This window comes from Canis lupus, chromosome X (genome assembly GCF_011100685.1).
Source record: "Canis lupus familiaris isolate Mischka breed German Shepherd chromosome X, alternate assembly UU_Cfam_GSD_1.0, whole genome shotgun sequence".
NCBI lineage: Eukaryota > Metazoa > Chordata > Mammalia > Carnivora > Canidae > Canis > Canis lupus.
Genome location: NC_049260.1, coordinates 42,383,492 through 42,661,500, shown reverse-complemented (window position 1 = coordinate 42,661,500; position 278,009 = coordinate 42,383,492). Strand labels below are relative to the sequence as shown.

At 48.8% G+C, this 278,009-nt stretch overlaps 13 protein-coding genes and 2 long non-coding RNA genes across 47 annotated transcripts; 8 read left to right on the top strand and 7 right to left on the bottom strand.

Moving 5' to 3' along the window:
- Window positions 1–23,763: 23,763 nt before the first annotated feature.
- LOC119868195 lies at window positions 23,764–28,175 on the bottom strand. Its single transcript, XR_005385956.1, has 3 exons — window positions 28,109–28,175; window positions 26,366–26,432; window positions 23,764–24,237 (listed from the first exon to the last, which is right to left on the bottom strand). It is a non-coding gene; the product is annotated as an uncharacterized LOC119868195 (long non-coding RNA).
- A 7,340-nt stretch (window positions 28,176–35,515) lies between these two features.
- Window positions 35,516–44,016, bottom strand: LOC100688778. The gene is made up of 5 exons (XR_005386270.1): window positions 43,908–44,016; window positions 41,465–41,556; window positions 40,501–40,606; window positions 37,226–37,351; window positions 35,516–35,625 (listed from the first exon to the last, which is right to left on the bottom strand). It is a non-coding gene; the product is annotated as an uncharacterized LOC100688778 (long non-coding RNA).
- A 30,610-nt stretch (window positions 44,017–74,626) lies between these two features.
- PPP1R3F (protein phosphatase 1 regulatory subunit 3F) lies at window positions 74,627–91,127 on the bottom strand. 2 transcript variants are annotated; one of them, XM_038587440.1, is made up of 4 exons: window positions 90,121–91,127; window positions 80,612–80,667; window positions 79,908–79,990; window positions 74,627–76,779 (listed from the first exon to the last, which is right to left on the bottom strand). In XM_038587440.1, the coding sequence occupies exons 1-4, from the start codon at window positions 91,125–91,127 to the stop codon at window positions 75,487–75,489; spliced, it is 2,439 nt and encodes an 812-aa protein (XP_038443368.1). In that variant the 3' UTR covers window positions 74,627–75,486. The 2 variants fall into 2 exon arrangements, with proteins under 2 accessions (XP_038443368.1, XP_038443369.1); XM_038587441.1 differs by lacking the exon at window positions 90,121–91,127 and adding an exon at window positions 81,429–90,096.
- An 11,618-nt stretch (window positions 91,128–102,745) lies between these two features.
- On the top strand, window positions 102,746–109,395 carry FOXP3 (forkhead box P3). Its single transcript, NM_001168461.1, has 11 exons — window positions 102,746–103,035; window positions 103,561–103,665; window positions 103,754–103,892; window positions 104,302–104,389; window positions 104,459–104,563; window positions 105,482–105,569; window positions 105,761–105,841; window positions 106,785–106,935; window positions 107,654–107,730; window positions 108,941–109,042; window positions 109,240–109,395. The coding sequence occupies exons 1-11, from the start codon at window positions 102,829–102,831 to the stop codon at window positions 109,387–109,389; spliced, it is 1,293 nt and encodes a 430-aa protein (NP_001161933.1). The 5' UTR covers window positions 102,746–102,828; the 3' UTR covers window positions 109,390–109,395.
- Window positions 109,396–110,232: 837 nt separating this feature from the next.
- Window positions 110,233–124,104, bottom strand: CCDC22 (coiled-coil domain containing 22). Of its 2 annotated transcripts, none has more exons than XM_038587442.1 (17): window positions 123,848–124,104; window positions 122,629–122,806; window positions 117,183–117,315; window positions 116,237–116,343; window positions 116,021–116,093; window positions 115,750–115,928; window positions 114,011–114,205; window positions 113,429–113,491; window positions 113,223–113,342; window positions 112,501–112,620; window positions 112,298–112,414; window positions 112,091–112,192; window positions 111,875–111,982; window positions 111,529–111,624; window positions 111,227–111,286; window positions 111,072–111,146; window positions 110,233–110,613 (listed from the first exon to the last, which is right to left on the bottom strand). In XM_038587442.1, exons 1-17 carry the CDS (start codon window positions 123,895–123,897, stop codon window positions 110,500–110,502), a joined length of 1,890 nt encoding a protein of 629 aa, XP_038443370.1. In that variant the 5' UTR covers window positions 123,898–124,104; the 3' UTR covers window positions 110,233–110,499. The 2 variants fall into 2 exon arrangements, with proteins under 2 accessions (XP_038443370.1, XP_038443371.1); XM_038587443.1 differs by having other exon boundaries at window positions 116,027–116,093; window positions 123,848–124,103.
- A 1,616-nt stretch (window positions 124,105–125,720) lies between these two features.
- Window positions 125,721–150,479, top strand: CACNA1F (calcium voltage-gated channel subunit alpha1 F). 3 transcript variants are annotated; one of them, XM_038587438.1, is made up of 48 exons: window positions 125,721–125,745; window positions 127,160–127,412; window positions 127,796–127,901; window positions 128,130–128,269; window positions 128,516–128,658; window positions 128,746–128,898; window positions 129,279–129,475; window positions 129,581–129,684; window positions 130,584–130,741; window positions 131,046–131,138; window positions 131,252–131,345; window positions 131,518–131,544; window positions 131,697–131,857; window positions 132,783–133,008; window positions 134,058–134,265; window positions 134,363–134,483; window positions 134,601–134,682; window positions 135,981–136,026; window positions 136,215–136,266; window positions 136,739–136,889; window positions 137,065–137,194; window positions 137,403–137,462; window positions 137,613–137,719; window positions 137,811–137,898; window positions 138,327–138,434; window positions 138,522–138,574; window positions 139,311–139,457; window positions 140,161–140,362; window positions 140,457–140,615; window positions 141,423–141,533; window positions 141,795–141,878; window positions 142,689–142,709; window positions 142,924–143,052; window positions 143,400–143,465; window positions 143,725–143,816; window positions 144,276–144,435; window positions 144,663–144,790; window positions 145,084–145,180; window positions 145,423–145,525; window positions 145,786–145,887; window positions 146,279–146,409; window positions 146,655–146,792; window positions 147,071–147,240; window positions 148,566–148,691; window positions 148,793–148,920; window positions 149,042–149,154; window positions 149,554–149,751; window positions 150,042–150,479. In XM_038587438.1, the coding sequence occupies exons 1-48, from the start codon at window positions 125,721–125,723 to the stop codon at window positions 150,270–150,272; spliced, it is 5,922 nt and encodes a 1,973-aa protein (XP_038443366.1). In that variant the 3' UTR covers window positions 150,273–150,479. The 3 variants fall into 3 exon arrangements, with proteins under 3 accessions (XP_038443366.1, XP_038443364.1, XP_038443367.1); XM_038587436.1 differs by having other exon boundaries at window positions 130,584–130,774; XM_038587439.1 differs by having other exon boundaries at window positions 125,721–125,782; window positions 127,395–127,412; window positions 130,584–130,774.
- Window positions 150,480–153,933: 3,454 nt separating this feature from the next.
- Window positions 153,934–165,961, top strand: SYP (synaptophysin). The gene is made up of 7 exons (XM_038587435.1): window positions 153,934–154,029; window positions 155,201–155,266; window positions 156,352–156,476; window positions 159,459–159,654; window positions 160,378–160,569; window positions 161,603–161,936; window positions 164,387–165,961. The coding sequence occupies exons 1-6, from the start codon at window positions 153,994–153,996 to the stop codon at window positions 161,930–161,932; spliced, it is 945 nt and encodes a 314-aa protein (XP_038443363.1). The 5' UTR covers window positions 153,934–153,993; the 3' UTR covers window positions 161,933–161,936; window positions 164,387–165,961.
- A 1,640-nt stretch (window positions 165,962–167,601) lies between these two features.
- On the top strand, window positions 167,602–176,721 carry PRICKLE3 (prickle planar cell polarity protein 3). 5 transcript variants are annotated; one of them, XM_038587432.1, is made up of 10 exons: window positions 167,622–167,761; window positions 167,967–168,125; window positions 168,939–169,024; window positions 169,898–170,081; window positions 171,857–171,970; window positions 172,317–172,454; window positions 173,246–173,449; window positions 173,568–173,754; window positions 175,134–175,445; window positions 175,996–176,721. In XM_038587432.1, the coding sequence occupies exons 4-10, from the start codon at window positions 169,974–169,976 to the stop codon at window positions 176,589–176,591; spliced, it is 1,659 nt and encodes a 552-aa protein (XP_038443360.1). In that variant the 5' UTR covers window positions 167,622–167,761; window positions 167,967–168,125; window positions 168,939–169,024; window positions 169,898–169,973; the 3' UTR covers window positions 176,592–176,721. The 5 variants fall into 5 exon arrangements, with proteins under 5 accessions (XP_038443361.1, XP_038443356.1, XP_038443360.1 ...); XM_038587431.1 differs by having other exon boundaries at window positions 168,805–169,024; XM_038587428.1 differs by lacking the exon at window positions 167,967–168,125 and having other exon boundaries at window positions 167,603–167,761.
- A 109-nt stretch (window positions 176,722–176,830) lies between these two features.
- Window positions 176,831–179,955, bottom strand: LOC119878065 (proteolipid protein 2). Its single transcript, XM_038587434.1, has 5 exons — window positions 179,696–179,955; window positions 178,264–178,416; window positions 178,073–178,168; window positions 177,443–177,533; window positions 176,831–177,248 (listed from the first exon to the last, which is right to left on the bottom strand). Exons 1-5 carry the CDS (start codon window positions 179,789–179,791, stop codon window positions 177,226–177,228), a joined length of 459 nt encoding a protein of 152 aa, XP_038443362.1. The 5' UTR covers window positions 179,792–179,955; the 3' UTR covers window positions 176,831–177,225.
- Window positions 179,956–183,677: 3,722 nt separating this feature from the next.
- On the bottom strand, window positions 183,678–187,524 carry LOC119878064 (PDZ domain-containing protein MAGIX-like). Of its 7 annotated transcripts, none has more exons than XM_038587424.1 (7): window positions 187,418–187,524; window positions 186,449–186,595; window positions 185,590–185,672; window positions 185,277–185,513; window positions 184,995–185,166; window positions 184,154–184,234; window positions 183,678–183,992 (listed from the first exon to the last, which is right to left on the bottom strand). In XM_038587424.1, the coding sequence occupies exons 1-7, from the start codon at window positions 187,464–187,466 to the stop codon at window positions 183,838–183,840; spliced, it is 924 nt and encodes a 307-aa protein (XP_038443352.1). In that variant the 5' UTR covers window positions 187,467–187,524; the 3' UTR covers window positions 183,678–183,837. The 7 variants fall into 7 exon arrangements, 5 of the variants coding, with proteins under 5 accessions (XP_038443352.1, XP_038443353.1, XP_038443354.1 ...); XM_038587425.1 differs by having other exon boundaries at window positions 183,678–184,234; window positions 185,277–185,383; window positions 185,459–185,513; window positions 187,418–187,481; XM_038587426.1 differs by having other exon boundaries at window positions 183,678–184,234; window positions 185,277–185,383; window positions 185,486–185,513; window positions 187,418–187,481.
- Window positions 187,525–189,498: 1,974 nt separating this feature from the next.
- On the top strand, window positions 189,499–207,889 carry LOC119878063 (G-patch domain and KOW motifs-containing protein-like). Of its 2 annotated transcripts, none has more exons than XM_038587421.1 (12): window positions 189,499–189,612; window positions 198,723–199,172; window positions 199,937–200,091; window positions 200,191–200,315; window positions 202,506–202,615; window positions 203,772–203,985; window positions 204,415–204,547; window positions 205,190–205,316; window positions 205,521–205,644; window positions 205,736–205,805; window positions 206,592–206,677; window positions 206,771–207,889. In XM_038587421.1, exons 2-12 carry the CDS (start codon window positions 198,997–198,999, stop codon window positions 206,903–206,905), a joined length of 1,455 nt encoding a protein of 484 aa, XP_038443349.1. In that variant the 5' UTR covers window positions 189,499–189,612; window positions 198,723–198,996; the 3' UTR covers window positions 206,906–207,889. The 2 variants fall into 2 exon arrangements, with proteins under 2 accessions (XP_038443349.1, XP_038443350.1); XM_038587422.1 differs by having other exon boundaries at window positions 189,502–189,594.
- An 11,092-nt stretch (window positions 207,890–218,981) lies between these two features.
- On the top strand, window positions 218,982–235,296 carry WDR45 (WD repeat domain 45). Of its 6 annotated transcripts, none has more exons than XM_038587416.1 (11): window positions 218,982–219,005; window positions 231,610–231,681; window positions 231,811–231,885; window positions 231,975–232,079; window positions 232,979–233,087; window positions 233,211–233,305; window positions 233,776–233,855; window positions 233,971–234,179; window positions 234,260–234,361; window positions 234,445–234,590; window positions 234,834–235,296. In XM_038587416.1, exons 2-11 carry the CDS (start codon window positions 231,627–231,629, stop codon window positions 234,941–234,943), a joined length of 1,086 nt encoding a protein of 361 aa, XP_038443344.1. In that variant the 5' UTR covers window positions 218,982–219,005; window positions 231,610–231,626; the 3' UTR covers window positions 234,944–235,296. The 6 variants fall into 6 exon arrangements, with proteins under 6 accessions (XP_038443344.1, XP_038443345.1, XP_038443341.1 ...); XM_038587417.1 differs by lacking the exon at window positions 218,982–219,005 and adding an exon at window positions 230,023–230,175 and having other exon boundaries at window positions 232,982–233,087; XM_038587413.1 differs by lacking the exon at window positions 218,982–219,005 and adding an exon at window positions 230,023–230,175.
- Window positions 235,297–235,592: 296 nt separating this feature from the next.
- Window positions 235,593–238,484, top strand: PRAF2 (PRA1 domain family member 2). Its single transcript, XM_038587419.1, has 3 exons — window positions 235,593–235,925; window positions 237,035–237,252; window positions 237,675–238,484. Exons 1-3 carry the CDS (start codon window positions 235,747–235,749, stop codon window positions 237,812–237,814), a joined length of 537 nt encoding a protein of 178 aa, XP_038443347.1. The 5' UTR covers window positions 235,593–235,746; the 3' UTR covers window positions 237,815–238,484.
- Window positions 238,485–238,914: 430 nt separating this feature from the next.
- CCDC120 (coiled-coil domain containing 120) lies at window positions 238,915–254,684 on the bottom strand. 12 transcript variants are annotated; one of them, XM_038587401.1, is made up of 12 exons: window positions 254,370–254,684; window positions 248,973–249,137; window positions 246,192–246,261; window positions 245,619–245,718; window positions 245,356–245,446; window positions 245,075–245,208; window positions 244,257–244,397; window positions 243,568–243,862; window positions 243,149–243,211; window positions 242,733–242,907; window positions 242,487–242,585; window positions 238,915–241,504 (listed from the first exon to the last, which is right to left on the bottom strand). In XM_038587401.1, the coding sequence occupies exons 5-12, from the start codon at window positions 245,402–245,404 to the stop codon at window positions 240,565–240,567; spliced, it is 1,896 nt and encodes a 631-aa protein (XP_038443329.1). In that variant the 5' UTR covers window positions 245,405–245,446; window positions 245,619–245,718; window positions 246,192–246,261; window positions 248,973–249,137; window positions 254,370–254,684; the 3' UTR covers window positions 238,915–240,564. The 12 variants fall into 12 exon arrangements, with proteins under 12 accessions (XP_038443329.1, XP_038443334.1, XP_038443337.1 ...); XM_038587406.1 differs by having other exon boundaries at window positions 245,676–245,718; XM_038587409.1 differs by lacking the exon at window positions 246,192–246,261 and having other exon boundaries at window positions 245,676–245,754.
- A 9,175-nt stretch (window positions 254,685–263,859) lies between these two features.
- On the top strand, window positions 263,860–274,910 carry TFE3 (transcription factor binding to IGHM enhancer 3). 2 transcript variants are annotated; one of them, XM_038587397.1, is made up of 10 exons: window positions 263,860–264,194; window positions 266,528–266,641; window positions 267,728–268,022; window positions 268,667–268,912; window positions 268,995–269,099; window positions 270,739–270,856; window positions 271,186–271,242; window positions 271,434–271,509; window positions 272,466–272,613; window positions 273,072–274,910. In XM_038587397.1, exons 1-10 carry the CDS (start codon window positions 264,079–264,081, stop codon window positions 273,510–273,512), a joined length of 1,716 nt encoding a protein of 571 aa, XP_038443325.1. In that variant the 5' UTR covers window positions 263,860–264,078; the 3' UTR covers window positions 273,513–274,910. The 2 variants fall into 2 exon arrangements, with proteins under 2 accessions (XP_038443325.1, XP_038443326.1); XM_038587398.1 differs by having other exon boundaries at window positions 264,166–264,194; window positions 267,784–268,022.
- The last annotated feature ends 3,099 nt before the right edge of the window (window positions 274,911–278,009 follow it).

Here is a 278,009-nt window from a genome sequence, read left to right as displayed (position 1 = left end):
GAGCTGTTTACCCCGTGAGACCCATGTTCCCTGGCGGCCGCTCTGTCCCAGGCACAGAGTGACACCAGGAGGAACAACACTGGCGGTGGCCAGCTCTTCAGCTCTGGAGTCAGCTCCTGCAGAAACCACCACAGTCTCCCAGTCCGCAGTGGCCTAGATGCTCCCGGGCTGGCACAGGTGCACTGATCTCTGCACAGCTTGGGGGCGCCCATCAGCAGGAGAGTCCTTGCTGTCCTGGGCCCTCCCCACCTCCGCCTGTCCCCAGGGGAGCGCAGCATCACTGGCTGTGTCTGTTCAGAGCCCTGGGATCTGGGGCCTGTGCTGCTGGAATCGCACTTCTGGGGCCGCGGCTCCCGCAGGGAAGGAGGCACAGACCCCTCTGTCCAGAGCCCACACCCAATGGACTGGCTTCTCCCCGAGGCCCCGCCGGGTGTGCGCTCCAGCCTTTTACCCAGATAGGCCCACAGTCTGTGGTGCGCTCTCTCCCGGGGCGCACCTCCTCTATTAGTGACTCCGGGAAACTGGAGGTTGCACTGCCCCTCCTGGGATCCTGTCCGAGTTCCCAGCTAGGCGCCTTTCCATCCGGGAAGAATCCAGTGCGGATTTTAAAGTTGCTGCTTCTCCGAGGCTGGGCTTTCCTGTCCTGGAGGCTCTCGCTGCTCGCCTTATCCCGGCTCCTTGCGCGGGGGGTGGGGGGGGTGGGGGGCACTTGATTCTTTATTATTTTATTTTTTTCCACCTTCTTATATTGTTAGAAGTGAAAAGCTTTCTCTCTGTAACATTCCGACTGTTCTCTCTTTAAATCTCATGTCGAATTCATAAGGTTTTCAGGATGGTTTGAAAGTTATCGAGGTAAGTTAGTGGGGCCAGGTGAGTTGAGGATCCTACTCCTACACCATCTTGCCCCACATCTCCGGCCACACTCTCAAATAAATAAATATAATCTTTTTTAAAAAAGAAAACAATAAAATAAAATATATATAGAAAGGCACAAACCCTAAATAGTAGTATTAAAATGAAATTGTAGGTCAGCCTGGGTGACTCAGCGGTTTAGCGCTGCCTTCAGCCCAGGGCATGATCCTGGATACCTGGGATTGAGTCGAACATCAGGCTCCCTGTATGGAGCCTCCTTCTCCCTCTGCCTGTGTCTCTGCCTCTCTTTCTCTCTGTGTCTCTCATGAATAAATAAATAAAATCTTTAAAAAAATAAAATAAAATGAAATTGTAAATAAAACATACTTGATTTTTTAATTTAAATTTAATTTTAAGGAATAAATCCCATTTACAATTGCACCCAAAAGCATAAGATACCTAGGAATAAACCTAACCAAAGAGATACAGGATCTATACCCTAAAAACTACAGAATACTTCTGAAAGAAATTGAGAAAGACACAGAGATGGAAAAATATTCCATGCCCATAGATTGGAAGAATTAATATTGTGAAAATGTCTATGCTACCCAGGGCAATTTACACATTCAATGCAATCCCTATCAAAATACCATGGACTTTCTTCAGAGAGTTGGAACAAATCATCTTTAAGATTTGTGTGGAATCAATATTGGGGGATCCCTGGGTGGCGCAGCGGTTTGGCGCCTGCCTTTGGCCCAGGGTGCGATCCTGGAGACCTGGGATCGGGTCCCGCTTCGGGCTCCCGGTGCATGGAGCCTGCTTCTCCCTCTGCCTGTGTCTCTGCCTCTCTCTCTCTCTGTGTGGCTATCATAAATAAATAAAAATTAAAAAAAAAAAAGATTTGTGTGGAATCAGAAAATACCCAGAACAGCCAGGGGAATATTGAAAATGAAAACCAGGGCCAAGGGCATCATAATGCCGGATTTCAGGTTGTACTACAAAGCTGTGGTCATCAAGACAGTGTGGTACTGGCACAAAAACAGACACATAGATCAATGGAACAGAATAGAGAACCGAGAAGTGGGCCCTCAACTCTATGGTCGACTAATATTCAACAAAGCAGGAAAGACTATCCAATGGAAAAAGGACAGTCTCTTCAATAAATGGTGCTGGGACAATTGGACAGCAGATGAATAAAACTAGACCATTCTCTTACACCATACACAAAGATAAACTCAAAATGGATGAAAGATCTAAATGTGAGACAAGAGTCCATCAAAATCCTAGAGGAGAACACAGGCAACACCCTTTTTGAACTTGGCCACAGTAACTTCTTGCAAGATACATCCAAGAAGGCAAAGGAAACAAAAGCAAAAATGAACTATTGGGACTTCATCAAGATAAGAAGTTTTGCACAGCAAAGGATACAGTCAACAAAACTCAAAGACAGCCTACAGAATGGGAGAAGATATTTGCAAATGACCCATCAGATAAAGGGCTAGTTTCCAAGATCTATACAGAACGTATTCAACTCAACAGCAAAGAAACAAACAATCCAATCATGAAATGGGCAAAAGACATGAACAGAAATCTCACAGAGGAAGACATAGGCATGGCCAACAAGCACATGAGAAAATGCTCCGCATCCCTTGCCATTGGGGAAATACAAATCAAAACTACAATGAGATACCACCTCACACCAGTGAGAATGGGGAAAATTAACAAGGCAGGAAACCACAAATGTTGGAGAGGATGTGGAGAAAGGGAACCCTCCTGCACTGTTGGTGGGAGTGTGAACTGGTGCAGCCACTCAGGAAAACTGTGTGGAGATTCCTCAAAGAGTTAAAAATAGATCTTCCCTATGACCCAGCAATTGCACTGCTGGGGATTTACCCCAAAGATACAGATGCAATGAAACGCCGGGACACCTACTCCCCGATGTTTATAGCAGCAATGTCCACAATAGCCAAACTGTGGAAGGAGCCTCGGTGTCCATCAAAAGATGAGTGGATAAAGAAGATGTGGTTTATGTATACAATGGAACTCAGCCATTAGAAGCGACAAAAACCCACTATTTGCTTTGACGTGGATGGAACTGGAGGGTATTATGCTGAGTGAAATAAGTCAATCAGAGAAGGACAAACATTATATGGTCTCATTCATTTGGGGAATATAAAAATAGTGAAAGGGAATAAAGGGGAAAGGAGAAAAAATAATTGGGAAATATCAGAAAGGGAGACAGAACATGAGAGAGTCCTAACTCTGGGAAACGAACTAGGGGTGATGGAAGGGGAGGTTGGCAGGGGGTTGGGGTGACTGGGTGATAGGCACTGAGGGGGGCACTTGACGGAATGAGCACCGGGTGTTATGCTATATATTGGCAAATTGAACTCCAATAAAAATTTTTTTAATAAAATAAAATAATTTTTTAAAAAAATAAATCAATTTTTTAAAAGAATAAATTGGGAGGGATCACTCTATGTGATGGCTTGCTACATAGCTATAGCTATAATCAAGGTAATTATTGTATTAACAGAGATACAAAAAAAAAACAGATATACAGATATCATCAATGGAACAGAATAAAAAACTCAGAAATAGACCCAGATAAATAATATCCAACTGGTTTTTTACATAGAAGCAAAAAAATCCAATAGAGGAATGATACCCTTTTGAATAAAATGGTGCTGAAGCAACTGGATATTCATAAGCCAAAAAAAAAAAGGAAAAAAAAGGAATCTTAACCTAAACTGCAAACCTTGTACAATTAGCTGAAAATGGATCATGGAGTTAATGTAAAATGTAAAACTGTTTTAGAATCAAAACATAGGAAAAAATTCTTTGGAACCTAGGACTCAATAAAGAATTCTTAGACTTGAAGGATAATAGTATCTGGTCCTTAAAAGGAAAAATTGATGAATTGGACTTTATCAAAATTAAAGACATTTGTTCCATTTAAAGATTCTGTTAAAAAGATGAAAAGACAAGTTACAGACTGGGAGAAAATATTTGCCAGCCCCATATCCGACAAAGGCCTGATATGTAGTATATATATAAAAAAAACTCTCAGAGCACAACAACAAAAAAGCAAACAACCCAACTAGAAATTGCAAAGGACATGAACATATATTTCACCAAAAAGGAGATATAGATGCCAAGTAAGTATCTGAAAAGATGTTCAACATCACCAGCCACTAGAAAAATGTCAATTAAGACCACAATGTGATAATATCACTAGGCATCCATTAGAACAGTTGAAATAAAAAAGAGTGACAAATACCAAATCCTGGTGAGGACACAAAGAAACTGGATCTCCATGCATTGCTGATGGGAATGTAGGATGGTGTAGCCAATCTGAAGAAAAGTTGATGGTAGAGTGAATACAAAGAGGTAACATGAGGGGGTTCTTTTGTGGTGATGGACCAGTTCTGGATCTTCATTGTGGTAGTTGCATAAAACTACGTGTGTGTGTGTGCGCACACACACACACACATACACACATAAATACAGTTTTTTTAATGGTAAAAACTGAATGAAGTTTATATTCTAATTAACTGTAATGTACCAATGTCAGTTTCCTAGTTCTGGTATTATACTACAACTATGTAAGATGTCACCATTGGGGAAGATGGGTGAGGATGAAGTTGTCCTATTTTTGTAATTTCCTGCAAGTTTATACTTATTTAAAAATTTAAAAAAAAATAAGAAATCTATCCTCCCAAAAAGAGTCTGCCCCTTCTGACCATTCGGCTGACATCCTGTGACCTAAGCTGGCCAGTTAGCATCAACCTCCCTCCCTCCCTCTTATGTACAGTATTTGGATAAAGGGAGGTAACATTACACAAATTAGCCAAATACAGTCCTCCTTGGGACCCTTCTTGCCTACCAAGGAAGATAACATGTGAGAGCCCTGATAATGTAATTTATCAGCTGTACCTCAAAGCATAGAACACAGCATTTCCCAATTGTGCAGGCCAATAAATTCCTCTAAAAACATCAGTGTATAATAGGGAGAATCCATAAGGCCAGTAGTCATAATAATCACTAACTACAGTTTTTGCTTTGTTTCTGTTTCCTCTATCCAAGTCACTTGAGTCTTTGAAAACATAGGGTAGAAATTGAGCCACATCCATTGAAGAGCTTAGATGGAAATAAGGATGGTGCTGTTAACATCAATGTAATGTCTGAGTGTAGAAATTTCTGTGAATGCCTGAAATTATGTCATAAAGAAATCTCCCTACCCTGTGCAGATAATGGTCCCTCTGACAATGAAATTCATTTCTGCCTAAGTTGAATGCAATAAGCACATAACACAAGGGAGCAGATGGAAGATCAGTCAGAAGTTAAGTCAACTTTCTTATGTGTCAAGGAAGAAAATTTTAGAGAAATATAAACCAGATCTGAATCAAGTAAAAGGTGTTTAACTAGAGAAAAATATCCATATGGAAGATTCTTATCTTGTGACAACAAGGCAGCCTCTGTTGCCTAGGTGACTCCCACAGGAAGATGTTAGCCATGTGGCTTTCTTTATAACCTGGCAGGATAGTCTATTATCTCCAGGGTCTGACATCAGAAGCTTCAGATAAATGGGCCCTTGTTTGCCATTTTCGAGGGCATGGCAACATAAGTTCAATTAAGAAAGCCAGAGCCTAGAAGTAGACTCACTAAACCCTTCTCACGAGGGAGCTGGCTCACCTTCATTTGAGGCAGGACAAATATAATGCCCAGGAGCTATGGGAGTAAATGGCAGAGGGTAGTCCAGGTCAGTAGTTAGGTGAGATGGGTGAGGTGGCAGAGGAAGCTCCAATTTGAAGTGCGCAGAATTTTAGCTAGCTCTCAGAGTATAGCAGCAGAGTAATCAAGGAGCAGGCTATATATGGATATGATTCTTGGAAGTCTAAGCAAGTTGTCTGTCAGCCTTGGGGGCATCTTACAACAGGGGGCAAGACTGTGGGTACTGGATGGGCTATGGAAGCCAAAACTTGATTCCATGGGTAGTCAGTTGAGGTATTAGGACATACTGGAAAAGGTAAGTGCAGAGCTCTAATCTGAGATCATCTGAGGGAGGGGACACATCATCGTGACAGATATCCAGGTTAAAGAAACAAGAAGAAGCCCAGTTTTGTTAAATGGACTATAAAGACCCAGAGATCAATTTAGAAGCAAGCAGAGCCCAACACTGAGCCCTAGAATATTAAAACTGAGCTCTCAAAAGTTCCACTTAGAAGAGATAGCATTTGTAGAGAATGAGGCAAGATTTAGCCTCTAGGTGGAAACCACCTAGCCCCTTTAGGAAAAAGGATAATAGTATCTGGGAACCCAGCTAGAAATGTCCTGCTACCATCCTGAAACCTCTTTCAGTTCTATGTTTGCCACTATTAGAGCTGGATTTCGTTTTTAGCAAAGGGCTATTCCATTCCTTATAAGAAAACTTTCTATTAGTATATGTGTCATTATTTAAATGGTTATCAGTCATTTATACCTTAGTATCATTTGCTGACATTTTTCCTACCTGAGAGCAGGTTTTGATGGAAATTAGAAGAAATTATTCATATAGCAGAGTCTTACTGAAAGGCTATGAGCCAGGCACTCTGCTACACATTGGGGATACAAAGATGAGACAAAGCACATGCACTTTATTTCTGGAGAATTTTACAACATTCTATGTTAAAGGTGGGAAGGAAGCTACTAAAGGGAAAAAATATGTGCTGGAGGAAAGTTGGGTTCATTATAAACAAACATTTTCTTATTTTCCAGTGTTTCCAAATATGACTCATTTCTCCATGGAAATCCCACATATGATCCTTGCCATTTTTCCACAGCCCTCACCCCAACATTCCTAATTCTTCAAATAGCATCAGGGCTTCTTGGTCCATGCTTACAGTCAAGAGTAGAGATACTGGGAAGATCATTTTGTTCCATATCCTTTGATTTATTGACAAGGAAAACCCAGTCCAAAGAGATAAAGTAACTGGAAGAAATCATGAAGGAAGTTCATGATAGAAATTTATGTACTCCCCAAACCCTCTCATCAGAACCTTCTCAAATGCATCATAACGTCTCGTAACAATAGGCCAGAAAAGCTATAATAACAGAGAAACCCCAGATCACTTGTTTTCCAATGTCCACTACATAAACTTCAAACCCCTTGCCCCAGCTTTCAAAACCTTCCATTCTATTTGGTCTATATAACTGCACTACTTGATCTTTCATTACTCATCTACTTCCAATTATTTGACTCTTATATCATCTGTGCTTCCCTATTTCCATTCCCTTGCTCATGCCATCCTCGCCACCAGATGCCCTACCACCACCATCTCCATATAAAGAATTTTTACCAGTGCCATCCCATTCACAAAGGCATCCACAATCTTACTGGCCAGAAAAGATCTCAAACTATTTTTGTGCTTGTACCATTCCAGTGGCTCTTACCACATATGACCTCAGATGGGTACTTTGTAACTGTCTTATCTGTCCTAATGAAAGACAGGGACTCTAACACATATCTGGAACTTCTCCAGCATTCCCAGCACAGTAAATTCTGGGCATCATAAATAGCTGATGAATGAATGATTTGAATTTAATTGAATTGAATTAACTTGAATTCCTGTCATTGACCAAAAGGTGGAGACCAAATCACAGCAATGCTGTTCTAAAGCTTAGCCTGGCTGAGAAAGACTAGATAGGCAAGAGAAGGAGAAACTAAAAGGAAGCTGCAGAGGAACCAATTAAGGGACCTGTGATTATCACGGAGTGAGGAGATAAAAGTAGAGATCCATATGGTAGAGCCGGACCTGGAGAGAAAGAACAAACTGGAAACACACTGCAAGCCAAGACATGGGGCCTGTAAGAGATAAAGAATAAGGTTTTAATTTGGGAGACTAAACATGAAGGTGCCCTAGACACAAATAAGCAGACAGAAATTACCAAACTGCTTTGTGCTTTTCTCTTCCTTTTCTTTTGTGGTAATTTTATTGTTTTATTAACACAAATATGTCATGCACATAAGCTGTTTATCTATTCATTTTCTTCACTGTGCAGCCTGGCATTGGGATTGGTGATGCTGATGGCCAACTAGGCTGGTCTTTCTACAGTGGCTTGGCAGTTCTTGGAGGAGACATTGTGAGCAATCTCAGCACAGTAAGATTTGTTGCACATCAGCAACACTTCAATCTCCACATTGTGGACTAGGAACTTCCAGAAGCCACCGGGAAGCATGTGCTCTGTTTTCTTGTTGCTTCCATAACTGATGTTGAGCATCAAGATCTGGCCCTTGATTCTTCTGCACATCCTATTGTCAATGCCTCTGGGTTTCCATCAGTTGCACTTAATTATGACATATTGGTCTAATTGGTGCCGAATGAACTCCTTGGTCAACTAATCTTCAACAAAATAGGAAAGACTATCCAATGGAAAAAGGACAGTCTTTTCAGCAAATGGTGTTGGGAAAACTGGACAGCAACATCCAGAAGAATGAAACTGGACCACTTTCTTACACCATACACAAAAATAAATTCTAAATGGATGAAAGACCTAAATATAAGATAGGAAACCATCAAAATCCCAGAGGAGAACACAGGCAGCCACCTCTTTGACATTGGCCACAGAAGCTTCTTACTAAACACATCTCTAGAGGCAAGGGAAACAAAAGCAAAAATGAACTATTGAGGCTTCATCAATACAAAAATCTTCTGCACAGCAAAGGAAACAATAAAACTGAAGGCAATTTACAGAATGGGATAAGATACTTGTAAATGACATATCAGCTAAAGGGCTAGTATCCAAAATCTATAAATAATTTGACAAACTCACCCCAAAAAACAAAAAATCTAGTCAAGAAATGGGCAGAAGACATGAATTGACACTTTTCCAAAGAAGACATCCAGATGGCTAACACACATGAAAAACTGCTCAAGGGATCCCTGGGTGGCGCAGCGGTTTAGCGCCTGCCTTGGGCCCAGGGCGCGATCCTGGAGACCCGGGATCGAATCCCACGTCGGGCTCCCGGTGCATAGAGCCTGCTTCTCCCTCTGCCTGTGTCTCTGCCTCTCTCTCCCTCTCTGTGTGTGACTATCATAAATAAATAAATTAATTAATTAAAAAAAAGAAAAACTGCTCAACATCACTCATCATCAAGGAAATACAAATCAAAACCACAATGACATACCACCTCACACCAGTCAGAATGGCTAAAATTAACAAGTCAAGAAACAACAGATGTTGGCAAGGATGCAGAGAAAGGGGAACCCTCTTACACTGTTGATGGGAATGCAAACTGATGCAGCCACTCTGCAAAACAATATGGAGTTTCCTCAAAAAGTGAAAAATAGAACTACCCTATGACCCAGCAATTACACTACTAGGTATTTATCCTAAGGATACAAAAATAGTGATTTAAAGGGGCACATGCACCCCAATATTTATAGCAGCAATGTCCACAATAGCTAAAATATGGAAGGAGCCCAGATGTCCACTGACTGATGAATGGATAAAGAAGATCCATTATATGTCATTACATATAATATATACATATAATATATATATAATATATATATCATTACATATACTACCATTATATATCTATATATAATGGAATACACACACACACTGGAATATTACTCATCAAAAAGAATGAAATCTTACCATTTGCAATGATGTGGATAGAACTAGAATGTATTATGCTAAGGGAAGTTAAGTTAGAGGAAGATAAATACCATATGATTTCATTCATATGTGTAATTTAAGAAGCAAACATGATGATCATAGGGGAAGGGAAGGAAAAAATAAAATAAAAACAGAGAGGCAGGGGCGCCTGGGTGGCTCAGGGGTTGAGTGTCTGCCTTTGGCTCAGGTCATAATCCCAGGGTCCTGGGATTGAGTCCTGCATCAGTCTCCCTGCAGGGAGCCTGCTTCTCCCTCTGCTTGTGTCTCTGCCTCTCTCTGTGTGTCTCTCATGAATAAATAAATAAAATCTTAAAAAAAACAGAGGGGGGGGCACTTAGGTGGCTCAGTGGTTGAGCATCTATCTGCCTTTGCCTCAGGTCATGATCCTGGGGTCCTGGGATTGAGTCCTGCATCAGGCTCCCCACAGGAAGCCTGCTTCTCCCTCTGCCTATGTCTCTGCCTCTCTCTGTGTGTCTCTCATGAACAAATAAATAAAATCTTAAAAAAAAACAGGGGGAGGCAAACCATAAGAGACTCTTAACTATAGGAGACAAACTGAGGGTTGCTGGAGGGGAGGTGGGTGGGGGGATGGGATAACTAGGTTATGAGCATTAAGGAGGGCATTTGATGTAATAAGCACTGGGTGCTATATATAACTGATGAATCACTAAATTCTACTCCTGAAACTAATAATACACTATATGTTAACTAACTTGAATATAAATAAAATATAGTAAAAAAATAACAATAGCCAAAAAGTAAATGCACATCAAATGTCCAGCAACTGATGAATGGATAAACAAAATGTGGTTTATCCATGCAATGGAGAATTATTCAGCCTGAAAAAGGAATGAAGTACTAATACATGCTAAAAAGTGGGTGAACCTTGAAAGCATTATGCTACATGAGAGAAACCAGTCACAAAAATCACAAATTGTATGATTCCATTTCTATGAAATCTCCAGAACCAGCAAATCCAGAGAGACAGAAAGTAGATTAGTGGTTGCTTAGGGTGGTGGGGAATAAGGGCTGACTTCGAATGGGCATAAGGTTTCTTTTAGGGAGTACAAAATTGGTCTAAAATTAGATTGCGGTAATGGTTGCATGACCTTGTAAATACACTTAAAAACCACTTCTCAAAAGGTGAATTGTGTGGTATGTGAATTACATCTCAATAAAGCTTTTTTATTTTCAAATTTAAAATTTTAGAACCTTTTACTCTAGGGCAGTGGTTCTCAGTGGAGAGCAAATGGATGATTTGGTCCCCCAGGCGATATTCAGCAACATTTTTGGTTGTCACAACCAAGGGAGGTGCTACTGGCATCTAGTGGATAGAGATCAAGGATGCTACTGAACATCCTACAAGGCACAGGACAAGCCCCAGATCAAAGAAAAATTATGCCCAAAATGTCAATAGAGCCTTGGCTGAGACACACTGATCAAACAAAAAATGTTTGCTTTAAAACAAAAAATGACTGTAATACCTGGGTGGCTCAGTGGTTGAGCGTCTGCCTTTGGCTCGGGTCGTGATCCTGGGGTCCTGGGATCAAGTCCTGCATCAGGCTCCCCACAAGGAGCCTGCTTCGCCTTCTGCCTATGTCACTGCCTTTCTCTGTGTGTCTCTAATGAATAAATAAGATATTTAAAACAAAATAATAAAAAAAAAACAAAATAAAATAAAAATTATTGTTTCCAATACTCGCATTGAGCTTTGTTGTTGTTGCTCTTTTGTGGCATTTGTTACCCACCTTCACCTCCATACAACTCAGGAGTTGGTTCACACCTTTTGTAACTGGCCTCTCAGAGGTAAAGTGGCCACTAGGATGCATTAATTCATGTTTATAGCAGTGATCAGCTCCTCCCTCTCCTAATGGTTAGAAACCACTTCAGGATTACAGTCAGAGCTCTTGAAAATAGCTATGCAACAGTTTTTCAAGATAGTGATGGTTATACAAAATCTTAATATCTTAACATTCTAACTAAAGTACCTAATTTAGAATGTAAAGAAACATCCCTATTTTATAGTCTAGAAAATATATATTTATACAAAAGATGCATTATAAACCTAGGGGATCTTGTGATTTATTTTAGTTCAGTTAAAACAAACATACATTGTTTCATTGAAACGGTGTAGCACTCTTTGCCAACAAGTCCTAGTGGAACTGTTGGCCTCCAACAGCAGAGTGGGGGTATTTACACTATACACAGAAAGCTAATACACCCAGGTTCTCAAAGATCTTTCATTACACTAGATCACATTTGATTCCATTACCTTAGATCACATTTTGAAACTACTGCATTTTGAAAATTAGACCTTATTTAAAATTTAAAGAAGAGATCTGAATTTGCACCAAGTTTTCATGAAAAACAGAGCCAGCCCTCTACAGGTACACCTTGCTTTTTCCTTTGTTTGTCGGCTTTTTTTTAAAAGATTTATTTATTTATTTATTTTTATGATAGACACAGAGAGAGAGAGAGAGAGAAAAAGAGGCAGAGACATAGGAGGAGGGAGAAGCAGACTCCATGCCAGGAGCCCGACGTGGGACTTGATCCCAGGACTCCAGGATCACGCCCTGGGCCAAAGGCAGGCGCCAAACCGCTGAGCCACCCAGGGATCCCATGTTTGTTGGCTTTTTAAAGATTTTATTTATTTGAGAGAAAGAGAGAGAGCATGAGCAGGGGGAGGGGCAGAGGTAGAAGCAGACTCCCCGCTAAGCAGGGAGCCTGATGTGGGGCTCAATTCCAGGACCCTGATATCATGACCAGAGCTGAAGGCAGATGCCTAACTGACTGAGTCACCCAGGTGCCCCAGGGCACACCTTGTTTTATTTATTGCACTTCACTCTATTGTGCTTCACAGATACATACAATGTTGAGAGGGTGGAAACATTTCTTTTCAAGAGTCAGAGCCTCCTTTCCCTGCTTTATTGGTTTCTCTCAGGAACACTTCTCATATGCCTAGAAGTCTTACTCTTTTCACTTTACCCCATCACACTTCTAACAAAACCAATTCTCCAAAAAACACTTCTGACAAGATCTTCACCTGGATGGTTGATAATGTCTAAATTTTACCTTTTCCGAGGATGTGTGTATTATAAATGTTATCAGAGTCCTTAGCCAAAGGAACGAGAGTGTAAAATTGGAAACTTGAGACTTGCCAGTAGAGCTATGGAATTAGCACATCACAGCAACAGCATGGATAAATCTAAAAATAATTATACTGAGTGAATGAAGCCAGATGAGAAAGAATATATACCATATGATTCCATTTATATAAAATTCTAGGAAATACAAACAGAAAGCAGACAGGGGTTGCATGGGGAGGGGATGGTAAGAGGAAAGGATGGGAGGGAGGAATTCCAAAGGAACATGAGTAAACTGTTGGGGGTGATGCATATGCTCACTATCTTGATCGTGGAGATGGTTTCACGTGTTCACATATGCCAAAACTCATCAAATCACCTATACTTTAAATATATGCCATTTATGGAATGTCAAGTGGTAGAAGAAAATTTAAGCTCACAATATATATTTTCAAAGAGCATTATACAGTTTCCAAATGGAAGTTAAACTTGCAAGTTATAGGAATGGTAAAGCAAGATAATGTCCTAAAAATACATTGTTCTAAACTTTATCATAACTGAAAAAAACATCTAATCTGTATTTACATGGCAAGAGTGAAATCTAGTAGACATTAATAAAACTGAAGAAATTAATAAAACTGAAGAAAACCTTGTGTTGAGGCTTGGGATAACTTCCCTTTCTGCTGGTTCAATAGGTTCACATTGTTCTCATCTGAAGCCCAAATCTGTTTCCAAGCTCCTTCCCCTCCAGTCTACTTTGTACCCTGCCCTCAGATCCCCAGTAATCAAGGCACTACAAGAGGGTTGTGAAGAACCGGATGCAATGGGTAACTGAACAGAACAAAGGTTATCACTGAAACCACAGTATCCAAGGCACACCTGCAAGGTCATCTCTCACTTACATCACCTAGATAACAGACCAGGTGTCTTAAAATTGAACTTCCACAGATATTCCACAGATTTCATTCAGGAGGTTGAGAAACAGCGGGAACAAGTGGTCTCAGATGATGACAGTACCAAAGCCACTGAAGTTCTGGCAAATATATAGTTCTCAACTCTGCTACAGAGGGTTCCATGTGAAGATGGAGAGTTTGAGGGGCCCTACTCCCAGCTGTGGTCTCTATATTTGTGTGGGGTTCAGCCAGAACTCAGGGTGGGGCCCAGGCACAGGGTCTCAAGGGCAGCCCCATACAGATGAGGTCAGGTAGGATGGTGCCTTTCCCTCTGCATCTGGACATGAATGCCTGTAAATGGCATGTTGGTCTGTGATCCCTCAGTCTGAGGACAAAAACCCTCCTCCCCAAGCAACTCATGAAGTGGAAGAGGACCTACAACATTGCCAGAGCTGATGTCCTAATGTTGCTGTTGCTAACAAATGTCACTGAAATGCACATTACCCAGTTCATACTCACAACAGTATGAAATGCAGCTGCAGCTGCAAACAGCAGCAAATAAAATCAGAATACAGTCCATGTTGTTGCTACTTCTGGTGTTGAGAATAGTGAGACTTTCGGGCATCCAGCAGAATGAGCTTTTCTGACTATGGAGTTTGTGAGATCCCAAGGAAACTCCAGAGACCAGCTCCAACTTGTCATGCCCTTTGCCAAAACCCCAAGCCACCAGCTGATGATGCCTGAAATTCCTTCACAAAGGAACAGGATGGTTTTGTTGTTTCATTCCACAGCTGGGTTTGATGCCATATGGCACTACTCCCCAGCTGTTTACTGGAGTCCTGGGCACTCCTGGGCTTCCTAAGATCAGGCTCAGATGATGGAGGAAACAAGTATTGGGGGCCTCTTATCTGTCCTCCTTTGGGGACTCTCCTCTTTTATCAGATTTCCTCTCCCTCTTCACTAGTCCTGCTCCATACCCAGTGCCCTGCTCACTGCCTCCTGTCTTTCCTTCCAAAACCTCCCCATTACCCTTACCCTATCCAACCTGCCCTGTTCTGTGTCCCACACTGTTCAACAAGCTGACCACAGACAGCTGGGGAATCAATCTGGCACCACATTTCTTCTTCAATTATGATCTTTAGGGAGAAAGGTTTTCATACAAAGAGTAATTCATTGGAGATAGAAAAGAGAGGTTTTTGAACAGCTGGGGCCTTTTATAGGGCCTTTGTGTTATTCTCTACATGCTATCCCCACCCCACCCCCAGTCAGAAAGGCGGCGTTATAGTCCTGACTCTGCAAATGAACCAGTAATGTGATTTGCAGCAGAACACATCAGAGTTGGAATCCCATGGTCACTTCTGCTAAGGTTTTAGACCTTAACCTTCTGTTAAGGTTTTAACACTCAGGCTATGCTACAGAGTGGGCAGGTGATACCAGGCAAATATTTCATGTAATGTGACCCTTGAGAGGTATCACAGGGTGGGGCTTAGGAACTTGGGTTCCAAGCCATTTATGAGCTGTGTAACTTTGGGGGCCAGTAACCTAGCCTTTCTTGCCTCAGTTTTTCTTTCTGTAAAATGGGAAAATAATGGTACATGCCTAAAAATGTTGCTGTGATGATGAAATGAATTAGCTAATGTAACGGAGCCCAGGTGCTCATTAAGAGCTAGTTCTTACTATTATTAATGAGGGACTGTGGCTTCAGGACACAGACAAGATTTGCTCTAACCTGCACAAAAGCTTTTTTCTTTCACGTGCCAGCACCCCACCTCCTTCAAATGTCTTAAGGCAGGCTTTGGTAAGAAGCCATTGGAACCAGTAGTTCTTGCTTTACTGTAGGTTCCATGATAGCAGCCCAGCCCCCAGCCTGAGGATTCATCAGAGGGTCCCTAACAGCCAAGAGCAGATTTCACATAGGTCTCTTCTCATTTCCTCAGAAAAACTCATTTTCTCAGAGACTATCTGTGAAGGCTAGAACAAAATCTAATGCCCAGTTCAAATATTCAGGAAGGAAGCTGAATTTTTAAGTTCCTCAACCTGGACTTACATAAAGCTTGTAAAGTCTGGTTCTGTGCCCTGTACCATGTATCCAACCCACCTCAGGGGAAATATTGTCATCTCTGAAATTCTCTTTAACTCTGTGATTCTCACTCAGCAACCAGGATGACTTCAGTTAAATCAAGTCACACTTCATAATAGTGTTCATGAATAATTGCAACTGCTCTGAAACAGGGGGCTTTTTATTGAGGGGAAAAGCTGCAACTTGGACATTAATAGAGTCATGTCAAAAAACAAACAAACAAATGTTTGGGGCGCCTCGGTGGCTCAGCTGGCTAAGAATCTGCCTTCGGCTCCGGTCATGATCCCAGGGTCCTGGGATTGGGCCCACATCAGCTCCCTGCCCAGCGGGGAGTCTGCTTCTCCCTCTCCTGCTCCCCTTGTTTGTGCTCTTTCTCTGGCAAATAAATAAATAAAATATATTTTTTTAAAAAACAAATGTTTATTATAGGAGGGAACGATCAATCCTCACTTATGCATCGTGTACTTACTGTGTACCCAGGTCTGGATCACACTGTACCAAGAGGGGTGGAAAAAAAAAGAGGAGATGTCAATCCTTTTTCCTGCTCTAAGAAAGCCCATACTCTAGCTGGGATGAAAAGATGGAGTTTAGAGTTTTAGGAAGCAAAAAAAAAAAAAAAAAAAAAAAAAGAGTTTTAGGAAGCATAAGAAGAGTAGGTTGTTACATTCATATTCCCAAGTGCCAAGACGATCAGGGAGAAACAGATGATCAGGGTGACTCTAGAGCTAATCCACAGGCACGTTTACAGGACTGGCCATGGACCCCCTTCTTTGGGGCAAGTCAGGCATGAGGCAAGAGTCAACAATGAATTGCCAGATAGAGCAGCACAAATGACCGGTATCAGAAGTGAGAGAGGTCATATCACTACTGGTTCTACAGATACTGGAAGGATAATTAAGGAAACATTAACAACTTTACACCAGTAAATCTGACACTTTAGATGAAATGGAGAACTTCATGGAAAGAAAAATCACCCAAGCTCACTCAAAAAGAAATAGATAGCTAAATAGCTTCACTGGTGAATTCCACCAAGCGCTTAAGGGGAGGGGTGCCTGGCTGGCTCAGTCAGAAGAGTGTATGACTCTTGATCCCTGGGTCATGAGTTCAAGCCGCACGCTGGATGTAGGGATGAATTAAAAATAATACAATCTTTTAAAAAAGAACAGATAACTGGATGGCTTCACTGGCAAATTCTACCAAATGCTTAAGGGGGAAAATACCAATTGTACACAAATTCTTCCATATAAAACTGAAGAGGAGAAAATAGTTCCCAACTCATCCTATGAGTATGGCATTATACCCTGATACAAAAGTCAAAGACATTTGAAAACTACAGATCAATGTTTTTGTGATCATAGACACAAATTTTTTAAGGACACCTAATGTTCTATCTTTTTTAAGATGTATTTATTTATTCATGAGAGACACAGAGAGAGAGTGAGAGCGAGAGAGAGAGAGAGAGAGAAAGAGAGAGAGAGAGAGAGAGAGAGAGGCAGAGACACAGGCAGAGGGCGAAGCAGGCTCCATGCAGGGAGCCCGACATGGGACTCTCTCCTGGGTCTCCAGGATCACGCCCTGGGCCGAAGGTGGCGCTAAACCGCTGAGCCACCCAGGGATCCCCAACAGACACAAAATTTTAAATGAAATGTTATCACATCAAATACAACTATATATTACAAAGATACTACATCATAAAAGCTAAGGTTTATTTCAGGGATACAGGACTGGTTTAACATTTGAAAACCAATGTTATTTCACCATGTTAACAAATTTAAAAAATGATAATTTCAGCAGAGGTAGAAAAAAGCATTTTAAAAACTTCAACACTGATTCATGATAAAAACTCTCAGCAAACAAAGTATAGAACAAAAATTCCTCAACCTGATAATAGGCATCTATGGAAAATCACAGCTACCATCATACTGGTGAAAGACTGAATGCTTTCTCCCTGACATCAGAAACAAGACAGAGATTTCCACTTTCGCCACTTAATACTGTACTGGAAGTCATAGCCACTGAAGTCAGGTAAGAAAAAGAAAGAAAAGGCACTCACATTGTAAAATAACATGTAAAAAGTTATTACTATCACCTATATGATCATCCATGTAGAAAATACAATGGAAGCTATTTAAAAAGCTAATGAAAAGAAAAATTCTAAACAAAATTTTAGCAAATCTGAAAATGAAATTAAGAAAACAATTCCAGGGCAGCCCGGGTGGCTCAGTGGTTTAGCGCCGCCTTCGGCCCAGGGCGTGATCCTGGAGACCAGGATCGAGTCTGACTTTGGGCTCCCTGCATTGGAGCCTGCTTCTCCCTTTGCCTGTGTCTCTACCTCTCTCTCTCTCTGTGTGTCTCTCATGGATAAATAAATAAAATCATTGAAAAAAAAGAAAAAGAAGGGATCCCTGGGTGGTGCAGCGGTTTAGCGCCTGCCTTTGGCCCAGGGCGGGATCCTGGAGACCCGGGATCGAATCCCACGTTGGGCTCCTGGCGCATGGAGCCTGCTTCTCCCTCTGCCTGTGTCTCTGCCTCTCTCTCTGTGTGTGTGACTATCATAAATAAATAAAAATTTAAAAAAAAGAAAAAGAAAACAATTCCACACAGAGTAGCATAAAAAATATGAAACACTTAGGAATAACTGACAAAATATGTGTAAGACCTATACACAGACAACTACAAAACATTGCTGAGAAAAATTAAAGGCATAAAATGGCCAGGTATACCTTGTTTATAGATCAGAAGATAAGATATCAATTCTACTCAGACTGGTCTATAAATTCACCACAATCCAGTCAAAATCCCAGCAGGATATGTTGGTTTTTGGCTTCTGGGTTTGTCTAAGCAGCTATTAACAGCTGCTAATAGCAATGTAAACAGTCCCGCTCCTATGCATTCTCCAGAAGAGGAGTATAATGTTAGAGCCAATAGGGCCAACAGTCATAAATAGAGGCAGTTACACAAATAATGGCTTTTCAGCAGTCATTCTGATATAGAAATTCTAAGGGTGGAATTCCAAGAAAGAGCTACTAACAAGCACCACACGAGGGTTATGGCCCTCAGCAGCTGCAGTGACCTGAGCTACTGCAGGAGCTGGAATGGTGAGGGGACCTCAGAGGAGAGTGAGTCTGCTCCAGCTACCTTCTTACCAAGTTCTTCGAGTTATGACTCTTGTACTCCAAGGCAATTTCAGACAAGTTACTAATGTCAACAGACTATTTTTTCAGTCTGTCCTTGTCCTAGAGAAATTGGCTTCAAGCAAAACGACAGCATCCTGATCAAAACAAACAAGAAGCATTCAGAAATCTTGACAGAAAGAAAACAAAATTAAATACCAAAGGCTGGGCAGATGGAGCCCTTCCTCTGTGAGATGACCCATATTAACACAGCCAGGGGGACACCTGGGTGACTCAGTGGTTGAGCTACTGCCTGTGGCTCAGGGCATGATCCCGGGGTCCTGGGATCGAGTCCTGCATCAGGCTACCCGCAGGGAGCCTGCTTCTCCCTCTGCTTATATTTCTACCTCTCTCTCTGTGTCTCTCACGAACAAATAAATAAAATCTTTTAACACACACACAGCCAGGGAAAGTTATCAGGAAAAATACTCTGCGTGAGATACCAATCTAATCAGGAGTGGTTCATTTGTGTATGGTTGCGTTCACTTTTAGAGTTTTGCTTTTTTCCCATACTTTCACGTTTACTTTTACTTTTTGACTATGTAGCTTCCCCCACTTTATTATGCATCACAAGAGGAAATGTTGGAAATGTAATGTTGTGAACACATGTGTTTGTTGTCGCCTTTAGATAAAGATCAATGTTGCGTTTTAAAACTAGTTTGCAGTATGGTTTCAAGATAAATCTGGTTCCAGGTCCTTAACGCATTTCTGGAATTAACAGCAAAAAGAAAACCCACATGGGAAAATATCTAATCGCAAAAGCACCAACTGCAGGGAGACTGGGCTCATCTGAGGAGCCCTGCTCTGTGATCCTGGGTCAGGGGAAGTCCACCAGGCAGGATTTCTACTTCATAAAGTGACTTCTATGAAATTTCCCTAAATCCCAAATCCGATGATGCGATTTTAGCGGTGGAAAGAATGAATGAATGGATGCGCTGCAAGAATGACTGCGAGGAGACGGGCACCTGCTGGGCTTGTGACGGAGTTTAGGATGAATGGGGAACTCACGAGGTCAGCCCCCAACACCGATGCACTAAGAGGCAGAGCATGGCTACGAGCCAGTGATTTCTGAATTTCGCTACAGGAGTACCATCTTCAGCCCTTTTGACAAGTTAACATAAGGATGTACGGAGACAGGATTCAAACTTGCCCGCCATCACGAAAGCCACGCCCCCCCCACGCCCGCCTCCACCGCGCCACAGCCCCTCTAGCCAAGCAACCACCGCGCCTGCCCAGCCAGTGGCCAATCGGAGCTCGGTGCGCGACCGGGGCGGGGCTCCTTCTGGTCTCAAGCTAAACTCGGGATTGGTGAGCGCTCGCATTGACCAATCAGATCCCAAGATTAGCCTGGGGGCCCGCCCCCTTCTCCTTGGATCCAATTGCTTGGCCCCGCATGCGCAAGACAAAGAACCAAGAAGGGCAGAGCCCCACAAGCTGCGACGGAAACCTGGGAAAAGCCGAGTTCTCAGTCCTGTAATGGGTGCGCTTACCTGGGACTCTGACGGGAACCGGGAGAATGAATGGGGGCTGCGGATGGTCACGGTGGTGCCACTCCTGCCTCCATCGGGAGTTTGTGCGCAATCCTCTTGCACGGGAGTGGTAGCAGCCCTTAGAGCCTTCCCAGCCCACACAGTGGTTTGTTCCAGAATAGACGCTCCCTACCTCAGTGGTACCTCCCAGAGCTGACTGTTCATCTCTACCTCCTGAAAGGGTATATGACTGGGTGACGGGCACTGAGGGGGACACTTAATGAGATGAGCACTGGGTGTTATGCTATATTTTGGCAAATTGAACTCCAATAAAAAAATTTTTTTAAATAAATAAACTATTCATCTGAAAAAAAAAAAAAAGCTATAGCCTGGGAGAACGGTTCTAGCTTGGACTATTCATCCCTACCTCTTGTAGTCCCCCTAGTGGTCTGATCAAGGAAGCTTCTATGCAAATACCCTGTGAACCATTTCTCTTCCTCCTCCTCCCCCCAGTCCCAAATGGACCCTTACATCCCCGTCTCCCTACACACACGCACACTGCACTCGGACGTCCCCAAATGGACCGTCCCAGGCCTTGAAGGTCTTGCGGAAAGCAAAGGCCAAGGAATCCATACACCTGCCTCAAAGCTCCCACTCCAGAAGTGGGCTGAGGATGTTGGTAATTGGACTGCATTGTGGCAACACCTGTCGAGATAAAAACTGAAAACTCTCCACTGGAATGTCAGCTCCACCAAAGCAGGAACGTGTTATTTTTTTAGGTCTTTGATGGCTCCCAGCACCTAGAGCAGTGTCCATCACTTACTAGGCACTCTTTAGGTGTTTGTTGAATGAGTAACTCCTTTGACTCAGCAATTCTACTTGTAAGATCGTGTGCTAAAGAAACACGCAAATGCACAAGGTTGGTATGAACAAACTACTGGGAGGAAAAAAAAACTCTAAATGGCCATTTATAGCAAATTATTTGTGGAGTAAATAAAATTAATGACTGGGGTTCATGTTACACCAGACCTGGACATGATTTAGTATGCATACGACCCGTAGTCAAGCCTCCTTGGGGCCACCTTCACAGGACCCTGGGTGCATTTCTGATATTCAGCTGGCCTTTGCATGGCACGGAACTGGGTTCCATGCCAGTTTGAGAAGGGACCCTTGGAAGCCACAGGGAAATCTTGAAGCTGGGGACCACATTAACAGGAGTTCCATCCAGAATGGAGGAGGGGACAGGTTTCCTCCTAAAGGATGAGGACCTAGCCATAGGACCACACTTTAAGAAAGATGTAAAGAAATAAGTACAATAATTTTGGAGGGTAGTGCTATTATCAGCTTCGCTTTACATGTGAGGAGGCCATTATGTCTTCTTCCCATTTTGCTTCTTGAATTTCCATGGGCTGTATTTGTAATCCAATGCTTTGGGGTTTTTTCACTAGCAAGCATTTATTTTTATTTTTTTAATATTTTATTTATTTATTTATTCATGAGAGAGAGAGAGAGAGAGAGGCAGAGACACAGGCAGAGGGCGAAGCAGGCTCCATGCAGGGAGCCTGACGTGGGACTCTATCCCAGGTCTCCAGGATCAAGCGCTGGGCTGAAGGTGGCGCTAAACCGCTGGGCCACCGGGGCTGCCCCTAGCAAGCATTTATTGAGCATTTATTATATGTCAGGACTTGTTCTAAATTCCTTATAAATATTAACTCATGTGATACTCCTTACAACAACCTAATGAGATAGATAGTGTTTTCTCTGTTTTACAAATGAGGTCCCTGAGAAACAGAGAGGTTTAGCAACCTGCCAGAGGTCACACAGCTGGGAAATCATGGAGCCCAGGATTCAATCTACAGCCATCTGGATCCAGAGTTCCATTCTCATAACCACATATTGTGGTGCCTTTCCAGTTCTTTTTGTTGTGCTTGTACAGATGTGTCAGCCTCCTGCATTAGACTGTGTGACATCTGAGGGTTTGCATGATGCCTTTGGGACTGCCAGATTTCCAGCAGTCAGGATGCACCTGATATTGTGTGGGTATCCCTGAGCAGATTCTCAATTGGTGGCTAACCCCTTCCTGCTTCCATCTTGAAGCAGGCATCCAGAGTGCCCTCAGTGTGGGCACCATGGGGAGAGAGCCTCTGTGTACCTGACCCCAGGAAGATCCTTCTTGGCAGCTGGGAGAGGCTGAAGGGCCAGGACCCCATTCAGACTAATACAGTCCTCTCAAATTTTCTATAAGTTTCAAATCACTTTTGTTCTTTTTTGAATATGGAAAATACCATATTTTATCAAGTCTAAAATGCCCTTTTTCACATTTCAGGGTACCAAAAATCAGGGCTGCATCTTACAGTAACTGAGATGAGAAGGCATTGGGTCATAGTTTAATGAGCAGCACCTTTTCTTTCTTAAGTGTTACCTGAAATAATAGTGTGACAAACAATCTATAGCATCTGAGATTCGATGAGATATGATAAACAAACACACACACACACACCTTGAAGGGGCACTTGGCTGGCTCAGTTGGTACAGCATGTGACTCTCAATCTCAGGGTTGTGAGTTCAAGCCCCATGTTAGGCATGGAGCCTACTTAAAAAAAAATATGGGGCTCCTGGGTGGCTCATTCGGTTAAGCATCTGCCTTCAGCTCAGGTCATGATCCCAGGGTCCTGGGATGGGTCAAACCCCATGTCCAGCTTCCTGCTCAGTGGGGAATCTGCTTCTCCCTTTCCCTCTGCCCCTACCACCCCCCCCCACCACCCTGTTCTCTTTCACTCTCAGATAAATAAGTAAAATCTTTTTAAAAATTATGAAAACTTTAAATGTATACTTTAAAAAATAACTTTGTTTTAGGTAATCCTAGACCTATTTGATTGGCAGTATCCTAAGCACTTCTTTTTTCCCCAGCTTTACTGAGATATATTTGGCATATAATATCATAGAAGTTTAAGGTGTCTCCAACATAACAATTTGATATATGTATATATTGCTAAATGATCACCATAATACATTTTGTTAACATCACGTAGTAACAATTTTTTTTCTTGTGATGAGATGAGAACTTTTAAGATCTCATCTCTTAACAACTTTCAAATACACAGTACAGTAGTGTTAACTAGTATGTACATTATGCTGTACATTAGATCCCCCCAGAACATATTTATCCTATAACTGGAAATCTGTACTTTTGACCCCTTCACCCATTCCCCAGCCCCTCACCTCTGGCAACCACCAGTTTGTTCTCTGTTTCTATGAATTTGCTGTTTTTTTTTTTAAGAATCCACATATAAATGGGCACCTGGGTGCCTCTGGTTGAGCATCTGCCTTCAGCTCAGGTCATGATCCTGGGGTCCTGGGATCAAGTCCTGCATCAGGCTCCCCATGTGGAGCCTGCTTCTCCCTCTGCCTATGTCTCTGCCTCTCTCTGTGTCTCTCATGAATAAATAAATAAAATCTTAAAAAAAACAAGAATCCACATATAAGTGAGATCATATAGTATTGGTCTTTCTCTTTCAGACTTATTTCACTTACCATAAAGTCCTCAGGGGCCACCCACGTTGTTGCAATTGGCAGGGTTTCCCTCTTTTTATGGCTGATCCCAAGTACTTCTTAGGTGCCATCTCACTCAATCTTCACTAGGCCCCTTGAAAAAAAAACTCTGTCACCCCTGTTACCAGTGAGGACACTCAGTCCCAAACAAAGCAGGTAGTAGACTTGGGGTGTCCAGCTACCTTGGGGCACAGCTGGCCAGAGGCTAACATAAGAACAGCCACTGGGGCACTCCTCTGGTCATGCTGCCCCAGGGCCTCCCAGGGTCCCTTCTCCGTGCTCACAGACCCAGCCCTGCACAGTGTCATCCCACATTCTGATGGGACACTCACCACAGCTCCTTCTCTCAGAAAACCTTCAGTTTACCTCAGTCCTGGGGAATTGCTCTGGACTCCCAGTCTGGGGCTGGAGTTTCACCTGTATCCTGGAGAATATTCAGTTCCTCCCCAACAGGGACATTATGACAGACCCCTGTGTGGTGGCAGGAAAAAGCTTTAATTTATACATCAGACCTGGTGCACTTGCAGGAAGCAGGAAAAGCCTGCTCTGAGGCAGGGTTGGGGTGCTGGTTGACAGAGTGAAAATGGGAGAGACGTAGTGTACCCAACCAAGGCCCTGTGACTATGGCTGGGGGAGTGGGCTAAAGAGACTCATAGGGGAGAAGGGGACACCTGGTGGCTGACATGTGGTGATCTGGGAACAGATATGTTAAGGGGTCCAGAAGTCCTGGTCCAGAATCTCCACTATGCACACTGTACTGCTCATGCCCCACCCCAGATGTCCACAGGAAACCATCACACTCCCTGGCTGTCTCCTACTTACCCTCAACAACTGAGGCCACTTTAATGGGGGTGGGATGGACAAGGCTGTGGACATTTCTACACTAGCTGTGGAGCTTTGTGTGAGGCATCTCCCATGTGTGTTGAAGGGTCATAATCTCCTAAATAATGTGGATACATAAGCCCTGAGTTATATAGATTAAACCACGAATATAAGACATCACACATTCTGTGTGTGTGTCTGTGGGTATCTGTGTGTGTGTGTGTGTGTGTGTGTGTGTATGAGCAACACCCACATGAATGGGAAAGGGATGAAAAAGGAGGGAGAGAAGGAAGGGAAAGAAAGAGAGAGAGAGTCAGAGACACAAAAAGAGAAGTGGAGTCAAATCGCTTCTCTGTTGGTTCAGTCATCATAGTGGTTTGGCCACTAACAGAGCCTAAAACCCATCCTAACAGTTCTAGATTCATAAAGAATCCACTTTAAGGAAGCTTCCCCTGACTCTCCAGGAGTCATGGTCGTAACTTGATACAGTGATTTAAACACATGAATAATGGAGAAATCCTGGTTTATAACCCTGACTCTTCCACTACTTCCCATCTGCATGACATTGGGCAAATCATATAACCTATGTAGGCCTCAGAGTTTCACTTGTAAGATGAGGGTGGTGGCACCTATAATCCACGCAGAGTGGTGCATGGCAAGCCTAGGGTAAATGGTAACTATTATCATCAACACTGTCAGTATTGTTATTATTATTCCCAGTGGTCATTGACTGTTGTACTTTCCTCCTTTGTGAGATGGACCTTGCTGCTCTGAGATAGACCAAATATGTTCACCTCTGTGGACCAATGTGGGGACAATAGCAGTCATCACAAGGGTTTAGAGGAGGGAAAGGAGGTATGGTACACAGAATAATGACACCACCACCCCTCCCCCACCGCGCCAGAGATGCTCACATCCTAATCCCCAGAACCTGTGAATATGTCACCTTCCATGGCCAAAGGCACTTGCAGGTGTGATTAAATTAAGCAGCCAAATGGAGAAATTATTTGGGTGTCCCCAGTGCAATCCCAAGAACCTTGATAAGTGAAAGGAGGAAGCAAGAGATTCTGTCTCCATATGACCATAATCTGGGTCACAACAAAATTTTAACAAATTTAAAAGAACAAATAATGCACTGTATGTTCTCTGGCCATAATGGAGCTAAACTAGAAATCAGTGACAGAAAAATACATAGCATATTCCCCAAATGTTTGAAAAGTAAACACGCATATATATAACCTATGGGTGCATCAAAGAGTAAGTCACCAAGCAAATTAGAAAATATTTTTGGGGTGCCTGGGTGGCTCAGTCAGTTAAGTGTCTGCCTTCGGTTTAGGTCATGATCCCAGGGTCCCTCTCCCTCTGCCCCTTGCCCCATGCTCGCTCTCTCTCTCTCTCTATCTCTCAAATAAATAACATCTTTTTTTAAACGGTAAGATTTTATCTATCTATCTATCTATCTATCTATCTATCTATCTATCTATCTATCTATCTATCTTTGAGACAGAAAGCAGAGACCACAAGCAGGGAGGGGTAGGGAAGAGCAAAGGGAAAGGGGAGCAGACTCCTTGCTTAGCAGGAAGCTCCATGAGGGGCTCGATCTTAGGACCCCAAGATCATGACCTGAGCCGAAGGCAGCCACTTAGCCAACTGAGCCACCCAGGCACCCCTCCCAAAATAAAATATTTTTAATTAAATGAAACTGATAACATAACAGAATTTGTGCTATGCGGTTAAAGCAGTGCTTAGAGGAAAACTTGGGGCATTGAATACTTACATTCAAAAAGGAAAGTTGTAGTAGAGGAAAAAGTTTTCTTTGACCCTCTTAGGGACCCTAGATGGATCTGGAAATTAATCGGACAAAGACAGATTAATAGGACAAAAGCATACAAATTTATTTAATATAGGTTTTACATGACATGGAAGACTTCATAAGGAAATGAAGACCCAAGAAACAGACCTGAGTTTTTTGTGCTAGGTTTGAAGAGTAGACAGCCGTGGAGGAATATGGTAGGTCAAGGAATATGGGTAAGTGTAGGAAACTGGGGGAAATTTAACAAGGCCTGTTCTTTCAGATTCTTCTCAGGATCCCTTTGTCTTCAAAGATAAGGATTCTGGGCAACCCCGGTGGCGCAGTGGTTTAGCGCTGCCTGCAGCCCAGGGCATGATCCTGGAGACCCTGGATTGAGTCCCACGTCAGGCTCCTGCATGGAGCCTGCTTCTCCCTCTGCCTGTGTCTCTGCCTCTCTCTCTATGTATCTCTCTGAATAAATAAATAAAATCTTAAAAAAAAAGGATAAGGATTCTCCTTTCCTCTAGGTATAGGGAGGGCACCTCTCACATGAGAGTCTTATGACCTGTTTCAAGGGGGGAAAGGTCAGAGTGACCTTCCTGCTTCTGCTGTTTTCTCAAACACCTTCACCTTAAAATATTCAGCGTGCCAAGGTGCCATATTTTGGAGTAGCATGTCCTGAGCCCCATCAAGGCCTCCTATTAATGATCTAAGCTTCTACGTTATGAAATCAGAGAAAGGCAGACTAACCTAAAGCAAGCTGAGGGAAGGAAATAGTAAAAACAAGAAATTAAATCAAGAAAAATAAAAAAAACAGGGCATCCCTGGGTGGCTCAGCGGTTTGGCGCCTGCCTTTGGCCCAGGGCATGATCCTGGAGTCCTGGGATCAAGTCCCACATCAGGCTCCCTGCATGGAGCCTGCTTCTCCTCTGTCTGTCTGTCTCTCTCTCTCTCTAATAAATAAATAAAATCTTAAGAAAAAGAAAAAACAGAATAACAATAGAAAAAAATCAGTGAAACCAAAAGCTAGTTCCTTGGAAAGATCAATAAAGTTGACAAAACTCTAGCCAGACTGACCAAAGATACAAACAAGCAAAACACAAAGAGAAGACAAATTGCCAATATCACAAATGAAAGAGACATAGAGGGGGAAATAGGGGAGTTAGTGTTTGATGGGTATAGGGTTTTGGTTTTACAAACTAAAGAGAGTTCTGGAAATGGACAGTGTAAATGTACTGTACTGTACAATATAAATGTACTCAATGCCCCAGAACTGTATGCCTAAAAATCACTAAAGTGGTAAAATTTATGCTATATATGTATTATGCCACAATTTTAAAATAAATAAGCTAATTTAAGAAACTAAGCAGTGGGGCACCTGGATGGCTCAATGGGTTAGGCATCTGCCTTCAGCTCATGATCCCAGAGTCCTGGGATCGAGCCCCACATTGAGCCCCACATCAGGCTCCCTGCTCAGAGGGGAGTCTGCTTCTCTCTCTGCCTCTGTCCCTCCCCCTCCCCCTGCTCCTGCTCTCTCTCTCACTCACACTCAAATAAATAAATAATATCTGAAAAATTAAAAAAATTAAAACTAACTGGTGGCCTGTTTCAGTGAAGGAGGGGGCCCTTTACACACAACTGCTGCAAATATTCATCCTGCCTGTCCTGGAATTGCAGGTGCCCATGACCCTAACAGGCCTGAGCCAAGCAACCTGGAGGGGAAGATACCTCTTTTTGGAATTCATCACAGGCTTCTCAGTCTCTTGATGCTCAGCAGACACATCTAGTAGTCTCTGGTCCTCCTGAGGTCTTTGTCCCTGTGACACAGAGCAATTTGTGCAATTACTTACCTTGCCTGAGACTATGATCCCAGCAGCCTAGGTAAATATCTCTTCTACAAGGTGCCCAGGTGGAGGGAGTTGACCAATCTTCATTATGACTTCTGACCCAGGCACACAGCTCCTGGTAAAAGGCTGTGATCCAAAACCTGAGCAATTAAAAAAAAAGATTTCCCACCTTTAATGGATAGACTGCTGTCTAAACAGACCAGATATCAGGGATTAATCTTACTCTAAGAAAAAAATCTCCCCACCTGTCTCCTTGCCCACACTTTCCGTTTTCCCTTTGAGTGCCTCCTTCCCCCAAATTTCTGAATCAAAACAGTCATCAGGAGACTCGGGGAAACAGATTAGATATCATCCAGTTTTTCCTGTCTTTCAGCTTGCCCCATGTTTAGCTTAGCTCACCTCGAAGAAAATGCTCCTGTACTACCACCTAAGAATTCCTGATCCCCATGAGCCATCTTTTTTCCTTTTCAAAAACATTTAGGTTATTGTCAAGGCTTGGGAATGCCAGGGCTTGTAAGGCTATGGGCAACATACAATGCCAGTGTTCTGCAAACCCTTCCACTGGGAAAGGAAAGGTGAGTTTCCAGTATTTTGTAGGAAGTTCCTATAATATTGGTATCAGAACTCAACAAGAGGAACTGAATCAGATAAACTTATGTTTATATTTTAAACATTCACTAATTTTAAAAAAGTAGAAAAGTAGATTCTTTTTGCTTTTTTACCTTTTAAACATCGTTATTGAAGTGAAGAAAAGTAGATTTTTAAGTATCTCTTGGAAATCCAGTAGCTAATTAAGAGCATTCAATATGGAAGACAAAAAAAAAAAAAAAGAGTTGAGCAAATCTTCCATAAAGTTTGCACAGATAAAAGATCTGAAACAATAAAAAGTAAAGTCTTAGGGGCACCTGGCTGGCTCAGTCAGTAGAGCATGTGGCTCTTGATCTTGAGGTTGTAAGTCCAAGGCCTGTGTTGGGTAGAGAGATCTCCTAAAAAATAAAATCTTTACAAAAAATTAAAAAATAAAGTCTTAGTAAAGATAATTTAGGATTAGCTTAAGAAAATTTCCAGGGGACACCTGGGTGGCTCAGCGGTTGAGCACCTGCCTTCGGCTCAGGGCGTGATCCTGGGGTCCCAGGATCAAGTCCCACATCGGGCTCCCTACATGGAGCCTGCTTCTCTCTCTGCCTGTATCTCTGCCTCTGTGTGTGTGTGTGTCTCTCATGAATAAATAAATAAAATCTTTCAAAATTTTTTAAAAGATTAAGAAAATTTCCAGATACTGAGAACAGAGTAAAAAGCAGAGAAAATTATTTAAAAAAATAAAAAAAAATTATTTAAAAAAATAATGCAACAATGATCCTTTAAAAATGAAGGGCATGGGTATCCAACACAAATGAATAAAAACATAGACAAAAGCATATTACTGTAAAACTTCAGAAAAGAAAGAAACCCTAAACAAAAATGATGTAGGAAACAAAGGCAGAAGAAAAAATATTAAACTTCCTTACTACCTACAGCCCTTTGACAAGTTCTTAAAACAGTGACATTCCTCTAGGGATTCAACTGCCTCAATGTTAATTCTTTGCTAGGAGCAAAAGGCAATCTTAGCCAGACCCTCCAGGATGCTATAAGTCTACTTAAACATATAAAAATTCCTTTAGAAATTTCCTTTATCTTTAAACACCCCAAGATACATGTTGGCAATCATCCCAAGCATATGGTCCACCCATATACATCTGAAGGGTCTCATGACTCAGGTTTTATTAGAGGGTAATAAATGACCTTTTCCCAACAATAGCTAGCCCCCTCAACATCCTGGAAACCTTGCTTCTGAAATTCCTTAGAGATTTACACTATCCCTAACCCCCTTCCAACTTGAAAGTTTATAATGAGCCACTCCTCATGACCCCAGCACAGCTCTCTCTGCCCACGAGTCCTGTCCCCGTGCTTTAATAAAATCACCTTTTTGCACCAAAGATGTCTCAAGAATTCTTTCTTGGCCATTGGCTTCAATCCTGTCTTTTCCTACATCAAAAAAGATCACAAACAGGGATCCCTGGGTGGCGCAGCGGTTTGGCGCCTGCCTTTGGCCCAGGGCGCGATCCTGGAGACCCGGGATCGAATCCCACGTCAGGCTCCCGGTGCATGGAGCCTGCTTCTCCCTCTGCCTGTGTCTCTGCCTCATTCTCTCTCTCTCTCTGTGACTGTCACAAATAAATAAAAATTAAAAAAAAAAAAAAAAAAAAGATCACAAACAACCCAATAAAACATGTACAGAAAATTTGAACAGTCAAGAATATGCATGGATGCAAATTAACACATGAAAATATACTCAACATGTTGAGCAAATCAAAATTCCAAAAAGATCCCACTACACACCTTTTAGAATGGCTAAAATTACAAAGATTGACCACCCCAAGTGTTCATAAGGATGTGGAACAAGTAGAACCCTCAAGCACTGCCAGTGGGAATGCAAAATTGCCCAGTCACTTTGAAAACTATTTGGGCAGTTTGGCGCTAATGCTGTAAAATAAAATGAAATAAACTCCAGATGAATTAAAGAAAAAAAACTTATAGGACAAGAAGAGCCAGGAAAAGTATTGGTGGTGAGTGAGTTAAGACAGAAGACAATACTAAAAGCAAAGAGATGAGAAGTACACAGGGGTTCAAAGAGACTGGGGTTGAAAACTGTACCTTGAATAAGACACTTATCTTTAATCACTTCATCTATAGAATGAGGATAATTGAGCAGTAAAATTTTTATAAATGAAAGAGGGCTAAGGAGCGCCTGGGTGGTTCAGTCGGTTAAGTATCTGACTCTTGGTTTCAGCTCAGGTCATGATTTCAGGGTTGTGGGATTGAGCCCCACATCAGGCTCTGTGCTCAGCGTGGAGTCTGCTGGACATTATCTCCCTCTCCCTTCCCTCTGCTCTTCCCCCTGCTTGCTTGCTCACTCTTTCTCTAAAATAAATAAAATCTTTTTTAAAAATGAAAGAGGAAAAAATAAAATTAAAACGAAAGAGGGATAATAAAAGATTGAAATGTGTTTATAGTAAAGCAGCACCTAGGGCATACACATGATCCCCTGGAAGAAGCCATTCCTGATCACTTGGGTTACAGGACTCTTTCTCCTCTGTGTTCTGAGCACCTTCTGGCTTTCCCCTGCATGGCTGTCATCAAATTTGTTCTGTCATTATCTTGTGGATGGTTGGTCGAACTTATCCCGTATGAATCATTCCTATGCCTCAGAGCCTGCCTATCCCTGAGTGAGGAGCCTGATTCCCAGCCAAGTGCTCAAAAGTTTTTTTGGGTTTTGGTTTGAGTCATGATGATGACACATGCTTCTCACCTAATTAAGTATAGCCAATGATGTGGTTCAGAACACACTACCCCAAAATATGGCACCTTGGCCTATTGAATATTTTAGCTGTAGGAATTTGAGAAACTGCAGGCAGGATTTTCTTGACCTTTCCCTGAAACAGGTCATAAGACCCTCATGTAGAAGATGCCCTCTCTACACCCAGAGAAAAAGGGAATCCTTCTCTCCAAAGACACAAAAACACTAACTACTAGGAGGAATCTGAATGAACAGGCCCTGCTGTTTCTCCTGGCTCACTACACTCGGTTCATACCTATTCTTGTCCGATCACATTTTCCCATGACTTTCCACTCTTCATCAAACCTAGTATAAAAATGCTCAGGTTTAATTACCTCCTCGGGTCATGTAAAACTTACTAAATAAATTTGTATGTTTTTCTCCCAACAGTCTGTCTTTTGTCACTGCTACTTTATCAGATCAACCCTCATCCAGTGGCTGCATTGGCGAATTCACTAAAGTCTTCCCATACACAAAAGGGTAAATGACCAGACCAGGCTCTCCATAAATATCTTTTGGATAAACAAAACAGTGGTCTGATTATCTTTGTTTTTTTTTAAAGACTTTATTTATTCATGAGAGACACAGGCAGAGGGAGAAGCTGGCTCCATGCAAGGGTCCTGATGTGGGACTTGATCCCAGGACTCCAGGATCACACCCTGAGCCGAAGGCAGACGTTTAACCACTGAGCCACCCAGGCATCCTTGATTATCTTTTTAAGTGTGAGACCCATCTGCTTATTTGAGGGTTCAGTGTTGAAGTGAGATGTCACCCAGCCTATCATCAGGATCACATATGCAAATCCAGTGACCAGCAGACATGGGAATCCTGTTGGCCACTTTCACTGCAACAGTGAGTCTCTGCTACTGGTTTTCCTCCTGCTTCCTGGCCGTCCCACGCTATTGTTTCCTGGGTCCCCCTTCCCTGTTTCCCCTTTGCACTTCAACTGCTTTTGTTTTTGTCTGGCCGACCAGTGTGATGCCCCCCAGAGCAAGCACCATATGTATCTATATGTTCTCTTATTCATCACAGCAATCATTGCAATTCATATTTTAGAAATGAGAAAACAGACCTAAAGGATGTTCAAAGGATAGAAATGCCTTTGGCACCATCAGTGTGCACCAGAGCCAGGTCCGAAACCCATGCCTATTTCATGGCATAGCCCATAAGGAGACAGAATAGGTAGGATCCAAGTTATCTTGCCTCAGCCAGCTCCCCTGGTTCCTTTTCTTCTACTGAGGCCCTAGGTTTTTCAGCCAACTTTACAACTGGGTGACCCCATCACATATTTTATAGCCAATTTGGATCCCCTACATTTAGTCTCTTTGTATTTGAATCTTGGATTTTCAGTCCTTTAGGATCAGGAAGCATTTTTAAACTTCTTTAAGAGGGAGACTTAATTGTTTTCTGTATTACCTTGCCATTCCCTAAACACTATAGATTCTAAGGTAGGGTATTGTTTTCAGAACTGTTTTAGGTTTCTTTTCAGAACTGTGTTACGAGGTGTGACAATACAAATGGGGCCTCAGAGATGTAACTTGCTATCATTTGTAGGGGTGTAAGGTTGAAATCAGGCAGTGAAGGAGGATTCTGAGTGAGATCGATTAGGCAAATGGGAGATTTTGTTGGAAAGAGATTTGTGCCTGCTCTCTCCAATCCATGAACAGTTTTAAAGAACAGATATGTTTGCAGGATATGTAATAATTTACCATGAGGCTGTGGCGTTAAGTTCTTTTCTCTGTCTCCCCATAAACAACTATCCCAAATGGCTTTAGTGCTCGTTACATTTTTCTGTAGCACAAGATAATTATGTTATTTTAAATGTTTCTTACTCATGATTTCATCCAGGACACCCCATGAGGTCTGTTTGGCACACATTAGGAAACTCTTCAAGAAAAGAACAAAGCCTTTTAAGTCAAATTATGTGTGCATGTATAAAATATTTACATAAATAGAAGATTGTAACTACAGTTATCCATATACTCCATCAGTTCTTCCAAATCACTTTCAGAAGCTTTTACTCTGAGGAAAGATCAAGGGCTTTGAATTTAGAATCCCCAAATCTGCTTCTTACAAAAGTCAGAGATGGTCAATTTTGTGATAACTATGGCTTACCTTCCTTGTAAGGATTTTATGACATCATAAATGTACAGAATCTAGTACAGAGAAGTGACAAACCGATAATACACACCCTATAAATGTGAGTTATTCTTGTTACTAAAGAACTCAGTAAATGGAGCTGTTGTTCTAACTGTACGAGCTCCAATAATGCCCCCTCCAATAATGACCCTGCGTTGGTCAGCCATTTACACACAGACCAAAATTATGCAGGCAAGTTAAAAGCCACGAATTTTGGGACGCCTAGGTGGCTCAGTGGTTGAGCATCTGCTTTCGGCTCAGGGCGTGATCCCAGTCGGGGATTGAGTTCTGTATCAGGCTCCCTGCGGGGAGCCTGCTTCTCCCTCTACTTATGTCACTGCCTGTCATGAATAAATAAACTCTTTTTTAAAAAGCCAAGAATTTTAACTTTTTGTATATAAATTAAGATCAGCATAAAAACGTAAGCAGGTAGCTTTCAGAGTGAGAGCCATCATTACAGGTTTTCCTGCAAGGAATCTGGGCATGTTACAAAGTTTGAAGATATAGGAACCTGGAGCAGCCCCTTCAGTCACTGCCCTTTATGTAGGGTCTGACCTTAAAATAGAGGAGCAAGAGCACCTGGGTGACTCAGCCCGCTAAGCATCTGACTTCAGTTCAGGTCATGATCTCAGGGTCCTGGGATCAAGCCTCACATCGGGTTCCCTGCTCAGAAAGAAGTCTGCTTCTTCCTCTGCCCATCACCCTACTTGTGCTCACTCCCTCTCCCTAATAAATAAAATTTTTTTAAAAATTGAAGAGCAATCCAGAAACAGCTGAACATAAGAAGACAAGCCCTAAATGACACAGCATTGGAGTTGCAGAAAATCGAAAAATACGCTTTACATCCTGATGAATTTCATGAAGCTAGCATAGCCTTGATACCAAAGTCCAACAAAAAGTACATAAAAATTTCAAAATAGTCTAGTATCACTCATGAAGACATACATAAAAATCCTGAACAAATCATTAGAACATAGATCACTCATGATCAAGTTGCTTACCCTAGGAATGCAAAGTTGGCTTAAACACAGAAACTTGCCAATGTAGTCCACCACATTAACAGGAAAAAAATCTTATGATCTTCTCAATAAAAGCCCTATGTGTTTGCTGTCATTCAACATATATTCAAGATGAACACTACCAGCAAATTAGGAATAGAAGGGGCTTTACTCTGATAAAGGGTATTCACAAAAAAATGTACAGTGGTAAAATGTTAATTTTCCATTTCAAATCATGGAGAACACAAGGATGTCCCTGGTCACTAGTTCTATTCAACATTGTACTGGGTGAGGTCTGCCCAGTGCCATAAAATTAGAGAAGGAAATAAAAGATGTAATGTTTAAAATAGCAGAAGAAAAAATAAAATAAAATGGCAAGAACAAAACTTATTATTCAAAGATGATTATGATTATGTATTTTGAAAACAAAAGGATTGAAAGATAAACTTATGGCATTAATAAGCATATTTAGCAAAGGTGCTGGACAGAAAGAGCAATATACAAAATATCTGTCTCATTTTCTTTGGGCAAATACCCAGTAGTAGAATTACTGGATCATAAGGTAATCCTAATTTTAATTTTTTTAGGAACCTCCATACTATGTTCCACAGTGTTGAACCACTAAATCATATACCTGAAATTAATAGAACACTGTATATGTTAGCTATACTGGAATTTTAAAAATAAACTTAGAAAAACAAAATTTCAAAAAAGTACAATTTTCAGTAACATCAAATTCCTAGGAATAACTTTAACAAAAGATGTGCAAGACTTCTTTGAACAAAACTGCAAAACTTTATTGAGATAATTTTAACAAATTTTGAACACAAGAACAGTCTACATGGTTTCAGCTTGTCTTCGTTCAATTCTGGGGTTTCCCTTCGCCTATGAGAGACACAGAATAGTTAGGAACATCACTTAGAACTTTATTCAGACAACACTAAAGGCACACAAGTGACATTTTCTAATGGCACAAAGAAAGGGACAGTTCATGGGCAGCCTGGGTGGCTCAGTGCTTTAGTGCCGCCTTCAGCCTAGGGCATGATCCTGGAGACCTGGGATCGAGTCCCACATCAGGCTCCCTGCGTGGAGCCTGCTTCTCCCTCTGCGTGTGTCTCTGCCTCTCTGTCTCTCATGAAAAAATAATTTTTTTTTAAAAGGGACAGTTCAGCTTCAGAAGAGATTAAACCTGATGCATTAACTCAGGTAGTTTTGAATAGAAAGCAAAAGTTTCTTATGCAGTTAAGAATCCAACAAGAAACCTAAGAAACAAAAGAAACTTATAGAATACTTTTTAAAAGTTATCAATTAAATGTTTGACTTAAGAAAACATTCAGAATATAGGATATCTGAAATGGCAATGCCATGCTTGGAATTGCTTAAGTGAAATAAATAAAATGCCTTCTATCATATTTGTTTTGACTGTATTGTGGAAAATGCAAAACTGTGCTTTAAGCTAGTTTATCCCTTATGTGGTTGTTTTAAAAATAGGGTGACCATCTGTCCCTGTTTTCACCCATACATAACGCCTGCTAAAATTATGAGTAGTGCCTCTTTATATGCTTAAAAAGTGTGCCAGTTTGCACACAATCTAGGATCACACCAGTTTTAAGTCATTACCATCAAGATATCAAATTGTGAGGAATATACAGTACGATTTCTCAGTTTGGCAAAGCAAAAGGGGAGGTAGGACGACGAAAGGATGGAGAAAAAAAAGAAATTGGAAAGCCAAATATATATGCAATATCTGTTATTGTCTTGTTCATATTCTTTATTGTGTATACTTGGCTTTTGTCTATTTTCTTCAAAATTACGTAAACTAGTGGATGCTCCATAAATATTTTCTAAAAGAGCAATCTCTTTTGTTTATGTGTTAGTTGGATTATTTTTCTTTTTCCTAACGATTCATACCAGTCTTTTATTAAGAATCTCTCCTTGGGGGCAGCCCCAGTGGCTTAGCGGTTTGGTGCCGCCTTTGACCGGGCGTGATCCTGGAGACCTCGGATGGAGTCCCACATCGGGCTCCCTGTGTGGAGCTGGCTTCTCCCTCTGCCTGTGTCTCTGCCTCCCTCTTGTCTCTCATGATTAAATAAAATCTTAAAAAAAAAAAAGAATCTCTCCTTGGCGGTGGGGGGCACCTGGGTGGCTCAGTTGGTTAAAAGCATCTGCCTTCAGCTCAGGTTATGATCTCAGGGGCCTGGGATCAAGCCCCTCGGCCAGCTCCTTGCTCAACAGGGAGTCTGCTTCTCCCTCTCTCTACCCCTCCCCCGCTTGTGCTGACAAAATCTTTAAAAAAGTAAAATGTTCTCCTATTTTGTAATTTAGTCTATAAATCAGCCATTTGGGGTCTGAACTACATTTCAAATAATTTTTTATATGTGAACTCGGCTACTGAAGTGGCAATATTATTACCTCTATATTATTAAAAATACAACATTGTGGAAAACAGACACCCTACAATTTGCATGCTGAATGGATCAAATACCTGCTTCCAGCATCTTAAGGGGCTCTAGGTCTGCGAGTCTCTTCCCTTTGACATCAGGACCATCTCCATGCTCACGCTCAGTCTTGGGAAGAGTCAGTTCCTCCTGATTTGGTTCCAGGGCAGGCCCTTGAAAATAAAAAAGGAATCAATTTAAGAAGTAAAACATGAGATAGGAGTAAGGAAATAATATTCATTCCCTCAGTGTTAGAAAATAAAAGCCTTAGGCTAGTGTGCTAATAAAAGGGGTAAGAATCACAAGAGCATTATTTCTGGTGTCTGTTTTAAGAAACTAGTAAAACAGGGGTTTATTACCCTCTTCCTTTTTCAAGATGGCCCTCAGACAATTCAGGTGTCCCCTTTGTACTTATCTATACTGTACTTGTAATTATACTTGCCAGTGACTTGAATCTCTCTGACTAAATTTTGAGTTTAAGACCGAAATCATGTCTCTCAATACTCAGCATGTTACCTGGCATGAGTAGAGACCAATAAATATTGAAGGGGAAAAAAAGTCTTAAGGCTCAAAACTGATAAACATTCTGCAAACCAACTACTGTCTTCATCAAAACTGTGCAGAACTGGGGTGCCTGGGTGGCTCAGTCAGTTAAGCATCTGTCTTCGGCTCAGGTCATGATCCCAGGGTCCTGAGATTGAGACCACAAAGGGCTCCCTGCTCAGTGGGGAGTCTGCTCCTCCCCCTGCTTATGCTCTCTCTTTTTCTAATGAATAAATAAAATCTTTTTAAAAGTACAGAACCATTCTGTATTTAAAAGAAACTAAATGTGGGGTGACCGAGTGGCTCAGTTAAACATTCAACTCTTATTTCAGCTCAGGTCATGATCTGAGGGCAGATCAGCCCCATGTGTACACGGGCATCAGGCTCAGTGGGGAGTCTGCCTGACATCCTTTCCTTCAGCCCCTCCTTCTTCCCCCCCCAAATAAATAAATCTTTTATTTTTTTTAAAAAAAGATTCTATTTATTCATGAGAGACATACAGAGAAAGAGAGAGAGGCAGAGACACAGGCAGAGGGAGAAGCAGGCTCCATGCAGGAAGCCTGACTCGGGACTCGATCCCAGGTCTCCAGGATCACACCCTGGGCCGAAGGCGGCGCTAAACCACTGAGCCACCCAGGCTGCCCTAAATAAATCTTTCAAAGCAACTAAATGCAAATGCATGACCCTGGATCAGACTCTAGATCAAAGAAAATTACATAAAGGAAATTACCAGGACAACTGAGAAAATTTGAATATACACTGTATATTAAATGATTGCATTTTCCCACTGTCAAATTTCTGTACAGCAGTTAGCCCAGAGAATAACTTTTTCTTTGTTCTCAGAATATATTCACACTAAAGTATTCAGAGTAAAGGGTCATAATAGTTGAACTTGATGTAAAGGACTGAACATTAGTACTAATAAACATATCAATAAGTGTGTGTATATTTAAAAAAAGGAAGAGGATATGAAACCAAAGTGGTAAAAACTATTAACAATCAGTGAATCCAAGTGAAAATTTTATAGGAATATAAATGTATATTTGTACATATAATTGTACTACTCTTACAACTTTTCTGTAAATGTAGTGGTTTGGATATTCAAAGAATATAGGACCTCCTATTTCAGAAGACAGTAGTTACTTCATTTTACTTCACTTTCAATTGTGGTTTAAAATGCATAAAATACACGACCTTAGCCATTTTTAAGCATACAGTTCAGTAAGGAAGGGCTTTTGTGCAATGTTAGTAGCAACTAGGATTGGACTTTCTGTACTTGTTTTCCTGTATTATGAAACTTTTATTTTAAATGACAATCTAAGGAGAAATCAAAATACACATAGAATTCCTGTATTTTGCCATAGTGTCCTAAGAGCAGTGAGCAAACACTCTTAAGAAGTCTGAGGTCCAGGCAGCCCAGGTGGCTCAGTGGTTTAGTGCCACCTTCAGCACTGGGCGTGATTCTGGAGACCTGGGATCGAGTCCCACATTGGGTTCCCTGCATGGGGCCTGCTTCTCCCCCTGCCTGTGTCTCTGCTTCTCTCTCTCTCTCTCATGAATAAATAAATAAAATCTTTTTAAAAAAAAGAAGTCTGAGGTCTACACCACAGATAGGATTTAAATTACAATTAAAATGTAATTTTCTGAAGAATTAGCTGAGTTCATTTGCAGACTTCTGACAAATCTTATAGAAGGGACACCCATCCCCTATTGGGGCAACCAAAAACTTATTTTGTTAAAATAAAGTTATATTTAAGCCCATAGGTCCTATGTGTAATGTTCCATAGGTGAATCCTATACACAAAAAAGAACCAAAAGAACAAAATTATTTGTGAAATACAGTATGTATACTAACTTACCGTGATTATAAAGACAGTAGGGTGGAAAGAAATGAATGGACATGACTCAGTCATTTTCTAGAAACCTTTAACAGTGGACTATGTAAATATCTTGCTTCAAAATATTCTGTACTGGGAACAGAATATATTTGGGAAAAGTAATTTGTCTCATACTAATCTCAGGATAATTAATCTTTTGGTTTTTCTAACCATAAAGAATGCAACCCCCTTTTAAGAGCCACTTTAAAAACAAACACAAAGGGCGGCCCAAGTGGCTCAGCGGTTTGGCGCCGCCTTCACCCTAGGCTGATCCTGGAGTCCCCAGATCGAGTCCCAGGTTGGGCTCCCTGCATGGAGCCTGCTTCTCCCTCTGCCTGTGTCTCTGCCTCTCTCTCTCTCTGTGTCTCTCATGAATAAATGAATAAAATCTTTTAAAAACTGCTATTTAAAAAAAACACAAATTTTGTTTTCAATAGCCAAATGTTCTTTGATAGGGATCCCTGGGTGGCGCAGTGGTTTGGCGCCTGCCTTTGGCCCAGGGCACGATCCTGGAGACCTGGGATCGAGTCCTGCATTGGGCCCCCGGTGCATGGAGCCTGCTTCTCCCTCTGCCTGTGTCTCTGCCTCTTTCTCTCTCTCTGTGTGACTATCATAAATAAATTTTTAAAAAATTAAAAAAAAACAAATGTTCTTTGATAAACACAATTCTTGAGCCTCAATTTTATTTGTAAAATAGGGGAAACTTACTATAGTGAGGAACTGCCCTAGTTTGCACATTCTATTATCTTCACTTTTCCAGCCAATTTCCAGGCAATGTTTGAGATTCCTTTCTATTGCTGTCTTCTTCCCTTCTGCTATCATGATACATGAAGTACACAGATGCACACACACGAACACACGCACACTCCCAAGAGGGTAATTCTTCTTCCCTTTTCCTTCACCTTGAGCTACAGGTGCTCCTTCATCTCTTTTCTCTTGATCAGGTATAACATCTTGACGCTCAGTTGGTGGCTCCTCTCCTTGTTGCTCAGCACTGGGCTGTTGGGCCTAGGGGTATGCGTGTGTGTACGCAAATAAAAAGCTGTGTTAACACACATCAATAACACAAACATATAGAACACTTAAGATATATTTGATCACAAATCTAAAGACATTTCGCTTCTGGGGAAGATAGCAGAGGAGGAGGATTCTGCATGCATTTCATCTCCCATATATACCTAGATAATACCCATGTAAGCATAAATAACCCAGGAAAAAGACCCAAGGGCTGGCAGGACAGACTCTCCACATCTAAATGTAGAGAAAAGGCCACATTAAAAAAGGAATTCATAAAATGATTCAATGACAATAACAACAATCTAAAGACATTTCCCAATACTACTCAATATACTTATTCTTAATAAAATTACTCTTCCTTTTTTTTTTTTTTTTTTAATTTTTATTTATTTATGATAGTCACAGAGAGAGAGAGAGAGAGGCAGAGACATAGGCAGAGGGAGAAGCAGGCTCCATGCACCGGGAGCCTGATGTGGGATTCGATCCCGGGTCTCCAGGATCGCGCCCTGGGCCAAAGGCAGGCGCCAAACCGCTGCGCCACCCAGGGATCCCTAAAATTACTCTTCCCACAGGCTACTAAGAAAAGAGTTACCTGCAAAAGCTTTAGAAATTATTTTAATCTATGTTGGGATGGATGCGTGCAATCTGTTGTTAATAAGCATGAATAGAAAGTCATTGGATATATTTCCCAGGAACATAACAGCATCCACCCAGAAAGCATCAGAATGTAATGCTCCTGGATAATTGCTCCATATCAGCATGAAAAATCCTTATTAGTGTATCCATACTAGTTTAACATTTTCACAAAAATAAATCTGTACTAATAACATCAAATGTTCAAGTACTTACAACCACAGGCCCAAACGGCTTCAAATATTTTTCATCATCTCGTCTTGCTCTAGGCCTGAATGTTGACCTTACTTGCCAATTCATATTTCAAGCTGAAAACAGAATACTGAGATCTAGAAAATGCACTTGAGAGTATAGTTATATTTGACCAAATGGTGACGTGTTTTTTTTTTCAATATTTTTAAAGTAAGTCTAAAGGTAATTTTATTGTACATGCTCTCCAATCACACCGAATCTGGCTGCTTGCAAAGGCAGCTATTTATGTCATGGCCAAACTGACAGAAAAATTAAATAAGGCACATGAAAAGACAAGAACACATTTCTAAAGGAATACGGTTTCACAACTTGACTCACCATCTTGGAGCCAGTTAAGAAAATACCACAAGAGAATTAAGACTTGAGTAACTACTACTGCTGGTACACTCTAATTTACTAAGCCTTATCTTTCCATACCTCCAATAAACTTTTATTGGAATACTTAACCACATTCATTATTTACATGTTGTCTATAGTTATTTTTCCACTAGAACTGCAGAGTCTGGTGCCTGCAATAAAGACTCCATGTGGCATGCTCTCTCTTGGTCCTCTGTTGGATTCACTACAAGTTTCAGGGATGCAGTTACAACCCCACAACATTCCCCATTTCTAGGGCTTTTCTTTACCACTACTGAACTTGCCCAGTGCCCCTCAGACTCGCAGGACTCTGGAATCTGTGCCCTGTTGGCAGTTTCTTCTGCCTCCAGGACTCCAATACCTCCAATAATGCCCCCAAGACTAGCCTCATCTTCACCCTATCCCTATCTGTCCCCAGCTTATCCTCCTCCCTTGTCCTGCCCTGCCACTACATCAAGGGCCATGGTAGCTGTGACGCCTGTGAGAAGACAACCTCAAGGACTTTCCTCCTCAGGGGCCAGGATCCACACTGCCCTGACTCCCCTCCCCAACAAAAAAAAATCTACTGGTTCCCTCCTCACACTTACACTGCTAGAAAAACTGATCTGTAGACCTACCAATTGAGTCTCAGTGAGAAAGAATCCAGAGAGTAAGGCAAGACCCACACACAGGCTCAGTACCCAGAATTCGTGGCACATACCCCATACCTATGGGGGAAGATGCAGCAGCACTGGGCATGCACACTGCTTCCCCCACCCCTTTGCCCAGGCCTCACTTAAGTTTCCTAAATTTTCCTTCTGTCAGCAGTTCCTGATGCCTCCAGGACCTGAATGCCTCAAATAATGGCCCCAGGACTAGCCCTATCTTCATCTAAACCCCTCCATTCTGAAGCTTACCATCATCTCCTGTCCCACCCCGCCATGACATCAAAGGCCATGAAAACCCCAACACCATTGTAAAAAAGATGATAGTGGGGACCTTCTTCTTCAGGGGCCAGAAGAGCACAACATCCTTACTTGCCCGCTGGCTGCCCCCTCATATTATTCATTCACGCTTAAATTCCTGGAAAGACTATTCTGAGGACCTATCAATTGAGTCTCAAACAGGGAGAAAGAATAAAAATAGCAGGATGCAACCCACAAAGCTTCACACCCAGAACGCATTGCACAACCCCATGCAAGTAGCCTGTGGTAAAGAGCTCAGCAGTGGGCATGCCCACTGAGTCTCACAGTGCCACGAGGGTGGAGCTTCCCCCCTCCTCCAGCGGGGCCCAACCAGGCAATCTAAATCGGCCCTCGGTCGGCAGTTCCTGGGGCCTCCAGGACCCAGATATCTTAAATCACCCCCGCAAGATGCCCCATCTGTATCTCACCTCCTACCCCCACAACCCACCATCCTCCCTTGTCCCTAACCCACCAGGACAGACAACCGCTATTTTGGTGACACACCCAGACAAAAGGACGACAACCTTGAGGACCTTCCTCCTTGGAGGCCAGAAACCACACCACCCCTACCCACCCAAAGCCTGTTGGCCTTTTCTTCACATTTAAATTCCCGGGAGGACTCATCTGGGGGCTTCCAGTTGACTTTCAGACACCAAGGGAGAATCGAGACGGAAAGAGCAACCCGCACACCTCCGCACCCCACACAAATGGCAGATTACAAAGCCCCTGCTACTGCGCAGGCCCACTGTGCCCCGCGTGTGCCTGGTGCGGGCTTCCCCCCCTCCTTCATCCGGGGCCCCACAGGCATTCTAAATCGGCCCTCGGTCGGCAGTTCCTGGGGCCTCCAGGACCCAGATATCTCAAATCACCCCCGCAAGATGCCCCATCTGTATCTCACCCCCTGCCCCCACAACCCACCATCCTCCCTTGTCCCAAACCCACCAGGCCAGACAACCGCCATTTTGGTGACACACCCAGACAAAAGGACAACAACCTTGAAGACCTTCCTCCTTGGAGGCCAGAAACCACACCACCCCTACCCACCCAAAGCCTGTTGGCCTCTTCTTCACATTTAAATTCCCGGGAGGACTCATCTGGGGACCTACCAGTTGACTTTCAGACTCCAAGGGAGAATCGAGACGGAAAGACGTAACCCGCACAGCTCCACACCCCACGCAAATGGCAGATTAGAAAGCCCCTGCTACTGCGCAGGCGCACTGCGCCCCACGTGTGCCTGGTGCGGGCTTCCCCCCCCCTTCATCCGGGGCCCCACAGGCATTCTATTTTTTTTTTCTCCTGTCAATTTTATTTTATTTTTTTTTATTTATTTTTTTTTATTGGTGTTCAATTTACTAACATACAGAATAACACCCAGTGCCCGTCACCCATTCACTCCCACCCCCCGCCCTCCTCCCCTTCTACCACCCCTAGTTCGTTTCCCAGAGTTAGCAGTCTTTACGTTCTGTCTCCCTTTCTGATATTTCCCACACATTTCTTCTCCCTTCCCTTATTTTCCCTTTCACTATTATTTATATTCCCCACATGAATGAGAACATATAATGTTTGTCCTTCTCCGACTGACTTACTTCACTCAGCATAATACCCTCCAGTTCCATCCACGTTGAAGCAAATGGTGGGTATTTGTCATTTCTAATAGCTGAGTAATATTCCATTGTATACATAAACCACATCTTCTTTATCCATTCATCTTTCGTTGGACACCGAGGCTCCTTCCACAGTTTGGCTATAGTGGCCATTGCTGCTAGAAACATCGGGGGGCAGGTGTCCCGGCGTTTCATTGCATTTGTATCTTTGGGGTAAATCCCCAACAGTGCAATTGCTGGGTCGTAGGGCAGGTCTATTTTTAACTGTTTGAGGAACCTCCACACAGTTTTCCAGAGTGGCTGCACCAGTTCACATTCCCACCAACAGTGTAAGAGGGTTCCCTTTTCTCCGCATCCTCTCCAACATTTGTTGTTTCCTGCCTTGTTAATTTTCCCCATTCTCACTGGTGTGAGGTGGTATCTCATTGTGGTTTTGATTTGTATTTCCCTGATGGCAAGTGATGCAGAGCATTTTCTCATGTGCATGTTGGCCATGTCTATGTCTTCCTCTGTGAGATTTCTGTTCATGTCTTTTGCCCATTTCATGATTGGATTGTTTGTTTCTTTGGTGTTGAGTTTAATAAGTTCTTTATAGATCTTGGAAACTAGCCCTTTATCTGATATGTCATTTGCAAATATCTTCTCCCATTCTGTAGGTTGTCTTTGAGTTTTGTTGACTGTATCCTTTGCTGTGCAAAAGCTTCTTATCTTGATGAAGTCTCAATAGTTCATTTTTGCTTTTGTTTCTTTTGCCTTCGTGGATGTATCTTGCAAGAAGTTACTATGGCCGAGTTCAAAAAGGGTGTTGCCTGTGTTCTTCTCTAGGATTTTGATGGAATCTTGTCTCACATTTAATCTTTCATCCATTTTGAGTTTATCTTTGTGTATGGTGAAAGAGAGTGGTCTAGTTTCATTCTTCTGCATGTGGATGTCCAATTTTCCCAGCACCATTTATTGAAGAGACTGTCTTTCTTCCAATGGATAGTCTTTCCTCCTTTATCGAATATTAGTTGCCCATAAAGTTCAGGGTCCACTTCTGGATTCTCTATTCTGTTCCACTGATCTATGTGTCTGTTTTTGTGCCAGTACCACACTGTCTTGATGACCACAGCTTTGTAGTACAACCTGAAATCTGGCATTGTGATGCCCCCAGATATGGTTTTCTTTTTTAAAATTCCCCTGGCTATTCGGGGTCTTTTCTGAATCCACACAAATCTTAAAATAATTTGTTCTAACTCTCTGAAGAAAGTCCATGGTATTTTGATAGGGATTGCATTAAACGTGTATATTGCCCTGGGTAACATTGACATTTTCACAATATTAATTCTGCCAATCCATGAGCATGGAATATTTTTCCATCTCTTTGTGTCTTCCTCAATTTCTTTCAGAAGTGTTCTATAGTTTTGAGGGTATAGATCCTTTACATCTTTGGTGAGGTTTATTCCTAGGTATCTTATGCTTTTGGGTGCAATTGTAAATGGGATTGACTCCTTAATTTCTCTTTCTTCAGTCTCATTGTTAGTGTATAGAAATGCCACTGACTTCTGGGCATTGATTTTGTATCCTGCCACGCTACCGAATTGCTGTATGAGTTCTAGCAATCTTGGGGTGGAGACTTTTGGGTTTTCTATGTAGAGTATCATGTCATCGGCGAAGAGGGAGAGTTTGACTTCTTCTTTGCCAATTTGAATGCCTTTAATGTCTTTTTGTTGTCTGATTGCTGAGGCTAGGACTTCCAGTACTATGTTGAATAGCAGTGGTGAGAGTGGACATCCTTGTCTTGTTCCTGATCTTAGGGGAAAGGCTCCCAGTGCTTCCCCATTGAGAATGATATTTGCTGTGGGCTTTTCATAGATGGCTTTAAAGATGTCGAGGAATGTTCCCTCTATCCCTACACTCTGAAGAGTTTTGATCAGGAATGGATGCTGTATTTTGTCAAATGCTTTCTCTGCATCCAATGAGAGGATCATATGGCTCTTGGTTTTTCTCTTGCTGATATGATGAATCACATTGATTGTTTTACGGGTGTTGAACCAGCCTTGTGTCCCAGGGATAAATCCTACTTGGTCATGGTGAATAATTTTCTTAATGTACTGTTGGATCCTATTGGCCAGTATCTTGTTGAGAATTTTTGCATCCATGTTCATCAGGAATATTGGTCTGTAATTCTCCTTTTTGGCGGGGTCTTTGTCTGGCTTTGGAATTAAGGTGATGCTGGCTTCATAGAACGAATTTGGAAGTACTCCATCTCTTTCTATCTTTCCAAACAGCTTTAGGAGAATAGGTATGATTTCTTCTTTAAACGTTTGATAAAATTCTCCTGGGAAGCCATCTGGCCCTGGACTCTTGTGTCTTGGGAGGTTTTTGATGACTGCTTCAATTTCCTCCCTGGTTATTGGCCTGTTCAGGTTTTCTATTTCTTCCTGTTCCAGTTTTGGTAGTTTGTGGCTTTCCAGGAATGCGCCCATTTCTTCTAGATTGCCTAATTTATTGGCGTATAGCTGTTCATAATATGTTTTTAAAATCGTTTGTATTTCCTTGGTGTTGGTAGTGATCTCTCCTTTCTCATTCATGATTTTATTAATTTGAGTCTTCTCTCTCTTCTTTTTAATAAGGCTGGCTAATGGTTTATCTATCTTATTAATTCTTTCAAAGAACCAACTCCTGGTTCTGTTGATCTGTTCCACAGTTCTTCTGGTCTCGATTTCGTTGAGTTCTGCTCGAATCTTTATTAACTCCCTTCTTCTCTTGGGTGTAGGATCTATTTGCTGTTTTTTCTCTAGCTCCTTTATGTGTAAGGTTAGCTTTTGTATTTGAGTTCTTTCCAGTTTTTGAATGGATGCTTGTATTGCGATGTATTTCCCCCTTAGGACTGCTTTTGCTGCATCCCAAAGATTTTGAACGGTTGTATCTTCATTCTCATTAGTTTCCATGAATCTTTTTAATTCTTCCTTAATTTCCTGGTTGACCCTTTTATCTTTTAGCAGGATGGTCCTTAACCTCCATGTGTTTGAGGTCCTTCCAAACTTCTTGTTGTGATTTAGTTCTAATTTCAAGGCATTATGGTCCGAGAATATGCAGGGGACAATCCCAATCTTTTGGTATCGGTTCAGACCCGATTTGTGACCCAATATGTGGTCTATTCTGGAGAAAGTTCCATGTGCGCTTGAGAAGAATGTGTATTCAGTTGAGTTTGGATGTAAAGTTCTGTAGATATCTGTGAAATCCATCTGGTCCAGTGTATCATTTAAAGCTCTCGTTTCTTTGGAGATGTTTTGCTTAGAAGACCTATCGAGTATAGAAAGAGCTAGATTGAAGTCACCAAGTATAAGTGTATTATCTAAGTATTTCTTCACTTTGGTTAATAATTGATTTATATATTTGGCAGCTCCCACATTCGGAGCATATATATTGAGGATTGTTAAGTCCTCTTGTTGAATAGATCCTTTAAGTATGATATAGTGTCCCTCTTCATCTCTCACTACAGTCTTTGGGGTAAATTTTAGTTTATCTGATATAAGGATGGCTACCCCTGCTTTCTTTTGAGGACCATTCGAATGGTAAATGGTTCTCCAACCTTTTATTTTCAGGCTGTAGGTGTCCTTCTGTCTAAAATGAGTCTCTTGTAGACAGCAAATAGATGGGTCCTGCTTTTTTATCCAGTCTGAAACCCTGCGCCTTTTGATGGGGTCATTAAGCCCGTTCACATTCAGAGTTACTATTGAGAGATATGAGTTTAGTGTCATCATGATATCTATTCAGTCTTTGTTTTTGTGGACTGTTCCACTGAACAACTTCTTAAAGGGGAATTTTAAGAGGCCCCCTTAAAATTTCTTGCAGAGCTGGTTTGGAGGTCACATATTCTTTTAGTTGCTGCCTGTCTTGGAAGCTCTTTATCTCTCCTTCCATTTTGAATGAGAGCCTTGCTGGATAAAGTATTCTTGGTTGCATGTTCTTCTCATTTAGGACCCTGAATATATCCTGCCAGCCCTTTCTGGCCTGCCAGGTCTCTGTGGAGAGGTCTGCTGTTACCCTAATACTCCTCCCCATAAAAGTCAGGGATTTCTTGTCTCTTGCTGCTTTAAGGATCTTCTCTTTATCTTTGGAATTTGCAAGCTTCACAATTAAATGTCGAGGTGTTGAACGGTTTTTATTGATTTTAGGGGGGGATCTCTCTATTTCCTGGATCTGAATGCCTGTTTCCCTTCCCAGATTAGGAAAGTTTTCAGCTAGAATTTGTTCAAATACATATTCTGGCCCTCTGTCCCTTTCGGCGCCCTCGGGAACCCCAATTAAACGTAGGTTTTTCTTCCTCAGGCTGTCGTTTATTTCCCTTAATCTATCTTCATGGTCTTTTAATTGTTTGTCTCTTTTTTCCTCAGTTTCCCTCTTTGCTATCAACTTGTCTTCTAGGTCACTCACTCGTTCTTCCACCTCGTTAACCCTCGTCGTTAGGACTTCTAGTTTGGATTGCATCTCATTCAATTGATTTTTAATTTCTGCCTGATTAGCTCTAAATTCTGCAGTCATGAAGTCTCTTGAGTCCTTTATACTTTTTTCTAGAGCCACCAGTAGCTGTATAATAGTGCTTCTGAATTGGCTTTCTGACATTGAATTGTAATCCAGATTTTGTAACTCTGTGGGAGAGAGGACTGTTTCTGATTCTTTCTTTTGAGGTGAGGTTTTCCTTCTAGTCATTTTGCTCAGTGCAGAGTGGCCAAAAGCAAGTTGTATTGGGAAAAAGAGAAAAAGAGAGGAGAGAAAGAAGGAAAGAAAAGAGAAAGAGAAAAAAAAAGGGAAGAAAAAGAAAAAAAAAACGAAAAAAAAAAGAAGAAAAAGAGAAAGAAAAAGAAAGGAGAAAAAAAGGGGGTGGGGGAAGGAAACAAATCAAAAAGCAAAACAAAACAAAACAAACAAACAAAAGAGAACCACGGGGGAGTATCTTCTGATTCTGTGTACTTTAAGTCCCTTGGCTTCTCCTGGAAGTTGTCAGTCTAGCTGGTGTTCTGGGGGAGGGGCCTGTTGTGCTGATTTTCAGGTGTTAGCAGTTGGGGGAGCTGCTGTGCCCCTGCCTGTTGCAGGGCTCGGTGGGGGTTGTTTACCCCGTGAGGCCGCAGGAGGAACAGCCCCAGTGGCGGGGCAGCTCTGGAAACCTGGATTCAGCTCCGGCAGGAACTCCGTCTGCAGGGCCTGGAGGCTCCGGGGGCGGGGCCGCTGATCTGCTCAGCTGGGGCAGGAGCGTCCTCGCTGTCCTGGGCCCTCCCGGCCTCTGCCTGTCCCGGGGGAGGCGGGATCCTGGGCTGTGTCCCGGCGCCCTGTGCTCCGGAGCCTGCGCTGTTGGATTCGCGCTCCCGGGCCGCGCAGCCCCCTCCGTGGAGCCGCCGCCCAAGCCCCTCCGAGCTGCTCCTGGAACCGCGCAGCCCCCTCCGCACGGAGCCTCTTCCTCTGCCCGAGCCCCTCCGAGCTGCTCCCGGGGCCGCGCAGCCCCCTCCGCGGAGCCGCCCCCGAGCCCCCCGAGCTGCTCCCGCCCCGCAGCCCCCTCCGCGGAGCCCCCGCCCGAGCCCCTCCGAGCTGCTCCGGGTCCCGCCGTGCGCGCTGCAGCCCTTAGGGAGCTCGGCGCACTCTCCTGGGCACGCAGTTGCTGTTACTGTCCCAGGGAACCCGAGGGCATCCTCGCCCTCCTGGGTCCTGCTCCAACTCCCTGCGAGCCCCTTTCCGCCCGGGAAGGTCGGTGCAGCTCCTGCTCCTCCGGGACGGGGCTCTCCTGTCCTGGGGACACTCGCCCCGGCCTCAGCCCGGCTCCTCGCGGGGCCCCTCCCCCTTGGAGGCCTTTGTTCCTTTATTTCTTTTTCCCCGTCTTCCTACCTTGATAGATGTGCGAACTCTTCTCACTGTAGCATTCCAGCTGGTCTCTCTTTAAATCTCAGGCCGAATTCATAGATTTTCAGGATAATTTGAAGGTTTTCTAGGTAGTTTGGTGGGGACAGGTGATTTGGACACCCTACTCTTCCGCCATCTTGCTCCTCCCCCCCCCACAGGCATTCTAAATCGGCCCTCGGTCGGCAGTTCCTGGGGCCTCCAGGACCCAGATATCTCAAATCACCCCCGCAAGATGCCCCATCTGTATCTCACCCCCTACCCCCACAACCCCACCATACTCCCTTGTCCCTAACCCACCAGGACAGACAACCGCCATTTTGGTGACACACCCAGACAAAAGGACGACAACCTTGAGGACCTTCCTCCTTGGAGGCCAGAAACCACACCACCCCTACCCACCCAAAGCCTGTTGGCCTTTTCTTCACATTTAAATTCCCAGGGGGACTCATCTGGGGACCTACCAGTTGAGTCTCAGACACCAGGGAAAAAATCCAGTTTGTGAGACCTAAGCTGCACAGCTCTGCACCAGAATACGTCCACATATCCCACACCAATGGCCAATGGGAAAGTGATTGTGGCACTGGGCAGGTGCAGTGCATCCTGTGTGCCAGGTGTATGGGGGCTTCCCCACTCCTTCATCCAAGCCCCATTGAGGATTCTTGAATCTACCCTCTGTCAGCAGTTCCTCTGCCCTCTAGGACCGAGATACCTCAAATAATGCCCCTATATTTGTGCCATCTTTGTGTATCCACCCCCTTGAAGTCCATGATCCTCCTTTGTCCCAGCCTGCAATTATATCAAAGGCCACGGTGGCTGCTGCACCTGTGAAGAGAAGTATGACAACCTTGAGGAAATTTCTTCTCAAAGTCCAGGAAACACACAGACCTACCTGTCTGAAACTCACTGGCTCCCTCCTCACTCCCACTCACACTTAAACTGCTGGGAGGATTATCAGGGGACATACAGATTGAGTTTCAGGCAGAAAGAAAGAATCCACAGGGTAAGGTGGAATCAGCATAACTCACCATGAGATTTGCAATGCCCATGCCCCATACCAATGACCAATGGGAGGACTTGCATCACTGAGCATGTGTCCACTTGTGAGGGAACGGGCTTCCCACCCTTTTATCTGAAACCTAATTAGGATTCCCAAATCTGCCTTTTGCTGGCATTTTCTGGTGCCTCCAGGACCCAGATACCTCAAATCATGCTCCTGAGACTTGCCCCATCTTCATCTGATCCCCTCCCCTCTGAGGCCCAACTTCTTCCTTTGTCCTGGCCCAGCCACAAGGACAAGGGCTATTGTGCCTGCCTGTGTAGAGAGAATGCCTGATGAAACAGAAATCAAAATGTATTCCATAGGATTTACATAAGACCAAGAGTCTCATAATATAATATTCAAAATGTCCAGAACATAGTTCAAATTACTCAGAATATGAAGAACCAAGAAAAATTCTCAACTCACATGAGAAGATGATCAATGGACACCAATGCAGAAAAGGCTGTGTGCACATTTAAAAAAAGGGAAACCTCAAAAAAAAAATAAATAAAAAAGGGAAACCTCACTAAGATGGAAACAGGAGGTCAGAGAGGGAACTCTCACCCTCTCATTTCTCATTTGCAGACCCAAACAGGAAGATACCTTTAAGTCCATACTACTTTACTATCCCAGCAGGAGGGAGAGAGGTTTTCTCCTCTCTCAGCACAGCTCAGCCAATGAAAAACCACTACATCTGGAAATCCTAGTTTATTTCAATGGACTTTGTGTCTCTCAGCTCCCCCTTGTTCTCCCAACTTGCCTATGGTTTTGCCATAGTTCGCATGTCCCCAGTTGCACTTCTCTCTTATTCCTAAATAAACTCATTTTTGCTGATAAAATAATGAACAGTTTTATTTTTAAGGTTAACATTATTTGGTGACCAGAAGTGGGATCCAGAGAAGACCCCCAACAACCCCAAGACTGGTGAGCAAAACCTGTGCTGGTATCCACAGAGCAGTTGAGCTCACTGCTTTCTTGCTAACCCTAGAGTTTGTTTTTTGTTTTTTTGTTTTTTTGTTTTTTGTTTTTTAGATTTTATCCATTTATTCATGAGAGACACAGAGAGAGGGGCAGAGATATAGGCAGAGGGAAAAACAGGCTCCCTGCAGGGAGCCCCATGTGGGACTCAATCCTGGGACCCCAGGATCATGACCTGAGCTGAAGGCAGATGCTCAACAAGTGAACCACCCAGGTGCCCTGCCAACCCTAGAGTTTAAGGGTAAGTTTTCTCCTGGATTCAAGTTCTACTCACTTGGTGTTTTGAGTTCTCCAGGCATTATTTGGGATCTGTTTTTAAAGCTTTGTCCTTTCTGAGAGTATTGTTTGGTTTTTTATTGGGTTCCATTTGGAACTAGACTTTTCCTGTAGGAATTGTGCCTACTGGAACTATGTTAGCCCTTGGATTGTTCCTGTATGAATTCTGCTGGCCTTTGGTCTGATTCCTTCTGGAACCAGGCTGTTCCTGAAAAACCTCCAAGAAATGGGACCCCAGTCATCAAAATACTATAAGAGCACCTCCCCCCCTTCTGAGACCCTGGCTGGTTTAATGTTTTAAAACTGCAGTTCCCTCCTCATGTGCATTTCTTTTTTTAAAAGATTTTATTTATTTATTCAAGAGAGACAGAGAGACAGGCAGAGACACAGGCAGAGGGAGAAGCAGGCTCCATGCAGGGAGTCCAATGTGGGACTCGATCCTGGGACTCCAGGATCATGCCCTGTGCCGAAGGCAGGCACTAAACCACTGAGCCACCCAGGGATCCCCCTCATGTGCATTTCTAACTACATGGAACAACTTAGCCAAAAGTACACAAGTGGCCATTATGGAGGACTTCTGATCTCCCAAAACTTCTTTTTATCAAAATTAAATTAGAAAACCACAGTTCAGGGAGCACCTGGGTGGCTCAGTTGGTTGAGCATCTGCCTTCTGCTCACGTCATGATCCCAGGGTCCTGGGATTGAGCCCCGCATCAGGCTCCTTGCTCAGCGGGGAGCCTGATTCTCCCTCTCCCTCTACCTGCCATTCCCCCTGCTTGTCCTCTCTCTCTCCGTCAAATAAATAAATAAAATCTTGAAAGAAAGAAAGAAAGAAAGAAAGAAAGAAAGAAAGAAAGAAAGAAAGAAAGCCACATTTCAAAATAATGAAACAAACAAAAACTTAATAAAATGCATGTTTTAATTGGTAACTTGAGGCTTCCAAACATTTCCATGAAATCTAAGTTTGCCTCATTGCAAAATACTATTTCTTTTTAAAAATAAATTTAATTTAATTTATTTGAGAAAGAGAGCATGTGCAGGGGGAGAGGGTGAGACAGAGAATCTCAAGCAGGCTCTGCACCAAACCTGGGGCCTAACGCAGGGCTCTATCTCACAACCCTGAGTTCATGACCTGAGCCAAAACCAATGCTCAACCAACTGAGCCACCAACATGCCCCACAAAATACCATCTCTAAATTAACTGAAGCAAATAAACAATTGAAAGAAGTAAAAAGGGCTTCTGAGGCCTCATTTCCCCCTCCACTGTTTTCTTTGTCTCTTGACATTTGACACCTTGTGCTCAGGCCCCATCTCCAGTGCCATTTGCCTCTATTCTCTCCACACTGACTCTGTCTCCTCTATACCTCAATCCTCATTCTAATCCTTTCTCCAAACTTCCCTCTTCCTCCAAAACTCTTCCCACTTCCTCCCCTCCTAAATCTATTAAAACCTGCTTCCTTTAAAGTTAAACATTCTGGGGATCCAAATAAGCCCCAGATTTCTTATGTTCCATGGACTAAGTCCAAACTGGGGGCTATAGTTAAAGAGTTTCCTACAATGACTGAGGATCTCCTTAAGTTTGCTGCAGAATGTAACATAGTCACTCAAACTTTTACAAACCTGGTTTCTCAGATTTGTATCAATTAGTCCACATGCTTGTTGGTGAAGACCAGGCCAAACATTGGATGAAACTAGCCTGATGGGAACATCTGGAAAGGTTTTTAGAGAGATAACCCCCCAACTTTTGGCAAGATGCTAGAACGCTCACCAAAAATCTCCACCAAGCAATTACAGTAGCTCCTAAGACTGTTGATTGGAATAAAATTCAAGTTTATACACAAAAGCCAATGAACCTGTTCAAGACTATTAACAGTCAACTTCAGATTGTTTTCAATGAACACTGTTTTTTTGTTGTTGTTAGATACTGAATCCACCTGGGTAGCATTTAACTCTATGTTTATTAATGGGCTGAACCAGGATCTTGCTCTTTTAGTTAAAAGGACCAGGATGGAATGGGAAATGATGTCCATTCCAGGTTTAGTTAATTTGCCAAACCAGTTTGCTCACACCCTAAATGAGTCACCCAAAAGAAAAACCACTAAAATTCTCAACTTTCAACTCCAACAAATAAAGGCCCCTAAACAATACCAAACCCCTTTTAGTTTCTGCTAGTATTGCAAAGAGCCAGAGCATTGGACAAAAGACTTATAAACGTAAGCATTCCAAGCACATTCATCCCTCTAGCCAGCCTTTCCAATATCCTCCTAATTTCTAGTGACTGGGCTCTTCTCTCTTAATCAGCTCAGAGAAACCACTCTCTAGACTGAGAATGAATCTCTGTTCTTATAGACACCAGAGGTACACTCTTGGTGCTCAATCCCACTGTTATAAAGTGGCCCCTGCCTTGGAGTCCTAAAAGTTCAAATAGTGGGGGTCTCTACTAAACCTCAACAGGTTCCCGTCTCTGAACGTGTTCCCTTTGAGAGATGCACACCCTTTCCTCCTTAGTTCCTCCATCCCTATTCATTTATCAGGCTGAGATTTCATAGAAACGTATCATGCCAAAATTTCTTTCTCCCAAAAGGGGGAAATAATGCCAGAATTTGACAGTGGTAATTAAAATAGCCAACCAGGGGGATTAAATGACCCTTTGATATATTTTGTTTGCTCTGTAGCTGAGTCCAGGGACACTGCTCACCTGTTGCTATTAGATCAGCTGCTGTCCTCTTCATGGGCAAAATCTTCAACTGATATTGGCAGAATCCACAGTGTGCCACCCATCAAGATTCAAATAGATCCCTCAAAATCTCTCCTTAGAATTAATCAATGCCCTATAAAGAAATCATTCAAGGCATGGACCCCATACTAGATTACAAGGCTCAGAGCCTCACTATCCCTGCCTCTAGTTCCTCTAATACCCCTATTTTACCTGTGAGAAAAGCTAATGGCCTTGAAGCAATAAATAACATTGTTATCCACTGACATCCTGTTGTTCTGAACCCCCATGTGCTGCTGACATTCATGCCCACTGAAAGCAAATTTTTCACAGTAATTGATCTATGCAGTACACTTTTAGTACTCCAGATGATAAGGATAGCCAAAATCTTTTTGCTTTCACTTGGGAAAAAAAGGCAATACACCTGGACAGTAATGTCCCAGGATTTCACAGAGAGTTCTTATTTTTCACAAAACTTAAAAGCTGATTTGGATGACATAAAGCTTTCTGCAAGCTCTACTTTGTTACAATACATAGATTATTTGCTTCTCTGCTCCCCATCTCAAACCTCTTCACAGGAGGATAACATCTTCCCGCTAAAAACTTTTGGCCTTAAAGGGTCATAAAGTCCCCAAAGAAAAAATGCAGCTTGCTCAAACTCTATAGTTCTATAGTTCTATAGTTAGGGCATCTGATCTTGTTTAGATCCAGAAGAAACCCTTCACAACTGCTTAACACTGACAGATTACCTTTTGACTCCCTGTGATAATTTATAGGAAACTCCAATAACCAATGCAGATTTTTTCATGGCTTCCTGATGGTTCTTACTTAAAAGATGAAAATGGTAGATATTGTTCTGGGTATGCTATTGCAACTCCTTTTGAAGTCACCGAGACAACAACTTTACCTTTGCTTACTTCTGCCCAGCAGGCTGAGTTAGATGCCCTTCCTCAAGTTTGTACCTTAGCCAAGTATAAAACCACGAACATTTATACCAATAGTTAATATGCCTTTGGGGTAGCTCATGACTGTGGAATTCTATGGAAATGAGGTTTAATAAATACATAAAATACAATTTAATTTAATTTATTTTAAAAGATTTTATTTATTCATGAGAGACACAGAGAGAGAGAGAGGCAGAGACACAGGCAGAGGGAGAAGCAGGCTCCATGCAGGGATCCTGATGTGGGACTAGATCCCAGGATTCCAGGAGCATGCCCTGGGCCGAAGGCAGGTGCTAAACCACTGAGCCACCCAGGGATCCTTGGGGATACAATTTTAAATGGCTCTTATGTCCAAAATGCATTAGATACCATATTTTTACAAGCTGCTCTGGCTACTATTAATGTTACTGGGCATTCCAGACTCAACTCCTTAGAGACCAAAGGAAACTACTTTGCTGATATTTCCACCAAAAATGCTGCTCTCAAGGAAACCAATAGCCTAACCTCTGTCATAGTTCAAAGAAATGTTCTCCCAAATGATAATTTGGAAAAATTGACAAGAAATAGCCAACAATTGGCCCCAGAGAGGGAAAAACAATACTGGAAATCCAATAATGGTTGATTCAATATAAAAAGAGAACTCTGGTTTGGACCAAATAACAATCTGGCCCTACCAGAAATTCTAAAATTGCCTCTGCTTTACCACTCTAGATGCATTAAACCATCAGTCTACTGACAAAATGATAGTGCTCATGAACCAATATTGGTGGGGAATATTAATGAGGCCACAAAATTGCCTACCTCTGCCCGAGGTGGCAGGGAGGTGGGTATGGGGATGGGTGAAATAGGTAATGGGTATTAAGGGGGACACTTGTGATGAGTGTTATGTGACGTATGGAATTGATGGACCACTATAGTGTACACCTTAAACTAATATAACACTGTATGTTAACTATAGTGGAATTTTAAAGTTTTTAAAAAGTGAGGCAGGGTGCCTGGGTGGCTAAGTGGTTGGGCGTCTGTCTTTGGCCCAGGTCGTGATCCTAGGATCCTAGGATGGAGTCCTGCATCGGGCTCCTCATGAGGAGCCTGCTTCTCCCTCTGCCTGTGTCTCTGCTTCTTCTGTGTCCCTCATGAATAAATAAATAAAATTTAAAAATAAATAAATAAAAAAATAATAATAAATAAAAAATAAATTAAAAAAATAAAAATAAATAGATAGATAGATAGATAGATAGATAGATAAAATCTTTTTTTAAAAAATGTGGCAGCTGGGCGTCTCAGTTGGTTAAGCGTCTGACTCTCGACTTTGGCTCAGGTCATGATCTTGGGGTCCTGCGATCAAGCCTTGCATCAGGCTCTGTGTTGGGCATGGAGCCTGCTTAAGATTCTCTCTCTCCTCTCCCTCTGCCCCTCCCCATCCTCTCTATAAAAAAATAAGTAAGTAAAATAAAAAGATAAAAAGTTTTTAAAAGTGCCTACCTCATTTGTCCCACCTGTCCAAAGTATAATATAGGGACACCTATTCACAGAAATGGATTTCATAGAGTTTCTCCTGCCTTGTGGATATAAATATGTTTTAGTCATGGTTTGTAGTTTTCTCACTGGGCCAAACTTTCCCTTGTAGAAAGGCCACTGGTGCCTCTGTGGCTAAAAGTCTATTAGAAAAGATTATTCCAACATGGGGAACTCCTCTTGAATTTCATAGTGATTGTAGAACCCATTTTACTAGTCAGGTGTTTCGATGAGTCTGTACTGTTTGGCTGGTTTTACAACACTTTCATGGCATACATCAACCTAAATCCTCAGGGTTAGTTGAATGCACTAAAGGCACTACTAAGACTCAATTGGAAAAATTTGTAGAAACCCTCCAAATATCTTGACTGAAAGCATTGCCATTGGTCCTTGTAAATCTCAGAACCACTCCCTTAGAACTCATAGACTTTCACCCTATGAGATAGTCACAGGATGTCCAATGCACTTGGCCCCTGCCTCCTTTAACCCACAGTTGTTAAAAGGAGATACACTTCAATATTGTAAAGGCCTAATTGTTTCTATTTAAAATAACCATGCTTTGAAATACATACATATATACATGCATACATATATACACACATACATACATACATAAAATTAAAGAACCATGATTTGGTAGAGCAATCTTTTTATAGTGCCCTCTTGGGAGACAAGACCTTAAGCATTACATCTTGCAAGCTGGAGATTTTATCCATTGGAAAAGACACCTCCAAGAAAGACTGTCTTCGATCTCACTGGAAAGGCCCCTATCAGGTACTGCTCACCAACCCTTGTGCTGCCAAACTCTAGAGTAGACTCTTGGGTTCATAGGACACATCTAAAGAAAGTACCAAAGTCTGATTGGATACTCACACCATATGGTGACCTAAAAGTAAAGATTTCCCAGAATTAAAGCAGACAACATCTGACGAGACCCTTTCCCAAGATGTTGGGACAAGGCCTGTATACCTTTTTCTCACTGTTTGCTTCTTCCATCTCTTTCATGGAAAGAAAAGGCCCTTCTCTGCATTTCCGAAAACTTTCCAAGAGAGGGAAACCACTTCTTCTGATTACGGTCTTTTGGAAATAGCTTCATCATGATCCTGTGATAAATTAAGTTTTTACTCACTTTTTCTGAAGGGTTAGAAGGTTCATTATTTGTAAAAGTCTTTTCTTTCATCTGAACTATTAACTGACTTTGGATTCCCTATCCAAATTCATGATTTCTGAGTTTACAACTTTACAGGCCATATTACTGATAACACATCTGGTTTCAAACAGTTCTTTTGAGATAATAATACTGGTTTAAAATGCCTTTGAAGTTTTGCTGTTCTGCAAAAAGCTCAGCTATTGCTTCATGTTTATACCTGCACCATATCTTCCCAAATGCCCTCAGCTAATTCAGTGGGCTCTTAGAGTATTTACTATTTTGCTTTCATGACCTCTTTAAGCAGGGGCCTCCAGGAGGCATACAAGATTCTGGGTTTGCCCCCATATGGGGAACTTTTCTCTGCAAGTCAGAATAAGTGCCAATAAATATTTCCATTGGCTACTTTCACACCTAGGGTTCTAGGTGTGAACCATTATGCAATTTGGAATCATCATGTTACTTTTTTTTAAAGATTTCTTTTTTATTTTAGAGAGAGAAAGAGAGCAGGGGGAGGGGCAGAGAGAAAGAGGGAGAGAATCTCAAGCAGACTCCTCAATGAGCAAGGAGCCCAAGATGGGGCTCAATCTTATGACCCCCAGATCATGACCCGAGCCTAAATCAAGAGTCAAACACTTAACTGACTGAGCCACCCAGACATCCTGTCATGTTACCTTTAATTCTGCACTTCTTGCCCATCAGACTTTTGTAAAAATCATGTACCAAATAAGGTGATGCTGGCTCAACACTTTGAAATGATTTCCAATGCTTACAATGGTGATAAATATGGATTATAGAAGTGTCTGAGAGTTCTTCCTCTTAGCCTTTCTTGTTACTCAAATGTGGCTTAACCTTAAGTGGTTTCAAGCTGCTATGCAATTTTCCCCTAAAGAAGGAAAGATCCTTCTTGGCAGTGAAAGACAAAACCACTACATATAGGAAACATAATTCTTTTTTTTTAAGATTTTATTTGTTTATTCATGAGAGACACAGAAAGTGAGAGGCAGAGACATAAGCAGATTCCACACAAGGAAGCCCGATGTGGGACTCAATCCCGGGATTCCGGGATCATGGTCTGAGCCAAAGGCAGACACCCAACCGCTGAGCCACCCAGGCATCCCAAGGGAAACCTAATTCTTGATCAGCAATGCTTCTGAGTAAAGGCCTTGATCAAAAAAAGGAATTTTTTTTTAAAAAAAGGAATTTTGAAAATTAATAAAAGGAAACCTCACTAGAATAGAGTTGGGATGCCAGAAGGGAGAGGTCTTATGCACTATCACTTATTGTCAATTGCAGATCCCTACAGGAAAAGGAGGTACTTTGCAAGTCGATACTACTTTACTATCCCAGCAGGAGGAAGAAAGGCTTTCTTTCTCTTCTGGCAACAGCCCAGCCAATGAGAGACTGTCACAACTCAGCCAATTAAAAATCACTGCATTTTTAAAAAGATTTTATTTATTTATTCATGAGAGGCACAGAGAGAGGGGCAGAGACATAGACAGAGGGAGAAACAGGATCCTTGCAGGGAGCCCAATACGGGACTCAATCTCAGGACCCCAGGATCATGATCTGAGCCAAAGGCAGATGTTTAACCGCTGAGCCACCCAGGCGTCCCAAAACCACTACATTTTGAACTTCCACTTTATTCCAATGGACTTTTTGTTTATAACAGCCCTTCCCAACTTCCCACTTTCCTCTGTAAAAGAGCATTTCTTTCTCTTGTTCACCTGACTTGCCTCTGGTTTTGCCCAAAGCTTGAATGTCCCAAATTTGCAATTCTCTGCTATTCTGGAATAAACCCAATTTGCTGGTAAAATAACTGACAGCTATGTTTTTAAGGCTAACAACTAAAATGTTGGGATTGTCTGACAAAGTCTTTAAAACAGCTGTGGTAAAAAAAAAAAGCATCAACAAACAATCATGAACACTTCTGAAACAAATATAAAAATAAAAAGTCTTGGCACCAGAAAAAGATAGAATATTTAAATAAACAAATGGAAATTTTATAAGTGAAAAATAAGATAACCAAATAAAAATTTCCCTGGATGGGTTCAGAAGCAAGAATGGAGATGACAAAATTAGTTATTGAACTTGACGATAGATCAGTAGAAATTATTCAATCAAAACAACTCAGAGACAAAGATATTGAAAGAAAAATGAACAGAATCTCAAGAACCTATGGCAAAATACTATTACATCTATAGTTTCTATCATCAGAAACCCAAAAGAATGGGCACCTCGGTGGCTTGGTCAGTTAAGCATTTGCCTTCCACTCAGGTCATGATCCCTGGGTCCTGGGATCAAGCCTTGAGTTGGGCTGCCTGCTCAGTGGGGAGTCGGCTTCTCCTTTCTTTGCCCCTCCTCCCCACTCATGCTTATTCTCTATGTCTCTCTCTCTCTCTCTCTCTCAAATAAATAAATAAATAAAATATTTTTTAAAAAAGAAACCCAAAAAGGAAAGGAAAGGAAACATAGTATTACAAAAGGTGACATAGTATGGTGATTTAAAGTGTTTTTACAGTAATTATTGCTGGAGACTTTACAAATTTGGCAAAAGCCATAACCTACAATCCAAGAAGTTTGGCAAATACCGAACAGGACAGACCTAAACAACCCATGCCCAGACACATCAGAATCAAACTCTGAAATCCACAAAGAAAAAAAAAATCTTGAAAGCACTAAGAGGTAAATAATGCATTACTTATAAGGGAACAATGATCCAAATGACTGCAGAATTCTCTTTAGAAATCATGGAGGCCGGGACTGCCTGGCTGGCTCAGTCAGTAGAGCATGTGACTCTTCATTTCAGGGTCATGACTTTGAGCCCCATGTTGGGTGTAGAGATGACATAAACAAACAAACAAACTTAAAGAAATAGAAATCCTGGAGACCAGTAGAAAGTGTCCCAACATTTTTTTCCCAATATTTTTTAAGTACTGAAAGAAAAGAACTGTCAACCCAGAATTTGACATCCAGCCAAATGTTCTTCAGGAATGAATGTACAAAAAAGACATTTACGATGAAGGATAACAAAGAGAATGTGTTAGGAGCAGACCTAAAAGAATTCCAGTCAAAATTCAGACAGAAGAAAAATGATATCAGGAGGTCATGTGAAGTAGTAGGAATGAAGGAAGAACAGAAGAAATGGGTAAATATATGGCTAGATATAATAGACTATTCTCCTTTTGGTTAACTAAACTATATTTGAGGATGAAAAGCAAAAATGAAAAATTAAGACATCATCTGATGTAGTTTCAATATATGTGGAAGTAATAATATTTAAGGTAATGAGAACATAAAGAGGGGGAGACTAACAGGAACTGTATGGTGGTAGGATTTCCACATTCTATGTGCAATGGTAAAAAAAAAATTGATTTTTAGTAGTCTAGGAAGAGTTAACTATGTATATTTTAATTCCCAGACAAATCACTTTTAAAAATAGATACAGATATACAGAGATAGAGTAAAAAAACACAATAGATACATTTAAGAGGAATGCTAAACAATATTCAAATAACCCAAAGGAAAGCAAAAAGCAGAGAGACAAAAAACAGGGAAGAAACATACAACAAATCTTAAAACGGTACATTCTGTACACAGTGGTATAAATTCAAATGGTATACAATGATGTAAATCCAAACATACTAATAATTACATTAAATGTAAATGATCAGGGTTCCTGGGTGGTGCAGTCGATTGGGCATCTGATTCTTGGTTTCAGTTCAAGTTGCAATCTCAGGGTGGTGAGATCTAGCCTCAAGTCAGGTTCTACACTCAGCACAGAGTCTGCTTAGGACTCTCTCCCCCTCTCTCTTAGCCCCTCTCCTCACTCACACTCACACACACACTCTCTCTCTCATTTATTATATAAAATAAATAAATTTTAAAAAATAAATGTAAATGATCACAAAGATTTTGATGGATTTTTTCTTTAAAAAAGGCAACATGAGCCAACTATGCTATGTACAATAAACTTACTTCAAATATAATGATGTAGCTAAGTTAAGGTAAAGGATGAAAAAAGATACACCAGATAAACACTAATTTAAAAATAAAAGCTTGAGTGACTATTAATAGCTGACAAAATAAACTACAGAACCAAGAACATTACCAGAGGTAAAGAGAGATATTACAAACTGATAAAAACTCACCAAGAATACATAATAATCTATAATGTGTATACACTTGGGGTCCCCAAGACCATCCTAGGTTCAATTATTTGCAAATGGGATTCACAGAGCTCAGCATATAGCTGTACCCAAGGCTAATTATTTATTATGACTTAAGGATACTAGGCAAAATCAGCAAAGGGAAAAAGTGCATGAGATAAAAGTCCAGAGGAAAGCCTCACAAGCTTCTAAGAGTGCTTTCCTAGTGGAGTCATGCAATTCATCCCCCCAGCAACGAATTGTGATAACACATATTAAGTGTTGTCTACCAGAGCAGCTCATGATACTCAGTGCTTTTCCCCTAAGATCAGAAATGAGGAAAAAAAATAAAAATAAATAAAAATTTAAAAAAAGAAATGAGGGAGAGGGATGCCTCAGTGGCTCACCTCAGTGGTTGAGCGTCTGCCTTTGGCTCTGGGCATGATCCTGGGGTCCTGGGATCGAGTCCCACACCAGGCTCCCTGCGAGGAGCCTGCTTCTCCCTCTGCCTATGTCTTTGTCCCTGTGTGTGTGTGTGTGTGTCTCTCATGAATTAAAACAAAATAAAATCTTAAAAAAAATAAAAAATAAATGAGGAAGAATGTTCACTTTCACCCTGGTTATTTAACATTGTATTAGAAATCCTGGCCAGTTTGGAAAGGCAAGAAAAAGTCATAAATGGCTTACAGGTTGGGAAGAAGAAATAAAACTACTCTAATTCTCCCTGGGTGTTTCAGTCAGTTGGGCCTCTGACTCTTGATTTTGGCTCAGGTCATGATCTCAGGTTTGTGAAATTGAGTCCCACATGAGCCTCTGCACTCAGCATGGTATCTGCTTGAGATTCTCTCTCTCTCTCTCTCTCTCTCTCTCTCTCTCCCTTTGCTCCTACCCCTGCTTACACTCACTCACTCTCTCAAATAAATGAAATATTTAAAATAAATTTAAAAAATACTAGAGCTAATATGTGAGTTTAGCGACATTCCAGAATACAAATTTATCCACAAATTTCAAGCATATTTCTGTATATTAGCAATGAACAATGAAAACTGCAATTAAAATAATATTTTACTTTTTTTTTTTTGAGAGGGAGAGAGAGAGCCAGCATACCAGCAGGGGAAGAAGAAATGGACTCCCCACTGAGAAGGGAGGCCGACTAGAGACTTGATCCCAGGACCCTGGGATCATGACCTGAGCCCAAGGCAGACATTCAACCAACTGAGCCACTGAGGCGCTCCAGAAACTGGAAGTTTTAAACACACACACATGCAATACTATTTTACAATAGCTTCTCAAAAAAATCTAACAAAAACATGTACAGGATCTGTGGATGTTGTAAACTACAAGAAGCTGACGAAAGAAATAAAAGACCTAAATTATATAGAGACATACTGTGTATGTGGGTTGACAGATTCAGTAAAGATGTTAATTGGGGCAGCCTGGGTGGCTCAGCAGTTTAGCACCGCCTTCAACCCAGGGCCTGATCCTGGAGACCCGGGATCGAGTCCCACACGTCGGGCTCCCTGCATGGAGCCTGCTTCTTCCTCTGCCTGTGTCTGTGCCTCTGTGTGTGTGTGTGTGTGTGTGTCTCTCATGAGTAAATAAATAAAATTTTAAAAATAAATAAAAAATAAATTTTAAAAAAGATGTTAATTGTCCCCAAATTGATCTATACATTTAATGCAATTCCATTCAAAATCCCAGCAGCATTTTTTTGTGGATACAGACAACTTAATTCTAAAATGTATGTGGAAAAACAAAGGAACTAGAATTGTCAAGGTCATTTTGAAAAGGAAGAACAAAATTGGAGGGCTAACATGGATTTTTACTTACTACAAAGCTATAATAATCAAGACTGTGGTCCTGGCACAGAGATAGACACACCTTCATGAACTATCAATTGACCATATTTTCATGTGAAGGTGTTTAACTATGAAGGGGCAGCACTAGGGAGCTCTGTAAGGTGATGGAACAGTCATGTATCCGGAACGTGGCAGTGGGTACATGAATCTATTCATGTGTTAAAACTCAGAACCACCACAGTCAATTTTTACATTTTTGATATTCTGGTATGTATTTTTTAAAATTATCCTATAGCGTGCCCTGGTTTGTATCTGATTTCTTTCACCTAACATTATTTCTTTGTGGGTTAAATTCATTCATTCCCATAGCTGTGCCATATTCTGTGCTATGAAACTGCCACAATTTATTTATATGTTTTCCTACTAGTGTATAATTGGGTTGTTTCCAGTGTTTAGCTACTACAAATAGAGTTACTATATGACCATTATTGTATGTCCTGGAATGCTCATGATAGTTAGTATGAGATGGCAAGAACCTAAATCGTATGCTACCTATCCATTTGGTAGAAAAGTGCCTGAATAAACTCTGGCTTTAATAAATAATGACACATCATCAAAACTATTTCAGAACATGTGAGCCACTGTTTGGACAAGTTACACTAGTGTTAATGAGGATCTGTTGTAAAGATGACACACGAATCTAATGACTGCAAATGGGTCGCAGTAACCAATGAGGCAATGAGTTCCCTGAACTCATCTTGGTGTCCCCGTGGACAGAGGTGAGGACAAACAGGAAGAACATAAATGGCCAGAGAGGACATTGGCCCATGGTTCTGACTTCAGAGCTTCCCACCTGCCTGACTGCCCTGAGCAATTCAAGGGAGGTAGCCCCTGGCTGTGCCTGAGAAGACTCGAGTCAAGTCATCCCCAGAAACTCTGACCTGCTCCTCCTCTTGGGCCAAATTTGCTTTCTCATCACTTCAGAGACCCCCCCTCCCCAATTTATGAGCATCCCCTGTGTGGCGGGAGTATAATCATGCCCACTGTGCAGGTGAGGAGACTGAGACACATGGAGGGCAGGAGCTGGGTCTGTGGCCCTGCAGCAGGTCAGAGGGCAGGTTGTAGGTGAGCCATTCCTTACCCCACAGCTGTACATTCCCTCAGGCCATATAGAGCTTTTCTGCTGCCTCTTCCTCAGGCCAGTGTCTCCTCGAGACCAGCAGCCCCGGTACATCTACTTGCCCCAGCTAGGAGTTATATGTCATCCCAGCATTCAGGTTCTGAGAGGGGACTGGGTGGTGGTGGAGCTAGCAGCGGGTCAGGATCTGAAAGGAGACCTAGAGGCCTTTTCCTAAACACAGGCTCTGTAGGGGATGCCCCAGTGTCTTCAACATCCAGGACTGTGCCATCAGGACAGGCTAAGTGGTAGCCCAACCTGCCCTGTGGTTGAGGCCCATCTTATGGGGGGGGAAAACAAAAACGAAATCTTTATAAATGAGAAAAATATTACAAATGTGAGAACTTCCCTTAGACCACAGAAATGGGATTCTGGTAGGAGGAAGAAGAGCAGGAGGAAGAGAAAGGCCATCTGCAGTGACTAGGACCAGGGTTCTCCAGGAAAAGGAGACAGAGCTAACCCGAGGCTGCCCCCAGCTGTCCACACCCAGAGAGGGAGGCTCTGAGGGACACTCAGGTCTGGAACTCAGGCACCCAGAGACCTGTGACCCTCTCAGGTGTGAATGTTTCAGCCTCTGTCCCTCCTCCATCTTCTTCCATGAGGCCTCCCTGGTCTTGGAGATGAGTCGCCTCCTGCTGGTAAAGGTTAGAATGTGGACAGTCCACGACTGAACTGTGTCTGGTGACAGTAACACCTCACCATGAGACCATTGCTTCAGTCATGCTTCCCTGAACGAAAGGGAAAGGCCACTTTGATTTAGCAGGAAGCTCAGGTTTAATTTTGGACTCCCCTGGACCACAGACATCCAGAAGGGGAAGTGGAGGGCTGTACTCTGTGGTCCAGTGACATCTGGGCAGAGGGCTGAGACCCGAGGACAGAGAGCAGGAGCCCCTGTGAGATCAAGATACTGGGCCTAGGAACAAGGAGGAAGATACAGAGGAAGATCAGGGAAGCCCCAGTGAAGGAATGTGCTCAGGACTGATGAAAACACAGAACTCAGGGCCTCAGTTTCCTTACCTGTACACTCGTGATAAAAGTAGAATTTACATCGTGGTCTTGGTGTGAGAAAATCATGACTCATGTAAAGTAATTCGCCCAGTGTCTGGCATAGAGTAACTGGGAGGTAAATGCTGATAGTGTTATTATTACAAGAATCACTCAATTTTAATTATTTGGTGACATGCTATTCTCGCTACAGGATGGGCATCTTGCTCCCTTCAAGGGCAAGCCCATCTGTCCACCTCCGTGGCCTCAGGGTGGGGACACTGTCAGTAACCACAGAGGCCTGGTGAGGGGGGCGGTGCAGAATACAGCCCACAAAAGATAGCCACATCCTAAACTGTAGGATCTGGAATATGTCACCTTACATGCCAAAAGGGACTCTGCAGATGTGATTAAACTAAGCATTTTGAGATGAGATTATCCTGGATTATCTGACTGGGTGCAATGTAATCACAAGGGTTCTTATAAGTGAAAGAAAGAAGGAGGCAGGAGAGAGAGTCAGAGTGATTTGATATGAGAAAGACTCAACTGGCCATTGCTGGCTTTGAAAATGGAGGAAGGGGCCATGAGCCAAAGACTGCAGGCAGCCTCCAGAAGCTGGAAAAGGCAAAAGAGTGGATTCTTCTCTAGAGCCTACAGAAGGAACACGACCTCACAGACACCCTGTGAGACTCCTGACCTCCAGAACTGTAAGACGGTATATTTGTGTTGTTTGGACACTGTTTGTTGCAAATTTGTTACATGATTAATAAGAAACTACTAGGTAGGGAAACACAAGTGTTCCCCACTCCCTTCCTTCCTCCCTCTCAGGTCTGCATTTCTGCCAGAAATGCCCAGCCCTGTGCCCCTACAAGATGGTGCCCTGGGATGAGGTGCGGCCCTGTGGCCTTGGTTAACCTCAAAGACAGGGGGAGACTGAGGAGGGTGTGGGTCCCCTGGGGAGGGTGTGTGGAGATCCAGTACATCTCAAGAAGGCAGGCAGGGAAAGGGCCTGGGGTAGATAGAGGCCTCCACCCTTCACATTATCTACCACTACAACAATACACATACTTAAGGGTGGGAATGAGGTGTTGTGAGTGACAGTGATTTTAAGAGTTCGGGGGTGGGGAGGGTCTGGTAACAGCTGATGTGTACTTGTTATGTGCCAGGCACTGCCCTAGCTAACCCATGTGTTATCTCATTTAACCTTCACCATAACCCTGTGAAGAGGGAAAGTTATTATCCCTGATGACACACAAGCAAAAAGGAAGCACAGAGAGCTTGAATAACTTGCCTATAGTGTGACATAGTGGTAATTTAGTCCTGGACTGTACCATTCCGGAGCCCTTCCTCTTGCCTGCCTTGCTACACTGCCTGAATTGCTAGATTAATCAAATATATTAATGAATGAGGCCATTACACATTTTCTCCAAAACTCAGTGGGCATTAGCTCCCTTTTAAGGCTGGAAGGGGACAAATAACTTGCCCAAAGACACACAAGGGCTTGGGGTCCCGGCTTTTTTTTTTTTAAGATTTTATTTATTTATTCATCACACACACACACGCACGCACACACAGAGGCAGAGACATAGGCAGAGGGAGAAGCAGGCTCCATGCAGGGAGCCTGACGTGGGTCTCCAGGATCAGGCCCTGGGCCAAAGGCAGCGCTAAATCACTGAGCCACCCGGGCTGCCCAAGGTCCTGGCTTCTTTTTTTTTTTTTTTTTTTTTTTTGGTCCTGGCTTTTAAACGAACTCTTCTAAGCTCTAAAACCACATATGGGGGCACCCAGGTGGGTCAGTCATTTATGTATCTAACACTTGATTTCAGCCCAGGTCACGAGGTCACGATCTCAGGGTTGTGAGATCAAGCCCTACATCTGGCTCTATGCTAGGCATGGAGCCTGCTTGGGATTCTCTCTCTCCCTCTGCCCTTCCCCCCCCTAAATACGTACATACATAGCATACATACATACATACATAAAACACAACAAAACAAAACAATGTATGAATGAGGTCCAAGGGGAGATGAACTCAGATATCTGAGGACAAAATGGACAGATTCTCTCCATCCTCCAAGAGGTGAGTATCCCCACTCCATAGCTGGTGTCAAGAGACACAGAATAAGCAAGTTCCCAAACATGACTTCCACAGATAGGGCTGAGGGAGCCTTGGTAACCTCCAGGACTGCAAGACCTTGACCCCAGGAGAGGTTCTGAAAGAAGCAGTCCACCTACACTTCGTGGTCTAGACAAGGAAACTGGGGTCACTCAGAGCCTGTGTGGAGTCCCAAAGAGTCACATCACTCCCATGACTCACTGCTTTTTGCCTTAGTTGTGATCTCTTTTTTGCCTGAGAAATGTACACTTCAATGAACATTAACGAATTGCACACCCATCAACAACCACCTAGGTCAAGTTGTAGACCAGAAGTCTTCTGGGTCCCTTCCCAATTACATCTCTCCCTCCCTCCCCCAGAAGTAACCATTATCATGGACTTGGTGATAATCATTCTCTCACTCTCCTTTATAATTTTACCACTGGTAATGGATTCATTCTGCCTGTTTTTCTGTTTGGCTTCTTTTGCTCAACATCACGTCTGTGGGATTCATCCAGGCTATTCCACATAGTTGTAGATCTTTCATTCTCATTATACAATATTCCATTCTGTGAATATATAACTTATTTATACACTTATTGGTGTATCTGGTTTTTCTATTGGTAGTTTTAAATATATTCTAGGTTTGAACTTTTCACCAGTTGTGTGTGTTTGAATGATTTTCTCTCAATTTACAACCCAATTTGTGGTTTTCACTCTTTATGGTATTTTTTGATCAATAGACATTCTTAATTTTAATGTAATTGAATGTTTTATAATTGTCATCTATGGTTAGTGTTTTGTGTCTTAAGAAAAACTTTCCTACCATGAGTATATGAAGGTATTTTTCTGTATTAAATTCTTAGAGCTCTTTGGTTTTGCTTTTCACATTTAGGTTTTGAGTCTGCCTAGAGTTATTTTTGTGTTGTGAGGATCCACTTTCATTTTTTTTAATATGGATAACAGATTTTTCCATCTATTGAAAGTCCAACCATTTCCTACTGGTCTCACAATATCTCATTGGCTACCTATTCTGAGTCTACATATAAAGTGGGTCTGTTTCTGAAACCACTGGTCTTTCATTGGTCTATTTGCCTACCTTTGCAGCAATATCATACCATCTTAATTGCTATACCTTAAATTAAGTATGGGTGCTCTGGCTAGTTGGCACTTCCACATAGATGTAAGCATTAACTTGCCAAGATATGCAGACACAAATCTATCGAAATTGTGACAGGATTTACAGTGAATCTACAGAATAGTTCAGAGGGAACTGATAGGTTTATGACATTGACTCATTCAAAAACATGTATATCTATTATTTAATCTTTTAGAATGTCTTTCAATAAGGTTTTTACATTTTTTTACAAAAAGATCTTGCTCTCTTGGAGTGCCTGGCTGGCTCAGTCAGTAGAGCATGTGACTCTTGATCTTGGGGTTGTGAGTTCAAACCCCACATTGATGTGGAAATTAATTAAAGATAAGATCTTTAACAAAAAAGGGTAAGATCTTTTTTAAATTTCTAAATAGTTCATAAGGGGTATCTTTATTAAAGTTTTCTGTCTGTTGTTAGTATATAAAAACAATTTATATTTGAATATGGATTTTTGGTATCAGAAATCTTTTTAAATCCTTAATAATTCTAATAATTTGTCCATGGATTATTTTGGATTTTCTATATATGCAATGGTATCATCTACAAATAATGACAATTCAGTTCTTCGTTTCCAATCTTTAAATATTTTTAATTTCTTTTCCTTGCCTTATTGTGCTTGCTAAGACCTCCAGTACAATGCTGAGTAGAAATGCAATAGCAAGCATTCTTGCCATGCTCCAAATGTCAGAGCTCTTCAAATCTCATTTGAAGTATGTAGTTTACTGTAAATTCTTGTAGATAAATACATTTTATGTTAAGAAAATTTATTCAACTAATTTACTAAGGTTTTCCTTTTTGTTTTAAGTAAGCTCCACGCCAAGTGTGGAGTCCAACACAGGGCTTGAATTCACAACCTTGAGATTAAGACCTGAGCCAAGATCAAGAGTCAGATGCTCAACTGACTCAGCCACCCAGGAACCCCTTGCTAAGGTTTTAAAAATCATGAATAGAGGGATGCCTGGGTAGCTCCAACTCTAAGCATTCAACTCTTGATTTTGGCTCAGGTCATGATCTCAGTATTGTGGGACTGGGCCCCATGACAGGCTCTGCATTCAGCATGGAGTCTGCTTGTCCTTCTCCTTCTGCTCCTCCCACTACCTCTCTCTCTCTCTCTCAAATAAATAAATAAAATCTTTCAAAAAAGTAAAATCAGGGATGCCTGGGTGGTTCAGCAGTTGAGCATCTGCCTTTGGCTCAGGGCGTGATCTTGGAGTCCCAGGATTGAGTCCCACATCGGGGCTCCCTGCATGGAGCCTGCCTCTCCCTCTGCCTATGTCTCTGCCTCTCTCTGTGTCTCTCATGAATAAATAAATAAAATTTTTATTAAAAAAAGTAAAATCATGAATAGATGTCAAATTTTATCTAACCTTTTCTCTAACACCTATTGAGATTATTATGGTTTTTCTCTTTTAGTATGCTAATAAAGCAACATGTGCTAAGTTCAAACGTTAAACCACATTACAGTTTTAGAATAAATACACCTTGGTCATATCACACTTTTTAAATATATTGGATGTAGGCAGTGCTAGAGATTGAATAGTTGTGTTCCCTCCCTCACAAGTTGTATGTTGAAACATAATTCCCACCATGTGATGGTATTAGAAGGTGGGACCTTTGGGGTAATTAGATCATGAGGGTGAAGCCCTTGTGAATGGGATGAGTACCCTTATAAAAGAGACCCCAAAGAGTAACCTTGTCCCTTCACTATGTGAGGACACCACAAGAAGACAGCCATCTACGAACCAGGAAGTTGGTTCCCACCAGACACCAAATCTGCAAGTGCTTTGATCTTCGACTTCCCAGCTTCCAGCACTATGAGAAATAAGTGTTTGTTGTTTTCTAGAAACCTAGTCTACACTATTTTGGTACAGCTGCCTAAACAGGCCAAGACAGGCAGTTATTTAGTTTAAGGTATTTTTATGTTTTCTTGAGATCTGTAATATTCGTTTTTCACTCATCAAGGTTTAGTATCAAGTTTCTATTAGCCCCAGAAAACGAGTTAGAAACGCTCCCTTTGGGCAGCCTGGGTGGCTCAGGGGTTTGGTGCCGCCTTCAGTCTGGGTGTGATCCTGGAGACCGGGGATCGAGTCCCACGTCAGGCTCCCTGCATGGAGCCTGCTTCTCCCTCTGCCTGTGTCTCTACCTCTCTCTCTCTCTCTCTCTCTCTCTGTGTGTGTTTGTCTTTCATGAATAAATAAAATATTTTTTTAAAAAAAGAAAGAAACGCTCCCTTTGGGGGATCCCTGGGTGGCTCAGCGGTTTGGCGCCTGCCTTCGGCTGGGGACATAACCTGGGAGTCCCAGAACTGAGTCCTGAGTTGGGCTCCCTGCATGAGCCTGCTTCTCCCTCTGCCTGTGTCTCTGCCTCTCTCTCTCTATCTCTCTCTCCCTCTCTCTCTCTCTCTCATGAATAAATAGATAAAATCTTAAAAAAAAAAAGAAACACTCCCTTTTTCTCCACTTTGGAATCCCTTTTGTAGAATCAGAATTGTTTGTTCCTTGAGTGTATCACCACTGAAGCCATCTGGGCCCAGAGTTTCTGTTGGGAAGACTTCTGTTACTTTTTTTAAAAAAAGATTTTATTTATTTATTCATGCGAGAGACAGTGAGAGAGAAAGAGAGAGAGAGAGAGAGGCAGAGACACAGGCAGAGGGAGAAGCAGGCTCCACACAGGGAGCCCGATGCGGGACTTGATCCTGGGACTCCAGGATCACACCCTGGGCTGAAGGCAGGCGCCAAACTGCTGAGCCACCCAGGGATCCCCAGGTTCTGTTACTTTAATGGTCATAGGACTACTCAACTTTTCCTTTTTTATTTTTTGAGACAGTTTTGTCAAGTTACATGTCTGTAGTAATTTGTCCATTTTATCTAACTTTTCAATCCAGTTGTTGGAAAGTTGCCTTTTTGGATATTGAGCAAATTATCACATCAATGGAAGACCACAGGCACATGTTTGGACTTTGGTATTTGGCCAAGTGAGAATATCCTCACTGAAAGATGAAATGAGCAGGTGTTAAATTTGTTTTCAATACTGTTTTCCAAGGCGCCTGGTGGCTCAGCTGGTTAAGCATCTGCCTTCAGTTCGGGTCATGATCCTAGGGTCCTGGGACTGAGTCCTGTATTGGCCTCCCTGCTCAGTGGGAGTCTGCCTCTCCCTCTCCATCTGCCTCTCCCCTGGCTCATGCTCTCACTCTCTCTCAAATAAATTAATAAAACCTTTTTTTAAAATATTTTTTTCTTTATTTATTTATGATAGTCACAGAGAGAGAGAGAGAGAGGCAGAGACACAGGCAGAGGGAGAAGCAGGCTCCATGCACCGGGAGCCCGACGTGGGATTCGATCCCGGGTCTCCAGGATCGTGCCCCGGGCCAAAGGCAGGCGCCAAACCACTGCGCCACCCAGGGATCCCCAATAAAACCTTTAAAAAAAAAACTTGTTTTCCACTTTCAGAACTCTGCAATTCTCTTCCTTCTGACTGGATTGTCCTCTCTTCCCCTTCAGCACCTGGTGGATTCCTTCTCATTTCTTAATTCAGTTCATGCACCATATCCTCCAAAAAGGTTTCCAGACTCCCCACACTGGGCTGAGCGTCTGTTCTGAGGCCCCCACCACTGCTAATGCAACTAACCACACTCCACTAAAATCCTTTCTCTGTATCTGTCCTCCCACTAGACTGTGAGATCCTTCCTCTGTGTCCTCAGAGCAGAGAAGAGGTGGTCAGTCAACATTTGGGGAACTAAGCTGAGCTTGTAACCACTGAATGACCAACTAAGTTCTCTAACCATGTCTCTGTATTTTCCCACATTGCTTATTTGTTCCTTCATTTTTTTCATTCAGTAGGCATTTATTGAGGACTTACTATGTGCCCAGCACTGTCCTAGAAGAATGGCCAATGAGGAAAGAGGAAAACTAGTCAAGTGTGGTGTCCTGCAAGCCAAGTAAAGAAAGATTTCAAAGTTGATAGGATGACCCACTGTGTTAAATGCTGCCCATAGGTCAAGTAAGATGAAGTCTGGGAGGTGGCCATTGATACACCAATCATATATCATCAGTGACTTCAGCACTTTTGGAAGTGGTTGAGCAAACGATCTGATTGGGACTGTTACAGAAAAGTACTGGAGCCCTGGAGGAGAATGGAAGAAAGTTGGTGTAAACTTTTTCTGTGAAAGGAAGTAAATATATGGTGTTTTATTTTGCTGTGCAGAGATTTTTTATTTGCATGCAGTAAATATATCTATCCTTTCTTTCAAAGTGTCTGGGTAACCTGCTTTGAGTTAGAAATGCAATGCCTGTGGACAGCAACTCTGGTATGAATTCTTCACAGCACATTAACTCCTCTGTCCCTTCTGAGACCTTCCCGATCTTGGGGACAGAGGGGTCTCCTCCTGGTATCAGAGGCCTTTTTTTTTTTCAGTAACTTCAAAACCTTGTGGCTGATTCATAACTGGTATTCCCACATCTACAGCTGATCACATCCATCACTACAGCCACGTGTTCGACAGCAAACCCTCATATGGCAATCATTCTTCCTCCCTCCCTGGCAGAATATAGAAAAGACCAAAGGACCTGCCCCTCCAAAGACCACCAGACCACACGGAGTAGGACCATAAGGTGAGGTGACACAGATCCTCAAGGGCATATTGAAGCTGTAGCAGCAGGCATGGCCATGTCCCACGCCCAACTCCCCACCTTGAGCCTCCCACAGAACATGACCACCCCACACATGCAGGCCCAAACAAGAGAACACTGTACAGTAAGACACATCATTTTTCATAGAGCTCTATTGTGGCATATAATAATAGGTACTCTATATAAATTAAATTAAAAATAAAGCTCCAGCAGGTTGCACAGGTTGGCTGTTAATAAATATATCTCTGGGTAATTGTGCCCCAAGACCAGCTCACGACCACTCTCCCTCGTCCAGAGAATTATACAAAAATAAATACAGGCTTGGGGGGTAGGGAGGACATGCCCAGTTCCCTTCTGAAAAGATATCTCACACCATCCACCGAGCCCTGTTCCCCTCCACTGGTATCACCGCAAGAAGCCCTGTGCCCACAAGTCCTCAGGGATGGGAAGGTCTCTTTCCAGTCAGGCATTCTCAGAAGCAAAAGACCCCTCACTATACAAGCCACATAGCCCATCAGAAGCCCCTGGGGGGGTATAGGGACTGCCTACCCCAGACTCCAAAGAGGGGGAAGCCTATCATTGCTGCGCCCCATAAGCAGCCTCTACGAGAACCAGGCCAGAGAGAGGCACAGTGCAAGCACCAGGAGGGACATACCACTGTTCAGAGCCACAGGGACCACCACCAACCCAGCCAGGACCCCCAGAGTCTGGGTCAAGGGCCCCCAGAGCTGGGGAGGTAATATACACAAACATTCTGCAGGGGCTGCTAAGGTGGGAGACTTCTTTGGAGGATCAAGGCTTGGGCCTGGACCCTCCTCATCCTGGGAGCTCATGTGGGGCCTGGCCAGGCTAGGACAGACTGCAGCCCCCGAGGGACCAAGAAGGGTAAGACTTTGCCCCCGTAGGACTGGAGCGGCTGGCTCCTTACCAGATATGGGAACCAAGCTGTCTGCCCACTCAGTGGTAAACTCCATCCGGCCTTCCTTCCCCCCTGGGGACCCGGTCACCCCAGATGTCACCCTACTCATATGCAAAGAATCAGTGTCCTTGCCCATCCCTTTTTCTGGAGCCCTGGTGAACTGACCCTCTGCACCCAGAACCACAGGGCTGTCACATCCCGAGCCCTCTGCCCATGGAAGCCACACATCTCCCATAGTGGCTACCACAGAATGGGCCCCAGAGAGGATTTCCGGAGGTGATTCCTTGGGGGTGTCCCCTTCTGGGCTGGAGGGTATGACAGAGAGTCCCTCTTCGCCCTCCCCCTCCTCATCAGGGTCTTCAGTGTCCTTGATAAGCTCCACACCACGCCCCAGCCGGGCATAATGCAGTGTGATCTCCTCAGCCAGGGCACTGTTCAGGGCCCGCTCAGGGCCAGGCCACTTCAAGATCAGGTCTCGGTCCGTGAGTATGCCCAGGGGATGGCTGGGGGACACCCCCCCATCTGTGGGGCCCTCCCCACCACCTCCTGCCCCACCTGCAGCCACAGCAGCCCGCAGGCGGCTCAGGTGGGATAGGTAGAGCTGCTCCAGCTCCTGGTCAATGGTGTCCTCGCCAAGCAGCTCCTCCAACCCACTCACAACCTCCAGACCCCCAGGGGGTTCATCAATAATAGCCCCCACCATGGAGTCCTTTCGGCCCCCTCCATGCTCTCTCGATACTTCCCACGTGGCCTCCACCTGTTGCTGGTTGGGTTCCAGGAGAGGCCCGGGTGCCCCCTCACTTGCATCGGGCCCTGAGGCCTGGTCCCTGGGGGAGCCCCCCAGGCCACAGAGAGAGGAAGAGGGGAGAATCCTGATGGCTGGTGCCTGGGGGACCTCTGTGAAAGCCACAGGTGGATTGCTTCTGGGGACGTCACCTTCTTCTGGGGGTTTGCCAGTCACTGTAACTTCAGAAACCTAGAGCCATGGGGTGGGAGGGCAGGGCAGGAGGGGAGAGAAAGGGAAAGGAATGAAGTAGAGGAGGGGATGGGACAAGCAGAGAAAGTGAGAGCTAACGACAGCCCACACCCAGCCCCACAGGTGTTTCCAGATAAACCTTCCCTAAAGGGCCCTCTCTAGTTCTCCAAACCCCAGAACCTATGTCATCTATATTAAAATAACAAAATCAGATGGAGTAAAATGGGACTTCTGCAGATCATAAAGCTAAGGAATGCAGTTAGCAACAATATTTGGTGAAAGGCTATCAGTAAATACTGTCAGTTGACCTTCAAAACATACCCAGAATATCCTCACGTATTTTCTCTTTTAAAACAATTTATTTTAACAAGGCCTAGAAACGACAACAACCACACCGAGAACCCATATCCTGGTTTCTAAACACCGTTCTCCACTAAAAGGAACCAGAGTTTTCTAAATAAATGACTGCTTCCAGGTTTGGGGCAGGGAAAGTACAAGATGAGTCTAAGATATGCTGTCATTCTAGAATGCGAGTTAGTGTTCAAAGAATGATGGGGATATATTCAAAAGGACTTTGGAACCAATGTAAATAAGTTTCCACTGGCTAGAGATAGTTCAATTTAAACATCAAAATAAATAAATAAATGGAATGGATTGAAACTTATCAAATATGTTTCAAATTCGTGAGTTAGTAATAATATACCCAAACCAAAAATCCTTTAACTGGTCAACTTCAGAGAAGTTCATTTTTTCTGAAAACTAGTAAATAAAAAGGAAAAAATGTATACAGCTTTTTCAATACAAATTATATATCCTCAAGGCAGCCAAACAGTTGATATGAGAAAGTTTCTCTTTAGAGAAGAATTCCAATTAATAAATAAAATGGGAACAAGAGAATTAAACAGAATCAATTCAAGTTAAATTCATTTAATAATAATAGATTGTATTTAATTAATCAATTTAATAAAATTGATAGTTTAATAAAGTACATTAGTTAATTTAATAGATCACATTAATCAAATGGAATTAATATATTAATAAAAATAGAGTAAGAAATGTGTTTCCATGTGGATGCAATCAGCCGAAACCAGACTGTGGGAAACTCTACAGGACAAACAAGGGCTCTTCAACAAACAAATTGCCAGAAAAGTGAGGGAGATTGAAAAATCTAAAAAAGGGACACCTTGGCGGCTCAGTTGGTGAGCATCAGCTCAGGGTGTGATCCCAGGGTCCGGAATCGAGTCCCACATCGTGCTCCCTGCGAGGAGCCTGCTTCTCCCTCTGCCTATGTCTCTGCCTCTCTCTCTCTGTGCCTCTTACAAATAAATAAATGCTTTTTTTAAAAAAGAAAAATCTAAAAAAGCCCCATCCACCAAATGCAATGTGTTGACCTGGTTTGGATCCTACAACACCACTGAGATAAGGAAATTTGAACACTTATCAACTATTTGATGATATTATGGACTGACTGCTAATTTCCTGAGGTGTGATGCTACATTGTGGTATGTGTGTATGTGAGTGAGTGTGTGTGTGTGTGTGTGTGTGTGTGTAAGAGTGCTTAATTTTCTGAGATACAAACTGAAATATTTATGGATGAGATAATGTCTGGATTTTTCCCAAATAATTCCATAGGCAGTGGTGGGGGGGCAGAGGGGGTATGGAAATAAGTAAGCACATACAGGGATTAAAATCTGTTGAAGCTTGGGTGATAGGCATATGTGAGTTCATTATACTAATCTCTTCTGATATGTTTGCAAATCTTTGTACTTGGGATTCCTGGGTGGCTCAGTGGTTGAGCGCCTCCCTTCGGCTCAGGGCGTGATCCCGGGGTCCCAGGATAGAGTCCTGCATCAGGCTTCCTTTTTTTTTTTTAATTTATTTATTCATGATAGTCACATGGAGAGAGAGAGAGAGGCAGAGACACAGGCAGAGGGAGAAGCAGGCTCCAAGCACCGGGAGCCCAATGTGGTACTCGATCCCGGGACTCCAGGATCGCGCCCTGGGCCAAAGGCAGGCTCCAAACCGCTGCGCCACCCAGGGATCCCCTGCATCAGGCTTCCTGCATGGAGCCTGCTTCTCCTGCTGCCTGTCTCTGCCTCTCTCTCTCTCTCTCTCTCTGTCTCTCATGAATAAATAAATAAAATCTTAAAAAAAAATCTTTGTACTAACACACACACACACACACACACACACACACACACACATACACATGACATCTCCAGAATCTCTGCCTCCCTGCCAGCAAGGGCATCACTGGCCTGGAACACGGCAGCAGCCTCCCCCTGGTGGGCGTGGGGGGCCTGCTCCCACCCTTGCCCTTATAGCCTGTTTTCCTCACAACAGCCAGAGGGAGCCCATTAAATCCTAAATCAGATCATGGCCCTTCTCTGCTCTCAAGCCTTCTGACCCTTCCATGGCTCCCCTGTCACTCAGAGGAAAAGCCAGAGTTCTCTCCCAGGCCCATGAGACCCTAGGCGATCTGTCCCCAACCTGTCTGACCTTACCTCCTGCTGCTCCTCCCCTCCCCCACTCACTGCTCCTCACTGTTCCTCACATACCTTTGCCATGCCTGGGCCTGAGGGACTTTGCACCTGCCTGGGATGTTCTTCCCCTAGTTGTTCACATGTCTCTCTCCCACGTTCTCCAGATTTTTGCTCAAATCTCACCTACCATGACAGCCTCCCCTGGCCACCCGATCTAAACTCACAAAACATCCCCCCCACCCCCATGTATATGTGTATGTGTCTCACATGTGTGCATGTGCACACACACACTCCCCATCCCTTTATTTTTTTCCTTAGACCTCACCATCATCTAAAATATCATATATTTTGACTATTATTTGTTTTGTCATGTCTCACTCCATTAAAATGTAAATAAGCCCCATGAAGACAGAGTGGTCACAACCATCTTCCCAATGCCTTAAACTGCTTAGCATGGAGCAAGCACTCAATAAATATTTGCTAACTTAACAAAGCTCAGGTAAATAACTGCATTTCTACCCCTCTGCCATCAGGTTCTGATTTGGGAGGCCTCCCTCCGACCCAGGGCAGACCTGGAGCAAGTCGGCCCCCACCACTCAGTCTCCCACTGGGCTGTCCATCCAGAGGCTGCCAGGGCCTACTTACCTGAAGTGTCATCTGAGGCCATGGACGGAGAGGGGTGGGGGCCACCAGGGGACCCACTGACTCCTGGACTTTAGGGCGTTCCGCTGGAGAGAAGAGAAGGGTAGTGTTGGGGTGAGGAAGGTGTACAAGCAGGCCTGGTTTAGTTTTTTTTTTTTTTTAAATCTGCTCTTCTGGCTACTTGGCAGTTTTGCTTCTGCAGCTTTCTGTGACACTCTAAGGCAGAGGGCACCTCCTAATTTGTATGAAGGAAACAGGGAGGGACACCTGGGTGGTTCAGTGGTTGAGTGTCTGCCTTCAGCTCAGGGCATGATCCCAGGGTCCTGAGATTGAGTCCGACATCAGGCTCCCTGCAGGGGAGCCTGCTTCTCCCCCTGCCTATGTCTCTGCCTTTCTCTGTATCTCTCATGAATGAATAAATAAAATCTTAAAAAAAAGAAAAGAGGGAGAGGGTGCCTGAGGGGCTCAGTTGGTTAAGCATCTGCCTTCGGTTCAGGTCATGATCCCAGAGTCCTGGGATCGATGTCAGGCTCCCTGCTCAATGGGGAGTCTGCTTCTCCCTCTCCATGCCACTCCCCCCTGATCGTGCGCGCTCTCTCTCTCTCTCTCTCTCATAAATAAGTAAAATCTTTCTTAAAAAAGAAAACAGGGAGAAGAAAGAAATGGTAAATAGAAGCTAAAACCCCCAAAGCCGGCCAATTGCTTACCCATAGCAGGGGTGTTACCATCCAGGTTGTTCATCCTCAGTTCTTCCTCAGGAGGCCTGCAGGGCAAAAGGGAGAATGCATGGATCTGATGTCCTGAGAGGCCAGTTCTGCCACCCACCAGTACCTTTTGAGCCTCTGGGGTGGCCCACTCTCAAGGGACTGTGGCTATCTTCCCTCTGTCACCCCTTTCTATCCCCTAATTAGAAAAGTCCTACGCTCTCATCGTAGAAATGTTATGATACACAGGAAAGCACAAAAAAGGGGAAAAGCCACGCATCAGCCCGAGGCAACCACTAGCACCATTTTGGAAAATTTAATTCCAGATATTCTACAAAAATCACTTAGATTCTGCAGATGACATTTCACCACTGGCTTTGTCCCTGTAACAGTAAGAAGCATGACTATATACTTTTGTCAACGTGTGATATGGCTGCCTACTCTCATGGCAGCTCACTGTAACGTATGTACCCATTCCCAACCTACTGAGCAGCTAGTTTGTTGCCTTGGTTTTACTCTCACGAAGCAGACTCTGGCAGATGTGGTTGGGCATGGCTTTACAAGCATTCTGGATCATTTCTTTGGGGGTACATTCCTAGCTGTAGAGGAGCATGCTTTTTCCAAGAAAGGGCAGGCAAGGACTTTGGGACTCAGAAAGCAGCAAAGGGAAGAAAGGAAGCAACTGGATAACCAAAAGGAGACCAGTGGAAAAAGGAAGTAAACTGAGGTCACAAAAACCTGGGTCCCTCCACCAACCCTCCACCCGTCACCCTACCAGCCTGGCCAACCACCTAACCTTTCTGAGCCTCACCCTCCTCACCTTAAAACAGAGCACAGGACAGCCAGGATGTGCACACCAAGCACAGGGCAGTCAGGGGAAATGAGGACATCAAGCCAGACACCGGGGCCTGGCACTGAGCGGGGAGGTGGGGGAGCTGAATCTACTGTAGATATTCATGAGGATTGGTCTTCCTCCACCAGGCAAGTCAGGCCCCGAGCAAGGTCTAAGTGGCACAAGGCAAGTGTATTTCAGCCAGTCTCTGCCAGGGGTGGGGTCACAGGGATCATGGAGAAATCGCTGTTCTCATTCTCAGAAATGAGTGCCAAATGTTGACAGATGAAGACAAATGAGAGGGAAGTGTTAACAAAAACATGAGCGGGGACAGAGAGGAGCTGAGGCAATTGCTCAGACCTTTTTCTTCCCAAAAGGTAATATGATTATGTTGACATTTCTGCAGATGGTTGCAACTTTTTGAAAACACATAATCAATTACCTCACAGAAACCGAGGATCACTAGATGACCTGAATACCCACTATGATGCTGGGCACTGTTCTATGCACTTCACCTATATTAATGTAATCCTCACAACAATTCTGTGAGGTAGGTACTTTTAATCCTGTGAAGTAGGCAGTATTATTATCTGCATCTCACAAATGATGATGAGGGAGCCGAGGAAACAGCTCAAGGTCACACAGCAAGGATCCAAACCTAAGCCTTTCAGCTCCCATGTCTAAATTTGAGCTCTCAATCAACACACTGCTACTTCCTGGACGAGGGAAACTGAGGTCTTACCTCAACCCTATCTCCGACCCTTTCTGGAAGTAGATAGAGGCGGGCAGCAGTAATAAGACAACATCTCTCCTTCTTCTTTCATTTGGGCTTTTCTTTGGACCTGCCTTTTGCCCATATATTCATTCTCAGTTTCCCTGCCTTCATGGGACATGTGCCTAGATCAACAGACACAGCAGTGGCTGCAAGGTCCCTCAGGGAAGAAATGTGAACCAGGTGCATAGATCTAGAGTCTAGAAGCCCCAGAAGGGACCATCTATCTTTCTCCAATGACTAGGGCTCGTGCACCTCACCAAAGGTATTTGAATCTGAATATTACAAGGCCCTGGAGTGAGTAACTCTGGAAGCCTGGCCACCAACTCCTGAGCATCATGGATAAGAAAGGGGTATTTGGAACAAACCAGCTTGATCGTGCACCAGGTCCCACCCTCCTCCCCCCAGTAAGTTTAAAGTCAAGGGCTTTGGACTTGTGGCCCAAAACAATTTCTACTGACTTCTTTTGCTGGTGTAAACCTTCATTAGAAAAATGTCACCTTCCTAGGATCTTCTAAAGCAAGCTTCTTAAAGAAGACCCACAAACAGAAGGGCAGCCCTTTCTCCCAGGGGCAGGACGAGGCAAGCCATCCCCTACCATCTGGTTCAGTGCTGACACGCACAACCAAGCTTCTAAATACCACTCCAGAGTCCTGAATGTACACGAGAGAGTAAAGAGTGTGGGGGTGGGGGGTGACGGGACACAGGATGCAGCCAACCAGAAGGAAAAGAATTCCACAGTTCAGTTGAAGAAAGAAGAGAGAGAAGAAAAACAAACACAAAACAAATTGTTCAGCCCCCAAAGCATCTCTTCTGCAGCCAAGGAGCGTGAGAAGAGGAACTTCCAAAAATCAGGTCAAGCAATTCAGCTGATCCCAAGATCCACAAAGTCAGCAGAAGTACACAGGGCACTCTCCATACCTCTGAAGTCAGAGAGATGAAAGCAGAAGGCACAAGCATTTATTGTTCATCTCCTCCAACGTGGGCCCTTTTCATTGATACACCAAGTCATTTGAAAACCTTCACATCCATCCTTCAAAGAGACATTCTTCCCTTTTTACAAATGCGGAAACTGAGGCTCAAGGAACCATGTCTCTACACCCACTAACTACATACCACACTGATAACAATCCAAAGTGGGCTCCATTTTGAAGACAGTGTTTGAAACTGTGGGCTGAAGAAAAAAAAAAAACTAAATATCCTTGAACTGTCTTTCACAGTAAACAGTCAGGGGCAGCTATGACTTTAATCAAAAGGAGGATAGTAAGAGAAATGGGGTACAAGTGTATACTGACTCACTGATCAGTAACAGAGAAGAGGGGTTCTTAGAAAAATGGGGAGGGAGGAGATTAAGAACAAAACTGTACCTCCAGGGTGCTTGCTAATTTTCGAGAAGGAAACCTGCTCTTTTGGCACTGGCCCCACAAATGCCACATGCTATCTCCTCAAGGGCAGTAGGCAGTAGTGGGCCTGCATCCAGGATGCATCCTTGGGGTGTTCTCTAGAACTAGTCAAGACGCGCAGCCTAGAAGGGGCCACACCAATATCCTGGGTGTGAAATTCCTCCTGCCATCAGGAAACTCAATGACCGCTGACCTCAGACGACACCCGGGGGGGTGGGGCAGGAGGTGAGATTTCAGAAAGAGGTGCCATTGGCCCCAACCTGGGCCAGCCGGAGACAGAACAAAAAAGTGAATCGTCAGAGTGAGGGCAAGGGGGGGCTGACAATCCCCAATGGGGAAGAGCAAAGCAGACTTTCAGAGCAGTCACATCACTGCCCCTACCACCCCGAGTCCTCTGGGAGCACCCCCAACATTGTTTTCAAAGAACCCAGCCAGCCCAAAGTGGGTCACATGCTGAAACCCAAAGGGAAACTCAACAGACCCCAGCTCCCATGTAGTCAACTCAAAGATAATGCTGACTCTCCAGGGGGTCAGATGGCTTCAGAAACCTGCCCCTCGATACTTGGAATTCTGGTTACCCCAAGCCATCTGCTTTCTGAAAAGAACAGGGTTTGAAGTGGCTGTAAAAGCCACCACATTCTGCGGGGGCATTGTTCTGCCTTCCCCGACTACAGTCTGTGTCAGTAGCAACTCTGAGACTTACAGCCCATCCAGCGAGGTGGAGGAAGGAGAGCAGTTTATCACTGCCATGAGCTTCTTTTACAGCAGTGACTTCATTTGTTTGGCGGTAACCCACAGTAAGAAATACATTTTACATCATAAGTCAGCACACCCATGCATGTGGAAATATACATATATAGAACTGAAAAAGTTGTTCTTTGAATGAAACAACACTTACCTTTACTATGTGTTAGGATGCACGCTGATAATTTCCTATGCTAGTTTTTTTCTCTAATATTCGTTGTGATCCAGGAAATTGATGATTCCACAGCTCAATGAAGGGTCAGGATGTGTACTTTTGAATAACCTCAGCTCTGCCACCTACCAGCTGTGTGACCTGGAGCAAGTCACTGAACCTTCGTAAAGAAGGTATAATGGTAACAGCTATCTCAGAGGGCCATGAATTCAGGAAAGAGTGGAACGTCGCCTATGAAGTGCTAACGAACACCAATCCCCCTCCAATCTCCCACTGAGGGAAAACTGAGGCTTTGAAAAGGAAAGCAACTTGCCCACCGATGTCCCACTGGTTAAGATGTACCACCCAGCCTGGTATAGCAGTTGAGAACTGGGGAACTAGAGCAGGACCGCCCTGGCTCAGATCTAAGCTCTGCCACTTCTATAGCGGGTGGCGTCTGTCCACACCCTTAACCATGATGCCCTACTGACTGTGGAGTAAAAGAGGACCACTTTCTCACAAAATCCTCACTTTCCAGACAACTAAGATGGCCCTTGGCCTGTCCTGTTTCAACTTTGATTGTTCTGGTTTCCCCTGAGGCTGCCAACTCAAGATAGCAAATTGGGTCCCCATCCATTCAGCAACAGGTGACCTAAAAATCAGAGGCCTTACTGTGCATCAGCCCAGTGACAGACCCTGGAGACGCAATGGTGAGCACCTCAACTAGGAAGCTTACAATTTCGTGTGGAGGAAGACATTTAAAAAAATAACTCACACTCATTCTTTCAACAAACATTTATTGAGCACCTGTTAAGTGCCAGGCACCATGGCAGGCCCTGCAGGAATACAGTGGTGAACCAAAGCAGACCGTGTCCCTACCCCTCACGGAGCTTACAGTCTAAGAGGGCAGGGAGGGTCATCCAATAATCCCCTAATGAAGGTCTAACTGCAAACTGAGGTCGGTGCCTTCAGGAAAGGATGAATGCCCTAGAACAAAAAGGGCCCTGGCCCAGACTCCAGGGTCAGGATGGGCTTAGGATGCTTAGAAGGAAGATATAAGCAAGGGAGGGGTAGGGAAGAGGCCGCTCAGGAACACTTTCAGGGAGGTGATGGATGTGATCTTGAACACGGGATGCATCTTTGGGACATCAGCCAAGTGGAGACACCGAGCTTGGCTATGTGAGGTGGAAGGAAATAGCAAGGAGAAGGGCCAGAGTGTTAAGAGGAAAGCAGCAGAGCGTGGTCCCAAGGCAAGAGAAGACTGTTTTTTTAAGAAGGAGGGATCAACCGCTTCAAGAAGAAAACCAAAACCACCTATGGAATCTGGCAGATGTTGGGGGGGGGCAGCTGAAGCAAACGGAGGAGTGTGGGGAATTCTTTAGAAGGGGGAGTCCGTAATGAACGGGGGTGATTAGGTGCTGGCCAAGAGCAGCAGGGACAGAGGTGAGGTCAAAGAACAGGTTTTTAAGAAAGCAGAGACACTAGCACACATAAAGGCTGAGAGGATCAGCAAGGAGGGTGGTTGAAAAACAGCCAGGAGAGAAAGGTCAAGTTCTGGAGCAAGTGGCAGAAAATAGGACCCAGGGCATAAGTCCGGGGAGGGGGGAATGGCCTGAGTAAAAGGACCCTCTTCTCCCCTGTAACACAAGGGAGGGAACTTAGTTTGCAGGCTTAGGGGCTGCAAGTTGTGGGGAGTTCCCTTCTTATGGCTTCATTTTGTTTTTTGAAGCAGGAAGTCTGAAGGTAAAGAACATGTGAAAAGAGTCACATCAAAGTGGAGACAAGAGTGGATCAGAAAAATAGAACAGGACTGCCAGGCAAGCTGGAAAATGAGCTTAAATTTGTGGCAACACACATCTGTTCTGCTATGTGATGTTCTTCAGCAGGGCTCACCTGCTCCATGTTATGAACACACTGAGGCCTGAGGATGTTGGGATGGACAGGCTTCCCAGAGGAAGCCCTCTTAGGACTGAAGGACCAAACTGAGGAGACAGAGAGGAGCACAGGACCAACATTCCTGGTGAAGGAAAACAGCATGGGTGGAAGGCCCTGAGACAGTAAGGGGCAAGGCACTTCAATGAGACCGTGGTGACAGGAGCTCAGAAGGCAGAGGATGGTGTGAAATGAGACTGGCAGCTGCAGATGCCAGACTGGAGGACAGGGCAGGGGGATGCTTGAAGGCCATGCTGAGGCTTTCTTGGTCTTTATTTTTAAGAGGAATGGGACACCTTCTAAGGGTGTTAAGCCAAGGCAGACCAGGAGGGCTCCTCCTGACACCAGTCCTAGGACTCTGGACTCTGGGAGCCTCTGTTTGCTCATCCAGGAAAGGGATAAAAACAGTCTCTCTCACAGGGAATGTTGAAAGGATTGTATGAGGCCTTTGCACCCAAACCCTCAGCAAAATACCAAGCACAGAGTAGGGTCTCTGCCAGGCCTCATGTACCAAGCCCTCCGTCCCTGCTTTTCCCCACCCAGTACCGCTACAAAACCTTTGATAGCTGAGTGCCAGCCTCCATCTTTTTCCCTGTTTGAACCTAGCACTGTGCCCAGCACATAGTAGGCCCTCAACAAACGCTTGTTGATGGAACATCTCTAAGCCTAAGGGTTATCCAAAGCCTGGTCCAGCGATCCCAGGAATGCAGCCATTTCGGTTTCTGAGCTGTAGCCCAATGGCTACCACAGACCTCCCGTGCCCCCACCTGACACGGCCATGCCCAGTTCACGGTGGGCCTGCAGCCAGTACTTCTGAACAAGAAACCCTCTACCATGGGGTTCCCACGGGTTAAGCCTATCCCCTGAGATCAGCTACCATTTCCCAAGAGGGCTGGGTTGCAGGGGGCAGCTGTTCTTCAACAGCACTCCAAGTCACCAGCAGCACACAGCTTTTACAATAATAAGTTGAAATGTACTCGCTAAGAAAGCCACCGACCTACAAAGAAAATCTTACCGCTGATCTTGCAATGAGCACCAACCTCCCCTTTGCAAGAGCTGAGATCAAAAGATAAAGAAGCTATCAAAAAGCCATCTGCCCACTTAAAATAATATCACAAGTCATGTTAGGAACCACAGACCTGGGGCCAGATACCAAAACAATTGTCTGAACGGGCTGCTTCAATTTCTCCTTAAAACCACTCATGTATTTTAAAAGAAAAACACCCTCTCCACCCACCTTGGCCCTGTGAGCTTTTGATTACTCTGTTCTCTTCCTTTTACACTCCAAAATGACCAAACTGTTACCCAAACTGTCGCATCTTCCAGACAGGGCTCCCATGACAGCCACCTGGGAAGACAACTTGGGAAAAGTGACAGAAATGAAGGGGATTCTGGGCACTTGAAACCTTGATCTGGGTGATGGCTACACAAAAGCATGCATAGGTAAAAATCCACTGAGCTTAAGATCAGTACACTTTGTATAGGTATACCTCAAAAAACGTGAAGAAGGGAGAGACTGAAGAGAGAAAGAGAGAGAGAAAGAAGTTAAAAGGAAAGCATGACCTGCTGGGAACACCAAGAATGAAATGCAGAATTACCTGACAGACCTTCCAGAAGTAAAAAAAAAAGAAAAAAAAAAAAGTCCCTAGCACTTTCTCCCTGGTCCTGTCACTCACTAGCTGAGGGGTCTTGAGTAAGCTGGCTCACCTCCCTGAGCTACCTGTCTGCCCCTTTATTAAATGTGGATAACCAGAGCACTTATACCACAGAGCATGCACAGCAGGACTCAGGAGAGAACAGACTTGAAGCACTCAGCAGAGCTCAGTAAATGCTGGCCACTATTTCTCAGAGCCGACCACCATCCTTAAGTGCCTTGCCCATGTTTGCTGCATTCAACCCAACCAAAGCAACTGTCCGATGAGAAGACTGAGGCTTATAGGTAAAGAAACTGAGGCAAGGCCACACAGCAGGTGATGGGCAGAGCAGAGTTCAGGACTATTCAAGGAACTATATGTGTGATTCCCTAAATATAAATATAAACATAAACACAAGCTAATATTTTCTGGCACTGCTATGAGCCAGATTTGGTTCTGAGTGCTTTTACTCGTCTCCTCTGAAGTAGGTGGCGTTAATTAGCCATTTTACAGATAAGGGTATTGAGGAACAGTGTGGTCAAATAAGTTAGCCAAGGTCACAAAGCCAGTAGACAGCAGGGCTGCAATTTGAACCGAGGCACTCTGATGTCAGAACCCACTCTCTTAACACTGTAAGGAAAGGCATGCTGCCTGCCCCCTTTAGACTCTCAGGTTACTGTGGGGTTCACAGGTCGGTGAGTCGGTACTTGCCTGCTTGCTCACATACCCAGGCACACCTGCCCACCAGCCCCAAGCTAGAACTTTCTGAACCACTCACTCACAGCCCATGGCCTTGCCAGGTCCACAAACATCTTGCTGCACCCAAAGGCTTCTAATCAAGCACATACAAGGTCTAGAACACATTTTCCCATTCCCATTTCCAATCCCCCTGGAAGCAGGGAAATGTGTACATTTCTCACACATGCACAGAGACTCTACTTATCCCAGGTTAGACTCTGACACTCCAAAAGAATCAGGCCTTTGAAGCTGCTACCTTAAAAGAACTCCTAGCTTGACTGAGAAAACCTAGTCTCCTATCAGGCTTCCTGGGGTTAACTGGTCCCTTCCCCCAGGCTCTGAATGATCACAGGCAAAAACAAAGGACAAGAACTTCCAGTCCAGGATCATCTGGTTCTGCCTCTGCCAGAGCAACTGCTTCCCAGTGAGAGCATAGACTCAGCCCCTCAGTTCTGCAGGAGGCCTCGCGCTAGATTAGAGCATTAACAGTAAAGAGATGCACAGGCTTCAAGGTCAGCCATGGTGGAATTGGAAAAGCCAGGCGCCATCACTTCCTCAACCAGTTTCTCCCTCTTGAACTCTGGTTTACTACTGTCAAATGGGAATCAGATTTCCTCTTCCCCACTGGCAAGGCCCTTGGTCCACCCTACTAGGTCACTGAAGTGCTGTCCACTCCTGCACACTGCTCATCATTCACACCAACCTCATTCTCACTTCAGGACCTTTGTACTCAGTTCCCTCTGCCTAGAACACCTTTGATCCCATTTCTGTACGTAACCATTCCTCCTTTATCATTCAGGACTCAGTTTAAATGGCACCTCATCAGAAAAGTCCTTCCTGTTCCCTTTTCTACAAACTCCTCCCCCATCTGCATGACTCCACTTGCAATCTTCCAGGACTCACCTCCTTAAAGGCCTTTCCTCAACACTCTAAAGCAGCTAGCTATTCCCTCCAAACTATCCCCTTAGCCTATTTCACTTTCCTCCCAGCAACTAATCTTATCCGTACGTATCTTATCTGCTTATTTTTTTCAAACTGTCTCCCATAGGAGCCTATACGTATCCTTGAGGGCAGGGAAGATGTCTGTCTTGTTCAGTTTTACAGTGGAATTCAATTAATGAATGAATGAAACCCCAGTAATTAAAACAGAGCCTAGCACATGTTTGCCTTACTCTTTGACTAACTGATTGAATGAGTCCTCCTCCCTGTCCTGGAGAGCAGGCCTGAGGGGTTCCTAGGTTGGGATGCTTGTCCTCCATCCTAGACACAGCCCTGCGTTGGCGGAGGTGGCGCTGGCAGACATTACCTGCGCCTCACCGGCTTCATGCAGCTCTTCAGCTGCCTGGCCTCAGCCTCCACGGGACCCTGGCACTCGGGCTGTGGCTCCAGCTGCTGCAGCTGCTGCTGCTGGGGCAGCCCTTCAGCATCAGTGGGTGTGGGAGCGGGTGCGATCCGGAGCAGGACTGTGTAGTTGCGCCCTTGATTGTTGGCCCAGAAAGTGCCCTCGGGGGTCTCATAGCGCACCACGAAGTCCAGGCGCGCCCCATCGCCCGCGCCCTCAGCAAAGGGCAGCTGGAAGGCAAAGCGGTCGGTGCGGCCGCCGTCGTCGGGCGAGGAGGCGGACGCCTGGCCAGGGCCCAAGCCCAGGCCCAGGCCGGGATCCAGGATGGGATCTCCTGCTCCTGGTCCTCCCGCTCCTGCCCCCGGCGGGCTGCGCGGGACGTAGCGCGCTGGGTGGTCGCAGAAGGAAGCCCAGCCGTCGTGTGAGGCCCGCACGTGCACCGCCTTCTCGAAGGAGCGGTTCAGCACGCGTACCAACCCGCGCAGTACCGGCGGGCGCCCCCCAGGCACCCACACCCCGGCACCCCCGGGGACCGCTCCGGGAGGCGGCAGCAGCGCCTCCAGCTCCACCATGACGCGCCCCAAGCGCTCCAGACGGCCCGGCGCGGACGGCAGCGAAAATGTGGGCACCAGGTAAAACCCCCCGCCAGCGGGGACGGGGCACAGCGGCGAGGGCGCAGGGCAAGCCTCCTCTTCCTCCTCCCCTTCATCCCCATCCTCGCCATCGTCGTCCTCGTCAGCCCCGCCGCCGTCGCCATCTTGCCCGGCCGCCGCCGCCATCTTGCCCGCCCCGGGCCCGCCCCACGGCCGGTAGCGGCGCAGCTGCGCCAGCGGCAGCCCCAGGGCCTCGTCGGCGAACAGCACTCTCCGCGGCGCCACCGCCGCCTCAACAGAGGTGCGGGGCTCGCCCGCAGCCGGCGAGGGGGGCGCGGGATGCCGCAGCGGGGGCTCCACAGGGGCCGGGCGCGCCATATCGGCGGCGGCGGCGGCGGCACCGACGGCACCGGTGGCGGGACCGGCGGGGGCAGGGCCTGAAGGGGCGGGCAGCCAATGGGAAGGCCAGTGCGGGGGGGGACAGCTCAAGGGGGATGTAGGCGGTGAGACTAAGACAGGTAGAGCAGAAAGCCAATGGGGAGCTGTGCACGGATGACGTAGCGGCGAAGCGAGTGCAGGAGCAGCACGCAGCCAATGGGGATGCCCGAGAGTGGGCGGAGCAGGAGGCGGGATGATGGGGGAATCAATAGGGAGGCCTAAATGGGGGTGGTGCGGGGTCCGGGTTGAAAAGAGCAAAGGTGGGGCAGCCGGTGGGGATGTGTGAGCGGGAGCGGCATGTGTGTGGCGGCGAAAATGGAATGTCTACAGGTGATGGGAGCAGCGGGGAGCGGAGAGGCCCAAAAAGCAGGAGATCCCTTGGTTGCGTAGGCGCTGGGACGCGATGATAGAGACCGTGAATGGCCAATGGGGAGCCAAGCGCCGGTGGCGTAGAGGAGATGACGATAAGATAATGGCCACAGTGAGCCAGTGGGGAGTCTTGTGATCTTGCATTGTGCCTTCAAGAGGCGGTGCTAGGGCTAAACTAGCTAATACGAAGGCTAGAAAGAGGTGACGTAAGAGCGGCCTCGGAGGCGGGACTGGAGGGACAGGGCCAATGGGAGTGGATGGTGAAGGCAGGAGCCGGGAAGAACGATGACGGATGGCCAATGAAGGAGCCAGAATGAAGCAGTTGAGACCTCAAAGGGCAGTGCTAAAACGAAATGAACCAATGCCAAGGCTAGAAAGTCTAGTGGGACGGAAGGACACGGAGGCGGAACGGAAAAGAACAGAACCAACCGGGGTGTTGGAGGTTGTGTGAAGGAGGGGGATGAACAGCCAATAAGGAGGCCAGAGGAGGCAGTCTGGGCTGTAGGGGGGTTGGGCCGCAGAGCCATTGAATGCGCACGGCCGTTGGGAAGAGAATGGATTTACCATCTCCTTAGCCTTCCGCGACTTCTCATTGCCCCAGGGCTGTGAATGCCCAGAGTCCCTGAAGACTTAGACTGCACCCTTAGTGTGAGATCTAAGAAAGCAAAAGGGATTCTCCCGTCGCAATTACTGGGTCTTCCCTGCCCACCTCAGAACCTTTCCTTGAGCAATGCCACCAGCCAATAATGCCCTTGATGATCACCCTCAGCATTCTCCAGGACGTGGCACCATTGTTGAATGAATGGCCCAATGAGAAATCAACCTTTTTTGGAAAATTAGCTTTTTCTAACTTCAGCTCAGCGAAACACTGAGCCTGACTGTATGAGCCAGGAGTTGGTTGGACATGTTGGCATTACCAACCATGAACTAAAGTCCTGTCTTTTTTGCCCCACTGGCACTCCACACCCAAAGTGGCCGCACTTCCCTCTTTCTGTCCCCCATCTCTGCTCCTGATGTTCCCTCTGCCAGGAGAACTGCTCCTGCTTCTTCATCCTTTCACTTTCCTTTGAGGTCCTCCCTCGGGTGGGAACTGGGTGGGAACTGATACGTAGCTTTTGTCCACTGAGCATGGCCATTCATACGTTCCCCCTCCATTCTGGGAGTGTTTTCTGCTCACCTACTGTATGCAAGGTTCTGAAGCACAACATCCCAAGGAGAGGGTAGGTCCCCCCAGTAGCCTACCCCTCCTCAGGTCTGTGTCCAGGGGGAGGTGGTCATGGGTCAGGAAGGATTATTTTCAGTTGCAAGCAACAGAGGGAAAATCACAGAAGAAAAGAGGATTAAACAAGATAGAATTTGCAGGGGGGGGATCTTACTTGTAGTTAGGGCATTATCTGTGTCCTGGTCTGGCCCCAAGACTCTCATCCTTGAGCAAATTGTCAGCTCCCCATTCAAAATATTTCGTGAATCCAGCCTCTCCTGACCCCCTCCACTGCCAGCACATCATCAGTCACTGGACCACTGCAGTAGCCTATTTGTCTCAGGTTCCCCTGCTTCCACCTTCACTCCAACAACCTGTTCTATACTCAGCAGTCAGAGGGAGCCTGTTGAATCCTAAGGCAGTTTATGTCTCTCCCCTATGCACAACCCTCCTGTGGCCTCCTCCTCACTCAGAGTAAAAGCCAAAGTCCTACATGGACTACAAGGTCCTGCAGGGTCTAACCCCCAAGTCTCTTCTCTGATCTCACCTCCTACCCCTCTTCCTCTCGCTCCCACCCTTCTAACCACACTGACTACCTGGAGCAAATCACACTCCCGCTCAAGGCCTTTAAGCTGGCTGTTCCCTCTGGAATCACTTGGGTGATCCATGATCCCATGGATCCATCCCTCACCTCCTTCGAGTCTGTCAAACCCTTCCCACCCCCTGCCCCTGCTCTGGGGACTTTCACAAACCTGTCCGTGTAATCCTGTGTACTCTCCCCCAGAAACCTTCCACACAAGAGGATATAGTCCCATACAGAAAGGAGGTGGTGACCTCTGCCCCTCTCTGCCCACCTGACCCGCCAGCCCTCACTCTGTAAAGGGTCTCAGCAGCAGCAGCATCACCCCTCCCTTACCTCAAGCCCCACTCAGGTGGCCTCCTGGGATCCTGGGCCACCACCCTCACTCAGTTATCCCCCTACTTCTCTGGCCACTCCTCTCATGGAGTAAATGACAGTAAGGGAGGGATGGTCTATAGGGAGGGTATGAGGAGGATGAAGCCCACACCTCTGACCCTATAAAAGAAAACCAGTCCCCTGTCTTAAGAGGAGACAGATCCTGAGGCAAGGAATGAGGCCTCAGCCTCCGGAACTAGCCTAGTTTATGGTTATACAGGAAGTATAAGGAATGTTCAGACCCAAGTCCATGAGGAACAAGGGGTCATTAGCCTATCCCTAAAGGCAGTTCCCCAAGACTCCTTAACGAACAAGCTCCTCACACCATCTTGCTCCCAACCACAGGCCACACCTGTTAAGCCCCTGCTGTACACAAGATACCTGCAAGCCTCCAACCTGAGGACCTCATCCCACTTTGGTGCCTCCCCTGGCTGCCCAGCGTACACAGGCCATCTTTGGGTCTCAGACGTGTCCCACCAACTCAGAAACCTCAACCAGTGAAAGTTTGGTTTTGAACTAATGGTAAGGAGGGTTGGGTTTGGTTTTTTTTTTTTTTTTTTTTTTTAATTGTTGTTGGCTGATTTTTTTTTTAGGTCTTTTTTTTCTGCTCACTTTTTTTTTCTTATCTTCACAAGCCAAGGTATCAGGCCCCCTCTGGGCTTTTCCAGAAAGGTGAGTCTGAGTTAAGGAAAGAAGGCTCTCCTTTCTTTCAGGGTTTCGGAGGTGGGTGGGGGAAGGTGAAGGGGTTAAGGGGTGGGTCTTGGCCACTAGATTTGTACCATGTGAATAAAAAGTGGTTTCCAATCTCTCTTCCCTAGGCCTGAAGCCAATCTTGCAGAGGGCTTGGAGTAAATATTGGATAACAGAACCCTGGTCCATGCAGGGCACTGAGGAGCCAGGGTCTGGGAGTCACAGCTATGACCGATCAGGAGAAGCCCCTGGAGTCTGGTTTCCCCTGTTGACCACTGGTTAAAGGAGGGTTCCTGGTGAAGTAAGGAAATGCAGCCGCCACTTCTTGGACAACCGTAAAACCTCACAAGCTTCAAGCCCCCAGAGGAATCTCCAAATCTCAGAACTTCCCTGTCATGGCATCCCAGAATTTTAAGATCCAAGACTGTTAGGCCCAAGGACACTGGGGGTTTTTAAGGCTGGCACCAAAGAAGGCAGAGCCCCCACTTGCCAGCTCTGTCACCGTGGACACATTGCTCGACTACTTCACACTTCTGTTTTCCCTATATGTGTAATGGCCACAATGACAAGATGGACTGCAGAAAGCCGTGGTGAGGACTGAATGTGATCATTGGGGAGAATCATTCAGCACTGTGTCTGGCATATGGAAAATTGGAGATAAATGTCAGCTATGGGGATGGTGGCTGATATTTGGAATCCTGAAACCTGGGAAACTGGGATTTTTTCAAAGTAGAAAATCGCAAAGGCTGGGGGCCTAGAAGCATCGGGTCATGGTGTCCTTGACAAAGAGAGGGCCAGTGTCCCAAGGGGCTTCTGGGATTCATGAGGACAGATGCATTAACACTGGGGGCCTCCTCAGGTCCTTCCCTGTAGGGTACCCTCCAGGTTAGAGCTCTCAAGCCCTACTACGTGATGAGACTTTGCTCCCTTTCCTCACTCAGTGATGCTAAGTGGATTCTGGGAGCCAGTGATTCTCTGACTGTTCGATTCTGTGAGTTGCGGCAGATAGAAAGGGACTCCCTGCATTTTTCTCCATGAAATGACTTCCATGCCCCCTCTGTGGGGAGATGGGTTGCAGAGCTCCTTGGGCAGTAAGAGCAGTGACGACCATATCAATTCTCCCTAAGGGAGAACTGAGGTATGGAGCAGGCCTCTGGAAACTCAGCCCTATTCAGTTTCTTTCCCTGGTGTCTCCTGACCCATCACACTCACAGTGGTATCTCTGCCTGTTTGGGACGCCTCCGTGATTTATTTGAGGTTTTTTTTCCCTTGTTTTTTTTTTTCTAACTCTACACACTTTTGTGTAAAAAACTGTGGTTTCTCATGAGCCCTGTTATCTCATTGATACCTCTCACCTCTGTGGCAAGGGGAAGAAATCATATTTTCAGATGACTCGTAAAGGGCAAAGAAAAAACCCAAAATTTCAAAATTTCCGTTTAAGTCTCATAATCAAGAAGAGGAGAAACAGAGCGAGCAAGTGAGAGAGAGAGAGAGAGAGCAAGAGAGAGAAAAAACTATGAGAACCCCCCCCCACCCCGTGATTATCAGCACACACACTCATCGAAAAAAAAATTGGATTATTAGAAGAGAGAGGTCTGTGGCTTCCACACCGTGGTTTTTCTTCTCGGTATAAAAGCAAAGTTGTTTTTGATATGTGACAGTTTCCCACAAGCCGGGCTGATCCTTCTCTGCCAGTCCACTTCACCAAGGTGAGTGCCCTTGCTCTTCCCCATCAAATGTGGGTCCAGTGGAAGAGATGGCAGTGAGGCAGGCACTGGGGGGTGGTCAGGAGCCCTCTGGTATCATCAAGACATGCACAGCAACTGTGGCTCCGGTCAGGTAAGATATTTTTTACAATAATAAGAGTAATAATAAATCCCAGCAGACTGATAGGTAAAGCGCTTAATCAATGCATGGGCAGAGGCAAAGATAAAGAAATTGATCGATGTGGAGATGGGCAGGATTTTATTTTAATAGGCCAACTGCCAGTCTTTATGAATTTCAGAGCTTTGAATGACTTGAACACTATCCAGGTGTAACTGGAAATTTCAACTACACCCCCCCCTTCTCTTCACCTCTTGTCTTTTCATAGCTCGCCCCATCTCCCTCTTTCCATGTTGCTCTGCCCACCCTTGTCTGTTTCCCTGACACTCAGACTCTCCACCGCTCTTTCTCAGGGTCTGCCCAGCTTTCCTGTCTCTGTCTCCTCCATCTTCACCACACCCCATCTTCTTTCCTCCGTTTCACTCCCACCATTTCTCCTGCTCTCTTGTCTAGCCTTCCACCCGCCTTCCTGCCCAACATCCAGCACAGAGCTTTGTACAGTTGGTGCCTAATGATAGTGTACTGAGTAATTCGATGAGGACATTTCCATTTTTACAAGAGTGAGCATCACTTCTCTTTGCCCCTATCGAAGGAGGATTGTGAGCTGTTGGGTCAGGCTGAGCGTTTAAATGAACCTGGGCTTGCATGGCATGAGAGAACCTCCTGGGGGGCACTTCATGCCATTGTGAATCGTGGTTTAGCTAAGTGGTCCTACCCCAGGACTGTGTGTGTGTGCATGCATGCGTGTGTGCCTGTATGTGTGTATGTGTGTGTCCAGAGTCCGTGTTCAAGAACCAAGCAGGCTGTTTAGGGCTGGAGCCAGTTCATCTCTGTAGTCTTAGCAAGTGCTCACTGTTAGCTGTTAGTATTTTTTTAACCAAATTAGAACCACTCTCTCTATTGGTTTTATTCCTGTTTTATTTAATTAGCAGGAGTGTTTTTGTAGGTCACTAAAAATTGTTTCAACATATGATCTTTTGTGGCTGTCAAGACTGTCCTCACATTGGTATGAACCATAATTGGTTTGACCCAGTGCCAATTCCCAGACATTTGGGTTATTTCTAGGTTTTCCCCATAATCATTCTTGATAGTTCCTTGGATTCCTGAAAATGGAGTTGCTGGGACAAGGGGGATGTGCATTTTTAAGGTTTCTGACCCTCTCTGCAAACTGTTCTTTCAAAAGGTTGTCCTGTTTTGTGCTTCTTGTACTCAAGCTAACCCTCGGTGGGTATTTTCATTTTTAAATCCTTTCTCAGCATAACAGGTAAGAAAAAATATTACCACATTGTTGACATTTGCATTCTTTGATTACCTATACTATCTATTAATCATCTGTACTTTTTCTTAATTGTCTGGTCATATCCTTAGTCCTAATAGGGTGTTCATCATTTTTTTCTTATTGATTTGTCATAGCTTTTTATTTAGAAAGGATATTAACCTTCCAATGGCCATACATGTATAGCAAATATTTTTCCCCAATTCATCACTCACTTTTTCTATTTGTTTATGGAGTTTTGTGATGCTATGATGTTTTTATATAGTCAAATGGGTTACTCTTTTCTTCTGTGGTTACTATCTCTGGTTTTATGCTTAGAAAGTCCTTTCCCACTTGAAAATGAGATAAATGTTCACCTGTGTTGGCTTCTAGTCTCTTTTATGGCTTCATTTTTTCCATTTGCTGTGGAGGTTAAGAGTGTGGGTACTGGAGCCAGACTGTCTGGGACAAACCCAGCCTCACCTCAAGCCATCTGTGTGATTTTTAGGCAGGCATTTAACTTGTCTGTACCTTCATTTCCTTATAGATACCATGATGATTATAGCAGCACCTGCCTCAAAGAGTTGTTGTGAGGATTAAATGTATTACCCATGTTAAGTGTTTAGCATAGGGCCTGGCACATAAGAAACCCAAGAGCAACATTAGATATTCTTATTTATCTCTTTCATAGATTTGGAATGTATTTTGGGGTACATGATGATGATGACTTTTCAAACTGGGCAGAGAGGAATTGGTGGGAAAAATGGACTGATTATTCATTCAATAACTTTGTCTTTTTCCCTTAACGTTTCCAGAAGCATTTGTCAAACAGTATATCCTCCACCATCTCCCAGTTTGAAATGCCACACTCATCACAAACTTGATTCCCTCTAGACATTGGTCTGTGATCAAGTTTTCTGTTTTGTTCTGTTCCTCAGTGTCTGAGCCATACCACTTTGCTGATTGTTGCTTTGCCATACAGTAGATTCGCTGACCATAGGCCCCCCCAGCATCTTGCCCTTCAGTTTTTGTTGTTGTTGTTGTTGTTATCTGTTGCAGCCTCAGTTCCTCCAGACAGAGATTAACAACTGTTCCTATTTGGGACATCCATGTCTATCTATTCCTACCCCCTCTCTCCCTTTCTCTCCTTCCCTCCCTCACTCTCTCTCTCCTTCTCCCTCTATCTTATTCTTTTGGTTTCTCTCATTTTCTGTTTCCCTCCTTGTGTGTACTTCTAGGACTTTCTGCTCCTGGGAGTTCCTCTTTCTCTCTCTCTCTCTCTCTCTCTCTCTCTCTCTCTCTCTCTCCTTCCCTCTCTTCCAGCATCTCTCACTCTCTGTGTATCTCTGTCCCACCTCATGTTTCTCCCATCTATCTGTATCTCTTGGTCTCTGGGTCTTTGTGTTCCCCTATGCCTATCTGTCTGTCTCTCCCTATTCCTGTTTCTTTGTCTCCATGTATCCCTGTCTTTCAGCCAGTCCCCTGGATGGAGGGGAAATTGTCGACTTGACACCCTGTAGACATGTAACAAGTCATCCAGACACGAAGTGGAAGGGCCCTGGCCCTTACCTACTCCACGCCTCTCTCTACCCAGTGTATAGAGGAGCAAACTGAGGCCTGGAAATGGGCGGGGGGGGCTCTCTCAAGGCCTCCCAGAGATGGAGTAGCAGAGTTAAGCCCCAAGCTCAGACCATGGGGCTCTTGGCAGGACCCTGGTTTTGTCTCTCTCCCCCACTGTGGGCCTCAAGTTACTTCTCAGCACCCATGAGAGGAGGGGCATACCTGAGCTGCCCTCCAGCTGCTGCATTCCCCCTTCTGCCCTCACAACTTGGATGCTTAAACAGGCAGGAGGCTCCATGGCCACATGGGAGGCCCATCCTCACAAGAACTAGTCAGGGTGGGGTCCCAGGGTCCCCTGGGTCAGGAGGCCTTGTGGCCAGAGGGTAGTGATACTGGAAGGATATAAGTCAGTCAGTCTGGCTCTGGGTCTGGCTGTGGATAGAGCTCAACCATGTCCCCAGCGTTGGCACTGGTTCCTGGGATCTCCCATCCTGGGGCCCTTCCAGAGAGCCTGGCAGTGGGCTCTCTACTGACTGAGGCTTTTCCTGCTCCCTGCATTGAGGCTCTAGCCAAAGGCTTGCTGGTCTCTACCTCCCTCTCCTTCCCTGCCCATATTTTGTGGCATGGCTGTGAGTATGGGAACATTGTCCTAGAATGGGCAGGGAGACTGAGGCCCTGTAAGTGTTCACTGACCATCACTGACATTTTGTTAACGTTTCATGTGCATTAACTTTGGAAGAGGGGTACTATTATTGTCCCACTTTACATATGAGCCTGAGGAGAGTTATAGCTAGTTAGTGGCAGAGCCCAACCCCAGGCTAGGGGGAGTAGAGGAGATGATTCTGACCCCTCTTGCCATCACAGAACTTAGTAGGGAGGCTAAGAGGAGGCTTGCTACAATTCTAAGCCTCAAAGGCCCTATGAGGTAGGAAGTTCCAGTCCTTCAGGGAGTTCCAGTGAGTTTGGACACCATTGACATTAGCTTTCACATACTTTGCAGTTGGACCCATGGACCCCACAGAGTGGGTTTGAGATTCTGGGATCCTTTGAACCTAAGAAGCCCCCCTCTTGAAAACCCCTCCCCCAGGGTCCCAGTATCTGTCGGATCTGCATGGTACTCCCCAGGCATCAAACCTTAGGCCTCTCCATGGCCCAAGTCTACAGGGCCCAGGGCTTGTCATGGTGGCCAGATGGACGTCACTCACCACATCCGCAGGCACCCACATCACCCCCACCTGGGCCAAGACGGCTGCAGGATGGGCCAGCCAGTTCTCGGAACGAAACCCGTGGGGTGGGGTATCTGCCTCCTTCTCTTCCTCCTTGGGGCCAATGAAGCCCAGCGCATCCGGCCGCCATGACGTCAATGGCGGAAAATCTGGAGACGTGACAACAGGGCCCAGATGCAGACCCCGATATGAAAACATGCTCTGCGTCCCAGAAACATCCTCCATGCAGCTTCTGAGAAATTGTCAGAAAGGGACGCCCCAACAGACAGTGCAGGAAGCTGGCTGCCCAGCCCGGCCCTCCAGGTTCCCTACCATCAGACAGACCATATCTGTGTCCCCTTTCTGAGAATGTATCTGTGCTTCTCTGAGTCTGGACATCTTAGACGTGTCTGAGAAAGAGATTTCTTATGAGCCACAGACAAGTGTCCAGGCAGCTTCAGAAGTGACCACAGGCCAGCCATATGAGCCAGGCCAGAGTGGTGGAAACCATCCACTCACTGACCAAAATTAGTATTAGTTTACTCTGGCTTCTGTAACAAAGTACCACAAACTGAGAGGGGCTTAAATAGTAGAAATTTATTGTCTTACAGTTCTGGAGCCCAGAAGTCCAAGATCAAGGTGTCGGCAAGGTTGGTTCCTCCTAAGGCTGTGAGGGGGAATCTGTCTGTGCCTCTCTCCTAGCTACTGGTGAATTGCTGGCAGTCTTTGGCATGCCTTGGCTTTCTAGAAGCATCACCCTGATCTCTGCCTTCATTAATTTGCTCACCTCCTCACGGTCGCTGAGTTATGAGCCTCCATAGATCCAGGCTCTTGATTCTCATGTAGTAATGTTCTAACCCCCCTGAGAGACCAAAAGTTTAATACCTGGATTCTCACCTGCACCTCCCTCTGCACCAGAGCTCTGACAATCCCTGTGAGCTGACAGCAAAGAAAGGAAGGAGCAGCTGCTCCCCTAAACCCTGCTTGTTGCCAGCCTGGGCTGCTATCAGCAGCTACGTGCCCAACCCAGTGCTGCGGGGTGAAGTGGGGTGGGGAGTCTCTCTCTTTCTCTCTCTCTCTCTCTCTCTCTCTCTCTCTCTCTCTCTCTCTAACACACACACACACACACACACACACACACACTTTCTAGAGTAAGATACGGAGCTCTCAAGTTGCCCATAGGATTGTGGAACACTGCACCTGGGTATTCCCTTCAGTAAAATGGCAATTGGACAAGGCAGCCTCTTCCAGCTCTGGCTTCCTCTTAGACTGGGATTCTGAGAAACTGAAGCCCTGCCTGTCATGGAGTGGAAGGTTCTAGGGCTCAGCAAAGGAGCCTGGAGCCATTACAGAGGACTTTCTGGATAGGGCTCAGATAGGGGATACGGAGGAAGAGCAGACATTCCAGGCAAGGCATAGAATATGAGTGCAGGCTTGGAAAGCAGACTTGGGGTAAACTCTGGTGGGGGCTGAGTCAAGATGCTCCCACAAGCCCTGGCTCAAGAGAGCCTATCTCTCTCCCCTGTGGCCACCTGCCACTTCAGCTTCATGCAAGGCAGGAGCCCAGAGATGATCAGACCCTATCCCTGCCTGAGCTCCAGACTCCTGTACTCAGACTCCTGCCCACTCAGTATTTCCACTTTCATGTCTAATGCCAGACTCTTCGTGTCCATCCACACCTGGATCGTCACCCCCAACCTTGTTCCCCCCATCTCAGGTGGCATCCACTCTGTCCATCTAGCTGCTCAGGCAAATACCTGGCTGGAGGTCACCTTGACCCTCCCCCTCTCACCACCCCCCACCACATCCAAGGTGCCAGCAAAGTCTTCTGACTCCACCTCCGAAACACACTCAGAATCCATCGACTTCTCACTATCTCCACTGCCACCATCCTGTCTGTGCCACCATTGTCACTTGGTGACTGGACTGTCACAGGAGCCTCCCCGCCAGTATCCCTGCTCTTACCTTCCTAAAGCCTGTCCCTCTCACAGCATCCAGAGGGATCTTGAGTCCATGGCCCCCCTCTGCTCTTGTATATGCCAGGTCACTGGGATAAAACTGTGCCACCAGGAAAGTCAGAGACCAGTCCCAGCAGGATCAGCAAATATTGTGTGGCCTGTGCAAAGTGCAGGGAGGACCAGGGAGCTGTGGTTTGAAGACAACCTTCAAGCAATTGGGGGAGAAAAGCCAAGACCTGCCCCTGCTCTGTCTGAGGCCCCACAAACTACTCCAATCCCCTACCTCCCCTGTGGAGGAGGACACATCACCAGCAGGGCTCTGCCCACATGCACAGGCAGGCTGAGTGCTGACCCCGGGCACATCTGCACATGGGACATGTGTGGAGACACATGCATACCTGTGTTCCTGACACCGCTGTATGCATGGCTGTGTGCCACATGGACACATGATCAGAGCTGGGATCCAGCTGTGGAGCCCTTGGGAACAGGCCCCAACCGCTGCCTGCTCTGACCAGAGTTGGGGGTCCACATGGTTTAGGTGGTTGAGTAGTTCATGCACCTGCTGGGGACATGTGTAACTCCTTCCTCCTATGTCCCCACAGCCTGCCCTCGGACAAGGACCCGATGCCCAACCCCAGGCCAGCCAAGCCCTCAGCCCCTTCCTTGGCACCTGGCCCATCCCCAGGAGCCTTGCCCAGCTGGAGGGCTGCACCCAAGGCTTCAGACCTGCTTGGGGCCAAGGGCCCGGGGGTGACCTTCCAGGGCCGGGACCTCCGAGGCGGGACCCATGCCTCCTCCTCTTTGAACCCCATGCCACCATCGCAGCTGCAGGTGAGGCCCCGGGCCCAGGGCCCAGGATGGGGCAGGCAGGGGGTGGGTACCTGGGCCTACAGGTGCCAACCTTTACTGTGGCACTGGGCGGGGGGCCCAGCTGGGGCACAGGAAGTGGTTTTCTGGGTCCCAGGCAAGTCTGTGACTTATGCAGATGTCGCAGAGCCAAGAAAGTCCCTGGTTAGCAGGTCTCAGAGATCCGAGGCTCTCCCCGACCTCCCAATCCCTGTCTCAGGAGAGGAGATCCTATCATGGTCCCACAGGCATGGCCATGTGTCCCCATCCCCATGTGATAGGGGAGAGGGCTGGAGCCCGAGGCGGTGAGGTGACAGAGTTGAGGCCAGTTCTGCCACTTATTAGCCATTTGATCTGGAAGAAGTCATTCCTTGAGCTTCAGTTTCTACATAGGTGAAATGGGGATGGTCAGTGCCCACCGCGTGGGGCTGTGGTAAGGAGTATATGAGTGAGATGTGTAGAGCAGTAAAGAAAAGGACGGCACCTCACCTGTATGCCTTCTCCCCCCAGCTGCCCACAGTGCCTCTGGTCATGGTGGCACCTTCTGGGGCACGGCTGGGCCCCTCGCCCCACTTGCAGGCGCTCCTCCAGGACAGGCCACACTTCATGCACCAGGTACTAACCCGCAATGGGCAGGGCAGAGGGGAGCAGGTGGGGGAACTGGGCAGGGGTAGGCTGAACCACAGCCCCCGTGTTCCCCCAGCTCTCCACGGTGGGTACCCACACCCGGACCCCGGTGCTGCAGGTGCGCCCACTGGACAGCCCAGCTATGATCAGCCTGCCACCACCCACTGCTGCCACCAGCGTCTTCTCCCTCAAGGCCCGGCCAGGCCTGCCACCTGGTAACACCCCACCCCACAGCTCTACAGAAACCGAGCCCCTGGGTGCTTGAATGTGAGCAGCGTAGGCTGCCGAATGGCAGCCTTCAGGAGGTCGGAGGCATCAGGTCTTCTCATCTAGGAAACTCCAACCTCCTGAAAATGTCAGGCTCAGAACCTAAAGATGCAGGATAGCAAAAATCACAGAACCACAGGTCTTTGCAGTCAAAATGTCAGCATTTGCAAATGGCAGTCTTTGAGCTGCTCCACCAGAAGCCTTGGACATTAGGGACAACAGAGCACCCCCCCAACCCTCCCGGGAGTCAGGGCCTGCAAGGCTCAGGAGGGTGGAAAGTTCAAAATGAGAGTCTTTGTGGGCTAAGCTGGAGGGCCCAGCCCACAGTCCCCCAAGGTACCCTGTCCCCACCCGCAGGGATCAACGTAGCCAGCCTGGAGTGGGTGTCCAGGGAGCCAGCACTGCTCTGCACCTTCCCAAGCCCCAGCACACCCAGGAAAGACAGGTGAGTGGACCAGGCTGGGAAGGGCCCTTGCCCTGCCACTCTCTCCCTTGACACCCTGTGTCCCCCCAGCACCCTTCCGACCGTGCCCCAGGGCTCCTACTCGCTGCTGGCAAATGGTGTCTGCAAGTGGCCTGGATGTGAGAAGGTCTTCGAGGAGCCAGAGGATTTCCTCAAGTGAGTGACCCAGGCCTTTTCCAGTCCAGAAGGGTCCCCAGTCTGTGGGAGGTGGCATGTGGTACAGGTCTTAGCTCGGGCCTCATCTCAGTAGGTAGTGACAAGACGAAAGGCAAAGGCTAAGACTGTAGATTCAAATTGCAGCTCCATCACTCCCTGGCTGTCTAACCTTGGGCAAGCTATTTAGCTTCTCTGGGCCTTGGTTTCCCCATCTTTATAATGGGGCATCATAATAGAGGTATATACTATTATTTACCTCCATTTTACAGATACAGAAACTGAGGCCATAAAACATTAAGTGTCTTGATCAAAATCACCCAGTTCCTAAGTGACAGGGCTGGGATTTGAATCCAGGCAGCCAAGCTCCAGAATCCACACTCCTGACCACTTTGCCCTGTTGTCCTACCCCTCATGCCAACACAGCAGCCTGATTTTATTGAGCACCAAAGTCCCAGATTCTCACAGTGGCTCTTGCTCCCTCCCCTCAGCCACACACACACACACACACACACACACACACACACACACACACAACCTTTTCCAACCATACCCAACTACCAGTGGCAACTCTGTACCCTGTCCTCTTCATGACCATGACTTTACACGAGCTGTCCCCTCCACCTGGAGTGCCTCTCCTGCCCTCATCTACCTAGTCTGCTCTTAACTCACCAGCCTCCCAACAACATCCCCAGCCTCCTGGCCGGGCTCAAGCGGTGAGCTCAGGCCTGGCATCAGGAGATGCCAAGTAGCATGTATTGAAGCAAGAGCAGGTTTAAGAGGGAGACTGAGGTAGAGAGGGGAGAGAGGCTGAGGCTCTGCAGAGACGTCTCCAAGATGGTCTGGCTCTCCTCACTCGGAGTGTTGAGTCAGGAGGCAGGCCCACCATGGTCACCCACATGGAATCTTCCCCCTATCCAGGCACTGCCAGGCGGACCATCTCCTAGATGAGAAGGGCAGAGCACAGTGTCTCCTCCAGAGGGAGGTGGTGCAGTCTCTGGAACAGCAGGTGACATAGGAGAGAGTGGGGGGGGGAATGACGGGCGAGCCTTATGTCTACCCTGTGCTTAGCTCACCCAGAATGGGGGCTGGCATAAAGGAAGGGAGGAGGTAGGGCACTCCCAGGAAGGACCATGGCCTGAGCAAAGATGTGACAGAAAAAGGCCAAGGTGAGGCCTCACTTTGTGCCTATCCTCACAGCTGGTGCTGGAGAAGGAGAAGCTGGGTGCTATGCAGGCACACTTGGCTGGGAAGATGACCCTGACCAAAGCTCCATCCACGGTGAGCCACCCCAGGCCCACAGGTGTAAGAGACAACTGGAGGGGTTGGGGGAGGGGACTTAACCTCGAACCCAGGCCCTAGGACTGGGGCCAGCTCCAAACATGCCCAGACCTGGAAATCTGTCCTCTTCAGTTACAAACCCTCTGACCCTTAGATTCCCAAAACATCGTGATCTTGATTTTTCAAAGCAGCAGCAAATCACCACTTACTGGAGGCAGACCCTGTGCCACCGGCAGGGCTGGCTATATAACACACAAGGACCAGTGCAAAATAGAAACAGGGAGCTCGAGTTTCAAGATGACCACCGCAGAGCAGTAGACACAGTACAGAGACCTGTGTGATTAAACAAGCCACACACCCATGAAGCCGGCCCCAAGTGCAAGGCACTGTTCCTGAGCACTTTGCTGGGGTTAATTTATCTCATCCTCCTGATGCTGCTGTGAGATAGGTATTCCTATCATCCCTAAGGTCACAGTTGGGTAGGAGAGGAACCCCATTCAGCCCCAGCTTGAGGCACCAGCATTAGTGCTCTAAACACACACACACACACACACACACACACACACACACACACACACACGGGGTGGCGCAGCGGTTTAGCGCCGCCTGCAGCCCAGGGCATGATCCTGGGGACCTGGGATGGAGTCCCACGTCAGGCTCTCTGTGTGGTGCCTGCTTCTCCCTCTGCCTGTATCTCTGCCTCTCTCTTTCTCTCTCTGTCTCTATGAATAAATAAAATAAAATCTTAAACACACACACACACGCACACGTCCACACTCTCCACACTCACACTCTCATAAATACAACTCATGCTGCTTCGTGAGATTCCACATCAGACTGGAAAGGAGAAGAGAGCTCCCTTGTTTTTAAAAACACTTACTTATTTAAAACTGAAGTGGAAAGTTTAAGCCTCTGAGTCAGTAGCCTCTCCCTCCTCCTGCAGGCATCATCTGACAAAGGCTCCTGCTGTATCGTAGCTGCTGGCACTCCTGCCACCACGGGCCCGGCCTGGTCCAGCCCCCAGGAGGCCCCTGATGGCCTGTTTGCTGTGAGGAGGCACCTCTGGGGCAGCCATGGAAACAGCACATTCCCAGGTAAGGATGGTCTATACCCTACATGGTGCCCACCCCCCACCACCCTCATCCTGAGCCCCTAATCCCCCTGACTGGCACAGAGGTAGGGGGAGACAGCCAGTCCTGCCCCTCCCCAGCACTGCTACCCTGCCTTTGGGAAAACTCGACTGCTTGCAAAAGAAGCTGCCTCTCAGTGTTTCCAAAGCCTGCAAGCTCCCCATCATGGTTTCTTGTGTCTAGCCCCATCTCCCCTGGGGCTCAGGGCTCACTCATTCTGGGCTTCAGCTACTCCATTTGGTCATCAGAAGGGAGAGAACTAGCCAAGTGATTCCAAGGGACTGTCCCTTCCCCCTTCAAGAAAAAGCGGCATGACTCTCCCAAGCTCACGGACCCCCTTACTGCCCACAAGGCCTGGGCTGTGGGCTTAAGAGGGATCCAGGCCCTTGAGTGTCAGCCTGGCTCTGCCACTTGGCCAGTGACATCCCTTTGGTGTGCCAGCTACTTCACTTCTTCTAAACTTTGGGGACAGCAAGGCCCATTTTGGTGAGAATGGTGCTAATGGTGAGCCATATACTTGACGCCCGGGGCTTGGCACAGTAACTCCAATGGTGAAAAGCGGTGCTGTTAGCAAGGGATTTCAGCCAGGGTAGATTCTACTTGATTCTGTTTGTAGCATGGAGGATGGGAGAGGGAGTGAGGCACTCCAGGATGGGACCTGATTCTCCCCAACCCCCTACAGAGTTCTTCCACAACATGGACTACTTCAAATTCCACAACATGCGCCCCCCCTTCACCTACGCCACCCTCATCCGCTGGGTAAGCAGGCAGTGGGGGTCAAGGAGAAGGAAAAGAAACAGGGTGGGGACCGGCCTCCCACATTCCCAGCCTCCTTCTGAGCACACCCAGGACAGGTCTCAGATATGATTCCCCATGCCAGCTTCACCCCAGACCTGCCCCCAAACCCAAACCCAAACCCAAACCACTATCCAGGCCAGTGCAAGCCAAATTCGGGCCTTCGACCCACCCCTTCCCTGCTACCCACCCATATGTACCCCCACCCAGACCTGTAGAATAGCCCCACTATGAACCTGATCTTTGCCCCGTGCCCTAAACCCACCACAGATACTATCCTAACTCCTTTCCCAGCCCCGTACATGCCCCAATATGTCAGCACATCCCTCGGCCAGACCCTGCCTCTAACCCCTTTCTGTGACGTCTCTTTGACCCTTGGCCTCACCCCATCCCAAACGCTTCATGTGAATCTCCCTGATGCCTTTCCAGCACTTCCATCAGAGCCTGCCCAGACCTTTATCCTGGGTAGGCCCACACCTAGCCCCTACATTCCCCTGCCTAGCCCCATCCTGACCCAGAACCTCACTGCAGCCATAACCTCTGACCCTTTACTTAACCCCATTCCTAAATCCAAACAGATCAAATTCCCTGACCTTTAGCCTCACTCCACACCTAACACAAGCCCTGACCCTTAAGGACCACACACAACCAACCTCCTTCTTGACCCTGAACCCAAATACATGCCTGACACATAAGATTGCTGTATCACTAGGTCCACCTCCGACTCCTAACCTAATGCTATCCCATCCCTGAGCCCTCAATTCACCCGTCCATCCCCAGCCAGACCCTCAATGAATCCCCTCCCTGATGACCTTTTACCCTGCCCAAATCCTTAACTTGACCCTGCTCCTGGCCTTCAACCTCCCCAAACCCTGCAACCTCGCCCCTGTGGAGACAGCCAGCTCCAGCTCCGTCCCAGACCTTTAACCTGATCCCGGCCTTACCCTGAGCCAGACCTTACCACAATGTCAGCCATTCCCCTCTACCTCACCCCATCCTGGCCTGACCCCTCAGCCCACTTCTGACCCTGTCTCTGACCTATCACCCCATACCATCTCCCTCCCTCCCCTCCCCCCCACCCCCACAGTTCCACCCATGTCAGATACCCAGGGCGGGCCACTACCACTCTCAGCTCAGTTTTGGAGAAGTGACCCCCTTGCCCCCCAACCTCCAGGCCATCCTGGAGGCTCCTGAGAAGCAGCGGACACTCAATGAGATCTACCACTGGTTCACACGCATGTTTGCCTTCTTCAGGAACCACCCTGCCACCTGGAAGGTGAGTTCCTCTGGAGGTAGCAGTGGCTGGGAGGGCCTCAAATGCTACCATAGTACTGGCCAAGCTCAGGAGTGGGAGGGCATTTAGGCATGTAGGGAAGGGGCAGGGGGCCAGCTTTTGGTGGGTACTGCTGACCTCAGAGGATGACTGCCTGCCTGCTTCCCCTGCCCCCGGCCTGGCTGGCCTGCCTTCCACAGAATGCCATCCGCCACAATCTGAGCCTGCACAAGTGCTTCGTGCGGGTGGAGAGTGAGAAGGGGGCCGTGTGGACCGTGGACGAATTCGAGTTCCGCAAGAAGAGAAGCCAAAGGCCTAGCAGGAGTTCCAACCCCACACCTGGCCCCTAAACTCAAAGCAAAGGAAAGGAGGAAGGAAGGACAGGGGCCGAACGGGGGGTGGTGGTGGGATGGAAGTGGCCAGGGGCAGGGACTACGGGCCCTGGATATGCCTACAGGGACCACAAAGTGAGGTGTACAGGGACCCTGATCCTCAGCTGACCACCCTCTTTAGGTCAAATGCTCTGCACCCAGGCTGCTCAGAGGGGCCCCGGCCCCAGCTCCCATCCCAGCTTCCTGCAACACACTCCTTAGCCAAACTGAGCCTTCACAAACAACCACACATCCAGCCTGCCTCAGTCATTCTCACAGATGACCCCGGGGCTGGAAAAGACACATGCACGGTCACAATCCAGTCCCTTAGATGCAGTACAAACACCAGAACACAAAGAGCCTGCCTCCGTACACTCAGACAACCTCAGACCTGCAATCACGCAGACGATCGCACCCTAGCACAGCCTTGTCAGCCCCCGTACCCCAAAGCACCCACCCACAGCCATCCCCAGGCCCACAGGTGCAGTGTCACAGGAGATGTGCCCAGGGACCTGCACTGAAGCAGCCTTGGTACCTTCAGGATCTCAGGTCCCAAAGAGCCACACAAACAAACACATCCCAGCTGTGCACATTCTCACACAGCTCCCAAAACATCAGCTTGGTCACATGGCCCACCAGAATATACCTGTGCATCTCATGGGCATGCACATGCACTTGGCACCCCAGTGGGTCTCCTGCGTCCCACATGGGCTTTCACAGCCATACACACTGAATCACCAAACATACCCCATGTCTCACCTGCCACCCACCCTACCTCCCTTGTCCTGAACCCTGTGTCCCCATCCATGCCTCTGCTTAGACTGCAGACAGAGCCCTTCATTTATTTGGGATCCAAGGTCTTAACCCCGGTACCCTCTCCAATAAACTGCAGCTGAGTTTCCATGCTCTAGATGATCACCCTAGATAAGGGTGGGGGTCAGGTGGGCAGGGGTCTGGGGCCAAGGCCGTAGCAAGAGGAGCTGCGCAGCCACCAGAGGGAATGGCTAGGGCAAGCCCTTGGCTATCGCCCCCAACATCTCAACTCCCCACTGGAGGCCAGGCTGGGAGCAGACAGGTGCTGGGGGCTCCTCAGGCATCCCGGACCCGCCCGAGGAGGCCAGCATTCTCCTGGCGGAGGGCTCGGTAGTCCTCGCGGATCTTCTCCAGATTGCTGAGCGTCTTCTTCCCCATCTCCATCTCAATCTAAGGCAACGTGAATCACATGTCTTTAGTGTGAGGTGAGGGGGGCCTTACCCTGCTCCCACCTCCCCTCTCCATTAAGGCTGCTGAAGGCCCTCCCGTGCCCCTCCCCCACCTCCTCCCGCAACAGCCTGCTGTGTCCCACCACCATTGGGCCTTTGCGTGTGTCATCTATTTGCCTAAAGCATCATTTGCTACATGGCAGGATGAGCCGACACATACTCAAGCTGAGGCCTCTGCCGATGGCCCCAGGAGGCAGGCGAGAGAGCCTTTGGGATGGGAGCCAGGGCTCAGAGCAGGCTGCTAGCCAGTGACAGTTTACACACACACACACAGCTACTAAGGGGTAAGGCCAAGAGTCCAGCCGTGGGCTGTGTCTGCTCCCACAGCCTCTCTTGGTGTGAACCAGGGGTGCTGTCCACTGGCCTGCCTTGGTTTTTCCTCCTACCCACGGGCCTCACCTGTTCCTCAAGATCTCGAACTTCCCGCATGATTGTGCCTGTATCCTCGATGGTCTGGATGAGCTGGCTGCAGTTCTATGGATGGCAGGAGCAGAAGGCTTGCACCCCCACCATGCCCCACCCCGGCCAGCCCCCCTGGACACTACTCCACTCACCTCATGCAAGGCAGCTAGATACTTGTATGCCTTCCGAACGGCATCATCCTTCTTGGCATCCTGATCAGACAGAAGGGATCAGTGGGCTTCCCCCACGTTTCCAACACATACCACCTCCAGGACCCCACAAGGCCACCCTCTCCCACTCCCCTAATCATCCTCTGTGGCACACAGCCAGGCTGGAGCAGCAGCATACCTACAGGGCTCACACAGGGCTTGGGCCCAAGCCAACCTGTAAGCAGACAGACAGGCAGCAGCCCAGCCCCACCCCACCCCTCCACCCAGCCCAGCCTGACCCATACCTTGAACACGAGCTCATCAGTTACAGCAAATGTCCGATCCAGCTTCCCAGACAGGGAGTTGATTTCCTTCTGAAGCTCTTTTGTATCTGATAAAATCTGGCAGAGTACAGGGTGGCCATGAGCCCATGTTTGGCACAGGCTGGCCAGCCGGCTGCAGGCATTTGTGTGCATGTGCTCACACCCAGATGTCACTGCGCCACTGCATCAGGTGTGGCTGGAGCAGACGGGATAGGAGTGTTCTATGTTGGGGTGTGGCTAGATAGCTCTGCCTTTCAGAGAATGTGAAGTCCCCGTGTGGCCATGCTACATGCATCTGCCCCAACCTTCCACAGCTGCAATGATGTACCTTAGTGATCTCTTCCTTCTGCTTCCGGATGTTGCCCACAATCTCCAGGATGCGCTGGGTATAGGCCAGCCGGGACACATCTCTTGGCAGGGTCTCCAGCTCTGACACCTAGACGGAACATAGCAGACACTCCCCTGGGACCTACACCCCACCCACTCCACTGGGACCCACTCCTCACCCACTCCAGGCTACCCAGGGCCCCCGCACCAGCCTTACCAGCTGCTTATAGACCTCTTCCTTCCTACGGGCCTCTTCGGCAGCTGCTCGAACACTCTGGTGCAGCTCCTGGATCTCTGCCAGCCGTCGAGAAGATTCCAGCTACCAGGACCCCATGGGTAGAGGGATAGTGAGCAGAGCACAAGGATGAGCACCTAGGGAGGGACTGAACCTGCCCCACCCACAGCCCAGGACCTCACAACCTACCTCTCTGCAATCCTGGAGCTTTCGGAGGTGGCGGTACTCAGCCAGAAGAGGGACCCGGTGCTTTTCCCACTGACCCGCCAAGTGGATGACCCGCTGGGCACTACTCTCTACCACAAGCTGGGGATGGCAGTAGGGGATGTGTGTCACACCGGATGGACTCTTCCAACTCCAGCCCTCCCACCTAACCATGGTGCCAACCCCACCTGCAGCTTGGCGAGGTTGGCAGTCCCGTCGGGAAGCAGCTCCACTGCCCGGCTCTTCAAGCGCAGGGCCTGCTCACGCTCTGCTGTGCTGAGCTCACTCTGCCGACACTCCGTCTCCACCTGGCACCCCATGAGCCCCCCACTCCCGTCAGCGGAGTAGCTCAGCCACACAACCAAAGCCCTCTAAAGCCCTCTAGCCCCCACTGAGCCTGGAAAGCCCTAGCCTAGCCTGAGCCCCCACAGATGACAACACACCCCTCTACCCTCTGTCAGCCCCTTGACCCCTCCTGATAGTGACGGAAACCTGTAAGCAGTGACAGACATCCACAGGCCCCTCTGATCCCTCTGATCCCTCTACCTCCACAAAATGACACCCCCAACCCCAGAAGCCCTGACCCGGCCCTCAAGCCCCTGCCCATACAGATACATCATACTGACACAGATGCTCACACCCCTCCTGATTCTCATAGACACCCACATAGCCTGACCGATGCCCACGGGTGCCCCTGACCCCCACAGGTCTGAACCCACTCACTCTACATCCCCCTCTCACTTCCACTTATTCTCCTAAACCCATGAGAGCCCACGGGTCCCCAGGGTTGCCTCTGAACCCTCCTGACATCGGCAGACCTCTACAAGGTCTTCTCAGGCTCTGCAAGGCCCTCTAGGCCCCACTGTGACCCAACCCCAGGTGGGCAGCCCCTCTCCTCCCCACCTCCCACCTGCATGAGGCTGATTCCCAGGGTCTTCATGTTGGCTTCAACCTCTTCAATGTTGCGGTTCACTCCCTCCAGCTGTTCCCGAAGAGACTCCAGCTCCTGCTCCTGAGCTGCCCTTGTGTCCTGAGAGGCACAGGCCAGTTGGGGTCGGGGTGTCAGGCCCATGAGACAGGTGAAGGCCCAGAGCCTCCCCCCACTGCTCCACTTACTTGTTCAGGCTGCTGGGAGGTGACTGGCATATCAGACACCTGAGCTGCCTGGACCTCGGGCTCCTGCGGGAATGAGAAGGGAGTATCCTGGCTGTCGGAGAAGGCCCTGCCCTGCCCTGCCCCACCCCACCCAGCCTCAGCACCCAAGTGCCCTTCCAGCACCGTCCTCACATCCACTCAACCGCTGACAGCTGTCAGACTGGGTTTATGAGGACCCGGGCACTCTCTGAAACCTCAGGCTAGACATATTTGCTCATAAAGAAACCTCCCTGATCCTGGCACAGCTCCTGCCCACGGGGAGGATGAGGGCCCCTCTAGATCAAGGAGAGAAGCTAAGTCCAGAGGAAACTGTCTAAGGGAAGCTAGGGTTCGCACACCCTTATGTGGCTCCCACCCCTCCACCCTTGCTCCACCGAAGCCCCTGAGAAACCAGGGACACCCCCCACCCACCAGCTCACAAAGGGCATGCCCAGTGGGAACACAGGAACCTGTGTGGATCAAGTGTGTTGTCTATACAGAAAGCAACCCTGCAAGCCTGCCTTGGCCCTGTCAGCACACCCAGGTCCATTCAGACCCACTCACTGGATGGAAGGTGAACTTCTCTGAGTGTGTGAAGCGGGAGCCCTTGGAGGCACCCATCCTGGCTGCAGCACCCCAGGCCTGCAGCAGCTCTCCCAGGTCTCGGGCCTGTGGCGGAGCCCCCAGTCGGCCCCAGGCCTGGTGGAGATGCTCGGCCAAGTGCTTCTGCAGCCGCTGCCGCTGAGCCCGTGTATCTTCCTGGAAACAGAAGGCAGGGCAAACGGGAAGGTGTAGAGGCCTGCTAGGCACCTGAGGCCCTGCCTCCTCCAGGGAGCTGCCTGACAAAGTGCCACCACATGGTCACACCCACCCTTCAACCCCTCCCACCAAGGGGCCCAGTCCCCCTCTCCTGACCCACCGGTCTGGGAGCTCCCCAAGGACAGGGTCCCCTCCTCACAGCCATGCTTCTCTCCACCCACTCGCTCCCCACACTGGAGGTGGCTGAGGCAAGGGAGAGAAGCAGCAATCAGCAACCCCCCAAATCAGAGGGCCACACTGAAAGGCTACATGGGGATGGAACAGAAATGGAGAGTCAGAGGTGCTGGGCAAAGGAGTAATGGAAGCAGAGTTAAATCAAGATGGGGGATGGGAAACGGAGTTTCGAGACAACTAGGGAAATATGACTATGAACTCAGTGACAGTATTAAGAGATCACTGCTAATGGTAGTAGGTATGAAAATGACCCACGGGTTACCTTAAAAAGTCAATACCCTTCTGAGTTAAGAGATGTCTGTCTCAGTATTTAGAGCTGAAGTGTCATGCATATTGGGACCTGCTTCAAAATAATACTGAGAAACACTTAGGGGAGAACAGATGAAGAAAGACTGGTGACCTGCTCATAGTTGAAGGTGGATAATGGACACACAGGATTCACTGGAACATTCTATTTCTGTGTTTGAAAATTTCTACAAGCTTAAAAAAAGACAGGCGGAGTAAAGATGGAACAAATGGCAGTGGGGGAAGCTGGGGCAGAAAGAAGAGACAGGGGGCAGCCCAGGTGGCTCAGCAGTTTAGCACCGCCTTCACCCCAGGGTGTGATCCTGGAGACCCGGGATCGAGTCCCACGTTGGGCTCCCTGCATGGAGCCTGCTTCTCCCTCTGCCTGTGTCTCTGCCTCTCTTTCTCTCTGTGTGTCTCATGAATAAATAAATAAAATCTTTCAAAAAAAAAAAAGAAAGAAAGAAAGAAAGAAGAGACAGTGACAGAGGTGAACAAATAGGACAGGGAAACACCCAGCAGAGGAATGAGGAGACAGAGGGGCAGGAAGGAGGGGCAGCACAGCCAAAGGACAAGAAAGATAATGACCAGAAGAGACAGTGCAGGGACCCGGGGACAGAAAAAATAAGCATCGGTGACAGTGGCAGAGACAGAGAAAGAATGAGAGGCTCTGGGGTGGGAAGAAGGCAACAGAAACAGGGAAGAAGTATGCAAATCCTGAGCACGCTGGTTGCTAAGAACCTGCCTTTGGTTCAGTGCTAGCCTGAGGGGAGGGTACTATCACCTCCCAAGTCTCAGGAAGGGAAACTGAGGCTCTGGAGGGAGTGCGGGATAGTGACTTGTCGGAAGTCCACAGTCTTTCTAACTCCAGGGTTCTCTCAGGGAAGAGCCAGGTGAAGGAGGCAGAGAGGAGACGATGAGGGAGAAAGTGAGGGCAGGGGGAACAGAGAACCAAGGGAAGCTGAAACAGGGGCATTTCTGTAAGCAAGGGCCTTGGCAGCAGAGAGCCAAGCATTGGGCGGTACCTGGGTGGGATGGCGGGGTGCCCGTTGGACCCAGTCCTCATCCCCGGGGCGGTCCCGGCCCCTGTGTTGGCAGAGCTGGATGGCATGACATTCGAGGAGTGAGGCCACCCTCCCAGCAGGCTGGGGCACCTGGGTGGGGGCTGGAAGCAGCAGAGGACTTGCCTGGAACTCCCGGGGCTCTAGAGGCAGGAACAGAGTCAGCTGGCTGGGGAGGGGGCGGTGGTTCGGGCCTACTTCTCCCCCTGCTCCCGGCCTTCCCGCACAGCCTCACCCGTACCTCCTCTGGAACTCAACTCAGGCATGACCAGCCTGGTGGTGTGGAAAGGCTTCTGGGAGGCTGAGCCCTGGTGGGAGAGCAGAATCAGAGCCTCCCTGATGAACTGTGGCAGGGGGAGGGGAGGGCACTGGTGGTGGGAGGGAGGCTAAAAACCCGAGCATGGGGCCAAGGTGGGGCCAAGCAACATCGATGTGAGCTAGGGGGTCCCACCTGGAGGTGCTGCAGCTTGGGAGTGCGAAGGAGGGGTGGGACCCAGGGCAGGGCCATCTGGTCCCGGATCTGGCTGCCAATGGCCCGGAGAAGGATAGCTGAGTCACCTATAGGGGATGGGGAAGGAGTGTCAACCAGGTGACAGTGCCACAATTCCCAAAATGCATACCCTGGGAAAGCAGCCATGGCTCCCTGACCCCTACCCCCCAGAGATGCATCTCTATCTAGCTATCCTTCTCACACCCGGCCAGTCAACAAACACTTGCTGAGCACCTACTATGTGCCAGTCACTGTTCTAGACTCTCAGAATACTTTGGTGAGCAGACTGATAACTTGCCCTGCCCCCACGTTGCCAGGATGCTGGTAAAGGAGAACATGATTAAAGTCAAAAGTACAATACAGAAAAACTATCAGGTGATGATCCAAGAGGAGGGTAAAGACTATTGAGAGGAGCATGTAATTTTAAACAAGGCGGTCTCAGTAAGGCCTCCCAGAGGTGACATGTGAATAGAATCTGTAAAAGGTAAGAAGGTGGACCAAGAACATATCTAGGGGAAGAATAATCTGGCAAATACAAAGGCCCTGAGGCTGGAGCAAACCTGGAATGTCTGAGAAGCACCAAGAAGGCTAGTGTGGTTGGAGTGGGGAGGAGGAGGGGGAGCGAGGAGGAAGTAAGGCAGAGAAGCCCCTCCCAGCACCCAGCACCCAACACCAACTCCCCCCACCACCTGAGGCAGCCCAAGCCCAGGCCCCCTTCCGCCTGCCCTGCCCTGCCCCCCTCCCCTAGACCCAATCCTCCCCTCCCACCCAGGTCTCCCAAAGATACATCCCTGACCCCAGCCCTGGTCAACGTTTTTACCACCTCCACCTCCCCCAGCCCCTATAACACCCAGGAATGCCATGCTCTCCTTCACCCCACACCCACCGTACCCTGGGCAGACCATACCTGCAGGCTGATCTGCATCCTCAGAGGCATCAGAGGGCAGACGCTCAGCCAAGAAGAGAAGCAGGTCCCGGAGATCAGGCTCACTGGGGTAGAGGAAGTTCTGATAGCCAAGCTCCAGGGGATAGCCCAGGTCCTGGGGGTTGGGGGGTAGCCTCTATCAGGCAGGCAGAACCCTCCTGTCCTGGGAGCTCTGGGCCTAGACCACAAATGCTCCCACTCTCTTGCCAACCACCACCCTCTCAACTCCACCTTGGCTCCACAAGGACTCCAGGCCTCTGAGGGGAGCCACAGAGTGATTATAGTCAATGCTACAGAGAGCAAGAAATAAGATTAAGGCTCCAGCCTTTCTAACTATGACCCTAAATCCAGAGGCCATAAAGGAGGAGTATTTCTGAACCCATGGAAAGAAACAGAAATGTTCAAGAATACAATTACCAAAACCATAAGAGTGATGACAAGCTAGAAAAAAAATATTTGGAGTTCCCATCACAGGCAGAGAGTAAATCTACTTCATATTTGAAGAGCATCTAAAAATCAAACAAGTGGGGCCCCTGGGTGGCTCAGTGGTTGAGCATCTGCCTTTGGCTCAGGTCATGATCCCAGGATTGAGTCCTGCATTGAGCTCCCCGCGGGGAGTCTGCTTCTCCCTCTGTCTATGTCTCTGCCTCTCTCTGTGTCTCTCATGAATGAGTAAATAAAATCTTTAAAATAACAATAAATAAAATTAAAATAAAAATCAAACAAGCAAAAGAGACCAGCAATGCAAGAAAAAAGTAGGCAAAAGATAGGAGCAGGCAGTTCACAGAAAAAGAAATGAAAATGGCCCTTAAACCTAGGCAAATATGTCCAACCTGGCTTATGAGACAGACACAAATTGAAAGCACACCAAGAGATCTCACACAAACGTCACTGACCCAGGACAACCTGACGTCTGTCCCGTTCAGGTGCATGCTGGGAGGGAGATACCATCGCTTGGGCAGTGCCGCTGCCCCAAACCTGAATCTGATCATCAGAAAACACTGTGACCAACTCAAAGCATAGGCTGTGCCAGGCGACAACCAGCCAAGACTCTTAGAAAACATTTGTCATCACAAAGGAAACAAAGAAACAAAAACGAAGGAGGACTGTTGGATACAAAAGATTAAAGAGGTAACAGTGAAATCAAATGTGTGATCCTTGATTAGATGCTACAGTTCAAAAAAAAAGCAATAGAGGATATTTTTTGAAAAACCGGGGAAATTCCACCATGCACTAGATATTAGACACTATTATTCTAATATATAGTATCGATTGTTAACATACATATTAAATTTCATGGGTGTGATCACGATATCGTGCTTATGCTGGCAAAAGTCCTGCTACTTAGGACAGGCATGCTGAAAATTATATGTATGAAGTATCATGCTGTCTGCCACTTTCAAATGGTTTGCAAAAAAGTGTGTGTGCATGCATTTATATACAGAGAAAAGAATGGAGCAAAATCTTAACAGAAAGCTGGGGAGAAAAACTATACTGAGCTATCATTCCTCATCTACTGAAGGGGCACAGATCAGTGGGCCAGGCTGTGGGGAAACAGGTGCTCTCTCCCACACTGCCGTTGGGAAGGCAGAAATGAAACAAAGCCCAGTGAGGGCAATTGGGCAAAGTCCGACAAAACAATATATGCTTTTACCCTTCCACCTAGCAATCCTACCTTGAGGAGCTGTCAAACCATCCCTCTAACAATTCAAGAGGACAGACACACACAAGATTATTCATTACAGCATTATTTGCAAAATCCTAAGTGTCCAAGCACAGGATATCATATGCACGTACTGCAGTACATATGTACAATGGACATTTAATACATTTAATGCAGCTGTTACGAGGGATTAAAAAAGGTAAGAAAGAGAGAAATAAAACAAACACAGGAATGGGTAGCAAGTCTCTATTTTCCGCATTTTGTAGACTTCCCATAAAGCAAAATTACCAACTACCAAAGTGCTACAATGTCCGAATTATCCTCAAAAGGCTACAGGTTCATTGTCCTCTCTTCCTCTTCCTCCGCGTGACATGCTTTACTAATTTACAACAGAGCATGGGTTCCTTATAGAGCCTTTTCTCAACAGAACAGCCAAAGTAATGAAAAAGTTGCTAAAGAATAAATATAAAGGGGCAGAGACCTGGGAAAGGAAAGGCTCTGAAAACAAACTTCATGCGGTTCACAGATGACCTCAAGTCGACCCTTCTGAGAGTCGGAAGAGGGCCTTTCTCCCCAGCTCCAAACCAGGAAGCAGATTTTTGGTTTTGCTCTTCCCTTTCCAGGCTCTGCAGAGTATGCAGACGTGCTCTCTGGAGCAGAACAACCAGGAAACAGCAGAGTACGAAATGCCATGAAGAGGAAGGATACAATGTCCAATCATATGACATACAATGCTCTAAGTGGATCTATTTTTGATATAAGGGTTTTAGACTATTTCAAAGAAATATGTTCTTGACTTGCTTCATGGTTTATATGTATCCTATACAGATATTAGGTTAGGTGGAGGGGACCTTTAGTATATGTCATGAACCGTTGGTTATGGCCAGAAACTGGGCAAAATCTAATAGAAAGAAAAAAAGGAAAAAAGAAAAAAGAAAGGAGGAAATAAGTATATTCAGATTTGCTTATATCTGCATTAAAAGAAAAAAAACCTGGAAAGAAACACAGGAAACCAATGAAAGTCATCCCCTTCAGCAGACAGGCAGGGTAACAGGTGAACGGTTTGGTGCGTGAGACTCCGCCAGTATCATGCTCCTTCCATCACACCTGGGAGCTCTCTCTTACCCTTTCAGTAGTTAGCCACCTTTTACCAAATTAACAATTTTTTATATTTAGATGTCCCCGTTCCAACTATTGCTGGAGTTTCAGGCTCCAGACTGGACCCAGACTAATAAAATGACCTCCTCAAAACAATTTTTTTAAGAAGAGACTTATGGGCTTTGGTGTAAAAAGATCAGGATTGAAATCCAGCCTGTACTAACTTACTGGCTAAGGCCTTGAACTGGTTATTTCACCACCCGAAGCTCAGCTTCCTAGCTATAAAATGGGGCTGATAGGACTTTCTCTATGTGCCTGTTTTCAGAGCTCAAAGGCCCCATCAGCGTTCTGCGTGGGGACTAAGAAGCAGGTCCAGAAAGAAAGCCTTTTTCTTCTATTCAGAGTTGCTGTCGCTCTGGGGCTGCATGGACACTGAGAGCAGATTTTCTGGATTCAAATCCAAGCTCTGCCTCTTACCAGCTGTGTGACCTCAGGCAAATCACTAAACTTCTCTGTGCTTTACTTTTCCTCATCTGAAGTAAAGGGATACCCATGGTACCTACTTCAGAAAGTGGCCACGAGAATGAAGCAAGTTTATACCACCATACCCAGCACAGGGTGGGGGGAATCCACTCAGCAAAACTCATTATTATCTGTGTGTGTATGTGTGTGTGTGCCCACGCGTCTATTAGGTCACAACATAAGAGGTATTTATTTCAGACGGTCACCGTCAAAAGAGTGTGAAAACCACTGGCTTTCGAGCTACTTTACTTTGGTTTTTTTCTGACACCTGCAATCAAAGAACTGTGACTGATACAGAAACTCAATCCAGAAGTCAGGTGTATGAAGTGACAGACACCAAAATATGGAGGTGGCTGAGTGGCAGAAAGTGGTGGCAGGCAGGCGGCCACATGAGGAGGCGGCCAACAGAAGGCAGTGGTGCCAAGCCTGAGTGGGCTACAGGGGCAGCACCTGGTTGGATTATGAGAGACCCTTTCTGCCTGCTGATGTGTACATGAGGGTTCTGGGGCCAATCGCAGGCACGCTTTGGCCATGCTCTTTGCCCCACATTAAAGAGAACCAGTGAGTCAACACCAAAGCCACTGGGAGGCAGCTCTGAGAGAAGAGAGAAATAGGGAGCTGGGGGACACCAGACCCCCAGCCCCTTCTCAACATCTCTCACTGTGTGCACTCTCCTTGTCAAAGGGGACAGAACCTCTTGCTCAGGAAGTGCCATCCTCAAGAAAACAGCTCCAGGCCAGGGGACAGGCCTGGCTCCCGAGGCCACCCCAAGAGAGCCCCGGAGAGAAGAATCTAAGAACCCCTGAGATTCAGCCAAACCTGAGAGCTAAAGGATGGGCAGAGCTCCGCAGCCTGCTGTTAAGAGACAGAAACTGCACAAGCAAGATTCGAATTCAAGAAACCTGACCGCCCTGTCCCCAGGGGCTAAATGGAAACATTCACTGCAGTGACTCTACTGTCCTTCTACCGTCATGTCCTAGGTCCACTGGCCAGGTTCACACACTCAATATGTAGCCAGAGGTTGCTGGAAGGCAAGCAGCCAGATTGGGCCTCCCTAATAGTGATACCACTTTTGCAAAGCATATTATAGCCAGCTGTTTTCTATATTAACTAATTCTTACTCCTCATAGCAAACCTATGTGGTAGGTACAACTCTTATACCCATTTTACACATGACAAAACAGGCTCAAAGAGGTTAAGAGACTGACCCAATGTGACAGAGCTAGCAAGCCAAGAGAAATGACATTACTCAGAGCCCCTGGACATAGTAACTGGAATACTGCTCTGTACTGAGGGAGGCATGAGTGCTTCATCACAAGGCACTTTACCCATGAGAGAGACAGTTTGGGAATTATACTCAGCAGAGGCAAGATGTGTGTGGCTGCCACAGGGGGAACCCAGCAGAGATACAGTTTTATATAACCAGCTTCTCTTCCTTTGAGTAACCCTCTGGCCCCCAACTCCCAAACTATCCTGAAGGAGGAGTCAATCACAGAGTCCTATAGGGATGATTATGTGATCCAGGCTGAGCCAGTCAGAGTACACAGTGATTAATTTAGGAGTGAACATGCGACCCAAGCCAAGCCTTTTTCTGGAACTAATAAATGGATATGGGATCCCTGGGTGGCGCAGCGATTTAGCGCCTGCCTTTGGCCCGGGGCGTGATCCTGGAGACCCGGGATCAAATCCCACGTCGGGCTCCCGGTGCATGGAGCCTGCTTCTCCCTCTGCCTGTGTCTCTGCCTCTCTCTCTCTGTGTGTCTCTCATGAATAAATAAATAAAATCTTTAAAAAATAATAAATGGATACCATGGAAGTGGGGGGGGATTCTTGGTACTAAGCGTAAAATGTGGGAGCCAAGGGCAAACTGGATCAACTCATATAATGCTCCTATCAACTCTATTTTTATCATCTCGGTTTCACAAATAAGGAAACTGAGGCCCAGAAGGGTTAGGGTCACATTGTTAGCAAGTGGTGTAGTGAGGGTCTGAGCTACTCAGGCATAGAGTTAGCATCCTTAACCACTAATAAATGCTAAGCCACAAGAGGAGATGGCAGAGAGGACAGGCAAGGGTTTCGAAGGAGCTTGGTGACTTTGTGAAGGAGGAAGGAAGAGGCTGTACATATTGGGAGGAGGGCACTCACCATGCAAGCCTGAGCCAGGCTCATGGCCAGGCGGAACCGGGCAGACATGGCCAGAGGCAGCAGGGGGCTGAGGCCAGAGCCCACGGCAGGGTTGATCACACGCAGGCAGCGGACCACAGCTTCTACGACCAACTCAGTGGTGAAGGCTCGCAGGGACTGCACATCTGGAGGAACTGCCCTGAAAAATAAAAGGGCAGGTCCGAAGCAGCCAGGAAACTGGGATCAGGCTGGACCATGCTGCCTTCTGGACACCTTAGTATTGGGGTGGGAGTGAACGGAGGGGATGGCCACAGTTCAGACAGGTCCTGGGTGTTGGTGACTGGGACTTCCATTTGGAAAACTAAGAACCAGAGAAGTCCTTGGGTCCTAATGGTGGATAGAAGGGATCTGAATTCAAAAATCATCTCAAATTGCCATATGCTTAAAAGTCTCTCATTTCTAGGGTCTAGGAAGGGCAAGGGACCCAGATGGCATGCTCTCTGTGTTTCTGGATCCCCAGGTATCATGTTCCTCACATGTCAGGGGCCCCTAGGTATTGAGCTACTAGGGTTTTGAGACTAGATATTGCGAGGCTCAGGTTTTCAGGAGTTCTGAATGTCAGGGTCCCTAGATGTCAAGATCTTCAGATTTCAAGACCTTCTAGTTTCAAGCAATCCAGAAATCAGGCTCCCTAGATGTTGACATCCTGGGTTTTTAGAGCCCTTGAATGCAGAAGTCCTGTGTGTCACGGTCACTAAGTGTTGAGGTCGCCAGATTTTAGGGTCCAGGAATTTTAAAAGCCCAGGTGTTGGAAAACAGGATTTGAAGGTTCCCAAGTATCCAGTCCCAGGGTTTTGAGTGCCAGGGTCCTGGGTGTTTAAATTCCTTGGTTCTCGAAATACAGGTGGCTTAGATTTTCTAAATACCAGGGGCCCAGGGGATTGATGTCAAGAACCACATATTTCAGGATCCTGGGTGCTGAGGATCCAAGGTTTTAAACCTTGGAGATGTCTGGGTCTTGGAATCTGGGATTTACCAAGTGTTGAGGTCAAAGGGTTTGGGAGGTCCTTGATGTCAGAGAGCATTTGTGTGGGTGGGTGGGTGGGGGGTGTCTTAGGGTTCTGGAAGTTGGAGCCCTAGATGTCAAGGTCTGGGGTTTTAAGGTTCCCGGGTGACTGGGTCCAGAGTTTTGGAGTCCCGGATGTGGGCATTCCGGGGTGGGCGGGGGCTGTGTCCTTACGTGCCGGCCTGGCGCAGGGAATGGATGAGAATTCGGTCCGCCTCCTCCATGGTGGAGCCGTGTTCGAGTCTGGAGACAGGTCCAGGGCCGGGTCCGAGGAAGAGAGAAGCAGCTGTTGAAACCCCGATCCGCACTCGCGGTCCAAAGAGTGTCACGGCTGCGCAAGGAAAGCCGGGAAGTGTAGTTCGGTGAGCGAGTGTGGCGCGAGCCGGATGCCTGGCGTCCTGGTGCGAAGGTGCGTGTACAGGCTTAAGCGTGCAGTGGCTGTTGGGAGTTGTAGTTCTTCCGCTTGCAGTCCAGTGGGTTCTTCCGAGGGGGCATAGAAATATATTTTGAGCGCGCACGCGAGCGTGTGTGTATGTGTGTGTGTGCGTGCGCGCGCGCGCATTGGTAGAAAAGGGACCGGCCAGAGAGCGGCTTCCTGACTCATTCATTTAAGGCGGCATTCATTTTGCATTCATCTTCCGTAATATAAGGGCAAGGGCTTTAGCATAAAGCGGCTTCGGTTGCGTCTCAGCTTTTTAGCTAAAGTCTTTAGCTCAACTAGTTAAAGGTGCAACCGTGGGCAGGTTACATAACTTCCCTGCGTCTTAGTTTCCTCATCTGTAAAATGGAACTATGAATATACCTGCTGCGAGGATTAAAACAATTTGTGTAAAACCTTGTTACCATATACCGGACACATAGTACAGTAGGAAAGCACTATGTAAATTGTAGTCACTAGTATTCATGCATTCCATAAATGTTTTCTTTTAATGTTACACATCTGTGTACACTCCAAAGAATAATTACACAGGGCATTCAATTGACCACCATCTCATTAAAAAGACTACCCTGTCTCCACTGCTTAGTAGTGCCATGTTTATCATAAATAAATCATGTGTACATATATGTGGGGCTCATTTTCTGAACTCTTTTCTGTTCTTAATTACTGTAGCTTTATAACGCGCCTTGATATCTGATCTGGAATACCTTCCCATCTTGTTTTTTTAAGGATTTTGGCTTTTCTAGGTCCTTTGTATATCAATATACATTTTAGAATCAATTTGTCAAATTCCATGGAAAAATCTTTCAGGATTTCGTTTGGGACTGCATTGAATCTCTAAATCACTTTGGGAAGAATTGGCATTTTCACAACATTGACCATTTCTATTAGTAAACTTATCTTTCCATTTAGTTAGGTTCCCTTTAAATCACTTGATAATATTTGATCATTTTTTTCCATGGAGATCTTGCACATACGTATGTTAGGTCTATTTTTATGTACTTCAAAGTTCAGATACTATTGGGAAATGATATCATTTTTCTTATTTTAATTTCTTTTTTTAAGATTTTATTTATTTTTTTAAAGATTTTATTGGGATCCCTGGGTGGCTCAGCGGTTGAGCGTCTGCCTTTGGCTCAGGTCCTGATCCTGGGAGCCTGCTTCTCTCTGTGTGTCTCTTATGAATAAATAAAATATTTTTAAAAAATAAAAAGATTTTTATTTATTTTTCATGAGAGACAGAGAGAGAGGCAGAGACACAGGCAGAAGGAGAAGCACGCTCCATGCAGGGAGCTCGACGTGGGACTCAATCCCAGGACCCCAGGATCACACCCTGGGCTGAAGGCAGGTGCTAAACCATTGAGCCACCCAGGGATCACCTTATTTTAATTTCTGACTGACTGGTACTGGTATATATTTTATAAAAATATTTTTAAAAAATCAGTGCCTTTTCTGTTGCCAGGATCTAGCCCATAAATGTCCCATCTTTGCCCCTACTCACTGTCCCATCCAACCCTGCTATGGCCCCTCCCTGTGACCTTAATCTCTCTAAAGCTGGGGGAAGAGAGGGGGGCTATGTGCAGATGGCTCTTCAACCTCGAAAGGAGGATGTCGGCATCTGATGGCGGGAAAGGTGAGAGTAGCTTTCCACCCTTGCAGACCCTTGGAGCAAGCCTAGGCTCTGCTCTACCCTCTGTCCCTCTGACCCATCTACTGCCCAACGGGACCCCACCCCTGGAGAGTCACCGGGGACCAGAACCATATCGCCTTGTTTCCATCCCAGCCAGCACCAAATATAGCCTTACTGCCACCTGAACCCTGATGCTCAGCCTACCCAGACCCTGCCCCTATGGCCTCCCAGCCCCATCCACAGCTTTAGTTCCCAACTGAATCTCAACCCTAATCCTGGCCCCAACCTCCATCCTAGTGCCCACCCCAAGCCCAATTCCAAAGTCAGCCCCAAGCTTAATCCTAACACAAACCTTACCAACCAGAAGGCAAACCCCCGTTAGAGTCTAAAGCCCAATGTAGATACAGCTCTTACTATGAGCTCTAAATTCACCTAACCTCAATCCCAACATCTAGATATCAATACTGTTATAAGTAGGTCTCTGACTTCCCAGAAAGAGCACAGATAAATTTTTAAGGGAGAGAGAGAGAGAGAGAGAGAGAGAATGAACACATTTGATGGTGGTAGTAAGTCATGAAGGCTTGGAGTCAGAGACTACATAGGTTTGAATCCCAATTCAGCTACTTCATCAAATCACTTAACCTCCCTTTTGGCATCAATTTCCTCACCTGAAAAATGGGAATAATACTCTGTGCCAGACATTATTCTGAATACTGAACTCACAATCCTCACAACTCTAAACATAGGTACTCTTATGATTCCATTTCACAGATAAAGAAATTGAGACTCAGAGAGGTTACATAATTTTCCCAAGGCTATACACAGCTACCAAGTGGTTGAGTCAGGATTTAAATTCAGACAGAAATAAAAATTCAGACAGCTTGTTTCCTCTAACCCTGGGGATCTTAAGCAAGCCGACCTACTGCCCCTCAGAGGCTGGAACAAAGCCACAGGAATTAGGAATGGCCTTAGCTGAAAACCCCAGGGCCAAATTCAGGGCCCATCGAAACTTAACTTTAACCCTAACCTTGATCCTAATTCTAATCCCAACTCACACACTCCACTCCTACCTGTATTGAAATCCAATCCAGAAGTCCACCACTCTAATTTAACCCTAAATTTGCCTCCAGCTATAAACTTCATCCCACTCAGTGCCAATTTAAACTCCTTACCAAGTCTAACAGCAAAGCCTCTTTTACTTGGACATGTAATCTCACCCTCCCTTCTCCAAAAACTCTACCCCCCAATCAATTACAACACCAAGTCTTACCCTCAATTCTTAACTCGGGCACCCCCGACTCTCCCTAATTTTACATACTCTTCTCTCCTTCCCCCAGACACAGGAATGGGATCAGGAAGGAGGCAATCATGATTGCCCCAATACCCCATCCCTCCCTGACTTGGTTTCTCCACACAGACACCACCCCAGAGCCCAGCCCAGTCAATGGGACAGGCCCTGGGCCTGAATGGGGGCTGTGTCCTGGGCCTCCAGCATCAGGGGGTGAAGAAATCAGCGGGGCCGTGGGCCCAGAGACCCCTAAGCGAAGAACTCAGCACAATAAGCACAAGACGGTGGCAGTGGCCAGTGCCCAACGGTCACCCCGGGCGCTCTTCTGCCTCACTCTGGCCAACCCGCTGCGGCGGTCCTGCATCAGCATTGTGGAGTGGAAGCATCCTGGAAGGCCAGGGGGGCAGGGCTCAGGGGTGAGGGTCACCAGGGCACCAAGAGTCAAGGATTGGGTCAGGGCTGGAATGGAGGAAGGCTGAGGTCACTAGGGACCAAGAGTCAAGAACTGGATTAGAGGGTGAGTTGAGAAAGGTGAAGGTCACTGGGGAAAGGAGGAGTGTCAGGAGTTAAGGAAGAAATCAAGGCTAGAGTTGGGGATAGCTAAGGTTTCTAAGGGGTTCAAAGTCAAAGCCTTGGTCGGGGCAGGGGTTGGGAATGCCGAGGCTGGTTGCCTTGGGTCAACCATCAGCACTGGGTGGGGAGAGCACCAAGGGAATGCGGAGATCCTGATGCCTATCTGCCTGGGTCCTTGACTGTCCACTTGAGGCCCTTTGACATCCTCATCCTGCTGACCATCTTTGCCAACTGTGTAGCCCTGGGGGTCTACATCCCCTTCCCAGAGGATGACTCCAACACTGCTAACCACAACCTGGTGAGGCTCGCCCTCCACCCCTGCTGCCCCCAGCCAGATACAGCCCCAATAGAACCACACCACAACCCTTTAAGCTCCCCCCATCCCCGCTCCTCGCTGACCCACAAGACCCTCTCCCATGGAGCCTCACCCTAGATCCCCGACTATGCTTCCCTTCCCCAGCTCCCCTCAAGCCCCATCCCCAACTAACCCCCTACTCTTCCGCCCCACCCCTGGCTCCGCCCTCAGGAGCAAGTGGAGTATGTATTCCTGGTGATTTTCACTGTGGAAACCGTGCTCAAGATCGTGGCCTATGGGCTGGTGCTCCATCCCAGCGCCTACATCCGCAACGGCTGGAACCTACTTGACTTCATCATCGTTGTGGTCGGGTGCGCGTCTACAGGGGACAGCCCCACCTTGGTGCAACTTCCTACCCCAGGCCCGCTGAGTTCGGGGTGCGGGGGAAATGTCCACTTCCTCCGGGTCCCATTTGGCAGCCATAATCAGGATTGTTAACATGTTTTAAATATATTCGCATTTCCAGTTACAGGGACTTGTGCTTTTCTGAGAAGGGAGGGGTGGAGGGAGGTCGCAAGAGTTGACCTCGGCCTTCTCATCCCGTGCTACCCCATCAGGCTGTTCAGCGTGCTACTTGAGCAGGGCCCTGGTCGGCCGGGGGACACCCCGCATACCGGGGGGAAGCCGGGGGGCTTCGATGTGAAGGCGTTGAGGGCGTTTCGGGTGCTGCGGCCACTGAGGCTGGTATCTGGGGTGCCAAGTGAGTGGCACGCCCTGGGAGGTTGGAGGTGGGGGAAGGGCACAGGAGAGGGGTGGGATAGGCCCACCTCCCTCTCTGTCCCTACAGGCCTGCACATAGTGCTCAATTCCATCATGAAGGCGCTGGTGCCGCTACTGCACATTGCACTGCTCGTGCTCTTCGTCATCATCATCTATGCCATCATCGGACTCGAGCTGTTCCTTGGACGCATGCACAAGACATGTTACTTCCTGGGATCTGGTCAGCCATCCCACCCCTCCAGAGCCAGGACGCCCCCGGCCCCCACCACCTCCACCGGTTCCTAGGCCCCCACCTTGTTCTCATAAAAACCCACTCAAATCCACAAGACTCCACCCCCAGGCTCAGGCCCCACCCCCAGAATAACGAGTGCTACCCCTTTATTCAAGATTCTGCCCTCAATCCCGAACTACGGCCGCCCCTTTGCCAATAGCTCCGCCCCATCGCAAGACTCCCCGGACAGGCCAAGGCCCTACCCCGCCCTTGATTTAGAAAAATCTCAACCCTGAGTTGAACTTACCAGATGGGCGGGGCTCCAGTGTAGCGGTGGCTGTGGGTGGGCGAGCTTCGGAACCCGAACCGGAGCTCCAGTCTTCCCGCAGACCTGGAAGCCGAGGAGGACCCGTCGCCCTGTGCGTCTTCGGGCTCAGGGCGAGCGTGCACGCTGAACCAGACCGAGTGCCGGGGGCGCTGGGCAGGGCCCAACGGAGGCATCACCAACTTCGACAACTTCTTCTTCGCCATGCTCACGGTCTTCCAGTGCGTCACCATGGAAGGCTGGACCGACGTGCTCTACTGGGTGAGGTGGACGACCGCACATGGTGCGAGACTGCCCCTGCCTTGCCTCCTAAGCTCAGGCGAGTGTCTGCATATCCTGAGAAACGCATGTTCCCTCTCTCCCTAGATGCAGGACGCCATGGGGTATGAGCTGCCCTGGGTATATTTCGTGAGTCTCGTCATCTTCGGGTCCTTCTTCGTCCTCAACCTTGTGCTTGGTGTCCTGAGTGGGTGAGGAGCCTAGACACCTCCCCCCATACCGCCCTTCAGCCCCTGTCTCATTTTTTTTGTTGTTCCTAGCAAACCCCTAGGCACCTTTCAGCACCCATCTGAAGTGCCCCTTCATTTGGTCAGTCGACATTGAGCATCTACTGTGTGCAAGGCACCATTCTAGGAATGAAATAAAAGACAAAAATCTCTGTCTTCTTGGATATTATGTTCTGATGGGGAGAGACAGATAATAGCAATATACACAACAGGTTGTGGATACATGCACCCACACACACGTATGTAGTGGGTTTTTTAATTTTTCCTTATTTTAAGTGGGCTCCATGCCGAATGTGGGACTTGAACTCACAGCCCTGAGATTAAGAGTTACATGCTCTACTGACTGAGCCAGCTGGGCGTTTCACATATGTAGTGTGTATAGATTTTTAAAGATTTTTAACATTTATTCATGAGAGACGCAGAGAGAGAGGCAGAGACCTAGGCAGAGGGAGAAGCAGGCTCCCTGCAGGGAGCTCGAACTGGAACTTGATCCCAGGACCCCGGGATCATGCCCTGAGCCAAAGGCAGATGCTCAACCGCTGAGCCACCCAGGCGCCCCACATATGTGGTATTTTATGTGGAATACGTGCTGTAGGGGAAAAAAAGCAAGGCTAAAGATAGAAATGGGCAACTCTTGCAATTATAAATAGGGACAATCAGGACAGCCCTACTCGAGAAGGTGTTATCTGAGTAGAAATGTGAAAGAGATGAGAGCACGGGCTGTGTGGAGTGTTCCAAGCAAGGGGAACCAGCTGTGCAAAGCTAGCATGTGCTGGACATATTCAGAGAACGGCAAGGAGCCCAGTGGGGCTGGAATGGTAAAGGCAAGGGAGCCAGGGTGGTTCTCCATCTTCCTCCTCCAGGGAGTTCTCCAAGGAGAGGGAGAAGGCCAAAGCACGAGGGGATTTCCAGAAGCTGCGGGAGAAGCAGCAGTTGGAGGAGGACCTACGGGGCTACCTGGACTGGATCACGCAGGCAGAGGAGCTGGACCTCGAAGACCCCTCAACCGATGGCAACTTTGGTTCTATGGCTGAAGAGGGCCGGGCCGGCCACCGTAGGCAACCCCAGTCTGGCCCATTCCCTGCTCCCTGCTGCCTCAGATGTGGGCTACCCTCCTGAGACCCCACCCCCACCGGCAATGCCTGGACACCCAGTCCCCCCAGTTCCAGCCTAGGACACAGGACCAGACCCAGACTCAAGTACCCTTCCCAGAGTGTACCCAAAACAAGGACTCCAAATAGCAGCCCCCGCCCCCACCACATTCCCCCCACGTGGCCCTAACCCAGCCTCAGGCCATGCTCCTCAGATGTCCTCCCTGTCCCCAGGGCCACAGCTGGCAGATCTGACCACCAGGAGACGTGGACATCTGCGCTGGTTCAGTCACTCCACCCGCTCCACACACTCCACCAGCAGCCATGGTGGGGGCCCATCCAGGTTGAGGAGGGGGGTAGGATGGGTAGACAGAGGAGAAAGCCAAGGCTAGAACTCTGGGGTCTTCACATACTGACCTCTTTTCGCATCCTGCCCACAGCCAGCCTCCCAGCCAGTGACACCGGTTCGATGGCAGAGATGCCAGGCGATGAGGAAGAGGAGGAGGGGGCTCTGGCCAGTTGTACACGCTGCCTGTGAGCAACGCCAGCCCTTGGCCCCTAACCAGCCCAGAACCCAGTCCAGACCCTGACCCGACTCCTTATTTTACTTTCTAACCTTGACCCCAGCCCTTGACCGCCAACCCCAGCCACTGATTGTGCCCTTTCGTCCCTTATGACCCCTACCTTTCATCCTCCTCTTTTCCAGAAACAAGATCATGAAAACCAGGGTCTGGTGAGTTGAGAAAGTTATGGGACTCCGGGACCCCATGACTTTGTGAGCCCCACCTCCAAGGCCCCCATGACCCCTGGGCTACCCTACCTGAGCCCCCCACCATGGCTTAGGTGGGTGATTTCAGCCAGTGAACTCCCCTTTCCCCCCCCCAGCCGCCGCCTCCGCCGAGTCAACCGAGGACTCCGGGCACGCTGCCGGCGGGCTGTGAAGTCCACCGCTTGCTACTGGGCCGTGCTGCTGCTCGTCTTCCTCAACACACTGACCATAGCCTCAGAGCACCATGGCCAACCCATGTGGCTTACCCAGATCCAGGGTGCGCTGTCCCCCCGCCCCGACTGCCAGGCCTCTTCCCCAGCCCCCAATTCCCTCCACCCCAGAAGCCCAAATCCAGGATCTCTAAAGTTCCTCAGACCCCCTGGACATTGCTTTCCTGCCCTAACAAATGCAGAAACCTTAGCCTGTCCCATCCCACCCTGTGGCTTCCAATGATGTAGCATTTGCTCTGTGCATCAAGCTCTGTTGTCAGCACTTTACATGTACTAACTCAGTTACTCTTGACCAAAAATCTTATGTGAATCAAGTACTAAGGCACAGAGTACTGAGCACCAAGGAACTGAAGAATTAAATGATTAATCCCAAGACTCGGCTAGCAAGTGGCAAACCCAGGCAGGTGGCCCCAGAGTCAGGAATCTTAACTCCACGCTGTCTGGACAGGTTAAACCCTTCCATGTCTCAGTTTCCTGTCTCCAAAATGGGGCTAGTAATCATACCCACTTCTTGGGGGTATTTGGAAGGATTGAATTAGTTCAGGTGAAAAGTGCTTCAGACATGGCTTGGTCCACATAAAGCTAACCTTTTATAAGTGTTAGCTCTTACTATTATTCGTTTTAATCTCAACCCCAACCTGAATACAGAACACACTTCTGACCCCAAGCCTCAAACCAGCCTCAGTCCCAACTAAACCCCAAATTCTAACACTACCTGTGAAGGGGTGTTTTCCTGGACTCATAGAGACTGACTGAGGCCCCCACCCTGATTCTGCCCCTCACCCTGGTTCCAAGCCCCTCAAAACCTCACCCACTCTGACCTACAAACTCACCCCAACCCCTAACCGTAGCCTTACCACCAGCTGCGTCTGGCCCAATGCCAGCTACCCCAGATTGCCCCATGGCCCCTACCTCCTTACACCTCACCAAGGAAATTGGCCAGTTCAGTCACCTCTGCCCCTCTTCTCACAGAGTATGCCAACAAGGTGTTGCTCTGTCTGTTCACGGTGGAGATGCTCCTCAAGTTGTACGGTCTGGGTCCTTCTGTCTATGTTTCTTCCTTCTTCAACCGCTTTGACTGCTTCGTGGTCTGTGGGGGCATCCTGGAGACCACCCTGGTGGAGGTGGGCGCCATGCAGCCCCTGGGCATCTCAGTGCTCCGATGTGTGCGCCTCCTCAGGATCTTTAAGGTCACTAGGTGCGTGGGGTGAGGGAGGATTGGGCCCCAAGCACAGCACTAGCATCCCTCTCCCCAGCTCCAGTGACTATCTGTATCACTATTCATTTGGCAAATATCCACTGAGTGCCTACTGTGTGCCAGGCACCCTTTGATTCCTGCTGTTTCTCCAGGCCCTGGAGAAACAGCAGGAATCAAACAGACACAAATTCCCACCTCATGGAGATTATGTTCTTAGAGGGAGAAAGAGAGAGAGAGTACGAGTGGGGGTAAGGGGGGCAGAGGGAGAGGGAAAGAGAGAAAATCTTAAGCAGGCTCCATGCCCAGCCCAGAATCTGACTTGGGGCTCGATCTTCTGACCCTGAAATCACAACCTGAGCCAAACTCTGAGCCACCCAGGCGCCCCCTGCCTAGTGATTAAAAGCCATTGTGGAGGGTGTCTACTCTATTTCCATCCCCTTCCTCAAACTCAACTCCAGCTCAAACAGTATTCCCAGCCCCATCTCTGAATTCACCTCCATACTCATCCCCAAACACTACACCGTCTCTAACCCCAAACCCCTAGCCACTCATCATATGCAAGCTCATCTACAGCCCCAACACCAAATCCCAAAGTCAACCCCATCTCCAATCTCATCCCTAACTTGCAGCCCATCTCCATCACTAACCACAATCCCATGTCCCTAACTCCTAACCAGCAGCCTATCTCCAGCTGCAACCCCAGACTCAGACCCAATCTCATCCCTACCCCCTCTTCTATCCCAACTCTCAACCACAACCTTGTCCCCAACTCAGGTATCTAACTCCAAATACTCCCAACCTGAAACCCAATTATAGCTTCATAACTTCCATATACCCTCTATCCTGACTTCATCTCTCATTACACCTTTAATTCCAATCCTAACTCCAAACTCAACCTTCCCCTCACATCGCATTTTTGCCTCAACCCAACTCCAAAGTTCATTTTAACCCAGCCCATGCCCAGTGCATTGCAAGCTGGAGTCCTGCCCTGGCTCCTGCCTCACCCACCACTGGACATGTCAACCCTGCCTCCTCCATCTCTGCTGCAGGCACTGGGCATCTCTGAGCAATTTAGTGGCATCCCTGCTCAATTCAATGAAATCCATCGCATCGTTGCTGCTTCTCCTCTTCCTCTTCATCATCATCTTCTCCCTGCTTGGCATGCAGCTGTTTGGGGGCAAGTTCAACTTTGACCAGACCCACACCAAGCGGAGCACCTTTGATACCTTCCCTCAGGCCCTCCTCACTGTCTTTCAGGTGGAGTCTGGAGGCCATGGGATAGGTGGGCCAGGCAGGGAGGAGGAACCGTAGGGTGGGAGGGTCCAAAGAGCTTCACGGTGAACTCCCACCCCAGATCCTGACAGGTGAGGATTGGAACGTGGTCATGTATGATGGCATCATGGCCTATGGTGGCCCCTTCTTCCCAGGAATGCTGGTGTGTGTCTATTTTATCATCCTCTTCATCTGTGGCAACTGTATCCTTGGAGCTTTGGGGGGCTGGGTGGTGGTAGAATGGAGGGGTGGATAAGGGGATGTGGGCAGTCCACAGGCAGGCTGCTTCTCCATTCTTTGCACCCTGAGCTCAGCTCCAGACATCCTTTTGAACGTGTTTCTCGCCATAGCTGTGGATAACCTGGCCAGTGGAGATACAGGCACTCCCAAGGACAAGGGCAAGTACGTCTGGCCCTGCCCCCAAGACAGTCTCTCTCTGAGATCCCTGACTTGGTGCCCACACATACACCCCACCCCACCAGAGATGCCTTGGTCACCCTGGCAACCCATATCCCTAGATCCATTCTGTCGGTCCTCATTCATTCAATGTGCATTCCTTGATCACCTATTTTGTGCCAGGCCATGTTCTAGACACAGAGGAGACAACAATGGTCAAGGTAAACAGAGCCCTTGCCCTCATGAAGATAGCATTCTAGTTGAGGGAGGCAAGCAAAATATAAACAAATGAATGTATAACATAATTTAATTTAAATATACGTTAATAGGGATCCCTGGGTGGCGCAGTGGTTTAGCGCCTGCCTTTGGCCCAGGGCGCGATCCTGGAGACCCGGGATCGAATCCCACATCAGGCTCCCGGTGCATGGAGCCTGCTTCTCCCTCTGCCTGTGTCTCTGCCTCTCTCTCTCTCTCTCTGTGACTATCATAAATAAATAAAAATTAAAAAAATAATAAATAAATAAATATACGTTAATAATTGATAATAGAAAATGGAATAAAAGAATAGAGAGAAATGAGAGTTGCTACTTTGGTTAGGGCAGTCAAGGAAGGCCATTATTCAGAGGTGACAGTTGAGCAGACACCCAAATGAAGTGAGAGAGTGAGCCATGAAAATATCTGGAGGAGGCAGCCTGGGTGGCTCAGCAGTTTAGTGCCGCCTTCAGTCCAGGGCGTAATCCTGGAGACCCGGATCCAGTCCCATGTCAGGCTTCCTGCATGGAGCCTGCTTCTCCCTCTGCCTCTCTCTCTGTGTATGTCTCTCATGAATAAATAAATAAAATCTCTTTTTAAAAAAAAAAAGAAAATATCTGGAAGAAGAGTGCTCAAGACAAGGGGAGAGCAAGTGCAAAGGTCCTGAGGTGCACATTCAGTGCATCCAAAAAAATACCAAGGAAACCAGTGAGTCTGGAGTGGGGTAAGCAAGGAAGAGAGTGGTAGGAGGTGAGCTCAAATGGGGGAACAGTGAGGCCATATTGGGGGCGTTCTGGGCTATGGTGAGGACTTTGGTTTTTGCTCTGAGTGAGTAGGAGTCATGGGAGAGGTGTGAGCAGACGAAGAATGTGCCAGACTTAAGATTTAACAGGATCCTTTTGGCTGCTGTGAAAAGAACAGATTGTGAGGATGAGGGCAGAAGCAGGGAGTTTCCATGGGACCTCAGAAAGGTCTGTTCTGACTGCATTGACCCCCCTCAGCCTCGCCTATCTGCTATGATCCTTAGCAATCACTCCCCTTTCCTCGAACAGGGAGAAGAGCACCGAGGGGGCTCTCCCACAAGAAAATGGAGTGTTGGTGAGTTAGAAGCCTGATCACTGTCTACACCTCGCATTACCACCCATACCTGTCTGTATGTGTGTGTGTGTTTAACCCCCATACTCTGCCTGTGCATTCCTCCATTACTGCGCTCCTTCCTTGCCTCCCCTGGGTCCATCCTATAGTGTCTCCCCTACCATCGGTGACCCCCATATTTTTGTCCCCAGGTGGCTGGTGGGGAGAATGAGGAAGAGGAGGGCAGAAAGAATGAAGGAGCAGGCAAGTGGCAGGGCCGGGTGGAGAAGGTGTTGGACCTTAGAGATGGCACCCAGGCAGAGCTCTTGACCCCTGAAATCCTCCTCTCTTGAGAAGCCTTTTCTGAAATCATCTTGAAAGTAAGGGGCTTGGTGTGTGGCCAGCAACATTTGGGATGTTGAGATTTAAAGAAAAGAAGTGACTTTTGTTTTACTGCAGAACTTCTCAGAGCCTTTATTGTAAAATAGTGTATAGTGGACTGCGAGGATGGTGGTGTTCACTCGGCAGACATTTCCTGAGCTTCTGCGGTGTCCCAGGCACTGTTCTAAGTGCCAGAGACACAACAGTGAACCAAACAGACTAAAATCCCTTCTCCGAGGAGCTGACATTCTAGCAGGGAGATGGGAAGAATTTTCCATGTGACAAGCACTGTTCTAGGTGCTGTACATACGTTTTCCAATGAATTGTCTGTCTTTTGATCTTCTTCTGATGCCAGGCATGGAGGAAGAAGAGGAAGAGGAGGAGGGGGAGGAAGAGGAGGAAGGGGGTGCAGGGCATGTGGAACTCCTGCAGGAAGTTGTACCCAAGGAGAAGGTGGTACCCATCCCTGAGGGCAGCGCCTTCTTCTGTCTCAGCCAAACCAACCCGTGAGTGCTGGGAGTGGGTGCAGGATGGGCTGGGGCAGGTGGAGGGCCAGGGAGCAGCCAAAGCTCTGGCAGCGGGCATGGCCTGATGCAACAGAGGCTGAGCTATATCCCTTGGGCTCTCCCACTCAACTCCCTGGTCCTGGGTTCTGACCGCAGCCCACTCCCCACTCCCCAGGCTGAGGAAGGCCTGCCACACCCTCATCCACCATCATATCTTCACCAATCTTATTCTGGTATTCATCATCCTCAGCAGTGTGTCCTTGGCCGCTGAGGACCCCATCCGAGCCCACTCCTTCCGCAACCATGTGAGCCTTTGGCAGGGGACTAGGGGGACACTCCCAGGGGCAGGAGGAGAGGGAGGAGGAAAGAGAGGGAGGGAAGGAGAGGGGGACAGCAAAACTTACAGAGAGGTGTGAGCACACACACACATACACACACACATATACACACACACCCCCAAGGTGTCCCCTCAGCTATGACTCAATGGCTTCCCCTATTTCTCACCCCCCCCAGATTCTGGGGTATTTTGATTATGCTTTCACCTCTATTTTCACTGTGGAGATTCTACTAAAGGTAACAAATAGGCCTCCCAGCCATACCCCCAGTTGCCCCAACCCACTCTGCCCCCATCCCCACAGCCCACCTTTCCTGTTTCCATACCCTCCTCCCCTCTCTATGCGCACACCTGGAGTCTAGCCTGATGTCCTTCTACCCCTCCCCCAGATGACAGTATTTGGGGCCTTCCTGCATCGAGGATCCTTCTGCCGTAGCTGGTTCAATCTATTGGATCTGCTGGTGGTCAGCGTATCCCTCATCTCCTTTGGCATCCAGTGAGTGACTCTCCCCACCTCCTCCTCACTCTATTCCTCCCAGGACAGAGGCCAAGCCTGGGCCAGAACCTGAGTACTGACCCTTCCCCAGCTCCAGCGCCATCTCAGTGGTGAAAATTCTGAGGGTACTCCGAGTCCTGAGGCCTCTCCGAGCCATCAACAGAGCCAAGGGACTCAAGGTAACCCAACCCCACCCAAACCCACAGGACCCATGCCCCTGCCCCACTCCTAGGGCCAGGACCTCCAATAAGACTGGATTTGCGTGGATGCATGACCACAGAGCCTGGACCCAACATGTAACCACACATCCCTGACCACCGATTGTATGGCCTGACCTATGTTCCATCCAAGTGACTATAAATTCCTTATCAAAGGCCACATTTCTCTGATTCAAGTTCCTGAAATATGACCACATATCCCTTCTTGGTAAACACTTATTCCTGGTTGGTGCCCACATGGCCCTGGGCCTGTATCTTTGACCACCCATCCCTGATCCATAACCAGATGTCCCCAGCCCAAGTCCCTGAGCCCCATCTACACCCAGAACCCCTACCCCATGGCTGCTGTGGCATGCAGTTTCTTTAGCCATATTTGTGGGTGCTTGCAGCATGTTGTGCAATGTGTGTTTGTGGCTATCCGGACCATTGGGAATATCATGATTGTGACCACACTCCTGCAATTCATGTTTGCCTGCATTGGCGTGCAGCTCTTCAAGGTGAGAGGAAACACCGGAGGGATGTCCGGGTATGGGTCAAGGTGGAGAGTAAGGGGGAGATCTGCCTGACAAATATCCTCCCTACAGGGGAAATTCTACAGTTGCACTGATGAAGCCAAACACACCCCACAAGAATGCAAGTGAGTGCCTAAAACCCTGCCCTTCTTGGATCTTGGGACCCCTCCCAAAGGCCAAAGGGGCCCCTAGATTTCACTAAGGCCCCTAGAACCCTTAGACATTCCTCCTAAAAACTACAGAGACTCCTTCAGTTTTTATTGAGGACCCCAAAACCCCATGAATTCCCCCAAGGCCCCATGATAAACCCCCAGAACTTTCCCAAGAGCTACAGAGTCCTCAGATCTCACTAAGCCCTAAGAGATCCCCCAATACCTCCCCAAAACCCCTCTCCACATTCTCCAGAGTTACCCACATTCTACTTCAAACCCTTCGGAAATCCCTAAACACCCCCCACCCACCCACAGCCACTGCCACCTAGTCCCAGGCTTCCATCTTTTTTTTTAAGATTTTGTGTATTTATTCATGAGATACACACAGAGAGAGAGAGACAGAAACATAGGCAGAGGGAGAAGCAGGCTCCCTGCAAGAAGCCTGATGTAGGACTCGATCCCGGTACCCCGGGAAATATGTTCTGTTAATATCTTTATTTCATAGATGAGGAAAACTAAAGCACAGAGAGGTTAAATGCCCAAGGTCACCCAGCCAGTAAATAGGGCAGGGGGCCAGGGTTTGAACCCAGGCTATCCATCGTCACCACTATGCCCTGCTGCATCCATGCTAGAGACCCCAGTCCCATTTCCCCAGCTCCCCAGTTCCTCATCCCTCCTCACCCATCCAGCCTGTCTGCAACATCCACAGGGGCTCCTTCCTGGTCTACCCTGATGGAGATGTATCACGACCCCTGGTCCGGGAGCGGCTCTGGGTCAACAGCGATTTCAACTTTGACAATGTCCTCTCAGCCATGATGGCCTTGTTCACTGTCTCTACCTTCGAAGGCTGGCCTGCGTGAGGAGCAGGGCCCCGGGGATGGACAGGGGATAGGGCAGGAGTCTCTAGACTGGGATCTCCTTGGGGACGGGTGGGAAGGTATCTTGGAATGTGATAAAGGTCTCATGAGACTGGATAAGGTTTTTGGGGACTGGTAGGCATATCAGAGGAGTGGGTGGGGGTCCTCCAGAAGTTGGCTGGGGGCGCTTTGGGGACTGGGTAGGGGATATCTCCAGGAATTGGCTAGAGGCCTCTGAGGATCTAGGTGGAAGTCTAGAGAGGAATGGGTAGAATTTAGGGGGGACCAGGTAGAGGTCTGGTGGAGGGGCACTGGAGGAGGTCTCAGAGGAGCTGGAGCTGGAGATTCAGTTCTTAGGAGCTGTACAAGTCTTTGGGGTACTAACTGAAGATCTTTGGGGAAGAGGAGCAAGGAATTCAAATTGATGGGACAGGATTTAGAAATATTTGGGGGCTTGGCTTGTGGGGGAGTTCTGGGGAGCTACATGGGGATCTCTAGGTGGCTGAAGAAGGGGATTTGGGGATCTTGGAGGACAGGTGGGGGTCACTTGGAGTATGCATGGAGGTTCCAGGTGTTTAGGTCAGGGGATTTAGGGCCTTTGGGGTGCCAAATAGGGGATTCTGGAGTGTCTGTTATAAGGTTTCTGGGGTCAGGTCTCAGGAGACTGGGATATCTCCTCACCTACCCCCACTGGTTCCCCAGTCTACTGTACAAGGCCATCGATGCAAATGCAGAGGACAAGGGCCCTATCTATAATTACCATGTGGAGATCTCAGTGTTCTTCATTGTCTACATCATCATCATTGCATTCTTCATGATGAATATCTTTGTGGGCTTTGTCATCATCACCTTCCGTGCCCAGGGCGAGCAGGAATACCAAAACTGTGAGCTGGACAAGAACCAGGTGACCTCTGACCCCTCACCCATGGCCTCCAACCCCTCCCCACCTCCTTGCCTTGAGATTCCATGGCTCACTCATGCCCTGCACCCATATGCAGCGCCAGTGTGTGGAATATGCCCTCAAGGCCCAGCCACTCCGCCGCTACATCCCCAAGAACCCACATCAATATCGTGTGTGGGCCACTGTGAACTCTGCTGCCTTCGAGTACCTCATGTTCCTGCTCATCCTGCTCAACACCGTTGCTCTAGCAATGCAGGTCTGAGCTCCCCTTCCTGACCCCTGCCAGTCACCTGATCCTATTTTGTCCACACAATACCTTGGAACCATTAGGAATGCTTTCAGCTGCAAGTAACAAAACCCCCAACTGACAGAGACTTAAGCTATAAAAATATTTGCCACATTTCTTCAAACCTAAGGCCAATAATTGGAAGTTGTATCCTGACTTAAGAGATATAAGAATGTGGGGAAATGGCTGATGGGCATTGTAAGTTGCCATTGATTGTGAAATACACTCCATTTTCAGTGATCATAAATGTGAAAAGATGTGCATATTGGAGTCAACAAAATACGGTAGCTACCTCACATAACAAGAAGTTTAGAGGTAGGCTGTTTGACCATTGTTCATCAGGTATCCAGGCTCTTTCTCCTCCACCATTCTTAACAAGTTGGCTTTCATGCTTATGGTGGTTGCTTCGTGATCACAAGATGACTGCCGCAGCTCCAGACATCAAAACCAAATCCAAGGCAGGAAAAAGGAGGGAAGGTTGCACCAGGGGGCTTTCCTCATTTGAACCTTTTATTGGAAAGCAAAAATAGTTTTCATGGAAGCTGTCCAGCCAGCAGCAGACTTCTGTTTCTGTCTCATTCGTCAGAAGCAGCTGCAAGGAAAGCTAGGAAATCACAAGCTGGGCTTCCCAAGATCCATATTGGGATACAATGTGAGGGGTTTGGCCAAGGCATAGTGCTACCACATCTCACCTCTGTCCAAGCCAGAAAATATTTGGTTGTGGGTGGCAAGGTCTCTGCCTCAGGCTCTGTCCTCATCCCTGGCTTTCTCCCCCAGCACTATGAACAGACTGCTCCCTTTAATTATGCCATGGACATCCTCAACATGGTCTTCACTGGCCTCTTCACTATTGAGATGGTGCTCAAAATCATCGCCTTCAAACCCAAGGTGCCTCCCTAGCCCTAGATTCAACCTGCCGTGGGTGAATTCCTTGGGGTGGAGTTCATTGCAGAGCTCCAGGTTGGGGGGGGGCGGGTAGGGGCAGCAACCAAGGACTCATGAGACCAGGGAGTGACAGGGATTCAGATGCAGGCCCATCATGTGGTCCAAGCCAGGCCCTGCCTCCACAATGTCGCCTACCACTACTGGCCTCGTATACTAGCTTGCTAGCTCTGAGAGGACAAGGCTCTACTTTTTTCCTGCCTACAGCATTACTTTACCGATGCCTGGAACACGTTTGATGCTCTTATTGTAGTGGGCAGCGTAGTGGACATTGCCGTCACTGAAGTCAACGTAAGGACTGGCCTCTCCACTAACCCAGCCTTTCCCCACCTCAACCCCAGGGCTTTCTTTCACATGAAGAGGTGCCTCTCGCTTACCTCCACCCTATTCTTGAAGACTCAGTGCTCCTCATCCTAGCTCTGTATCTCCTGAGTCCCTGTCAGGTTTAGCCAAAGTCCCCCTCCACCAGCTCCCTTATTCCATTTGTAACCTATCCTCTGGCTCTTTCATCTCCTAAAATGACTCTCCTGTTATTTCTATTATTTCCTCCATTCCTCCTTCATTTCCTCTACATCACCCTTCATTGGCTCCATCATCTCCACCAACTACTTTGGCTCCATCGTCTCTTCTACTTCATTGGCTCCATTTCCTCCAACGACTCCATTGTCTCCGACACTGGGTCTTCCACGGCTGTCATCACCACTGACTGTACCACTGGCTCCATCATCTCTTCCATTGGGTACTACATGGCTCTGTCACCTCAACTGACAATGCTGCTGGTTCCATATCTCCATCACTGACTTCTCCATTGGGTCCTCCATCGGTTCTCTAATCTTCATCATCTCCATGAAACCACTGGCTCCATCATTTCCTCCATTGGCTCCATTGGCTCTCCTCCATCATTTCCTGTACCATTTCATTTCCCTTCCACCCTCATTGCCAACCTTGATCCACTGCCTCATAACCTTCTCCATCATCCCTTGAATAATTACTCTACCATCCATTATTCCCTATATCTGCTACATCAATTCTCCTGTTCATTTGGGCCTGTGATCTTATCATCTTCTCTGCCACCTCTGTCTTGGCCATACCTCCCTTCAGAATGGTGGCCACCTTGGCGAGGTAGTCCCCAATAGTCCCCACCTTACAACAGGAACTCTCTCCTTTCCATACCCACCCTCCCTTCCTTTCTTCCTGAGAGTCCCTAGAAATGTTCCCTGACCATCCTGGGGCCTGAGTTCTGAGGGATTTGGGGGCTGGGAGGTCCAAAGCATGAGATAAGGAGGTGGCTGTGGCAAATGTAGACTGATCATACCTACCACACCCCCAACCTCAGAGCTCTGAGGACAGTTCCCGCATTTCCATCACTTTCTTTCGCCTCTTCCGAGTCATGCGACTAGTCAAGCTTCTCAGTAAAGGTGAAGGAATCCGCACATTGCTCTGGACATTCATCAAGTCCTTCCAGGTACACCCCCATCCCTTTGACCACCCCCACCCCCATCTCACGCCTCTCAACCTGTCCTTCTACCACCCCCAGCACTACATCTCCCTGTGTATCATTACCGTCTGAAATTTACCTCTTCTGGTTTTCTCTGTTTTTCTAGGCTCCCAATTCCCAACAGGCCTTGGCCTTACTGACCTTATTCTATTGTATTTAATACCATGTCCACATTTGTGAGACACTGGTAGTTGTGAGCACTTTGGGGATGGGCCACATCTCTCTGCAGGCCCACTCTTGAGGGAGCAGTGCATTCTGGGGCTTACAGTGCTCTGCCTGGACCTAAATATCTATCCTCCTCTCCACCCCCATAGGCCTTGCCCTATGTGGCTCTTCTCATCGCAATGATATTCTTCATTTATGCAGTCATTGGAATGCAGGCAAGTGGGGACCCTAGGGAGCATCCCCCAGGCACTCCTCTGCTGAGGGGTGTTGGGTAGGAATTCATCTACAGTGGGGGTGGTGGGTTGAAAGACAAGCTGGATGACACTGAATCAGTCCACACATCTGTGAAATGGGATCAGCAGTGCCTGCATGTCAGGGTTGTGAGGATCTATTGAGTATTAGAAGTTGTGAAATGAATGACAACCTGTGGGGGCATGGGCTCACTCCTCTGACACATGCCCTGTGTACCCACAGATGTTTGGCAAGGTGGCTCTTCAGGATGGCACACAGATCAACCGAAACAACAACTTCCAGACCTTTCCACAGGCTGTGCTACTTTTGTTCAGGTGACATCTACCCTCCTTCCACTGCCATCTTGGTCCCCAACATGCCATTGAGTGCCCACACACCCTGTTGGCCCCCAGACTGCCTGAGCTGTAGAAATAACAGGACAGCATGGGACTCCATTTTTACCTGAGACCTTTTATGGCTGTGATCTGAAGAGTCTTGTATAATAATCTACGCTCAGCCATCCTTTTTCTAGCTGTAAGATGGATCCTCTTGTTAGCCCCTAGTGACCCACCAGTAAAATGGGGACCAAAATGGGGATACCTGATGAACATGACTGTCATCATAATCACCACACCAGCTTCAAAAATATTGAAATACTTTATGGAATCTATCTGTGCCAGATGCAACCCCTGGCAAGAAGTGGGTCATCGCCTCATCCCTCCAGCCCCCACAGTGCCACTTACCATGACTTCATAGCTTCCCCTCCAGGATGGCCCCCCCCATGTGACCCCTAGGTGTGCCACCGGTGAGGCGTGGCAAGAGATAATGCTCGCCAGCCTTCCCGGGAGTCGGTGTGACCCTGAATCTGACGTCAGCCCTGGCGAGGAGTTTACCTGTGGCAGCAATTTTGCCATCGCCTATTTTATCAGCTTCTTCATGCTCTGTGCCTTCCTGGTGAGGACCGTTTTTCCACAACCACCACAACTGCCATGGGGGCTGGCCCTGAGGGGTCTGGGGACAAGGTGGGGAGCCCAAACCTTCAGATCAGGTAAAAGGGCTGGTCTGATGAGATCAACCAGGGGCTCGTGATCCAGTAACCATAAATTTACCTCAGCCTCCCACCAACCCCCCCATACCTAGCTCTGCCCTTTACCTAATCCCCACTGTTCACTGGCCCACAGATCATAAATCTCTTTGTGGCTGTCATCATGGATAACTTTGACTATCTAACCAGAGATTGGTCCATCCTGGGCCCCCATCACCTCGATGAATTCAAGAGGATCTGGTCTGAATATGACCCTGGAGCCAAGTATGGCCTGTAACCACAGGGGATTGCAGGGGACAGTGCACTGCTCCACCCAGTAGCCCAGCCCCCAGAACTTCTGACCTGTGTCTTCCATTACCTAGGCAATAGATGCCCCAGTTTTCCCACTGCCTCTGTCCTCTATCTTCCTTCCCCACTGCCCTCGGATTCTTCCCTGGCAGGCTCTGAGGTATTGATGGTGAGGGGGAGGTAGTGCTGAGCTGGTAGAGTCTTCAGAAAGGGCTAGAGGAGATGTCTCCAATCCAGCGGTGCCTCCCACCTGCCCCCATCTGCCCCAGGGGCCGCATCAAGCACCTGGATGTGGTGGCCCTGCTGAGACGCATCCAGCCCCCCTTGGGATTTGGGAAGCTCTGCCCACACCGAGTAGCCTGCAAGGTCTGTGCACCTCCTCCCCCCAAGCACACACACCCCCACCTGTGAGAGGGCTGTCCACCACCACACACACCCCCACCTGTGAGAGGGCTGTCCACCACCACATGGCAGGGGTGGGCAGGGACCCTGCCTTGGGTGGGGAGGGTATGTTTGGTTTTATCCTCAAAGGTTTCTGTCCCTGGGCATCCAATGCTTTCATCCCTGGCATTTGCTCAAGGGGGGCTCCATGTCTCTGGTGTGTGTAGAGACTTGTGGCGATGAACATGCCCCTCAACTCAGATGGGACAGTGACATTCAATGCCACACTCTTTGCCCTGGTTCGGACATCCTTGAAGATCAAGACAGAAGGTGCATGGGAGGGATGGGGAAGGGGCAGGAGCGGGAGGGCCCCTGAGGAGAGTTTGGGGATTAGTCTCATTGAGTGTGGGCCCAGCTCCTGTCTCTGAACCTCAAAATGAGTGACTGGCTTCTCCAGGCCTGTTTTCCCACCTGTTCAATGGGGGTGGTGTGTAACTGCAGTAGAAGCTCCTGAAGCCCCTCCCCAACAGGGAAGGAGCTGGAAAGGGTTCCTCTTATTGGCTCATGCCCCACATCCTCTCCTGATGCAGGGAACCTGGAACAAGCCAATCAGGAGCTGCGGATTGTCATCAAAAAGATCTGGAAGCGGATGAAGCAGAAGCTACTAGATGAGGTCATCCCCCCTGCTGACGGTGAGATGGCTCCACCCCAATTACTTGAACCCACCCAAATGTCAAATGATTGCTCACCATCACAAAAACCAGCACTGGACGGGGTGCCTGGGTGGCTTAGTGGGTTAAGTACCTGCCTTCAACTCGGGTGGTGATCCCAGGGTCCTGGGATCAAGCCCTGCATTGGGCTCCCTGCTCAGCGGAGAGCCTGCTTCTCCCTCTCCCTCTGCTGCTCCCCGCTGCTCAGTACTCACAGTGCTCTCTATCTCATGTGCTCTCTCTCAAATAAATAAATAAATCTTTAAAAAAAAAAAAAGCACTGGATGGGGGAGGGGACGAAGAGGAGTCTATGCTGTGGGTAGGGGGGACAGAGGACCCCTGTGTGACCTTGCCTCTTCCTTCTTGCCCCCAGAGGAAGAGGTCACCGTGGGCAAATTCTACGCCACATTTCTGATCCAGGACTATTTCCGCAAATTCCGGCGGAGGAAAGAAAAGGGGCTATTAGGGAGCGAGGCCCCCTCCAGTACCTCCTCTGCCCTTCAGGTCTTCAGAGAGGGGCCTGGGTGGGTGGGGGTATATGGGAGCACTGTGGCTGAGGCTGACTGCCCTCTTGATCTCATGGAACCCATGTCACAGATGAAGAAACAGAGACCCCAGGACTCACAGAGGGTCAGGGGTGGCTGAGGGACCCCTTACCCCACCCCACACTCCTGCATGGGAAACAGGCTCTTTAACGGGGGAGTTTAGACACTGAGATGCCTTGCTTTCCTATTTTTCTACCTCCACAGGCTGGTCTGAGGAGCCTACACGACTTGGGTCCTGAGATCAGGCAGGCCCTCACCTGTGACACAGATGAGGAGGAGAAGGAGGAAGAGGGGCTGGAGGGAGAGGAGGAGGAAGATGAGAAACACCCGGAAACACACAAAGTGAGGACAAGTTTTCACTCCCCTACAGAATTTGATTGTAAAAATATACCCTTAATTCCTAAGTAACTTTGACACTGCCTCTGGGGAGGAGGCTCCCAGAGAAGCTCCCCTGCAACAGGCAAACGTTTATTTGGTACTTACCATCCACTGTTGGAGGGTGAGATCCAGATTCAGCCCCTAAGGAGGTCACTGGAAATAAACTCTAAGTGACTTGTGTCACTGACCAAGTGACTTAGATAGAACATGAATGGTAACATTCAGTCTTGTGACTTCCACAGGCCCAGATGGGCTCCCAGCCCCCATCTCGCCGGAGCTCCGTGATTTCTGTGTCTCTGCCTGTTGGGGACAGACTTCCAGATTCACTCTCCCTTGGCCCGAGTGATGATGATGGGGGGGCTTCCAATTCCAGACAGTCCAGTGTACCCCAGGCTGGATCCCATGGCCACAGGTATGGTCAAGGGTCTGGTGGGAAATTCTAAGGGAAGGCAGGGACTAGCCACTACATGGGGGTAACTGAGGGGCAAGAGGGCCTTTGAATGGAAATTTGGGAAGGATGGAAGGGATTCAAGGGTTCATATGGGAACAGAGGGTAATAAGGGATTCATGAGAACAGCAATGCAAAGGTTTAATACAAAAAGCACATAACATGGAACAAAATGAGTTTAAGTTCAAATCCCGGCTTGCCATTTGCTAAGTGATCTTGGGCTAGTAACTTAGTTTCCATGGTCCTCAATTTTCTCACCTATAAAAGGGGAATGATGACAGCACTTACCTCACGGGGATAATGAAAGAATGCAATGAAGTCACACCTAGCTTTTACGGCCTCCTCCTCACTTCCCCTAATACACCCTCAGTTTTGTGTTGAAGGTGTCTCTTCAACAAGCCAACTTTGATTTTTTAAATGTTGGGTCCTTATTATGAGAAACATCTATTAAAATAAAGCCCATATTCATCTTTTAAAAAATATTTAATTTATTTATTCATGAGAGATACAGAGAGTGAGGCAGAGACACAAGCAGAGGGAAAAGCAGGCTCCTTACAGGGAGCCTGATGTAGGACTGGATCCCAGGACCCCGGGATCATGACCTGAGCCGAAGGCAGACGCTCAACTGCTGAGCCACCCAGGTGTCTCCTATTTGTTTTAAAATGATGACAAGTGGGGGCAGCCAGGGTGGTTCAGCGGTTTAGCGCCGCCTTCAGCCTGGGCATGATCCTGGAGTCCCGGGATCGAGTCCCACATCGGGCTCCCTGCGTGGAGCCTGCTTCTCCCTCTGCCTGTGTCTCTGCCCCTCTCTCTGTGTGTCTCTCATGAATAAATAAAATCTTTTTAAAAATTAAAAAAATAAAATAAAATAAAATGATGACAAGTTGGGCAGCTGGGTGGCTCAGTCAGTTAAGCATCCAACTCTTGATTTTGGTTCAAATCATGATCTTGGGGTTGTGAGATACAGCCCCAACTCAGGCTCTGCACTGAGCGCAGAGTCTGCTTGGAATTCTCTCTCTCCCTCACCCTCTGCTCCTCCCCGGGCTTGTGTGCTTGCTTAGTCTCTCTGATAGATAGATAGATAGATAGATAGATAGATAGATAGATAGATAATAAAATATAAAGAAAATAAAATGATGACAGGTTAATTTTATGTTATGTAAGTTTTCTCAATTAAAAAAAAAACCTACAGAGTTTCTGTAGGAGATGAGGCATGGAACAAAAAGGAACTAGGACCCCAGGACCCCATACTGGGGGGAATCTGGTCTAATTTGCTTCACTTTCCCCAGGAGAAGCTCTGGGGGTTTCATTTTCACCATCCCCGAAGAAGGAAGTTCTCAGCACAAGGGAACCAAAGAGCAAGAGAATCAGGAGGAGGAAGAGGAAATTCCCACCAAAGACTCTGGCCACAACAGGTAGGATGACCTCATGAGCCATGTGCAGGAGGACAGGAATAATGGGACCCCATTGCACATGCCCAGGCCTGAGCTCACCCCCAGCTCTCTCTCCTGCACAGGCTCTCCTACCTAGATGAGCAGGCAGGGACTCCCCCACGCCCCATCCTTTTGCCACCCCACAGACCCCAGAGATGTGCTGATGGGCACAATGCACCACGCCGCCGTCTACTGCCCCCCACGCCTGCAGGTGAGAGCAGGCATGGACCCTGGGGGCCCCCCACAGGGGCCAGCAGAGCAGAGGGCTGGGGTCGCACTGACATTTTTCTTTGCCGCCCCCCTCCCCGCTCCATGCCTCCCCCCACCTCCAGAGCGGAAGCCTTCCTTCACCATACAGTGTCTGCGGCGCCAGGGCAGTTGTGAGGATTTACCCATCCCAGGCACCTATCATCGTGGGCGCAACTCAGGGCCCAGCAGGGCTCAGGTGAGGTGGGGAATGGGGTGCGGAGGTCTGGAGGGATGGAGTAAGCCTAGGCTGAATTTATCAAACACACCACATGTCTTCTGAAGAATGAGGCATGTATGAATTCACAAAATCCTCATGGCACCGGTGAGACAGGTACTGTGGCTAGTCCCAGTTTACAGAGGAGGAAGCGGAGGCCCAGAGAGGCTTAGCCAGGATCACACAGCCAGTCAGTGGCAGAGCTCAGATTTAAACCCAGGCCTTCTATGCTCTTAAGTAAACTCAAGTCTGATTTATATGTGTTCAGTTTGACTCCGGTTGTGTTTGGGGTGGGCAGTGGTAAGAGGTAGGCACAGGGGTGAGTCCTAGATCCTAATACCCCACCCAGCAGTCATTATCCCCCTGTTTATTCTGGTCCAGGGTTCTTGGGCAACCCCTCCTCAACGGGGTCGGCTCCTGTATGCCCCACTGTTATTGGTGGAGGAGGGCGCAGCAGGGGAGGGATACCTCGGCAAGTCCAGCGGTCCGCTGCGTACCTTCACCTGTCTGCGTGTGCCCGGAACCCACTCAGACTCCAGCCATGGCAAGAGGGGCAGTGCTGACAGTCTGGTGGAGGCTGTGAGTCCAGAAGGGATGCGGGCAAGAGGGATGGGGGAGATGGGAAGGAAGTGGGAGCTCAGGAAGGAGGGGGAAGGGCCCCCCCACCCTGGCTCTGTGTTGTGCTTGTAATTATCTATCCCTTTGCTCTGCAACTTCTGCTCAGCATGACATATGCACCACTGTCCCCAGTGACTCCCCTGCGCACTTTCATGGATGATGCATCATCTATCTACACTGACTCCTCTGTGCACACTGCTTTGATTCCATGCTGTGCCCTCTGCCAACTCTGATCCCATCTGTGCCCCCAGGTGCTCATCTCCGAGGGCTTAGGCCTCTTTGCCCGAGACCCACGCTTTGTGGCCCTAGCCAAGCAGGAGATTGCAGATGCATGCCGCCTGACACTGGACGAGATGGACAGTGCTGCCAGTGACCTGTTGGCACAGGGGACCAGCTCACTGTATAGTGATGAGGAATCTATCCTCTCTCGCTTTGATGAGGAGGACCTGGGAGATGAAATGGCCTGTGTCCATGCCCTCTGAATTCCCACCCCTCCTCCACTGCTCAATAAAACTCCTGCTCTCCCTTCCCCAGAGGAAGACAGGCATGGACCACAGTCCTGGATTTTGGTGTCTGCACTGGGGCCTGGGGCTGCCCAGTAGCCCCCAGCCATCCATTCCCTGCTTCAGCCCTGAGCCACTGCCCACACACGAATATTTCCAGAAACCAGGACAGCCAGGCCTGATTATTCAGCGTCAGTGAAGGAGGGAGGAGGAGGAGGAAGAGACAGCAGCCAAAAAAAGCTGGAGACAGAGTGGAGGTGGTGGGGGAGGGAAAGGGGACCGGACAGAGATGGAGGAAGGAGGAGGAGAGAGAATGTGTGGGGGCTTGGATAAGGAGTGAGGCAAAGTCAGAGATTCCACAAGGGGTCAGTCAGCTCAGACTGAGGAAGGACAGACAGACAGGATAGAAAGGATAAAAATACTCAGAGTAGAGAGTACTGCCAGTAGAAAGGCCTAGAGGTTGGAATTAGCCTGGTATGTAATATGTCAGGCAGAAGGGTCCTCTCTGACATCATCAGGAATTTCTGGGAAGCTAAGTTGGGATTACCCTAAGAAAAAGAAAATCTAAGTCCACTGACAGGAGACATGGGTGACAGCAAAGGGTGAGGCCCTCAGCCTATGGGTACCCACTTAGGACCCACCTGATTTTCCTGAGACCACCTAAGAGTACCCCCCTATCCTCCCACACAGATCCCAGAGCTCCCCTTTCTGCTCCTTGCCCTGCCTGTAGTCATTGTCCACCCTCTGGGGTCTCATTAACTAAGTAAAGGTTTATTGGACATTTACTTTGTGCCAGGCACTGCCCTGGGTTTCCCTCACCCCAGACTGAGCGGGCTTAAACGTGCCACAAGACTTGTCCAAGGTACTGGTCAGCTCCCCTCCAAAGGAATTGGAAGTAGTGCGGGGAAAGGTCCTGGAGGGGGCCACTTCTGGGGAGGTTCTGACCTAGGGTTTCATCCTCAGCTTTCAGAGCAAAAATTGCTCATTTTTGTAATTTGTGTCAATCCAGCCAGGACTGAAATTTGAGGGAAGCCAGAATTGGAGACTGGGACTCAGAATATAGGATTGCACTAGACCTTGAAACAAAGGCCTTTGGTGGCTAGGGTGGTGCATTGTGGGCATAGCAAGTCATGGACGGAACACAGAGAGTGAAGGGAAACTGCTAAGGGATGAGGTGGGAGAAGCCACCTGAGGCCAGATGATGCAGACCCTTCAATGCCAGTTTCTAAACCCCGAGAGTTCTCCTAAAAGCAGTGGGGAGCCATGGGAGAGATTTGAGCAGGGTAGTGACATAGTTAACTGAATTTTAAACAGATGCTCTGACGGCTGTGCTGAAAACAGAAGGGAGGGGGAAGAGACTGTAGATGCTAAAATTGGCAAGAACCATGGTTGCCTTAGCCAGGGGAGGTGGCAATGGAGATGGTGAGAAATTAGTGGATTCCAGAGATGTGTAGGAAGTAGAATGAACCATTTATTTGGCCCTGTGCGAAGTGCATAACAGTGATTATCTTGTTTAATAAGTGCAACAACCCCATAGGTACCATGTTAAACTCTATTACATGTCCAAAGTCATACAGGAATAAATATTGAAGGTAGGATTCAAATTCAAGCAATTGAATGCCAAAACCCAAGTTCTTTCGCCAAAAAGGCACTACCTGGGAAGTATCCATTACATATTTGTGTGAAGTTGAGTGTGTATGTATGGGGATGTTTAAAAAAATAGGTATATTTTTTAAATATATGGTTCAAGATTCTAAAGGTACATAGGGCTCCTGGCTGGCTCAGTCAGAAGAACATGCAACTCTTGATCTCGGGGTTGTGAGTTTGAGCCCCATGTGTGGTGTAGAAATTAAACAAACAGATAAATAAATATACTTTTAAAAAATTCAAAAGGCACAGAAGAACATAAAGTGGAAATTTTCCCTTCCTTCTAGGGGCAACCAGTGTTATCAGATACATTTTAAACATATATATATATATATATATATATATATATATATATATATATATATATAGTGCTGTACTGATAAGTTAGCACAGAGGTTAAGAAAAGCAGGTGCTGAAGGCCAGACTTCCTGGTTCAAAACCTGGTTCTACTACTTAGCAGCTGTGTGAACTTAGGAAAATTCTTTCATCTCCTCACACCTTAGTTTATTCAGCTATAAAAATATGGGTAAAATGAGGGATGGTAGTAGTACCTGCTTTATAGGTCTGCTGTGAGGATTTAAATGAGTGACATACTGAAGCTCTCCCAACAGTGCTTGACATAGAACAGGCACAATTTAAAATGTTAGCCATTCTCTATATAATCATGATATAATTCTTCCCTTTTCTTTCCACACAATTCCCACACAGTTTGGCATCTTTCATTTCTTACTTAACTATCTTGGTGATCAAGACGCCTGGGTGGCTCAGTGGTTGAGCATCTGCCTTTGGCTCAGGTCGTGATCCCAGAGTCCTGCATCAGGCTCCCTGCTTCCCCTCTGCCTGTATGTATCTCATGAATAAATAAATAAAATCTTAAAAAAAACTATCTTGGTAATCATTCCAAGGCTCCATATTAGTATTAATGACAGCTACATTGTACTCCCATTTTGAGGCTATATCAGATTTTACTTAAACAGGCCACTAGCAATGAGCACTTAGGGAGTGTCCACTCTTTCATATTATAAACAGTGCTGCAGTGAGTCATCTTATACATACATCTTTTAGCTCATGTATGAATCTGTCAGATAAATTCCTAGAAGTATAAATGCTGAGCCGAACAGTATATGGATATGTTAGTTTGCCGGGTTTTGCCAGATTGCCCTCTACATAGGTTATTCTAATTTAACTTCCACCGGTAATTTATGGGAATGCCTGTTTCTAGCCAACCTGCCAATACCGAGCTTAAGTAAACTTTTTTATATTCACCACCCTCGAAGGTGAAAAGCAGTATCTTAGCTTTCTTTTTCTTTCTTAGTAGCTTTCATAGGCATTTCTTTTAGCATAAATGAGGTTGAACATCTTAAACCCCAATTGTGTTTATCCACTGTGTTTTGCAACATGGCAATCGTCATTGACCTTGTGGGCCTAGTTTTAGTAGCATGAAGGTGGAATAGTCCAATTAAAAGAGGGCTGAGAAATAAACAGTCTGTAAAGGGCAGAGTCGGTGCAGGCAAAAATTTGAAAGTAAAAAGAGAAATAGAGGAGATGGTTGGAGGGGGCGGGTGGGGTTTTTAAGACCTTGAACAATGTTTAAATCGCTGAGACTTTGGGCACTACCAATTACTCGCGCAGCGACCTTGTGCAAGTAGGTTCACCTCTCCGGGGACTCATTTTCCTCATCTGTAAAAACGGGGCTAATAGTCCCTACCACATAGGGCTGTTGGAAGGAACACATTCAACAAACGCCGCCAAGGCCCTGGCAAAAACGTCATGCCATAGGACCGAATGGTCCTCCTCTCCCCAGAACTCTAGCTGTGGTCCCTGAGACATCGATCCTCTCTGAGCGCTCTCGCGGCTCCGGTTTTCCGGCCGGAATGGCGGCGAGCGAGATTTAGCTTCGGCCGGCTGGGTGCGGGCGCGCGCTCGGCGAGTGGGGCGGGGGCGCGAGGGGTGGAGCCGCGGCCGCCTGGGCTGTTCCGACGATCGCGCGCCGCCCCCGCCGCGCCCCGCGCCCGCCCTTGTTAGCAGGCGCCTCCCGCCCCCCGCATTGCTGATGCTGCTGCTGGCAGACATGGACGTGGTGAATCAGGTACGCGTTCCAGCACCGAGGACAGAGCCCGCCGCTGCCCGGCCTCCCCGCCGGGATCGCCGCGGATCGGGCGACTCTGAGAGGCGGTGGCCAGGGTCCTGGCAGCGGACGCTCGGTCCCTGGCACTGGGGCTGGGGTCTGCGGCAGGCGAGGGAGGAAGGGAGAGGTGGAGAAAAGAAGGAGCGCGCCCTTTGCCGCAGCGAGGGCCGTCCTCACTGCCGCAGCGGGGTCCTCCTGGAGCCTGGTTCCTTACTGGCCACCATGAGGAGGAGGGGGGTCTTGGGGCTACAGTAGGGGCAACGGGGTGGGGGAGAAGAGGAAGAGTGGAAGGAAGATGGGGGTTGCTTGTAGTTGAGCTAGGAAATAGAATGACAGAAGGCGTGGGGGCGGGGGATGGGGAAGGGCTGGCACCTGTCCCTCCCAGAGAAAGTACCCCAGTAGATGACCACCCCTTTCCCTAGAGCAGACCAAGGGGGACGATCCGACTTTGCCTCCCCAAGACCCCTAGTCTCCTGTCCCCCAATACATATCTGGTGAAGCCATGTCCCAGCCCTCCCCCACCTTAATCAGCCCAGACCCTCTCTGCCATCTCACTCTTCACCACATCGGAACCTCACCCTCTCTCTAACCAGTACCAACCCCTCCCCATCCTCATCACTTCAGACCACCACCACCACCATCTGACTCACCTTTACCGCTGCAAACCCCTCCCCCACCATGGCCAACCTGACTCCCTCCCTGTTATGACTCACCTTCACCACCCAAAACCCCCTTCCCCTCAATGAACCCCCACTCCTTCCTCACTCTTCCTTTCTCACTTGATCCCCTTCACCATCTGACTTACCTTTACTGTTTCAGACCTTCTCCCCTTCCCTAATTAGTCTTGACTCCATCCCAATCTTCCTCACCCCGACGACCCTCTGCCATCAACCTCACCATTTCCCCAGACCTCCCCACCACTTCTGAACCCTGAGGGTCTTCTCTCCGATAAGCTGTACTCCCACCTTCCCTGAAGTGTCACTTTCTCCTCACCCCTTCTCTCCTCTGAACATCACTCACTCCCGGAGGACACATGCCCTAGTCCCAGGGGTCATCGCCTGGTGGCCTTGCCCCTCACCTCCCTCTCCATCTCCAACAATCCCACCCCCTCCCCACCATTTTCTCTCCTCAGCTGGTGGCCGGGGGTCAGTTCCGGGTGGTCAAGGAGCCCCTTGGCTTCGTGAAGGTGCTGCAATGGGTGAGTGTGGTCTGGGCCATGGGGAAAGAGAAGGAGGTAGTGGGGTCTGGACGAGTAGGGGTGGGGAGCAAGGAATGGATGGGCGGGGGGTTGGAGAGAAAGGGGATGGAAGAATTGGGCTCCAGGGTGAGGTCCCAGGGGGTTAGGGCCAGAAAATAGATGGGCCATGATGTGACGTCATGTAAGACCAAGGATACCCACATTGTGAGGTGAAAGAATGTGACGTCCTACCTCCTCCCCTGAGGTGAGAGAGGGGCAAGGAAGGTGGAGCCTGAAGCTGGTGCTGCAGAAAAGATGCAAAGCCAGAAAAATCCAGAGATGGTGAAAGAGACAGAGAGGATGAGAGACAGGGAATGATGGAGACAGAGATGGAAATACCGAGAAGAAAAGATACAGAGATGAGAGAGAGTGGAGGCAAGCAAGAAAAAGCGAGACAGAGATGCAAAGAGAAATGGACACAGAGAGAGTGGCAGAAAAAATGGGATGGGGGAGAGACAGAAACAGAGAAAGAGAGATACCCAGTGGAGAGAGGAGAGGAGAAACTGATACACAGAGAAAGCAAGATGTATCAGGGAGAGCATGAGACAGAGACCAAGGCAGAGAGAGAGGAGGGAGATAGGGACAAATAGACCAAGGACAGAAACACACACAAGGGGAGACATACATTTTACACGGATGGAGCCAGAGGAAAAAAGAGACTGAAAGAGACATACATTGATACTAGAGAGGCAGAGGCAGAGAGCAAAACAGAGATACGAAGAGACATCTGAGAAAGACAAGAGAAACAGGTACCAAGAGAAATAGAGACACGGAGAACAGAGACAGGCAGGAGTACACAGAGAGAAATAAAGAGGCTGAGGCAGAAGAGAGGAAGGGGCAGTCAAAGCATCGAGGGGTAGAGACTGAGAGAGACACTGAGAGAAAGACTGGAAGAGACAGCCACACCCCTGTAATCAGCTTGTCCTTGGAGCCGATGAGCCCTGATTAGGGGGTGGGGGTGGGGACCGGTCCATCTGCTGCTGCTTGTGCGGGGGCCCTGCTTGTGCCGGGCTCACCATGGCCATCCCCATCCCCTGTGGCCCAAGGTCTTTGCCATCTTCGCCTTTGCCACATGCGGCAGTTACACCGGGGAGCTCCGGCTGAGCGTGGAGTGTGCCAACAAGTCAGAGAGTGACCTCAGCATCGAGGTTGAATTCGAGTACCCCTTCAGGTGCGCCCCCACCCCACTCCCACCCCAGGGATCCCAAGAAAGAGGGTGGGAGTGGGGTGGGACTGGCCAACACTGCCTCCCCAGTGGCTCCTGTTCAGTCCCCACCTCAGGAGACCACATTGGCTCAGGTCACTGTGCATGCACTGAGCACCTACTTTGTGCCTGGCACTGCTCTGGACATTTAGGACACGTGGTAAGCAGGACAGGCATAAGCTGTTGCCCTCTGGCTGTGTTCTAGTGAATGCAGAGGGGCAGGAGACTGGCAATAAACAAGATTCAAAAACAGAAATATATATATTTATATATTTATATATTTATATATTTATATATTAAAGCAGTAGTTGCTTAGTTAACGTCAGCTAATATTATTTCATTCCCATTCATTTGTTCCATATACATTTTTTTTGAGAACCTATTGTATGCCAGTTTCTGCTCAAAGTGCTGGGGATACAACAGGGAAAACAAAACAAAACAAAACAAAACAACCCAGACCAACCTCCCCACCCTCCTGGAGCCAACATTTTAACAAATAAATCAGTAAAAAGGATGATTGCAGATTGGGAGAAATTCAAAGAGGGGATACTCGTGCAGGGTTTTATCACAGAGAATAATGAGGGGGTCTGATTAGCTATAGGGAATGATTAAACCCAGTTAAGCAATTCTGATATTTACTGTACTCACATTGTGTGCCAGGTGCTAGGAACGTGAGGATGAGCGCAGTCAGGCAAGGTCACTGCCCTCATGATGATGCTTACCTCCTGGGGAGTGGGGAGACAGATCCGCAGACACCATTTCAGTCGAGGCTCCTGAGGCTCCTCCACCACTTGGACAAATCACATAACTGCTCTGGGGTCTCAATTTCCTCGTCTGCAAAAGAAGATAATAATACCTACCTTACAAGGTTCTGATGAATATTAAGTGAGTTGGTACTTGTTAGGTGCTTAGCACAGTGCCGGGCACACAATAAGCTCCCCACAAGGGCTTGTTAAAATAAAGAAAATCAGTAAGTTTAAGGGCCTCTGGAAAGAGGTCGGAGATTGAGTTGGAAATTGGGCATTTTTGAGCACTATCGACAAATGTAGACTCAGGGGATCACCCAGGGTGAGAGTGAAGAGTGGAGAGAGGAAAATCCAGCATTGGTCCTGAGGAATGGTTAAAAGAAAAAGAGGCACCAGGGAGGCGTGGCCCGAGGGGCAGTGGGAAGCAGGGATCCCCTGGTTCACAGAAGCCAGGAAGCAGAGTTTGGGGAAGGAGGAGAAGCTGGAAGCATAGGATACTGCTGGGAGCCCTCTGGGGATCCAGAAGGCCACAAAAACCCCTGGACTCCCCAATAGCTCTCACACATAGGACCTGCAGTCCTGAAGATCTGCCTTTTAGCTACAAGTCTCCTGTGAAAAAAGTCTTTGCCCTGGCCCCCCTGGCCTTCCCCCTGCTGCCCTGATAACCCCCCAGAGCTCCCCAATTCCCATTAGACACCCCTTCTCCAACCCAACCTACTAGGAACCCAGAAACTTACCCAGATTCAACTCTTAGCTGTCATTTAGCAGCTATACAACCTTGGGCACCTAACATAACCTTGCTAAGCCTCTGTTCATCTGTAAAATGGGTATATTAATGCCTCCTTTAGAGATTGAGGGGAAGGGTCACTGAATGAGGCAGTTCCCTAAAGTGCCTGATAGGTGATCAGTCAGCATAAGCCCCTTCCCTCAGGACCTTTGCTACATAAGGGGACTAGTACCATTCACTCAGTCTCAGGATCCTGCCCCCCAATCTGAAGCCAGAGCCCCAGAACCCCACCCCAGACCTTCTCCTCACACACATTTTCTCCCTATGATTTCCATTACACTACAGGAAAGCCTTAGTCCCAGGACACCTTCCCAATTGGCCCCTTCCCACCTCACATACATACATTCTGTTTGTTCCAGTATCCCTTCTACCCTCCTGTCTTTCTGTTTCCTGTTTTTTTTCTATCTCTTGTTCTTATAGACTCTGAGCTCTTCTCTGCTATGCATATGTTTCTTTTCTCTTGGGGACCTGGAGTAGGGTAGAGAGAAGAGTCAACATGATATAGGGAGAAAACACAGGGTTCAGATCCCAACCTTGCCATTCTCTCCCCAGCTGTGTGACTTTAAGCAAATTAATGCACTTTTCTCAGCCTTTATCCATTTCATGTGATAAACATTTACTGAGTACCTACTATGTGGCGGCATTGTTCCAGGTCCTAGGGATATAGCAGTGAATGCAGCAAAGGAAAAAGACCAGCTCTTTTTTTTAAGATTTTATTTATTTACTTGACCCAGAGAGCGCATGTGAGAGAGAGTACAAGCAGGGGGAGTGGCAGACAGAGGGAGAGAGGGAAGCAGGCTCCTCGCAGAGCAGAGAGCCTAATGCAGAACTCGATCCCAAGACCCTGAGATCAGGACCTGAGCCAAAGGCAGATGCTTAACCGACTGAACCACCTAGGTGCCCAAGCCCAACCCTCTTTCAATGAAGGGGAAAATCAAGGAAAAAAGTAAAACACATGATATGTCAGATGCGTAGGGTATCACTGCTACAGAGAAAAATAGAGCCAGGAAGGGCGGGGGGGCTAAGGAGCACTGGGAGGGAATGGTTCCATCTGATTTTAATAGTGAGATCAGGGAAGGCCTCATTGAGGTGACAGTTGAGCAAAACTTGAAGGACATGAAGGGTGTAATATCTAGGAGAAGGGCATTCCAGTGCAAAGATCCTGGGGTGGGAGGGGCCTGGTATGTTCTACAAATAACCAAAAAGTCAAAGCGCCTGGGTTGGAGTAGTGGTCAAAGAAGACCTAGTTCACCGCAATTGGTAAAATGTGACTGGTATACAGTAGGTGCTCTGCGAATGGTTGTTCACCCCTCTTCCTTCCTGGGACTTTGTCAGAATCTGGGGAATCCATGACTGGGCAGGGGGAGTGGGGGGTATTCTTAGGTCCTGGGCCACACCTGCCATCTCTCCCCACAGGCTGCACCAAGTGTACTTTGATGCACCCACCTGCCGAGGGGACACTGAAAAAATCTTCCTGGTGGGGGACTACTCCTCATCGGCCGAATTTTTTGTCACCGTGGCTGTGTTTGCCTTCCTGTACTCCATGGGGGCTCTGGCCACTTACATCTTTCTGCAGAATAAGTACCGAGAGAACAACAAAGGACCCATGATGGTGAGCCCCACAACCACTCAAGTACAGGGGCCAGGGACCATGGAGCCTCAGAGACACAGCCATGTTCACGGGCCACACCAAACCCTAGACAGTCCCACATGCAAGCAGTCACCATAACAGCCACAGATGTCACTGCTGCTGCTGCTGCTGTGAGCATCAAAGAAACCAAATCATAGAATGACAGGGACATGCTCAGAGCCCACACAGAATCCCAAACAGGCCTAGCCCTGGAAACCTACCACCTCTCACACAACCACACAGTCTAGATCAAGGAAAAGTGCACAGAGGTTCACTGGGGCAGTCATGCTTGTCATCATGCCACCCAGACACACTGATTCCTACACAGCTATACTCATACACCCTCATCCCAGACACAAAATGACATAAATCCCCACATTGAGATGAAAGTAGAAAGACACACTACTTTCCACAGATTCGGAAGCCATCCCACAAAATCCTCCCACAACACACCCACACATCACAATTTCACTCCCACATCCTCACATGCATACACACACACACATACACACAAGCCCAAGCTAGGAATGCTCACCTTCGAGTGAGTATTGGGGGCTTCCGAGCTGGCTAAAAAGTCAGGAGAGAGACAAGGCTTTTCTGCGGGGCCTCCCACTCCCAAGAAAGCGTGTGATCTGAGGAGGCCCCATGGCATGAGGTGAAGCAGCCCACTCACAGGGCCATCTGCCTCTCTCCTGCCTGTCCTAGGACTTTCTGGCCACAGCAGTGTTCGCCTTCATGTGGCTGGTTAGCTCATCAGCGTGGGCCAAGGGGCTGTCAGATGTGAAGATGGCCACTGACCCAGAGAACATTATCAAAGGGATGTCTGTCTGCCACCAGACAGGGAATACATGCAAGGAGCTGAGGGACCCTGTGACCTCTGGCCTCAACACTTCAGTGGTAAGCCCTGGGAAGGTGGCTGGGCTGGTGGGCCAGCTGGGAAGGGAGGCTGGGAAACTCACCGTCTGGCATGGGAGTGGTGGGGAGAATGAGAGGAGAAGTCAAAGGAGATCCCCAAGGGCTCCCTGGAGGAAGCATGCCAACAACAGCGCCTTGAAGGATGAGATAGCAATTATAACCACTTCAATACCACAAATAGTCCCCAGGAGGGGAATATGAGACCTTCTGTCCGATTAGGTTTGGGAGATCTGGATCCCAGGCTCAGCCTATTCATGTAGATCCTCTAGCAACTCAATACCGTCTGGGGACCAGCGTCCTTATACAGTATGCCAAATGAAAGAATAACTTGAAATTTTTCCCACTTGGGCTCCCCCTACTGGCCGGAGTCAAACCATCTGAGCTCTACCACCTACAACTCTGATCTCAAACTAGCCTCTCAGCCTCAGTCTGAGCATGTAAATTGAAAACTAATAAGAAGTCCTCTCCAAAGTTGAGTATTCAGTGAACTAGTAACATACAAAGTGCTTAGAAAAGGGCCTGGCATGTGGTAAATTGTATACAAGTGTTACAGATGCTAAGATACCAACTTTTCTGTCACTCACAAGGTAGGAGATTTTGAGCATCTTAGCCTCTCTGGGCCTGAGTTCTATATATTTTATGTAAAGGTATATTTTTATATACTTTGTATATGTGTATATATGCATCTATTAGTGGTGTATCTACATAATAAAATTCGTGCTTAACATGCCATTACAAATTTATATTCTATTTTAGACATGTATAAATGTGTATATGTAATTGCGATAGATGACGACATCCCGGAAAATCTGAGTTCTAACACGCCCCCCACCCCCACCCCAGGGGACTTTTCTGCACATTTGCGTTCATGTGCCAGGACTCTAGAGGGTCCGGGTTCTAGAAAGCATTTTTTCTTCGGGAGGCCACGGATCTATGCTCCACGCGCGCAGCCTCGATGTTCCCCGGGGCCAACTCAATGCGCGCCACACTACAGCCAGGGTTTGTCTCTCCGCAGGTGTTCGGATTCCTGAACCTGGTGCTCTGGGTCGGCAACCTGTGGTTCGTGTTCAAGGAGACAGGCTGGGCTGCCCCATTCATGCGCGGACCTCCTGGCGCTCCCGAGAAACAACCAGCGCCTGGGGACGCCTATGGCGAGGCGGGCTACGGGCAGGGCCCTGGCGGGTACGGGCCCCAGGACTCCTACGGGCCCCAGGGCGGCTACCAGCCCGACTACGGGCAGCCAGCCGGCGGCGGCGGCGGCGGCGGCTACGGGCCTCAGGGAGACTACGGGCAGCAAGGCTATGGCCCTCAGGGTGCGCCCACCTCCTTCTCCAATCAGATGTAGTCTGGTGAGTGACGGACGGGCGGCGCGGCCAAGGAGGGTACAGGAAATGAGACGGGCGGGTCAGTGAACCAATAAGACTCGAGAGTAAATGGTACGTAGGCGCGGGCGAGGGCGCCAATGGGGAGGCGGGGCTACAAGCGAAGAACGAAAAACTAGCCAATAAGTGGAAAGCAGGACCGCGGTGCTTGAAGATTGGCAGAATGGAAAGCCAATGAGAGAGAAACGAATGCCTCTCCGAGGGGAGGGGAGAGAAAAAGCGGACAGAACAACCAATGAAAGAAGGGAATGGCAGGAGGACTTGCATAAGACGGAAAAGGAGGTGGGCCTCAGAAGTGATTGATTAGCCAATATGTTCTGATAAGGCCGGTAGATGGTGAAGCTAAAGGGGCGTGGGGTCACGAAGGCCAAACAAGCTCACTGATCCTGTGGTGAGGAAGGTGGTGTGAAATTTCAGGAAGGAAAAGGGGGCAGGTGGGGGCAATGGAAAGGTTTGCAGGCCTTCTTGCTGGGCCTGGAAAAGAGAAGAGCGATAACTTCGCAAATGAGAGAGGGAAATGGGAAGAGGCAGGGAGATGGCAACACGTGGGTGGAGATAACTTCTGGCACTTGGCCAGGATGGAAAGGGCAGGGAGGAGTTTATTAGGTATCTTACATCTAATTCATCAAAAACTTCTATTGACTCTACCTTCAAAATATATTCATAATCTTCCACATCTCACTGTCCTCTCCTCTGGACATCTTCACAGCTTTCCACCTGCATCCGCATTCTGTTCGACTCACAGCATTGGGAGGGATCCTGTTACATCTTAAATCAGGACACGACCCTCCTGTGCTCAGAGCTCTACCTAGGCTCCCATCTCACTCACGTTTAAAGCCAAAGCCCTCACCAGGCACGACACCAAATGTCACCTGTCACTTTTCAGACCTCCTACCACTCCCCACCCCCAACTGTGTTCCAGGCACAAGCCAAATTCAGGGCCTTGGTACTTGCTTTCCTCCTGGAGTTTTGTGCCCACACACACTGATAACCTTACCTGGCCAGCTTCTTACAAGTCCCCTTTCTTAGCTCTCTTATGGTACCCTATGCTTTTCTTACCATAGTCTGTAATTATTACTTTATATGTTTATTAACTATCTCTTCCACTAAACTAGAGGATGTGACCATGACCTATTCATGCTGTACATACATCACTTAGAGCCCTACTAATGTTAAGAAAGATTTATTGAGAAAATAATAGAAACAATATGAGACATTTTACTCTCATTTTATATATCTCTGCTTAAAATCTTCCAGTGACTTACACCTCATCAAAGTCAAAGCTGATGTCCTCACAATCTAGGCCCTATAGGACGGCATTACCAACCTCTGTAATATCACCTCCTACCACTTGTCCCTTGCTCACTCCACTCCGATTTTCTTGCTGTTCCTCAAATACACTAGATGTGGTTCTGCCTCTGGGCTGTTGCACCAGCTGTTCCCTCTGCCTGGAATGCTATTCATTGTTGTCTGCATGCTCTTCTGTTGTCTGCATGGCTCATTCCCTCACCTCCTTAACTATTTATTCCAATATCATTTCTTTTTTTTTTATTTTTATGATAGTCACACACAGAGAGAGAGAGAGAGAGAGGCAGAGAGAGAAGCAGGCTCCATGCACCGGGAGCCCGATGTGGGATTCGATCCCGGGTCTCCAGGATCGCACCCTGGGCCAAAGGCAGGCGCTAAACCGCTGCGCCACCCAGGGATCCCAATATCACTTCTTTTTTAAAGATTTTATTTATTCATGAGACACACAGAGAGAGGCAGACACAGGCAGAGGGAGAAGCAGGCTCCATGCAGGGAGCCTGATGTGGGACTCGATCCCGGGTCTCCAGGATCACGCCCTGGGCTGAAGGTGGCGCTAAACCGCTGGGCCACCCAAGCTGCCCCTCAAATATCACTTCTTAACTGAGGTCTTCTCTAACTACCCTACTTACTACAGTAACATTTCTTCCCCTACTGGTACTCCTACTCCCCCTCACCCTGGGCTACCTTTTGTTTTTACATTTCAATTATCACCTTATGTCATGCTAGATAACCCACTTACACGTTTCTATTATTGTTTGAAGTCTGTCTCCTCTGCCACAACGCAAGCACCACAGAGATAAGGAGCTTTGTTCTACCCAATACAGTTTATCACCAGTGGCTAGAACAGTACAGGTTAATGGACATTTGGGGGTTAGGGGAGGGGGAAACCGTAATGTCTTTGGTACTTAACCTAGCAGGTGCAAGGTATATATTCCCAATAGGGGCAGCTGGGATGAAGCTGACTTCAAGGACTATTGAGTGAAGGAGGAAGAAAAGACATGGCAGGCAGAGGGTAAAGCCAAGGTGGAGGCCTAGCAGCCCAGCCCCCTCCCTAAGGGCACAACCTATGTCTGGACCCCCTCTCCTTTCTGTATCTTTTGTCTCCACAGGTCAATGCAGCCCGGGAGGACCCCATGTGTGGGCAAGAGCTCAGAAGCCCTGCCCCCTTTTCCACCCCTCCACCCCAGGTCTCCGCCCCTCAAGCCAGGAGACTCTTTGCTGTATGTGTATGTGTATATATATATATATATATATATATATATATATATATATATACACATATATATATAAAATATATAAATATCTATTTATCTGTCTGAGCCCTGCCCCACTCCACACTCCTCATGCATGAGGGGCCTGACCTTGAGGGGGCCCCTCTCCTAACCTTACCCCTTCCCTTGCATACCTTGGCCCCTCTCTGTCCCCTGGCCCTGTGCCCTGAGGTTGGGGGACTCTGAAAGGGGGACAGGGAAAAGACAGATCTCTGCTATGTGGGGAGGGTCGGGGTGACTTCAGACTCTCTCCCCTCTCTCCCTTCCCTCCTCCCAACTGGCCTTGATTCCTCCAGCAATGCCCAAACGGGGATGATTAGGGGAAATTCAGCCCTGAGAGGGCAGAAAGGCAGACTGGGGGACTTGACCCATGGTGGACTTGGAGAGGAGCTCTGGGGTGAAGAGGACTAGTAAGCAAGGGGTTTGGGTGCCAGACACACTGGATCTAGAGTCCAAAGAAGAGGGGTGCCTTAGAGCATTCTGGAGTGTGGCTTGGGATGAGGCTGGGGGCATGGTTCTAGAATGGGTGGAGCTTTGAGTGAGGCAGGGGTTGGGCCTCCAAAGTGGGCAGGATTTGGAACAGGACAGGGTCCTATGGGAGGGGTGTGACTGGGGACCTGGGAACTGGGTTCTAGAGGGGTGGGGCCTGAACCAGACGGTGGGAGAGGTTCTAGAGTGGGCAGGTCTTGGATTGGGACCAGAGGGTAAGGAAGGGGTGTAGCTAGGAATATTCAGGAGACGGAGTTTGATTCTACAGGGGGCAGATCTTGTGCAAGGCGAGAAGTGGGATTCAGGAATGGGCCAAGCTTGAGGTGAGGTCGTGGTCTGGGTTCTAGACAGGGCGGGGATTAGAGTGGGTGTTCATGGTGGCTTCAGAAGGGGCAGCCCTCCCCAATAGAGCAGTGAAAAAAAATGTTTTAAAGTGGGCAGGCTTAGCAGCGGGGGGCAGGGGGTGGGGGGGTGGCGGGAATATCCCTGACGAGAACTGAGTACTGAGGTGACCTGGGAGGACCTGAAGGCTTGGAGGGTGAGGGGTGGGATCCAGAGAGAAGCACCCCCCACACCCTTGCCCACCCCGGTAGTCAGAGGACAGAGCCAACGGGTCTGTGGGGCCGGCCCACCCCTCCCCCGCTTCCCTTGCCTCCTCCCTCCCTCCACACCCGCACCGTCCCAGGGTGGTTGGAGGCCCGGTCTGAAGTCCCTATCCTGCACCCTCTGCTGTGTCTATGACGTCGGTAGTGCCTGTGATTGTGTGTTGCCATTTTGTCTGGCTGTGGTCCCTCCCCCTCTCCTCCAGACGCCCACCCTTTTCCTAGCCCGTCGGTATTGTTTGAAGACCTCCCCGAGGAAGAACAAATAGGATTAATTCTCCTCCCCTAAATAAACTCAACCACCGAGTCCACCCGGATCTGATTTCTCAGTGTGTCTTTCTGTTTTTGGAGGGGGGAGGAAGAAAGAGGGGTGGGGTAGAGGCGGCGAGAGGAAGCTCCGCCCCTGACCTGCTGGACCTGCCATTCAAGTCACCCCATCATTTCAGGTCCCTCCAGCAGCGTAACGCCAAGCTGCATCCTCGGTGAAGCCTCACCTCACCTGTCGATCATTCTAAGTCTCTCTGAGTAGCCCTGCCTGCTGCCCCCACTACCGGCCGCCGAATGTCCAGTGTTTGTAGGGGTCGGTTCTAATTCTGGTCCACTAGCCACTCCCCTTCCCAGACCCTGTGGAGCCCTGTCCTCAAACCCCATGGGGTCTGAAGAGGACCCCAAACTTCACAGGGAGACTTCCCCCTACCTACGAGCCTCGTGTTCTTCAGACACAGGCTTCTCCCCATTTCCTTTCCCGCCCAACCTGGGGAACTGGGAGGCAGGCTGGGCTGCAAGGCCAGGAAGCAGGAGCACTGGGGTGACTCGTTAGCTCATTAATTCATTCCCTTTAACCCTTCCCTGGATCCTCCCTGGAGGAGGGGTGGGGGGTGGAGAGTGACTGGGATGTGCCTAATGGAGCTGGGTACGGAGTTGGTACCCTGTGCCCACGCTGAAAGGCCCGGCTGCTGCCATCACCCTGCCTAATTAAAACCCCCCGCCCGGCGCCCAAGTTCTGACTGTGGGCCGGGGACCCCCCTCCTCCTAGCCCTGAGGCACAGCGAAGCCTGACAGGCAAAGGAGAGACTCCCAGCTATGGGACTGAGCTCAGCAAAAGGGCTATCTAACTGCAGAGAAAAAATAGGAGCCAGGGAGGGAAGGCTTTAAGATCTATTTCTCAGGGGGCGGCTGGGTGGCTCAGTTGCTTAAGCCTCCACCTTCAGGTCCCATCGTGATACTGGGTTGGGGCCCTGTCGTGATCTTGGGGTCCTGAGATCGAGCCCCACGTCGGGCTCCCTGCTCTGCAAGGAGTCAGCTTCTCGTCCCTCTGCCTGCTCCACTTCTGTTTAAAAAAAAATTGATTTCTCAGGACTTAGGGGGCAAGACAGCTGGGCCTGTTAGGAAGGAGAGGGAGTGGGTAGTGGGGCCTCGGAACCTGGCCAGTGACTTTAACCTTTTCCCCATAAATCTCAAACAGTCCTGGCTCTGATAGGGTTTGGGAGTGGAGGCTGTAGGGGGTGGATAAGAGCTCCCTCTCTGATGAGCGGTGAGGGAGCGCCAGCTGGAACTGCGATGGGCTTGGGGATCATTCTTGCAGTATTCATCGGGGGAAAGAGGCCCTGGGAATATCCCCAGTGGGTAGGGGGCCAAGAGGTGGCCTTAACCCCTCCTCCAAATAAACAGCCAAGATAAATGGACACGAAATGCCAATACTAGTGCCCTAGCGCACCACTTCCAAGTCCGCCCTCCTCCACTCCAGAGCCCTCAAGCCCTAGAATATCCCGGGAGAGGCCATGTGTTACCCTGGGGCTCCGGGCCGAGCCTTCTGAGGCCTGGCTCCCGCCCCAGGGCAGGAAGGCTGGGGAGCGCTCGCGTCCGGCGCTCCTGCGCTGCGTGCCCCTCACCTCTAGGCAGGGGGCGCCGCGGCCCCGGAGTGAGTGCAGGGCCAGGGGCGGGCCGTGCGGGCGCGCTCCTCCCACGCCGGTGTCAGATTTACGGAACAGAGCTCCTAGGCCGGACGCGCGGCGGGCTGACCGCCGGGAGGATTCCATCCTGCCTGACCCTGCCCGGCCTGACCCTGCCTGGGCGCGCCATGTTCGCGCGTGGGTCCAGGAGGCGCCGCTCTGGGCGCGCGGTGAGCGAGACTCGGGGCAGCGGTGGGAGGCAGGGGTAAACTGAGGCGCAGGAGAGCGGGCAGGGGATTGGGATAGGGAGGAGGTGCTCCACCGAGGATCTGGGAATCCCCATCCACAGATTCCTAGAACAGAGGGGTCAGGGCTGCTGGAAGCGAGATCTGGTGGCACCTGCTCCCTAATCACCTCTCTGCACACTTCTATCAGCACCCTCAGAGACCTGATGGGCTCCCCTCTCATGTGAATTCTGGGAGGGGATTCTGAGGGCCAAAAGACTGGATCCTAGGGTCCTGGATTGAGTAAAGACCTCCTGTGCTTCTGAGGGAAGGGACTTCCCCTGTACCTTGGCAGAAGGTGATCTTAAGGGTGAGGTCCTACACTCCTGGGGTGCCTGAATATTAAGGGTCTGGGGATTGGGATTTGGGGAACCAGGGCTTCCAGGCTTCTACTTGAGCCAGGAGCTTTCTGACTTCTTAGCGGGGTAGCTCTTCCTTTGGAGGGGGTTCTTAAGTGGGGTCTGGGTTTGGTGTTCCAGAGGAGTGAATAGCCCTAGGATATGAAGGGTAAAGGCCAAGGCTTCTTGGGATCAGGATTACTGAATGGATCAGGGGCCTCCTGAGATCCTGAGGGAGGGTCTCCAATTCCTTAGGTATGAAAAGGGGAAGCCAGGGTTTTGAGGACAGGCTGTTGAGATTCAGAAAAGAGGGGAGGGTTCATGTTGGGGATCCCAAGTAAGGATGGGGCCTCAGACTCCTACCCTGTGGAACTGGAGTGCCTCCGGCCTCCTGGGTGGAGAAGGGGCCAGGATGAGGCCTGGGAGGAGACACCCAGATTTGGGACTCTGTGGTCTGGTGGGGAGAGTACTCTTGAGTTCTGGGGGGAGGTGTTTGAGGCCTGGAGGAGTTAGAGGCTGGTGGGATGTGTCCAAGGCTGGGTGAGGGGAAGGGAATTCCCTGAAAAAGGGGTATATGGGGAGGTGGCCTCAGCTGCCCCGCCTCTACCTCAGTTGTGTCCTCCTTCTTCCGCGCTTTTGGTGCTGTCCCAGCCTGCCCAGCGCTGCCCTGGTGGGACAGGCCCCAGCGTGTGGTCGCGGGCCTTGGAGTGGAGAGGAGGGCGTTGACTTCTCTCTCCCCGCCCCCGCACCGTGCCTGTTCCCGCGTCTGCCCCCACCCACTTCAGCCTCCAGAGTTGGAGGACCCAGATCGCGGCCAGCCCTGCAACTCCTGCAGGGAGCAGTGCCCCGGCTTCCTGTTGCATGGATGGAGGTAAGTGACGATCCCAGGGCCTCGCCTTTGTCTGGGCCCCGCCCTTGGGGGGAAACCCCTAGAAGCTCTGGCCACACCTCTACTTGAGCCCTGTCCACCAGAGCAGCTCCGTTGGGGCAAGAGCCTCCGGCTTAGACTCAGGGCCCCGCCCCCTGACTCGTTCCCAATTGTCCTGTTCCCAGGAAAGCTCCACCCACTACATAGCCCCGCCCCCAGAAATGTTCTCTGGGCGCCTCGGAGTCCCATCCCTAGGGCAATCCTCAGTCCCAGGCCCTGAGCATTGTCCACTGACATCCAGCCCTTCTCAGGCTCAGAACTCCTCTCACAGACCATGTCCTATCCTCCCACTGGAGCCCTGTATCCAGAATGTCTCATAAAATACCACAGAGTCCACAGCTGGCACATTTAGGCCCTTACATAGAGGCTCAGAGCCTCCACCTGCCCACAAGTTCAGAGCCACAGCACAGGCTAGAGCCCACCTCTAGGGATAAAGTTCCCCCCACAACATCCAAAGCCAGTCCTGAGGAGAAACCCCTAAATTTATAACTGCAATCTCAGACTCAGAGCTCCACCCCTATTCAGGCCCATCACCAGGAAAGTCTGACCTGAGTCCCAGAGGTAAAAGTCAGGGAATGGCCTTGAGACCCCCACGGCCCCACCCCCAGCTGGAGACAGCCACACCCTCCACTCCTGTCTCACCCACAGCAGTCTTGGGCCCCCTGCCCCCCCCACTCGGGGCCGGATCCTCATCCAGGCTCAGAATCTTTTGGTGGTGATGCTATACGTGTCCCTCCCCTCTAGCTGGACTTCCTTGGGCTGCTGCTTCCATGTGAGCTACCACTTAATAATTGACCCCCATCCCGGCCCCCTCAGAAAGATCTGTCAGCACTGCAAATGCCCAAGGGAAGAGCATGCTGTTCATTCGGTGCCTGTGGACCTGGAACGTATCATGTGTCGCCTAATCTCAGACTTCCAGCGCCACTCCATCTCTGACGATGACTCAGGCTGTGCCTCGGAGGAGTATGCCTGGGTGCCTCCTGGGCTCAAGCCAGAGCAGGTGACCAGAGGCTGCCACCCCCTCTTGTTGTCCAGTAGATGCGTGCACACCCACAGGCACACAAAGACACACACTCAGAAACCTATTTCCGGGACAACACTAGACTGAATGTACCCTTCTAACCCCTCTGTAATCCCACAGTGATCAGCTCCCCCACAATGCTCAGGGAACAGTGAATGATCCCTGAGTCGGTCGGTCAGGCCCTGTTCACCCCGCTCCTATTCTGCGCCTTAACTCCGGTCTTATCCCAGCACTTCGTGTACCACATCTCCATTAGTTGATTCGTTCAACAAATAGTTATTGAGCACCTACTGCATGTCAGACACTGCTCTAGGCACTGAGGACACAGCAGGTGGAGAAAACACAAACAAAATAGTGGAGGGAGGGAACTGTTAGAATTGTAAATAGGGTGCCCAGGTCAGCCTCTGTGAAGATATGTTTGGGCTTTGTGAAGGAGGTAAAGAATGCCATGCAGATACCCAAGGTTAGAGCTACCCGAGCAGAAGGAGTAGCTGATGCAAATGTCCTGAGGCAAGAGTGTACTTGGCCTGCAAGAGGAATCCTTAGGAGATCGGTGCAGCTGGAGCAGAGTGAGTGACTGGGAGAGTGGGTGGAGGTGAGGTCTGGTGTGGGGTGGGCACCGAGAGGATTTTGACCTCTACTCTGAATGGAGGAGGAGCCAACAAAAATGTTGTGAGCAGAGAAGGGCTGTGGTTTGTTTTAGGATTTAACAGGCTCCCTCTAGCTGCTGGGAGGAAAATAGGCTGTAGGGGCGAGGGCCGAAGCAGGGGGCCAGTGGCTGAAGACTATGCCGGTGGTGGAAGTAGCAAGTGGTGGTCCGATTCCGGATGTTTCAAAAGCAGAGCTAAAAGGATCTGCTTGTGGGTGTGTGAGAAAGAGGAGTCAGAGATAACCTCAAGGATGGATGGATGAACCAATAGGGTTCAGGCCAAGGCAGGAGCAAACTGAGTAGTAAGAGTGTAAGTCTGGTCTTGGCCATCTGGAGTTTTAGATGCCTGTTAGAGATCTGAGTGGCCATATGGCCTGGAACTCAAGGGAGACGTCACGGGGCTGGGGGTATGCATGTGTGAGGCAGGAGGTTGGGTGTGATTCCCAAGGGAGTGAATGAAGAGAATCCAGAGAACCAGGGATGAGCCCTAAGGGTCCTCCCACATCTGGGGGTCAGCTAGTTGAGGAAGAACCAAAAGGGAGACAGAGAAGGAACAGCTAGTAATGTAGGAAGAAACCGAGAAAGCCAAGGGAACAAAGTGTTTCCAGGAAGAGGGAGTGATCAACTGAGTCCAGTGCTATTGATGGGTCTATCGAATGAGGACTGAAACCTGGAAAAGGATTTTTAATGGTGTAGACATCGTCAATGGGACGGATTGGGACAGGACAGGACGGGAAGGCTTGGGATGAGGGGCAGGGACAGAAGGGGTGGAAAAGCCCGAGTGGAGTCAGGTCTGGAGACAATGAGAGGAGAGGAAGTGGAAGCAGCTGATGCACACCACTCTTTGGTGGAACTCTGCTGTAAAAGACCAGTGGAGAGCAGCTGGAGAAAAATGTGGGGTCAAAGCAGTGTATTTGGGAGGTGATGGAAAGGATCCAGCCTGGAGGAAGGGGCGATGGAGAATGTCAGTCAACATGTCCCTTCTGATGACTTGAATATTCTCAGGGAATAGGGCCCCTATATCCCACTGCCTCCCAACTCATCCCTCGTCTCAACTGTTCTCTCCTGCCCACCCCCACCCCACCCCCGCCCCGTGTCCTCCCAGGTATACCAGTTTTTCAGCTGCCTCCCAGAGGACAAGGTCCCCTATGTCAACAGTCCCGGGGAAAAATACAGGATCAAGCAGCTGCTGTATCAGCTGCCCCCACATGACAGTGAGGTAAGGAGAGAGGAGACAGGAAGGGCATGCCAGGTCCAGTTTGGGGGCCAAGGTACACAGCTTGGGCAGATGCTAAGCAGCTGGAAAGAAATGGACAGAGTCAGAGGAGGAAAGGTAAGCTGATCCCGACATGGAAGGTCTGGATAGGCAGGGACAATTGAGACATTCCTGGGCAAAACCACGACTGAGCCCCTGAGAGAAGAGGTAAGGGGTGGCAATTTCGGGCAGGAAGCACCACCTCTACAAAGGTCTAGAAGTAAACTCCTTTTGAGTGTGGATGAATTCTGGGAGTGGGGGGAGGAAGGCAGGCCTGGCGGGAGGAGCCTGGAAGACCCTCCTACCCCAGGCACAGTACTGCACAGCGCTGGAAGAGGAGGAGAAGAAAGAGCTCAGATCCTTCAGCCAGCAGCGGAAGCGGGAAAATCTGGGCCGTGGCACGGTGCGCATCTTCCCCGTGACCATCACCGGAGCCATCTGTGAGGAGGTGAGCCACGGAAGGCCCCCCATGAATGAGAGCAGTGCCTCTGCTCCGGGCCCTGGAAGGAGGAGGCGGCCTGCCACTTAAGCACTCAAGGTCTGTCTCCAGTGTTCTAACATCCCCTCACTTCCCACTGCTGGGCAAGGACCTTGCCTTAGGGCCTCCCTGGCCAGCAGGATCTGCCTGTAGGGCCCCCTGGTGGACAGGGCCTGTTCCTTAGATCTCACCCTTGACTTTGAGTCTGTCTCTGAGCAGACCCTAGTTGACCTTCTCTATTCATTCCCTCTACACAGTGAATGTGAGGTGTAGGTTGTCTCTCTGGTCCTCTTGTGGTTGAGACATGTCCTTAAGAGCTGACCCACAAAAAAAAAAAAAAAAAAAAAGAGCTGACCCACAGGGGCAGGGCCTGTCTATAGGGCCCCATGGTGGGTGGAATTTTCTTCATGGTCCCTCCAGGTAGGTGGAACCCAACCCTAGATCCTCCTGTTAGGTTCTCAGTGAAGTTTGTCACTGAGGTTCCCCCACGGAGCCTGGCCTGTCTCTTCCATTTCCCCAGCTCCCTGAGGATGAGACTTGCCTTGAAGGCCACCCACAATTAGAAGGGCCTGTCTCTATGGTTTCCCCCAGAAGTAGGGTCAGTCTTAGGGTACCCTCCCGTGTTTGTGGGGCCTATCTAAAAGCCCACGAGTATAACCAGTCACAAAGGTCTGCCAGAGGAAGGCCCAAGTGTGACATGTCTTGGCTGACCCCCATCCATCTGACCATCTTGGTGGCAGTGTCTCTCTGTCACTTGGCAGTGCGGGAAACAAATTGGAGGTGGGGACATCGCGGTGTTTGCCAGTCGAGCGGGCCTGGGTGCCTGCTGGCACCCGCAGTGCTTTGTGTGCTGCACATGCCGCGAGCTGCTGGTGGACCTCATCTACTTCTATCATGCTGGCAAAGTCTACTGTGGCCGCCACCACGCCGAACGCCTGCGCCCACGCTGCCAAGCCTGTGACGAGGTTCACGCCTCTCTGCCCTGGGGATGGGAGTGGAGGGTGAGCAGGGCCAGGGGCAGGCCCTTCTGATGGCCAAGGTGGCCTGTGTGTGTGTGTCACTGTTTCCCCTCCCCCCACCCAGATCATCTTCTCCCCTGAGTGCACGGAGGCTGAGGGCCGGCACTGGCACATGGGCCACTTCTGCTGCTTTGAGTGTGAAGCATCGCTAGGAGGCCAGCGTTACGTTATGCGTCAGAGCCGCCCCCACTGCTGTGCCTGCTATGAGGCCCGCCACGCAGAGTACTGTGATGGCTGTGGGGAACACATTGGTGGGTAAACGTGAAACTGGGCTGGGGGGACAGGCAGACAGCTGGGCCATAGCACCACCCCACCAGGGTCCTCTATTATATGCCATACTTTCAATCTAGCACCAGCACCATGGCCCTATACCCTTCACTGCAAGTCCCCCACCAGTGTCCCCCATTGTGCTTGTGCTTTCTAAACCCCACCTGCAGGACACTAGGCACCACTGCGCATCTAGGCCCACTTCCAGAGTTCCCTCTTTTTTTTTTTTTTTTTTTTGAAATTACAAAGCTACTTTTAATACTTTGGGGTGAGGCCCACAGGAATAAAAAACACTGGGAAGTGGTAACCCCCTCACCCCCAGGCGTGCCCCAGGGGGAGAGAGGCTACCTAAGGGGAAGGAAGCACAAAAGGGACCCGCTGCAGACTCAGGGCAAAGGGAATGCCATCGGTGCTGGAACCTGTGAGCACTGCAGGAGAAAACGCGAGTGTGGTGGGACTGGCTCCAGGCACACAGGCAAAGGGCAAGAGGGTTGGACACGAAGCCACAAACGAACTTGGGTTCCTCCTTCTTCTCGTTTGCCTTTTTCTGCTTCTGCTGCATGATCTCCGAGTCCCTGGGGGTAGAGATGATGGGGCACTCTGCTTGCGGGGGGGCAGCAGAAAGCCCGTCATCTCAGCGCTTTCCCTTAACCAAGTCGCTTTGCTTTTTCATATTCTTCTGGCAGGCGAGCTCGCACTGGTTACCGTGGGTCATGGCAACGGCAGCGGCTCCGGCCTGCCTCCGTTGTGTCCCCTTGTTCTGTCCGATGTTGCAGGCCCCCCAGAGTTCCCTCTAATTCCCAGGCCCTGGGGCTACCCTCTTACTCCCTCAGCCAAGGCCCAACACCCCTAGACTCCTCTTGTTCTCTAGAGATTCCTCCCTCAGCCTAGGTCCTGTCCTACCTTCTAAGCCACACCCCACCCTCTAAGACCCACTCCTTTCCCACCAAGGCCCTTCGATACCTTCTAAGCCCTGCCCCCACCACCCAGGCCTCTTCTTCAGATTCACTTCCTACATTCTGTCCCCCTGAAGCCACCTCTTAATGTCCAAGCCTGACCCACATGTTAGAGTCCAATGCCCACCCCCAGTCTGGGAGGGGGCACCCTGGGAAAGAAAGAGGAGAAGACATCAGCCAGTTTCCAGGAGAGAATGGATGAGGAACTTTAGGGTGAAGCCCAAACCTCAGTTTCCCTGCTTTCTCCATAGAAGGGCCCCATTCTGGAGAGTTGCGGGTGGGGAGGGCATCTTGGGGTACCCTGCCTCAGATTCCCTTCCTCTTCCCAAGAGGGGCCCCACTCAGGACAGTTGGGGATATGCCTGATGGTTCTGACTCAGTTTCCCCTCTGTCTTTGGTCCCCACAGGCCTGGACCAGGGCCAGATGGCGTATGAGGGCCAGCACTGGCATGCCTCCGACCGCTGCTTCTGCTGTAGTCGCTGTGGACGAGCCCTGCTGGGCCGCCCCTTCCTGCCACGCCGCGGTCTCATCTTCTGCTCCAGAGCCTGCAGCCTGGGGTCCGAGCCCACGAGTTCGGGGACTTCGGGGACCGGCCGCCAGAGCTGGAGTGCGGGCACAGTCTCTGCACCTCTCGCAGCCTCCTCGGCCTCTTTCTCGGCTGCAGAGGAGGAGACGGCAGAGACCGCCACCAAAGGAACTAGCACGGAGCCAGGGCCTGGTGAGCTAACCCTCAAGCCAAATGCGGCCTCTCGGCCTCTCGGTGTCCCCCCACTCCCCCCAACCCGGGCCCTCCCCTTGATTCACCCACACCCTTCACCTTCCCGCAGCCCTGGCCCCGCCCCCATCCCAGCCCTGGCTCCATCCCCAAGTCTCCAGCCACATGACCTGCCCTCGTGAACCCTGGCTCCACCCCCTGCTGTTAGAAGGCCTGTCCCCTGGCCTCAACTCGTTCCTTCTTGAGCCCAAATTCTTCCTCCTTTCCTCCAAACCCTTGACCTTCCACCCTCCGCGCCCAGGCCCACCCCCATTCTCTGGCAAACTTGGTCAGCCTTAGTTGATGTCACCACCTCCTTACATCAGAAGCCATGCTCTCATTCCCTCACCTAGAGCCCGCCCCAGGCCTCCTTTCTCCCAAATTACCCCCACCTTGCTGCCCCTCCTTGACCCTTGCTCCCACTTTCCCAGTCCTGATGGGGTCAAGTGGAGAGAAGGCCCTTCACAGTCATCCCCTCAGGGGCAATAACAGGGAATTGTTCCATCCTTTTCAGTTGTGGGCCCTGAGGAGCCTGCCCACTTTCTCAGGGGAGCCCCCCACCGCCACTCCATGCCAGAGCTGGGTCTCCGCGGCCCCCCCGAGCCACCCCCAGGACTCCCCAGCCAGCCTGACCCACCCCTGGAAGATGGTGCCTTTGGTCGCCAGAGCACCCCCCGCGTCAGCTTCCGTGACCCTCTGGTATCCGAGGGAGGCCCACGGCGAACCCTGAGTGCACCCCCAGCCCAGCGTCGCAGGCCACGCAGTCCCCCACCTAGGGCCCCCACCCATCGCCGCCGCAGCAGCCGCCGCCGCCACCACCACCATCACCGCCGCCACTCTGGCAGACATCGCCACCACCAGTGTGACTTGGGATCGGGGTCGGACTCAGGATCTTGCTCCAGCTCGCCTTCTAGCCCCAGTTCTGAGTCCTCAGAGGAGGATGGCTTCTTCCTAGGAGAGCGCATCCCGCTGCCCCCACATCTGTGCAGGCTCAGGCCTGCTCAGGACAATGCAACTGGAACCCCCAAATCCCCATCTCCACAGCTCCCCAGGAGCTGGCGCCCAGGGATGCCTCGCCAGACCAGAGACAAGAACTGCATTGTGGCTTGAAGGCAGCGTAGTCCTGGAGGGCTCCATTGTCAAGTCAGCATAGATGATCCTGTCTCCCAACCTGAGTCATAAATACCCTTCCTCCTTCATCTGTTTGTGTTAATGAAGTAATTTAATATTTGTTGTAAAACAGGCCTGGCTTCTTTACCTCCTTGCTCCAGCTGTCCTCCTCCCTGACTTCCCCACTCCTGATGTTTGAGATTTATCCACATTTGATCAAAAGATTAATTTATTCATTATCACATGTTTTAACAATCTGTTTATTTATCCCTCCACAGAACCATCCCCCCCACACTGAGGAGTTTATTTGGTGCAGGTCACAGCCTGGGGCCTAGAGTCTGAAATCTGAGGCTCCCTCCTCCCCTTATTTTGTGGCTTAAGTGGGCGCATAGTCCAGGCAGAACAGTGTCTCCTGTTGGGTACTGCAGAAGGTAGGGGGACATAGGCACACCCATAAAGATGGCCACACCCAGGAGGGAGGACTGGCAGGACAGGAAGACAGATTCTCCCAATAAAGGCACTTGTACTTCAGTAAGGGGCTGGGAGTTGGCTGGGAGTGTTATAAGGGCAGGGAGGAGTCCTTTCGATGGGAAGTGTTATTTGCAGGTTTCAGAGAGAAATGAAGGGAGTTCACCTACACCGGGCCATCTGCAGGATCTGCAAGTGAGGAAAAGAGAGGAAAGCATGAGTAGGATCCATATGCCCATTTATAGACAAGTAATACTGAGGCTTATGGTACTTATTGGCACTAAGGCCATCAGTACCAATAAGGGGCATTCATGGCCTTGGGAGACTCCTTTCCTACTCTCCTCAGCACCCCAGGCAACACTCCCCCCAACACACACACTTACCAGTAGGGGCTGCTGTATGTCTTTGCTGCCGCAAGGGGAAGGTGATATAAGCATCATAGCCAAAGAGGCTTGTAGCGATTAGGCCCAGTACCTGAGGGTGGGGATGGGAGGGAGGGATGTTGGATCAGGTTGGTCAGCCTACTCAGCCTCTTGCTTCCTTGTATCTACCACCTCCAACGACTGCCCCCCATGCAGGGATGGTGACTAAAACCCCAGATTGGGAAGCCACAGAGCCCCAGGGAAAGGCCAGGAGACTGGAATCTACCCCACCCTCCCTCCGAGAACCCCTCAACACAGGATAACCACATGATGGCCCCACATGTCAGTGGCGCCATTCACACTGTACATTTGAGACAAAGTTCTAGCAGATGGTAGCCTATTGTGTTGACAAAGGGACTGTCTCTTTGTGCTTTCCACAAAGGTTCCTGTGTTGGACAAGGCATGGCCTTTTCCAGCAAAGGATGATCTTGGGAGGAGAACCAGAGCCTGGGCCAGACGTTCCTGCAGGCTCTGAGTGTGGCCTGCTATGGGTCACATACTTTCTGCCAAAAGCAGAGGCAGAACTGACCCCTGTATTCTCATTCCCCACCCTCACCCCCACCACTTTGGAGCTGCCTCTGTGGCTTTTACCCCCGCGATGATTTTGGAGTGGTTTCCTCCTTCAACAAGGACAACGATGGAGGTGATCAGGTAGAGGATGGCTGCTATGAGGGTTCGGAAGAAATCCTGTGAGGTGTGGACAGAAGAGGGAAGTCAGCATTAAGAATTACCAGGACCGTCCCAACTGCCCAAGCCCCTCCCTAGCCTTGCCGCTTTCTCACACTCCAAGGCCAGTTGATGATCTGTATCTTGGTGTGCAGGTCACACATGTAGATGACAAAGAAGATAGCAGCAAGGATCATCTCCACCACTGACAGGGAGGAGTATCCTGGTGTGGAGGCACTGAAGCAGATCAGAATCACCAGGCACAGTATCTGGAAGAATGACAGGAGAAAGGGGGCCTCGATCAGCTCCCAGGGCTGAAGGGATTGGTTTAAATTGGAGGTCTTGGGGTACCTGGGTGACTCAGTGGTTGAGCATCTGTCTTTGGCTCAGGTCATGATCCCAGGGTCTTGGGATGGATTCCCACATCAGGCTCCCTGCAGGGAGCCTGCTTCTCCTTCTGCCTCTGTCTCTGCCTCTCTCTCTCTGCATTTCTCATGAGTAAATAAATAAAATCTTAAAAGATAAATAAATAAATTGGAGGTCTCAAACTCCAAAGATGCCTACCAGGACGAGAAAGATGACAACTAATAATAGCTAAACATTTATCGTGTGCTCGCTGTGTCCCGAATGTTGTTCTAGGAGCTGTACAAGTACTAATTTATTTAATCATCACGACAACCTAATGAGCTGGGTGCTGTTATTAGTATCTTTATTTTATAGAAAAGTGAGGCACAGAGAGCTTAAGTGACTTGCCCGGAGTCACCTAGCTAGTAAGGGGTAGAGTTGGGTGCCTCCGTTTCCCCCCTTTTTCCTTTCAGCACGGGGCGGGCTGCAGGGAGTGGTGCCGCCAGGTGTTTGGTGAGCACTGCTGGTGCCAGCTCTGGAGCCTTCATAGAGGCGGGACCTGCGGTTCCCTCGGCAACCCCTTTGGGAAGCGGTGAGAGTGACACCGGGAAGGGCAAGGCTCTGTTAAAGGTGTCGCACCGCTTTTACAAGTGAATCAAAGGCGGCGCCCACTTTGAGGGGTGCGGGCGGCCCAGGCTCCCCAGCAGCCCAAATAGCTAACGACCTCCTGCCCCACCACAGAAGGGCGAGGAAGAACTGGTAAAGGGCGGACCTCCCTACCCCGCAGGACCAGCGCTCAGGGCCCCACCCCAACAGGCCCCGCCCCTGGGCGCACAGCCAACCCGCCCGCCAGTGCCCAGGCCGCGCCACGCCCTGCCACGGGAGGCCCCCCACCTCCTAGCCCCGTGGGATCTCGCCCAAGAGCCCACCCATGTGTCCGCGCCGTCTCCCTCCACAGGGCTCCCCATATGCGCTATGGGCCCCTGGCGCCACCCCATAGCCCAGCGGCTCCTGATTACCTTCTCCAAATCCCAGTGGCTAGCCGTGAGTCCCCGGTTTCGGGCCTCCGCCACGACCCCACCCACCCGCGCCCGCTGCGGAGCGCCTCCAGGCCTGCGCCAGCCTCACCCGGGGCCTCCCAGCTCCGCGTGGTCCGGCCACTCCACCCCACCTTTGCCCACCCGCCTATCCCGGGACACTCACAATCTCGGCAAACAGGAGAATTCCCTTTCGGGTGCGCGAAAAGTTGGTGCAGGCGGCCCAGCAGCCGGGGGCCGAGAGGCGCTCGGAATCCGCCATGGGGTGGGCCGGAGTCCCTAGGGGCACGGAGTATCTAGTCGCTTGCTCGCGGATTCGGGGACGCTGCACACCCTGCCGTCTTGCCCGCTGTCTGGCCGGGAAGGGGGCCCCCGGGGCGAAGGAGGGAGTGAATCACCTCACGGAGCAGAAGCGGGCGGGGCCGGAGGGGGCCGGGCCAGGTGGCTGCCGCCCCGGAAGCCCCTTCGCCCCGCCCGCCAAGGATACTCCCGGCCTGGCGTGGAGCCCCCGGGGCGCCCCATCTCCGGGGGCGCCTAGCTTTTGAGGCTTAGCAGTTCGGGGTACCATGCGCGGTAACGGCGAGACTTTTTGCGCCTTCAAAATAGGAATGCTTTCGATGCTGCCTCAATTCAGAACCGCGGGTATCTGGTTTTGGGGAGGAGTGTGACTCAGTTTCCTTAGGTGTAAAAGTGGCCGAGGCCGTGGTCAAACCCAGGTACTTTTCCAGAATTCTTAATATTTCGGATCTTAGAAAGTTGTGTATGTCTTAACACCCTTGGCGAGGTCTGAAGCAGCCCTGTTTAAAAAAAAATTACAACACCTCAGTCCAGGGCGTGATCCTGGAGACCTGGAATCCCCACGTCGGGCTCCCTGTATGGAGCCTGCTTCTCCCTCTGCCTCTCTCTCTCTCTCTCTCTGTGTGTCTCTCATGAATAAGTAAATAAATAAAATCTTTTTTTTAAATTACAACACCTTAATATTTATTCAAGAAAGGAAAAAAAAAAAAGGAGGTGAAAGTCATTCACAGTAAGTCCTATAAGCCAGAACCGAAAATTGTCTCATTCCCTCAGGTTAGGTTTTTTTTTACTTATTTATTTATGATAGGCACACAGTGAGAGAGAGAGAGAGAGAGAGAGAGAGAGAGGCAGGCGCTAAACCACTGCGCCACCCAGGGATCCCCTCAGGTTAGGTTTTGTAACCAAATGGTGCCCAACACATGGGAAAGCTTTTTCCGGAGCTTTTCTGACTTCAAAATTTCAGATAAAGGATCATGGTGGGTGGAATAAACCTCTTAGCAGGGATGGAAATGTGACTGCATTAGCGCACAGGCTAAGAGAGAACAGGACTTGGTGACCATCAAGCTGCTCAGTAAATGGGGACAGACATTATTAACAGTGTCACCACCCAGGGTCTGATTCTCTGTTCTGCAGTCCTAGGGAAGCCCTGGCCTTAAGTGCGGGGCCTCTGTTTCCTGGTTCTAAGGAGAGGAGCTACCAGCATACCCCTAGATGAAGAATGGGGAAGAAGCACAGGTTTTTTTTTGCTGGAAGCATGGCAAGATGAGAGGAAGGCTCCTGGGGTGCCAGCCTGGGTGCAAGGCTGATGACATTTGAAGTGTGTTATCCTAAGCGAGCAATTTCTCCCAGCTCAGCCTTGATTTCTACATTTGAGACATGCACTTGGTCACAGGAATCAGGATCTCCCTGGAGATGTGCTGAGGATCACACTCTCCAGACTGGACGTTGATTTTAGTCTCATCCCATTTGAGGGAAAAGTTGTGGCTGGACAGCCAGGACAGTTAAACCCAAGGGCCTGACTGTGACGCCACACCCTCCCCCAACCTGGGGTGCCTCAAAACCAAGGAAGGGGCACCCTTCTATCATCCCAGGCTGCTGAGAGTGGTTGAGTGGCAGAAGGGATGAAGCACATTTTTCCCAGTGTTGAGAGTGTGCTTTCCAACGCCGTGGGGACATGTCTGAGTTTTTAGAACAAAATAAATTCTGCATTACCTTGGAGCCTTTGCACTTGCCATTCCCATGGCTGTCAGTGTCCTTCCCCAAGCTCTTCATACATCTGGCTTCTGGTCATTTAGGTCCCGGCTCAAATGTTGTCTTCAAAGAGACCAACAGCCCACCATCGTTGCTCCCACCAACATAACCTCCTTTTGCTATCTTTGTAACTCCGACCTCTCCCTGAAATTCTTTTATTTATTCATTTTCTTTTCTTTGTCTTTTCTTTTCCAACATACTTCTACACAAGGTTAGAAATCTTTATCTTTCGTTTCACCAGCATCTTCCCAACCTATCATGGTGCAAGGTAAACAATCAGGGCTCAATTACTCGTTGTCAAATGCAGGGGAGATTAAAAGGATAGGCTCCAGCGTCCTGCCTTGATTAAATCTTGCTTCAACGGCCTCCCCCCCCAAGCCATTTATACTGTCTGAGCCTCACTCTCCTCCCCGTGAAATGGAGATATTAGGATTGTTGAGTAGATATGTAAGTAGATGAAAATAGATAGTGCAATAAAGCCAGTAGCAGGGGGGATCCCTCGGTGGCTCAGCAGTTTAGCGCCTGCTTTTGGCCCAAGGCACGATCCTGTAGTCCCAGGATCGAGTCCTGCGTCAGGCTCCCGGCATAGAGCCTGCTTCTCCCTCCTCCTGTGTCTCTGCCTCTCTCTCTCTCTCTCTATGTCTATCATAAATAAATAAATAAATAAATAAATAAATAAATAAATAAATAAATCTTTGAAAAAAAAAAGCCAGTAGCAGGAATAAATCTAAGTAAATGGTGGTTGGGGTTACTATTATTAGTCTCCTGGGTGTGACTGTGTTTATAGGGCTGGAGTGCCTTATTTCCGTAGAGCCACACCTCCAACGGGCTCTGAGTCAAGGGTAGCTGGAAGCCCCAGTACACTCCCCCACGAAGTCCACAGTGCTGACCATTCAAGGGTTCACCTCTTCAGTTCTTTCTTTCTTTTAAGATTTTATTTATTCATTCACGAGAGATACGGAGAAAGAGAGACACAGGCAGAGGGAGAAGCAGGCTCCATGCAGGGAGCCCGATGTGGGACTCGATCCCTGGACTCGATCCCTGGACTCACGCCCTGGGCCGAAGGCAGGCGCTAAACCGCTGAGCCACCCAGGGATCCCCACCTCTTCAGTTTTTTATACCCCAGCTCCCAGCCAGGCTTTGCAGTCCCTCTCCTGAACACGTCACCCTGGAAATTCACACTCTAGTCTTTTTTAATTTGTCTCCTCTCTGACCCCTCCCCATAGGGGTGGGAGTTGCCCTTTCCCGCCTGACCACAGCTTCCTTCATTGGGGGGATGGGGCCAAGTGTTCAGGATGTGGTGACAAGCGGAGGTGACTGGACATTTCTGGCCTCAGCCAGTGCTTGGCTTCAGGGCTATCCCGGTTGCAGTCCTGCTGGCCATATAAGCCCTGCCTTTAGGGCTCTGCTCCCAGGATGGAGGAAACTCTGTCCTCTCCCAGGACCAGGAACGCCCAGCATGTGGCGTGTGCGCACAAGCCTGGCTGCAGTTCATCACCATCTATGGAAGAGGGGGGCGCGGCTCAAAAGTTCTAACAGCCTTTTTTAGCCCAGCCCGCTGACTCACACCTTCCTGGCCCCACCCCAAGGGGGGCTCCAGGGCCCCAGCCCATGCCTTAAGGGTGGCAGTCTATATACCATCGAAAGCTGGCCAAGCTGGCTGGAAGTGAGAGACCGCAGGCTCCTGGTGAAAGAAGCCACCCTGGTTCTAGCCTTGTCTCTGGACCCCAGCTGGGGGTCTGGACGATTCCTGCCTGGGGCTGTGGGTGTTCAAGTGCACTCCTGCTACAACGGCCCGCCTCTGCATTCCCCATGCCATGAGCAAAGATTATCTGTGGGCCTAGCACACCTCCAAAAAATGAAATGAATGAATGAGGAGAGATGCAGGAATTGGCAAAGAAAAGCGGAGAAGGGGAAAAGCACGCCAGGCTGAGGTTCGGGCACAAGCAGACCCTGCCAGAGGCACGGAGGAAACAGTGTGAAGTAAGTTTGTCAATGGCTGCAAGAAGAGGCCCTCCTTGAAACCAGATCTGCCCACCCCCTCCTTTGCAGGGTGAACTCAGGAGCCCCAACTGGCTGAGAGCACCTGGCAAGTCAAGACTGGGTCAAACCATTTTATTACCTCACCCACCCTTGAAACCAGAAGCGAAGCCCAGGGCTGTACCACCGACACCACAAGGAGAGCAGAGGGGAGCACCGGCAGGTCCGCTGCGCAGCAGGAGGGGGTGGGCAAGACCAGTGTAAGCTCTCCCAGCGATGCTAGTGTGCGATGCTAGTGTGCGGTTGGCTGAGCACACCAGATCCAGGTTGGGCAGTACCAAGTGAGCATCGAACCATCCCATACGTGCTCAGTGCCTCCGCCTCCCAGCTGCCATCTCGAGAGCAAGCTGTGCTGCCCCTGGGATCCCTAGGGCCTGTGAAAGCCGTTCGTCACTCGGCACCAGCCATGGTCCAGGGGAACCCGGGGTTCGGTCATCAGGGTCTTCTGTATGGCGCGCAGGATGGGGAACCTCGGGGCAGTCGGCACCCTGCTCTGGGCTAGGCTCTGTGCTGCCCCGGGTTTGGGCCATTGTACCGGATGGAGGGTGCTGAAGCCAGGAAGCACTGACGCTGGGAGACCTCATCACCTCTGGTCCACCAGGATCTGGGCTGCGATCTGGGGATGGCAGAACTGCGGGTTAGATTGGCTGATAGGGTGGGGAATGGAAAGCCAAGCTCCCTGGCTGAGGGTGGCCAGGAGGCTCCAGGGGCTGCAGGAGGCAGAGACCCCACTCTTTAGAGAAAGCTCCCTTTGAGGACTGGACAAACCAGTCAGGAACCGTTGCCACCCTTCAAGACGACCCCACACACCTCTTTTCTGGAGACACCTCCCCACCTGGATCCAGAACATGCCCCCCCCCAGAAGTAATTTCCCATAATCCCCAAATAAAAATCAAACCCTGACCTTTATTTACCTCGAGATGCCAAACCCCTCCCATTGAGGACCCCAGACTCTCCCCTTCCTTAACCCACCTCCCTCAACTCCCAGCCCTTTGCCTATGGACCCCTCAGCTTTAGAACTAGACTCCCTACCCTCTGGATCCCCATCCCATCCTCTCCCTGCTGAGACCCACTCTTCCTTCTCATTCGAGAACCACAACTCTTCCTTCTAAACACCCACCTTTACCTCAGACCCCTTCCCAGCTCTCCTCTCCCAGGACCTCAAAAGCCTCCCCTCTAAATCTACTTTTATTCCATCCTGGGCCCCTGCCCTTCCCCACCCTGCTTTTGAGAATACCATGACCCCTCACAGCCACTGAACTCTGACCTCCCCACTGAGACCACCAACCCTTCCCACCCTGGAACCCAACCTCTCCAATCTGCAACCCTCTTCTTCCCCTCATAGATCTGTCACGCCTCTCCATCGGGAAACCCACCATCTCCTTTCTGGGGCCCTCCCACCTCTTCAGGCTTGCCAGGATGGGTTTCCAGGGGCCTGCTTAGTACAAGGTGGAGACGGGGGCCTCCTGTGCGAATGCGCTCCACCACCTGGGCATGGGTGAGGCCCTGAATTGACTGTCCGTTGATGTGGAGCACAAGGTCCCCAGCCTGGAAGAGTGCAAAGTGAGAAGTGTTATAGAAAGAACAGATGGAGAGCACCCCGACACAGGATGAGGATTGGGCTAGCACTATTGAATGGAGGGCATCTTACAACTCACTTGCAAGCGACCACAGCGCTGTGCTGGCCCGTCTTTCAGCAGCCTGCGCACTACTAGCGGAGCATCTCCTGCTGAATTTCGGCCTCCACTTAATGTAAGGCCAAAGCCTGTGGAACCACAAACCAATTCCACACAGAACTGTCCAGAGGCTTGGAGCGGCTTGGAAGCAGAACGTGCCTTACCCTGAGTCACTTGGGGTGGCGCATTACCTGTACCCAAGGTCTCTGACCGATGATGCTGTAGTAAAAACACAAGTGTACATACGTTGCCAGTCTCAAAGCAGGTGGCATCTAATAAGAGGACGAGGTGGTACCTGGGGCCGGTGTTCCGCGAACGTGGGATTAGGCAGGCGATTGTCTGTAACTTCTATGTCCGCAGAATCCAACACACTAACGACTGGAAGATGAAAAAGGCGGTCAGAGGGGTACTCCATGGAAACCACCTAGGACCTTGCCCCGATTTAACATTCTAGCCTCAATTCATTTCTTGCCTCTAGATTGCAGTCAGGCATGCGGCCATTTAATTCGGCTCAGTGCACATCAATAGCAGACCTGCACCCGAATTTTAAGTAATAATCCTGGGACCGGCTATTGAAGGCACCTCCAGACACTCCTACAGTCCTCTAATAACACGAAGATCCCGCTCCTCATCTTACACCCTTAGGTCGTCCCCGGACGACGGCGCAAGGCCAGATTGGGCTCCTGAATTTCCCAGGCTCCGCCCTCTAGTTAGCCTATAAACTTCAACCCATTCCTGACGCTTCGAATCCCGCCCCCTCGCGTTTATAGACTCCACCCCCCTCTAGGGTGGACTCCTTTCCAGGCACGGCCCTCAGCCGACTGCCCGCCCCCAACACCCTGCAGGCCCCACCTCTTCAGAAATGCCATTCGAAGCCCCACTGACAGGGATAACCATCCAGCCTCGCACCCACGACTAACCATGCAACATTCGCCTACCGCAATAACCTTCCCTGGGTCACCTCCGGGAGAAATATTCTAGGATGACGCCAAGGCTCCGCCCCCGCGAAGCTGCCTCCGAGTCCCGCCCCGCCGCCAGCCCCGCCCACTGGCACCGCCCAGGGGAGTAACTAACCAACCCGGGCCTGCCACTTCAGGAGCTGGCTCCACTCAGACCCCGCCCCCCGGAGGCCCCGCCCCGCCCCTGACACGCACCCGCCTTCGGGCGCAGGCGCAATGTGGCACCTGTCCTGCGTACCAGCGCCGCCACGTCGGCCGCAGCCCGGGCCGCCAGGGGGCGCGCGTCCAGCCGCGCCAGGAGCTGCCGGGCTCTGGGGCCCGCGGGCAGGGGAGGGCCGTGGCCTGCGCGGGTGGAAAGAACAAGTCAGTGCCCGCCCGAGCCTCGGCGAACCCCCTACGCTCCACGACGTCCGAAGACCTAGAATGCCCCTAAGATCTTCCGAGCCCCCCGACCATTCCCTCATAGTTCCGGAGGTCGCCCGCTGCCGGTCTCGACTCCCGCGACCCCCGACCGTCATGGGAATGCCCGTAGATCCCCGCCTGCCCCCACGAAATCCCGGGACATAGCTAGCTGATCGAAATATTCCTGGACACTTCCCGACACTCTGGGACTGTCTCTGCAGGGCTCCGACCGCCCCCACATAACCCCAGATTCCAAACTCTTCCCGCACGGTAGCCAGAGGGACCCCGATTCCGCCAGATGTCCTGAAAGAAGACGGCCTGCCCCCGCTGTGGCCCCGGCACCCCCCGATTCCCCTTCCGGATATCCTAGGCGACCTTGATGGCCCACGTAGCTCCAGTTGCCCCTCCATTTATCCCCAGAGCCCCCCCCCCGCCTGACCCCTCCCTCCGCAGTTCGCTACACACCCTGAGTGCCCCGGTGTCCCCAGCGGCCCCGGGCAGACCCCTCTGGCACATCTCCCCGGGATTCCTGAGAGCCAGCCCCCGCGTCTGGGGCACAGCCCCACGGTGCGGGTGCGGGTGCGGGTGCGGGTGCGGGTGCGGGTGCAGGTCCAGGACCCGGAGCCCAACCCGGGTCACCGCTTGGGCGCCAGGGCTGCTTTGTTTACCACCTGTCGCAAGGAAAAGGTGAGGAGCCGACAGGCGGGGCGAGGGGTGGCAAGGACGCGCCCAGTCCCTCCCCTCCCCACCCCACCTCCGTACCTCCTCTGCTCCCCTTAGGGTCCGTGGCGCCCCCTGCGCGAGGCTCCATGACCCGAAGTCGGCAGGGTGGACGCAAGGCCGCCGGCGACGCGTTTTGAGCGCCTGGGCGCACTCACCTGGCGGCCCGCCCAGGCCTGGATGCAGCTGGGGCCGGCCGGTCCCGTGCCCGGCGCCCCGACCCGCGCGGTGACCTACCTGGCCGCCAGCGAGGAGGCCCGGCTGTGGGAGGCAGCGCGAGCGCTTGGCCTCGCTCGGCCTCAGGCGCCGCCTCTGTTATCCCAGGAGCCTGAGCTGGGCTCCTCTTTCCACCCAGGACGTGCTGTCAGTCCACGAGCGAGAAGGGGACGTCGAGGCCCAAAGAATTCTGTTAAGGGCCCCGCCCGAGCTCTGACGACTAAACACGGGGGTGCAGAAGTGGGGCCCAGCTTACCAGGGAACTCTGCGGCCTCCAGCGGAGCTTGACTCCTAGTAGGGCACTGAGTAAACTTGCAGGGGATGTTTCCTACTTGGGAATTGGAAGAGTCTGTTGGGCTGGGCAGGGGGGAGCCCTTGGAGCCCTGGGGGCCATGGGAGGGGTTGGGGCCTTGAGCATGATAGCGTTGGGGAACTCAAAAAGCCGGGAAGGGCAGGTGCCCTGGACACTGGAGGGGCGGTAGGGGGCCGCCAAACCCGAGGAGGTTGGGAAGGGCCCCGGGGTGGGAGGGGACGCCAGCCAATGAGAGGGGAGAAATCAGATCCCGCTTAGGTATTAAAACTGGGGGTGTCCCAAAGGCAGAGGTCCCCGAGAGAGGAGCCCTTGGGCAAGTGCTCCTCACTGTAGTGGAAGGAAAAATGGGGTGCAGTGAGAGAGAGCCCCCGACCACCACTTTGTGGAGGCAGAAACTGGAGGGCCTCGGGGTTCAGATGCCTACCTGTCCAGGGCCCCACAGCCAACCCAACAGCAGCCCGGGCCTCGGGCAGCTTACCCCCAACCTTCACTTGGCCTGTGACTGTTCACTATGGGCTGTGGAACACTCTGTGTCCTGACGTCCATTCTGGGTGGCCACCCCTCGCCCCGCCTGTCGGCTCCTCACCTTTTCCTTGCGACAGGTGGTAAACAAAGCAGCCCTGGCGCCCAAGCGGTGACCCGGGTTGGGCTCCGGGTCCTGGACCTGCACCCGCACCCGCACCCGCACCCGCACCCGCACCGTGGGGCTGTGCCCCAGACGCGGGGGCTGGCTCTCAGGAATCCCGGGGAGATGTGCCAGAGGGGTCTGCCCGGGGCCGCTGGGGACACCGGGGCACTCAGGGTGTGTAGCGAACTGCGGAGGGAGGGGTCAGGCGGGGGGGGGGCTCTGGGGATAAATGGAGGGGCAACTGGAGCTACGTGGGCCATCAAGGTCGCCTAGGATATCCGGAAGGGGAATCGGGGGGTGCCGGGGCCACAGCGGGGGCAGGCCGTCTTCTTTCAGGACATCTGGCGGAATCGGGGTCCCTCTGGCTACCGTGCGGGAAGAGTTTGGAATCTGGGGTTATGTGGGGGCGGTCGGAGCCCTGCAGAGACAGTCCCAGAGTGTCGGGAAGTGTCCAGGAATATTTCGATCAGCTAGCTATGTCCCGGGATTTCGTGGGGGCAGGCGGGGATCTACGGGCATTCCCATGACGGTCGGGGGTCGCGGGAGTCGAGACCGGCAGCGGGCGACCTCCGGAACTATGAGGGAATGGTCGGGGGGCTCGGAAGATCTTAGGGGCATTCTAGGTCTTCGGACGTCGTGGAGCGTAGGGGGTTCGCCGAGGCTCGGGCGGGCACTGACTTGTTCTTTCCACCCGCGCAGGCCACGGCCCTCCCCTGCCCGCGGGCCCCAGAGCCCGGCAGCTCCTGGCGCGGCTGGACGCGCGCCCCCTGGCGGCCCGGGCTGCGGCCGACGTGGCGGCGCTGGTACGCAGGACAGGTGCCACATTGCGCCTGCGCCCGAAGGCGGGTGCGTGTCAGGGGCGGGGCGGGGCCTCCGGGGGGCGGGGTCTGAGTGGAGCCAGCTCCTGAAGTGGCAGGCCCGGGTTGGTTAGTTACTCCCCTGGGCGGTGCCAGTGGGCGGGGCTGGCGGCGGGGCGGGACTCGGAGGCAGCTTCGCGGGGGCGGAGCCTTGGCGTCATCCTAGAATATTTCTCCCGGAGGTGACCCAGGGAAGGTTATTGCGGTAGGCGAATGTTGCATGGTTAGTCGTGGGTGCGAGGCTGGATGGTTATCCCTGTCAGTGGGGCTTCGAATGGCATTTCTGAAGAGGTGGGGCCTGCAGGGTGTTGGGGGCGGGCAGTCGGCTGAGGGCCGTGCCTGGAAAGGAGTCCACCCTAGAGGGGGGTGGAGTCTATAAACGCGAGGGGGCGGGATTCGAAGCGTCAGGAATGGGTTGAAGTTTATAGGCTAACTAGAGGGCGGAGCCTGGGAAATTCAGGAGCCCAATCTGGCCTTGCGCCGTCGTCCGGGGACGACCTAAGGGTGTAAGATGAGGAGCGGGATCTTCGTGTTATTAGAGGACTGTAGGAGTGTCTGGAGGTGCCTTCAATAGCCGGGCCCAGGATTCGTTAAGATGGCGGGTTCTGGGTAGTTGTGTGACAGCTGGAGAATTGCGCACTGCCTAGGTACTGAAATTGTGGTCGAGTCTGGACGTGAGTTGGAAGAGCTGAGGCTAGAATGTAAATTTAGGGGCTTGTGCCAATGTTAGCAAAGTCAGGGGCCCCTGACTGGCTTAGTCCGTTAACTCAGCTCATGCATGATCCTAGGGTCCTGAGATCAAGACCCGCGTGGGCCTCCCTGCTCTGCGGGGAGCCTTCTCCCTCTCTCCCCGTTTTTGGTCTCTGTTATCTCTCAAATAAAATTTTTTAAAACAGTGGAGGCGCCTGGGTGACTTAGATGTTGGGCGTCTGCCTTCACCTCAGGTCATTATCTCTTTCTTGGGATCCAGCTCCCCTGCAGGGCTCCCTGCTCAGCAGGTACTGTGCTTCTCTTCCTCCTGCTTATTCTCTCTCAAATGGATTAATAAAATATTTTTTTTAAAAAAAGGTAAGTCACCGACAGCTTTCTTAGCCTCTTCCTTACACTAACTAGCCTTTAGCATGCTGTAATTGTAAGGACAATTATGTCTTAGTCGCTTGTCCCAAGACCCTCTTGTCTCTCTTTGCCTCTCACAGACTTCCTAGTGTGACAAATACAGAAAAATGTGAAAAACCTGTGGATACTTCTGGTGAGCTTGAATGGCGCTGGAGACTTCCTTAGTGAATTTTGGGGGCACAGATTGGGGGAAAGGGTGGCAGAGGAGGATGGGAGCTGGAGGAGTGTAATCAACAGGGCCAGGTTGAGAATCTCACACTGGCCCTGAGTCAATATTGTATGTCTCTTCATTTACTTATGTCTTTTTTAAGATTTTATTTATTCACTCATGAAAGACACAGAGAGGCAGAGACACAGGCAGAGAGAGAAGCAGGCTCCCCGTGGAGAGCCAATGTGGGGACTTGGTCCCAGGACCCTGGGATCATGACCTGACCTAAGCCAAAGGCAGATGCTCAAACACTGCGCCACCCAGGAGTCCCTACTTAGGTCTTTAAAAATTTTTTTCAACAATATTTTGTAGTTTTCGCAACACAATTTCTACAGTTCTTCTTTTAAATATATTCCTGGGTATCTTATTTTGAGGCTACTGTAAATGGAATTATTTTCTTAATTTCATCTTTATTTTGTCTATAGAAACACAATGGATTTTTGCATATCGATCTTCTATCCTGTAACCTTGCCAAAACTTTTTTAAAATTCTAATACCCACTAAGGAGGGAAAAATCAACTGAGTAAATGTGAAGATTTCTTATTTATTTTAAAAGGTTTTATTTATTCATGAGAGACGCAGAGACATAGAGGGAGAAGCAGGCTCCCTGCGGGGAGCCCGAACTGGGACTGGATCCCAGGACCCCAGGATCTGATCTGAGCCAAAGGCGGACACTGAGCCACCCAGGTGTCCCTAATTGGTTTTATTAAGCAACTCATGAACTGGTGAGCATCCCATCTAAGAAGTAGAGAGGTCTGAGATGAGGTAAACAAAATAGAAGGTCTTTTTTTTTGAAAGATTTTTTCATTTTAGGGAGAGTGCACAGGACAGAGGGAGGGGTTGGCAGAAAAGGAAAGAAGCAGACTGCTCGCTGAGCATGGAGGACCCTGAGATCATGACCTGAGCCAAATTGAGAGTCTAACACTTAAGCGACTGAGCAACCCGGGCACCCTAAAGTGGAAGGTTTTTATAGGAAGGAAGATAGGGCAAGAAATCATTAGCAAAAGAAAAGGAAGTACTATTTCAGGCAAGGTCGCTTCTGCTTATGGAAAGGTGGGGCAAGGGAGTTCTTATCATCCAGATTACCTGATCTTCCTTTGGGGAATGAGAGGGCCCCAGGTGAAGATTACCTCTTTGGTGCAGGCCAGAAAATTCCAGATTAATTGGTTTAAAATTCCATTCCTGAAAAGGTTGAAATTACAATTAATTCTTGGTTTATTGCCCTGAGGGCAAGTGACTCCACCTAGAGCCTGTGGCTTTCTTTTTAACACTCCTAATAATTCCAAAGGAATTATACCAAAATTCTGATGTGCTTCCAATAATAAAACAAAGGAATACTCACCAAACATACTAGTACTAAGGGAAACAAGTACTCAACAAAAAAAGATTGTCTTTATACAGATCCTGAATAAAGTTGGAAAACTCAATCAAAGGGAAGGAGTTCAGAATCCTAGAAGAGACTCATCAAACTGGAAATAGACCGCGACTTGTGAAAGTGATGAGTGCAAGAGGCTCCATGCGGGTACCTCCCTTGATTCCCTGAATCATCATTCTTTGGAGGTCATCTCCTTTGGATCCCACCTCTGACTCCCAGGAATGTCAGCCTAAATAGAGAGGTAAACTGGGGCAAGCTCACGATAATGAGCTTATTTGGGATAGCAGAGGAATTGGAATTTGGGACTCATCTGTAGCTTGCTACAGTTTGGGTGTCCAGAATTGCAATTTCTCTGCTATTCCCAAATAAACTCATCTTTTTGAGCTTGCCTCAGTTTGCCTCTTTATTTAGATTGACATTTATAAATGCTGCTTTGTAGTCTTTATCTGCTAGGTCTTTTTTTTTAAAGGTTTTTTATTTTATTTATTTTTTTAAAGATTTTATTTATTTATTCATAGACACACAGAGAGAGAAGCAGAGACACAGGCAGAGGGAGAAGCAGGCTCCATGCAGGGAGCCCGATGTGGGACTCGATCCTGGGTCTCCAGGATCACACCCCAGGCTGCAGGCAGCGCCAAACCGCTGCGCCACCAGGGCTGCCCTGCTAGGTGTCTTTAAGGATGCCCAGGGCTTCTAAGCCTGGAAAAATGGCCATGAGATTGATTACTGTTGTGGAGGCCGAGAAAAATTAAGGCCATCCCACCTAAAGTTTAGCATTAACACAAGTACAGCCATCTTAGGCCCCTGTGAATAAGAGCTGAACTTTACGGGAAAAACTACAGAATGTCCTCAATGTCCTCGGCAGGTAATCCCATATCAGAAAAACAACAGAGCCCACGCCCATGGTAGAAAATCCCCTAGACCAGCCTAATTCTTCCATCCCTTCTGGAAATCCCCTAGACCAGCCTATAAAAAACCCAGCTGTAACCCACTTCGGGGTCCAAGTCCCTGCTCTGCTGTGTTGGGTATACTTGGACCCAAGCTCGAGCTTGTAAATAAACCCTCGTGTGTTTGCATCGGTGTCGGCTCCTCGGTGGTTTCTCGGATTCGCAATCTTGGGCACAACACTGTTTCCTGTTTTCAAGACCATCCTGTGACCCATTATATTATTCTACTTTCTGAACATTGTGATTATGTCCCACTTTCTTTTTTTTATTTATTTTTTATTTTTTTTAATTTTTTTCCACTTTAAGTATATTTACAGCTTCGTATTTAAAGTTTCTAGTATAAGTGTTCCATCCAAGGAATGTGCTATAATTCATTTGCCCAATCCCCTCCTGTTGTTCATTTAGTCTTCAATCTTTGGCTACAATAGATGATACTATGATGAATCTCGTAAAAAACTGTTTGGGGTGCTGGGGTGGATTAGTTAAGTGGCTGACTCTTGATTTCAGCTCAGGTCATGATCTGGGGGTTGTGGGATGGAGCCCCATGTTGGGCTCCCCAACCAGTGGAGAGTCTGCTTGTCATTCTCTTCCTCTACCCTTCCCCCCCACCTCTCTAAAATAAATAAATATTTAAAAATATATTTTCAAGGGCGCTTGGCTGGCTCATTCAGAAGCATGTGACTCTTGATCTTAGGGTGGTGAGTTCAAGCCCCATGTTGGATATAGATTACTTTGGTTTTTTTAAAGATTTTTTTTAATTTTTAAAGATTAATTGATTAACTTATTTATAGTGCACAGGCTGGGGGAAGGGCTGAGGGAGAGGGAGAGAGACCTAAGCAGACTGTGCTGAGTGTGGAGCCCATGCAGAGCTTGATCTCACAACCCTGAGATCATGACCAGAGCAGCAATCAAGAGCCAGTGCTCAAATGACTGAGCCACCCAGGTGACCCTAAAGATTTTTAGTTTTTAAAAAGATTTTATTCATTTATTCATGAGAGACACAGAGAGAGGGGCAGAGACAGAGGCAGAGGGAGAAGCAGGCTCCATGCAGGGAGCCCAATGTGAGACTTGATCCCCAGACTGCAGGATCATGCCCTGAGCTGAAGGCAGATGCTCAACCGCTAAGCTACCCAGGTGTCCCAAGATTTTATTTTTTTAAGTAATCTCTACACCCAACATGGGCCTGGAACTCATCACCCTGATATCAAGAGTCACATGGTCCTCCAGCTGAACCAGCCAGGTGCCTGCGTTGTGCCCAAGATTGTGAATCCAAGAAACCACCAAGGAGCCGACACTGATGCAAACACACGAGGGTTTATTAGCAACCTCGAGCTTGGGTCCAAGTATACCCGACACAGCGGAGCAGGGACTTGGACCCCGAGGTGGGTTTCAGCTTAGTTTTAAGGGCTGGTCTAGGAGATTTTCAGAAGGGGTGGAGGAATTTCTCAAGTTCTGTTTACATTCTGATATGGGGCTTTCAAGGGCATTGAGCTCTGTTCTCATTCTAATATGGGACTTTCTACCACGGGCATGGGCTCTGTTGTCTTTCTGATATGGCATTCCCTGCGAGGACATGGGATATTCTGCAGTTTTTCTTATAAAGTTCAGCTCTTATTCACAGGGGCCTAAGATGGCTGTACTTGTGCTAATGTTAAACTTGAGGTGGAATGGCCTTGATTTTTCTCGGTCTCCACACCTGGGTATAGAGATTTCATTTTTATTTTTTTCTAAAGATTTTATTTATTTATTCATTAGAGACACAAAGAGAAGAGAGAGAGAGAGGCAGAGACACAGGCAGAGGGAGAAGCAGGCTCCACACAGGGAGCCCGATGTGGTTCTCAATCCGGGGACTCCAGGATCACGCCCTGGGCCAAAGGCAAGCGCTAAACCGCTGAGCCACCCAGGGATCCCCTATAGAGATTTCTCAAATAAACATAAAAAATCTTTTTGCATATCTTTTTTTTAAGATTTCATTTATTTATTCATGAGAGAGACAGAGAGAGAGGCAGAGACACAGGCAGAGCAGGCAGAGGGAGAAGCAGGCTCCATGCAGGGAGCCTGTGGGACTAGATCCTGGGTCTCCAGGATCACACCCTGGGCCCAAGGCAACACTAAACTGCTGAGCTGGGCAGCCCTGGTGGCCCAGCGGTTTGGTGCCGCCTTCAGCCCAGGGCATGATCCTGGAGCCCCATGATCGAGTCCCACGTTGGGCTCCCTGTGTGGAGCCTGCTTCTCCCTCTGCCTGTGTCTCTGCCTCTCTCTGTATCTCTCATGAATAAGTAAATAAAATCTTAAAAAAAAACTGCTGAGCCACCGGGCTGCCCTCTTTTTGCATATCTTTAATGATTTCCTTGGGACGAATTTTTGGCAGATTTCTATTATTCTTTCTGGTGACTATTTAAGTATCAGTCTTCTATTTTCCAAACTCTTAATGATGTAGGCAGGCTGGGTCTGAGGATCCAGAGGTGATCCCAGGACCAGCCAAGAGGGTCCTTGGTTTCACACAGGATAGCAATCAAATGTGAGCCAAGAGAAAGTAAAAGCAGAGTTTATTGAAGATACAGAGTGAGCGTAGTTACAGAGTGTCTGGAAGACTCAGAAAGGAAAGGACAGTGTCTTGTTTTTGCTTGGGTCTGAGGCTTTTATTGAGGATTGTGGTGTGATGTAAGTGTCCTCTCAGGCACCCTGGAACTGGTCAGAATAAGAAGGGTCCAGATGTCCTCCATAAGTCACTAATTCCTTGGAGCTAGGGGGGCTTGGCATCAAGATGTCTAGCTCCAGTGGTCTGGAATATACACATGATGGCCTCACCTAGTCATTCCTTAGAAGTTATGTATTATGCTGGAAGACCACAAAGAAATTATTAGCTATTTGATCCATACAAGGAGAACATACATTATTTGTACTATAAGGAATGTGTAAAGGGGTGTGCTGGTCCTAGCAAGAATAGAAGCAGGAAAAGGGGCAAAAAAGCAGTCCTTCAAAAAGCCCTTCATAGGGCCCTTTCATTTTCCCTCTTTATGGTCCTAGACAAGAGGAATTTGTCTCATTAATCTTTCAAAACCTTAGAACCTAGTTCTCAACATATTTAATGTTGGTAGTATAAGCAGAAATAGTTAGGGATCCCTGGAAAAAGAAAGGTGAGGCAAATCTTTCTCAATATAAGAAAAGTCATTTGGGGCCCCTGATCATCTTGTAATCTATGCCTGACCAGCACTACTTACCCAAAGCACATTTCTTGCAGAACATCCTGAGATGTGTTGAAATTGCATGAGAATAAACATCAGTAGATAATGATTTGAAGGAAACAAAAGAATGTGAGAACAAACAGGCACTATCAGGCCAGGAGACAGCCTAAGCCTATCAAAGACAATAAATCGGTGGTAAAACTCCCAATGCTGATTCAAAAGTAAAGATTGACCTAACACATATTCTGAGTCATCTTTGCAGAACTTAAGCCCCTTTGAGCACTCAAATACTAGACCCACTGGAGCCAGAGAATTGATGATGCTGACCCTTGCCAACTCTCATGACTTCAATTAACTTAAGACCTAGACTCAGTGACTTAGGGTGACTTTTGCCCCAATTCCATGCTGAATTCCCTATTTTGCAAGCCCTTCCACGAATATATATGGACCTTTAGTTTAAAATTTCCCCACTTTTGTTGTTGAGGGAGATAGTGCTTTGGGAAATATCCTCAGTGTTCTTCTTCACTTGTTGCAAGTAAACCCTACCTTTTCCTTCCTGTTCTTTGCTTGGATGTATCTTTTGGCTCCATATCCACCAAGAGGTGGACATAGTTTTGAGTAACAGTAGGAACTCCAGTAGACCCTTGAACGACATGGCTTTGAACTGCACGGGTCCATTTATACCAGGATTTTCTCCAGTAAATACATTAGAGTACTATAAATGTATTTTCTCTTCCTTATAATTTTCTTTATTAAAAAACATTCTATTGGGATGCCTGGGTGGTTCAGCGGTTGAGTGTCTGACTTCCACTCAGAGTGTAATCTTGGGGTCCGGGGATTGAGTCCCACATCGGGCACCCTGTGAGGAGCCTGCTTCTCCCTCTGCCTATGTCTCTGCCTCTCTCTGTGTGTGTCTCTCATGAATAAATAAATAAAATCTTTAAAATATTTATTTATTTATTTATTTATTTATTTATTTATTTATTTATTTATGAGAGAGAGAGAACATGAGTGGGGGAACAGGGAGAGGGAGAAGCGGACTCCTCACTGAGCAGGGAGCTCAACACGGGGCTCCATCCAAGGAAACTCAGATCATGACCTAAGCCAAAGGCAGACACTTAACTGAGCCACTCAGGTACCCCCTTATGATTTTCTTTTTATTTTTTTAAGATTTTATTTATTTATTCATGAGAGACACAGAGAAAGATTCAGAGACACAGGCAGAGGGAGAAGCAGGCTCCATGGAGGGAGCCGGACATGGGACTCAATCCCGGGTCTCCAGGATCACGCCCCGGGCCGAAGGCAGGCGCTAAACCACTGAGCCACCCAGGGATCCCCCCACTTATGATTTTCTTAATAACATTTTCATTTTCTTATTCATCTTCATATTCTTAAGATTATTCTTAAGAATACTGTATACAAAAGAATACAGTGTATGATACATGTAACATACAAAAGGCCTGGGTGGCTCAGTTGGTTAAGTGCAGACTCTTGATCTTAGATCAGGTCTTGATCTCAGGGTTGTGAGTTCAGGGTCTTCCCTAGGCTCCACGTTGGGTGTGGAACCTACTTAAAAACAAAACAGGGATCCCTGGGTGGCGCAGCGGTTTAGCGCCTGCCTTTGGCCCAGGGCGCGATCCTGGAGACCCAGGATCGAATCCCACGTCGGGATCCCGGTGCATGGAGCCTGCTTCTCCCTCTGCCTGGGTCTCTGCCTCTCTCTCTCACTGTGTGCCTAGCATAAATAAATAATAAAAAAAAATAAAAAACAAAACAAAACAAAAAGCCCCTAAAAACAACAGAAAAATAATACTACATGTAACAAACAATATATGTGTTAATCTACTGTTTGTGTTATCATTAGGTTTCCAGTCAACAGTAGGGTGTTAGTAAGTAAGTTTGTGAGGAGTCAAAAGTTACCAGCAAATTTTCAACTGTGGGGACAGGGTATTGGCCCTCCTAACCCCTGCATTGTTCAAGAGTCAACTGTGTATGTGTGTGTGTATATATATATATTTTTTTTTCTAAGATTTTATTTATTCATGAGAGACACACAGAGAGAGAGAGAGGCAGAGACACAGGCAGAGGGAGAAGCAGGCTCCATGCAGGGAGCTCAACATGGGACTCGATCCGGGGTCTCCAGGATCACGCCCCGGGCCGAAAGCAGCGCTAAACTGCTGAGCCACCCGGGCTGCCCTATATATATTTTTAATATCTGTTCAAGTGTTATTGTTCCCCACCGGACTACCAGCCTCTAGAAAGGAGGGTGTCTATTTTATTAAAATTTGAATTTTATTAAAATTTATTAAAATTTGAATCCAGATCTAGTTGTGTGTTAAATCTGACATCGGTAGGCACCATTTACATGTCTATTTGTTATTGTGCACAGCTGGCACTCACAGATTTTTTTCTTAAGCATGTATTTTATCTACACTTCCATTCCCCCTGTGTAATGTGTACACAGTAAGCAACTAATAAATACTTGTCGACCGCCTATAGGAAGGAATGAACACACCAGGCAAGAATGAATTCAACTCTGCCACACCTACCTCACCGAAGAACTACATTTCCCTTTATGCTTGGCGTGACGCGCTCCTATGAAGGAAAAAGAGCAAGAGTTACTTCCGAAAGCTCCTTTTTCCTCCTACGCCTGCCGATGACGCAGTGTTTTATGGGAAAGGTAGTTCTAGCGCTCTTCGTCTGGCCGCCTTCAAACTGAACCTAAACTAAACTTCCCGGCAAGCGGCGCACTCGCCTGGGAAAGAGGGGCAAGATGGCGGATGCCGAGGAGTATCCTTTGCGGCCGGCTGGATCCTCCGCTGCCCCAATTTCATTCAGCTTCAGTCGCACAACTGCCCGGAGACGGCTGGCGGACCCGGTAGACGACGCGGGTGCGGCTCCAGAGGAGAAGGATTTCTTGAAGACCGTGGAAGGGAGGGAGCTGCAAAGGTGAAGCGCCGGGTCTTTCATCCCTTGGAATTCGGTTTGGTGGGTGCAGTGGGAGGGTGGAATCAGAGTTGATTGTTTAGGTGGCAGTGACCTGGAAAGCCTGAAGCACAGCCTGAGGAAATTCGTGGAGGCGAGAAGGCGGGAGTGTGTGACTGGAGAGGTGGAGAAATTGGGCCTAAAAGCTATGGCGTTTGAGAAAAAAGGATGTGTTCCTGAGAGGGTGTGTCTAGAATTTGGGGACCCTGAAGTGTGTGCGTTCTGAGAGAGGGAAAAGAGTGAAGAATGACAGGACCGCTAGGGTCTCAGCAGAAGCGGTGGAGCTTCTCTAGTGTGGGGAACGGGGTGGATTGGCAGATTCAGGTTTGGGGAGGCCATCATCAGGTTAATTTGGAAAAGACAGTCAGAGGGTGAGACTTCCAGAAGAGAATCAACCATCCAGGAGGTTGATGGGGAGCCTGGAACTGGGGAGAATCTGGGCTGAGGATGGTGATTTGTGAGTCATTGTGAAGGCCATGGAAGTGGGTGTTGGGATGAGCAGAGGGTCCAAGACTGAAGGCTGATTCCTTAAAGGCACTGACATTTAAGAGTTGGGGGTGAGGGAGAGAATCCAAAGAAAGCACCATTAGAGACTCACAGGAGAACAGAGGGTGTGGTCAGATGGGGGGGGTGAGTTTGGCTCTTGTGTTTTCTCTGAAGGGAGTAGTGTGGCTCAGAACCCACTGACATGCTACTCTCCCAACTTCATGCTTCTGTGTCCACATTAGTGTGAAGCCCTCAGAAAACCCCAAGGATCTCATCATCCCTTTGATCCAGAATGGCCATCGCAGGCAGCCACCAGCCCAAGCTCCTGGGCCATCCACAAATACTGAGGCCTTGATGGATGGAGTGCTGTCCCAGGCTGTGAAGGAGCTCATTGAGGGTGAGTGATCCCCTCTTCGCCATCCCCCTGTGAAGGAAGTGGGGGAGGAAAATGGAAGGATATGGTGGGACCTCATTGCTCCCTCCCATTCTTCCTTAGACTCCAAGAAGTCCCTGGAGGAGAGAGAGAATTCGGGTGTCGACCCCACGCTTGCTATCCCCATGATCCAGAAAGGATGCATTCCTAACGGGGAAGGGGCAGACAGCGAACCCCGGGCTGAGACAGTGAGCTGGCCCCTAATTCCTCCTGCCCCAGCCTCCCTTTGCCCTGTCTGCCAGACTTGCCTCTTTGCATACAGTGGGGCGGGGGGTACAGTCTGTGTGCGTGCTACAGGCCTGCTGCCTATCCCTTCCTCCTTCTGTCTTTTTTGGGAAGCATTAAAAAATTAATCAAGATACTGAGGTGTGGAAAACACTTGCATTCTGGGATTATCTGAACAAGATGAGGGGCAAAGGGAACAGGAAATGCAAAGATCCTAAGGGTAGACTCAGCCTGGAGTGTTTGAGGAACATCAAGGAGACCAGTGTAGCTGGAGTAGAATGGATGAAGGGGAGGAGAAGAATATGAAGTCAGAAGTGGCAGGGGCTAAACTAAGCAGGGCCTTGTGGACCATGGTGAGGACTTTGGCTTTTATCCTGAATGAAATGAGAGCCATGAGAGGGTTCTGAGCAGAGAGGGGTAAAAACTTAAGATTTGACAAGATCTCTGGCTAGTGTGAGCAGAACAGAATAGTAAGCAAAGAGAACAGTAGTGCAGGCTAGAAATGATGGCCAGTCAGACCAGAGTGGTAGGAGTGAGGTCTGGAAGGACAGGTAGGGTTTAGTGAGTGAGGGAAGAGCAGGGTGAGTACTAATGGCAGCAACAACCCCAAGCAGTGGCATGGTGGCAGGGAGTCCATGTGGTGTGGGTCCATCAGTGAAGCAACCCGCCGTGTGTCTAGAGTGAGTATAAGGAATTGAGAAAAAAGAGAGAAAAAAAAAAAAAGGAATTGAGAGAGGAGGGAAGAAAAGAATTGAGGGAGTGAGGATGGAATGTGATAGACAACAGAAGTGAGGGGAGTGTCTACAGAAGCAACCAAGTCTGTCTTTTATACCCATGGACTCCACTCTTCACCTCTTTATTCACAATGTTTTAGCAATGCTTCTTTGGGGCCTAGTTCTCCTACAGCCCCAGACCATCCTCTCTTTCGACTGAGCTGTTCTTGTTGGCCTTCACCTGTCTTCTGGCTTCTTTGATCATAAAAAAAAGACCTTCACTTCACTTTCCATCCTGTTCCTGCTTTGGCCTCAGTTCTCTCATATTCTCTCCTTCTCCGGCCTTTTACATCTCAGCTGATCACAGCTCCACCCCATCCTTCTTCTCACTTGGCCTAAAAACCTTAGAGTCTCTCTTGACTTCCCCCTTTATTTCATACCCCATATGCAGTCTTTCAGCAAAATCCTATCATCTCCCTTTGCAGTATACATCCAGAATTTGATCACTTCTCACCATCACCACTCCTACCACTCGTCTGAGCTACCAGCATCTCTCATCTGGATTATTGCAGTAACTTCCTCACTGGGACCCCTTGTGGAAGCCACCCTCCTGTGGCTCCAGCCCAGATCTCCTGATTAATCTTTCACTGCCCCTCTTCCTCCACCTCTTTCTCAGTCAGGTTGACCTTCATGATGCTCTTACCACTTGCCAGACTTGTTCTGCCACAGGGCCTTTGCTCTTACTGTTCTCTCTGCTTGGACTACCCACCTATCCTTCATGCTTCTCATATCGTTATGGCCCCCACTGTCATTTCTTTCTGGTCTCTGCTCAGATATCAACTCCGTGATACTCTCTTCTGCATCCCTCTGCATCCCCTTAATCTGCCTCATTTTTCTTCATATAACTTATCACTACCCGACATGCCACGTTTTATGTATTTTTATATGTATTTTTTATTATTTTTTTTTTTAGATTTTTTATTTATTTATTCATAGAGACAGAGAGAGAGGCAGAGACACAGGCAGAGGGAGAAGCAGGCATCATACAGAGAGCCTGACGTGGGACTCGATCCAGGGTCTCCAGGATCACACCCCAGGCTGCAGGCCGCGCTAAACCGCTGCGCCACTGGGGCTGCCCCTATATGTATTTTTTAAATTGTATGTCTACAACTAGAACGTCATCCCCACAGGGCAGGATCAGGGATTTTTGTCTGTTTTGGTTATCCTCGTCACCTAGGTCAGTACCTGGCACAGAATAGGTGCTTTATAATTATTTGTTGAAGGACAACATGGATGAGTAAAGTGAGGGACAGCAAGAGGAAATCAAAACTAACCTTGAGCTTACTGGAAAAGCACTAAGGGTCACTCATTGGGTAAGCAGGCTTCAGAGGGCCCACCATGGGCCAAGCCTGACTGTCCTTCCTTTGCCTGAATTTGTAGGTGCCAGAGGAAGCTGATTACGAGGCAGTCCCCGTAGAGGCCTATGGGCTGGCCATGTTACGAGGCATGGGCTGGAAGCCTGGTGAGGGCATTGGCCGCACCTTCAATCTGTGAGTTCTGGGGTGGGGGCAAGGGGCAGCAGACAGGGCAGTGAACAAGACCCCGTGGGTTACTGCTCATCCAGAACCAGAAGCTTTCTGCAACTGTTTCAGTCTCCTGTTTGCTCTTTGTTTGTTTGTTTGTTTTTAAAGATTCATTTATTTAATCATGAGAGACACAGAGAACGAAGCAGAGACATAGGCAGAGGGAGCAGAAGTAGGCTCCATGCAGGGAGCCCGATGCGGGACTCAATCCTGGATCCCAGGACCACGCCCTGAGCTGAAGGCAGATGCTCAACCGCTGAGCCACACAGGCATCCCTCCTGTTTGCTTTTTGAAACTCTGTAACGGGATCCCTTCTGTACGGGGTTACCTTTCTGAGCATTAGCTTCCTCATCTGAAAAATGAGGGTAGTGACAATACTGACTTCCCATATCTGTTGCAGAATTACATGAAATTATGTACATAAAGCACTTATAGCAGGCCCTGGCCCAAAATAAACATAGATGAAACATTTGCTATTATCACACAGACTTTTGATCCCTTCTCAGTTTTCTGAACTCCAAAGAATTCTGAAAACCAAATATTTTTTTTCAAACATTTTTTCATAAACCATTTAGTAGCCACACATGACCTGAATTGACACAGAGCATTTTATAGTCTGTTCCTCCTATTTGGTGTGAATATTTGTATGATTTCCCCTGTAGAAATATTAGGGTATTATAATCAAAATCACAGAGATCTGCCTCAGATCCTGCTGTAAATAATATGTAATAGATGGTATACCCAGTGTGTTATTAGGTTGGACCAAACGAAATTGCTTTTCTGTAGATCAAAAACAGTCCTGGGATCCCTGGGTGGCTCAGTAGTTTCTAGCGCCGCCTTCAGCCCGGGGTGTGATCCTGGAGACCCAGGATCGAGTCCCACGTCGGGCTCCTTGCATAGAGCCTGCTTCTCCCTCTGCCTGTGTCTCTGCCTCTCTTGCTCTCTCTGTGTCTCTCATGAATAAAATAAAATCTTAAAAAAAAAAACAGTCCTAATGTGAGATCGGGAAGGATATTCTTGAGCATGTTGATGGGGTGGGATTTGGATGGCTGTGAGGGGACACTGAAGACTTGCATTCCTCCCCTCCCCAGCCCAATAAGCTCATATACTGTGTTGCCTGCAGAGTGGTGAAGCCCCGTCTCAACTTACTGAGGCCGAAGGGGTTAGGGCTGGGTGCCAACCTGAATGAGGTCCAGGCCCTAGTCCCCACTGGCCCCCACCACCTGCCAAAGCCAGATGAAGAGCAAGAGAAGGCTAAGGAAGACCAGCCTCAAGGACTGGTGCCTGGAGGAGCTGTGGTGGTTCTTTCTGGCCCTCACCGAGGCCTCTATGGGAAGGTAAGGAACCAAGCTATGCCTAGAGCCCAAGACAGGCAGCGGGGAAGTTTGATGTGAGGGTCAGAGGGAGGAAGAATTGGGCTTAGGGTGGAAAGGCTGGAAGTCCTTGTCTTTCAGGCCTGCCTGGCTTGCTACCTCATTTGGTAACTCAGAACCACTTGCTGGGCCTGAGTCTCAGTTTACAACTAAAAGAGAGAATGGCCATATGTGCCAAATGTTCCTGAGGCTTAAGTTCTTTAAAATATATCCAAGCCACACAGTCTGGTAGGGGAAACACATGAACCAGGCCCAGGCCCAGGCCTTGGGTCAGTCTGGTGGGGGAGACACAGGGGTCAGGCTTATAGGAGGTAAGACTGGACAGTTCGGTCCTAGGAATGTGAGTTTAGTCCACTCAGACCCTGCCTAACTTCGTCCTCCCCAACGCTTCAGGTAGAAGGCCTCGATCCTGACAATGTTCGGGCCATGGTTCGCCTGGCCGTGGGGAACCGCATGGTTACTGTTAGTGAGTACTGCCTGCGCCCTGTCTCCCAGCATGAGTTTGACAAGAACACCTTGGATCTCAGTGAGTGTGCCTCTTACCTAGCTGGGAGAGTTGGAGAAACATTCCAGGGGGCAGTAGGGGCCTGTACCTGGGGGTGAGGCTGGGTGGGTGTCAGATCTGCAGAGGGGAGGGGCAGTGGTCTGTCAGGCAGATGTGACTTCTGGTCAGAATCCAGGAGGTGAGAATGAAGATCAGTGGTTTATTCGGTTTGAAGAAAAACTGATCTAGTAACCCTGGGGCTTTAGCCTCTCAGAGAAAAAACAGGTGTGGAAACCTATTCCTATCCTCAGGAGGTCTCTGTCTGTTCTAGGTGATGAGCCTCTCTTCTTCTGGGTGTGAGGGCAGCCGGGACTAGGCCATGCCCAAGGAGAAAGGCATTCTAGGCATGGCAGCAGGATGGGGCGGTTTGACAGATGAGATATTGGTGCTGATGGAGCTCTCAGGATTCCCTAGCCCACCTTGGAGTGGCTGAGGAAGCCTTCCTGAAGGAAGCCCCAGCAGTTGAGGGGAAGGGGAGAGCATTCTGATGGCATAGGCAAAGTTGTGATGGTGGGAGGGGACATTGAGGCAGGTGGGAGGTGGCCTGAGGCCAAGGTGTAGCCTGCCAGGTAAGAGGCTCACACTGAGGCTCCTTCCTGGTTCTCCCCATACACCCTTGCACAGGCCAGATGAACAAAACTTCCCCAGGGCAACAGAATGGAACAGCCTCATCATGGAAGGCCCTCCGGGATCAGGACCTCCCCAGCTGGCGGGAGGACTCAGAGAGGAAGCGGAAACACCTTCCCGACCGGTGGGACCCTGGGCATCTGGGGTTGGGGGAGAAGGCAAGGCTGTGGAGGGATTCTAGCAGTCAGAGAAGGCTTCCCGGGCAAGGCAGGCACATAGAAGGAACTAGGGATGACATCAGGGCATCAGGGGTGGGTTTCACAGCAGCCAACTGTGGGGTGACCAGAACGTGTCTCATCAGCTAAGCCTGTGTTGGCCCTTTCCGCAGACAGGGGGAGCCCGCAGCCAAGAATGAGAAGGCAGGTCCCCAGAGCCAGCACTGGTTGCACAGGGACCTGCGTGTGCGCTTTGTGGACAGGCAGCACAAAGGTGGCCAGTATTACAACACCAAGGTGGGAACCCTGCAGCCTGGCTTTCCCCCACCCCCCCGGAACTAGGCCCCCATAACTGTAACACTCTCACATCCCGTGACCCTTTCTCCAGATGACCATTGAAGATGTCCTCAGCCCAGATACCTGTGTGTGTCGAACAGATGAAGGCCGGATTCTGGAAGGTGAGTCTGAGGGATGGCCACTGGGGTTTTAATCATCCATCCTAGAGGCTGAATAGGAAGGCTGTCTTCGACCCAAGAGGCTGGTGCAGGCAAAGGCTGGAAGGTTAGGCAGAGTTCAGGCATTTTGCACAGCCCAGAATCTTTTGACAGAATACGAGGCACTTCTGTGATGGTGATTATCTAAGCTGCTCTTTCCCCCTGTGATGGTGATTATCTAAGCTGCTCTTTCCCCCTGTGCACACTGGCATAGAAATGAGCTATTTCTCCCTCTGGGGACTGGGCCTTGTACAGATGTGTACTGAACTCCCCGTGCAGGGCAGGGCATATGACGTGCACACAATAAACGGTATCTGTTGTCATCACCCATCATTTTCGTGCATAAGTGCTCCTTTTTTCATAGTTCTTTCTTCTTTTTTTTCCCAAGATTTTATTTATTTATTTGACAGAGAGAGAGCATACACACAAGCCCGGGGAGTGGCAGGGAGAGGGAGAACCAGACTCCCTGCCAAACAGGGAGCCTGATGTGGGACTTGATCCCAGGACCCTGGGATCATGACCTGAGCCTAAGGCAGACGCTTAACTGACTAAGCCACCTGGTGCCCTATTATAGTTATTTCTAGGAACTGCTCCTTAGGTGTCCTCACCTGTGAGCTGGAGTGGGGCAGGGGGACTCCCACCTGTCAACAGGGTGCAGGATGGCTCTGAGGCATACAGGAAAGGCTTTCTGACAGGACCTGGGTGGGCTGGCCCTGGCCATGGGCCTCACTCCCCTTTCCTCATCTGCAGGCCTGAAGGAAAACATGCTGGAGACCCTGGTCCCCAAGGTCGAAGGCAACCGGGTGATGGTGGTGCTGGGGCCACAGGCTGGAAGGGTGAGTTCTAGACCTGGGCATGGGGTGAGGGGCATGCGGGGGCTGTCCTGGAGTCTGAATTGGCCTTGCTGACCTCACCCATCACTACTCCAGGTGGGCCGCCTACTAGGCCGGAACAGAGAACGGAGCCGAGCTCTGGTGCAGCTGCGGAGAGAGAATCAGCTGGTGGAGCTTCACTATGATGCTGTCTGCCAGTACATGGGCCCCAGTGATTCGGATGAAGACTGACCTGTGGCCCCACTCCCACCCCAGGCCACTGCCAGCTCTGTACAGTGTGAAAAGCCTGTCTTTGCAGAGGCGGAGCAGTAATCCTTCCATCTTCCACTTGCACTGTCGCCCCAGGACAGGGCAAGGGCAGGACATGAGACAGATGGACCAGCAGGGAGGCTCGAAACAAACCCTAGTATTTTCCAGAAGTCAGTGTGTAATAAAAATCATTTCCCAAACTTTGTAAAATGATGAGATCCTTAATGTGCACTGAGCTGAATGGACATGGAGCTGGGCTGGCCGAGGTGGGAGCCACTCCAGACTTCAGCCCCACTGCCCTGCATGGGCTGGCAAGACAAGTCAAAAATCTGCTGCTCACAAGCTCATTCTTGGACTACCGAAGCTACGCAGTCTGTCCCTTAAGCAGATATTACAGAGTCCATAATGCTACATGTCCGCACAGCTTTCTGAACAAGAATCTGGTGACAGCTATGCTTTTACCCTTTTACTCTTGGTCTAGACCAGATATCTAGAAAATATCTTGAGCCGGTGATGAGAGTCCAGAGGAAAGAGAGGCTTCTACCCACAAATAGGGTGTGTTTGTAACCAGTTAGTTTGGGGACACCCCTGTTTTAGCCCACAGACTGGCTTAAAAGTAAAAAAAAAAAGGTTTGTGTATCCCAGGTAGAATTTCTCTGATTGCTCCAGGTAACTGGACTCTCAAAAAGGTTATTGTCAGACAGTCCTTAAACTTTTTCCTGTTTAATGGGCTGAGCTACAAAATCAGCAAGAGGAGCCAGAGCTTTAGGCATGGTTGCTTCTAAATCATCCCAATCACTAAGTTGCTGATGTAATAAATGGTGTCTGAGTTAGATCTAGACCACTGGTATAAACTTATGACATTGTCAGAACATGGCACAGTGCTGGCAAATTTTTTAAAAGTAACTGAATTGTCATATTAAAATTCTTACAACTCTTTTTCTAATAAAATCTTTTTTAAAAATATGTTTTAATTGTCAAAGTATAATTGACAATGTTATCTTAGTTTCAGGTATACAATATAGTGATTCAACAATTCTATACATCATGCCATGCTTACTACACTGAGTGTACTCACCAGTGTTAATTACATTATTGACTCTGTTCCCTATAGTGTACCTTTCATCTCCCTGACTTTTTTTTTTTTTGATAACTGGGAGTTTGTACCTCTTAATTCCCCTTCACCTGTTTTCTCATCCCCCTCCTCTTTGGCAGCCATCCTCTAGAGCAGGATGACAAAGGTAAGCCACTGTCCCTGCCAAGCAAAGGAAGACCGCTGTTTTTTTTTTTAATATTTTATTTATTTATTCATGAGAGAGAGGCAGAGACACAGGCAGAGGGAGAAGCAGGCTCCATGCAGGGAGCCTGACGTGGGACTTGATCCCAGGTCTCCAGGATCACGCCCTGGGCTGAAGGCAGGCGCTAAACCGCTGAGCCACCCGGGGATCCCCTAGACCACTGTTTCAGCCAAAATTGATCAGGTATAGAAAAATAGTGAGTTGGCCAAATCAGTGGTTATATGCCAGTAAGGTAAGGGATCAGAAAACCTTCCAGTCTCATTCCCCAGTATAAAGTACACTAGCAAAGACCAATTTTACTGATTTATCATCCCTAATTCCAGAACTCAGCTGTTTGCAAGATTGGCCTAGCAGGGTGGTTAAGGCATACAGTAGAGGACAAACCCCCACCCCCAGTTGCTCCAGTTCCTGAGTAATGGTTGTGACTGTACATACTGCCCCCAGAATTCCCAGCTGGGTTATATTTTTCATGTGGGAAAGGGTCGTGCATTCTAAAGTTTCCCAATTTGGCATGTCCAGTAGTCTGTTTCTCATGTTGTATGTGCTACTCAGTCAAGAAGGCCTCCTTTCTCCAGGTCGTAATACATTCATCTTGGTAGCACCCTCCAGAAGAGCCTAAAGCCTCCCAGGGAATGGCACCGGTCCCCCTGTCTCTGCCTGCAACATGGCATAACTTGGCAGTTTCAGACAAGCCCTTCCTCTTCTCCAGGCGCCACAGTTCTTAAAATAGATCTTTCATCAGATTTCAATTTCTTGGAGTTGGCATTTCCCCTCAAGCCTGTATTCAGAAACAGGGCCGGGAGTTCTTGAACACAACCCTGTGCCCAGAACATGGAGCCCCAGCAGAAGGTCCTGTTCCCCCAACAGACCATGACTTTGTGCTTCCCCTGAATGGATCCCTCCTGATCCCTCAGATCCAGGACAGGGTCCTGAGACTGAGAAATGTGGAGAGTATCAGGAGGTTTCCCCAATCTATCCCTTGTTCACTGCACACGGAGAGAGACAACCCTGCGCGGTTTTCTCTGGGCTGGCTGCCTGGTGCTTGCTGGCAGCCAAAGTCACCCCTTGGGCCCGCAGTTGCTTTGGCAACAACTGCAGGCCTGCGAATTCTCCCTGGAGCCACCCATGAGCTGGTGACTGTGACCTGTACACTATTCAGATGGCCTTCACATCACAGAGGAGTGAGCGAGCTGTGGGCGAGAAAGCATCTGCCTCTGTATCACTAAGTTTCCAGAAGTCTCCCCAGCAGGGTGCCCTGTTAAAAACTGTCCTGACCCCAGCCATGAATTTATAGCAGGGGATTCAAGCAGTTTCCTGGCCTCTCAGAGATGGGCAAATTATTTGGATGATTGGAACTGTTGCCTGGGGCTGAGCCTGGTGGCAAATAACAGGCAGGTAGAGTCTCCTGACATCGCTGCCTCAGCCAGAGGCTTCTCCCCTCCACCCCCATGGTTGGGGCCTCTTAACCTCGATGTCTTAGCACTAAGCAGAACGATGAAGCAGCCGACAACTTGCATGAGGGGCAGTGGGTCCTCCCTGAGTGCCTTTGTTGCCCCAATCCACCCGATGGGCTCCTATGGAGCCTTTGCTGTTCTGCATGCTAGGGATACAGCAGAGAGTAAATCATTCAACAATCAGTCCCGACTGTGTGCCAGACATGATTCTGAGTACTTGGAGATACAGGCACAAACAGAACAGAACAAAGAACATTGCCCTTGTGGAGCTGATGTCCCAGTGGGGCCGAGAAGACAATAAGCAAGAAGCAGAAGGGGGCAAATTATTTAGTATGCTAGAAGATAAAAGCCAGGGTGGAAAAAAGGAAGGGCAGGGTCAAAGGGATCCGGAGTGGGCAGTCTTCCTATGATGACCAGGGAAGGGTTTGCTACAAAGGTGACGTGTGAGCAAAGGTCAGAAGGAAGCAAGGTAGACCGATGTGGCTATCTGCAGAAAGAGTGGTCTGGGCAGGGGAAACCAAGTGCAGGGAGCTTGGGGTGGCACCATTGCTGGTATGTTTGAGGAATAGCAAGGAGGCCGCCGGGGCCGCAGGGTAGTAAATGAGGAAGAGGGAGGTAGAAGGTGAGGTCAGAAAAGCACGGTAGTGCTTGGAGGGCCACACTCTGTTCTGACAGAAAGAACCAGGAGAAGCCCACACATAACCACTGCCAGAGACTGACTGCTGGTACTGCTGCCTCCACCCTCCCCACCAGCTGCACTAAATACACTTGCCCTTTTTTTTTTTAAGATTGATTGATCCATTCATTCATGAGTGACACAGAGAGAGGCAGACATAGAGAAGCAGGGGAGCCTGATGCGAGACTCGATCCCAGAACCCCGGGGATCATGACCTGAGCCAAAGGCAGATGCTCAAACTCTGAGCCACAACCAGGTGCCCTGAGTGTACATGTCTTTGAATTGACATAAGTTTCCTTTTCTTGTGGGTAGACTTCTAGGAACAGAATGACTGGATCATATAGTAAGTATATGTTTGTTTTAAGAAACTGTCAATAACCCAAGTGTCCAGTGCACTATGAAGCATATAGTAAGCTTTCAATGAATAATTGTTGTCTAAAGAACAACTGACTTTATAACAAACAAAAAAACACAAAACCTATCAAACTATCTCCCAAAGTGGTTGCACCATTTTAATTCCTATCAGTAGTGTCCGAGAGCTCAGTTCCTCGACATCTTTGCCAGTTCTTGGTATTGTCAGTCATTCAGATTTTATCCATGCCAATATTTGTTTCTGGTTTTCATTGTGGCTTTGATTCTCATATCTCTAATAACCAGTGATATTGAGCGTCTTTTCAGGTGTTTAATTGCCACCAGCGTATCTTCTTTGATGAAGAGTCTGGTAAAATTCTTTGCCTATTATTTTTTAAATGGGCTATTTGTTTTCTTACTGAGTTTTTAGAATTCTTTATATATCTTGGATAGAGATACTTTTTAAAAATATTTTATTTATTTATGAGAGACACAGACACAGGCAGAGGGAGAAGCAGGCTCCATGCAGGGAGCTCGACGTGGGACTTGATCCCAGGTTTCCAGGATCATGCCCTGGGCTGAAGGCAGCGCTAAACCACTGAGCCACCAGGGCTGCCCTAGAGATACTTTTTAAAAAATATTTTAATTTTATTTATTTGAGAGAGAGAGCATGAGAGGGGGGAGGAGCAGAGGGAGAAGCCGACTCCCTGCTGAGCAGAGAGCCTGACGCTGTATCCCAGGACCTTGAGATCCTGACCTGAGAGGAAGGCAGACGTTTCACCGCTTCACCACTTCACCCACTGAGCCACCCAAGCTCCCTGGATAGAGATACTTTATCAGATAGATACTTTGCAAATGTTTTCTCCCAGTGCGTGGCTTGTCTTTTCATTCTTCCAACAATGTCTTTTGAAAAGCAGAAATGTTAAATTTTGATGACGTCAAACATATCAATTTGCTCTTTTTGGATTGTCCTTTTGACATCATATCAAAGACATCTTTGCCTGGGGATCCCTGGATGGTTCAGTAGTTTAGTGCCTGCCTTCAGCCCAGGGTGCGATCATGAAGACCTGGGATCAAGTCCTACATCGGGCTCCCTGCATGGAACCTGCTTCTCTCTCTGCCTGTGTCTCTGCCTCTCTCTGTGTGTCTCTCGTGAATAAATAAATAAAATCTTTTTAAAAAAAGACATCTTTGCCTAATGCAGGGTCACAAAGGTTTTCTAAAAGTCTTCTGGTGATAGATTATACATTCTTTACTTTAGTTCATTTTGAATTAATTTTTGTGCATGGGAGATACAGATCTAGGCTCATTCTTTTGCATATGGATATCAAACAGTTCCAGTACCATTTGTTGAAAAGACTATCCTTCCTCCACTGCATTGCTTTAAATTGTTGTCAAAAATCAGCTATCTACCACAATGAAAAGAAAAAATCAGTTGTCCATAATATATTGATTTGTTTCTGGATTCTATAATATTCTATTGATATATTTGTCTATCTGTATGTCAATATACTGTATTGAATACTGTACCTTTATAATGATTCTTGAAATCAGGTAGTGTTAGCCTTTCAACTTTGTTGTTCTTTTGCAAAGTTGTTTTGGATAGTCTAGGCCTTTTATATTTCCATATGAATTTTATTTTGTTTTATTTTATTTCATTTATTCCTGAGAGACACACAGAGAGAGGCAGAGACATAGGCAGAGGGAGAAGCAGGCTCTCACAGGAAGCCTGATGTAAGACTTGATCCCAGGACCCCAGGATCACGCCCTGAGCCAAAGGCAGAACATTCTGTCACTGAGCCACCCAGGTGCCCCTCCATATGAATTTCAGAAACTGTTTGTCAATTTCTACAACAAAAGAGCCTACTGGATTTGAATCAAATCTACAGGTCAATTGGGAAGAATCAACATGTTAATATTTAACCTTCTGACCCATGAACAAGATTCATTTGTAAATGCCTTCCTTAATTTCTCTCAGCAGTTTTTTTTAAGATTTTATTTAATTATTCATGAGAGACACAGAGGGAGAGAGGCAGAGACACAAGTAGAGGGAGAAGCAGGCTCCATGCAGGGAGCCCGATGTGGGACTCGATCCCAGGGCTCCAGGATCACACCCTGAGCCAAAGGCAGATGCCCAGTCGCTGAGCCACCCAGGCGTCCCTCAGCAGTTTTTGTAGTCTTTGGTATATAGGTCTTGCACATCTTTTTCAGATTTATCCCTAAATATTTCATATTTCTTTTTTTTTTAAATAAGTAGGCTCTGTGCTCAACACGGGGCTTGAATTCATGACTCTGAGATCAAGAGTCATATGTTCTACTAACTGAGCCAACCAGATGCCCCAGTATTTCATATTTCTTGATATTATTGTACTATTATTTAATTTCAATTTCCAATTGTTCATTGCTAATGTATAGAAATACAATTGCTTTAAGATTTTATTTATTTATTCATGAAAGACACAGAGAGAGAGACAGGCAGAGACACAGGCAGAGGGAGAAGCAGAATCCATGCAGGGAGCCCGATGTGGGACTCCATCCCGGGACTCCAGGATCCAGGATCACGCCCTGGGCTGAATGCGGTGCTAAACCACTGAGGCAACCGGGCTGCCCACAACTGCTATTTTGTATATTGGTCTTATATCTTACAACCTCGCTAAATGTTAATTTTATTAGCTTTTTTATAGATCCCATTAGGTTTTCTACTAAATAATCATAGTTTTCTTCTTTTTTAAGATTTTCTTTATTTATTCATGAGAGACACACACACACACACACACAGAGAGAGAGAGAGAGAGAGAGAGAGGCAGAGACACAGGCAGAGGGAGAAGCAGGCTCCATGCAGGGAGCCTGACGTGGGACTTGATCCAGGGTCTCCAGGATCACGCCCTGGGCTGAAGGTGGCGCTAAACCGCTGAGCCACCCGGGGATCCCCTCATATTGTTTTCAAATAAAGACACTTCTTTCTTACCAATCTGGTTACCTTGGTTTTTCTTTTCCTTGCCTTGGTGCATTGACTAGAATCTTTAGTACAATGTAAAATAACAATGGCAAGAATAGATATCTGTTCTCGATTTTAGGGAAAAAGCACTCAGTCTTTTGCCATTAAGTATAATGTTAACTGTAGGGGTTTTTCCCTTTCCAACATACCTGTCATTTATCAAACAACCATTTATTACCAAGGAGGCACAACACATCTTAGTCATAAACTATAAACTCCACAAAGTCCCAGCTTCCTGTCCTTCAAGGGACTCTGGTCATCCCTTGAATCAAAGAGCTCCCTTGTGTCAGGTAAGACAATACTCCAGGGACAGAATTCTATTATTTTGTAGTATCAACCAGTGATTCTCAAAATGCTGCCCAGACCAGCAGCATCAGAATCATCTTGAAACAGTGGAGAAATGCAAATTCTCAGGCAATCTCCTGGCTATGAATGTGACATTCTGGGGGTAGAGACCAGCTCTCTATTATAATGAACCCTTCAGAGAATTATAGTATGAGTTCCAGTTAAGAAGTACACACCCCCCCCCCGCACCAAAAAAAAAAAAAAAAAAAAAGAAGAAGAAAAAGAAAAAACCGCCAGAGGTAGGTCTGTTTCATGGTCAAGTCTTGGGCAACACCTCTAAGGACAGCATCCACAATCACAACTAGATTCTCATGTCTATTAATGCAAGATAGAGAGGGCTTCAAAAATACTTTAGCCAGGGGCGCCTGGGTGGCTAGGTCGGTTAAGTGACCAACTCTTGATTTCAGCTCAGGTCATGATCTTGGAGTCGTGAGATTGGCCCTGTGTGGGACTCTCCACTCAGCAGGGAGTCGGCTTGAGATTCTCTCCCCCTCCCCCTGTGCCTCCCAAATAAAATAAATAAAATCTTAAAAAAAAACTTTAGCCAATCCACATATTTTTCTTTCTTTCTTTCTTTTTTAGATTTTATTTTTTTTCAAAGATTTTATTTATTTGGCAGCCCAGGTGGCTCCATGGTTTGGCACCGCCTTCGGCCCGGGGCACAGTCCTGGAGACCCAGGATCCAGTCCCACGTCGGGCTTCCTGCATGGAGCCTGCTTCTCTCTCTGCCATTCTCTGTGTGTGTGTGTGTGTGTGTCTCTCACGAAAAAATAAGATTTTATTTATTCGTGAGAGACACATAGAGAGAGAGAGAGGCAGAGACACAGGCAGAGGGAGAAGCAGGCTCCATGCAGGGAGCCCGATGTGGGACTCAATCCCAGGTCTCCGGGATCACGCCCTGGACTGAAGGCGGCGCTAAACCGCTGAGCCACCCGGGCTGCCCTAAATATTTTATTTATTCATGAGAGACACAGAGGGAGCGGCAGAGACAAAGGCAGAGGTAGAAACAGGCTCCCTGCAGGGAGCCTGATTCGGCACTGGATCCCAGGACCCCAGGATCATGACCTGAGCCAAAGACAGACACACAACCACTGAGCCACCCAGGCGTCCCAGGAGCTTTTATTTTGTATTTTTAAAAATGATTTTTAAAAAGATTTTATCTTATTTATTTGGGAGAGAGAGAGAACAAGCGGAGGGAGCATTAGAGGGAGAGGGAGAAGCAGGCTCCCCACTGAGCAAGGAGCCTGACTCAGGGCTCCATCCTAGGACACAGGGATCATGACCTGACCCTAAGACAGATACTTAACTGAATGAGCCGCTCAGGCACCCTGTGGAGCTTTTATTTTATTTTATTTTTTTAATTTTATTGTGGTAAGAACACAATGTGAGATCTATCCTCTTTAAGTATCTGATAAATAATTATTGACACAGTGTTGTACAGCAGATCTCTAGAACGTATTCATCTTAACCTAACTGAAACTCTATACCTGTCAATTGATTAGTAACTTCCCGTTTCTCCCTCCCTCCAATTTCTGGTAAACACCATTCCAGTTTTTGATTTTGGGAATTTGACTATTTTACATATCTCATAAAAGTGGAATCATTCATCTTTCCATGTCAGCTTATTTCACTTAGCAAAATGTCTTCAAGCCCATACATGTGGTTACATACTGCAGTAGTTCTATTGTTAATTTTTTGAGGAACCTCCATACTGTCTTTCAAGGTGGCTGCACCAGTTTGCATTACCACCAACAGTGCATGAAGGTTCCCCTTTTTCTCAACATCCTCACCAACACTTGTTTCTTGTGTTTTTTGATTTTAGCCATTCTGATGGGTGTGAGGTGATATCTCATTGTAGTCTTGATTTGCATTTCCCTGATGATGAGTGGCAATGAGTGCTTTTTCATATAGCTGTTGGGTAGATGCTCCCCATCAGGTTGAGGAAGTTATTTTATTTCTTTTTTTAAAAAAGATTGATTGATTGATTGATTGATTTAACAGCAAGAGTGAGCTAGCCCACAAGCAGGGAGAGCTGCAGGCAGAGGGAGAGGGAGAAGCAGACTCCCTGCCAAGCAAGGAGCCCAATGTGGGGCTTGATCTAAGGACCCTGGGATCATGACTTGAGCCAAAGGCAAATGATTAACCAACTGAGCCACCCAAGTGCCCAGGAAGTTATTTTCTATTCCTTCTTTCCTTAGCATTTTATTGGGAAATCATGTTTTATCAATTTCTATTTCTGCATCTATTGAGATGATCATGTTTTTTTTTTCCTTTTGTTGTGTGTTAGTATGGGAAGTTACATTGATTAATTTTTGAATGTTAAAGCAACCCTGCATTGCTGGAATAAACTCCACTTGGTTGTGATGTATTATCTTTTTAATATATTGTTGGAATAAATTTGTTAAAATAGTGTTTACAATTTTTGCATTTCTGCTCATAAGGGATATCGGTCTTTTATTTTTCTGTAATATCTTTATCCGTTTTTTAAAGATTTTATTTATTTGTTCATGAGAGACACAGAGACAGAGGCAGAGACACAGGCAGAGGGAGAAGCAGGCTCCCTGCTGGGAGCCTGATGGTGGACAAGAATCCCAGAACCCAGGATCACATCCTGAGCCGAAGGCAGATGCTCAACTGCTGAGCCACCCAGGCGTCTCTATTTATGTCTTCTTGAGTGAGCTTTGGTAACTTGTATCTTTCAAGGAATTTGTACATTTTGATTAAGTTGTGGGATATTTTTAAAATATTTTATTTATTTATTCATAGAGACACAGAGAGAGAGAGGCAGAGACACAGGCAGAACGATAAGCAGGCTTCATGCAGGGAGCCCGATGTGGGACTCGATCCTGGGTCTCCGGGATCATGCCCTGAGCTGAAGGCAGCGCTAAACCACTGAGCCACCAGCGCTGCCCAAGTTGTGGGATTTATTGGCATAAGTTTGAAAAAATATTCTATTTTTTTTCAGTAGGGAGCCCAATACAGGGCTTGAACTCACAACCCTGAGATCAAGACCTGAGCTGAGATCAAGAGTCAAATGCTTAACTGACTGAGTCACTCAGGCGCCCCTAAAAATATTCATTAATCCTTTTCAGTTTCTGTAGAACTTGTAGTGATGTCACCTCTCATTCCTGATATTGGTAAGGTATGTCTTCTCTTTTTTTCCTTATAACCCTTCATATTTATCTATTTTATTGATCTCAATTAACCAGCTTTTGTTTTCATTAATTTTCTCCATTGTTTCCTTTTTTCTATTATCTTTTTTTTAAAGATTTATTTATTTATTCATGAGAGACACACAGAGAGAGGCAGAGACACAGGCAGAGGGAGAAGCAGGCTCCCTGCAGGACCCTGAGATCATGCCCTGAGCTGAAGGCAGTCAACCACTGAACCACCCAGGTGTCCCTCTTTTCCTAGCTTCTTATGGTGGAAGCTGAGGTAGTTGACTTTAGACCTTTCTCACTTAGTCCTCTCTTATTTTCTAATATTGGCATTTAATGCTATAAATTTACCCACAAGTACTGCTTTAGTGGTCTCCCACAAATACTAGTATGTTGACTTTTCAGTTTATCCAGTTCAAAATGTTTTCTGATACCAATTTTGATTTCTTTTTTTTTATTTTATTTATTTATTCATAGAGACACAGGCAGAGGGAGAAGCAGGCTCCATGCAGAGAGCCTGACGTGGGACTCGATCCAGGGTCTCCAGGATCATGCCCTGGGTTGCAGGCAGCACTAAACCGCTGTGCCACCGGGGCTGCCCTCAATTTTGATTTCTTCCTTGATCCATGAGTTATTTTGAAGTGTGTTATTTGATTTACAAATATCTAGTGATTTTCTGGACATTTTCCTGTTATGGATTTCTTTTTTTATTTATTTTTATTTTTTTATTTTTTTATTTTTTGATGGATTTCTTTTTTTTTAAAGATTTTATTTGGGCAGCCCGGGTGGCTCTGCGGTTTAGCCCTGCCTTTGGCCCAGGGCGTGACCCCGGGGTCTCGGGATCGAGTCCCATGTCGGGCTCCCTGCATGGAGCCTGCTTCTCCCTCTGCCTGTGTTTCTGTCGCTCTGTGTGTCATGAATAAATAAATAAAATCTTTTTTAAAAATAAAGATTTTATTCATTTATTCATGAGAGACACATAGAGGCAGAGACACAGGCAGAGGGAGAAGCAGATTAGATTCCCCTTGGGGAGCCTGATACGGAGTTCGATCCCAGGACCCTGGGATCACCTTCTGAGCCAAAAGCAGATGTTCAACCACTGAGCTACCCAGGCAGCCTTGTTATGGATTTCTAATTTAGTGCCAGTGTGGTCAGAGAAAATACTTTGTATCACCTGAAGCCTTTTGCATCTATTGCGACTATTTTTTTTTTGGCCCAGAATAAAGTCTTTCTAAAAAAAAAAAAAGAATAAAGTCTTTCTTGGTAATGGAGGGGAACTGCTTTATGCTGGTGCCCTGACAAGTTTGCACACAGTCTCCATAGTTCATGTAGGCAAGGCTTAACCACAACTGATCTGTCTAGGTCCTGGTAGAAGACGTGATTTCCAGAACGTCAGAACATGGGGACCTAAGGAGGAGCTGCTACAAGGTCGTTTCCCACTGGCTTTGCTATCTTTGAGGGAGGCTGTCTTGAGAGTTTGTCATTGTCTTATAAGTTAGCAGTTAGGTAGAAGGTTTTCTGTTTCACCCTGACCCCTTAGAGTAGTGCTGCTGGCTGTAAAAATGCTTGGCTGCAGCATGAAATCAGCTCCTCAGGAACAGGGTGTTCCAATACTTGTGTTGCTATCATCTGGCCCCTTTTGTTTTGGTGTCCTTCTGTGGGGCAAAAAGAATCTTTGCTACTCTTGTTTTTGCTATTGATTTAAGTAACAAACTGTCTGCATCTAGCGGAGGTTTGATGTTTCTTGACTAGCCAAATATTTCAGCCTTGCTTGACCTGTCAATGTTCTATATGCGTTTGAGGTGAGTGTTTTCTGCTGTTGTTGGGCAGAATGTTTTATAAATATCAGTCAGGTCAACTTGGTGGCTACTGTTATTTCAAGTCTACTATATTCCTGCTGATCTCCTGCCTACTTTTTCTATGAGTAATGTGGACAGGGATAAGGAAATCTGCAACTATAATTGGGAATTTGTCCATTTCTCTTTGCAGTTCTATCAATTATTGCTTCATGTATTTTGAAGCTCTGTTAGTATCTGTATAAATGTTTAAGATAAATGTTTATCCCTAGTAATAACCTTTGCTCTGAAATCTACTTTGTTTGATACCAGTATAACAATTCCACCTTCAAAAAAAACCCTAGTGTTAGAATGATATATCTTTTTCCATACTTTTTAAAAACCTATGTATGCCTTTATATCTCAAGTGTGTTTCTTTTTTTTAAGATTTTATTTATTTATTCTTGAGAGAGAGAGTCAGAGACACAGGCAGAGGGAGAAGCAGGCTCCATGCAGGGAGCCTGATGTGGGACTCGATCCTGGGTCTCCAGGATCACGCCCTGGGCTGAACGTGGTGCTAAACTGCTGAGCCTCCCGGGCTGCCCTCAAGTGTGTTTCTTATAGGCAGCATTTAGTTGATTTTTATCCAATCTGACAATCTTTGTCTTTTAACTGCAATATATAGGTCTTTTACCTTAATGTGATTAATGGGATAATATGATATGAAATTTGAGTGTATCATCTTGCTATTTTCTATTTGGTCTATCTCTTCTTTGTTCCCTTTTTTAAAAAGACTTTATTCATGAGAGACAGAGAGAGAGAGAGAGGCAGAGACACAGGCAGATGGAGAAGCAGGCTCCCTGTGGGGAGGAGCCCAATGAGGGACTCGATGCCAGGACCCCTGAATCATACCCTGAGCCAAAGGCAGATGCTCAACCACTGAACCACCCAGGCGTCCCTTTATTCCCTTTTCTTACTTCTTCTGCCTTTTTGGTATTAATCAATTTTTTAATGTTTCTTTTTCTCTCCTGTGTTACTTTTTATCTGTAACTCTTGGATTTGTTATTTTATTGGTTGATTTAGGATTTGTAGGATACATCTTTAACTTATAATTTACTTCTTTAACTGATACTATACTACTTCATGGATCATATAAGGATCTTACAGTAGTAAGTTTCCATGTGTTCCTTTCCAACCTTTAAGCTGTTGTTTTCCTTTTAAAAAAAGATTTATCTATTCACTTATTTGAGATAGAAACAGAGAGCAAAAGTTGGGGAGGGGCAGAGGGAGAGGGAGAAGCAGAACTGCAGACTCCCTGCTGAGAGCTGAGCCCTATCCTGGGCTTGATGCCACAACCTATGAGATCATGACCTGAGCAGAAATCAAGAGTCAGACACTCAACTAATGGAGGCACCCAGACACCCCTATGCTGTTGTCTTCATGCATTTTACTTTTACATATGTTAAAAACACCACAAAACGTTGTTGTTTTTGATTAAATGGACAATTAATCTTTTAAAGAGATGTAAATAATAAGAAAAATATCTTATATATTTATCTATGTAGATATCATGCCCAGTGCTCTTCATTTCATTGTGTAGATCCAGATTTCTACCAAATATCAGTTTCCTTCAGCCTGAAGGATGTTCTTTTACATCTTTTGTTTTGCTGTTCTAATGGTGTTGAATTCTTTCAGCTTTTTCATGGCTAAAAATGTCTTTGTTTTTCCCGTGTTTTTTTGTAAGACATTCCTCCTAGGTAAGGAATTCTAGGTTAACGATTTTTTTTTTACTTTAAATAGGCTCCACACCCAACATAGAGCTTGTACTCACAACCCTGAGATCAAGAATCACATGCTTTACTGACTGAGCCATCCAAGTGCCCCAACAATTCCTTTTTCAGTATTTTATTATGTCATCCCATGTTCTTCTGGCATCCCTGGTTTCTGGTGAGAAACCAATAGTAAATCTTACTGAAGTTCACTTCTATGTCCTGCTTTTAAGATTCTCTTCCTTGGAGATGCCTTGGTAGTTCAGTGGTTGAGCATCTGCCTTTGACTCAGGGCCTGATCTGGGGTCCTGGGATTGAGCCTCGCATCAGCCTATGTCTCTGCCTCTCTCTCTCTCTCTCTCTCTCTCTCTTTCTCGAATAAATAAATAATCTTTAATCTTTAAAAAAATATTCTCTTCCTTGATATTTTCAAGATCCTTTTCCTTTGTGTTTTGAAAGTTTGCTTATGATGTGTCTGGGTATGGATCTCTTTAAATTTTTCCTACTTGGAGTTATTTTGTTTCTTGGATGTAAAGATTGTTTTCATCAATTTGGAAGTTTTTGGCCATTATTTCTTCTGCCCCTTTCTCTCTTCTCTTCTTCTGGGACTCCCAATATGTATTCAGACATACATTTGATGGTGTCCCACAAGCCTCTGAGGCACTATTAATTTTTCTTCATTCTTTTCTTTCTGTGTCTCAGACTGTATAGTTTAAATTAATCAATGTCAAGTTCAATTATTCTTCTGCCAGCTCAAATCTTCTCTTGAGCCCCTCAAGTGAATTTTATTTTGTATTTTCTTTTTTTGTGTATATTATTTTAATATTCACTTATTTTAACTCCTAAATTTCTGTCTCAAACTTTTTTATAATTTCTTTTTTTAAAAACTTTTTAATAATTTCTATCTCTTTAGCAATATTCTTTATTTGGTAAGACTAGTTTAATGTTATTAAACTTCCCTTTGTTCTTTAGACATGGTTTCCTTTAGTTCCTTGAGCATATTTATATTAGTGATTAAAAATCTTCATCTAATACAATCCAATATCTGGGCTTCCTTAGGGACACTTTCTATTTACTGATTTCCCCCCATATATGGTCCATACTTTCTAGTTTATTTGCAATTTTTCAATCTAGACATTTAAAATAATGTGGCACTCTGGAATTCAGATTTTCTCCTCTCTAGGTTTTGTTGTGGCGCCTAGACAGAGAGTTCCTTAAATTCCTTGAACCAATAAGTCTTCAACCTTTGCCTAGGGTTTGTGTGTGTGTTGGAGCATGTCTTGAACACACCAGCAGGTAGTTTACAACTCTGCCTTGGCCTTCACTTTAGCTTGCACAGAGCATAAAGTGCTTGCACAGAGTCACCTATTGCTGAGAGCTTAGGGCCTTCTCAGTTCTTTTTTGGGAATACACAGCCCTGTGCATGCACATGCATGTGGCCTTCCAGATTCCCAGGAATATGTCAGGGCCTTTCAAAGCCCCCTGTGGACATCTCATTACCCAGCTTTTCCTTTTCATGTTTTTTGGTCAACTTTGATTTCATTCCAACTGTTTTCACCACCTCAAGCATCTGTGCTGTTAAACAATTACCACCAATTGTTTTTTATTTTTTATTTTTTTATTTTTTTGTTTTTATTTTTTCACCAATTGTTTTTTAAAAGGTTATCTGAGCTGAGGAAGTTCTGAGTCAGATCAAATAAAGATAAGCCCTGTAAGTGGGAATTGCCAAGGAACTGCCATAAAGGTAAAAAATGACAATTCTCTGGGCTTCACACCCATTAGAATGGCTACTACTTAAAAAAAAAAAAAGAAAGAATAACAAGTGTTTGTGCAGATGGGGAGAAACTGAAACACTTGAGCACTATTGGTAGGAATATTAAGTGGTATGCTGCTATGGAAAATAGTATGGTAGCTCCCCAAATAATGAAAAGCAGGATTACTATGTGATCCAGCTATTCTACTTCCAGATATATATCCAAAAGCACTTGAAAGCATGGTATTGAAGAGATTTTGCACAGCCATGTTTATTGCAGTGTTATTCATGTTAGCCAAAAGGTGGAAGCAATCCAAGTGTCCACTGATTAATGAAATTGATAAGCAAAATAAACAAACAAATATTTATTTAGCCTTAAAAAGAAAGGAAATTCTAGCATATGTTATAACATGGATCAATCTTGAAGACATGATGCTAAGTGAAATATGTCAATCACGAAAAGACAAATATTGTATGACTCCACTTATATGAGAGCAGTCAAATTCATAGAAACATAAAGTCAAATGGTGGTTTCCAGGGGCTGGGAGGAGGAGGAATGGGGAGTTGTTGTTTAATGGGTATAGAGTTTCAGTTTTGCAAAATGAAAAAGTTCTGGAGATCTATTTCATAACAATGAGAATATACTAAATACTACTGAACTGTACACTTAAAAGTGCTTAAGATAGTAAATTTATATTATATTTATTTTAAAATTAAAAGCACATGAACACCTACTATGTGCCTGGCACTCTGGTTCATCTTTGGATACCTAGTGCTTGCATAATAGTGGGTGCTCCTCATCTTTCCGTAACATCCTTGAAATGCTTTTTCACTTGACTTTCAGGAATCCCTTTTTGGTTCTGTTCCTGCCTCACTGACTGCTCCTACTCAGTCTTTTGTGGGCTCCTCCTCATTCCCTTGACCTCTATACCTTGGGAATGCCCCAGGGCTTAGGACTCTGACTTCCTTATGTACACTCACGTCCTTGGATATCTTCTCTAGTTTCATGGCTTTAAATAACATTGATGTTCTGACAGCTCCTAAATGCATATCTCCAGCCTATACCTCTCTCCTGGTCTTCAGTAATCCCCAGTCACCTACACAACATCTCTACATGATATCTCATAAGCATTTCATACTCCAGAAAAACAAAACCAAATTTCCAATTTCTCTTCTCAATCTGCTTCGCCAGCTGACTCCCAGGTGAATTAAAACCTTTTGAATCATTCTCACACCCTATATCCAATCCATGAACATATCCCTTCAGTTCTACCTTCAAAATAATTCCAGAATGCGTCTTATCCTTTCCACTTGCCCAGTGTCCAACCCACCAAGAACCATTGTCTGATTTACTGTAATAGCCTCCTAACTGCTCTCCTTGCTCCCCTTTTTCCTGCTCCCCCTTGGTCTTCACATAACAGCCAGTGTTCTTTTGGAAAGGCAAATCTGGTCATGTCTCTATCCTCTCCTCCAAACTCCCTGGTGGCTCCCTATCTCACTCAGAACAGAGGCCAAAGCCTTTATTTTTTTAAATGTTTGAGCCAAAGCCTTTAAAGTGGCCTACAAAGCCCTGCATGATCTGCTCCTGACACCATAACTCAGTGACCTCACCTCTCAAGCTGTATTGATATCCTTGCTGATCCTTTTGCCTGCACTGCTCTTCTCCTAAATTTCTATGACTCATTCCCTCTCTTCCTTTAGGTTTCTGCTCAAATGTCACCTTATCACAAAAGCTTCTCTGACTTCAGAGCCCATCTCTGACTTAGGAACCCATCTTCATTCAAATAAGATGTTAAGCCCTATTGGCTCTAGTATAAAGGTGAGGTAAACATTCATTGTGGAGGTGAGGATTGGTTGGTACCTCTATAACCAGAAGTTTTAACAGCTTTAATTTAAAAAAATATTTATGTATTTGAGAGCAAGAGCGAGAGCCAGAGGGCAGGGTGAGGGGCAGAGGGAGAAGCAGGCTCCCTGATTAGCAGGGAGCCCCATGCGGGTTTGATCCCAGGACTTCAGAATCATACCCTGAGCCAAAGTCAGACAGTTAACTGACTGAGCTACTCAGGTGCCCCCTAACAGCTGTGATTAGTAGTTCTCAGTGTGGTCTGGGATCTCTGGAGGTCCTCAAGAATCTTTATTTTTTTTAAGATTTTATTTATTTATTCATGAGAAACACAGAGAGAGGCAGAAGGAGAAGCAGGCTCCTCGCAGAGAGCCTGATGCAGGACTCCATTCCAGATCCCGGAATCATTTCCAGAGCTAAAGGCAGAAGTTCAACTGCTGAGCCACACAGGCATCCCCTCAAGAATCTTTCAAGGCATCTCGAGGTCAGAAGTATTTTTCTGATACTAAGACATTATTTGCCTTTTTCACATTCATTCTGTCACAAGTGTGTAGTAAGAGTTTTCCAAAGGACATCAAATATGTGATATCTTGAGATTGAACTCGGGAGCATATGAGAATCTAGCTATTTTCTATTGAACCAACATCAGGGGTGCGTGGATGGCTCAGATGATTGAGCTCTGCCTTAGGCCAGGGTCCTGGGATCAAGCCCCATGTTGGGCTCCCAGTTTGGTTGGGAGTATGCTTCTCCTTCTGCCTCTGTCTCTTCCCCTGCTTGTGCTCTCTCTCTCTCAAGTGAATAAATAAGAAATCTTTATGGGATTCCTGGGTGGCTCAGCAGTTGAGCATCTGCCTTCGGTCCAGGGCGTGATCCTGGAGTCCTGGGATTGAGTCCCACATCCGGCTTCCTGCAGGGAGCCTGCTTCTCGCTCTGTCTATGTCTCTGCCTCTCTTTCATGAATAAATAAATACAATCTTTTAAAAAAATAAACTGCATTTTAAAAAATCTTTAAAAAAATAAACCAAACATTAAAGAGATTTACAAAAATGTAAAACAATGCCACTCTTCTCACAAATGTTTTTTGTTTTGGAAAAAATGCTATTTATGTTAACGTGATTTTTAAAGAGGATGACAATTTTTAGGAATGTAGCTTTCAGGAGAGCTCCAAGCCCATTTTCCTACCTTCATCCTGTTAGGCTGCTGGTTTTCATTGGTATGATGGAGCTGGGTAGAGGGGGGCAGGAATAAGGCACATAAGGAATAATGCACAAAGCTCATCCTTATCAAGATTCAGGTAGTTTTCTTTAATTAATGCTCCTCAGACTGTTTCAAGCTTTTGGCTTATGTAAAGTTCCCAGAAGGTTAATTGGGACCTTTTTTTTTCCTATTGTTGTTGGCCAGTGTTTTCATTACTTTTATGGAGGCATGGATTTGGGAGTTCCTTACTCTACCATTCAGAAAGTGACATTATTTATTTATTTATTTATTTATTTATTCATTTATTCATTCATTCATTCATTCATGAGAGACACACAGAGAGAGAGAGAGGCAGAGATACAGGCAGAGAGAGAAGCAGGCTCCACGCAGGGAGCCCGATGCGGGACTTGATCCTGGGACTTGATCCCAGGACTCCAGGATCACGTCCTGGGCCAAAGGCAGGCGCTAAACCTCTGAGCCACCCAGAGATCCCCAGTGACATCCTCTTTTAAACATGTTGCCCTACTGTCTTCTTGTTTGTATTATTGCTGATGAGAATCTGATGTCATTTTTCTCTCTTTTTCCCATTTATGTAACACGTCTTATTTCTCTGGCTGCTTTTAGGATTTTTCTCTGTTATCATCAGTTTGGAGTAATTTCATTACAATGTACCTGCATTTAGTATTTTTCATGGTTTTTTTTGTAGTGGAATTCATTAAATTTCTTGGATCTGTGGGCTTATGTTTTTCATTAATTTTGGAAAGTTTTAGGATATTATTCCCTCACATACTTTTTCCTGTCCCTCCTCTTCTCCTTTTGGGATTCTATTTCCCTGCATATAAGGCCATTTGAAATTGTCCAATTGCTCATTTATGCTCTCTTTATTTATTTTTTGGATTCTTTATTTTTCTGTTTCATTTCTTTAGTTTCTATTGGTATGACTTCAAGTCACTAACAGTTTTCTTCTGTGATGTCTAGTCATTAATCCTCTACAATGTAATTTTCTATAATTCACGGACTATATAATTCATCATTTATTTTATTTTATTTTAAATATTTTATTTATTTATTCATGAGAGATACAGAGAGAGAGAGAGAGGCAGAGACACAGACAGAGGGAGGAGCAGGCTCCATCCAGGGAGCCTGATGTGGGACTCGATCCCAGGACTCCAGGATCATGCCCGGGCTGAAGGCAGCGCTAAACCACTGAGCCACCGGGGCTGCCCTACAATTCATCATTTAAAGTGTATGATTTTTTTTTTAGTTTACTTTTGTGCAACTATTATAACACACAGTTTTAGAATGTTTTCATTACCCCAAAAAGAAACCCCATACCCCTTAGCAGTCAGTGCTCTTTAATCCCAATCACCACCCTACCCCCCACACCCATGGGCCATCACTGCTGCTGTCAGCCCTAAGCAACCACTAATGTACTTTCTGTCTCTATGGACTTGCCTATTTTGGACATCTTGTACGTGGAATCTTACAATATGCAGTTCTTTGTTGACTGGCTTCTTTCACTTAGCATTTATTTTTAAGGTTCTTCCATGTTACTGTATTTCCTTTTTTAAAAAAGATTTTTATTTATTTATTTATTTATTTATTTATTTATTTATTTATTTATTTATTTATGAGAGACACAGAGAGAGAGGCAGAGACACAGGCAGAGGGAGAAGCAGGCTCCATGCAGGGAGCCTGACGTGGGACTGGATCCCAGGTCTCCAGGATCACGCCCTGGGCTGAAGGCAGGCGCTAAACTGCTGAGCCACCCGGGCTGCCCACTTTCTGCTTCTTTTTATGCCTTTTTATGCCTGATCATGTCTGTTTGGAAACAGACATCATAAATTTTACTTTTTTAGGTGCTGGATTATTATTCTTATAAATCTTCCTGACCTTTATACTGAGATAGTTAATTGGAGACAGTTTCCTTTTTCAGGGTCTTATGATTTGTTAAGTGGGTCTGGAGCAGTACTAAGTCTACAGTTAGTTTTTTTTCCATGACTGAGGCAAGACTTTCCTGTGTATTTTACGCCCTGCAAATTGTGAGTTTTCCCAGTCTAGTTTACAGGAGCAAGAACTATTCCCTGCCAGTGTGCCAGGCCCTGTTCCCTCTAATTCATTTGGATGGTCCTTTCCCTAGCCTTGGGTAGTTTTTTCGGTGCATGCACTGATCGCTACTCTACTGAATGCTCACAGGGAACCCTCTGCAGATTTCTGATTCTCTCCCTGTGCAGCTCTCTCTTGATATTCTGTCCTTTGAATTCTAAGTACCCTTGTCTCTCTGAACTATCTCAATTTAGGGAGGTCATCAGGGCTTTCTAACTCAGTCTCCCCTTCCTGTGCTGTAGGATGGAAACTCTCCAAGCAGCATGCTGGGCCAATTGTCAGGCTCATCTTGTTTCTCATTTTTCAGTGATCACTATTTTTCACTGCCTGATGTCTATGTCTTGAAAACCATTGTTTGATGTATTTTGTCTGGCTCTTTTTGAGGGGGGAGAGTTGTTTCAGGTGAGAAAGCAAATTCAGTCCCTGTTCCTCCATCTTGATTGCAAGTAAATGAGGTGTTTATTTCTGACACCTTTTGATAAGGAGACAAACAGAATTTGCCAGGAACAACAGAGAAGAATCAAGCATGATATATCTGCTGTTTGAATTGAGTGACAAACTGAGTGTTGTTGTTCCATTAGTTGAGATGAGGGAGACAAGAGTGTATTTGAGCCAAAAAAATCTGAGATCTGTTTGGATGTATTAAGTGTGAGCTACTTTAAGAGACATCACAAGAAGATGTCATACAGGCCATAATTTACGTATATACGTATCTAAGTCTGGTGTTCAGGAAAAAGGTCTAGGCTAGAGGCCTAAATTAGTGGATCTCCCAAATATTTGCAATAATTAAGGATACAAGAGAAGTTGAACTCCCCTAGGGAGAGAATATTGACTACAAAAGCAAAGGGGCCAGAGTCATACCCAAGGATGCTCTAATATTTGGAAATTGGATAAAGGTGGAAGAGTAGACAGAAACAGGATAAAACCAAGAGAGTGAGAGTAAGAAACTGGAATGCATTGGGCAGTCATAGGAGAGGGTAGGGAAATGACTGCTGGTTTAGCAAGATTATTCACAGGTGATCTGGTTAAGAGCAGTCTCAGAGACATGGGAGTAGCAGAACCCAAACTGAATTGAGTTAAATATGGTCTGGGGCATGAGGCAGTAGAGACTGAAGAATGCCACAAAACTGGCCTTGCCAAGGATCACAGCAATGGAGTCACACCTAGGGCAGTATATGGAGCCCAAATTCACAATATGTTGACAGCCTCATACATGAAACAACCCAGTTGAGCAATGCTACATTTATTCCATGGAATGCCAGCAATCAGTTACAAAGTTGGAATTAAAACAGACTTCTATTATATGTTAATAAAATTTTTAAAAAGCATCAAAACAGCACTTGAGAAAAACCATGGCTACACGGTATCAATGTCAATGCCCTGATTTTAATGTTTTACTATTAATTTTATATGTTACCTTTGGGGGAAACCATTAAAAGTACATCTGATTTCTTTGTATTATTTCTCAAAACTACACGTGAATCCAGTTACCTCAAAAGTTAAAAGCTGAATTAAAAAAGTATTTCCAGGGATCCCTGGGTGGCGCAGCGGTTTGGAGCCTGCCTTTGGCCTGGGGCGCGATCCTGGAGACCCGGGATCGAATCCCACGTCGGGCTCCTGGCATGGAGCCTGCTTCTCCCTCTGCCTGTGTCTCAGCCCCTCTCTCTCTCTGTGACTATCATAAATAAATAAAAATATTAAAAAAAAAAAGTATTTCCAGGGCAGCCCAGGTGGCTCAGTGGTTTAGCACCCCCTTCAGCCCAGGGCCTGATCCTGGAGACCCTGGATCGAGTCCCACGTCAGGCTCCCTGCTTGGAGCCTGCTTCTCCCTCTGCCTGTGTCTCTGTCTCTCATGAATAAATAATAAAATAAAATCTTTAAAAAAAAGTATTTCCAGTAGACACATAACTGGTCTTTTTTTCCCCACGGTAAGCATTTACCTCTTACCAGTAAAAACCCATTTTTTTTTTTGTTTTTTTAAACAAAACCAAGGGCGGGGAGTGGCTGGCTTCCCCTGGGCAAGGGGAGTTTCAGCTTTCCAAGGTCTCCAGGTCTGTGGCCGCCCCGGCCTCCCCACCCGCCTCTCTGGAAATCTGGGAGGACAAGTATTTCCAGCCAGGAAGGCCGCTCTAGCCCACCTCGGAGGCCCAAGTCTCGTTAGCCCAGAAAGTTAACGCCTCTCGCTCTCCGAGCAGGACCGAACTGGGGAGTGCTCGGCCCTCTTCCGCTCAGCAAGGGAAAATGTCTCTCGTCCACCCTCCTCGGCTCCCTCAGACAGCCAGGCCCTTGCACAGCCTCTGGAGGATGCCACTATGGCTCACGTAGCTCCAAGGACCTGGAACCCCAGTGAGGAGAGCTGCGGCCGCGTTTTCCGGCCAGGATGAGTCACTTCCGGTCACAGACTCCCTCCCCCGGAAGTGAGACCTAATGTAAACACCGGAGCCGGGCGTCTGGGCCCGGGAGGTCAGAAAACCGGGCCGCGGGCGGCACCGACAGCTGGGGTTGGGATCGGGCACGCGTGGAGGTCAGGTTTGTGCAGGCAGCGGAGAACTGGGGCATGATCCCAGAATTGGTTGGAGTCTGGGAGAGGGTTAGGGTAGTGGGTCCCTTGAACCGAGCGAGGTCTTGGTGGTCGGGAGGAGTCTCGGACAGGCAGCCTAAGTGGGTGCGGGCGTTGGAAGGAGTATGTGGGCGGTCTTGGTTATGAGGAAATGGAGGCATCCCGGGGCAGGGTTCTTGGGTGGCAAAGAACTTTGGAATTTGGGTCCAAAAAGGGGTCATGGAAGGTGGGGCTGTACTAAGAATTAGTCTTTGGGGAGTGAGACGGTCCAGTGGAGGTGGCACAAGGGGGGGAAGGTAGGTTTGAGCTCTTGGAGAATGGGGAGGGGTGTACTTGGGCAAAGGTCTTGGGGAGATGGGGGGTTTGAAGGGAGTATGGGTGCTCTAGGGCAGGAATCTTAGAGGGGCCTGGGGCAGGCGTCTTGGTGGGGTTGAGTTGTTACAGGTGGGGGTTTGGGGAGGTGTGTCCTAGGCAAGTCTTGGTGAGGAAGGCTGCCCTGAGGCAGGGGGTTTGGGGCGGGGATAGAGAATCTGGAGGAGGAATGTAAGAGGGATGGGATTCCTGGGAGTAGGTTCAAGCCAGTCTGCATTGGAGTCAGTGACAAAAGCACATGGAAGGGGATGTCCCAGGAGTGGACGATTGGATGATTTGAAGTCATAGGGGAATCTGTAGGGTATCTAGGGCATAAGGGGGCCTGGGGTGCATCCACGCTGGCCCTGGTTGGACAGAGGTTAGCATGGCATGAGAAGGGGTCATCTGGAGCTAGGCATGGGATCCTGAGGGGGTTTGGAGAAGCCTGGGAAGAGGGAAGGTGTGCGAGGGCTCTGACATGGTGGAATAGGTTGGGAGCCTCAGAAGGGCAGGAGGAGAGGAAGTCCTGTGGGTGGTGGACCAGGGCCAGGGCCAGGGAGGTGTGGGAAGAAGTGAATGTCTTAGCCCTCTTTCCCTGTTTATTGGCAGGTGGTGGAGTGGGATGCTAAGCCCAGGTGTGAAGATGAGAAGTGGGTGGGAGGGGGGTGGTTCCAGGCCACATGGGGCATATGGACCAGGATTGGCTGGGGGTGGGGAAGAGATATCACTAGGGCAAGGGCACCCTCTACCCCATTATTTCTGGACAAGCAGTGAGGGCCAGGGAGTAAGAAGGAGATGAGGAGTCCAAGTCAAGGGAGACCTGGAGCTGGGGTCAACCAAGTGGAAGAAGATGGAGAAGTTTCTGGCCATGCTCTTTGGGGTCGTGGGAGCTTAGTGACCCCAGGACTATCCCCCTTTTTTGTTTTCTTTGTAGCCCTGCTGGGAGCAGTAGGTAGTAGAGGAGGAGGAAGAAGTCATTTGAGGACAGGAGTTCTGGGACTTGGAGGGCAAGCCCCAGGACTCTTCCCAACTCTATACCCATTTGTGTCCAGGGAAGCAATCCTGGACCATGACTCAGCAGCCACTTCGAGGAGTGACCAGCCTCCGTTTCAACCAAGACCAAAGTGAGAGAGGCTTGTGCTTGCACCATTGTGGGTGGGAGGGAGGGAAAGAATGGCCAGAGGTGGGTGTTAAGCCCCTAGCTTCCAGCTGGGCATCCTTTCAGGCAGCTCAAATTTCCCTCATCCTCCCAGGCTGCTTTTGCTGCGCCATGGAGACAGGTGTGCGCATCTACAACGTGGAGCCATTGATGGAGAAGGGGCATCTGGGTGAGCCGTTGGTGAGGGTGGGGCAGTGGGCAGAAGGGATGGGCTGGGCCTTGGTTCCCACCCCTACTGACACCCTGGTCCTTGTCCAGACCACGAGCAGGTGGGCAGCATGGGTCTGGTGGAAATGCTACACCGTTGCAACCTGCTGGCCCTGGTGGGTGGTGGTAGCAGCCCCAAGTTCTCAGAGATCTCAGGTAAGTGCCGTCATCCCATCCTCTGCCCTCAGCCCAGATTCCCCAGAATCCTGGCTTCCCCAGGCACCCCGAGGCACTGGCAGATGAAGATGGTAGAGCACCTCAGAGTCCCGCAGTGAGGGACTCTCACTGGGAAGTCGTGGATCTTACCGCTTGAGAAGCTTGGTGTTTTGCCTTCACTTAACACTTACTGAATGCCTCCTGTCTGCCATGTCCTTACCTGTGGAGCACTTGCTGTGAGCCTGGGACTGTTCTAAGCACTCAACACATATTAACTCACTTAAAGTCTCATGGTAACTCTCTGTGACAGGAAGTATTATTAACCCCATGTTTACAGATAAAGAAATTGAGGCTGAGGTCCAGAGAGGTTAAATGACTTTTCCAAAGTCACACAGCCTATTGGTCTAAAAATCTTGAAGCATCCTCCCTGGTGCCTTCTGGCTTTGGGCCTCAGGAGCCATTTGTTCTAAGGGTTTTTGCTGATCCCACTGGGACGTGGAAAGAGAGGCCTGGGCGTGTCACAGAGCCCTAGGATCCATCGCAGAAGTCCTCTAGGTGTATGTATTGGGAGCTGGAGGCAGAAATAGTTACTGAGGGGGAAGTTACAGGCCTGGGTATAAGTCCCTGCTTGGTTGCTGATGGGCAACGAGGTCCTTGGCCAGATACTCACCCCCCTCAAGCCTCTGTTTCTTCATCTGTAAATGAGTATAAGGGTTTGAGAAACCTGTTCTGTCAGCCATCATATCCACAGGCGCTCATGCCATAGGAGGCTCACGTTGGTGTTAGCAAAAGGTCAAGCAAGTGGGTTGAGGTCCCATGGGGAGTAGGGGTGGGTCCTGTGTCACCAGGGCTGCCCCTCGCCCTAAATCTTGGCCCCGACAACGTACCCACCTGCCCAGCAGTGCTGATCTGGGACGATGCCCGGGAGGGCAAGGACTCCAAGGACAAGCTGGTGCTGGAGTTCACCTTCACCAAGCCAGTGCTGGCTGTGCGCATGCGCCATGACAAGTGAGCCTGAGGAGGACCCGGGTGGGGGAGGTAGGAGGTCCCCCACAGCAGGCAAGAGGGTTAGTCCTGGATGGGCATCCTGCCCTCCCCTTACGGACATCCTGCATTGTGTGATGCCCACAGAATTGTGATCGTGCTGAGGAACCGCATCTATGTGTACTCCTTCCCTGACAGTCCTCGAAAGCTGTTCGAGTTTGACACCCGGGACAACCCCAAGGGTGAGAGGACCCAGATACGCAGGTGTGAGGGCAGGAGGCAGTGGATGGGGCAGAGGGACAGAAATGAGAGAATGGAAGAGGCACCAGAGAAGCCAGGAAAGGGGGGGCAGAGAGAGAGTCTTTGTGTAGAAATGCTCAGGTGGACTGAGAGCTGCTCACATTCTCAGTCTGTCCATCTTTCCATCCTTTTAGCCAGTTCTCTCTCCCCCTCTACCCCCGGGTGCCCCAGATAGCAGGTCAGAAACACCCAGTAAGGACACAGGTGGCTGTGCCAGGGATCCTTGGGCCCTCCTGGGGCCGCCACAGCTGCATGGGGAGGTGGGGAATCTGCCTGGCCACTTGGGGGGTTCCATGGGTAACCTAGATCACAGAAGGTCAAGGCCTGGCCCTTATGCAGCTTCTGTCCATTTTGAGACTCTGCTCCCCCTCACCAGCGCCCGCCCCACCAACATTGTGTCCTCACACCCTAGGGCTTTGTGACCTCTGCCCCAGCCTGGAGAAACAGCTGCTGGTGTTCCCAGGACACAAGTGTGGGAGTCTGCAACTTGTGGTGAGCTGCCTAGTGGGCAAGGGTAGGTGGGTAAGTGGGTGGGCTGGCTCCTGTGTGGATGGTTGACCTCTGCCTTCTGGACTACCCCAAGCCCAAAGTGCTCCTTCTGCCACAGGACCTGGCGAGCACAAAGCCTGGCACTTCATCTGCTCCGTTTACCATCAACGCCCATCAGAGTGACGTGGCCTGTGTGTCCCTGAACCAGCCAGGCACTGTAGTAGCCTCAGCCTCTCAGAAAGGCACCCTCATTCGCCTTTTTGACACGCAGTCCAAGGAGAAACTGGTGGAATTGCGCCGAGGCACTGACCCTGCCACCCTCTACTGGTGAGCATAGGGTATGTGTGGTGGGCTGGTGACCCCAGGCCACATGGCACATGGGCCTCACTGCTGGTTGTGTCTTCCAGCATCAACTTCAGCCACGATTCCTCCTTCCTCTGCGCTTCCAGTGACAAGGGCACAGTCCATATCTTTGCTCTGAAGGATACTCGCCTCAACCGTCGCTCTGCGTGAGTACGCCCTGCCCTGCCCTGCTGTGTCCCCATCCCCCTGCCCATGTACCACACCTGGGCTTATCCAGTGCTGCCTGCAGGCTGGCTCGTGTGGGCAAGGTGGGGCCTATGATTGGGCAGTACGTGGACTCTCAGTGGAGCCTGGCAAGCTTCACGGTGCCTGCTGAGTCAGCCTGCATCTGCGCGTTCGGTCGCAATACTTCCAAGAACGTCAACTCTGTCATCGGTGAGTGGGAATGGCTCTTGATTCGGGGTATGGCATGGGGAAAGTCCTGCATTTTGGACCTGCAGGAATTTTAGGGCATGGAAAGCCTGAGAGAGCTAGAGTGGGCAGCTCAACGCCACCATGAGAGGGATGGCATGTGGACAAAGGCCTGGAGGTAGATCATGGGTCCTGGGTCGCTGGAGAGGATCGGAGCATGTGGCTTCAGCAGCTTTTAACCTTTAACCCGTTCCCCCCCTCTTCCAGCCATCTGTGTGGATGGGACCTTCCACAAATATGTCTTCACTCCTGATGGAAACTGCAACAGAGAGGCTTTTGATGTGTACCTTGACATCTGTGATGATGATGACTTTTAAGGACACTGTGGGTTGTGCAAGGGTCCTGCAGTGGCAGCAGATTGCAAAGCCTTCAGGGGATCAGGAGTGCTGTGGAAGCTACCAGCCTGCAAGCATTAATGGGGCAGGTGCCCACCTTCCATTTGGCAGCACTATGCCTAAACAGCTCACTTCCCCCAAGCACTTCTCGTCACTGTGTGCCTGCAGGGCCAGGCCAGGGACCCAGGGAGGGAGCAGACCTCCTGGGGCTCCCAGCCTGAAGAAGACTGCTAGGGACCCAGAGGGAGTGCCCTGATTAAATCTGTGGGGATTAAAAAACCTTCCCAGAAAGAGACATCTCTGATGTGAATGTGAATAAAAGGCCCTTGATAGTATTCACGGCTGGACCTGGGGGGTGTGGGTGGGGCATGGAGGAAGTTCCAAGTAGGTGTGACCCTCTTGGACCCTGACGACAAGGGAGCAGGATGGGCCCCGTGGTTCTGACAGTTCCTATCTGCATGTCCTAGAATGCCTGCTGCGTACTTGCGCCATCAGCACCGCCCAGAACAGTCGCCCTTGGGCGCCCCCACCTGGGGATGAATGGGATCGTCTCTCCCAGCTGTGGAGACTTGATTTCCCGGCAGCCCCTGCAGCCTTACAGTTCAGGCGTGTTTGCCGGTGTTTCCGGTCACATGTACTACGGTTGCGTAGTTGGCCCAGCTGGTTAAGAGAGCCGCCCCTCGGCCCAGACTTCATTTCCCGGTGTCCCTCGCAGTGGCGTGGGGTGTAACGGGGGTTGTAGTCCGGCGGCTCTTCTGGCTGGTCCAGCTACATTGACCGGCAGGATGTCGGAGGTGCGGCTGCCACCGTTACGCGCCCTGGACGACTTCGTTCTGGGGTCGGCGCGCCTGGCGGCTCCGGATCCGTGCGACCCGCAGCGTTGGTGCCATCGCGTCATCAACAACCTCCTCTACTACCAGACTAACTACCTTCTGTGCTTCCTCTTCAGTCTCGCTCTGGCTGGGTGAGGGAGGGAGGGAGAGGTTGGCCTGGGACGCCTGCGGGGCAGGGAGGGTGCACCCGCGGGATCTTGAGATGGGGGGTGGCAAGGCTGGAAGGGCGAGTTCCTTGGAGATGGAGAACCTACAGGGCCTGGGAGGGGAACTTGAAGGAAGTCCGAATGTGGCTATAGGGAGTGCCTTGGGTGGGCTAGAGCCCCGAGGATAGAAGGTCAGGAGGATGGAGAATGTGGGACTGGAGGAGAGACTGGGTAAGGAGCTGGACCTGAAGATAAGGAGGGCTTGAAAGTGACAGTGGGGGTGGAGGGGGAAGATGTGAGTGATGGGGCCAGATTAAGGTGGCCCTGGAGGACTTCGGGCAGGGACAGGGATGTGGTCAAGTTGAAAGGTTGGGAGGATGGGCTGGTAGAGGCTCTGAGCTTGGACGGGAGCCTGGCTGTGATTGGAACGTTCCAGGAGCAAGTACCTCTTGGGGAACTTGAACCAGGGGTGGAAGGCCTGAGAGCAGAGAAGGGTGGAGAACCTGGAGGGATTTGGGCAGGGTTGAAAGAGACCCTTTCAAGGGGTTCTAGCAACGATGGAGAGAGATATCTATAAGAAGTGGGAACTTGGATAGGGAATTTGAAGTGGAGAAGTCTGGAAGGGGTCTTGTAAGAACTCCGGGTGAGCGGGAAATGTCTGGAGACAGAATGCCTGGAAGGGGAATCTACCGGGCTGGGCCCATAGGGTGGAGTTGGGGGTGGGGTCTAGGGGGTTGGAGAGGGGCCCTGCGGGGGGGGGGGGGGGGGGGGGGTAGGGTTGGGAGCCTGGAGGCCTAGCGGGATGAGAGGGCCTGAAACGGGAGAGCTAAGGAAGGTTGGACTGTAAGATTGACAAGAAAGAAATGAGGGCCCACAGGGCTCTTGGGAGTCGGAAGCCCTGAAGGGTGGAACTGTTGGGAGACAGGGCTGGCAGGAGTTATTTGCCGGGCTGGGGGACCCTGAAGGGGGGAGGGGAAACCAAAGCTCTTGGGGCGCGGGATTGAGTGGATGGTGGTCCGAGAGGCTTGGAGGCTGGGCAGCCCTCCCCCCCAACCCCCGTCTGCTGGGCTAGCTTAGTCCCATTGTCCTTGCAGGTACATGCGCCCGCTGCACACCCTCCTAAGCGCGCTGGTAGTGACGGTGGCCCTTGGTGTGCTGGTGTGGGCGGCTGAGACTCAAGCAGCTGTGCGCCGCTGCCGTCGCAGCCACCCCGCCGCCTGCCTGGCTGCAGTGCTTGCCTTCGGCCTCCTTGTTCTCTGGGCCGTGGGCGGCGCTTGCACCTTCCTGCTCAGCATCGCAGGGCCCGTGCTTCGTGAGTATCCGCTACCCCGCGACGGCCCGGCCCGATAAGCGGCAGCGCTTGCGCGCAGTGGCAGGCCAGCCCTGCCCTAAGAGGGGGCTGGGACGCCAGGCGGGCATGGCCACACCCCCTTGACAAAGCGCTTTCCCTGGATTTGCCTTCCTTCTGGGAACACCCCTCTCATTACTGCCCTTTCAGGCCTCACTCTTGGTATTAAGTGTCTTCCACCCGCCACGTCCCTGTTACCCTATGCCCTCCCTAGCCACGCCCCTGTTGCGAGGCTCCTTCCTGGGCCACACTTTAAGATCAGAGGCATCCAGGCCACTGGCCACTCTATTGGCCTGCCTGTGCTCCAGTTCCCCACTCTGGGCCCCCATTGGCTAGAAGCTGAGGTCTCGTCCCACTGACCCCACTCCTCTCGGCACTGCCCGCAGTGATTCTGGTGCACGCCTCCCTGCGCCTGCGAAACCTCAAGAACAAGATCGAGAACAAGATTGAGAGTATTGGTCTCAAGCGGACGCCAATGGGGCTGCTACTGGAGGCGCTGGGACAAGAGCAGGAAGCTGGATCCTAGGAGTCTAGGATCTGTACCCAAGACCTGGAGAATGCCACCCCACCCTGACCAGTACCGGGACCCAGAGCCCTTTCCTAGCCCATAAAATTGAGGGGCCCATCTAGTTCAAAGAGCAGAGGACATGTGAGACCGCTCCCCCACCCAGGTCCAAAATTGGGATCTCTCTCCTACCCAGCCCCCATTACCTAGGGGACCACTCTTCCCCAGCCCTGAACTTGGGGCTTGGAGACCAGAGCATCCGTGGCCAGCCTCAAACTCTGGACCCAGAGATACTCCAACCCCCAGTCTGGGACCTGCCCATCTACCATGCTCATCCCCAAAGCTGGGATCTGGGACCAAGGCATTCTCTTGAACCCGGGATTAAGGCTCTTGACCCTACCCCAGCTTTGAAACCAGGTCAGGGCATTGCCAAATCTTGAACCCTGGCCCCAAGTGTTCCCAGCCCCCTTCAGGACAGGATTCAGGCATCCTGACCCTGTTGAACCCTTGGTTCCAGGTGACCCAAACACTCACAAGTCCCACTTGCCTCCCTCCAGCTTCCAAATTTCTACAGTGATGAGGACCATGGGGTGCGGTGGGGTGGGGTGAGGTGAGCCAAGCCCTGACCCGGCATGGGGCATCTGTATCAGTGTTACTGCAACAATAAAGGCTGTTGCATCGCTCAAGCCAATGTGGGCTTTTGGGGTAAAGTCCGTGCATTTCAATGACCAGAAGTGGCCTTCTGCTTTTCCGTTCTGCTGGACTCTGGATCTCTTTCTGTCAAGTATGTGGACTGAAGGTGGGGGGCCGCTCGCTCTCAGCTCCTTTTTTGAACCAGTTACCTCTAGAGTGGCATTCACGCACAAGATAGTTAAGGGCAGAGTGTTTCCTATCATTTGTATCACTGAGGGCTCTCGTTCAGGGCTGGCGAGGAATCTGAGCACAGACAGGCAAAAATGTTGCCCCACATCACAGCAAGTAAGTCCAGAGTGGATGACGTTATCACAGGCTATTTCTGGTGGTGTATCTTTTGTAATGTGGCATCATAAAACTATATTACCTGGTCTTACCCACAGGTGTGGGGGGCCCAGGCAAGGCAGACAGAGGAGTGACACACTGAGTTCAGTTTACACATTTATTATAGAAATCCCCTTCCAGTGTGGGTTAGTGTCTTGGGCCCAGATCCATTGGTAAAAAAAGAAAACTTTAACACCAGGTAAAGGAGGTAGGGGGACCCCCAGCTCCAGAAAGTCACAGATAGGTATCATAGAAAACACAGCTTGTGTAGATTTGTTTAAAAAGTGGTGGATGGAAAGAAAGCCAAAGGAAGATGTGACGTAGCCTGTGGCCAGACGTCACCTGAGGATTTTACTGGCATCCACTAGATACCAGGTTCCACCACCGCAGCATCCCAGGACACAACACACCCGATAGCTCTGCCCTTTGGCCCTCCTGCAGGGCTGGCTTCCTGATTGGGACAGAATAGGGCAGACGGTGCCACCAGAGGCTGGGCCATCTCATCCTGTGGGCAGAGGCAGCGGGCACAGACAGGCAGACAAGGACTGGGGCTCCCTCAGGCACCCCCAGGGGTAGGAAAATGAATCCAAGCCCTCTACCCAGACTTTAGTCCTTCCAGATGTGGGCAGAGAGCCTACCTCCCCAAGAACTGCCCTGGTGGGGGGTGGCAGGGAGTTTTGTTCACACCAGAGTCTCCTGGCTGCCCCGAACAGGGCCCTGAGACCCTCTATGGTCCATTTTATTGGTGAGGATGTGCTCCTGAATGGAACAGGGTGGGCATGGGGACAGGAATGAACCCAACCAGGACGAGATCACAGTTTCCCTTTTATAAAACGTCTAGTGTTGGGGGGGAAGACAGTGAATACCTAAATCACAACTGTAAACAGAAATGGAGGAAGGGGCTCGGAGTCCCCGTTACACTATCCCCCCTCTTTTGAGCTGGCTGAGGGCCCCAGTTCCCAGCACAGTGTGAGAGGGGAAGCAGGGTGTCAGACACCTTCGTGCATCTACAAGGAGCCAGGGGCCTTGGAAGAGCAGGTCGGCACCCCCCAAGCCCCAGGACTGAGAGCAACCACACCCCAGGGTTTGGTGAGGTCAGCTGTGTGCTCCCCAGATTAAAGTCGTGCCCAGGCCAACAAAGGGCATATCAGAAGGGGTCAGACCAGTGTCCCCGGGGTCTGGGGGTCAGAACTGGAGGACTGCTCCCCCTCTAGCGTCAGGTCACTTAAACGAGCGCTCAGCTCCGGGGGATACAGGAAGTCCGCGTAGTATCTTTAGAAGGGGTAGCAGAATCCAGACAGGGTGGCAAGACAGAGGAGAGAGGAAGAGACAGACAAGACACAGAAAGAGAGGAAAAGAGGCTCGTTAAAGAGGTGGAGGCAGGCACGGGACAGCACCTTTAGGCTTGCAAGCGTAGGGGCGCAGCAAAAGGAAGAAGAGAAAGGCGAGGGGCCCAGGAGGCCCTTCCTCCCAGCACCCTGCTTTCAAGGCTCATTTTCAGCTGACATGCACGGTTTTGTTCAAATATTAGAATGGAATATTTGGCAGAAGACTACTGCTGCTGCTGCTGCTGCCAGAGCCCAAGACACCCCTCCACCGAGAGAGACCCCAGGGATTCATGCAGGTCAGGCAGGGCCCGGGACCCTGGGCCGAGGCTGAGGCTAGTTCTCTGGTGCTCTGAGTCCTTAGCTACCATGACTGGCTGCTCCGAAACCTGGATACCTTTGCCATCTGCCTCAAGAGACCCCTACCCATCAGTAAAAGCACCCCCCATACCTGCCGGAGACAGGGGGTGCCGTGAAACTCCTCGAGTGCGGGAGCGGCGCCTGGCTGGGGGCCCCATACAGCGCCTGGCCCACCTCATAGCAGCGGGCATGGAGGAAGGGCGGGTGTTGCGGACCCATGTGGGGGAGCACGGGCCGGCGCTGGGGCCCGGCGGCCAGTCCCGAGTTGCGGATGTACCAGTCCCGCAGCCCCTCCAGGGCAAGGTTCTTATGGCCGCTGCGTTCACCAGCCTGGGGGATACGGGTGGGTGGGGGCATCCACAGCAGGGGGTTTGGATGCCCCTCCGGACCCTCGGTGGCGGCGGCCTCCAGGGGCAGGCCACAGGGCTTGGTGCGGGTGGCCCGGGCGTGGGGATCCTTGCTGCGGAGGAGGGGGCTGCTGCCATCTGCTGCATACACGGGTGGTGGACCTGGGAGCACGGTGAGGAGCCCATCCCGGCGGGAGAGGGGTCCTGGGACCTCCGCTGCTGGCAGCAGCTCCCCCCAGCCTGCCCCGCCACTGCGGGGCAGGCCCCGGTCCAGGGAATAGTCCAAGAGGAAGTCCCCGCACGCAGGTGGGAGCCGGGGCGCCCCACGGGAGGCAGGGGCAGCTGAGCTAGGCCGGGAAGCCCGGGGAGGGTCTGGGGGGCCAGTCGTGCGGGAGGAGAAGGCAGGGGTGGGTTGTGGGCGCTCATACAGCACCTCGCTGCTCTTGCAGACCGGGGGGCCGGTGGCAGGGGGAGCCAGAGGCGCAGGTGGGGAGCCAGCTCCCCCACCGGCCGCCCGGTCCACAAGCAGGGCCTCAGAGCTGTTGCTGCGACGGGTGCGGGCTGCGAAGAGGGAGGCACGGTCGGAGGCGGGATCTGCCCGGGGGAAGCCCATCTGGGAGTCCTGGCTGCCAGACCACTGGCGAGAGTGGAGGCCTTCGGGTCTGGGGACACAGAGGTGGGAGTGACGAGAGTAGCATCAGAAATAGCAGGCCAAGTGCCTGCCGGATCCCACCTCTTCCTGAGCTTTCACTGGTGCATCTCCGAAGGAGACCCGATTAAAAACCGCATGTATGCAGGTGCTAAGCGGGGGCATGTAAAAGGCGGTGGAGGTTCTGTCCCATGCTGGGGGGCAGAGGGACGGAAGATGTATGGGATGCTGATGTATATCAGTGCCAAGGGAGATGGAAGCACGTGCAGGGCTGGAGAGGAAGTAAGGACAGGGGAGGGCCAGCAGAGGGCTTTCCCCAATACATGGGATCCTCAGCCCTTCCTGCTCCCGGCCTCCTCCACGATGGGGTCCCAATCCTGGGGCCTGGAATTCAACTTCCCGAACTCTCTGTCCCTACCATGTGTATAAACCACCCCAAACTATCATCCTGCCAGCCACCATTCCCAGAATGTAGGTGCCCTACAGACAGGGGCTTTGTTATGTTCACAGCCTGGGAAAAGCAGGCACTTATCAAGTATTTCTTCAAGTAGAAGGATACAGTGATTAGAAGCATGGACTCTAGAATCAAAGTGGCCTGGGTTCAAACACCAGGTCTTCAGTTTAGTATCAAGTCACTTAACCTCTCTGTGCCTCTGGCTCCTAATTTATAAAATGGGAGTAACAACAGCATCTACCTCACAGGGATCTAAGGACAATTACGTGAGTTGACACATGGAGAGTACCAACTCCCAGCAGATGTTAGGCACTCAGTACAGGTAAACAGAACTTATTATGTGCACAGTGTCCTTCAGAGGCGGATACTACACCCATCTCATAGATGAGAAGCAAAGATTCAGAGAAGGGAGATGACTTGTTCAAAATATACCTTTCAAAGCCCAGCCTCTCACATCCCACACCCTTTGCTAATGCTCTTCTCATCAGAACTACCCCTTCCTTCCTCTGGTCATCAAACCCACCCTCAAGAGTCCCCTTACTTGCAGAGCTGAGGGCCAGTGCCCCGGGTGAGGACAGGGGTGGCAGGCACACTTCGTCCCTCAAAACTGGAGGCACTCCTAGGCAGCGAGCGCGTGGGGCTAGACAAAAGACGGGCAGGCCCAGGTGAGGGCCTGGGTTAGAGACCATACCCACCAGAGCAGCCCAGACCATACCCACCTCCTGCCCCAGCTCAGGCTCAGGAGCCCACTCCCAGCTCCCTGGGGAGGGAAGGGGCTCACCCTCACCTGGTGGGGCTGGCCACAGAGTTCCGCCGGTTCTTCAGATCCCCATAAAGATCTGACGGCGGTGGTTTCCATGGGGTTCGCCGCTCGGGGCTGCCCCCAGACACTGCCCGAAGTTGGTCCCAGGCCTTGGGTGGCGAGGGGCGCTCGGCCAGAGGGAAGCAGCCACGGGGCTCCTCTGGGAGGAAGGCAGCAAGTAGGGGAGAAGTCAATGAGAGAGACCCTGGGGGGCTGCAGGCAGAGGGTGGGGCAGGAACTAAGGCAGGAGGCTGGAAATGGGGATGATGAGCGGGTCAGGGTGATGCAAGAAAGATGGGGGGCCCCGTGTGAGGATGGGGTATGGCTAAGAAGGGGTTAAAGAGGGAGTGGAGGGGCTGAGCATCAAAGGATGGGTGGGCTTGGGGCACAGGGGTCCTCACCATTGTCATGGCTGGCCCCAGACTCTGAGAGGGAGCTGCTCTCTGAGTGCAGAACTACGTCTTCTGTAAGTGAGAAGGGGGAGACCCGGGCCTATCAATGCAAGGCCTGGGTGCCATTCCCTCGCACCCCTGGATGGTCTCCTCTCCGCCCTGTTCCTTCCCAAGAACCCATCTTTACCTGAATCCAAGACTACCTGAGGCTTGGCTCCTGGTTTTCCTGGTGCCATCTGGCCAAGTTCCCAGTGGCCATACCCTTACTGCAGGGCCAGTCTATCACAACTCCTCTCCCGGGTCAGGTCCCTCAAGTCCCACCCAGCTCCCCACCTTTCACTGGCTGGCTGCCTACCCCACCCCTATCACGTCCTTCCACCCATGCCCACTCTCCCGCTTTGACCTGTGTGAACACAGGGCTGGCTCACCTTGGCTGAGCTGAGCAAGGCGTGTGCCCAGGCAAATTCCTTGGGCAGTGATGACTGGCCCGGTAGACAGGGGTAGAGGCTGTGGCGGTGGGAGTACCGGGAGGCCCAGCCGGGCCCGGAGGTCCCCAAGCTGTTCTTCCAGCTCGTGCAGCCTCCGCAGCGCATCTGCCTGGACCTGGCGCCGGCGCCGGCGCTGCTCAAGGCTCAGCTCGGGGGCCAAGGCTAGGCGGCGAGCCGCAGCCGCAATTTGCTGCTGTACTGACACTTCACGCTCCAGGGCCTCAAGAGCCAGCTCCTGCGGGGCCCACCCAAGAGGGCAGGATCGGACCGAATGTTCCAAATGGCCAAGCATGGGGCATGGGGGGTGAGGGGTGGGGGGGGGCAGAGGCTGTCTGGGCTGGAAGAGGGGCCTATTCTGGGGCGGAGCTCATTTCTTCTGCAGGTGGTGCCTGTCCTGGTTAGGGACTAAACATACTCATCTTCCCCAGGTGAGAGGCTTATCACAATGACGATGATGCAGGGGCCCAGCATCTTCCTTCAGAGCTGGAACCCACATCCCTCAAGCCATTCTCTTCTCACCTTAGCCTCTCCGCCCCCCTGGCCACAACTCCAAGGCTGCCCAACTTCCTCTGGGCTCCTCCTCTGTACCTGGCCCACCCCCATCATGCTCCCTAGGCCCCTCCGTTCACCTCAGCAGGGCATAAGGAGTGGTGTGCAGGGTTGGGGTGCGAAGGAGGGTAGCCTCGGGCTGCAGGGGGCCGCCGGCGGACCAACTGGGGCCGTTCACCAGGCTCTAGTGGACACTCAGGGGGCAGCTGGCCAGTCAGCTCCTGGTGGGGGCAGGGGACAGAGACTACCAAGGGTTAGTTGGGGGAATGGGGCAAAGCGGTAATGACTCCAGAAGTCCTACTAGGAGCTCAGCAATGTTCAGCTGCCCATGCCTGTTACTCCTCCTTCCTCTCCATTCTCCACCCAACAGGTATGCTGTGGACTCTCAGCCCTCGATGGCCCAAATCCCTGGGGCAGTGGGCATGGGAGGTAGGGAGACCCGCTTTGGAATCCAGAATTCTTTATTCTTTGTAAAGGCGACCCAGTCTATACACCACACATTCTGTAACACCCCCCCTCAGAGCCTAGGGCTGCAGGCTCGGAACTGCATTATTTCTGGCAAACCGCGTAGACATTCACACTGAGAGGGCTAAATCAAAGCTGTAACCCACCCCTTGGCAGTTTCAGGTCAGGTTTTACTGCCAGATTTTGGAAATAAGTATTGTTTTTGAGGGTTTGGGGGGTTCCAAATTGCTGATAGGGAATTGGAGGCCTGTACTGCCGCATTTTAGTGATTTCTAAGCTATCTGAGTTGGGCTTTGAGGAGCTAGAGGGTGACAGGGAATCTGCAGCCCAGACAGGTGGCTCAGCAATTGGTGCCACCCAAATCTGCCTACTTGGGGGCCCCATCCCCTCACCGCCCCCTCTCAACCAAACGCTCTTAGGGTTGGGCCCTCACCGCCTCCTGGAGACACACTTTGCGGAGCTCCTGAAGTTTCAGGCTCAGGGCCTCCTGTAAGGCCCGCTGCCGGTCGAGCAGCCCCCGCAAACGCTCTGACTTCACCTGGGGGGCAGCTTCTCCGAACAGGGCAGCTAGATACAGAGGGAGCAAAGTTCAGAGCAAAGATCGGCCAGGGTATCCTGGTGCAGCTGTGGGGCTGGGGACCAACCCTTTCCAAGTAGGCAGGTGGTGACTCAGAGCAGGGGAGGAGAGGCAGAGAGGAAGAACTGGTCACCTACCTGAGGCATTGAAGGTGGGAGAGCTGATCAGCTGACCTTTGACTTCCATCCTGGTGCTGTCGAGAGGCCGTGGCTGATGGCTGGACAAGGCCTGGCAGTGACGCATGGGAGCCATCAAGGGAGCATTCTGCATCCACTCCCCCCTGCCCCTACCGAACTTCCCGCGCCCCAGCTGGGAATGAGGTGTACCCTGACCCCACCCGCCTGATGGACCTGCCCTCTCAGAATCTGTATCAGCGCCTGGACCCACTGGGTCCTGGTACCTTGGTTCCCTTCCCATTGAATGGAAGCACAGCACACGGGGAGCTGGGCGGACTTACAACGCCTCCTCAGAGGCCCATGGGCCGCAGTCAGGAGTCTTGCCTAGGGAAGGAGAATTAACGGTACGGATTCAACCAACTGTAACAAGGATAGGCACCAATTAAGCACCTCGATCATGTAACAGCCACCTTCCATGCCACGCTGAATCTTCCTACCATCTTTTGATGGCAACTCTGGCATTATCGGCCTCCCATTTTCGAGATGAGAGCAGTAAGGCACAGAAGGGTGAATACCCTGCCCATGGCTAAGGGTGTAGCCCAGGCCCACCCCTCCAGCCTTATTCTCCTCCACTGGAGCAGTTCCAACCCCACCGATGCCCCAGGGCCCTTGCCCAGGCTATGGCTGCCATCTGGAGTGCTTTTTCCACACCATGCCTCTCCAACCCCTGGTTCTCACTTAGATTCTGGGGCTTAAATATCACTTCCAGAGGTGCGCCCCTACATATGGCCCCTCACAATGGCTGTCCAGCAAGAGACTGTGCTTCCCTTGCACGTTCTCTAGGACAAGAAACATACCTGTTTTGTTTTCAGGGTATCTCTGGCACTCAGAACACTTCTGAGCAAGCAGCAAGTGCTCAATGAATGGCTGTTACAGAAATGAAAGAATGCTAAGGTAGCCAAGCTGGGGATCTAGCGAGATGTGTGGATCTCTACTTGTCCCAACTTCATCCTGCAGCCCCGATGCAGCACGGGGAGTGTTCACTTAGTCCCAGGACCCCTCCAGCCCCTCTCCCCACCCCAATCCGTCCTGTACCCAGCACAGGGAAGTCACCCTGCTGGGACTGTGAGCAACAAAGTCCACAGCTGCAGATAACAAGCCTCCTGCCTCCTGCTTCCTTCTCTGCCCCCAGACACCCTGGCTGACCATAGAGCCTCCCTTGGCTGGCTGCCAGCCCTGCCCTCGTCCCCTCCTCTGGAGTTTGCTCCTTCCCTCCCACATCCTGCTCGGTCCCCAGCTGACATCACCTCCCACCACCTGGTGTGACCTTAGGTGGCAGGCAACTAGGAGGGCCTCATGAGGCCACAGAGGTCCCATCCCCTCCTAATCCCCAGCTTGTCATGCCATGGGGACCAGGTGTGGAGAAGACCCAGGCAGCTAAAGAAGTGTAAGTTCAAGCCCCTTCCCCATCTATCTACCAGGTGATGGGGCCAAGCTGCTAATATGCTGCCACCAGTCCTGCTACTGACTCCACAGAGTCTGTATGCCTCCCAAAAAACAGTGGCTCCCTGTACTCAACCTCAGGGTCAGGGGTCAGTCCCTAGAGCCTTTCTGCACATCCCTGCACTTCCCGGCAGCAATGTGCGCTTTGCAGATGCCCACACTCCAAGGTCTGATACTGCCCAGCGTGGCAGGGTTTCCTCGAGGTCCCAGCTCAGCCTCTTCAGCCCCTAAGCTCCTGGAGTTCCTTCTTCCCCAGCCCCTTTGAGTCTGAGGAACTCTCCCAGGGTTCCCCTAAACCTTCCTCCACCCTGACAGGAACTTCAACTCCTCCCCAGTGGGCCCATTCATTAGGATTGCTCCCACATCCGACGCTGGACTGCCTTGAGCCTTCCTTCCCTGAGAGCTCATGGCCCTGAAGTCAACACGGGGTCTAGACAGGAACCCCTACTCCACCCTGTCAGCCTGACCTCGGGGACATAGCTTAGGCCTGAGTCATGGGGTCACTGGGTAGGCTAGACACAGGGTCAACACCCCACACCCCCACACCCAGCTCCCAAACCTCTGCCTTTGACTCTCCTGCCCTCTCTGCATATTTGCCCCAGGGTTGAGAACTGCCTCATCCCCACCTGGAGACTGTGAGAAGGGGGATCCCAGCGGTCCCCTGCCATAACACTCCCCCACCCCAGCCCCCAAGTCCTGTCTTAGGATAGGCTGCAGCAGGAGAGCTGCAGAGGGTACCCCACACACACACCCAGAGGCGGGCCCAGCAGGTTTTTCAGGTCTGTCCTTCTGACACCACAGCCGAGAAAGAAATTCCTGGCTGTAATGACTGTTTACAACCAAGACACCTCACCTGGGTGGCACCCTAGCACCCTCAGTGGGACCCCCCCCCCCATTTCCATATCTTGCCACTATCAAGCCAAGTACAAACTCCCAATGTCTGGGACTGCTCCCTTCACTGACCTAGAGCCCTCCTCCCAAAACTCTGGGTGAACAGATGGGGGGCAGGCAGGTGTCGGGAAGTAGTTTCTCAATAGCCCAGTCTGGGCTTTCCCGAGGGGCTAGGTCCCAGGTTGCAGGAAGGCAGAGGCTACTCCCTAAGGGAGGAAGGGGGAGAGGAAGTAGGGGGGACAGTGGAGAAGGGGGGAATCTGGCTTCTCTTCTCCCCCATTCCTTCCCCTCGTTCATTTCCGGCAAGGAATCGGCTTCACGCCAGGAGAGGAAATTGGATGTTTTGGGCTTCGCTCCTCTACTCAGGCCCTCCTTCTTCACTGCACCCCTCACACAGACCTGGCTTTCTCCCACAGGAAGCCTCTGTATACCCTATACCCTTCTCCCCCGACCCTGCCCCTGGGCCCCCTGTTTCCAGGTGCTCACCAATGCCAGACAGGTGCTGTGAGGTAGCCTCAGGTACCTCAAAAAATAGTTGTCTCAAGCAGGCCCTGTTCCAGCTGGTAGTGGCAGTGAGCAGAGCGGGTGAGGAGTGGGTGAGCAGTGAGCTTAGTGGCGGATGCCTAGGCCACCTCCCACTAGGCAACAGCCCAGCCTACCTGGCCAGGGACTGGGCCAGCCCATATGTCTTAACCCTTGCTTGCCTGTCACCAGGGCTCAGGACACCCTTAGGGGCAAGTCTCATGGCCCGGTCCCTCTGGGGTGTCCAGCATGGCCAAGAAAATAGCCCAGACATCCCCACTTACCCCAGTAACCTGGTAGAGAACTGAGGAAGAAGGGCAAAGGGTCGTGGGTGTGTGGGGCTGCCTCTGGTCCTACCGGGTGCCCACATCAGACCCTGCCTACCCCAGAGTAGCACTTGGGAGCTGGGGATGGGATTCCTGGGACTTGTTGAGCACATAGGAGGCCTTGGGTATAAATCGGATGTGTGTCTCTTGGCAGCAGGCATCACATACCTGGGGTCCCTACCCTTCCCTCCCAGGGCAAGGCATGGGTGAGAGAAGGTTTGGTGCAACTGCCATCCTCACTGGGGTAACAGTTTCCCAAGCTGGGGACAGGGAGGTCAGCTTTTCCAAGGAAAGACTGGGGCTTTGAGACCCGACCACCTTCCATGCCTCCAGAAGAAATCATCCCAGCAAACTGACAAAGCGTGCATGTGTGCATCCCTCCTGGTCCCTACAAACCTGGGAGGATGATGCAGACCCAGCTCTTCATAGCCAGCTTGCAGATGTGGAAGCTAGGGCCTGGAGAGGTGAAGAGGCATGGTTCTGATCACAGAGGCATAAGAGCAGGTGGACTCAGAACTTAGGGGGGCCGGGTCCTGGCTTGGAGGCAGACAGAGGCTCCTCCTGCAAGGGAGGAAGAGTGGGGAGGGGGCTCATGCTTCTTTAAAGCCAGGCTGGCTCCCCGCCCCCCCACCACTCCTCCCCCTTGGGCATTTCTGGCCAAGAGTCTAGGAAATTGAGGGCTCTGGCCTGCCCCGGCACATACCACACATCCTGTGCTCCATTTGGGACCATCTGCTCTGTGACCTCAGGGCCCAAGCCCAACCCAGCCCCTGCAGCAGCCCATGCTGTGATGTGAAAGAGTAGAGTAAGGAAAGCTCCCCCCGCCGCCACTTGGCAGGGGGGCCAAGCCTGGAGGGGAGTGCTCTATCAGCAATGCCCTACACCTCCTATAAGTGTATATATACACATTCTACGGAGGGCTCCTGCCACCCTGCCCACCTATCTTCCTGGAGGTGAGATTTCTGGTATGGGACACAAAGGGTCCTTTCATTTGCCCCCTTCTCCCCCCTTCATTGCCTAGGGCTGCTGGAGGCAGCAACCATGAGGTGGGTGGCTGGGTGCTGATAGGGTGTATCCCCTTAGCCATGGCCTCTCCTGCCTCTTGTAGGACACCAAGAATGCTGGGAAGAGGGATGCTTATGAAACCAGAGCTTGAGAGGGACTAGGGTATCTGGCTAGCAATGCAGACCGAATATCCTGGCTTAGCTTTCCTCATCTGTAAAATGGGTAAACAGCTGTTACAGAGCCGACAGAGGCCAGAGTCACTTTGGAAGGCATTTCAGAGCGCAAGGAAACTCACACCATGTCATTAATGACTGTTAATAACAACAATAATAACCCTGGGGACACCTGGGTGGCTCAGTGTTTGAGCATCTGCCTTCGGCTCAGATCATGATCCCAGAGTCCTTGGATCAAGTCCCACATCGGGCTCCCCACAGGGAGCCTGCTTCTCCCTCTGCCTTTGTCTCTGCCCCTCTCTCTGTGTCTCTAATGAATAATTTTTTTCTCATGAATAAATTAAAAAAAAAACCCGTGTAGAGGTGGGCTGGTGCAGGAGTAAGGAGGGGAGGGCAGGTAACTGGCCTCTTGAGCCAGGCAGACAGGTGGGACAGAATCATTTGTTCCAGTCCACAACTTTTAACAGCCTGTAAGATGGCCAACCTCTATGCCCCACCCTGGCCGGGACCTGAGCTTCATGTGGCCTCATGTAGGGGTAGCAAGTAGTGGCTCTAAGATTCAACCCTGGGCAGCCCTGGTGGCGCAACAGTTTAGCGCCGCCTGCAGCCCGGGGCATGATCCTGGAGTCCCGGGATCGAGTCCCATATCGGGCTCCCTGCATGGAGCCTGCTTCTCCCTCTGCCTGTGTCTCTGCCTCTCTCTCTCTCTCTCTCTCTCTCTCTGTGTCGCTCATGAATGGATGGATGAAATCTTTTAAAAAAATAAGATTCAACCCTGCTCTGCCACTTATAGCTCTGTGACTGACTGCCTAGACAAGTCACTTAACCTCTCCAGGCCTCAATGTCTTCATCTGTAAAATGGGGGTGACAACATGTACTTCACAGGACTGTTGTGAGCATGACATGAATTAATGCACTGAAATCTTGCTTAGGACAATAATTCGCCTTTGGTTAGTGGTCAATATGTATTGGCTGTCATAATTATACTATCCCTCCCAATTCAAACTCAGGAATGTGTGTGTATATTTTTTCTTTTTTGAGACAGAGCTGAAGAGCTGGTATCCCTCAGCTTCACCTGATAAATTTGCAACAGAGTTGTTTTTCTCTGAAATAAATTTTTCCAATCTCTCACTATCCAAAGAAAAGAACTCAATGTATTCAGATGTACTGCTAAGACCAAGCTGGTATGCTTCAGCCTCCAAACCCTCCCTACTTGCTATCTAGATACCGAACCTTCCCCAATGATTAAAACAGACATATTTGAAACAGAGCTGATTTCTATCATTATCAGACCTCTTGCTACTCAACATCAAAAATTCAGGAACCAGGGATCCCTGGGTGGCGCAGTGGTTTAGCGCCTGCCTTTGGCCCAGGGCGCGATCCTGGAGACCGGGGATCGAATCCCACGTCAGGCTCCCGGTGCATGGAGCCTGCTTCTCCCTCTGCCTATGTCTCTGCCTCTCTCTCTGTGTGTGACTATCATAAATAAATGAAAAAAAATTTTAAAAAAAATTCAGGAACCGGGATCCCTGGGTGGCGCAGCAGTTTGGCGCCTGCCTTTGGCCCAGGGTGCGATCCTGGAGACCCGGGATCGAATCCCACGTCGGGCTCCCGGTGCATGGAGCCTGCTTCTCCCTCTGCCTGTGTCTCTGCCTCTCTCTATCTTTCTCTGTGTGTGTGACTATCATAAATAATTTTAAAAAAACATTAAAAAAATTCAGGAACCAAACATATTCAGGTAAATTCTCCAAATGCTTACTATCCATATACAGGAACTGAAAGGATTTGGATACACCTGAGGTAGAACCGCTATCCCCCACTCTCTGAGCTTTCCCTCACCGGACAAAATGCAGGAGCCAAATATATTCACACAACACAGTACTCTTACTATCCCAACTCTTGCCACTGGAGCTCAGGGAGATGAATCAATTTGAATATATTTTTTAGTTGGAGTCGTTATCCCTCATTATCTGAACCCTCCCCACTCACTATGTAAAATGCAAAAGCAAAAAACCTCCAGGTAACTTGGTATCTTTCACTGTTGGAATTATCCAAGCTCTCCCTCTCAGAAGTCAGGTGCCAAACAAACATCAGAACAATGAAGGACACTTGTGTTGTTATTAATAGGTTCGGGTAGAGGCACCTGGGTGGCTCAGACAGTTAAGCATCTGACTCTTGATCTTTTTTAATTCAGCCCATCCCTGACCCTCAGACCCTCCTTTATTTATTTTTAAATGTTTTTTTAAATTTTTATTTATTTATGATAGTCACAGAGAGAGAGAGAGAGAGAGGCAGAGACATAGGCAGAGGGAGAAGCAGGCTCCATGCACCGGGAGCCCGACGTGGGATTCGATGCCGGGTCTCCAGGATCGCGCCCTGGGCCAAAGGCAGGCGCTAAACCGCTGCACCACCCAGGGATCCCTGACTCTTGATCTTAACTCAGGTCTTGATCTCTCAGGATTGTGAGTTCAAGCCCCATGTTGGGCTCCATGCTGGGTGTGGAGCCTACTTAAAAAAAAATTAGGTTTGGGACACCTGAATGGCTCAGTGGTTGAGCATCTGCCTTCAGTTCAGGTTGTGATCCCGGGGTCCTGGGATCAAGTCCCGCATCAGGCTCCCCTCCAGGGAACCTGCTCCTCCCTCTGCCTATGTCTCTGCTTCTGTGTCTCTCATGAATAAAATCTTTTAAAAAATAGGTTTGGATAAATGTTTTAGATAAATGACATGGGTCAAATATCTTGTTATTCAAGTTCTCACTACTCTCTATGACAAATGCAGGAACAAAACAGAACTGAATAACATGTTACCTTCTCACTATCCAAATTCTCCTTGCCTGTCCTCAGAATCAAGAAGATTCAGTGAGAGAATCGAGAATCTTGTATTGCTTTTATTGTTATTGTCACTACTGGATAGGACTGAATCTAACACTCAGTGACACAAACACACACACACACACACACACCTGCCCCACAGAGGTGGGATGGACTTAGCACTGCCATTTGTATTGCTTACAATTGAGAGAAGGGGGATAGAACGCCCCATCCCCATCTCACCCCTACCAAGCCTCTGGCTTGGAATGGACTTTTTCAGGCCAGGAAAGCAGAGATCATGTACACCTAGGTTCAGGACTAGGAGATAGGGGTAACATGACATGGAAGGTTCCCACATACCCCTGTGTTCCCCACTCCTGCATGTTTGCTCACCACACCCCCCACCTTGACATGGGGCAGCCCCCAACCTAGCCAGGCTGGAAACATGATCCAGATCTCAGACTCCCAGAGAGTCACTGAATAATTTAGGGTGTTCTTTCACACTTGGGGAGGGTGGGGGGTGTAGGAACAGTTCCATGCCCCCCTGGGGCAGGCAGACAAATGCAAGCTCTGCGTGAGATCACTGGGTGGGGGTGAAGGACATCACAAACGAAAACCTCCTTAAGCCACACAGGGCCCACAAGGCTTCTTGCTCTTGTTCATGCTGAGAGGCATTTGGGATGAACCCGAGATAATGGGAACATTGGAACCTCTGAGTTCAGGGGCAGGGTATAACAGGACTCAGTTCTTCTGGGCTCAGATGAGATGGAAAATGGGTGTTAGGAAGAGGGAGATCTGACTGGAGTGGAGGGGCATGGTAAGGGATAGGATGGGGGCTTCAGGTTGGGAGAGGATGAAGAAAGAGAACAGGAAGGAGCACAGAGGGCAAGAGAGAATCGGAGTCATTGTAGGATGGAGGTCAGGAGGCAGGACAGAGAAGGAGCCAAGACACTGGCCAGGGGGTGAGATGGAGTGAGGTTCAGGACAAGGGTCAGAGAAAAAGTAGGGGGCAGCAAAGAACAAAAGAGCAGGGCAGGGTTAGTATAGGATAGCTCTCAGAAATGATGATGACTGGCCAAGACAGTGCTCAAGGAAGGGGATAGGGAAAAGGGCAGGTTCAGGATGGAAGTAAGGAACAGGAAAAGACTGGAACAGAATAAGGATAGGAATGAGGACAGTGATGGGACAAGAGAAGTCAGGGGAAAACAGCACGGGGCTGGGGGCAGAGACAGGGCAGGAAACAGAGGGATGGTCTAAAGGGGGTGGGCCAGGTTGGAGATGGGGAGTCAGGAGGGGACCAGGAGGATAGTACTGGGGGGAGGGAGAAAGTTTAGAAATCAGAGGTCAGGAATCCAGACAGACCTGGATCAGACTGCGGTTAGGGGGACAGGACATGACTGGAAGGGGTTCAGGGGCTGGACAAGAGTTTGGGGCACAGGCCAGAAACTGGGATGGTCGGGACAAGGCAAGATAGGCTTCAGAGATGGAACAGGGTCAGGCCAAGGATCCTGAGAACAGAACCGGGTGGAGTTTGGGGTCAGGACTGGGTTTGGGGGAACAAAACAGGGATTGCGGATCACGCCAGGCCAAAATATGGTTAGGTGGGGGGTCAGATCGGAGGTCCTGGGGCCAAGACTGGCCAGAGCTCGGGGTTAAAAACGGTGTAGTCAGGTCAGGTAGGGGTCGGGAGTGCGACCACAGGGTCAGAGGTCGCGGGTGCGCGCGCAGGTACATTCTCTGTTGGCGTTTCCGGGCCCTCACCCCGCCCTGTCTCCTCCCTTCTTCTCCAGGCGGGCGTTACTCACCGAGGGTCCTCGTCCCGCGACGTAGGCGGGGTCGCTGTGGGCCAGGAAGGGGGCTGGGTTGCGCCCCTCCCTCGCCGCCGCCCGCTCGTCCCCGGCCTCGCGCCTACTCCCTTTCCGCGCCCTGCCCGTGGGCCGCTTTTGGCCGCGCAAATGTCAGCCGTGGGGGCCAGACTGGAGGTGCGGGGAGGGTGGGAGAGGCGCGCCGGCTCGGCCGCGGTCGGTGGACCCCGGACCCCCCCCACCCTCACCTCGGGTGCGTCTGCTCCCAGCTGCACCGACACAGCCGTGGCTGAGCGCGAGCCTGGGGAGAGGTGGGGGGACGGGGGGCGGGGCGCGAGACCACAGCAGCGGCGGAGACCTAGTGCGCAGGCGCCAGTTTGGGTCTTCGATTTTCCTGCCCTCGGAGCGCCAGGAGCGAACCAGCTGGGAGCGCGTGCGCACACGCTTCCTCGAGGGCGGTGGAGCGCTCCCCCGCCGAGGCCACGCCCCCCCAGTGATCCGCCGGCTGCCCCTCACCCGGAGTCGTCCTCCCACCCCCCCCACCCGCAAACCCCCAAGCAGTACCCGAAACTGCCTTTTTGGGCCACCACCACGTCTCTAAACTCTCCTCTAAACTTCTGTGTCCCCCAAACCACCCTCCATCATTCCCCCAACTGTATCCCCAAACTATTGTTTATTGATCCCAAGCAATGCCCCCAATCCACCCTCCGTGGACTCCCAAACTGTGAGAATAAACTACCCTTCACTACCCCCAACTCGTTCCCCTAAACTGTCTGCAATCAGCCCTGAAACCATCAACCTCCAAAGAGCACTTCCAAATCACTCTTCCATCTATCCCCAGTACACACCGAAAACAACCCCATGGACCCCGAATCAGTCTCCATGTCCCCTCCTAACCATACTCTGCAGCCCAAAACTATACCTCCAAACCACTCTTCAATGACCACTATACCCAACCTTGTCTTTTTTTTTAAGATTTTTATTTATTTGTTCATGAGAGACACACAGAGAGAGGCACAGACAGAGGCAGAGGGAGAAGCAGGCTCCTCACAGGGAGCCCAATGAGGGACTTGATCCCAGGACCCCAGGATCACCCCCTGAACTTTGTCTTAAATTACATGCAACTATACCCACAAAACATCTTCCATTTTTTCCATACCTCCCAGACCACCCTCCAAAAACTCCCAACTACACCCTAAACTGTCTTAATAGTCCCCATGTTATCTGTAGACATTCCCCCTTTATCTTCCCAGTCTCCCAACGACACCTCCAAACCACCTTCCAGTGACCCACCAAACCCCTTGGTCTTTCCTTTGATTGTTCCAACAGTACCCAAACACTTTCCAATGGCTCCTAATTATACCCTCACACTCTCTTTGATAACCCCCAAGCAATCATCCCTCCAACAACCACCAAATCTATCCCAAGCCATCTACGTTAGCTTCCTGTGGCTGCTGTGATGAATTTTCACAAACTTGGTGGCTAACTATCTAAGAAATGTGTTCTCTCACACTCTCTGGGGGCCAGAAGACTAAAATCAAGGTGCCAGCAGGGCCATACTCCCTCCAGAGGCTCTAGGGGAGAATCTATTTGTCTGTCACCTCTCCCTACTCTGGTGACTGTCTGCATTCCATGGCTTGTAGCCACATCACTACAATCTGTTTCTTTGGTTGCATTGCCATGCATTCTGTCTGTGAAGTCTGCCTCTGCTTTCCTCTTCTAAGGACACTTGTTAGTACAATTAGGGTCTCCTTGATAATGTAGGATAATCTCCCATCTCAAAATCTTTACCTTAATTACATCTGCAAACTGCAAAGTCCTTTTCCTTTTTCTTTTTCTTTTCTTTTTTGCCATCTAAGGTACTCTCACATGTTCAAGGAATTAGGATGTGCATATCTTTTGGGGGCATCATTCACCCTACAACAGTATACCCTCAAAGATACACATCTATCCCACATGCAAAATACATGTACCTTATCCCAATACCCCTAATAGTTTCATCCATTACAGTATCAACTCAACTTCAAAATCTCACTTTGGTGTCATCAGCTCAAAGGTTCCAAATCTCATCATCTAAGTCAGGTATAAATGATACTCTGAGTATGATCCAACCTGAGGCAAAATTCCTTTCCATCTCCCAACCTGTGAAACTAGGAAACAAATTATCTTTTCCCAAAATACAGCGATGGGACAGATATAGGATAAGACTTACAGACATTCCCATTCCAAAGGGGAAAAATGGAAGGAAAAAAGGTGTCATTGGTCCCAAGTAATTTTTAAAAAGACTTTATTTATTTATCCATGAGAGTCACAGAGAGAGAGAGAGAGAGAGAGAAGCCAAGACATAGGCAGAAGGAGAAGCAGGCTCTATTCAGGGAGCCTGATGTGGGACTCGATCCCAGGACTCCAGGATCACACCCTGAGCAGAAGGCCGGAGCTTAACTGCTGAGCCACCCAAGTGTCCCGGTCCCAGGTAATTTTGAAATCCAGCAGGGCAAGTTCCATTAGGTTTCAAGGCCTGGGAATAACCCACTGTGGATTCAGGGCTCACCAATGGGCTCACCGCTCTGCCCTCAGAATATTTAATCCTTTCTTTTGAAGGGTAGCATTTTTTGCTGCTCAGTAGTATTAGCCATGTCCTTCCAGTAGAATTTTGGGAGTCCCACATTCTTCCTTCATTTCACCCTATCTCTGTTTCTTGCAAGCCAACTGGGCAGTGTTGCTGGCAGTATAACATTCATTCTCAAAAATTCTGTGAGTCTTCTATGGAAGTCACAGGGATTCACATCATTAGACGAGAGGGTCCTCCACAAATCTTTCATGGATAATTCCATCCCTGTTCCCGACTTCTGCTAAGATGGTTGAGAAGATCCATGAGTCACAAATCTAATCTCTTTAGTACTAGTAAAGGGCCATCCAGCCACACCTTTGGCTCTTTCTCCAGAGCATACTTTCCTGACAGTAAATCTCCTAAATTTTGTGTCTTCTGCAATCTGGACAGCTGGAGAATTTTCCAATTTGTCAAATCCTGGATCCATTTTGTTTAGCAGTTCTTCTCTCAATTTATCTGTTTCCTTTCACATATTATTAAAAGCAGCAAAAAGAATCCAGGCAGTACGTCCAACAGATTCCTTGGAAACCTCCTCAGCTAAATATCCAAGTCCATCATTTACAAGCTCTACTTTTCACACAACTGTAGGTCACAATTCAAGTAAGTTTTATGCTTCTCTGTGATTAGGATTGGGGTGCCTGGGTGGCTCAGCCGGTTGAGCATCTAACTCTTGATTTTGGTGCAGGTCATGATGTCAGGGTAATGAGATCAGGCTCTGTGCTCAGCATGGAGTCTGCTTGAGATTCTCTCTCCCTTTGCTTCTGCCTACCACCCCCCTCCTCTCCTTCTCAAAATAAATAAATAAAATCTTTAAAAAATGATAAGGATAGTCTTTTCCTCAATTTCCAATAACATGTTCATTTCCCTCAGAGCCCTTATCCTTATCCTTATCAGAGCACCTTTAACATATTTCTACCAACACAGTTTATGATGATATATGTATTCTTAGGACAATGTAGGATTTCTCTACTGTGCTCCTCAATTCCTTCTGAACCCTCAACAACAGTACTTTTTTAAAAAAAGATTTTATTTATTTAAGAGAGAGCATGAGCAGAGTGGGGAGGGACAGAGGGAAAGGGAGAAGCAGACTCCCCACTGAGGAGAGAGCCCAATACGGGGCTTAATCCCAGGAACCTGGGATCATGACCTGAGCTGAAGGCAGATGCTTAACCGACTGAGCCACCAAGGCACCACACCAATAGTGCTTTTAACATACATATTTCTAACAACAGTCTGTTTAAGGCAATCTAGGATTTTTCTATTGTGTACCTCAAACGTCTTCTAGCCTCTGTACATGATCTGGTTCCAAAGCCATTTCAACATTTTTAGGATTTATTACAACATGTTATGGACTGAGTTGTGCCCCCCCATTCATATGTTGAAGCCATAACTCCCAATATGAATATATTTGGAAATAGGGACTTTGGGGAGGTAATTAAAGTTAAATGAGGTCATAAGAGGTGCCCTAATCCAATAGGATTGGTGTCCTTATAAGAAGAAGAAGAGGGGGTGCCTGGATGACACAGTCAGTTGTAAGTCCAACTCTTGGTTTCAGCTTGGGTCATGGTCTCAGGGTGGTAGGATTGAGTGGGCTCCCTGCTCAGTGGGGAGTCTGCTTGAGATTCTCTCTCTCCCTCTACTCCTTCCTCTCCACTGTGTGTTTGTGTGCAAGTGAGGCAGACAGTCCTCATCAGAAACGAATCCAGATGACACCTTGGTCTTGGACTTCTGGTCTCTGGAACTGTGAGAAAATAAATTTCTGTTGTTTAATGTGCCCAGTCTGTGGTATTCTGTTATGACAGCCCAAGCAGAGGACAAAGCAACAACCTGCATCCAAGTACCAAAATCTGTATTCCTTTCCTGTGGCCGCTGTAACTAACTACCACACACTTGATGGCTTAAAATAAAAGAAGTAAATTCTTTCACAGTTCTGGGGGCCAATAGTCCAAAATCAGTTTCAATGGGCCAAAATCAAAGTGTCATAAGAGCTGTACTCTCTGCAGACTCTAGAGGAGAATCTTCTTGTTGCTTCTTCCAGCTTCTGGTGGCTACCTGCATCCCTTGGCTTGTGGCCACATCGCTACAATCTCTGCCTCAGTGGTCGCACTGCCTTCTTTTCTGTCAAATCTGCCTCTGCCTTCATTTTATAAGGATGCTTGTGATTATAATCACATTCCATTGAGATAATCCAGGATAATCCCCCATCTCAAAATCCTTAATTAAGTCACATCTGCAACCCCTACTGTGTGACATAAGGTAACATTCACAGGTACGAGGGATTAAGACATGGACCTCTTTGGTGGGGGGTCATTAGACAGCTGACCACACATCCAATGAGAGTGAACAGCTCTACTGCTTTAACAACCTTCACAGAAGACCAGACTCTGTCTCTAATCACTCGCTATCTTCCCATAGTCCCTTCGACTGCACCCCAGACCATCTTCCAACCCCCCAATGGTATTCTTAATTTACCCTCTTGTGGCTCCCACCTGCATTCTTTTTTTTAAAGATTTTATTTATTTATTCATGAGAGAGAGAGAGAGAGAGAGAGGCAGAGACATAGGCAGAGGGAGAAGCAGGCTCCATGCAGGGAGCCCAATGTGGGACTCGATCCCAGGACTCCAGGATCACATCCTGAGCTGAAAGCAGGTGCTTAACCACTGAGCAACCCAGGTGTCCCATCCCACATGCACTCGTAAGCTGCCTTCTAGCAGCTCCAATCCTTTTGAAGACCTTCACGTGATCCTTTAGTTACGTGTCAACTGTCCTGTAATAGATCCCAACTTCACCCCAAGCCACCCTTGATCTTCACTCACATCTATCCCTAAACATCCCCAACTTCACCATCCAATTGCCCTCTCTTCTCCCTGCATATTCCCTGTTAATTGCACTCCACAGTTGCCTTGCAATGAAACCCCAGATGCACAAGAGAGAGCAAGGGAGAGAGAGAGAGAGAGAGAGAGAGAGCGAGAGAGCACAGTGTTGAAAAAGTTGTAAAGTTGAGAGCAGGAGATTAAGAAAGAAACTGAGACGTGAAGGATGGGTTTATTGTGCAGGGTATGTGGTGAGGAAGCACTTGTCATGGACATATATGGAATGTGTGTGTGAAGCTGGTGTTTGTAGAACTGGGATGTGTGACAGGATAATGAACCTGTGGATCTAATGCTATAGTTTTTTTTCCCCTCCCAGTCCCCTGCAAGTCTTTTAACTTTGTAGCATCTTTCAACAGACTACAGTTTTGTATTTTCATGTGATCAAATTGGAAAGACAGTGCAGCAGGGTGGTAAAGAATGCTTGGGTTTTATTTTCAGGTTTTACAAACTGGGGTGACCTAGGGCAAATGACTTAACCTAGGTATACCCTGGTTTCCTGATCTGAAAAGTTGGGACAATAAATGGAACCCTACTCAGAGGTCTGTTGTGAGGATTAAAATGAATTAATACAGATAAAGTTGTGAGGATTAAAATGAATTAATACAGATAAAGTACTTGACCATCCTTGGATGGTCAATGTTGCTTATTGTCACTTTTAAAATATCTTTTGCCTTTCTTATTCTCTCTTTCTTTAAATATTTTATTTATTTATTCATGAGAGACAGAGAGAGAGAGAGGCAGCGACATAGGCAGAGGGAGAAGCCGACTCCCTGCAGGGACCCTGATGCGGGACTTGGTTCCAGGACCCCGGGATCATGACCCGAGTCAAAGGCAGACACTAAACCACTGAGCCACCCAGGCGTCGCTCTTTTGCCTTTCATATCTTGTTTTAAGAAGTCCTTATTTTCGCTGAAGTTGTTAATATATTCTCCAAAATTATTTGGTTCTGATGTGTTTTTTTTACAAGATTTATTTATTTATTTGAGAGAGAATTTGTGGGAGGGGGTGTGGACAGAGGGAGAGAGAGAAGCAGGCTCTCTACTGAGTAGGGAGCTCGATGCAGGGTTGGATTCCAGGACCCTGGGACCATGACCTGAGTCGAAGGCAGACGCTTAGCCAACTGAACCACCCAGGCGCCCCTGTTCTGATGTTTTCTATAGTTTCTTTTTATTTATTTATTTTTTAAAGATTTATTTATTCATGAGAGTGTACACAGAGAGGAAGAGAGGCAGAGACATAGGCAGAGGGAGTGAGCAGGCTCCTCGCAGGGAGCCGGATGTGGGACTGATCCCGGGTTTCCAGGGTCACGCCCTGGGCTAAAGGTGGCACTAAACCGCTGAGCCACCTGGGCTGCCCTATAGTTTCTTTTCAAATGTTTAGGTCTTTAACTAATCTGAAATTCTTTTTCTTTTTCCTTTAAAAAAAAAGATTTTAGTTTTAAGTAATCTCTACACCCAGCGTGGGGCTTGAACTCACATCCTCGAGGTCAAAAGTTGCATGCTCCACCAAGGTGAAGCCCCATGGAATTATTTTTTTTTCTGAATTGTGTAAATTAGGAGTCTAATCCCTCCCCCCAAAAGATAGTTATTTCTCTCCAAACCATTTTAGTAAATGAGTCCATCTACCTCCCAGTTATTTGAAATATCATTCTTGAAATATTGCTTATTAATTCTTCCAAGTACCGACAACTGGGTGGCTCAGAGGTTGAGCGGCTGCCTTTGGCTCAGGGTGTGATCCTGGAGTCCTGGGATCGAGTCCCACATTGAGCTCCCTGCATGGAGCCTGCTTCTCCCTCTGCCTATGTCTCTCTCTCTCTCTCTCTTTGTTTCTCATGAATAAATAAATAAAATCTTTAAAAAAAATTTTTTTCCAAGTACCTAAGTAGATTTTTGGACTTGTCCTGTAACATCAATCTAATTTTCTTTTTTTTTTTAAGATTTTATCTATTTATTCATGAGAGACACAGAGAGAGAGAGAGAGAGAGAGAGAGGCAGAGACACAGGCAGAGGGAGAAGCAGGCTCCATGCAGGGAGCCCAATGCAGGACTCAAACCCAGAACTCCAGGATCATGCCCTGGGCTGAAGGCAGGAGCCAAACCGCTGAGCCACCCAGGGATCCCCTAGATCTAATTTTCTAGTCCTACTCCCATATCATGGTGTTTTAATTACTAGTGCTTTGTGATATATTTTGAATCTAGTAAGTTAATGGCTCCCCCCTTTCTTCCTCTTTTATAAAATTAGATACTTTCACATATTTAAGGCACCATAGGAATTTTAACATCAGGTCTATGAGTTCCATTTTGGAATTTTTATTGGTAAAGTGTTGATTTTTTTAAAAAGATTAATTTGGTGGAGTCACCTGGGTGGTGCAGTCAGCTAAACATCAGACTCTTGGTTTGGGCTCAGGTCATGATCTCAGAGTCCTGAGATCAAGGCCCAGGACCAGCTGAGACTCTTTCTCCCTCTCCCTCTGCCCCTCCTCCCTGGTGCGTTCTCTCTCTCTCTCTCTCTCTCTCCTCTCTCCCCCTGAAATAAATAAATAAATCTAAAAAGGGATTAATTTGGGAAAGAATTATCATCTTTTTTAAAAGATTTTATTCATTCATGAGAGACACAGAGAGAGAGAGAGAGAGAGAGAGAGAGAGGCAGAGACACAGACAGAGGGAGATGCAGGCTCCATGCAGGGAGCCCAATGTGGGACTTGATCCTGAGACTCCAGGATCATGCCCTGGGCCGAAGGCAGGCGCTAAACCGCTGACCCACCCAGGGATCCCAAGAATTATCTTCTTTATTGTGTGGATAATGGGGCTGCAAGGGCCTGTGGGGATGTGCATGTTTACCAAGCCAACTTCCTGTGTCAATACAGGACCGTGCAAGACAAATGAGACCTCATTGAAGTTCCCTGAGGTCCAACTGCTGGGCAGGGTTTTGGGATGTTAGAAGGAGGAAGGTAAGGTCGTAGGTCTAGGTTTTCTGTGAGCTGACTACGCACCTGAAGGTATGTGTGGGGGATCCTCTGCTGTGTGCAAGCTAGCTTGCATGTATCTGGCACACAGAGGAGTTCAATAAATATTTGTTGAATCAGTGCACAAATGTGTGAATCAAGTTTTGGAGAGCTTACTGTATGCCAAACCACCTGCTAGCACTTTTCATAAATTATCTCTAATCCTCATAATAACCCTGTCAGACAGGTATTATGAGGCACCCACCACCACCACCACCACCATTTGACAGGCCAGGAAAGCTGAAGCTCTGAGAGGGGCAATCCCTTCCTCAAATCCAAACCGGGTCTTCATGATTCTAGAAATCATTCACGGAAGGTACCAGATATAATTTCCATCCTTCCACTCATTCATCTATCTGTCAAGGATTTATTAAGCACTTACTACGTGAGCAGGACGACCTAGTACAACAAGTGCTCTGGGTGACACAGAGTAGGCGGAGTGCTCCCGGGAAGACCAGCTGGGCGGCTAGTTTGTGGGCGGGATTTTTGGTGCGCACCTCCAGGGAACCTAGCTGCCTAGGCCTGCTTTTGATTTTGGCTGAGACAGGGCTAGATGGAGGCTGCAGCGCAACATAGGGAGCTGATATTATAAACATTGGCCAAGAGGGGGCGCGGTTCTGCTGCTAGAAGAGCGGCCTGGAGACCCTCTGCGCTGACGGGCCATCGGAGCGCAGGCGCAGAGGACTCAAGGAGCGGCTTAAAAATCTTGCGGAGGGATCGTTTGCGAGGAGGGGGCGTGGCTTAATCAAAGCACTTCTCGCTGATTTGCCTCTGGCTCTGGGGGCGTGGCCTAAATGCGTCCTTCTCGGAACGAGGGCCGGCCGAATCTAGTTTTCCCTCCGCGTCGGAGGCGTAGCTTAGGGCGGGCCCTCGAGCCACCCCTCAATGATTGGCCGCCTCACTCAGAGGGGTGGCCCGGCGAGCCGTCCGTCCTCCGTGTGGTCACTTCCTGTGGAGTTTCCCCAGCTCAGGGAGGAGGGAGAAGAGGACGAGGGGGAGGAGGGCGGTCGTCCGGGGTTAGGTTGGGGGGTGTTGGTCTGTTCAGGGCGGGGGATGACTCACGGCCCATCCCATCGCCCCGACGCCGCCCGCCCGCGCAGAGCTCGCTCCATGGCTTAGCGGAGGAGGCGGTGGCGAGCGGGGGGAGGGGGACTCTTATTTTGTTAGGGGGACCGGGCCGAGGCCCGACCGGCCTGGCAGGGCTCGCCCGGGGCCGGGCGTCATGTCTCATGCAGCCGAGCCAGCTCGGGACGGCGTAGAGGCCAGCGCGGAAGGCCCTCGAGCCGTGTTCGTGCTGTTGGAGGAGCGCAGGCCAGCCGACTCGGCCCAGCTGCTCAGGTGCGGGGCTGCCTGGGGCCGGTAGTGCTGACTGGGGTTCTTGGGGGTCTGATCTGGGGGGACAACGGGAGCCCAGGACTGGGATTGGAGGCCCTCGGCCTAGGCTTGGAGGACGTCGGGGCGCCGGTCTTGGGGGGGAACCTAAGGAATCCGGCGGTGGCCTGCTTGGACTGAGGCTTAAAGAAGTCATGGAAGTGCATTAAGGGAGGGCTGGCTCCGATCTGAGGGTCTCTTGACTGGGTTTGTGGGGAAGATTCTGTTGTATCCAGAGCCTAGTCTAGGGTAACTGAACTTGGGGCACTGAGGCTGAATTTAGGGTCCTTGAGTCAGGCATGAGGGAGATGAATTTGAGGTTGTACTATGTAGGTGAGGCACTGATCAGAAGGACTTTTCCCCTCAGTGTCAGAGAAGGGGTCCTAGGAGACAGAAGTGCTGTCTTGGAAGCTGGGTGATTCCCAGTGGCCGGTTGCTTGAGGCTATGTTTGGGGATAACAGGAATCTGGAAGTATTTGGGGCTATCTCAGATATGTTACATGGGACCAGCTTTGTGTGTGTGAGTGAGGAAGAGAAACAACATTCATCAAGACCTGACCAGAATAATCACTTAATCCTTGCCCACCCACCCAGCTGGGTCAGATCCCAGGGATAGTGGAAAAGTCCTCTTCCCACAGCCCCATAGGGGCTTGAATGGGAGACAGTGAGGCAGACAGAAGCAAAAGAGATGGTGCTACTTCTTAGCTCAGAGAAGGCCTCAGACCTTATTTGGGAACCCAGAGGAGGGTCTTGTTCCTGCTGCCACCCATCCTAGCCTCTCAGCCAGCCAGGTTCTACCCCTGCGCGCATGCACACACGTGTACACGCACACCCGTGCGCGCGTGTATGCACGCGTATTCTTTTTCTCCCCCTCCCAGTCTGTCTGTCAGACCCTGGAAATACTCTCCAAGCTGTCTCTGGAGCTGGAATGAGCACCAATTGCACCATCCCTGCCTGGGTGGGTCCTCTGGGTCCTCTTTCCATCCTCACTTCCATCAGCCGACTTGTAAGCCCCAGCCCTCTCTCCACACCCTTTCCACCCCAGAGCCCATCTCTTCTAACTTCTGTGCAATGGGTGCATAAGCATGAGCTGGGGCTTTGCCTGCTTTCTTCCTGGGGTTGTGCTGAGCTCAGCGGCTCCCTGAGCTTCCTCTTCCCTACTTCCTGGGTGGTTTTAGGTCCCCATCTGAGGGTGAGGAAAGGAAGGAAGACACAGATCGTTGGGGAGGGAAGAGAGTTCTTGTCAAGCCAAGTGACCCATAGTCACTCAGGATTCAGTCTTTGACTCAATTCAGGATGCATATCCATCCACGTGTGTGTGAATGCCCCCAGCCTGGAGGGCTGAGCAGGAGCCTTTGCATCTAATGCTTCCCCATCTTCTGATGCCTTCATAACAACCTGGCTCATCACAGTAGTGGAAATAGTTGAAAGGGAGGGGTGTACATGGGTTCTTATTTCATGTCAATGGGTGTTGGTATTAGAGGTGTGTGTGTGTGTGTGTGTGTGTGTTGTTCCATCCAAAAAAACAGCTGAATGCTGGACAGGCTCCTCCCGCCAAGAAAAGAATGCTTGTATAAGCGGATCATCCACCCAAATTCTCCCTCTTTTAAATCCAATTTGCTGGAATAAGGGGAGCCCTTGATATTTCCATTTTGTATTTGGGTGTGTACAGGCATACCCTCAACTCTGGCTGGGGCGAGGTGGGGGGCAGGGTGGGGGGGCTAATTTGCAAAGTCGTGGATCCTTCCGTCAAGTGAATCATCGACCCCAGTTCTTTGTGATGCATTCAGTTTGTGTTACAATAGACTGCTGTGCTGAAGATTGCCCCTACCCTGCTATGTGTAGACAAATGGGGGCTCACATTCAGCTGCCAGGACCCCAGTAGGGGGTGTGGGGGCTGGAAGAACTCTGAATGCAAAGTCAGGACTCCTGCAAAGTGAATTGTCATTCCTGAATTCTTCATTTCTGTTTTCCCTCAAACCTAGGTTGTTAACATGATTATGTGAGAGTGAGGAGTTGGGATCTGGGCACTCTTACTATTTTGAATCCTAAGGGACTTTGGATAACAGAGCAAAAGAGAGTGGGGAGGGAAGAGGAGTATGGGCAGGGAAGATCTGGGAAGTCCTGGTGGTGGTACCCAGCAGGGTCACCTCCTGGGAGGGATGCACTCTGTGTTATCCCCTCCCACCCCTGTGTGTATCTCTCTCCTCCCACTGCCCACTTGTTCTTTCTCTCTTAGAGGGGAGTGCAGTCTCCATATACTTAACTGACCATCACCCTTACCTCCCTTCCACCCTCAGCCTCAACTCTTTGCTTCCGGAATCTGGGATCGTTGCTGACATCGAATTAGAAAGCGTTCTTGATCCTGACAGCTTCTACGAGCTCAAAAGCCAACCACTACCACTACGCTCAAGGTCTGTCTCTTCTGACTCCACTCCCAATTCCTCAGGCCCCTCCATTCCTTCCTGACGGGCAGAGGCCCTCAGTGACAGGCCAACTCTTCTGCCAGCCTACATTTTCCAGATAGTAAAGTGAGGGGCCAGAAAGAACATGTCAAACGAGAAAGCAGGTGGCCAAGCTGGGATTCCATTCTCTTGAACCAGAACTCCCCTGCCTCCCCCACCCAAAACCTGCATACCCATTCATCCACAAATATTGCAGGGAGCCTAGAATGCCCCAGAGAAGTAGGATGGCCTGCTAGTGTGCAGCCCCCAGGTGGGGAGAGCCATACCCATAACCTTTGCTTACCCCTTCCCCCACTCAACAGACTTACCCGCCCCCAACCCTTGAGGAACCCCTGCTGGTCTCTTTTTTTTTTTCCCCAAGCTTGGAAGTCTAAATGTGCTGAGTCATCGGCCTGGGCTCTAAGAGAGGGGAGGGGACCTGGAAGAGAGGATTGTGAAATCTCTGAGATTTTCAAGACTGGCTAGCCTGGGACTAGAGGCCTGGGGAGGGGGGCGGGTACAAAGGGCCTGCAGTTGCCCCTGTAGCCAGACAACTGCAACCAGGAGCTCAGGGAGCATCTTCAGCCCCAAACTGAGCTTGAGAGCCCTCTGTATACCAATCTGCTGCCACAGCTCCAATTTGGCATCCTTCTGCTCTCTTGTAAATAGGATGACTCCCTCTTCCAGAGCCTAGCAATGGCATCTCTCCTCAGTGTTTGAACGGGCCCAGATCCTTCACCATAAGGACCCAGGGCTAAAGCTCCCCCACCAGACTGTGACTGCTAAGGGCTGAGATTCAGCCTGGTTCCAGTGCCTACCCCATCAGACAGTGACCCTCGAGGGCTGGGCCTGGACTCAGTTACAGTGTCTCTCCTATCAGACTGTGACCCCTGGGAGCGGTGACCAGGCCTGGTTCCTGGGTGTCCCGCTCCACATTGTGGCCCCTGAAGGCAGAGAGCGGACCTAATTACAGCATCTGCTCCATCCCACGATGACTCCTTAGGCTTGGGATGAGACTTTTAGCTTACCTGTGGCCCCATATTTCCCATTCCACAGCCTCCCAATATCACTGCAAGCCACCCCAGCTCCACTCTCTACATCATCTTCTGCAGGGGGCTCCAGGACCCCTGCCATGTCGTCCTCTTCTTCATCGCGGGTCTTGCTGCGGCAGCAGCTAATGCGGGCCCAGGCCCAGGAGCAGGAGAGGCGTGAGCGTCGGGAACAGGCCGCAGCCTCTTCCTTCCCCAGCCCTGCCCCTGCCTCTCCTGCCATCTCTGTCGTTGGCGTCTCTGCGGGGGGCCACACATTGGGCCGTCCTCCCCCTGCTCAGGTGCCCAGGGAGGTGCTCAAGGTAAGGGTGACATTCAGAGGCCCTGGGAAGGGTCTCAGTGACTGAGGAGTGGTCCTGGTGGCTTTTGGGCCAAGGTCCTAGAGGCTCTAAGGAAGGTTCCAGTTACTGTTCAAATAGGCTGTGTTTAGGGGTTGCAAGGTGTTCTTGTACAGTGGTAAGGGGTTCTTGGGATCCACGGGGAGTCTTGGCGGACCACAGAAGTTCATGAATGCCTCATGTGGGCTCTGGGGCCTGTGAAGTAACCCCAGGAAGAACTCTGTAGGAAGAGCTTCCTGTATGTGTAATACATTAGGAGTTTGGCCATTGGGGTGACTTGGGAAGCTACATGTGGTTCTCAGGTCTCTTAGGTAGTGTCAGAGACAGGGGCTGGGGGAGTCTTGGGAACTGTGACAAGGTGCTCCAGAAACTGAAGGATACTGTCAGTGTTAGGTAGCTCTTGTGGGGCTCTGAGGGATTTCTGAGAAAGAGAGTTTGGGTCCTGAGGGAGACTTACCAGTATTTGGGGAGGGGGGCATGTCTCAGATTCTAGGCCTGGTTTGCTGGCCTGAGCCTAGAAGCAGATAACCTCTGAGGGTCAGCCTGGGACTCCAAGTCACCCCATCCTACCTTGTCCCCTTCCATCCCTCCTCACCCTTATCCCACAGGTGCAGACCCATTTAGAGAACCCAACACGCTACCACCTACAGCAGGCACGCCGGCAGCAGGTGAAACAGTACCTGTCCACCACACTCGGCCCCAAGCTGGCTTCCCAGGCCCTCACCCCACCACCAGGGGCTGCTAGTGCCCAGCCACTCCCTGCCCCTGAGGCTGCCCATGCTACTGGCCCCACAGGCAGCGCTCCCAACAGCCCCATGGCGCTACTCACCATTGGGTCCAGCTCAGAGAAGGAGGTAAGTGGCTGCAGACAATCTTCCTGTGCTCCCCCTCCTCTAGCTTGTTCTAACACTCGTCTGTATTCACTTCTTCCCCCAGATTGATGATGTCATTGATGAGATCATCAGCCTGGAATCCAGTTACAATGATGAGATGCTTAGCTACCTGCCCGGAGGCACTGCAGGGCTGCAGCTCCCCAGCACGGTGAGACCCTGAGATGGGAGGCTGGTCTGACAATTAGCTGTACCCCTCTGTCACTGAGACAACACTCAGGCTGGTTGTGTATATAAGACTTTTACTTTGGATTGTACTAAGAGAAGGAGGCCACATGAGGAGATTAGAGCATACTAGCGCCCTGATACCTTGTGTTGGGCTGCATAGAAAGGTTGATGTTGGAGATTTTGATATACACAAGGGTGGGGACTTCATGAAAATATCAGGGCCTACCAAAGCATTCAAGCTTCAGTGTGGGAGGGACCAAGAAATGGGACTCTTATAGCAATTTGAATGTACCAATAGATTTGGGTCATTGAGACATACCCAGACCATGTAGTGATTGGAATGTGTCAAAAGTCTCAAAACACGGTGTGGTTGAACCTTGGGAGTGATTGGAATGTACAACATCTGTTTCAGTGAACCATGCCAAGAGGCTGGGTCCTTGCAAAGAGTGGATAAAACTCTCTAGAACAAGGGATGTACTAATATGTTATACCATTCTGGTCCTGGAACATTCAGGAGTCCCATAACTTGCTTTGGGACATACCGAGTGGCTATAGCTTTGTTTCTTTCCAACTTACCAAAAGGACAAGCAGGTATAAAAGTGGCACTAGCTTCTCAGAACTTGTTATTGATTTGGACACAGCTATAGATTGGAACATTTTTAAAAAGATTTTTATTTATTCGTTCATGGGAGACATGCAGAGAGAGGCAGAGACATAGGCAGAGGGAGAAGCAGGCTCCCATGGGGAACCCAATGTGGAACTTGATCCCAGGACTCCAGGATCACTACCAGAACCAAAGGCAGATGCTCAACCACTGAGCCACCCAGGTGCCCGAGGTTGGGACCTTATATTACATGGATCCAGTAGACTGGCAGGGGTTTCAAGAGATGATAACTCATCAAGAGTTGGGACTAATTACTTAAGGATGAGTGTGTTGCCCTATAGTATAGCCAGGAGAGTGCGAAGGAGAGAAAAAAGTCAAGGCTGGCATAAAAGCAGTGCTTGTTGAGTAGTTGGACAAGAAATCCTGAGAGAGCAGAACACATAGGAAGATACTAGCGTCAGGAGCTCGGTGTGTGACCATGTACATGAGCTGATGCGACATGCTCACGGTGAAGACTAGAGATGGGGCTGGAAGTCTCCAGAAGGTCAGACTTTAGATGGAATGTTACCATGACAATTTCCCAAGGTCTGAGATTGAGTTGGAGTGTTCCAAGAATGCTGACTTGGAATGTTGTGCTAGGAGGGGCTAACGGGCTGGAATGTTGTGTCGTAGCTCACAAAGATCTAAGAAGGGTGGTTTTCCAGCCTTTCTTCTCAGAGCCAATCCCAGAGTTTGGGAGGGGGGCTTCAGAGGTTGCTGAGGGATTTGAGGGCATGATGAACAGCCCTGGCAGACTCAGGTACCCTCGTGAAGCAGGGTAGGTCCCCTGCATCCTGTCCTTCCTAGAGTTGCCATGTGAGATTCCCCTGCAAGAGAAGGAAGGGTGCCTATGCCAAATCGGCCTGTCCTTACAAGAGATTATCTGTGAAGCTTGCAGAGGGTTGGGGATCTGGTTCCAAGAAGGGACCAAGCCCAGGGCTGGTCCTAGCCATCATTTCTCTGCCCTCCCTGCCCCCAGCTGCCTGTATCAGGGAATCTGCTTGATGTATACAGTGGTCAGGGTGTGGCCACGCCAGCCATCACTGTCAGCAACTCCTGCCCAGCTGAGCTGCCCAACATCAAACGGGAGATCTCTGGTAAGGGCCAGGGTCTTGGCCTCATGTGCCCATTTTGTGCCCCAGGGTGAGCCCCCTGTCAACCAGGTGGGCCTGATACTGGGGGAGGGGGCTCTTTGCCCTCTCCTTCCACATGGCCCATTGGCCAGCTTTGACCCCACTTCCTCTCTCTTCCTGATTTTAACAAATGACCTGTCACCAGGGCTTCTTTAAAAACTCCTGAAAGTGGCACTTTTTTCAAAAGTCACTTCCCTGCCCGTACCCACCAACCCCTACCCCTGGCAGCTGTATGTGCTGCCCTCTGCCTTCCCCATGTGCAGAAGCCCTGACTGTTCCCCACTCTCTTCCAGAGACGGAGGCCAAGGCCCTTTTGAAGGAACGGCAGAAGAAAGACAATCACAACCTAAGTGAGTGAGCTGATGTGCCCTTGACAGCATGCAGCCCTGCCTCGATCCACACCCTGGCCTTCCCTGGGGAGGGGTAGGTGGCAGTCTGTCCCCGCAACACCTCCCCCTGACCCAGCTCCCGCTCTCCCCCCCCCCAACCTACTGACAACTTTCCCACTCTTCTCTCCTCCCTGCCACCCCCACCCCCAAAGTTGAGCGTCGCCGGCGATTCAATATTAACGACAGGATCAAGGAGCTGGGCACCCTCATCCCCAAGTCCAGTGACCCGTGAGTCTGGGCCTGGGAGCTTTGGGCTGACAGAAGGTGGGACAAGGACCCCATTCCTCTAAAGCTGTTCCTGAGCAGGAACTGCCCAGCATTCCTGCCCCGGGCCCTTGCCCACCCAGGTTTCATCATTATGAGTAGGGGTGCAGCCTTTACCTGTCCCTAACCGAAAATTTTAGATGCATGATGTTGCAGTGTGTGCGCCTCATCTGGTCCCCATATGACAGAGGCACTTAGTTTTTTGTCCATTTAGTACCTCTGAATTATTTGTTCAATAGTCGCATTGGGCTGCTTTGTGTCAGGGACCGCACTAGGCCCTGAGGACACCAGAGGGCCGAAACAGACAAAAGTCCCTGAGCTCCTGGAACTGATATTTTAGTGGAGGCAGACAGACTGCACACAAGATAAATAAGTAAAATCTGGGCGATTGTGATGAGTGTTGCAAAGAAAAATAAAGAAGAGAAGATTGGGGGGTGGGTGCCTGACTGGCTCAGTCGGTAGAGTGTGCGACTCTTGACCTCAGGGTTGTAAGTTCAAGCTCCACGTTGGGCATAGAGTTTATTTTGAAAAAGGGAATAAAGAAGATGGGGGAAGGTTGACGAGGGATACAACTCCGGGTGAAGAGGGCGGGCTCAGGGCAGGCCTGGGCTGACAAGAGAACATTTGAATAAAGAGCCTAAGGAGGTGAGGCAGGAGCCATGTGGGTGTCTGGCAAAGAATGTTCAAGGTGAGGGCACAGCTGGCCTGGAGGCCCTGAGGTGGGAATAGTTTTCCATGTTCTAGGAGCCTTGACTTGCTCTTCCCCCAGAACACCTAGGCAGGGCATTCCATACCCTTCATGTACCACCCCCCCCCCATCCTGGGCCTAGGCCTGTGGTGGGCACTCTGCCTGGTGCAGTTGCCCCCCTCAGCTCCCAAGAGAACCCAGACGCAACACTCCCTCCTTCCGGGCCCTACAGAGAGATGCGCTGGAACAAGGGTACCATCCTGAAAGCCTCCGTGGATTATATCCGCAAGTTGCAGAAGGAACAGCAGCGCTCTAAAGACCTGGAGAGCCGGCAGCGTTCCCTGGAGCAAACCAACCGCAGCCTGCAGCTCCGAATTCAGGTTTGGGAGGAAAAGGCAGTGGCCAAGGTGACTGGGGAGGGTGCTTCCTGCAGGCAGAGGCAGAGGCAGAACACCTGGGGGATCCCCGGGCTTCCTGACTCACGGATGGTGACGATAAGTAGGAATCGTAACCTTAAGGAGACTAGTGATGAACAGCAGCTAAAGTATATGGTGTTTGTCTCCAGCCACACGCTGTGACAGGAGCCTTATCTCCACGTGCTAAAGTTAGCCCTCATGGTGATCCTGTGAGGCAGGGACCATTATTATACTCGTTTTACAGAGTGGGATGCTGAGGCCCAGCAGGGTTAAGCAACTTGCCTAAAGGTTACACAACTAATGAGTAGCAGAAGTGGATTTCACACCCCGGCAGCCTGCCCTTCTAACCATTACACTTCTCTGCCTCTGAGAAACTATGAACCCCATCTGATACCCCCACCCCCACCCCCTACTTTTTGCAGGAGCTAGAATTGCAGGCACAGATCCATGGTCTGCCAGTACCTCCCACCCCAGGGCTGCTCTCCCTGGCCACAACTTCAGCCTCTGACAGCCTCAAGCCAGAGCAGCTGGACATTGAGGAGGAGAGCAGGCCAGGCACAGCAACATTTCACGCAGCTGGGGGATCTGCCCAGAGTGCTCCCCATCAGCATCCCCCAGCGCCACCCTCGGATGCCCTTCTGGACCTGCACTTTCCCAGCGACCACCTGGGGGATCTGGGGGACCCCTTCCATCTGGGGCTGGAGGACATTCTGATGGAGGAGGAGGAAGGGGTGGTGGGGGGACTGTCGGGCGCCCTGTCCCCACTGCGGGCTGCCTCTGACCCCCTGCTTTCATCGGTATCTCCCGCTGTCTCCAAGGCCAGCAGTCGCCGCAGCAGCTTCAGCATGGAGGAGGAGTCCTGATCAGGCCTCACCTCCCCTGGGACTTCCCCACCCAGGAAAGGAGGACACGTCAGGATGAGGCCCCGCCTTTTCCCCCACCCTTCCGTGAGACTGCTCTGCCCAGGTGTTATGGGGAAAGAGCAGATGTGATGAGGTCCCACCCCTGTAACCAGGCAAGGAGGAGGAGTCAGATGAGGCCCCGCCCCCTCCCCCACAATACCAGCCGGTGAGGTATTTTAGCCTTGGAGAAGGCAGTAACGGTGGGGCCTGTCCCCTAGATATCACAGCCTCGCCCCTGCTCCATGGGACCTGCCCTTGCCGAGGTGAGGGAAGGAGGCAGGATGAGCTAGGCTCCTGTCACTTAGGGACTTCCCTAGTTGGGTCTCCTAGGATAAGGAAGTAGCAAGATACTGGTCCACCCCCTCTCTTGGAACTGCTGGTCTATTCCATCCTGGCAAGGAAGAGGAGTCAAAATAGTAGAGGTCCCACCCTGAGGGGTTAAGCCCTGCCCCTTTCCCATGATCCTCGCCCTGTCCAGCCTAGGAACAGAAGTGAAGATGAGAGCCCCTTTACCTGGGAGCTCAGTCCTGGCCTTCTAGCGCTCCAGGAGCCAGGCCCCGCCCCTTCCCTTATAGGCACAGGAGCGCTGGTATTTCTGGCATGGAGGACTCAGAAAGATCTGGCCACCATGTGGAGATCACAGACCTTATCCCTTAGCAACATCCCATCCAAGCATTCCACACTGCAGGGGGGAGTGGTACTTAAGCTCCCCAGCCTTAACCTGGGACCAACGGGGCTTAACCTAGGAGGGCTCTGAGCCTACCTTGCCCTTAGGGAAAGGGGCAGATCTTGAAATCTTGTGGGTCGACATTCCGGACCTAGATCAGGAGTGAGTGACAGACCCTTACCCTTGGGCAGAGTCCTGCCTCCATGAAGGGCAGTTTGGGGAGGTGATAGGGATTAGGGGGCACTGAGTCCAGGTTCCCAGAACCAGCACTCTTGAGTTTGTAGAGGAACAGGATGAAGGAAGGGGCCTTTCTGGGGGAGTTTCCAAGCCCAGGAAGATGTGGAAGCTTACCCCACCAAAGCAGAGGCTTGGAGGGAGGGTTGCAAAAGCATATGTACCCCTCTTTTGTTTATCTGATTTTTTTATTGGCCCCCCCCTTCCCCTTCTCAGAAGCTAGATCACCTCCAACCTCTGGCCTCTACCTGGTTCTTCATTTGGAGGAATCTCCCCCATTTCAGAGCTGTTAAGAGACACTCCCTGCCCATCCCCATCCTTCTTACCACATACACCCAAGGTTGTCAGCTTTGGATCTTTGGGGTCAAGCCCCAAGGAGGGTGTACTAAGGGGTCTGTAGGTTTGTGATTAAAACAATAAATGCTAGGCGTGTTTGATGCGCTTTTAACTTTGGCAAAGAGTCTCCTGTCCTTGCTTTTGACCGTCCAGTGAGCATGGTCCATGGCTGGCCAGGAGGAAGAAAGGTTCTTGGAAGAAACGGACTTAAGAGGGAATGGATAAAGGAATTTAGAGGGGCTGGAAGAAAACACCTGTAAGCAAAGGCAGTCATTCCTTTACTATCTGCCAGGCACCCTCCTGTTACAAATGTTTCACCTAATTTTTTAATCTATGGACTATTTCTCAAAGTGCTGATTATTATTCCCATTTCATGTTGGAAGAAGCTGAGCACTAGAATTTAACTATCTGAAGATGCACAGCTGGTAAATGGATGAAGAGCTAAATGATAAAGTTAGGTGAGTGAGAGATCTGGCTTGAAGAATGTCACTGAGGGCCGAGGGGGCAAAGATTTCCTTGCACGCTCACTTTGGAAACTAATAATGAAACCTCTGAGGCTGTCTCCTGGCAGACAATAGAGGTGTGCCAGATGGCTGAAAGGGCAAAAACAAAAACCATCAAGGTGGAGGGACAGGGAGGTGGTTCCATTTTGGGACAAATGTTGACATTTGGGGGGGGGTAGGACTTAAATGGAGATAAACAAACACAAATGTCTTCTTGAAGACTGGGAAAAATATTATTTTTGGAATTCCTCTACCAGACTCTGACTCTCAGAATGGGCATCAGGCCCAGGCCTGCGTCTCCCCGAGCAGATGGGAACCACCACACTTGCTACTCCTTTGTGTCCCATCACACTGTCCCATATAAGGCCTGGCTGTCAAGTCTCTACCGCCAGACTGGTGATTCCCTGATAACCTCTTCTTAACTTTTTTCTCTTTGAATCTGCCACCATTCTCTTTTTAATTTTGTAAACATAACATGCAACACCCAAAAGTGTTTTTCTCAAAGTTTGTGGTCTGAAATAATTTTAGCTTTACAGAAGAGTTGCAGAGACAGTAAAGTTCCCATACCTGTCCACCAGCTCCTGATAACATGAACACATAGCCATAGCATATTTATCAGTGCTAAGAAAATAACATTGGCACAGTACCAAGAACTCAACTTTCAGACTTTATTTGGATTTGACTGTTTTTTCCATGATTTTATTTTTCTGTTCTAGGATCCAAGTAAGGAAACTCTATCTGTTATCTCTTCCTGTGTAGCAAATTACCACAATCTCAGTGACGAAAAACAACACACATTCACATTCCCCTAGTTTTTGTGGGTCATGGATCCAGGCTAGCTGAGCTGGGTCCTCTACTCCAGTGGCTCTCCCCAGGCTACCATCAAGGAAGGTGTTGGGCAGGATTTGATTCTCTGTAACCTGTTGAACTGAGGCCTTCAGTCCTTGACATGTGTTCCTTTCCTTCCATGAAGCAGCTCACAGCATGGTAGTTCAGCTTTGTCAGAGCCAGCAAGAGAGAGAGTCAACTACCAGAATGGAAGTTACAGTCTCTTGTAATCTAATCCTGGGAGGTGACATCTCCTCAAAGGCGAGGTATTTTCTCAGAATCAACTCACTCGAGGGGAGGTGATTACAAAAGACCATGCCTATCCTTAGGCAGGGAGCACTGAGGGAACCTCTTAGCAGCTCCCTGCCACGTTGCATTTAGCTGCCCTATCTGGGTTTCCTCTGATAGTTTCCTGATCTGTCCACTGAAGAGGTGTAGGCTCTGCTCTTCTAAAAAACAATGAGCATCTTTAGTACCAAGATCTTGGTTTCTAAATGACATTTCTCCAGTAAAAGAAACCAGGGATCCTTGGAAAAATGGCTGGTTGTAAGGCCAGGGTAGGGAAGTATAAGATGGGCCTGGAGTGTCCTATAGTCCCAGAGAGTAAGGAAGTACAAAAGAAAAGGGACATGTCATAAGGATAGTAGAGCCATCCTGAAAGCTCCCAATGGCCAAAGCTGGGACAACTTGAGCAACAAAAAATAATGATAGTATTGGTTTACAGCCCACCCAATTAAATACCTGTAATTTCCATACTTACATAAATCAGTTATATGACTGAATAAATGAATGCTGGATACTGGACAGCTCCATACATAAGAATTCCAAATAATAATGATAAATGTAGAAGGAATGAGGGAAACAGAAAATTATTGTTAAAACACTGTAATAATTGCTGCAGACCTGATCCACTAAATGCCAAAATTAGTGGGCAAAACTTTAAGGTGAACATGATAGTTGCATGGCCTTAAAGTAGCACCTCCAAGATTTGTATTAAATGGTTGATCCTCTGCCCCCCCATCAAAAAAGTTGGAGCTTAATTCTCCTCTTGAATCTGAGCTGGAATCAGTCACTTGCATCAAGTGACAAGAGCATGGAAAGTGAAAAACAGTAACTTTGCAGTGGAAAAAGCTGACAGCACTTTAACCAAGAAATGGGTTAACATCACCAGTTCTAAGACACATTGCTATCATGTACCCCTCAGTGTGATGCAATGAGGAGGACATTTCACTTTCTTTTTTTAAAAAGTTTTATTTATTTTTTTAAATAATAAATTTATTTTTTATTGGTGTTCAATTTGCCAACATACAGAATAACACCCAGTGCTCATCCCATCAAGTTTAATAGATTTTATTTATTCACAAGAGACACACACACAGAGGCAGAGACACAGAGAGAGGGAGAGGTAGGCTCCTCACAAGGAGCCCAATGTGGGACTTGATCCTGGGACTGGAATCACTCCCTGAGCCAAAAGCAGACGCTCAACCACAGAGCCACTCAGGTGTCCCTCTTTCTTTTATTTTTTAAGATTTTATTTATTTGTTTGAGAGAGAGAGAGCACAAGGGTGGAGAGGGAGAAGCAGGCTACCCATCCAGCAGGGAGCCCAATGTGGGGTTCGATTCCAGGACTCTGGGATCATGACCTGAGCCGAAGGCAGATGCTTAACTGACAGAGCCACCCAGGCACCCTGACAATTTCACTTTTGTAGTATTCTTCCTTAAAACCCCATAATCCTTGTGTAATCATGAGAAAATAGCAGAGAAAACCAAATCGGGATAGGGACCTCCTACAAAATATTTTACCTGTATTCTTCAAGTGAAACTACATGAGACAAGGAAGGACTGTCTGTATATTTACTCAAACACAATCACTTTTGTCTCCATCTGTCA

What these genes read in the sequence shown, in the direction of transcription:
- PPP1R3F (XM_038587440.1), bottom strand. Translation starts at nt 91,127, where the DNA reads ATGGCGCGCCCGGCCCCTGTGGAGCCCCCGCTGCGGCATCCCGCGCCC. An exon ending in ATGAAGCCGGTGAGGCGCAG is followed by an intron (nt 80,668 to 90,120) that starts GTAATGTCTGCC and finishes TTTGCCCTGCAG; the next exon opens with GCCTCCTGAGGAAGAACTGA. An exon ending in GGCCTCAGATGACACTTCAG is followed by an intron (nt 76,780 to 79,907) that starts GTAAGTAGGCCC and finishes CCATGGCTCTAG; the next exon opens with GTTTCTGAAGTTACAGTGAC.
- FOXP3 (NM_001168461.1), top strand. Translation starts at nt 102,829, where the DNA reads ATGCCCAACCCCAGGCCAGCCAAGCCCTCAGCCCCTTCCTTGGCACCT. An exon ending in GGCCACACTTCATGCACCAG is followed by an intron (nt 103,666 to 103,753) that starts GTACTAACCCGC and finishes GTGTTCCCCCAG; the next exon opens with CTCTCCACGGTGGGTACCCA. An exon ending in CCGGCCAGGCCTGCCACCTG is followed by an intron (nt 103,893 to 104,301) that starts GTAACACCCCAC and finishes CCCCACCCGCAG; the next exon opens with GGATCAACGTAGCCAGCCTG.
- CCDC22 (XM_038587442.1), bottom strand. Translation starts at nt 123,897, where the DNA reads ATGGAGGAGGCGGACCGAATTCTCATCCATTCCCTGCGCCAGGCCGGC. An exon ending in TCCCTGCGCCAGGCCGGCAC is followed by an intron (nt 122,807 to 123,847) that starts GTAAGGACACAG and finishes TTTATTTTTCAG; the next exon opens with GGCAGTTCCTCCAGATGTGC. An exon ending in GGATGCAGATCAGCCTGCAG is followed by an intron (nt 116,344 to 117,182) that starts GTATGGTCTGCC and finishes CATCCCCTATAG; the next exon opens with GTGACTCAGCTATCCTTCTC.
- CACNA1F (XM_038587436.1), top strand. Translation starts at nt 125,721, where the DNA reads ATGTCGGCATCTGATGGCGGGAAAG. An exon ending in GTGCTTGGTGTCCTGAGTGG is followed by an intron (nt 129,685 to 130,583) that starts GTGAGGAGCCTA and finishes TTCCTCCTCCAG; the next exon opens with GGAGTTCTCCAAGGAGAGGG. An exon ending in GGTCATCCCCCCTGCTGACG is followed by an intron (nt 145,888 to 146,278) that starts GTGAGATGGCTC and finishes TCTTGCCCCCAG; the next exon opens with AGGAAGAGGTCACCGTGGGC.
- SYP (XM_038587435.1), top strand. Translation starts at nt 153,994, where the DNA reads ATGCTGCTGCTGGCAGACATGGACGTGGTGAATCAG. An exon ending in GAATTCGAGTACCCCTTCAG is followed by an intron (nt 156,477 to 159,458) that starts GTGCGCCCCCAC and finishes CTCTCCCCACAG; the next exon opens with GCTGCACCAAGTGTACTTTG. An exon ending in ACAACAAAGGACCCATGATG is followed by an intron (nt 159,655 to 160,377) that starts GTGAGCCCCACA and finishes TGCCTGTCCTAG; the next exon opens with GACTTTCTGGCCACAGCAGT.
- PRICKLE3 (XM_038587428.1), top strand. Translation starts at nt 167,720, where the DNA reads ATGTTCGCGCGTGGGTCCAGGAGGCGCCGCTCTGGGCGCGCG. An exon ending in GGCGCCGCTCTGGGCGCGCG is followed by an intron (nt 167,762 to 168,938) that starts GTGAGCGAGACT and finishes CACCCACTTCAG; the next exon opens with CCTCCAGAGTTGGAGGACCC. An exon ending in CTGGGCTCAAGCCAGAGCAG is followed by an intron (nt 170,082 to 171,856) that starts GTGACCAGAGGC and finishes GTGTCCTCCCAG; the next exon opens with GTATACCAGTTTTTCAGCTG.
- LOC119878065 (XM_038587434.1), bottom strand. Translation starts at nt 179,791, where the DNA reads ATGGCGGATTCCGAGCGCCTCTCGGCCCCCGGCTGCTGGGCCGCCTGC. An exon ending in TCATCAACTGGCCTTGGAGT is followed by an intron (nt 178,169 to 178,263) that starts GTGAGAAAGCGG and finishes CACACCTCACAG; the next exon opens with GATTTCTTCCGAACCCTCAT. An exon ending in ACATACAGCAGCCCCTACTG is followed by an intron (nt 177,249 to 177,442) that starts GTAAGTGTGTGT and finishes CCTCACTTGCAG; the next exon opens with ATCCTGCAGATGGCCCGGTG.
- LOC119878064 (XM_038587423.1), bottom strand. Translation starts at nt 187,466, where the DNA reads ATGGAGCCTCGCGCAGGGGGCGCCACGGACCCTAAGGGGAGCAGAGGA. An exon ending in GCGCCTGCGCCCGAAGGCGG is followed by an intron (nt 185,673 to 186,448) that starts GTGCGTGTCAGG and finishes TTCATCTTCCAG; the next exon opens with TCGTTAGTGTGTTGGATTCT. An exon ending in TCGCGGAACACCGGCCCCAG is followed by an intron (nt 185,514 to 185,589) that starts GTACCACCTCGT and finishes TTTTTACTACAG; the next exon opens with CATCATCGGTCAGAGACCTT.
- LOC119878063 (XM_038587421.1), top strand. Translation starts at nt 198,997, where the DNA reads ATGGCGGATGCCGAGGAGTATCCTTTGCGGCCGGCTGGATCCTCCGCT. An exon ending in CAAGAACACCTTGGATCTCA is followed by an intron (nt 204,548 to 205,189) that starts GTGAGTGTGCCT and finishes ACCCTTGCACAG; the next exon opens with GCCAGATGAACAAAACTTCC. An exon ending in TGAAGGCCGGATTCTGGAAG is followed by an intron (nt 205,806 to 206,591) that starts GTGAGTCTGAGG and finishes CCTCATCTGCAG; the next exon opens with GCCTGAAGGAAAACATGCTG.
- WDR45 (XM_038587416.1), top strand. Translation starts at nt 231,627, where the DNA reads ATGACTCAGCAGCCACTTCGAGGAGTGACCAGCCTCCGTTTCAACCAA. An exon ending in GATGGAGAAGGGGCATCTGG is followed by an intron (nt 231,886 to 231,974) that starts GTGAGCCGTTGG and finishes GTCCTTGTCCAG; the next exon opens with ACCACGAGCAGGTGGGCAGC. An exon ending in CGCCTCAACCGTCGCTCTGC is followed by an intron (nt 234,362 to 234,444) that starts GTGAGTACGCCC and finishes TGCTGCCTGCAG; the next exon opens with GCTGGCTCGTGTGGGCAAGG.
- PRAF2 (XM_038587419.1), top strand. Translation starts at nt 235,747, where the DNA reads ATGTCGGAGGTGCGGCTGCCACCGTTACGCGCCCTGGACGACTTCGTT. An exon ending in TTCAGTCTCGCTCTGGCTGG is followed by an intron (nt 235,926 to 237,034) that starts GTGAGGGAGGGA and finishes TTGTCCTTGCAG; the next exon opens with GTACATGCGCCCGCTGCACA. An exon ending in CATCGCAGGGCCCGTGCTTC is followed by an intron (nt 237,253 to 237,674) that starts GTGAGTATCCGC and finishes CACTGCCCGCAG; the next exon opens with TGATTCTGGTGCACGCCTCC.
- CCDC120 (XM_038587401.1), bottom strand. Translation starts at nt 245,404, where the DNA reads ATGGAAGTCAAAGGTCAGCTGATCAGCTCTCCCACCTTCAATGCCTCA. An exon ending in AAGTGTGTCTCCAGGAGGCG is followed by an intron (nt 244,398 to 245,074) that starts GTGAGGGCCCAA and finishes TGCCCCCACCAG; the next exon opens with GAGCTGACTGGCCAGCTGCC. An exon ending in TCTGTGGCCAGCCCCACCAG is followed by an intron (nt 242,586 to 242,732) that starts GTGAGGGTGAGC and finishes TCTTTTGTCTAG; the next exon opens with CCCCACGCGCTCGCTGCCTA.
- TFE3 (XM_038587397.1), top strand. Translation starts at nt 264,079, where the DNA reads ATGTCTCATGCAGCCGAGCCAGCTCGGGACGGCGTAGAGGCCAGCGCG. An exon ending in CCACTACCACTACGCTCAAG is followed by an intron (nt 266,642 to 267,727) that starts GTCTGTCTCTTC and finishes CCCATTCCACAG; the next exon opens with CCTCCCAATATCACTGCAAG. An exon ending in GGTCCAGCTCAGAGAAGGAG is followed by an intron (nt 268,913 to 268,994) that starts GTAAGTGGCTGC and finishes TTCTTCCCCCAG; the next exon opens with ATTGATGATGTCATTGATGA.